This window comes from Symphalangus syndactylus, chromosome 9 (genome assembly GCF_028878055.3).
Source record: "Symphalangus syndactylus isolate Jambi chromosome 9, NHGRI_mSymSyn1-v2.1_pri, whole genome shotgun sequence".
NCBI classification, from domain to species: Eukaryota; Metazoa; Chordata; class Mammalia; order Primates; family Hylobatidae; genus Symphalangus; species Symphalangus syndactylus.
In genome coordinates this window covers 54912871-55170000 of record NC_072431.2, presented here as the reverse complement: position 1 = coordinate 55170000, position 257130 = coordinate 54912871, and the positions used below count along the sequence as shown (strand labels likewise).

Genomic DNA, 257130 nt, shown 5'->3' with positions numbered 1-257130 from the left:
CGCCACCACGCCCAGCTAATTTTTGTATTTTTAGTAGAGACGGGGTTTCACCATGTTGGCCAGAATGGTCTTGAACTCCTGACCTCAAGTGACCCACCCACCTTGGCCTCCCAAAGTGTGGGATTCCAGGCGTGAGCCACCATGCCCGGCCAAATCTTATATAGTGCTGAAGGCTTTTAAGTATCATTTTCCCTCTTCCCCTGTGACTGACATCTGGGGAAGTTGATAAGAAGCCTCAGTGCTCCCTTCTTTGCCACCAATGGGAGGTTTAAACCACACAAGCCCCTGAGTGCACAAACCCTCACCCAGCCACACCCACCAACCACCATAAAAACCCCAAGCCAGCCTCCTTTCCCTGTTTTCGCAAGACATTTTATTTTTTTGAGATGGAGCCTTGCTCTGTCACCAGGCTGGAGTGCAGTGGTGTGATCTTGGCTCACCGCAATCTCTACCTCCCGGATTCAAGCGACTCTCTTGCCTCGGCTTCCAGAGTAGCTGGGATTACAGGTGCCCACCACCGCGCTCAGGTAATTTTTGTATTTTTAGTAGAGATGGGGTATCGCCATGTTGGCCAAGCTGGTCTCGACCTCAAATGATCTGCCCACACTGGCCTCCCAAAGTGCTGGGATTACAAGCATAAGCCACCGCGCTAGGCCAGTTTTATTTATCTATTTATTTATTATTATTATTTTTCTTTAGACTTCTAGTTCAGCAGAAAGTTTTAAAAAATAGAGATAGGGTCTTGCTATATTGGCCGGGCTGGCCTTGAACTCCTGGCCTCAGGCAATCCATCAGCCTTGACCTTCCAAAGTACAGGGATTAGAGGTGTAAACCACCATGCCCGGCCCCAGATGGCATTTGTTTTTGTTTTTTGAAACAAGAGTCTTGCACTGTTGCCCAGACTAGAGTACAGTGGCTCGATCTTGGCTCATTGCAACCTCTGCCTCCCAGGTTCAAGCGATTCTCCTGCCTCAGACTCCCAAGTAGCTGGGATTACAGGTGCGTACCACCACACCCGGCTAATTTTTTGTATTTTTAGTAGAGACAGGGGTTTCACCATATTGGCCAGGCTGGTCTCGAACTCCTGACTTCAGGTGATCCACCCACCTGGGCCTCCCAAAGTGCTGGGATTAGAGGCATGAGCCACCATGCAGGATGGCATTTTTTGGTGTTCCCTTGATTGAGAGAAAGCTCTGCAGCAGGTGCTGGTGTGCTCCAGATGGCCGTGCTGCCCAAAGCCACATTATGTGGTATATCCCATGGTGCCACATGTATCAACGGAAGATGCCATGGTGCTAGAGATAACAATGGTAGGTGGAGTCTCTGGTGAGCACTAATAGAAAAGCTTCAGCTCTGGGCGCGGTGGCTCACGCCTGTAATCCAGCACTTTGGGAGGCTGAGATGAGAGGACAGCTTGAGCCCAGTAGTTCAAGTCCTGCCTGGGCAACATAGGGAAATCCTTTCTCTACAAAAAATACAAAAAATTAGCTGGGTGTGGTGGCATGTGCCTGCAGTCCCAGCTACTCGGGAGGCTGAGGTGGGAGGATCACCTAAACCCAGGAAGTGGAGGCTGCAGTGAGCCGTGATTTTACCACTGCACTCCAGCCTGGGGGTTGGAGTGAGGCCCTGTCTCAAAAGACAGACAGACAGAAGCGGGGAAGGGGGAGGGATAGCATCAGGAGATATACCTAATGCTAAATGACGAGTTAATGGGTGCAGCACACCAACATGGCACATGGATACATATGTAACAAACCTGCACATTGTGCACATGTACCCTAAAACTTAAAGTATAATAATAATAAAATTTTTAAAAAAAGAAAAAAAAAGCAAAGAGAAGGGAGGGAAGGAAGGAAGGGAGGAATTAGGGAAGGCAGGAAGACAGGGAGGGAAGGGGGCAAGGAAAGACAGAAGGAAGGGAGGAATGGAGGAAGGGAGGGAGGGAGGATGGAAGGAAGGGAGGAGGAGGGTAGAAGGCAGGAAAGGGAAGGGAAAGAAAGAAAAGAAAGGCTGTTGCCACAGTGGAGATGCCGGGGATTATATAACAAAGCCCCATTCTTTAGCACATTTATGATTCAAAATGCAGCTCTTTGGCCAGGCGCGGTGGCTCATGCCTGTAATCCCAGCACTTTGGCAGGCTGAGGTGGGCGGATCACGAGGTCAGGAGATCGAGACCGTCCTGGCTAACAAGGTGAAACTCCGTCTCTACTAAAAATACAAAAAATTAGCCGGGCATGGTGGCGGGCACCTGTAGTCCCAGCCACTTGGGAGGCTGTGGCAGGAAAATAGCGTGAACCCAGGAGGCAGAGCTTGCAGTGAGCCAAGATCGTGCCACTGCACTCCAGCCTGGGCGCCAGAGTGAGACTCCGTCTCAAAAAGAAAAAAAAAATGCAGCTCTTTACATGCCACAGGATCCTGATAGAGACTAAGCACTTGACCATGGGGCATCAAGAGACAACCAGACTGCGGTTGTGCATTACCAGAACCATCAAATTATAAAGTTGAAATGAGCAAAGCAGCAATCCGTTATGCAATGGAGATGGCATATTCTACATAAGGCCTCTGCCCAGAGGGCAAAATAAGTTACATAAATGGGGGAACCTGTACCTCCATGTCATTTACCTTCATTGAAACAATGCTTCTCCAGGCTGCGCATGGTGGCTGACGCCTGTAATCCTAGCACTTTGGGAGGCCGAGGTGGGTGGATCACTTGAGATCAGGAGTTCAAGACCAGCCTGGCCAACATGGTGAAACCCTATCTCTACTAAAAATACAAAAATTAGCTGGGCGTGGTGGCGTGCACCTGTAGTCCCAACTACTCAGGAGGCTGAGGCAGGAGAATTGCTTGAACCTGGGAGGTGGAGGTTGCAGTGAGCCGAGATTGCACCACTGCACTCCAGCCTGGCAACAGAGCAAGATTCCGTCTCAAAAAAAAAAAAATTAGCCAGGTGTGGTGACGGGTGTCTGTAGTTCCAACTACTCGGGAAACTGAGGCAGGAGAATCACGTGAACCCGGGAGGCAGAGGCTACAAAAAGCAAAGGAAAGGAAGGAAAGGGGAAGGGAAGGAGAAGGGAAGGGAAGGAGAAGGGAAGGGAAGGAGAAGGGAAGGGAAGGGAAGGAGAAGGGAAGGGAAGGGAAGGAGAAGGGAAGGGAAGGAGAAGGGAAGGGAAGGAGAAGGGAAGGAGAAGGGAAGGGAAGGAGAGGGAAGGGGAAGGGGAAGGGAAGGGAAGGGAAAAGAAAAGAAAAGAGCCTCTGCAACTTGAATTTATAATTTTTTTTTTTTTTTTTTTTTTTTGAGACAGGGTCTCACTCTGCCTTCCAGGTTGGAGTGCAGTAGAATGATCTCAGCTCACTGCAACCTCTGCCTCTCAGGTTTAAGCGATTGTCGTGCCTCAACCTCCCGATTAGCTGAGATTACAGGTGTGAGCCACCGCGCCCAGCCAGCAGTTTGATTTTTAAAGGTCAAACCTCCCCAGACTCCAAAGAACACTAGGGCCAAACAGCACCACAGAGGATCACCTGGAACGAACTAACCAGGCCCAACCCTGCTTAGAAAAACAACGTAGAAGCCAGAATACATGGAACTCCTTCCCGCTTTTTCAATAGCAAACTTCAGATTCCAAAGAATATTGGGGCCAAACACTATTACAAAACAATACCAGTTTCTCTGGCTGGGCATGGTGGCTCACACCTGTAATTCCAGCATTTTGGGAGGCCAAAACAGGCGGATCACTTGAGGTCGGTACTTCGAGACCAGCCTGGCCAACATGGTGAAACCCCATCTTTACTAAAAACACAAAATTAGCTGGGGGGTGGTGGCGGGTGCCTGTAATCCCAGCTATTCGAGAGGTTGAGGCAGGAGAGTCACTTGAACCCAGGAGGCATAGGTTGCAGAGATCCAAGATTGCACCACTGCACTCCAGCCTGGGTGACAGAGTGAGACTCCATCTCAAAAAAAAAAAAAAAAAGAAAGAAAAAGAATATCAGTTTCTCGAATTCTAATTTCCCATGACTAGACTGATATGCACACAAATGATCAACAAAACAGAATCCAACTACTTTGGCAAGAAATAAGCCTCCAAATGCAAACAGGTGCTTTCCTCTCCCCATTAGTTGGGCGTTTTTTTTTTTTTTTGGAGACAAAGTCTCGTTCTGTCGCCCAGGCTGGAGTGCAGTGGCACAATCTTGGCTCACTGCAATCTCTGCCTCCTGGGTTCAAGCAGTTCTCCTGCCTCAGCCTCCCGAGTAGCTGGGACTACAGGCGCCCGCCACCACGCCTGGCTATTTTTTTGTATTTTTAGTAGAGACGGGGTTTCACCTTTTTAGCCAGGATGGTCTCAAGCTCCTGACCTCATGATCCGCCCACGTCGGCCTCCCAAAGTGCTGGGATTACAGGCATGAGTCACCGCGCCCCGCCAATTTTTGTATTTTTAGTACTGACGGAATTTCGCCATGCTGGCCAGGCTGGTCTCGAACTCCTGTCCTCGTGATCCGCCCTCCTCAGCCTCCCAAATTGGTGGGATTACAGGCGTGAGCCAACTTGCCAGACCCCTTGGCTGTTGTTTTAGGCTACTATTATCTTCATGCTTATCAAGATAGTTAGTGCTCAGGGCTTCCTAGATGCCTGGAATTTTCCTTGAAAGAACTCAGGATTTTTCTTTATTTCCATGCTTGGGGGGGACTCAACAATTCCTTAAGACAAGGCCTGCTTGGTCTCTGCTTCTCATTGGCCAAACCCAACCAGAATCCACAGGGCCCTGAAGCCAGATGATAAGGTAATGTTCACCTGCTGGCCTCCAGTGTAGACAACAAGGTAGAAAAAGGTTGAGTGTGGATCTGGAGGGACAAATGGTAGCTATGGAGGACATTCAACCCAAAAAGATGCAAATGTATACTCATAAGGTGCATTAGATGAAATGCACACAGGCGGTCAGGTGTAGTGGTTCACACCTGTAATCCCAGCACTTTGAGAGGCCAAGGCGGGTGGATTGCCTGAGCTTGGGAGTTTGAGACCAGCTTGGGCAATATAGTAAGACCCTCGTCTCTACAGAAAAGTTTTTTTTTTTTTTTTTTTTTTTTGAGACGGAGTCTCGCTCTGTCGCCCAGGCTGGAGTGCAGTGGCGCAATCTCGGCTCACTGCAAGCTCCGCCTCCCGGTTCACGCCATTCTCCTGCCTCAGCCTCTCCGAGTAGCTGGGACTACAGGCGCCCGCCACCATGCCCGGCTAATTTTTTTTTTTTTTGTATTTTTAGTAGAGACGGGGTTTCACCGTGGTCTCGATCTCCTGACATTATGATCCGCCCGCCTTGGCCTCCCAAAGTGCTGGGATTACAAGCGTGAGCCACCGCGCCCGGCCTTACTTGGTGAAAAGTTTTTAATAGCTGAGGCCGGGCAGGGTGGCTCACCCCTGTAATCCCAGCACTTTGGGAGGCCGAGGCAGGCAGATCACCTGAAGTCAGGAGTTCGAGACCAGCCTGGTCAACATGGTGAAACTCTGTATCAAAAATATAAAAAATTAGCTGAGAGTGGTCACACACGCCTGTAATCCCAGTTACTCGGCAGGCCGAGGCAGGAGAATCACTTGAACCCGGGAGGCGGAGGTTGCAGTGAGCCAAGATCGAGAAACTGCACTCCAGCCCGGGTGACAGAGTGAGACTTCATCTCAAAAAAAAAAAAAAGAAAGAAAATAATAAAATCAAAAACAGCTGGGAGTGGTGGCACAAGCATGTAGTCCCAGCTACTTGGAGGCTGAGGTGAGAGGATTACTTGTGCCCAGGAAAGCAAGGCTGCAGTGAGCCAAGATCACCCCACTGCACTGCAGCCTTGGCGACAAAGTGAGACCCTGCCTCAACAAAACAAAACAAAACCCTAGCCCGGGAAGTAGCTCAGCATCCCTTCTGCTGCATTCCACTGGTAAAGCAAGTCAGTGGGGCAAGTCCAGATTCAATGGCAGGGAAGATATAGACCCCACCCCCTTTGGGACGCATGCCAAAGTCATATTGTAAATTGCATAGATACAGGGAAGGCATGATAGGGGAGGGGGGGCGTCCTTATTGTAACAACCTACTGCTGTTGTCTCCGTTTGCACAGCTGAGTCCACTCTAGGAACCTGGCAGAAGACTCTTTTACCATTCTCATGGTCCAGGCCACTGTGCTGCTCCAACTAGTGTTGATAAACGTGTCAGCTGGACCCAGAATATTTTTTTCTTTACAGACAGGGTCTCGCTCTGGCTGGAGTGCACTGGTGCCATCTCGGCTCATTGCAACCTCCGCCTCCTGGGTTCAAGTGATTCTCCTGCCTCAGCCTCCAGAGTAGCTGGGACTACAGTCACGTGCCACCATGCCCAGCTAATTTTTGTATTTCTTTTTACTAGAGACAGGGTTTTGCCATGTTTACTAGGCTGGTCTCGAACTCCCGGCCTCAAGGGATCCACCCGCTTTGGCCTCTCAAGTGTTGGGATTACAGATGTGAGCCACTGCACCCAGCTTAGCTAATTTTTTTTCTATGTATTTTGTTTTAAATGGAGTCTCACTCTGTCACCCAGGTTGGAGAGCAGGGGCGCAGTCTCGGCTCATTGCAACCTCTACCTTCCGGATTCAAGTGATTCTCCTGCCCCAGCCTCCCAAATAGCTGTGATTACAGGCGCCTGCCACCATGCGCCGTTATATTTATTTATTTATTTATTTATTTTTTTGAGAGGGAGTCTCACTGTCTCCCAGGCTGGAGTGCAGTGGCACAATCTTGGCTCACTGCAACTTCTGCCTCCTAGGATTCAAGCAATTCTCCTGCCTCAGTTTCCTAAGTGGATGGATACAGGCATGCAGCGCCACACCCAACTGATTTGTATTTCTAGTAGAGATGAGATTTTCCCATGTTGGCCCGGATAGTATCAATCTCCTGACCTCGTGATCCACCCACGTTGGCCTCCCAAAGTGCTGGTATTACAGACGTGAGCCACCGCGCCCGGCCTATTTTATTTCAAATAGAGACGAAGTTTCAGCATGTTGACCAGGTTGGTCTCCAACTCCAGACTTCACGTGATCTACCCACTTCACCCTCCAAAGTGCTAGGATTACAGTAGTGAGCCACTGTGCCTAGCCTATTTCATGTTTTATTTTGAATTTTATTTATTTATATTAATAGAGGTGGGGGGGTTCTTACTGTGTCCGGAATTCCTGAGTTCTTGGTCTGACTTTGAGAATGAAGCCATGGACCCTCGTGGTGAGTGTTACAGTTCTTAAAGGCGGCGTGGCCGGAGTTTCCTCCTTCTGATATTCAGATGTGTTCAGAGTTCCTTCCTTCTGGTGGGTTCGTGATCTCGCTGGCTCAGGAGTGAAGCTACAGTCCCTGGCGGGGAGTGTTACAGCTGTTAAGGCGGCGCGTCTGGAGGCGTTCGTTCTTCGGAACGAACGTGGTCTTCTTCCCGTGGGTTCGTGGTCTCGGTGGCTTCAGGAGTGAAGCTGCAGACCTTCGCTGTGAAGGCAGTGTAGACCCAAAGAGCAACAAACAACAACAACCACACGCGCGCGCGCGCGCGCGCACACACACACACACACACACACACACACACACACACACACACACACACACACACACAAACAGCTCCCACAGAGGAAAAGAAAACCGGAGCACATTGCTGCTGCTGGCTCTGGCAGCCTGCTTTTATTCTCTTATCTGGCCCCACCCACATCTTGCTGATTGGTCCATTTTACGGAGAGCCTGTTGGTCTGTTTTACAGAGAGCTGATTGGTCTGTTTTGACTGGGTGCTGATTGGTGCGTTTACAATCCCTGAGCTAGACAAAAGTTCTCCTGGTCCCCACCAGATTAGCTAGATACAGAGTGCGATTGGTGCATCCACAAACCCTGAGCTAGACACAGGGTGCTGATTGGTGTGTTTACAAACCTTGAGCTAGATACAGAGTGCTGATTGGTGTATTTACAATCCCTTAGCTAGACATACAGTTTCTCCAAGTCCTCACTAGACTCAGGAACCCAGCTGGCTTCACCCAGTGGATCCCGCATTGGGGCCGCAGGTGGAGCTGCCTGCCAGGCCTGCCCTGTGTGCCTGCACTCCTCAGCCCTTGGGCGGTCGATGGGATCCGGCGCCGTGGAGCAGGGGTCGGCACTCGTCGGGCAGGCTCAGGCCGCGCAGGAGCCCACAGTGCCGGTGGGCCGGCAATGCTGGGGTACCCCGCACACCCTCCACAGCTGCTGGCCCGGGTGCTAAGCCCCTCACTGTCCGGGCCGGCAGGGTCGGCAGACCACTCAGAGTGCAGGGCCCACCAAGCCTATGCCCACCTGGAACTCTAGCTAGCTTGCAAGCGCTGTGCGAAGCCCGGGTTCCTGCCCGTGCCACTCCCTCCACACCTCCCCGCAGGCTGAGGGAGCCAGCTCCGGCCTCGGCCATCCCAGGAAGGGGCTCCTACAGTGCAGCGGAGGGCTGAAGGGCTCCTCAAGCACAGCCAGAGTGGGCGCCAAGGGCGAGGAGGCACCAAGAGCGAGCAAGGGCTGCCAGGTCTGCCAGCACGCTGTCATCTCTCATCACTATGTTGGCCAGGTTGTACTTGAACTCCGGGCTTCAAGCAATCCTCCCGCTTTGGCCTCCCAAAGTGCTGAGATTACATGCCTTCTTTTATTTATTTATTTTTTGCAGTTGAAAGATTTAATAGAGTGAAAACAGAGCTCCTGCCTTCTTTTATTTTTTGTAGAGAGAGGGTCTCGCTCTGTCACCCAGCCTGGAGTGCAGTGGCACCATCATAGCTCACAGCAATATCTGGGTACACCACCACCCCCTACCCCAGCACCTTGGCATGTTCACCAACTCAGAAGCTCTCTGAATCCCGTGCCCCTCGATTTTTTTTTTTTTCTTATGGTGGCTTCATTTCCTGGGCATGATTGGTTAAACCATTGGGGCATTTGTGATTAGCCCAACCTCCAGCCCTCTAATGACATGGTTGGGTCCCCTGGCAATCAGCATAACCTCAAATGTGGTTGAAAGGGGCTTGCTATAGGCCGGGTGCGGTGGCTCACGCTTGTAATCCCAGCACTTTGGGAGGCCGAGGCGGGCGGATCACAAGGTCAGGAGATCGAGACCACGGTGAAACCCCGTCTCTACTAAAAATACAAAAAAAAAAAAAAAAAAAATTAGCCGGGCGCAGTAGCGGGCGCCTGTAGTCCCTGCTACTCGGGAGGCTGAGGCAGGAGAATGGCGTGAACCCGGGAGGCGGAGCTTGCAGTGAGCCGAGATTGTGCCACTGCACTCCAGCCTGGGAGACAGAGTGAGACTCTGTCTCACTCCGTCTCAAAAAAAAAAAAAAAAAAAAAAGAAAGGGGCTTGCTATGAATAACAAAAGACACTTAATTTCACCTTCATCTCCCTGGAGCTATTTCTTTCCTTTTTCTCTTTTTTTTTTTTTTTTTTTTTTTTTTTGTGAGACAGAGTATTGCTCTATGGCCCAATCTGGAACACAGTCTGGGCTCACTGCAGCCTCTGCCTCTTGGGTTAAAACGATTCTCCTGCCTCAGCCTCCTGAGTAGCTGGGATTACAGGTGCACGCCACCATGCCCGGCTAATTTTTGTATTTTTAGTAAAGACAGGATTTCACCATGTTGGCCAGGATAGTCTTGAACTCCTGACCTCAAGTGATTTGCTAGCTTCAGCCTTCCAAAGTGCTGAGATTACAGGCATGAGCCACCGCACCCGGCCCTCCCTGGAGCTGTTGCAAGAGCCTGGGACAAAAACCAAATTTATGATGAAAGATGATCCTATCGCTCTTATCACTTAGGAAATTACCCCTGTTTTAGGAGCTCTGGCCTGGAGTAAAGACCAAAATGCATATTTCTTATTATATCACAAGATCACAGCAGCTTTTTCAAATGTTGACGCATTTCATAAAATATCAGAAAATCATTTTCATTACTATCACCACCCATCACACCAGAAAAGTTTTCCAGTAATGGGAAACTGTGAAGCTCCCAGTGGTAGATATAAATCTTCTAAAATCCTAATCTTCTCTTGAAAGCTCAAATGTTATGATCGGCAGCAAATACAGTTATTTTCCTTGAAGTGATAGTTTCAGTTTGTTCAGTTTCGAGAAAGTGTCTGCGAAGTCCCCAAATCTGAATTATCCCAGTTTGTCAGTTAGTCATTCTCTCAAGATGATGTCCTAGAAAGGAAGTGGCCAGTCCAGCCCCAAACATGCATAATCGCACCCGGCTCATCTCATCATTCAGACTATTTAAGTCAGGTACTCAGAGATCTAGATTGAATAAAATTAAGAAATTGTACTGCTGATTGGGGTACATTCATTGTTTTTTTGTTTTTTGTTGTTGTTGTTTTTTGAGACGGAGTCTTGCTCTGTTGCCCAGGCTAGAGTGCAGTGGTGCAATCTCGACTCACTGCAAGCTCCGCCTCCCAGGTTCAGGCCATTCTGCTGCCTCAGCCTCCCGAGTACTGGCACTACATGCACCCGCCACCACGCCCACCTAATTTTTTGTATTTTTAGTAGAGATGGGGTTTCACTGTCTTAGCCAGGATGGTCTTGATCTCCTGACCTTATGATCCACTTGCCTCGGCTTCCCAAAGTGCTGGGATGACAGGCGTGAGCCACCGTGCCCGGCTTTTTTTTTTTTTTTTTTTAAGATGGAGTCTCGCTCTGTCACCCAGGCTGGAATGCAATGGCACAATCTCGGCTCACTGGAACCTCCACCTCCCGGGTTCATGTGATTCTCCTGCCTCAGCCTCCCGAGTAACTGGAGTTACAGGCGTGCATCACTATGCCCTGATAATTTTTGTATTTTTAGTAGAGACGGGGTTTCACCATGTTGGCCAGGCTAGTCTTGAACTCCCGACCTCAGATGATCCACCCGCCTCAACCTCTCAAAGTGCTGGCATTATAGGCATAAGCCACCGTGCCCGGCCCATTTCAGTAATTATCTATTTTCACAGGAATGCAAATAATACAAGTATCAGATAAAGTGCATTATTTTAAAAACACTGTTACTCAGGAGAAGCTACGACCACTTTGGAAAACAGTTTGTTCCTCACTATATGATCCAGCAATTCTACTTACTTAACCACTATTGTTTAAGTAACAGTGTAAGACCTTCCTCTTCCTATATTGGTGGAGTAATAAGAACCAGAACTTGGCTGGGTGCAGTGGCTCACGCCTGTAATCCCAGCACTTTGGGAGGCCAAGGAGGGCGGATCACTTGAGGTCAGGAGTTCTAGACCAGCCTGGCCAACATGGCGAAACCCCATCTCTACTAAAAATACAAAAATTAGCCAGGCATGGTGGCACACGCCTGTAATCCCAGCTACTCAGGAGGCTGAGACAGGAGAATCGCTTGAACGTGGGAAGTAGAGGTTACAGGGAGCCGAGATCGTGCCATTGCACTCCAGCCTGGGCGACAGAGCAAGACTGTCTAAACAAAAATAAAAAAATAAAAATGGGCAAAAGATTTGAATACACATTTCTTAAAAGAAGACATACAAATGACCGACAGGTTTAAGGAAAGGTATGCAGCATCATCCATCATCAGAGAAATGCAAATCAAAACTACAATGAGAGATCATCTAACCACAGTTAAAATGGCTTCTATCCAAAGACAGGTAATAACAAACGCTGGTGAGGATGTGGAGAAAAGGGAATCTTCAGACACTGTTAGTAGAAATGTAACTTAGTACAACCAGCATGGAGAACAGTTTGAAGGTTCCTCAAAAAACTAAACGTAGAGCTACCATAAGATCCAGTAATCCCAATGCTGGGTATATACCCAAAAGAAAGGAAATCAGTATATTAAAGAGATGTCTTCATTTCCATATTTATTGCAGTGCTATTTACAATAGTTAAGATTTGGAAGCAACCTAAGTGTTCATCAATGATCATGGACAAAGAAAATGTGCTGCATATACACCACGGAGTACTATTCAGCCATGAAAAATATTGAGATCCTGTCATTTGCAACAACATGGATGGAACTGGAGATTATTATGTTAAGTGAAATAAGCCAGGCACATCCCAGCTACTCGGGAGGCTGAGGCAGAATGGCGTCAACCCGGGAGGCGGAGCTTGCAGTGAGCCAAGATCACCCCACTGCACTCCAGCCTGGGCAACAGAGCGAGACTAACATTGAATGTTCGCACTTATTTGTGGGACCTAAAAATCAAAACAATTGACCTTATGAGCATAGAGAGTAGAAAGAAGGTTATCACAGGCTGGGAACGGTAGTGCGAGGATGGGTGGGGAAGGTGGGGATGGTTAAAGGGTACAAAAAAAATAGAAAGAATGAATAAGACCTAGTATTTGAAAGCACAACTGGGTGACTATAGTCAATAATAAGTTGTTTTTTTTTTTTTGTTTTTTTTTTTTCCCGAGACAGCGTCTCGCTCTCTCACCCAGGCTGCAGTGCAGTGGCACGATCTCGGCTCACTGCAGGCTCCGCCTCCGGGGTTCACGCCATTCTCCTGCCTCAGCCTCCCGAGTAGCTGGGACTACAGGCGCCCACCACCACGCCTGGCTAATTTTTTGTATTTTTAGTAGAGACGGGGTTTCACCGTGGTCTCCATCTCCTGACCTCGTGATCCACCCGCCTCAGCCTCCCAAAGTGCTGGGATTACAGGCTTGAGCCACTGCGCCCGGGCAATAATAACTTTTTTTTTTGAGGCGTAGTCTTGCTCTGTCACCCAGGCTGGAGTGCAGTGGTGCAATCTCAGCTCCCTGCAACCTCCGCCTCCCTGGTTGAAGTAATTCTCCCGCTTCAGTCTCCCAAGTAGCTGGGATTACAGACACACGCCACCACGTGGCTAATTTTTGTATTTTTAGTAGAGACAGGATTTCACCATGTTCGTCAGGTTGGTCTCGAACTCCTGACCTCAGGTAATCTACCCATCTCAGCCTCCCAAAATGCTGGGATTACAGACATGAGCCACCACGCCCAGCCTCTTTTATTATTTATTTGGAGACGGAGTCTTACCCTGTGGCCTAGGCTGGAGTGCAATGGTGTGATCTCGGCTCACTGCAACCTCTGCCTCCCAGGTTCAAACGATTCTCCTGCCCCAGCCTCCCGAGTAGCTGGGATTACAGGCGCCCTCCACCCGCCATCACGCCTTGCTAAACTTTTGTATCTTTAGTAGAGACGAGATTTCACCATGTTGGCCAGGCTGGTCTCGAACTCCTGACCTTGTTATCTGCCCGCCTCGGCTTCCTAAAGTGCTGGGATTACAGGCATGAGCCACCACGCCCAGCCTCTTTTAGTTATTTTTAAATGTACAATTCGGCCGGGCGCGGTGGCTCATGCCTGTAATCCCAGTACTCAGTAGGTTGCTCTCATCAAGATCAAGTGGGTGTGGTGGGGGGGTGCCTATAATCCCAGCTACTCAGGAGGCTGAGGCAGAAGAATTGCTTGAACCCGGGAGGTGGAGGTTGCGGTGAGCCAAGATCGCACCAGTGCATTCCAGCCTGGGTGACAGAGCAAGACTCCATCTCAAAATAAATAAATAAATAAATAAATAAATAAATAAATAAATAAATAAATAAATGATAAAAAGCAGGTGCCCAAAAGCAGGTGGTTGCCTAGCGCCAGGGATGAGGTTTATGGATGGACTGGAAGGAACAGGACGGAATAGTTTGGGGTAATGGAAATGATCTCTACCTTGATTGTGGGGGGTTACGAGGGTGTATAAATTTGTCAAAACTGATAGAAAGGTACACTTAAACGGGGTGCCTTGTACCACGTATAAATTACACCTCAATACCATTGATTTTTTTTTCACAAGTAATGGGCCAAAGTGGCAGGAAATTACTGCTTCTGAAAGCAGACTGAGTTCGGAAATAATGTCCTCTATGACAACACCAGCATACCTTCATGTAGATACGGCTGATGACAGTTCTTGGGAACAAAATGATGATGAGCAAATTGTGAATAATGGCGGTCCTCCACTACTGTCAATGATGTCACAGGTCAGATGCACATTAAACTAACTGTAACCAGAAAATGCAATGAAGCCGTGCCCTGATGACTCACGGGGCGGGGGAGTTACAGCCTCGGCTCTCTGGCAGGCTCACGGGGTGAGTGCATGTTGCACGCCTTTGGCCGTAACTGCATGGAATTACAGCCAGCACGGATGATACGGATTTTCATAGATGGAACTTCCATGCTTCTTCCCAGGAAAACAGCAAAACATCACTTGTTGACAATAGTTTAGTCTGCAGGTAGCTATCTTGCCCTTTCTGATTCTTGGTGCTAGTTAACGTTAAGACAAAGAAAACACGCCGGGCGCAGTGGCTCATGCCTGTAATCCCAGCGCTTTGGGAGGCCAAGGCGGGCGGATCACCTGAGGTCAGGAGTTCGAGATGAGCCTGACTAACATTGAGAAACCGTCTCCACTAAAAATACAAAATTAGCCGGGAGTGGTGGCGCATGCCTGTAATCCCAGCTACTCGGGAGGCTGAGGCAGGAGAATCGCTTGAACCTGGGAGGCAGAGGTTGCAGTGAGCCAAGATCACACCATTGCACTCCAGCATGGGAAACAAGAGCGAAACTCCATCTCAAACAAACAAACAAACAAACAAAAACAGGCCAGGTGAGGTGGCTTAAGGCTATAATCTCAGCACTTTGGGAGGCTGAGGCAGGAGGATCACTTGAGGCCAGGAGTTTGAGACCAGCCTGAGAAACACAGCAAGACCCCATCTATACAAAAAATTAAAAAATTAGCCGGGCATGGTGGCACACACCTTTAGTCCCAGCTACTCAGGAGGCTGGGGTGGGAGGGTCACTTGAGCCTGGGAGGTCAAGGCTGCAGTGAACTATGATTGACTGAGTCACTGCACTCTAGCCTCGGTGACAGAGTGAGACCCCAACCCCACCCCACCCCCCACCAAAAAAAAAACAGGGCCAGGCCAGGCACAGTGGCTCACGCCTGTAATGCCAACACTTTGGGAGGCCGAAGCAGGCAGATCACCTGAGGTCAGGAGTTCAGGACTAGCTTGGCCAACATGGTGAAACCGTGCCTCTACTGAAAATACAAAAATTAGGCGGATGTGGTGGCGGGCACCTGTAATCTCAGCTACTTTGGAGGCTGAGACTCGAGAATCACTTGAATCCGGGAGGCAGAGGTTGCAGTGAGCCAAGATCATGCCATTGCACTCCAGCATGGGTGACAAGAGTGAAACTCCATCTCAAAAAAAAAAAAAAGGCCAGAGGCTTCAAAAATAACCAGAATGATTCCAGACAACCTAGAAGGAGGGAGTAGCTTCCTCTCGCCCTCACTGGGAGAAATGCAGAGATAGGATAATTGTCTTTATGACTCTGAAAATGCTTAAGACAAGAACAACATATAAACAAATAACTCCTATGAGAGCTTCTCAATTCACACATGATCCCATTTCATCCTTGCAAGAACACGGGGCAATAGATAATATCTTAAAATTCCCATTTTACAAATAAAAAATTCCCAGCCAGACATGGCAGTTCACATCTGCCATCCCACCCTCAAGACGGAAGGATCATTTGGAGCCAGGAGTCCAAGACCAGCCTGGGCAACAAAGCGAGACTCTGTTTCTATAAATTCTTTTTTTTTTTTTTTTTTTTTTTGAGGCAAAGTCTTGCTGTGTTACCCAGGCTGGGGTGCAGTGGCGCAATCTCGGCTCACTGCAACCTCTGCCTCCTGGGTTAAAGTGATTCTCCTGCCTCAGCCTCCTATGTAGCTGGGACTAGAGGCGTATGTCACCACACCTGGCTATCTATTAATGCTTTTTTAAATTAAACTTCAAAATAAAGGCCTGGCATGGTGGCTTACACCTGTAATCCCAGCACTTTGGGCTGAGGCAGGCAGATCACCTGAGGTGAGGAGTTTGAGACCAGCATGGCCAACATGGTGAAACCCCGTCTCTACAAAAAATATTTTAAAAATTAGCCAGGTGTGGTGGTGGGTGCCTGTAGTCCCATCTACTCAGGAGACTGAGCCAGGAGAATCGCTTGAACCTGGGAGGCAGAGGTTGCAGTGAGTCAAGATCATGCCACTGCACTCCAGCCTGGGCAATGGAAGGAGACCCTGTCTCAAAAATAAATAAAGATAAAAATTCTCATTGCCGTCATGTCTGAGTCAGAGTCTCCAAAGAGCCTGAACAAATAAAAAATTCCAGACTCAGGCCGGGCGCGGTGGCTCACGCCTGTAATTCCAGCACTTTGGGAGGCCAAGGCGGGCGGATCACGAGGTCAGGAAATCGAGACCATCCTGGCTAACACGGCGAAACCCCGTCTCTACTAAAAATACAAAAAAAAATTAGCCCTTGGTGGCGGGCGCCTGTAGTTCCAGCTACTCGGGAGGCTGAGGCAGAAGAATGGCGTGAACCCGGGAGGTGGAGCTTGCAGTGAACGAAGATCGCGCCACCGCACTCCAGACTGGGTGGCAGAGCAAGACTTCGTCTCAAAAAAAAAAAAAAAAAAAAGCCAGACTCAGAGAGGTTACTCGATCGTACCTGCCTTGGATGTGACACCAACCACAGAGGGGCTCAGCGGTCCGGAAAGAACCTGCACTCCTGCTAAGAACACCAAGCTCTCCTTCCAATACTGCTTTCTTCCAACATCTCAAAGGGCTTATGAGGACCGTCCTAAGAAGGAGGCTGTAACTGACAGCAATTATCCACCTCCCCCAAGAGGACCAGCACGGAGGATAAGCTCATCAAGGCCAATGCTCTTGTTTTACTTTCCAGGTGATTCCAGGATCTCATCCCCAGATAAGTTTCTATCTTAAGCTCTCTCTCCTGTTCACCCTCTAACGTCTCCCATGCACTGCACACTCTAACTCAGGGCCTGACATCTGTAAGATCCCTAGATCCTCGTCCTGTTCTGTAAGCAGCCCTTCAATTTCTACTTCACTGAAACATGACTATTCCCTCAGGACATTGCCTCCCCAAAGCACTGTGAGTAGTGGTCTTTTTCTGTCCCATGAAAGCCCCCATAAGCCACACTCTACTGTCTTAGAGAAGGAACAGTCATTGCCGCATCAAGACTATTGTTCCTCTCATTTCCCTGTTGTTTTTGTTTGCTTCTTTTGAGACAGGCTGTTGTTCTGTTATCCAGGCTGCAGTGCAGCAGTGCGATCATAGCTCACAGCAGCCTCGGACTCCTGGGATCAAGCAATCCTCTGGCCAGGTGCGGTGGCTCACTCCTGTAATCCCAGCACTTTGGGAGGCCGAGATGGGCGGATTACCTGAGGTCAGGAGTTCGAGACCAGCCTGGCCAACGTGGTGAAACCCTGTCTCTACTGAAAATACAAAAATTAGCCAGGCATGGTGGCACATGCTTGTAATCCCAGCTACTCAGGAGGCTGAGGCAGGAGAATCGCTTGAGCCCAGGAGGTAGAGGTTGCAGTGAGCCAAGATCGTGCCACTGCACTCCAGCCTGGCTGACAGAGCGAGACTCTGTCCAAAAAAACAAAACAAAACAAAAAAAACAAAGAAAAAATCCTACCGCCTCAGCCTCCTGAGTAGCTGGGACTATAGGTGCCCACCACCATGCCCAGCTAATTTTTATTTTTGTAAAGATGGGGTCTCACTCTATTGCCCAGGATGGTCTCAAACTCCTGGCTTCAAGCCATCCTCCCACCTCCATTTCCCAAAGTGTTGGGATTCCAGGTATAAGCCACTGTGCCCAGCCCAGACTCATTTATCTAATTACTGACTTGACATCTCTACTTGAAGGTGTACTTGGCAATTTTTTTTTCTTTTTTTTGAGACACAGTCTCACTCTGTCACCCAGGCTGGAGTGCAGTGACATGATCTTGGCTCACTGCAACCTCCCCTTCCTGGGTTCAAGCAATTCTTGTGCCTCAGCCTCCCAAGATGCTGGGATTACAGGCATGCACCACCATGCCCAGCTAATTTTTGTATTTTTAGTAGAGACGGGGGTTTCACCATAGTGGCCAGGCTGGTCTCGAACTCCTGACCTCAAGTGATCTGCCTCCCTCAGCCTCCCAAAGTGCTGGGATTACAGGCGTGAGCCACCGCGCCAGGCCAGCAATTATTTTAAGAGTTGGGGTCTTGCTATGTTGCCAAAGCTGGTCTTGAACTCCTGGCCTCAAGCGATCCTCCTGCCTTGGCCTCCCAAAGCGTGGGGATTGTGGACATGAGCCACTGTGCCCAGCAGGAGCAGTATTTTAGTCAGTTATTCACTTGCTCACTAAAACCTAAACTTCCTGAGGCCAGGAACACATTTTACTTTTTTTTTTTTTTTGAGATGGAGTGTTGCTCTGTTGCCCAGGCTGGAATGCAGTGGCGCCATCTTGGCTCACTATAACCTCCGCCTCCCAGGTTCAAGCGATTTTCCTGCCTCAACTTCCCGAGTAGCTGAGATTACAGGCATCTGCCACCATGCCTGGCTAATTTTTTTATTTTTGGTAGAGACGGGCTTTCACCATGTTGGCCAGACCAGTCTCCAACGTCTGATCTCAAGTGATCCACCCGCCTTGGCCTCCCAAAGTGCCGGGATTACAGGCGCCCGCCACCACGCCCGGCTAATTTTTTGTATTTTTAGTAGAGATGGGGTTTCACTGTGTTAGCCAGGATGGTCTCGATCTCCTGACCTCGTGATCCGCCCACCTCTGCCTCCCAAAGTGCTGGGATTACAGGCGTGAGCCACTGCGCCTGGCCCACTTTACTCTTAATTTCCCCAATTCCTAGAACAGTGCGTGGCCCACAGGAAATCCACAGAATATATTTGCAGAATGAATGAATGACTTGCCAAAGGAATTAGGGCAAATAAGTAGATATCCAGTAAACATCCACAACCATCTGCCCCATACCCTTTTCAGCTCTGGGGAGATGGTGGCTCCTTGTGGGGTGGGATATGGGGGTCTCCGTTCCTTTCATCCTCCCGCCCCGTGGGGGAGTCAAGTCTCCGCAGCCGGAGAGCCCAGATGCAGGCGCGGCTAGGCGGCCCTCTCTATGGTGAGCCCCCTGGTCCCTCCTCCGCAGCACCCGGAGTGCCTCTATGGTTCTTCCTGTCCGTAGTCGGGAGGGGGCGCTGTGCGCAGGCGCGAGGTGACGCCGCGGCCGGGCCGGAAGGAGTGCAGCGGCTGCCACGGAGCTCGCAGCTGCGGCTTCTGAGGAGTAAGCGGCGAGGTAGCGAAGGCCGCCGAACCTGCCTGGCTAGCCGGCGAGTTGAGTGGCGAGTGAGTGTCGGCTGCAGGGTGCGCTCGAGCTCCTGGGCGGGTCTGTGAGACGAGGCGGCCTCTCTGAGGGGCGCCTCTGTGGAGCTCCGAGGGGGGCGGGGGCGCGGGCCGTGAGGGCCGCCGAGCTGAGGGGCGCGGGCCGAGGCCCGGGCGGGATCGGGCCAAGGGGTTGGGCTGGGCGTCTCGAGCCCGGTGTGGTGGCGAGGCGGGAGCGACAAAGGCGCTGAGCGGCCGGGCGGCCCCCTCCCGCCACTTCGCGAAGTTTCGCGGGCCGGCCCCTCGGGTCTGCTGCGCGAGGGCGACAGCCCGGGAGACCGCGCTTCCCTCCCCCGGGCCCGAGGCAGCCGCGGAGGCGGTGTCCGTGCACCCGAGCGCGGCCTGGAGGAGCGGCGGGAGGCGGCCAGTGCCTGTGAACTCCAGCCCAGGCGGACGGCGTTTTCACTCCTCTCTCCTCACATCTGGAGCGCGTGTTGTTCCGCGAAAGTTGGCGACTGTCACCCGGCATTCCTGAGGGCGCCGCAAGTGCGTCAAACCCTTCTGCGGGGCGCTGGGGGCTGGCCCGGCTCGGGTGTCCGGGCGCTGGGCAGGGAGCGAGGCCGCTGTCCTCGCGTCGAGGTGGCCCTGCTCCCGGTGGAACGGGACGGGGATCCAAGACTCTAGGCCACTTGCAACCAACCCTGGAGCGTGCGCGGCGTGCGGGTTACAGAAATTTCTGACAAATCCGCCAGGGCTCTGTGAATCCCTAAGGGCCTGGGTAGCAGTTGTCCTAGGTACTTTGATCGTGCAAAGAGAACATTCTTTTTTCTTTTTCTTTTTCCTTTTTTTTGAAACGGAGTCTCGCTCTGTTGCCCAGGCTGGAGTGCAGTGGCGCGATCTCTGCTCATTGCAAGCTCTGCCTCCCGGGTTCAAGCGGTTCTGCTGCCTCAGCCTCACAGGGATTGCCTCAGCCTCACAGGGATTGCCTCAGCTGGGATTACAGGCGTTTGCCACCACGTCCGGCTAATTTTTGTATTTTTAGTAGAGACGGGGTTTCTCCATGTTGGCCAGACTGGTCTCGAACTCCTGACCTCAGGTGATCCCTCCGCCTCGGCCTTCCAAAGTGCTACACAGTCTTTTCAAAAGACGCTTCAGATATGTTCTCCGGGGCCCTTGGGCCCTTCAGTAAGAAGCGCCCTGGCTGAAAACCCACACGTTCACCTACAGAAGAAGCACTGTGACGTAGAGAGTGAGCAGAGCAGAGGGCCTCACAGTGGCCCTCACACACACCTGGCTCCAGCTTGGCCAGGTCATTTTGCCCTGGTGGGCCTGTGCCTCACCTCAAAAATGGGGTTTCTTCCCTTATGAGGAAGACCCATGAATTAATAACGGAATTGCCAGGAATGCTAAAAACTATCTAAATGCCATGTATTGTTTTCAAGCTGTTACTCCTGGGAGGGGCTGGGTTGGCATTGTTTTAGAGGTTAGGAGCTAAACATCAACTCCTCTATTCTCCAGCTGTTGTTTGTCCTCCAGCTTCCTGCAATAGTCAGGCACAGGGTCTTATAAAAATGGGTTTGTGCCGCTGTATGTTTTGGTGGGTAATAGTTAGGCACACTAATATATACCACCTTTGTTTACTGAATGGGATGTAGGTGGGGGACCAGAGCATATCCGCGTCCCTCAGAAACAGTGGCGTTTTAAATGTAGTATGTCCCGTCAGCTCCTCTCTGCCCCGCCCACCCCAGCCCATTGATAGAGCCTTTTTTTTTTTTTTTTTTTTTTGAGACGGAGTCTGGCTCTATGGCCCAGGCTAATGTGCAGTGGTGCCATCTCTGCCCACTGCAACCTCCACCTGCCAGGTTCAAGTGATTCTCCTGCCCCAGCCTCCCGAGTAGCTGGAATTACAGGCGCGTGCCACCACGCTCGGCTAACTTTTTTTTTTTTTTTTTTAAGAGACGGAGTCTAGCTGTGCTGCCCACCTCCTGGGTTTAAGTGACCTTCAGTCTCCCAAAGCGCAAGAATTACAGGCTTTAGCCACCGCGCTCTGCCAGAACATTCTTTACGCGCTGAGAAGGGAGAGAGAAGCGGGAAGATTCTGTGAAACATCTCAATTTAGTCCGCTTGCTTTAAGGAAGAAGGCTAATAAATGGCCTGGCTTTGCCTTGGTTTTGTATTTCATAATTTATTGCGCCTGGGGTGTGGGGAGTAATGGTGGATTTGAGGAAATGCTTGGAGAGTCTGGGCCAGATTTTGGACTCCCTGGCAAACCTCATTCAAAGCTTTAGATTTTTACCCTGATTAGAGCAGCAGCAGCTAATAAAAGAGAACTCCTGAAGCCCCTGTGGAGAAATCTGATAAAGAAGGGTTAGGTATGAGTGAGGCAGATTGAAAGTTAATGAATAGGATAGTTGAGAGAGCTGGTATTTGCTGACTCTACTACGAGCTACTGTTTAATGTGTTTACAAAATTCTAGGCATTGCTGTATTCTAGCTCTTTAGAGACATAATTCATTCTGATACCTGATGTCATCATTGTATCTGCATTATTGTTAAAGATAATAGAACATAGCCGGGCATGGTGTGGCTCACGCCTGTAATCCTAGCACTTTGGGAGGCCGAGGTGGGCAGATCACCTGAGGTCAGGAGTTCGAGACCAGCCTGGCCAACATGGTGAAACCCTGTCTCTACTAAAAATACAAAAATTAGCCAGGCGTGGTGGCGTGCACCTGTAATCCCAGCTACTAGGGAGGCTGAGGCAGGAGAATCGCATGAACCCAGGAGGCGGAGGTTGCAGTGATCCGAGACTGTGCCACTGCACTCCAGCCTGGGTGACAGAGCGAGACTCTGTCTCAAAAATAATAATAATTTTAAAAAAAGAAACTGAGGTGCTAAAAAATATCTAGTCCCAAAACTTGTAAGGGTCAGCGTGGAACTTGAACTCATTTTGGACGCAGAGTTCATGCCACTAATTATCCTGCTATAATTAGTGAGTGCTATTTATTCTGAAAGTACATCTACTATTGAAGATCATCTACTATGTGCCATCCAGTATGCTATGTCTTGGGGCTTTGGGATCAAGTAACACTTTGGTTCTGCCTTCTTGGAACTTAAGTTTTAGCAGAGGAGACCAAAATTACAGTTTCCTAAATAAGTATATTAAATTATTGTTGTAAGTGCTTTGAAGAAATTAGGTATGTTGTGTGATTGAACCAGGGAGGAACATCTAGGGGATAATCAGGAACAATTTTTCTCTGAGGAGAAAGCAAAGAACCGAACAATGAATAGAGTTAATTTGGTCCAAGAGGCAGTGAAGAAGAGTAGTTCACCTGGGGAAGAGCCTGCAATGGAAGGAAGGAGCAAGTCATGAAACTGAACTATTGTTACTACTGAATGGTGAATGCGGGGGTAAAAGGTATGAGGTAAGGCCCACTATGTCAGCAAGGTCGGGTGATGGTAGCATTTTGTAGGCCATGGTAAGGATTTCAGTTCCACCATGGTGAGATTTGTGGTTTAAAAGAAATAACTCAATGCTGTATGAAAATATGTCAGGGGATGGAGCTTGCAAGGCAGTACTTGGGCTAGAAGCAGAAGCATGTCCTTTGGTCACAGAAGATTCAGTTCTAAAAAGATCATTGAAAACATTGATTTTACCCTCCACACATGAGGATGTACTTACTTACTTATCTGTCCTAGTTTCTAAACCAATTTTCATTGGACAGTTGAAGAAAATCTTGATGTTTTATGTTAAACTATTTAGCCTGCCAACTGAAGATTTTGAGTTTAATTTTTGATTTAAAACCTTTCCTATTGTAAAAATACACCGATAACAGGATTCTTAGGGCTTTTAAACTCTAGACTAATTGTTTGCATATTTATATCCATAATGATGGATGTTATTTTACCATAGTTATTTTGTCCACTTATTAAAGTTAACACAATTTTCGTTTTCTTTCTCTGAACTCATCATCTGCTTTGTTCTTCCTTAATAGCATCACCATCCTGTGGTCACCTGATCTCAGCGTCTAGGTCAACTTTGATTCCTTTCTTCTTGCCCTGATGGCCAGTGACATACGCAGATCCCATCGACTCTAACTCTGCAGTCAGTGTCTTGTATTCTTCTCCTCCCCCTAGGTACTGTTGGCTCTTGTTTCCTGGGTTTCCTGGCACCGGTTGTCTCCTACAGGCCATCTTACACATTGCAGTCAGGTTGATTTTTCTAAAGCACAGCTGTCATTGCTTTGCTTCCCATTGGCTAGAAAATAAAATCTGAGCTCTGTTTCAGTTATCTGTTGATGTATAACAAACCACCCCAGTACTTACTGGCTTCATAGAGTAATTTTGTTTGTTGACAGTTTTATGAGTCAGGAGAATTGAGAAGTGCTCACCTGGGCCATTTTTCTCTGGTCCACATGCTGTCAGCAGAGGTGGCCAGTGCTGGAGCATCCGCTTCCACAATGGCTTCTTCATTCACATGCCTTGTCAAAGACTGCTGGCTCTTTCCCTCCACGTGTAGTGTCAGGTCTTCCTGTGTGATCTCTCAGCAGGGTATTCAGACTTTTTACCTGATGACTCTGGGCCCAGGAGCCTTAAGTGAAAGCTGCTATGCTCGCTCTTTCTTTCTTTCTTTCTTTCTCTCTCTCTCTCTCTCTGTGTCTCTTTTTTTGACAGTCTCCTTCTGTCGCACAGGCTGGAGTGCAGTGACACAATATCAGCTCACTGCAACCTCCGCCTCCCGGGTTCAAGCCATTCTTGTGCCTCAGCCTCCAGAGTAACTGGGATTACAGGCATGTGCCACCACACCCAGCTAATTTTTGTATTTTTTTAGTAGTGTCGGGGGCTACTGTGCTTTTAAAGGATAAACCCAGATATGACACGGCTCTCACTTTAGCTTGATACGGCTATTCCTGCTAAGCCTTCCTTGACTACCTGCCCTTCCCCTGTAGTCTCTTTTTTTTTTTTTTTTTGATACAGAGTCTTGCCCTGTCGCCCAGGCTGGAGTGCAGTGGCGCGATCTCAGCTCACTGCAAGCTCCGCCTCCTGGGTTCACGCCATTCTCCTGCCTCAGCCTCCTGAGTAGCTAGGACCACAGGTGCCCGCCACCACACCCGGCTAATTCTTTTGTATTTTTTTTTTTTAGTAGAGACGGGGTTTCTCCGTGTCAGCCAGGATGGTCTCCATCTCCTGACCTCGTGATCCGCCTGCCTTGGCCTCCCAAAGTGCTGGGATTACAGGCTTGAGCCACCGTGCCCGGCTATAGTCTTTTTATTGCACGAGTGACTTTATTCTCTGGTTGATGGGACTCTGAGTTCTTTGAGACAAAATCCATGTGAGAGTTTCTTTTGATGTATTCCCGATGATGCATAACCAATTCTTGTTATATAAAATGCTGTAGTACAGTCAGCTCTCCGTATCTACAGCTTTCACATATGGATATGGAGAGCTGACGGTAAACTTTTTCTATATTGATTTAATATTAATTATATTAGTGCAGATTTACAAAAGGATGGATATCCAAAGAATGGTTAGGATGAGCAACTGGTATTTGAATGAAAAACAATCGTTTATAGGCATTTTTAAAAACATGCTAGAAAGAGGTATTGTGGAGGCCTGGTGTGACATGGGCATGTCATCTTCTTCTAGCCTGTGCCTAGCTCTGCTTTGCCCACTTTTTCTTTCTCTTTTTTTTTTTTTTTTTTTTTTTTGAGATGGAGTCTCGCTCTGTCACCCAGGCTGGAGTGCAGTGGCGCATTCTAGGCTCACCGCAAGCTCTTCATCCCGAGTTCAAGCAAATTCTCCTGCCTCAGCTTCCTGAGTAGCTGGGACTACAGGCACCCACAACCACGCCTGGCTAGTTTTTGTATTTTTAGTAGAGATGGGTTTTACCACGTTGGCCAGGCTGGTCTTGAACTCCTGACCTCAAATAATCCACCCACTTCAGCCTCTCAAAGTTTTGGGATTACAGGTGTGAGCCGCCACACCTGGCCTGCTTTGCCCACTTTTTGCTGGGAAGTCAAAGGGATTAACTCATTAAATTTGAAAGTCTTTAATGACCCCCAAATCTGTTACAGAAGTGGCAGGCATGTTTACAGAAAGTATTCTGGAGAGCCAGGGGCACTACAGAGCTCCAGGATCATGCAGTAGTAGTTTAGGAGTATATCCATAAGGAAAAATGGAGAAGCAGCATGAATAGAACAAGGAGAAAAAAATGATTGGTAGAAGACAGACTCAAGCATTCTGGTTACGAGGAAGTGAAGGTGAGATTTTGAAAACCAGAAAATTGGGTGAGAGAACCGTGAGTGATTCTCTTTTCTTCCTGACTTCCTTTGTTTCTCATATTTTCTGTAATGGGCAATACTTGATAACTGAAGAAAATCCTAATTGTTGTTGCCTAAGCCATGTTTCCTGAATCTGGTTCTATGGCCATGATGAATAACAGCTCCAGTCTTTGACAGAGGAAGAAGTGTTTGGAGCCACTCATTCAACAACTGTGCTAGGCATTGGAAATACAACTATAAATAAGAAAAGAGGCCAGGCACGGTGACTTACGCCTGTAATCTCACCACTTTGGTGAGTGTCGGGGGTGGATCACCTGAGGTCGGGAGTTCAAGACCAGCCTAAGATGATGAAACCCCTACTCTATTAAAAATATAAAATTAGCTGGGCATGGTGGCAACATGCCTGTAACTTGGGAGGCTGAGACAGGAGAATCACTTGAACCCTGGAGAGGGAAGTTGCAGTGAATTGAGATTGCACCATTGCACTCCAGTCTGGGCAACAAGAGCAAAACTTCGTCTCAAAAAAAAAAAAAGTAACTTGGAATGGGAAAATAAAAGATTCCCCCCGCCTTGAACTGTATTTTATTAATAAGCACTGCATTTCCTGTGTACTTGTGATTACAATGCTCCTATTTTGATGGTATTTACCATATACAAAGTGGCTTCTCTTATTTTTCAACATGGCCTTATAATGTAAGAATAGCTATTTTCATTTTTCTGTTTCACAGGTAACAATAAAAATAGCATAATGTCACACTTAGTATATGTCAGGCACTGTGCTAAAACTTTATGTAATTCAACTGATTTAGTTTTTAAAAAGTTTTTATTTTTTAAAATTAATGAATTTTTTTGGAGGTAGGTTCTCCCTCTGCCACCTATGCTGGAGTGCAGTGGTGCTGTCATAGCTTACTTGCAGCATTGAACTCCTGGGCTCAAAGGATCCCCTTGCCTCAGCATCCACAGTAAAGCTGGGATTTGGGCACATGCCACTCTACCTACCCGCAAATAATTTTAAAATAACTGTATTCTCATTTTACAAATGAGGAAACTGGCCCAGGAGATTGAACAATTTATCTGGAGCCACTGATTGACTAAATGGTGAAACCAAGTTTTAAACATAGGCAGTATTATCCAAAGCCCAGATTAAGAGACTGAGTGTCAGAGAGTTAAATGACCTGATACAGAGACTTACATTTAGTTAAGAGTAGAAATTCCACCATCACAATTCTTTTCTTCTCACAGGTTGGGGCTGCTGGTGTGCCACTCATGAGGAATTTTTTAAACCGTTACTAGCAATCTGCTTAACTACAAGCCTGACATTTCAACTAAATTAGCTGTAAAATGACTCACATCTCCCTTTGATTTTCAGTGTAAAATTGAAACAAGCCAGTTGTGGTCAAAGAAAAAAAATAAGAAATTTGGCTTGGGGCAAGGCACGGTGACTCACGCCTGTTATCCCAGGACTTTGGGAGGCCGAAGCAGGCAGATCACCTGAAGTCAGGAGTTCAAGATCAGCCTGGCCAACATGACAAAACCACTCTCTACTAAAAATACAAAAATTAACCAGCATGGTGGCACGCGTGTGTCGTCCCAGCTACTCAGGGAGGCTGAGGCAGGAGAATCGCTTGAACCTGGGAGACGGAGGTTGCAGTGAGCTGAGATCGTGCCACTGCACTCCAGCCTGGGTGACAAAGCAAGACTCTGTCTCAAAAAAAAAAAAAAAAAATTGGCTCGAAAATAGTGTTCAAAATACTTTTTAAAAATCTGGCTGGGTAAGGTGGCTCACTCCTGTAATCTCAGCACTTTGGGAGGCCAAGGCAGGCAAATCACGAGGTCAGGAGTTTGAAACCAGCCTGGCCAACATGGTGAAACATCGTCTCTACTAGAAATACAAAAAACTAGCTTGTGTGGTGGTGGGCACCTTTAATCCCAGCTACTCAGGGAGGCTGAGGCAGGAGAATCGCTTGAACCCAGGAGGCGAAGGTTGCAGTGAGCTGAGATTGCACCACTGCACTCCAGCCCAGGTGACAGTGGGAGACTCCGTCTCAAAAAAAAAAAAAAAATCTTATTTGGGGAAAAAAAGGACTTGATTAGATACAGTTCAAATTTGATACCAGAGCTGTTCTTTTAAATACCATGCTATTTATAAATAACATCAATATCATTATTTCAAATGAGAGACCTAAACTTACACTGGTATATGTCAGTTTTAAAAGTGGGAATACCTGGGGCCAGGCACGGTGGCTCATGCCTGTAATCCCACCACTTTGGGAGGCTGAGGCATGTTTATCACCAGAGGTCAGGAGTTCGAGACTAGCCTGGCCAACATGGTGAAACCGTGTGTCTACTAAAAAATACAAAAATTAGCCAGACATGGTGGCACATGCCTGTAATCTCAGCTACTCGGGAGGGTGAGGCAGGAGAATTCCTTGAATCCGGGATGCAGAGGGTTGCAGTGAGCCGAGATCGTGCCATTGTACTCTAGCTTGGGTGACGAGCGAAACTGTCTCAAACAAAAAAAAAAGGAATACTTTTGTTCAGTTATCAATGCCAGAGATTTCTGTTGTAAAACTTTGCTAACCTGGTTTTGATATCTGTCTATTTTGATAGTATCTATAACTTCACATTCTATAAGTTGAGAAAATGCTGATATTATTTGACTATTAACTCTTTATAGACATTTAATGAGAAGCCCCGATCTGGGGCTTACTACCTCTGAGGCACAGTGGTTTCTCCCAGGAAGGCAAAGAAAATTGAGATTTTCTCAGAGAGGAAGAAAAGGATTGAATCGCTTAAACCTGGGAGATGGAAGTTGCAGTGAGCCGAGATCGCACCACTGCACTCCAGCCTGGGTGACAGAGCAAGAGGCACATTTAAATCTTGTGTTTATAGTAATTTGGTGTTTGTGGAGATTCTTTCTTGTCTAATTTTTTTTGTAACTGTTGTCCATGGAATGTTTTCTGTTACTATGTGAGAATTTGAGAAGATTCAAAGACTATTCTGCTGTAACTACTACTGTCTTCCCAGAATTTCCTTGTGGTTGTATTTTACTTTATTTTATTGGGACAGAGTTTCACTCTTGTTGCCCAGGCTGGAGTGCAATGGCTCGATCTCGAGCCGCAACCTCCGCCTCCCCGGTTCAAGCGATTCTCCTGCCTCAGCTTCCCAAGTAGCTGGGATTACAGGCATGGGCCACCATGCCCAGCTAATTTTGTATTTTTAGTAGAGACAGGGTTTCTCCATGTTGGCCAGGCTGGTCTCGAACTCCTGAGCTCAGGTGATCCATCCTCCTCGGCCTCCCAAAGTGCTGGGATTACAGGCGTGGGCCACCGCGCCCGGCCCCTTGTGGTTTTAGTTTACATTTCTCTGATGTCTCATAATGTTGGACACTTTTTCATTTATTTATTGGCCTTTTGCGTTTCCTCAGGGTACTCAGCCATTTTTAATTCAAATTGTTTGCCCCATTTTTCCTTTGGGCAGATTTTTTTTGGTGGGGGGACGGGGTTTCACTCCCATTGCCCAGGCTGGAATGCAGTGGCGGGATCACAGCTTACTGCAACCTCCGCCTCTCGAGCTCAAGAGATCTTCCCACCTCAGCCTCCTGAGTAGCTGGGACTAGGTGCCCGCTACTGCGCCTGGCTAATTTTTTTTGCTTTTTTTTGTAGAAATGGGGTTTTGCCATGTTGTCCAGGCTGGTCTCAAACTCCTGAGCTCAAGTGATCTGCCTGCCTCGGCCTTCCAAAGTGCAGGGATTACAGGCATGAGCCACTGCACCCCGCCTGGATTCTTTTTCTTTTCAATTAACATGCAAGAGTTTTTATATTTTCTCCTGGTGGCTTGCCTTTTCACTCTTAATTTCTTTGGTGAGTAGACATGCTTAATTTTAATGTATAGTGTTTCAGTTTTTTCTTTTATGGATAGTGCTGTTTATGTCCTGTTTAGGGTATCTTTTGCACCTCTAAGACTGTGGAGATTTTGTGTTATCTTCTAGAAACTTATTTTACCTTTCCGTTTAAATGTGTAGTTATCTAAAATTGTTTTTGTGTAAGGCATGAGGAAGGGGTTGTTACCCCCTACTCCCACCCCATATATGGCTTTTGAGTACAGCGTCATATAGTAGAAAGGTCATGTTTTCCACTGCTCTGCAGTGCTACTTTTGTCATAAACATTCATATAAGATTGAATCTGGGGCCAGGCGCGGTGGCTCATGCCTGTAATCCCAGCACTTTGGGAGGCGAAGGCGGGCGAATCACAAGCAAGAGTTCGAGACCAGCCTGGCCAACATGGTGAAACCCCATCTCTACTAACAATACAAAAATTAGCTGGGCGTGGTGGTGCATGCCTGTAATCCCAGCAACTCTGGAGGCTGAGGCAGGAGAACTGCTTGAACCCAGGAGGCGGAGATTGCAGTGAGCCGAGATCACACCACTACACTCCAGCCTGGGCGACAGAGCAAGACACTGTCTCGGGGGGAAAAAAAAGAATCTGTTCTGCACTCTGTTGCATTGATCTGTTTTTCTTTTCTTTTGTCAATTCAATATTGTCTTAATTAGTGTAACTTAATAGTAATACAATATCTCTTACTGTAAATCCTTTTGTTTTTCTCCATGAATGCTTTGGTTATTCTTGGCTGTTTTCCTGTAAATTCTAAAGTCATCTAGTATCTAGTATATATCTATTCTTAAAACCTGATAAAGGTTGTATTAAATCTACACATCAATTTAGAGTGAATGGACATCTCTGCAAAATTGAACTTTCCCACCCGTGAATATGGTATGTCTCTACATTTATTTGATATTTAATTTCTCCCAGTAATCTTTTTTTTTTTTTTTTTTTTTTTTTTGAGATGGAGTTTTGCTCTTGTTGCCCAGGCTGGAGTGCATTGGCATGATCTCGGCTCACCGCAACCTCCGCTTCCCAGGTTCAAGTGATTCTCCTGCCTCAGCCTCCTGAGTAGCTGGGATTACAGGCATGTGCCACCACGCCTGGTGAATTTTGTATTTTTAGTAAAGATGGGGTTTCTCCATGTTGGTCAGGCCGGTCTCAAACTCCCGACCTCAGGCGATCCGCCCACCTTGGCCTCCGAAAGTGCTGGGGTTACAGACGTGAGCCACGGCGCCCAGCCCCAGTAATCTTTTTTGATGGGGTTTCGCTGGCCTTAAACTTCTGTGCTCAAGCAATCTGCTTGTCTCAGCCTCCAAAGTGCTGGGACTACAGGCGTGAGCCACCATACCCAGCCGATTTTCAGTCTTTTTTTTTTTGAGATGGGTCTCACTCTGTCACCCAGGTTGGAGTACAGTGGCACAATCTCGGCTTACTGCAACCTTGGCCTCCTGGGTTCAAGTGATTCCTCTGCCTCAGCCTCCTGACTACAAGCACTTGCCACCAAGCCTGGCTAATTTTTGTATTTTTAATAGAGACAGATTTTCACCATGTTGGCCAGGCTGGTCTCAAACTCCTGACCTCAAGTGATCCGTCCGTCTTGGCCTCCCAAAGTGCTGGGATTATAGGCGTGAGTCACCATGCCTGGCTGATTTTCAGTCTTTTTTCTTTTTTTCTTTTTTTTGAGACGGCTCTCACTGTCTCCCAGGTTGGAGTACAGTGGTGTGATCTTAGCTTACTGCAACTTCTGCCTCTTAGGCTCAAGCAGTCCTCCCTCCCTGGCCTCCCATGTAGCTGTTACCACAGGTGCATGCCACCATGCCCATCTAATTTGTTTGTTTGTTGGTAGAGACAGCGTTTCACCATGTTGCCCAGGCTGGTCTTGAACTCCTGAGCTCAAGCAGTCCGCCCACCTCAGATTCCCAAAGTGCTGGGATTACAGGCATGAGCCACCACGCCCAGCCTCTTGCTTTAAAATAAGGCATTTGTGGCCGGGTGCAGTGGCTCACACCTGTAATCCCAACACTTCGGGAGGCCAAGGCCGGCGGATCACAGGGTCAAGAGATTGAGACCATCCTGGCCAACATGGTGAAACCCCATCTCTACTAAAAATACAAAAATTAGCTGGGCGTGGTGGCGCACGCCTGTAGTCCCAGCTACTCGGGAGGCTGAGGCAGGAGAATCACTTGAACCCAGGAGGCAGAGGCTGCAGTGAGCTGAGATTGTGCCGCTGCACTCCAGTCTGGCAACAGAGGGGAACTCCATCAAAAAAAAAAAAAAAAAGCATTTGGAACTGTAAATTGCTGTCTAATAAACTATTTTACCTCCTTCCCATAAATTTTGATATATTTTATTTTCATTATCTTTCAGTTTATTTAGTCAAAGTAGTTAACTAATTTTCATTGTAATTTCTTCTTTAATGTGTGGATTTTAAAAGTTGCTTCAGCCGAGCACAGTGGCTCATGCCTGTAATCCCAGCACTTTGGGAGGCCAAGGCAGGTGGATCACGAGGTCAGGAGATCGAGACCATCCTCGCTAACATGGTGAAACCCCATCTCTACTAAAAATACAAAAAATTAGCCGGACGTGGTAGTGGGCACCTGTAGTCCCAGTTACTTGGGAGGGTGAGGCAGGAGAATGGCGTAAACCGGGGAGGCGAAGCTTGCAGTGAGCCGAGATCACACCACTGCACTCCAGCGTGGGCGACAGAGCAAGACTCCGTCTCAAAAAAAAAAAAAAAAAAAAAAGTTGCTTCATTTCTCACATTTCAGAATTTCCTAATTATCTTTTATTGACTGTTGTCAGAGAACATGCTCTATGATTTCAAACCTTCAAAATTTGTTTAGGCTAGCTTTATGGCACGGCATACAGTCTGTTTTGTGAATGTTCTTATACACTTGAAAAGAATGTGTATTCTGCAGTTTACTGGATAAAGTGTCAGTAGGTCAAGCTGTTTGATAGTACTGTTCAAGTCTATCCAGCTATAAGTGGATTCATCTTGTTTCCTTAAGGTCTGTCAATTTAAGCTGTGTGTGTGTGTGTGTGTGTGTGTGTGTATTTGCCTGCCTCGGCCTCCCAAAGTGCTGAGATTACAGGCATGAGCTACTCTGTGTGTGTGTGTGTGTGTGTGTATTTGCCTGCCTCGGCCTCCCAAAGTGCTGAGATTACAGGCATGAGCTACTGGGCCCAGCCTTTTTTTTCTTTTTTTCCCCTAATAGAGACAAGATCTCACTGTGTTTCCCACGCTGGTCTTAAACTCCTGCGCTGAAGTGATCCTCCGGCTTCAGCCTCCCAAAGTGCTAGGATTACAGGCATGAGCTACTACACCTGGTAATTTTTTTTTTTTTTTGAGAAGGAGTCTCGCTCTTTCACCCAGGCTGGAGTGCAGTGGCGCAATCTCGGCTCACTGCAGGCTCTGCCCCCCCCAGGGTTCACGCCATTCTCCTGCCTCAGCCTCCCGCATAGCTGGGAATACAGGCGCCCGCCACCTCGCCCGGCTATTTTTTTGTATTTTTAGTAGAGACGGGGTTTCACCGTGTTAGCCAGGATGGTCTTGATCTCCTGACCTCATGATCCGCCCACCTCGGCCTCCCAAAGTGCTGGGATTACAGGCATGAGCCACCGCGCCCGGCCGGTAATTTTTTTTTTAATCAAAGTCTGGACATTATGAATGAAAAAACTGGAGGTTCCAAATGATACTCCTCCATTGTGGTTTAAGTTTTTTAGGTGTGCAAATTAGAGTACCAGCAAATCATCTTGATCATGTCATGGTTTGGTCTTTATTAAGTCTGTTTTCATTTTGCTCTTAACCCTTAAGATTTGGTTCTCCTAGGATCTCAGATGAAAGCTCAGTGTTTACCAGCATTCCTCTACTTTGGGTGGGCTTGACCTTTAATCTCTCTCAACAGGCTGGGAGTGGTGGCTCATGCCTGTAATCCCAGTACTTTGGGAGGCCAAAGCAAGTGCATCACCTGAGGTCAGGAATTCGAGACCACCCTGGCCAACATAACAAAATCCCCTCTCTACTAAAAATACAAAAATCAGCTGGGCATGGTGGCGCATGCCTATAGTCCCCACTACTCGGGAGGCTGAGGCAGGAAAATGGCTTGAACCCAGGAGGCAGAGGTTGCAGTGAGCCAAGATTGCACCATTACTTCAGCCTGGGTGGCAGAGCAAAACTCCATCTCAAAAAAAAAAAAAAATCCCTCTCAACAATATGTGTTTGCTGAGATCTCTGCTCAACTCTTTAGCTTCTCTGCTATTGGATTTTGGGGAGTCTAGTCCTGCATGTATGTAGCATAGGTCAACAACTTGGTGGGGGGTGAGGAGGTGGTTATTCTGGTTTTTGGAGCGTTCTTTCTCAGTGGATTCTTCCTTGCTGGAATTTTGTCCCTTAAGTCTCAGCTACTTTGGCAGACCCAAACTCTGACCTTCAACTCCTCAGCCCATTGAAATTGCTGCTTCTGCCTCAGGTCCATTTTTTCACACTTAAGATTTGGAAAATGCCTTCAGGAGACAAAAAATATAGGATGAATGTGTCCTCTCCTGATGTGCTTCTCATTTTTCACGGATCAGAGCCCCTGAAATCCTGCCAGCTGGTTTTTCACCATTGCCTTCAAAGATATGTTTTATATATTCGGTCTTTTTGTAGTGGATTTATAAAAAGAGGCAAAGGGTTGGTCTACTATAGGCTATTAATACTTTGTCATGGCCAGAACCAAAGTCTCTGTAAAATAAGGTTAATAATCATGCCAGGATTATAGGGTTGTTGTTAGGATTAGATGTGTTATGCATGTAGAGTGATAAGAAAAATGGTTCATACATAGTAGCATCCTCATTTTGGCTTGTAATTTTATTCTCTCTGTTAGCCTGTGGAACAGGACCCAAGGACATTGTCATTGTACAACTATCTGGTGAATATCCGTCTCTGAACATACACACCCACCCTTTATAGTTGTATAGAATTTTAGTTTCACCTTTTAAACATTTTTAAAAAGTTGTGCCACAGACATTTGTTACCTGAACTTAAGACCCTGTTTCATTATTTTCTGTGCTATATGTGTTGTTTCTGTAATTCCACCTGTATTAGTCAGCTCAAGCTGACTGATACCATAGACTAACAAAATAGCATCAGCTGGGTGACATTTAAAACAAATTTATTTTCTCACAGTTCTGGAATTTGGAAGTCTGAGAATAGAGTTTCAGCATTGTTGGATTCTGGTTATTTCTCTCTTCCTGGATCTCAGACAACTGCCTTCTCCCTGTGTTCTCACATGATGGAGAGAAAAAGCAAGTTCTCTAGATCTCTTCTTAGAGTGCCCAGCCATCATGAGGGCCCAACCTCCATGACTTCATCTAATTCTAATCACCTCCCACAGACTCCATCTCCAAATACCATTATATTGGAGGTCAGAGCTTCAATATAGGAATTTGGAGGCCAGGCGTGACACAGTTTAGAGCACCACTCATCTCTCTAGACTCAAGAATTTTTTTGTTTGTTTTTGTTTTAGTTTTTTGAGGCAGTGTCTCACTCTGTCACCCAGGCTGGAATGCAGTGGCACACTCATGGCTCACTGCAACGTCAAACTCCTGGGTTCAGGAGATCCTCCTGCTTCAGACTCCTGAGTAGCTAGAACTATAGGTACATGCCACCCCGCGCAGCTAATTTTTTAATTTTTATTTTTTGTAGAGACAGGGTCTAGCTATATTGCCCAGGCTGGTCTTGAACCCCTAGCGTCAAGCAATTCTCCCACCTTGGTCTCCCAAGGATTGGTTTCCTGGATTACCAGTGTGAGCCATTGTGCCCAGCCTGGATTCATGTTTCTCTTTCTTTCTTTCTTTTTTTTTTTTGAGATGGAGTCTCACTCTGTCGCTCAGGCTGGACTGCAGTGGTGCGATCTCTGCTCACTGCAACCTCTGCCTCCCGGGTTCAAGCAATTCTCCTGCCTCAGCCTCATGAATAGCTGGGATCACAGGCACGTACTGCCACGCCTGGCTAATTTTTTGTTGTTGTTGTTGTTGTATTTTAGTAGAGACAGGGTTTCACTGTGTTGCCCAGGCTGGTCGCAAACTCCTGAGCTCAGGCAGTCTGCCCACCTCAGCCTCCCGAAGTGCTGGGATTACAGGTGCGAGCCACCATGCCAGCCCCATGTTTCTTTTTCATGCTTTTTGTTTGTTTCAGAGGCAGGGTCTCGCTCTCACCCTGGCTGGAGTGCAGTGGCATGATGGTGGCACACTGCAGTGTCAAACTCCTGGGCTCAAGCAGTCCTCCTGCTTCAGCTTCCTGAGTAGCTGGGACTATGGGCATGCACCAACATGCCTTATTTTTTATTTTTTTATTTTTTGAGATGGAGTCTCACCCTGTTGCCTAGGCCAGAGTGCAGTGGCACGATCTAGCTCACTGCAACCTCCACCTTCCAAGCTCAAGCAATTCTCTTACCTCAGCCTCCCAAGTAGCTGGGATTACAGGTTCCCACCTGCTACCACACCCAGCTAATTTTTGTATTTTTAGATAGATAGTCCTCACTGTGTTGCCCAGGCTGGTCTCAACTCCTGACCTTAAGCAATCCACTGGCCTCGACCTCCCGAAGTCCTGGGATTACAGGCGTAAGCCACCATGCCTGGTCTTGAAGTTCATTTTTTTAATAGCTCTTTGAGTATCTGTGGGAGGTAAACTCTCTTAGTCTTTGAATGTGTAAAAATTGTTTTATCCTATCCTTTTTTTTTTTTTTTTTTAAGAGAGTCTTGCTCTGATTCCTAGGCTGGAGTGCAGTGGGTTGGTCATAGCTCACTGTAACCTTGGAACTCATGGGCTCAAGCAATCCTCTAGCCTCAGCCTCCAGAGTAGCTGGGATCACAGATGTGTGCCACCATGCCCAACTAATTTTTTTCAGTTTTTTGTAGAGATGGGGTCTCACCAAGTTTGCTTAGGCTGGTCTCGAATTTCTGACCTCCAGTGATTGTCCCGCTTTGGCTTCCCAAAGTGGTGGGATTGTAGGCATGAGCCACTGCACCCAGCCCCTACCCTTACTCTTGAAAAATAATTTAAGGGATAATAGAATTTGAAGTTTACAATTATTTTTTCTCTACTACTTAAAGATCATATTTTATTACTTTAGTGTTAATTGCCTCTTACGAGGAGTCTTTTTTTTTTTTTTTTTTGAGACGGTGTCTTGCTCTGTTGCCCAGGCTGGAATGCAGTGGCACAATCTTGGCCTACTGCAACCTCTGCCTCCCGGGTTCAAGCAATTCTCTTGCCTCAACCTCCTGAATAACTGGGATTACAGGTGCATACCACCACACCAAGCTGATTTTTGTATTTTTAGTGGAGACGGCGTTTTGCCATGTTGACCAGGCTAGTCTCGAACTCCTGACTTCAAGTGATCCGCCCTCCTCAGCCTCCCAAAGTTCTGGGATTACAGGTGTGAGCTACCGCGCCCAGCCTGAAGAGTCTATTTTTATCTTTGTTTTACCTCTGGTAGTTTTTGCAATTTTAATGTTTTACCTTATGACATATTTATGTGTGGTTTTATTTTTACTACTGTCCAATAGCCAGTATAGTTTCACCACACCATTGCTGGCTTGAACGGATACTTATCTTTTTTTTTTTTTTTTTAATTAATTTATTCTTTTGGGACAGAGTTTTGCTGTTGTCTCCCAACCTGGAGTGCAATGGCGCGATGTCAGCTTACTCTACAACCTCTGTCTCCCGGGTTGAAGCAATTCTCCTGCCTCAGCCTCCCAAGTAGCTGGGATTACAGGCACCTGCCACCACACCTGGCTAGTTTCTCATATTTTTAGTAGAAGCAGGGTTTCGCCATGTTGGCCAGGCTGGTCGCAAACTCCTGACCTCGAGTGATCCACCTGCCTCGGCCTCCCAAAGTGCTGAGATTACAGGCATGAGCCGTCGTGCCCTGCTGTCTGTTTTATTTTTTTGAATCTTTATTGATACAGGCTGGGCTTGGTGGTTCACACCTGTAATCCCAGCACTTTGGGAAGCCAAGGCAGAAGGAATGCTTGAGACTGGGATATCCAAACCAGCCTGGGCAACACAGTGAGACCCTGTCTCTACAAAAAATTTTTAAAAATTTTGCTAGGCATGGTGGTGCATGCCTGTAGTCCCAGCTACTCTGAGGCTGAGGCAGGAGGATTGCTTGAGCCCAGGGGTTCAAGGCTGCAGTGAGCCGTGATCGTGCAGCTGCTCTCCAGCCGGGATGACACAGAGAGACTCTGGCTCAAAAAGAAAAAAGACTACAACCTCCGCCTACTGGCTTCAAGCTATTCTCCTGCCTCAGCCTTCCAAGTAGCTGGGATTACAGGTGCCTGCCACCACACCTGGCTAATTTTTATATTTTTAGTAGAAATGGGGTTTCACCACGTTGGTCGGGCTGGTATCGAACTCCTGACCTCAAGTGATCTGCCCGCCTCAGCCTCTCAAAGTGCTGGGATTACAGGTATGAGCCATCACTCCCAGCCCTCAAAGAGATCTTTATTGATATATAATTAAAATAAAATCTATCCATTTTAGTATATAGTTCAGTGAGTTTTGACAAATGCATATACCCAGGTGACTACCACCACAATCAATATGTGGAGCATGACTTAACCCGGAAAGGTTCCCTCATGTCACTTAACAGTTAATCTACCCCCTCCCTCATTGGTACCCACCTTTTCTCCTTCCATAATAGACATGGGTTGTTGTTGTTTTTGTCCCCATTACTCTCATATGAGTCCATTTCCCAAATATTTCTCTGTTTCCTGTCCCCAGAGTTCAGTAATTCTGCAGCTTTGGCCCCATCACTAACTTCTGTGTTTCTGTTCCATTGCTGGTCCATGGAGATGTAATGTCTTGGCTTTAACACCATGATACTTCTTTTTAAAGGAAGAGAGGGATGGATTTCAAAAATGTAAGTCTGCTACCCAAGTCTGCTACCCAGATTTAACATATGTTCATGTTTTGCCTTGTTTGCTTTAAATATCTTTAAAAGAAAGAAAAAAGATGTTATATGTAACTCAAGTTCAAGTTCCTTTTCATTCTCCCTTACCCAGAAATAGTGACTGTCCTGAAGTTGCCGAGGTCATTCTTACGCATACTGTATTTTTAATTTTTTTTTTTTTTTTTTGAGACAGAGTCTTGCTCTGTCATGCAAGCTGGAGTGCAGTGGTGTGATCTCGGCTCACTGCAACCTCTGCCTCCCGGGGTCATGCGATTCTCCTGCCTTAGCTTCCTTACTAGCTGGGATATCAGGCGCCCGTCACCACACCCTGCTAATTTTTGTATTTTTATTATTTATTAATTGTTATTTTTTAAATTTTTAGTAGAGATGGGGTTTCACCGTGTTGGCCAGGATTACCTCAATCTCCTGACCTCATGATCCGCCCACCTCGGCCTCCCAAAGTGCTGGGATTACAGGCGTGAGCCACTGCGCCTGGCTGTGTGTGCATGTGGTTTTTTTTTTTTTTTTTTTTTGAGACGGAGTCTCGCTCTGTCGCCCGGTTTGGAGTGCAGTGGCACAATCTCGGCTCACTGCAAGCTCTGCCTCCTGGGTTCACGCCATTCTCCTGCCTCAGCCTCCCAAGTAGCTGGGACTACAGACACCTGCCACCATGCCCAGCTAATTTTTTATATTTTTTAGTATAGACGGGGTTTCACCATGTTAGCCAGAATGGTCTCAATCTCCTGACCTCGTGATCCACCCGCCTCTGCCTCTCAAAGTGCTGGGATTACTGGCGTGAGCCACCGCACCCAGCCTGTGTGTATGTTTTTAATAGAGATGAGGTTTCACCATGTTGGCCAGGCTGGTCTCGAACTCCTCACCTTAGGTGATCCATCCACCTCGGCCTCCCTAAGAGCTGGGATTACAGGTGTGAGCCACCACGCCTGGCTGTATTTTTTAATTTAATATTTAAATATAATGTATTTTAAATTTGTGTATGAACTTACATAAATGGTATCACACTTATTTTCATTTAACATTAGTTAATTTAACCGTGTTGTATCATATGAATTTTATTCCTTTACTGATGTCCAATAAGGTCATTTCCAATTGCTTTTATTACATATTTGCTGTAATGACCATCCCTGTCCGTATATTCTATTATGTATATTTCTTGAAGAACACACAGAGGTTTCTTTAGCTAATATACCTGGAAGTGGAATTGCTAAGTCACAGGGAATGTACATTTGTAATTTAGGGCGTATTGCTAATTGCTATTCAGAATATCTTTTCCAAGCTACTCTCCAAACCAGCAATGTATAACATTTCCCATGTCTTACATACTTGCCTTTTTTGCCACCCCAGTGGTTTGAAACATAATTCTTTTTTTTTTTTTTTTTTGAGGCGGAGTCTCGCTCTGTTTCCCAGGCTGGAGTGCACTGCCACGATCTTGGCTCACTGCAACTTCAGCCTCCCAGGTTCAAGCGATTCTCCTGCGGCAGTGTCCGGAGTAGCTGGGATTACAGGCTCATGCCACCACTCCTGGCTAATTTTTGTATTTTTAGTAGAGTTGGGGTTTCACCATGTTGGTCAGGCTGGTCTCGAACTCCTAACCTCGTGACCTGTCCGCCTCGGCCTCCCAAAGTGCTAGGATTGTAGGCGTGAGCCACTGCGTCTGGCTGAAACATAATTCATTTTCTGATTTGCCTTTCCCTGATTATTAGTGAGGTTGAACATCTTCTGTGTTTTCTTTTTTGTGAATTGAATTGCCTATTAATACCCTTAGCCCATTTCTTTGTTAGCATATTTGTATCAAGATGTGAATTCTCAGCCAGGCGCGGTGGCTCACGCTTGTAATCCCAGCACTTTGGGAGGCCGAGGCGGGCGGATCATGAGGTCAGGAGATCGAGACCACGATGAAACCCCGTCTGTACTAAAAATGCAAAAAATTAGCCGGGCGTGGTGGCGGGCGCCTGTAGTCCCAGCTACTCGGAGAGGCTGAGGCAGGAGAATGGCGTGAACCCGGGAGGCGGAGCTTGCAGTGAGCCGAGATTGCGCCACTGCACTCCAGCCTGGGCGACAGAGCGAGACTCCATCTCAAAAAAAAAAAAAAAAAAAAAAAAATGATGTGAATTCTCTGTCAGTACTTCGTCTGTTTAATATGTGTATTTTTAAAAATATGTTTTAATGTCATACGTTTTGAGTTTGTGTGGTTTTTGTTTTTGACCCACCTCCTTGGATATGTTTTCTAAAGAATGCTTTCAGCATACGCTTCGGATGTTCCCTTGACCAGTTACATGGTAAGAGTTTTGATACTCCCTCATTCTTACTGTTCCTCTTTGCTTCCTTTTCAGACCTTTTGAAACAGATGGTCACCATGTTTAGATATTAGCAGTCCTGTATGTGCATGTGTGCATTTGAAAATGGAAGAGGGAAACAACAATGAAGAGGTAATTCACTTGAACAACTTTCACTGCCATCGGGGACAAGGTAAGTTGTTTGCTCTCACTTTATCTCTTTCCCTGTGGCTTTTTCTTTTAGTATCGCAGCTATATCTTTTGAAATGAATCTATTTTGTACCATTTAGAATCCAGGGACGTTTCATTTTTAGACATAAAAAGACTAGTTAGACTAGAATTATATCAGATAATGATATTGCTGGCATGAATGAAGTGTAAGACTTATTCATTACAACTGGATTAATAAGCTATTAATTTGCTGGCAAGACGCTGTTAATATGCAGTCATTGAGTCATAAGAGACAGTGTCATAATCAGTTTTTGAAGGCGTGGCGGTTATAAAGGAGTGCTCCACTAGGCCTTTGTGATCTGAAATACCGCAGGTGATGCTGAACCAGTCTCGTCCTCCCATGATGCTTAATTTCTTTTTTGCCAGAAGATTCTGGCTTAGCCTTGAGGGGAATTTTGGAACACGTATTTTTTTGTTCTACAGTTTTGTTTTTTGTTTTTTTTTCTTTTTTGGAGATGGAATTTCGCTCATTGCCCAGGCTGGAGTGCAATGGCGTAATCTCGGCTCACCACAAGCTCCGCCTCCTGGGTTCAAACGATTCTCCCATCTCAGCCTCCTGAGCAAGTAGCTGGGATTACAGGCATGTGCCACTACGCCCTGCTAATTTTGTATTTTTAGCAGGGAGATGCTAAAGGGAGATCTCCATTTAGAGATGGAGTTTCTCCACATTGGTCAGGCTGGTCTTGATCTCCCGACCTCAGGTGATCCGCCCGCCTCAGCCTCCCAAAGTGCTGGGATTACAGGCGTGAGTCAGTGCGCCCGGCCTGTTCTACAGTTTTTAAAGTTTTGGGGAATTTTATTGATTTGTAAAGGAAATAGTGCTTGCATTTCTGTAACATTCTTAAATGTTTATGAAATTTCCTGTTAAATTCGAATTCACATTTACACTTGGGCTAAAAGGAAAAAATTCATGCTGAGGTGTAGAATCCTTATGTTCATTTTTTCCAATTACAAATTCCATGGAAGAGGTTATACTGGTTTTGTTTTCTCCCATTGATAATATTTTGTGTTTACAAAGATGATTTTTCTAGTAGAGAGTAAATTACATTTGACCTTACAAAAATGACTCCCCCAGGCCAGGTATGGTGGTTCACTCCTGTAATCCCAGCATTTTGGGAGGCCGAGGTGGGTGGATCACGAGGTCAGGAGTTCGAGACCAGCCTGACCAACATGGTGAAACCCTGTCTCTACTAAAAAATATAAAAATTAGCTGGGCGTGGTGGTGCATGCCTGTAGTCCCAGCTACTTGGGAGGCTGAGGCAGGAGAATCACTTGAACCTGGGAGGCAGAGGTTGTAGTGAGCCGAGATTGCGCCACTGCACTCCAGCCTGGGTGACAGGGCAAGACTCTGTCTCAAAAAAAAGAAAAAGAAAAATGACTCCACCAAAACTTAAATGCAAATAGCCTACTGTTGACTGGAAGCCTTACTGATAACATAAACAGTCAACACATGTGTTATATATTGTATGTTTTGTATACTGTATTCTTACAATAAAGTGAGCTACAGAAAAGAAGTGTTATTAAGAAAATCATAAGGAAGAGAAAGAAAATATATTTACTGTTCCTTAAGTGGAAGTGGACCATTCTAAAGGTCTTCATCTTCATCATCCTCACATTGAGTAGGCTGAAGAGGAGGAGGAAGAAGAGGGGTTGGTCCTTATGTTAGTTCGTTCTCCACTGGCTGTAAAGAAATGCCCAAGACTGGGTAATTTGTAAAGAAAGAAAAGAGGTTTAATTAGTTCACAATTCTGCAGGCTGTATAGGAAACATAGCGGCCTCTGCTTCTGGGGAGGCCTTAGGAAACTTATAATCATGACAGAAGGAGAAGGGGAAGCAGGCTTGTCTCACATGGCTGGAGCAGGAACAAGAGGAGTTGGGGAAGAGGTGCCACACACTTTTAAACAACCAGATCTCACAAGAACTCACTGTTGCAACCAGAGGGGATTGTGCTAAATCATTTATGAAATACCACCCCCATGATCCAATTACCTCCCACCAGGCCCGATCTCCAACATTGGGGATTACAGTCGAATATGAAATTTGGGCAGGGACACAGATCCAAACCATGCTATTCGCCCCAGCCCCTCCCAAATCTCTTGTCCTTCTCACATTGCTAAAGACAATTATGCCTTCCCAACAGTCCCCAAAGTCTTAACTCATTGCAGCATTAACTCAAAAGTCCAGTCTTATCTGAGACAAGTCTAGTCCCTTCCACCTATGAGCCTGTAAAGTCAAAAACAAGTTAATTATTCCCAAGATACAATGGGGGTACACGCATTGGATATATATACACCTGTTCCAAAAGGGAGAAATTGGCCAAAAGAAAGGCGCGACAGGTCCCACACAAGTCCAAAACCCAGCAGGGCAGTCATTAAATCTTAAAGGTCCAAAATAATCTCCTTTGACTCCACATCACACATTCATGGCACACTGGTGCAAGGGATAGGCTCCTGAAAGCCTTGTGCAGTCCTGCTGTCTCAGGAGTGAAACAAGTGGAAGAAAATCTGCAAATAAGTGGACCCACGCTGTTCAAATCAGTGTTGCTCAAGAGTCAACTGTGTATTTGGCTTTCAGAGCATTAAAATTGAGCAAATTTTATTAGGTCAAATTAAGAGTAATAAAATTGCTCAAGCTATGCAAATTATGAGTGCAAAAGAAGGACTAATTTTTAAGATTTTATTAATAATGTATTCTAACTTGGTAGTGATTGTAGCCATAATTTATTGGATTCAGGCAATTTTAAATCTTAGTTATAACTTGTATTTACGATCATTTCAAAATTTTCTGTACATGTATATCCAATTAATGTTACAGTTGTTTTTTAATTGGATCTTAAATATACTTGAACAGTTTCTTTAAGAACAACTAATTCCTTTTGGAAAATTACTGACTTTGGAGATATATTTTGTTAGACAAATATTTATACTCTGCACCCATCATGAGAACTTTTTTCAGGTTTATAGAGTTTTGTTTTTATTAGCTGCATTAATTTTTTTTTTCTTTAATCAAGAAAGGGTCTCACAATGTTGCCTGGCAAGGCTGGTCTTGAACTGCTGGGCTCAAGTGATCCAATTGCCTCTGACTCACGAAGTGCTAGGATTACAGGCATGAGCCACTGCTCCTGGCCAACATTAATAATTTTTATTATGCATCAATCTCTGTAGTTTTTTTTTTTAAATGTATAGTCCAGTGAGTTTTGACAAATGAATATACCACCTGAATTATGATAGAGAACATTTTCTATCACTCCAAAAAGATTCCCTTGTGCCTTTTTGCAGTCAGTCCTTACCCCACTCCAGGCCTAAGGAAACCACTAATCTGCTTTTTTTGACTCTGTCATTTCATATAAATGGAATTATACATACTGTATATATTCTTTGTACCGGAATTCTTTTGTGAAAGGTAATGTTTTTGAGATTCATCCCTGTTGTTGCATATATCAGTAATTCATTCCTTTTTAATTGCTAAGTAGTGTTTTTACCTACTCATCTACAATTCTATACCTAGTGTAAATAGGCTTAAAAATGAAGGTAAAATAAAGATTTAAAAAATTTTGTCACGAAGGAAAAAAGGTACATCGTGCAAAATAGCAAGCCACACACACACACACACACAAACACACACACACACAAAGAGCTGATATATCTGTGTAATATCAGATAAAACTGATAGAAACTCCAGCCAGAAGCGTTGATAAAGAGTTCATAATGATAAAAGATTCAGTGCACTGAGAAGATAAAATAGTGCTAATCCCTGTATACTTAGTAACATGATAGAAAAATATACAAAGCAAAAATTGGCAGATCTGAAAACAGAATTGGACAAATCCACCATTATAGTGGGGATTTTTAAGACTTGTTTCAGTAACTGAAAGAGCAACACATACACACACTTGTATGAATATAGAAGATTGGAAGAACATGGTCAACAAATGTAATAAACATAGGTGGGATTCTGCACCCAGTGTAAGAAGAAATCACAATGAAAATTAGAAGATATTTTGAATTACATGATAATGAAAATATAGCCTATTATATTTATGAGATACATGTAATGCCGTGTTTTGAAGAAAACTTATGGTCTAAAATATATTAGACAAGAAGTAAAAAGCTCAGCCAGGCACAGTGGCTCATGCTTGTATTGCCAGCACTTTGGAAGGCCAAAGTGGGAGGATAACTTGAGCCTAGGATTTCGAGACCAGCCTGGGCAACATGGTGAGATTCTCATCTCTGCAAAAAATTAAATATAAAAAAATTAGCTAGGTGTGGTGGTCATGGGTTTACCAGGTCCCAGGTACTTGGAATACCAAGATGGGAGGATTGATGAACCCAGTAGGTCAAGGCTGCAGAGAACTGTGTTTATGGTATTGTACTCCAGCCTGGGCAACAGAGAGCAACCCTGTTGCAAAAACAAAAACAAACCCAGCCTAGTCAGCATGGGGAAACCCCATCTCTACCAAAAATACAAAAATTAGCCAGGCATGGGGTTGCAAGCCTGTAATCCCAGCTACTCAGGAAGCTGAGGCCTGAGAATCGCTTGAACCCAGGAGGCGGTGGTTGCAGTGAGCCAAGATAATTAGGGCTCAGCAAATTTAAAGAGCTAAGTAGTTAATATTTTAGCATTGTGGGCCATGTGGTTTCTGTTGCAACTATTAAGCTATACCATTGTAGCATGAAAGCAACTGTATTAGTCTGCTTTCACACTGCTAGGAAGAAATGCCTGAGACTGGGTAATTTATAAAGGAAAGAGGTTTAATTGACTCAGTTCCACATTGCTGGGAAGGCCTCAGGAAAATTACTGTCATGGCGAAAGGCAAAGGAGAAGTAGCCACCTTCTCAGGAGGCAGGATGGAGTGAGTGCAAGCAGGGGAAATGCCACTGCTTATAAAACCATCGGAAACCTCAAGATTCATTCACTGCCACGAGAGCAGAATGGGGGAAACTGCACCCATGATCCGATTACCTCCACCTATCCCGCTCTTGACACGTGGGGATTATGGGATTACAATTCAAGATGAGATTTTTGGTGGGGACACAGCCAAACCATATCAGAATCTATAGACAGTATATAAATGAATGAGCATGATTGTGTTCCCATAAGGACGTGAAGCAACATACTATCCTACACTGCAGATGGGAGTGTAAATTGGTACAGTTTGGAAAATTTGTTTAGTGTTTTCTGCCAAAATGGAGCATATGCTTACCCCATGACTCAGCATTTCCACTCCTAGAATGTATCCAACTAAAATGAGTACACCAAAGACTTGCACAAGAATGTTCACGATAGCATTATCCACAGTAACCTAAACTGCCATATACTCAAATGTCTATCAACAGAAGAAGGAATAATTTATGTTATATTCATATAGTGGATTATATACAACAAAGAATTGTAACAGCATGCAGTATGGCTGTATCTCAAACATTATTTGCAAGAAAGCCAGACAGAGAAGAATATATACTCAAAAACATGCAAAACTTATCTGCGCAATTAGAAATCCTCCCTTTGCGGATGAAGGAGAGCAGAAATTGGGAGAAAGCACAGGGAGGCTACTAATGTGCTAGAAATATTTCCTGACCTTGTGGTGGTGATTATACACAGATGGCCCTTTTGTATTAATTCATAGAGCTTGTGCACTTGATTTATAGACCATGCTGTATTATTCTTTTAATTTTTTTTAAGTATACTGTGAAAAGCTAATTGGAACCTTATAAGTGGTGCGTTGTATGGTATCTTGTCAAACACTGGACTTTATTTTAAGGTGATAGTTTCCTTCCTTCCTTCCCTCCCTCCCTCCCTCCCTCCCTTCCTTCTTCCTTTCCTCCCTCCCTCCCTCCCTTCCTTCCTTTCTCCTTCCTTCTTTCCTTCCTCCCTCCCTCCCTTCCTTCCTTTCTCCTTCCTTCTTTCCTCCCTCCCTCTTTCCCTTCCTTTCCGTCCTTTCCTTCCTTTCCTCCTCCTTTCCTCTCCTTTCCTTCCTTTCCTTCAGTTCCCTCCTTTCTTTCCCTTTTTTTTTTTTAGCAGCCTGAGATAGGGTCTTGCTCTAGCACCCAGACTGGAGTGCAGTGGCATGATCTCGGCTTACTGCAGCCTCCACCTCCCAGGTTCAAGCAATTCTCCTGCCTCAGTCTCCCAGGTAGCTGGGATTACAGTTGGATGCCACCACACCCGGCTAATTTTTGTATTTGTAGTAGAGATGGGGTTTCACCATGTTGGCCAGGCTGGTCTCGAACTCCTGGCCTCAAGTGATCTGCCTGTCTAGGCCTCCCAAAGTTCTGGGATTACAGGTGTGAGCCACCGTGCCCAGCCTAAACCAACTTTTTCATTGGGTACACCAAGATTGTGTGTCTTTTTCTTGGGTCAGTTCTTCAAGAGAGGAATCTACAATTTCCTGCGGATGCAGGGGTCTTATTCACTATGGCCATTTTCAGTAGTGTACCTTTTCTCTCTTGACTCCTGTGCCTCATCTACCAATGGCTAGAGCTTTTCTTTGCTCAGTATCTCTTCAGAATGATCCCCCATAGCATGTGTCTTCAGAAATGGCTGAGTGAGGAGCTTGGCAACTCCTCATCCTTAAGAATCCACAGTTAAGTCAGGCATGGTGGCTCATGCCTGTCATCCCAGTGACTTCTTGGGAGGCCAAGGTGGGAGGATCACCTGAGGCCAGGAGTTCAAGGCCAGCATAGGAACATAGTGAGACTCCATCTCTACAAAAAAAAAATTTTCTTAAATTAACTGTTCAGTGTAATGTGCACCTGTTGTCCTAGCTACTTGGGAAGCTGAGGTGGGAGGATTGCTTGAGCCTAGGAGGTTGAAGCTGCAGTGAGCTATGGTTGCACCATTGTACTCCAGCCTGGGCAATAGAGCAAGACCCTGTCCCAGACAAACACACACACACACACACACACACACACACACGACACACACAAAAGAAAAACATTACAGCTTTAATGGAAGAATTTCAAAAATTGCAGTGATGAGATGCCTCATTTCTTTTCTTCGTCTTTCTTCTTCCATTCTTTTAGGTCACTTAATGCATTTTTTTTTTTTTTTTTAATTTGAGGTGGGGTCTCACTCTGTCACCCAGGCTAGAGTGCAGTGTTGCGATCTCAGGTCACTGCAACATCTGCCTCCTGAGTTCAAACGATTCTCCTGCCTCAGCCTCTTGAGTAGCTGGGATTACAGGCATGCGCCACCACGCCTGGCTAATTTTTGTATTTTTAGTAGACAGCGTTTCACCGTGTTGGTCAGGCTGGTCTCAAACTCCTAACCTCATGATCCACCCACCGTGGCCTCTAAAGTGCTGGTATTACCGGCATGCGCCACCACGCCTGGCTAATTTTTGTACTTTTAGTAGAGACAGTGTTTCACCGTGTTGGTCAGGCTGGTCTCAAACTCCTGATCTCGTGATCCACCCACCTTGGCCTCCCAAAGTGCTGGGATTACAGGCGTGAGCCACTGCTCCCAGCCAATGCTTTTTTTTAAATTGTCCATCTTAACCTTTGATATTCCCATGGAATTAGACAGGAAAAAATACCAGTTTGTGTTACCCAGTAATTCATATCAAACATGGCCTGTTTTCAAATTGATAAAAGAAAGTAAAAACCTTGGATAGAATTACTACATCTAGATGGTTAGGTTATATATTTTAAAGGAAACTTGGAAAGTTAAATTGCTGACTGTCATAGATGCTAAATGGGTGCCTGACTAAAGCATTGAAATAGGTTTGCTTAAACGATTCTTAAAGTTTGTGTTTAAGATGAGCAAATTTCAGTATTTTAAATAATTAAAATTTTACTGTTTTTTGAGTGATAATTTTTTCAGACCAAACAATTTAAATAAAATAGCCATTTATTCCCAGGAGGAATAGAGATAGATTGGGAGACCATTATTTCACTTTAAAGAAATTGGCAGTCAAGAAAATTTTATGAACAGATTTCTCCAGCCTAGTATGAGAAAAAGTTGATAATCTTGAGCATAGTAATTGTCAGATGTTCTCTAGCAGTTCCCAAAATGTGTTATTGACAAAAGTCAGCATAGAAACATGGCTCTTAATGCTTAAGTGCATGGGCTGCTTGAGGAGGTACGTTACACTAGTAGCCATGAAGTTGACTTTAGGCTGTACCCCTGTCAGGACAAACTTAAAGGGTTCGATGTGATAGTGCCAGTCTCCCAGTAACAGTGTTCTCTGCTTTCCTGTAGAGTGGATCAATCTCAGAGATGGGCCCATCACCATATCTGACTCCTCAGATGAGGAAAGGATTCCAATGCTGGTCACCCCAGCTCCTCAGCAGCATGAAGAAGAGGACCTGGATGATGATGTCATCCTGACAGAAGTGAGTTTTCTTTAAACTTACAGTGAGACATTATTGCAAGTTGGTGATCTGATTTTTCAGCCACTCTTGTGGGCCTTGTTGTAGAACAGCACCTCTTGTACTCGTTCTGAGAACAGCCCCTTTTCCTTTATACCTCTTGTACCCTTAGATTTAGAAGCTGTGTGTTTCAGTCTGTTTCTGGATTGAATATCTGCACCATTGTTCCATCTGACTATTAATGCACCAAATTGCACTGTTGTCATTGCTACATTATAGTGTATCTTACTGTTGGATTGGCTTTATTCTGTCTATATTATCCCACATTTTTCAGAATCATCCTGGATATTCTTGCACTTAAATTTTTATATGGATTTTACAATCAACTTTTTTTGTTCCAAAATATAAATAGAGATATATATATATGTAATCAGTTTGCCTAATCCAAAACAAATCTTCCTGTTATATTTATAGAGCAATTTTTATGATACTGCTGTTTCTAACCAGTAACAAATTTTGTCTTTTCATGTAGTCAAGACTTCTTTTATATTCCTCAGCCAGAAAGCATTTTGAATTTTTCTTAATATAGATCTTAAGCATTTTTTGTTTTTCTTGGTTATTTTATATTTTCTGTTGCTTTTGTGACTGGCATCTTTTTTTTCACTGTACTTTTATTTTTTTTATTTTTTTGAGATGGAGTTTCCCTCTTTTGCCCAGACTGGAGTGCAGTGGTGCGATCTCGGGTCACTGCAACCGCCGCCTTCTGGTTTCAAGCGATTCTCCTGCCTCAGCCTCCCGAGTAGCTGGGATTACAGGTGCCCACCACCACGCCTGGCTAATTTTTGTATTTTTAGTAGAGACGGGTTTAACCGTCTTGGCCAGGCTGGTCTTGAATTCCTGACCTCGTGATCCACCCCCCTTGGCCTCCCAAAGTGCTGGGATTATAAGCGTGAGCCACTGTGCCCGGCCCTTTCATTGTACTTTTAAACTACAAATCTGTTGCTTTGTTTTTGTTTTTTTTTTTTTTTTTTAGTCTAAAGATCCCAGTTGGCTTTATTGTGGTTCTAGAACCAAGCAACACTTCCTTCCATAAAATTCAGTAGGTGTTCAACTGAGCTGAGCAAAAGTGGTTGGCTTTATAGACAAAGAAGGGCTGATGAGAGCAGAAGCAAAGTCCTTTTAAAGTAACTTTTCTTGTCAGGCTGGGACAGGGAGAGAGAAAAGAGAAAAATAACTGATGAGTTAACATCAGGCTGCTTCAGGCCACCTTTCCTGTATAAGGATTAAAGCAGAGGGAAATACATTATGGTTCCCAATGAAGATTTAAACTGCCCTGTTTAAGAAACTGGTTGTTCACGCGTTCTCTCAATTTCTAGGAAGGTCAAATGAACTTCCCAGGTTTAGGTTTGGTAGTATGAAACTTAATGGATGATTCCGTTTTGAGTTTTAGTCTGGTCTTTTGGGGTCTAGTGCAGACACTTAGTCCAAAACAGTGGCCTCCTATAATTTTTATTTAACAATTCCTCCCTTTTTGTTAGGCTTTCACCCAGGGCCTGACCAAACCTTCGGGCATCAGTGCCACTCTAAGTTACCATCATTTTGGGTTTCTGGTTCCAGCATATACTTTATAGGTTCTGGTGTCCTCATTATCACACATTTTTTGTTATGTTTTGTTTTTGTTCCAGCTGGAGAAAGACCATTTGGCATTTGGCAGGTAGCTGTATGGAAACATTTAAAACTTTTTGAGGGCATACCGCACACCAGGGAGACTACTGTTATGACTCTAAGGAGGATAATACCAAGATTTTGGGTGGAGTGTGCTCCTCGGCTAGGGCCCCAGCTAAAACCAAATAGCTAGACAAGGAGTCTACCTTGTTTTAACCAAGTAGTCTGCTCTGCAATACCTGCTGTGTTTATCTGTGTGCAACAAGAAGCACCATCAACTGCACAAATTCTTCTCTGTTGAGTTAGTAGGTAATCTCGCATCCCATGACTGGGTTAAATTAAAACAGGGAGTGCAGGTTACCTGCAGAGGCTGCTGATGGTGAAATTTTCACTGCAACGTTGTCCTGCCACATGAGAGTTAGGCATAAGTAAGGAAAGATTAAGGAGGGCAAGAGTCTTATTATGAGAGGGAGTCTTGCTCTGATGTGGTTTGCTGTTGTGAATGTCTCTGGTTGTGGCATCGGCCATCCTAGTGAACTCTGAGTGGCCCATGCATTAGGAATGAGACTTATTCCTTGCAATTTACATAGATTTGTCCAGCTTCAGCTCATAGGGCTTCAGGAACTGAGCAATTCTCCTTCATTGGGTAGTCGTAGCCAGATATTAGAGAAAACTAAAAATTCAGAATTCAGTGCCATGTATAGGTAGATAATAATCTAAATAACAGGCATACTGGAGTTTTCTTTTGAAATGTAGTTTTCCTCTCTAAGTTGCTCCCATTTGTACCAAAGACAGTCACAGTAAGACCAGTTTGCCTGACTAACCACATATTTGAAAGCACATATTTAAATTTGCTTTGCTGGAAATTTTAATGAGGAATCTCAAATTGGTCTTTAAAAAATGTCTCTGCTAGGAAACCAAACCAGGGCAGACATTAGTCTCTTTGCCTGCTGTATCCAGCATCTGGAGGTTCCTGAGCCTGCCAGGAAGAGACAGATTTACCCACTGTAAGGCAGGGAATGCTTAAAGCCAGGCACTGTTTGCACATTTTGAAATATGGCGTTCCAGTCAAAGCCTTGGTAACGTAACCAGTTTCCAGTTGTGTCCTTTTATTAAAAGGACAGATTCTTATTGAACTTATACAAAGAATGATATTGCCATAAAAATAAGAATACTCATGAACAGTTTGCAAATTCTGGAGGGATCCTGTTGGGAGGAAAAGTAAATATTTTTATTTTTATTATAAAAGTATACCAAATTGCTATAAGCTATAATAACCTTAAAAGAAAAAAGTTTCCTTAAATCTGGAAAACAAAGCATTAAAAGAACCAGCAGTGTTTCAAATAAAGAAGCCATAAAAACCCATGATTCTTCTTTTATCAATTCAGTCTCGTAATTAATTCTTGCTGTTTGATCTTGGTTAGCAGTTACACAAATCCATTAGTTTCTTCATTAGAATTTTGTATATTTAGTCCTATAGTACAAACTCAAACTTGTATTTGTCAGAGTTCATTTTTCGCATATCCATCTTTGAACACACAGCACTTTAGGATATAATTGCTTGCAAAGAGCTTTCAGAAAGTGTCAGAACAAAATAACTGTGGACAGCAAGACTTAAAATGGCTGTGGTTAAAAACCTGATGAGAGTTCATTATGACACAGTTGACAAGGAAATTTAGTTATTTCTGAACCAAAATTATGACTGATAGCATTTATACCAAGACATAACAGATTTCTAGGAACTTTATATAATCTTGGAATATAAAAAACATCCATATAGGCCCGGCACGGTGGCTCACGCCTGTATGTAATCCCAGCACTTTGGGAGGCTGAGGCGAGTGGATCACCTGAGGTCAGGAGTTCGAGACCAGCCTGGCCAACATGGTGAAATCTCGTCTCTACTAAAAATACAAAAATTAGCCAGGCATGGTGGCACGTGCCTGTAATTCCAGCTACTTAGGAGGCTGAGGCAGTAGAATCGCTTAAACCCAGGAGATGGAGGTTGCAGTGAGCCAAGATCACGCCACTGCGCTCTAGCCTGTATGACAGAGGGAGACCCTGTCTCAAAAAAAAAAAAAAAAAAAAGATAAATACATGGGCATTTTTGCTGATCAGAAGACACACAGCTGTTTTCCAAATGGTCTTACTTACCAAAAATACCTAAGTCATGTGAACTAAAAGGCATTGGAGTTAGGTCCTGTTTTTCTGATAAAAGATTGAAGTGCTTGCTTTTTCCTTAAACCAATTATGAGAGTTCTCTCATGTATTTTGGTAGAGAAATACCACACACACAACGCATATATAGACATGGAGACACAGAGAAGCAGATCTTACAGCCTTCATTAAAATTCTTTATTTGCCAGTTTTCAGATACAGTTTACACTTGAACAACATGATGCTTAAGGGTGCCAACCCCCGTGCAGCTTAAAATCTGCATATAACTTTTGACTCCCTAAAAACTTAAGTACTAATAGCATAGTGTTGACCAAAGCCTTAACTACTTAATACTACTTAATAACTACTTAACTACTAATAGCATACTGTTGACCAAGAACATAGTTAACATGCTTTAGTCAGTATATTATGTGTGTGTGTGTGCGCGCGTATATATATATATATATATATATATATATATATATATATATATAATATACTGCATTTTTATAGTAAAGTAAGCTGAGGAAAGGTTAAGAAAATCATAAAGAAACTGGACACGGTGGCTCACGCCTATAATCCCAGCACTTTGGGAGGCCAAGGCCAAGAGTTCAAGACCAGCCTGGCCAAGATGGTGAAACCCCGTCTCCACTAAAAATACAAAAATTAGCTGGGCATGGTGGTGAGCACCTATAATCTCAGCTACTCAGAATTTAGCTTGTTTCTTAATGAGTTACTGACTTCAGGGCTGCCAAAGACTAACCAGAGCTTCCCTGGGGTAGAGTTTCAGCATTAAAATGAGGTGGAATTTGGCTTTTTCCTTCAAAAGGTGAACTGTAGGGCACAAAGACAGTTTGTGTGCAGCCTCTGTAAGCTGGCAGAAACTGGTTTAAGATCTATATGTAGTAGTTTATCAGAAAACGATGTTTGTAAGGCCAGTCCTCTGTCCGTATAAGAGTTGTAGTGGGTTTCTGGGTTGTAAATCAGAGTTAGGGAGGGGTCTGATATTTGCCTGATACCCCCTATTGGTAGGGAGCTTAGCAACAGTATGGTTTTTCTTGGAGCTTAGGAATTTAGGGAGTTGCTATACCAGTCACCCTGAACTCTGACCTCATAGGTGATTTTTGTTTCCTTAACCTTAAGGGTCAGGCCAGACACAGTGGCTCAAAACCTGTAATCTCAGTGCTTTGAGAGGCCTAGCAGGAGGATCACTTGAGCCCAGGAATTCAAGGCTGTAGTGAGCTATGATTGTGCCACTATACTTCAGCCTGGGACCCTGTATCTAATTATTATTTATTTATTTATTTATTTATTTATTTATTTATTGAGATGGAGTCTCCTGTTGCCCAGGCCGGGGTGCAGTGGTGCAATCTTGACTCACTGCAGCATCCACGTCCCGGGTTCAGTGATTCTTGTGCCTCAGCCTCTGGAGTAGCTAGGATTACAGGTGTGTGCCACCATGCATGACCTTTGTCTCTAATTTTTAAAAAACAGACAAAACTTTAGGATCTGTCTTAGTTTATAAAGGGGCATCTATTATGCTTTCAGATAACACCATAGAGCTGAAACATTTTGGAAATGGCTTTCTAAAGGTCACGTCTGATATTTCAGGCTTTGCCTGGCCCATGAGTAGACTGGATGGTACTTGTCAGGTCCTGAATATCATCCTCAGGAAAATAACATTCTGCTTCTGCTGCTTTTATCCGTTTTTACTCACTCTCCTTCCCCTGGTCCCACCATGTGTTAGCTGGTAATAAATCAGGTATCCTAGGATCATAAGTTATAATTAAGACTCTGAATTCTTTAAAAAATGTTTGAAAGTCTTCCTCAGGTTTAGGACATTTTTAAACTATGGCCTGTTTTTATCCATAGCATGTAAGTCAGGAATTACATGCTGTATTTTCAGGTTGTTCTGTTTTATAAGGAAACAGCTGAACTGTTTTTTTCAGAGAAGAAAAGCAACTCAGAGTTAGTAGACTGAATATTCAGGAGTAGATGCAATATTCAGGTAAAATGGGAGCAGTAGGAGTTACATTAGTTTATCTGTCTTTGGTGTGGGAGGTGATCTTGCATTTCTAGTTTTTCATTAGCTTTTTGCAGTGAATCTTTCAAAAAAGCTATTTTAGAATCCTGTTGTCTCTTTGAGGCTTCTGAATGCCAGTAAGAATCTCGTTCTCTCCGTGTAATTTGGAGGCTTAGGATTCAAGTGAATTTCTTGGATGAACACTCTTTTTCATCTGGAACATTCCACATCATGGTCATCATAATTCTGAATTATTTTTGGTAAAGTTTTGCCGCTTTTGTAACTATTTGTAGCTTCTGGAGCCAGCAGTTTTATACATGAAAAGGCAGGACTACCAGAAGGCAGAGTACTCCAATTTTTAGAAATTAGGGATGCTGTTTTTATGTTGGACCTTGTATATCTCAGGACTAGGATGACTTTGGCTCCAAGATGTACAACGTAGCCAATAACTTTCCAGTTTCCATCTGACTCAATCAAGACACCTGAGGCCTCCCTCACCTAAACCTGCAAGAAAAGGAATCCACATACCCACAGATTCCAAAAGCCTGAGTTTATGCCCTCCCTGCATTCGACACAGCTGGTATCAGCTTTAAAACTGCACCCCTGTACGCTAGCAGCAAATGGAGTTGCACCCACATTTCTGTCTGGCCATAATCTTGGGGGCTTGACTCAAGCCATAAAGACCTCTGCAAAGAGGGAGCAAAAAATACAGTTCTTGCCAGTAATTTGTGAGCCCCCACATTCCCAAAAGTCATGTGCCCTGCCATAGCCCAGATTAACCCTAGGTGCTGCAAAGTCAAATGCTCTCTCACAGTGCAGCCTAACCTTGGTACCCTCAAAGTCAAAGAGATCAGGTGCTAAAAAGACAGCAGAGCTCAGACTTGAGAAGGACTTCCAACACTTGCAGCTCCATGAGTAAAACATTACTCCCCAAAAAAGGGACTTAGCCGTTTTTCTTGTGTTCCTTGAGTTACCTCAAGATATCAACAGTCCCTGTCCCTTTGGGTTGCCAAACCTGTCAAAGGACAAAATTACAACAAATTTAGTGTAAGGATCTCAGTTGTCTTTATTGTGGCTCTAGCATCAGGTGATGCTTCATTCCAAAATGGAGAGTAAGTGTTCTTGTTGCTTTTTTTTTTTTTTTTAGACAGTCTCGGTCTGTCACCCAGGCTGGAGTGCAGTGGCCCGATCTCAGCTCACTGCAACCTCCCGAGTTTAAGCTATTATCCTGCCTCAGCCTCCTGAGTAGCTGGAATTACAGGTGTGTGCCACCACACCCGGCTGATTTTTGTGTTTTTAGTAGAGATGGCGTTTCACCATGTTGGTCAGGCTGGTCTCTAACTCCTGACCTCAAGTTATCCACCCACTTCAGCCTCCCAAAGTGCTGAGATTACAGGCGTGAGCCACCGTGCCCGGCCCTTGTTGCTTTTTATATTAATTTTATACTCAATCACCTTACCATTATTACCTGTAGTGATTTTTCATTTGACTCTTAACTTCTTGAAAACTTGCATCTGATCTGTCTTTCCAATTTTTATACTTCTTTGACTTGTCTAATTATATTATGGTACTTCCTCAAAAACTTTAATAGTGTTGATAGAGAAGAACAAGAATGGCCACATACATAAGTGGGAATACTTTTAATGTTTCTTCATTAAGTGTGATGGTGCCTTTTTGCTTTAGATACCATTTCTTTAGTTATGTTAAGGAACTAGTCATTTACTTTGACTTAAAAATTTTTTTTTTTAGAAGTGAGTGTAGGATTCTGTTACATTCAATTTCAGCATCTTACACAGATTGTCATGTGGTTTTTCTTCCTTGACCTCTTAGTTGGTAAGTTATTGTCTTTGAAAAGACTCCCCTTGGTTGTGGCATTGTAATGTAGTAGTAATGTGCTGCTGGGGATTCCATTTGCTAATATTAGTGTTTTCTCCGTAGATCTCGTAAGTGGAGATTGGCCCGTAGGTTTGCGTGTACGTATGATATCCTTGACATTTTTTTTTTTTATAAGCATGAGTCTGACTTCATAAAAAGTTTAGAAGTTTTCTTTTTTTTTTTTTTTTTTCTGTTTGGAGATGGGAGTTTTGCTCTTTCGCCCAGGCTAGAGTGCAATGGCGTTATCTTGGCTCACTGCAACCTCTGCCTCCCAGGTTCAAGTGATTCTGCTGCCTCAGCCTCCCAAGTAACTGGGATTACAGGCATGCGCTACCACTCCCAGCTAATTTTGTATTTTTAGTAGAGATGGGGTTTCACCATGTTGGTCAGGCTGGTCTCAAACTTCTGACCTCAGGTGATCCACCTGCCTCAGCCTCCCCAAGTGCTGGGATTATAGGCATGAGCCAACCGTGCCTCGCCAGAAGTTTTCTTTATTTCTTTGAGGGTTGTTTTTTGTTTGTTTGTTTTTTAGAGTCTTCAGAACCAGTGTATTCTTTGAGGTTTGAATATATTCTATAGAATTAAACAAAACAGACTGTTGTTCTACTTCCTCTTAATCTGTGACTCCTTATGTTTTTTCCCTTTTTTAGTTCGAATGGTTATTTGAACTAACCGTTATGTGTCCCCCCCCTTCCCTTCCCTCCCTGGTTTTCCTTCCTCCTCCTCTACCAAAGAAACAGCTTCTTCTCTTCTACAACTCCAGTTACATGTTTTGAAGACCTTTTTGTTCTTGACGTGTTCTCTTATCTAATTTTCCATTTTGTCTATGCCTTACTATGGCTATTCTGACCTGGCTTTCAATTCACTAATTTCTCTCTTCAAATATATTTACTTAAAATGCTATATATCCATATGTAGCATTAGTTATTGTATTTTTAGTTATTGTATTAGTTATTGTATTTTTCCATTCTGGAATTTGCATTTGATTCTTCTCCTTGGCTGCAGTTCTCAATCTAGTCTTTGATTTCCCTAAACATGCTAACTGTTACTTTAGAATTCATGTTGATAATTTCACTGTGTGAAACCCCTGTATATTTGTTTCTGTTGTCTGTTACTTCTCTTGTTTTGATTTTCTGTTGCTGCATTAAGTTCTTGTATACCTAGTTAGTTTTGATTGAGTGTAAGTCATTGTATATGAAAATTTGGGGATTCTGTATGATGTTATGTTTCTCTATAGAGGATCTTAATTGGTTTCTTGAAGAAGAGTAAGAGCACCAGCACCTCACATTCAGGGAGTTAAACTCTCCACACTGGGATTCAGTTCCTGAGAGGTCCAGGGTATTTCCAGCTTACTGCTTACTTCAGTGGCATAGTCCTCAGAGACCCACCCTAAAGCCTGAGATTCACCATCTCCTTTCTTCTAGGGACTTCCCAGAGGAACTGTTGTTACCAGTTTAGCATGTATCCTTCCAGGTCTTTTCTTTGAATTTGTATGTATCCATGTGTATATACATGTGTGTACATATACATACTTTTAGAAATGATTTTGTTTGTGTCTTATTGACGTATTTTAAGTAAATGGAATCATTCTGCGTATGATTTTGCAGCTTGCTTTTCTTCACTTAATGGCATTTCTTAGTGAAGCTTTCCATTTCAGTACAGATTGAGCTACCTCTTTTTTGGTAGGGGTCAGTTGTAGAGTATTTTGTAGAACAAATAAGTAATAGTTTATTTAACCATTCACTCAGGGACAAACTTCACAATGTCTCTAGGCTTTTTTCTGTTTACGCTGAATATTCTTGTATATGCCCTTTTTAGATAGAGTTTATAGAACAGTATGAAAAAATGATGACAGATATACATTTTTAATTTTTATTTATGTATTTGTGTATTTATTTATTTATTTGAGACGGAGTCTTGCTCTGTCTCCAGGCTGGAGTGCTGTGGTACCATCTCGGCTCACTGCAACCTCTTGACTCCCTGGTTCAAGCAATTCTGCTATGTCAGCCTCCCAAGTAGCTGGGATTACAGGCACACACCACCACGCCCAGTTGATGTTTGTATTTTTAGTAGAGACGGGGTTTCACCATGTTGGCCAGGATGGTCTCGATCTCCTGACCTCATGATCCGCCTGCCTTGGCCTCCCTGAATGCTGGGATTACAGGCATGAGCCACCACGCCTGGCCTACGTTTTTTATAATAGTGCCAAATTTCTCTCCCAAATTCACCAGCAGTAAATGATAGTATAAGAATTTTCACACATCGGCCAAGCGTGGTGCCCCACACCTGTAATCCCAGCGCTTTGGGAGGCTGAGGTGGGCCAGTCATCTGAGGTCAGGCGTTCAAGACCAGCCTGGCCAACATGGCGAAACCCTGTCTCTAACAAAAATACAAAAATTAGCTGGATGTGGAGGTGTGCACCTATAATCCCAGCTACTGGGGAGGCTGAGGCAGGATAATTGCTTGAACCTGGGAGGCGGAAGTTGGAGTGAGCTGAGATCATGCCATTGCACTCCAGCCTGGGTGACAGAGCGAGACTCTGTCTCAAAAAAAAAAAGATTTTTCACCATCCTCACCAATGCTTGGTATTATCTAATTTAAAAGTTTGCCAGTCTTACAGGGAAAAAAATACTGTCTTGTTTTAATTTTTCATTTTGCTAGTTACTAATGAGATTTAGATTGTTTTTATATGTTTTTTGAACATTTCTTATTCTTGTGATGTGTTAGCATTCTTTCATTGTTTTATCTGCTGTGGAGTTATTTTTGTTTTAGTGGTCTCAGGTTAAATTATAATTCAGGGCCGGGTTCAGTGGCTTATGCCTGTAATCCCAGAACTTTGGGAGGCTGAGGGAGGCAGATCAGTTGAGGCCAGGAGTTTGAGACCAGCATGGCCAACCTGGCGAAACCCCGTCTCTATTAGAAACACAAAAATTAGCTGGACATGTTGGCACATGCTTGTAATCCCAGATGCTTGGGAGGTTGAGGCACAAGAGTTGTTTGAGCCCGGGAGGCAGAGGTTGCAGTGAGCTGAGATCGCACCATTGCACTCCAGCCTGGGTAACAGAGGAAAACTGTCTCAAAAATAAAAATAAATTTTAATTCAAACTATATTTCAAGCTTTAATCTATGAATGACTACTTTGATTCTTACAGATAGTATATATAGTGTAATCAAATTTCAGTGTTAAGATAAATGTAAAGAATAGGTATTGTTAAGGGAGAGGGTGTTTTTGTTTCTTTCCTGTCCTATCTCGGAAGCTCAATATAAGTACGTGAGGGATAGGCATAGGAAAGAAATTGAATTATTAAAATTTCATTTTTTCTTAGACAAATAAACCTCAGAGATCACGACCCAATCTCATCAAACCAGCTGCCCAGTGGCAAGATCTGAAAAGGTTGGGAGAAGAAAGTCCTAAAAAGTCTAGAGCAGCATTTGAATCAGATAAGAGCAGCTATTTTTCAGTGTGTAACAACCCATTGTTTGATTCTGGGGCACAGGATGATTCTGAGGATGACTACGGTGAATTTCTGGATCTTGGGCCTCCTGTAATCTCTGAATTCACTAAGCCAAGTGGCCAAACAGAAAGAGAACCCAAGCCTGGACCGAGTCGTAACCAAGCAGCAAATGACATTGTCAACCCCAGATCAGAGCAGAAAGTCATCATCTTGGAAGAAGGTAGCCTTCTTTATGCCGAAAGAGATCCTTTGGAAACTCAGAACCAGTCATCTGAAGACTCAGAGTCAGAGCTGTTATCAAATCTAGGAGAGTCAGCTGCTCTAGCAGATGATCAGGCCATCGAAGAAGACTGCTGGTTAGATCATCCTTACTTCCAGTCTCTGAACCAACAGCCCCGTGAAATAACAAACCAGGTTGTTCCTCAGGAACGGCAGCCTGAAGCAGAACTGGGCCGCTTGTTGTTTCAGCATGAATTCCCAGGGCCAGCTTTTCCAAGGCCAGAACCCCAGCAAGGTGGGATTTCAGGCCCCTCTTCTCCTCAGCCTGCCCATCCTCTAGGAGAGTTTGAAGACCAACAGTTAGCAATTGATGATGAAGAGCCAGGTCCAGCCTTTCCAATGCAAGAATCACAAGAGCCCAATTTGGAAAACATTTGGGGGCAAGAAGCTGCAGAGGTAGATCAAGAACTCGTTGAACTATTAGTGAAAGAAACGGTAAGTTTTATTTTATCAAGTAAATGTAGACACTACATATACTGAGTTTCTTTTTTTTTTTCATTGCAAAAAAAAAAAAAAAGTTGTTTGTATGCATGGACTTCATTTTCCTAAGACGTATATATCTAGATGTACAGAATAGAAGAGACACTCTGAAGACATGAAAATGGAATTGGGGTTCCTTTACTATACTTAACCTTTCAGGAAGCTCTCTGGGATTCTAACTGCATATCATGGTGGCCTGGTGCTGTCATACCTGCAATCCCTCATTTTTTTCAGATTCCTTGAGTTCACTCCAAATGGAAACCCTTAAAGCAGGTTTATTGAATTACCTAGACCTATGCTGTCCAATATGGCACTTACTAGCTCCTCGTGGCTGTTTACATTTAAATGTCTTATAGTTAAATAAAATTTTCCCGTGGCATCAGTCACATCTTAGCCTTAGTAGCCACATGAGGCTAACAGCTTACCTCATATCAAGCATAGAGGACAATGTTTCTGTCATCCTACAAAGCTCTGTTAGTGGTGATATTAAGAGTTACACAAGGGTCGGGCGTGGTGGCTCACACCTATAATTTCAGCACTTTGGGAGGCCAAGGTGGGTGGATCACAAGGTCAGGAGATCAAGACCATCCTGGCTAACACAGTGAAACCCTGTCTCTACTAAAAAAATAAAAAATTAGCCAGGCGTGGTGGCGGGCACCTGTAGTCCCAGCTACTTGGGAGGCTGAGGCAGGAGGATGGCGTGAACCCTGGAGGCGGAGCTTGCAGTGAGTCGAGATCGAGCCACTGCACTCCAGCCTGGGCAACAGAGTGAGACTGTCTCAACAACAACAAAAAAAAGGTGTTACATCCAGTAGCCACTGTTTGCCTTCAAACAAGTCTGTTAACCCTACTTTACCCAGGCGGGGTTTTTTTGTTTTGTTTTTGGTTTTTGGGTTTTTTTTTTTTGAGACCGAGTCTCACTCCGTCACCCAGGCTGGGGTACAGTGGTGCGATCTCAGCTCACTGCAACCTCCGCCTCCTGGGTTCAAGCGATTCTCCTGTCTCAGCCTCCCCAGTAGCTGGGATCACAGGCGCATACCACCACGTCTGGCTCATTTTTGTATTTTTTTAGTAGAGATGGGGTTTCATCATGTTGGCCAGGCTGGTTTTGAACTCCTGACAGGTGATCTGCCTGCCTCTACCTTCCAAAGTGCTTCGATCATAGGCATGAGCCAGTGCTCCCAGCCACCCACGTGTTTTTATCTAGCCACTAGGTTGTGTGCTGCTTGAGGGCTGGCATGAGATTGTAACTTATTTGTGTTTGGATTCCCTTTGTCTAGACAGAGATGCTCAATATTTGTTGAAGCAATGAAGAATGGATCTGTAAAATGGGGACAGAGAACCAGATCTCTCAAGACCTTTCTAGACCTCATCTTCTAGGTAGACAGATGAATCTGGGAACTAGTGTTGAATTTGAAGACACACATAGACTTGCTTCACAGACCTTTTCTAGTCTTTAGTCATTTTATTATACTTTTTGCCATCTGTTTTGTATTGCCATTTGAAACCATTCTAGTGAGTGAAATATAAATTATGTTCTTATTTGTTTCTAGGAAGCAAGATTTCCAGATGTAGCAAATGGGTTTATTGAGGAAATAATTCATTTTAAGAATTATTACGATCTGAATGTGTAAGTATACTGCCATGCTTTTTTTGTGGTGGTGGTGGTGGTGGTAAAATATATGTAATAAAAAATTTACCATTTTAATCATTTTTAAATATACAATTTGGTGTTGTTAAGTAAATTCACATTATTATGCAACTATCACCACCATCCATCTTCAGAACTCTTTCATCTTCTCAAACTGAAACTCTGTCCCCATTAAACACTCACTCCCCATCCCCTTCCCAAGCCAGTGGCACCCACCATCCTACTTTCTTTCTACATGGATTTGGCTACTATCAGGGGCCTCGTGTTTGTTCTTTTCTGACTGGCTTATTTCACTTGGCATTATGTCTTTTTTAATGACCTTGTTCGTTCTGACATTAGTGATATACAGACTGTTTTCTGGATTTTATGGAATACTGCGTGGTTATAGAATTATGATACTGAGTTGTTTCTAAGCATTGATACTGTCTGTGTTTTAGTCAAGATGTTAAGACATTTTCTTCCCTATAATTGTAACAAAATGTTCTGCAGCCACTCTGTCTGTTTGGAGAAATACGTGGAAGCATTTTTTTTTTTTTTCTTGAGATGGAGTCTCGCTCTGTCGCCCAGGCTGGAGTCCAGTGGTGCGATCTCAGCTCACTGCAAGCTCCGCCTCCCAAGTTCACGCCATTCTCCTGCCTCAGCCTCCCGAGTAGCTGGGACTACAGGTGCCTGCCACCACACCCGGCTAATTTTGTGTATTTTTAGTAGAGACGGGGTTTCACCATGTTAGCCAGGATGGTCTCGATCTCCTGACCTCGTGATCTGCCCGCCTCGACCTCCCAAAGTTCTGGGATTACAGGTGTGAGCCACCGCTCCTGGCCACATTTCTTAATTTTCATTATAAAAGGGATAAATATGGGCCAGACACATGGTTCACACCTTTAATTCTGGCACTTTGGGAGGCTGAGGCAAGAGGATTGCCTGAGTGCAGGAATTCAAGGCTGCAGTGAGCTATATTATGCTACTGCACTCCAGCCTGGGAGACAGAGTGGGACCTTGTCTCTATTTTAAAAAAAAATTTTATAAGTGGTGAATATGCTTGTTAAAAAAATAAGTTTTCCTGAAGAATGTAAAATGAAAAATATACTCTTTCCCCTCCTTCTGATCTGCAGAGGTGAAATAATTGTAAATTTTTTTTTTTTTTGGAGACAGAGTCTTATTCTGTTGCCCAGGTTAGAGTGCAGTGGTGCAATCTTGGCTCACAGCAATCTCCGCCTCCCGGGTCCAAGCGATTCTCCTGCCTCAGTCTCCTGCGTAGCTGGCGTTACAGGCGTACTCCACCATGCCTGGCTAATTTTTGTATTTTAGTAGAGACGGTTTCATCATGTTGGTCAGGCTGGTCTTAAAACCCTGACCTCGTGATCTGCTCGCCTCAGCCTCCCAAAGTGCTGGGATTACAGCCATGAGCCACCGTGCCCAGCCTGGTGGTAAATTTAAACAAAATAGACAGTTCACTAAACACCTGTCCTCAAAGTTCGTATCTTATGCTGTAGTTCTCAGTCAAGGTTGCAGGTGAGCTTCTTCCCTGCCAAGTCTGAGAAGGAAGGGCCCCTTTCCAAGTGCTTAGCCCAATGTAGGTACTTTTTTCTAATTTGTACAATGACACTGTTGGAGCCATTAGTGGCCTTGTCTGATCCCATCTCTGTACAGAGGCAACCACTGTCATCAGATTTATATATATATAAATATATATATATATATAAATATATTAAAAAAATATTTATTTATTTATATATTTATTTATTTTGAGACGGAGTCTCACTCTGTCACCTAGGCTAGAGTGCAGTGGTGTGATCTCAGCTCACTGCAGCCTCCGCCTCCCAGGTTCAAGTGATTCTCCTGCCTCAGCCTCCCAAGTAGCTGAGATGACAGGCATGGGCCATCACGTCTGGCTAATTTTTGTGTTTTTAGTAGAGACAGTTTCCCTATGTTGGCCAGGCTAGTCTTGAACTCCTGACCTCAGGTGATCCACCTACCTCGGCCTCCCAAAGTGCTGGGATTGCAGGTGTGAGCCACTGCACCTGGCCTTCCCTTAATCTTTATCAATTTTACTTAACATGCTTCTCAGTAAGGCAAAGCCATTAAGAGTATACACTACCAGGCCATAGATTGGTGATGTTGGTCAGTTCTGGAAATTTTGTAGCTGTTTCCTGTCTTCTGTAACTCTTCTCCCACAATCTCCTTGTCTCTAAGTCCACCTCTTTGTCTCTGAGATGCATTATGGATGATTTCTTCAGAGGTGTCTTCTAGCCCACAAATTTCTCTTCAGTACAGTGTAATCTCCTTTTAACTCATCCACTGTGTTACTGGTAATCAGTTACAAAATTTTAGCTTTTAATTCTCTTGGTTATTTTCCTAGAGTTTTGCTCTTTGCCTGTATTTTTAATCTTGTTTAAATTTCTTTAACCAATAAACATAGCTTCTTTGTGAGTTTGATTGTTCTGATGTGTTAAGTTCTCGGGAATCATATTCTCTTCTTCCTGCTAGCTCCCATGGTGCCTCGTTTTCTTGTGTATTTTCTAAATTTTACTCTAAGCTCATGTCTTGAGTTCTTGATAGAGTTGGTTTCTTTAGAGATTATCGCTGTTGCCTCTTTCAAGTCCCCAAGGGCAGTATCAGTTTGAAACGACTTTAGATTCCTGTCGAAGTTTTTGGATTACACAAACTCTTTTTTTTTTTTTTTTTTTGAGACGAAGTCTCACTCTCTTGCCCAGGCTGGAGTGCAGTGGCGCGATCCTGGCTCACTGCAACCTCCGTCTCCTGGGTTCAAGCGATTCTTCTGCCTCAGCCTCCTGAGTAGCTTGGATTACAGGTGCCCACCGCCCAGCTAATTTTTGTATTTTTAGTAGAGATGGGGTTTCACCATGTTGGCCAGGCTTGTCTTGAACTCCTGACCTCAAGTTATCCCCCTGCCTCAGCCTCCCAAAGTGCTGGGAGACGTGAGCCACCGTGCCCAGCAAACCTTTTATTTATTTATTTGAGAGAGAGTTTTGCCCTTGTCGTCCAAGCTGGAGTGCAATGGCATGATCTCAGCTCACTGCAACCTTCGCCTCCCAGGTTCAGGTGATTTTCCTGCCTCAGCGTCCCGAATAGCTGGGATTACAGGCATGTGTTACCTCACCCGGCTTGGATTACCCAAACTCTTAAAGCATTTTTTATTTTTCAATGAGAGACTCTACCTGGGTATTTAACCTTCCGTACAGTGAGGAAAGAAAGCTATTTTGTTATTTACATGCCAGTTACTCACTCTTCTGAAGCCTTTCCACATATTCTTTATTGTGTATAGTTTTTAAACTTGGTTATTGTAGAATATAATATAGATAAAGAAAAATGAACGAAATAAAGATGCACAGCTCAATAATTTATCACAAACCAAACATTTATGTAACCACAACCCAGAAATCTTCAAGAAATAGAACGTTGCTATCCTTTTTGAACAGTACATAAAGATTTTGTATAGTCTGTGGTCTTTTGAGTCTGATTTCTTTTCACTCAGCATTATGTTAGGTTTATTTGTGCGGGGTAGAACCACAGTTTATATATTTTCCATTGCTAAGTGTTATTCCATTTATATCACTTAGTAATGAAATTTTCCATCTACTTCTGATAGGCATTTGAGTTCTGACTGTCACAAATAATGTAGCTGTGAACATTCTCCTGCTTGTCTCCTGAACTCTACTTGCCCCACGCCCTGGCATCCACCTTCCTATTGGCTGTGTTTGTGTCTTCCAGCAGAATTGTTTGTTGGAGATTTTTTTCCCCTCCTAAGCTTTTAAAATACTTTCTTTTTGGGTTTCTAAGTGGCATGATAATAACTACATTTTTTTTTTAATTACTAAGCTTTATTTTTTAGAGCAGTTTTAGGTTTATGGGAAAATTGAGCAGCAATGAGTACATTTTTACAATGAAAACTTTCTTGTAGGCTTCTACTCACCTAAAAAGCAACTTATATGTGTGAATTGCTTTAACAGCTCTTCGACAATACTGAGTTATGATGTTATTTTTTGTAGTTAACTAGGGTAGGCATAAAGTAGCATAAGTGACATTTCTTTGCTAATTGGCTGTGTTTTTCGTATATTTGTTTACTAATTGTATTTCCCTTGCGTGTGAATTGTTTACTTTTCTCTTTGAATTCCTTTTTTTTTTTTTTTTTTTTGGTTAATGTTTTCCTGGTTATGAAATGTAATACAGGTTTGTGGTTTGTTCATTACAGAAAATGTAAATGATAGAGAAAAGTGTAAACTTAGCTCATTTATAGAACAATGATTTGAATACCAGATACCATGTTGTAGTATTTTTTAACAATTTAACCTCATAGAAATTGAGTATACTTCAATGTTTTTCTCTCCTTCTGCAAATGAACATCATGTTTAAATATATCTTCAAGATTGTCTATAAAAATCACTAAAATGTAATCAAATTGACACCTTCTCTTACAGTTCTGTTCTCCTACTTCCTGAGTCTCACAGGTGTACTTATTTTTAGGGACTTGCAGACCCTCTGTGCTTTTTGTGTCACTCAGAAACAAACATTGATCCTTAAGCACATTAAAATTCTCATGAAATCCAAAAAGCAAGGGAATGTGCAGTCATTGTATTGCATCTTTTCAAGCCAATCTTGTTTTCCTGACACTGCTTTCCTTTCCATTAGTCTCTGGACTCCTAGGACAATGTTAATTCCACAACTAACCTAAAATGTTAATGGAAACTGGAAATAAGGCCCAAAGCTGAGTTGAACAGGCTGGGATTTTGTTGTAGCTCAGTCTCAGTTACTTTATGTATGTCTTTAAATGGCTTTTGGATGGAACCATCTGGCCATTTTAAGCAGGAAGGGCCTATTCATTAGAGAACCACATGGCAGGTAATCTACTCTGGCTGATTAACTTAGACCTTTCACTCACATGTGGTCAACTTCAGTTGGATGAAGGCAGCAACAACTATCTAAGGGTTGAAAGGTTGGAGTACTAGCCTGGCTTACTTTGTAGGAGTGCCTTCTCTGGAACCGTTAGCATGTCAGATCAGCTGAAGCATGAGGTCATATGAAGAGGTGGGCAGATTGAAGTCCGACAGGCTTCCCCACTGCTTTTGCCCCAGGGTGCAGATATTAGAACAGAGGCTACCACTTGTTTCTGTAGAAGAAAAACTTTGTCCTTCATTTTCTGTGCTTTCAAATGTCACTTAACTTGCAGAAGAGTTCTTTTGGTAAGCATAATGAAGGGGTTAAACTAGAAATGAATTTTGACAGTTTATAGTGAGAGCTTCTGATTTCTGCCGTGTGGAACTTCATATCTGTAGCATTTCAGTATTTGAAGTTCTTAATATGGTTGAAAATATAAAATGAATTGGGGAGAGATGAACCTCTCAAACATGTTTGTTTTTTCAAGAAATCATATCTATCGTTCCACCTGTATTTCATGTAGAGGTGTACTTATGTATCATGTACTTGAGAAAACACGTAAAAACAGACCATATTAAAGCCAGTCCGTGTTTGGTTTGTCACCACGTCAAATATGCACATGTAATGAGTTGTCTGGAACTCAGGCCTTTCCCTACAGATGGGATTTTTGCTGGTGGCTAATTCTCAGGTCAGCCTTCAAAGGTTTGCATAACTCCAGTACACACCAGTGAATTCTAGGATGGAGAATTACCACTGATGACAATGGTTTTAAAGGAAAATGTACTCTGAATTCTTGTCGCCCTCTGTAATAGGAGGAGTTTCCTGCTTTTTTTCCTCTCTTTGGGCCTCTGGCGTTGTGTTCCGTGGAATGGGCAGGCTGTGGTGGTAGGGAAGGGGGGAGCTTAGAGATGAAAAGTATATGGGACTCCTGGAAGGAACGGAAGGGAAATGCATTGAGATGTCAGGATGAGGGAGAAGGCTTTGACATGGGTCCCCGGCGGGGGCTGCAGAATAATCGAACCTCTCCAAACCAGTCCCCAAACATTGGCACCTGGGTGAGAAAAGGAGCCAGAGCTGGGCACTTTTTCTCTGCCGTCTTTCTGCCAGACCTCCTGTTCTACTATTGACATCTGGCAAAAGAGAACCAGTAGAAAGGGAAGTGTGTGAGAATTGCAGGTATAGCACCTAGGAGATCATCTTAGGAATCTACTGGAGCAAGAGAAAGAGAAAAGGGGAAGTCCCCATTACCCTCCAAGCAAAGAAGCTTCCTTGCTACTGAATGTGGCTAGAGCTGTACCCCACCCACCCTGTCTTCACTACTGTGCAGTTGTTCCAAGGTGGTTGTCTGATTTGACTGTGAAGAGCCTGGATAGTTAACATTTGTTAGGTCTGGTGGTGATACATCAATGTGTGTTACCTCACTCTGTATATCCTTACTTTGGAAGTATTTCATGCTGATAATAGACAAAGCTAATGGGTTTGGTGTGAAGAGAGTCTGTTCATAGGAAAACATGATCTATTCATCAGTCTAGCTTAACAGCTAGCTAAATAAACCGAGTGTAACTCTGTGGCTCATAGAGCTTTATATTACCATAGAGATTTATGTTACCACAGGGGTATAAAAAGTATTAATGAATTAACAAAAGGTCTTTTATATTTCATTTATTTATTACATCGCTTAGCAGACTGTTTTTTATTGTAAACGTGAATACACAGTTTTCCACTTCTTACTTGTTCATAGTTTTCTTGACAGAGTAGCTACTTTTCTTATAAATTTTCTAATTTCGTAGTTTAACCAATAATAGTTTCAGTGACTTTATTACATTAACACCCAATTGATACATAAACTTTGGAGGAGTTTGCCTTAATCAGTATGTTCATTGCTTTTTAAATTTTTATCTTTCACAAAGATAGGAATTCAGTGCAGTTGTTTGTTTGTTTGTTTAGTTTTTCTGGGCTACAAACATCTTAATTTCTTGATAGGCCAGTTGTAATGTGTGACTAAGGACTATATTCTTCAAACATTGCATTTGAAGCAGTGGGATTTGGAAGCAGTATGAAAGTAACATCATTTGTTTTTGCAGGCTTTGTAATTTTCTTCTGGAAAACCCAGATTATCCAAAGAGAGAAGATAGAATCATTATAAATCCCAGTAGCAGTCTGCTGGCCAGCCAAGATGAGACAAAGGCAAGTGTCATGTTCTTGTTTTGCAGTCGCTGCCTGGAAATGCTCTGCTTTGTTGTTGTTGTTGTTGTTGTTGTTATCTCTGTGGGAAGAAAGTGCTTTGTTGGGACAAGTTTTTAAAGACTAGCAGAGGGACATGGGATTTCAGAATACATCTATACTTCAGTGCGATCTCCCAGTCTGAGCCACTTTGAATTCTGTCTTTAACTTCTGTCTGTCCTTGTAATTCTTATCTTCCTTTTCCCACAAAGAATTGAACGAATCCTCCATATCTTTAATCCTACAAAGCAAATTCCTAAAGCAAAACAATAATTGGCCAAAACTCTTTAACATTTTATTATGAAAATTTTCAAACCTACAGAAAAATTGAAATATTTTACGTTGATCACCTATATGCCTACCACTGGTGCTACTAAAAAGTTAACAGTTTACTGTATCCTCTTTGTCATACATATGTCCTCTGTCTATTCATCAGCACATCTTTGTTATGTTTCATTTCATGATAATGCATTTCAAAGTAGATTGCAAAAACATCAGTACACTTCCCTGTAAATACTTCAGCATGCAGATCATTACCCAGAGTTGAATATCTTTTTTCTTTTGACGTGAGATTTGTATAGTGTATACTATACATCTGTTTAACCAGATCTCATATCAATATGTAAACAGCTTAGTTTTTAAAAACTTTAATCATTGTCATTATTTGTGATCTAAACTGGCATTTAGTTTGTTATATGGTAAAGTATGGTTGAGGACTAACTTTATTAAGATCTGTTGCTTGATCTTCCAACTCCCCATAGATTCTTTGACTATCTCTCTTACATATTCTATAATAGAAAAAAAATAGTTGTTTGTAAATATGTTATGGAAAGAAGATGGCTGTAAGATTGGTTTAAATCCCCAACTATACTTCTTTACTAGTAAAACTAGTCTGTTGGCTCCAGACAGGTTTGTTTAACCTCTCTGAGCCACCATTTTCTCATCTCTCTTACAGGGCTGGTAACTTCCTTATAGAGTAATTAGAACAAATGTTATTCTTTTCTACACATGTAATTCTTAAAATGATTTCCCCTACATGGGAAATGTACTGCCTGGCCTCTGATTTTATGCTTCTCTCTCATTTCAGTTGCCTAAAATAGACTTTTTTGACTATTCTAAATTGACTCCTCTTGACCAGCGCTGCTTCATCCAAGCTGCTGACCTCCTCATGGCCGACTTCAAAGTGCTCAGTAGTCAGGACATCAAGTGGGCCCTGCACGAGCTCAAAGGACACTATGCGATCACCCGCAAGGTACTCTACTTGGTCTTCCTGTTGGGGTCACACCTCTTAACTACATTTTCCCATGATAACAGAATGAACAGTTCAGCTTGTGGAAATTGGGATGGTTTATGATTGATAAGAAATTTATTAGGGTGAAGATAAATAGATAGGTATTTGCTGATCGTGACGGACTAAATGAAAAGAAATAATAGATAGATGAGAAGCAGAGAAGTTCTGGTTTGACCATAAAAACATGGAGGGTAATACATTCTACTGTGGAATGCAGGAGTATGAAAGATGCGTTCTAATCCTGCTCCTTCCTGATTGGCTTTCCGGCTTGGGACAAGTCACATGACCATCCATCCCCCAGGTGGCCCAGTTATCAGTGACAGGACGTAAGGTCTGTAAAGAGTCCGAGAACACAGCAGTGCCCCCTCACAAGAGAATGGGCAGCTACTGACAGCTCCCAGCGTTCTCCCCCCAAGGATCCTAAAATAGATAGCACTTAAAGGCCTTGGTTAAGGGTGAGAAGGGTGCTGGTTTGTGGTGGGTAACACAGACGTCTTCCGTGAAGGACAGCACATGGTGCCTGCTTTGTAGCTGTGGCCAGAACAGGAGTGCATGCACCAGCAGAGACCTTGGCTTACTCCTCTCGGTCGCTCTTACTGCCATTAAATTCTATTCTACTGAAATTCTTGTGATTCTCAGCAAACACTGTGATGTTTCTTTTGTCCAAAGGACAAACGTGGAGTTATCGTAATGGTTAAAATACTCATTGGGTCTTACCTGTAGGAAGGGAAGAACCAAGCCAAGGACTGTGGCTCATGCTGTCATGCTGAGGTCTAGGCCAAGCCCCTTCCGCCTTTTTTTTTTTTTTTTTTTGCCCAGGCTGGAGTGCAGTGGCGTGATCTCGGCTCACTGCAGCCTCTGCCTCCCCAGTTCAAGCGATTCTTCTGTCTCAGCCTCCTAAGTAGCTGGGACTATAGATGCTCACCACCACGCCTGGCTGGTATTTTTAGTAAAGATGGGGTTTCACCATTTTGGCCAAGCTGGTCAGCAACTCCTGACCTCAGATGATCCACCCACCTCAGCCTCCCAAAGTGCTGGGATTACCGACATGAGCCACCGCGCCCGGCCAGAAAAAAGACTGAAAGAAAAATAGAGAGGCTTTGAAAGGGTAATTCAGGAGGCAACCTAAGGTAGACCAAAGGTCTCCAGAAGGGCCTCCCTGAGCAAGGGACATTTAATCACAGACCCAAGTAGGAGTTTGGTGAAAGGGGTTGTGGAAGATGTTAGTGTCATTTATTGGGGTGAGAACTAGTATAAACATCTGCTTTGGAGGGAAATAATCATGAATTCAGTCTGGGAAACGTTGGTTGCCAATGTGCTGAGAAGGGCCTGTGAGACATCTGAGTAAAAATAATTCATTGGGAGGTTGAATGGACTAGAAAGTTTGGAAAATACAGACTGTAGATAGGATTTTTTTTTTTTTTTTTTTTTTTTTTTGTATCTCCTTGGGTTTTATGGTGATAGGACTTTGAGAGTCATCAGCATATGGAAAATCTCACCAGCCAGGATGGGGTACCCAGCGATACCAGGTGAGAAGAGAGGACTCCTGACATGTAAAGACCAAGCGGAGGAGGCAGGCAGACAGGAAGGAGGAAGTTGAGAGACTGGAGCAGTCTGTATTATTATCATCATCATCATGGTTATTCTTGTTTAGAAACAGGGTCTCTCTCTGTCACCCAGGCTGGAGTACAGTGGCCCAATCATGGCTTATTGCAACCTTGACCTTCTGGGCTCAAGCCATCTTCCTGCCTCAGCTTCCCATGTAGCTAGGAGTACAGGTGCACACCACCACACCTGGTGATCTTTCTATTTTATTTTTTGTAGAAATGGGGTCTTGATAGATTGTGCAGGCTGGTCTTGAACTCCTGGCCTCAGGCTGTCCTCCCACCTCAACCTTCTAAAGCACTAGGATGTCACCATGTCCAGCCTGTTATTAAATACTGCTAAGAGTTTGTGCAAAATGAAGACTAAAATGTAGATGGTAGAATTGTAGACTTGGCCACTCAATAATAAGCATAGATTAGTAAGTGCAAAGACAGGGTAGATGCCAAATTAGAGACAGCTGGAAAGCTTGTGGTCATAAGGGTGAGGTGGTAAAACAGCAGATAAACAACTCCTCTGATAAGTTTCTCTACAAAGAGGAGGAGAAGAAAGAGGGGCTGGCGTTGAAAGAGAGATGAGATCACCTTCTCAACACTGCCACACTGGGGATTAAGTTTCAGCAGGAGTTTCAGACAAACACTGCCTCATAGCCACCCCCCTTCTCATTGCTGCCAGACTGTGACCCTAGCCTGCCCTGCACCCTAACAGCGTAGCCACAGGACATGAGCCCCAAGGCCTCCTATCCCCTGCCACAGTCAGGAGTCCCACCCAGTTTTCCTGAAAGGCTCCCACTCTTCTTTCTTCTCTTCCAGGCAGAATGGCCCTACCTCACACACCCCTCCTTCCTGTTCAAATCAGGTACCCCTTCTCCCTTCTATTTTAGGATGGCAGACTTGAGCACTTTTTTTTTTTTTTTTAGACAGAGTCACACTCTGTCGCCTAGGCTGGAGTACAATGGCGTGATCTCAGCTCACTGCAACCTCCGCTTTCCAGGTTGACCAATTCTCCTGCCTCAGCCTCCCAAGTAGCTGGGATTATAGGCGCATGCCACCACGTCCAGCTAATTTTTTGTATGTTTAGTAGAGACGGGGTTTTGCCGTGTTGTCCAGGCTGGTCTCGAACACCTGACCTCAGGTGATCCAACTGCCTTGGCCTCCCAAAGTGCTGGGATTACAGGCGTGAGCCACCGCGCCTGCCCTGACTTGAACACATTTAAATCCTGATAAGGAAAATCTAACAGGGAAAAGCTGAAGGTAGGAAAGAAAAGGGATCCTCACCAGTAGAAGGATTTTGAACTCCTGCATCCTGTCGAAGGGTGGGGTGGATATAGGTGCACGCAGAGAAGAGCGTGGGGGAAGCAGGTTAGGGGAGAGTAAAGAGGAGCATTGACCAGAGAAACAACATGGAAGATTTGCCTGCAGAATGGGACTCACCAGCCCATTGTCATGTGATTTAACCTGTACTTATTCAAGGACAGCTTGGACAGTTTTGTTTTGTTTGAGACAGGGTCTCCTGTGTTACCCAGGATCGAGTGCGGTGGCGCAATCATGGCTCATTGCAACCCTGCCTCTCAGGCTCAAGTGATTGTCCTATCTTAGCCTCTGAGTACCTGGGACCACAGCTGTGGACCACCACACCCAGCTATGTTTTTGTATTTTTAGTAGAGATGTTGTGTCCCCATGTTGCCCAGGCTAGCCTTGAACACCTAAGCTCAAGCAATCCACCCCCATCAGCCTCCCACAGTGCTAGGATTACAGGTGTGAGCTGCTGCACCCAGCCAACAGCTTTTCTTTTCCCTAGTCTTTAATCTGTCAGTAAGTGTGTTGCGTCCACCACTGTACCAGTTATGAAAGTCAGAGAAAATGAAAATAAAGTAATGCTGCCTATTTATTTTACCACTGCCTGTTTTTTTTTTTTTTTTTTTTTTGAGACAGTCTCACTCTGTCGCCCAGGCTGGAGTGCAGTGGTGCAGTCTTGGCTCACTGCGACCTCTGCCTCCCGGGTTCAAGCAATTCTCCTGCCGCAGCCTCCTGACTAGCTGTGATTACAGGCGTGCGCCACCATGCCCAGCTAATTTTTGTATTTTTAGTACAGACAGGGTTTCACCATGTTGGCCAGACTGGTCTCGAACTCCTGACCTCAAGAGATCTGCCCGCCTTGGCCTCCCAAAGTGTTGGGATTACAGGCGTGAGCCACCGCACCCAGCCGCCACTACCTATTGTTAGCCATGCTGGGAAGAAAGCTGAAACTGTGTTAAAATGGCATTCGGGGATTGCCTGTCTCATGTATTCTTATTTTCCATTTACAGAAGTAACCTTTCCTTTTCTCAATTGTTAGGCCTTGTCTGATGCCATTAAAAAATGGCAGGAGCTATCACCAGAAACCAGTGGAAAAAGGAAGAAGAGAAAACAAATGAACCAGTATTCTTACATTGATTTCAAGTTTGAACAAGGTAATGCAAACTGTGTTGCTGGCAGTGTGTAGCTGCAACACTGTACCTTTTCTTGTTCACAGTCAGTGAAGGAAGCCGTGCTACAGGTGTCTGCCGAGCATCTGGCCAGGCCAAGGAGTGACCGACAGGAAGTATTTTCTCAGCACATCAAAAATTTTAGAAAGTGGCTGCACTTGTTGGCTTCCTTCTTCCTACTTAAGATAAACCATGACAGGAAAATTTTGTGTGGTGTTAGAAAATTCCTTTGAATATGCTGTTAAGCTTGGGGGAAAAAACTGGTCTTGAAGGTTTGATGAGAATTGGCTGTGTTATTAGGTGAAAACTACCCAGACCTATGAATGAGGGCTTACTGCAGAGGGTCACTTATGCAACTGAGAGAATGGCTAATAGCCATATGTTTCTCCAAAATTCTGTCATTCTTATTGATGAAATAACTGCTGAAAACCCTTTTGAATAGGTTACTTCAGGTCTGATCCCCAAAAATGTAAATTTGAGTTTTATAACAACTCAGATTTTATCTGAGTTGCTTCCACCCAGTAAGGGAGTTTACTACAGCTTTTCTAGAGATCATCCCTTTCTGTTACATGTGTACTTAATTACCACACTTGATTTCAGGTATGACTAAGTGGAAACTCAGGTAACTATAAAGCTGGAAAGTATTTGTATTTACTATGAACTTTTCAAGATCTAAAAGAAAATCCCTTAGGCTACGACTCCGGAGGTTCCTAAGCCAGTCTGTGGAGCAGTGCTCTGCTGATATGACATTCTCCCTGGCCTGTGGCAGAATGTAGAACTAGGGACAGTGTGCAGGTGGTTTTTCATTCAGCCAAATTTACCCAGAGTTCAGAACAGGCATCCTTGTACGTAGCCATACAGCGTTTGTTTCTGACTTCAGTGGTGGAGAAAGTGCTACTTTGCAAGATAGTCGACTCCCTTGTTGGTCAGCTCTTTTAGACAGTTCTTCCTTTATGTTTGTCAGCATGTGCTTCCTGAAATGTCCTGCCATGGTTGTAGTTCTTGCCTGTGGAGAGAGATTCTGGCTGTTGCCCCTTCGTCAGCCTGACTGCCCTTCTCCCCTTCCTTGTGTGCCCTTGTCTAGCTTGTCAGGATCTCTTTGAATGTTAGGGTGTAGAAGACGAGACATACTCCACATGAGGTCTGCTCACATTCAGCCTTGCTCTTTTCACCCACATTGCTGTCAGGTCATAAACCTGTCTCAGTTTTGCTGCATCTCACATTTTCCCCTGTTAACTTCATTTTATTTGATTCAGTCTCTTGTTTTAGGTATAGCACTTTAATTTAGATGCTGATTCTTTAATTTTACTTATCAGATAATCTTCAAGGACCCTGGAAGCATGAGATAGAAAATAACATTTGATTTATGTTGGTAGTTTAATGTTTATGACTCACACTTAGCCTGTTTCAACAGCTTTTTATAAGGACACAGGCTAAGAATCCCTCATCTGTTCCAGGCATCCCATTTTTCTCCTTTTCAGTTTGTTTTCCATCTAAGCACTGCTCTTTGGGCTATAATTGCTTGACTCAAAGAGTGAGACAGGGTTCTCTCTTCTCTGTCCTTTTTATGGTCGTGCAGGAAAATACATTAGAGGGAAGTTTGTAGACTTAATTGCATTTTTTTTTTATTTTTTATTTTTTTGAGATGGAGTCTCGCTCTGTTGCCCAGGCTGGAGTGCAGTGGCGCAGTCTCAGCTCACTGCAAGCTCCGCCTCCTGGGTTCACACCATTCTACCTCAGCCTCCCGAGTAGCTGGGAATACAAGCACCCACCACCAAGCCCAGCTAATTTTTTGTATTTTTAGTAGAGACGGGATTTCACCGTGTTAGCCAGGATAGTCTCGATCTCCTGACCTCGTGATCTGCCCGCCTCAGCATCCCAAAGTGCTGGGATTACAGGCGTGAGCCACCGCACCCGGCCAATTGCATTTATTTTTTAAAATGACTGAAAATAAATCTTATTACTTTAACATAATAAACTACAAAAAGAACTGAGTAAAGACGAAAGAAATAATAGGTGAAAAATTTTTTAATTTGTAGCATTGATAATTACAGTAATTAACATTTATTGAGCACTTAATATGTACCAGTCACTTTTCTAAGTGCTTTAATGGATTAATTCATTTATGTTTCAAATAGCCTTATGAGATGTATGTGCCATTATTATTATTTTATAGAAAAAAAGTGAAGCACAGAGAGGTTAAGTAACTTGGCAAATGTTACACAGCTAGCGAGTAGCTGAGCTGGGAATCTGGCTTCAAAGCTTACTCTCTAACCATGTGCTTTTCTATTCTCATAATATCAAAAACTGGTTTTTTGTTTTTTAATTTTGGGACGCAGTCTGCTTCCCAAGCTCAAGTGATTCTCCTGCCTCAGCCTCACAAGTAGCTGAGATTAATTACAGGTGTGCGCCTTCATGCCTGGGGGTTTCACCATGTTGGACAGGTTGGTCTCGAACTCCTAACCTTAGATGATGTGCCCTCCTCGGCCTCCCAAAGTGCTGGGATTACAGGCGTGAGCCACTGTGCCTGGCCCCAAAAACTGGTTTTCTGAAGAAAAGGTTTGAATTTAAAAAAACATGAGAGTCCGGACGCGGTGGCTCACGCCTGTAATCCTGGCACTTTGGGAGGCCGAGTCAGGCAGATCACGAGGTCAGGAGATCAAGACCATCCTGGCTAACACAGTGAAACCCCGTCTTTACTAAAAATACAAAAAATTAGCCAGGCTTGGTGGCGGGCGCCTGTAGTCCCAGCTACTCGGGAGGCTGAGGCAGGAGAATGGCATGAACCCAGGAGGTGGAGCTGACAGTGAGCTGAGATCACGCCACTGCACTCCAGCCTGGGCGACAGAGCGAGACTCTTGTCTCGAAAAAAAAAAAAAAAAAAAAAAAACATGAGAATGAGCAAGAGAAAAGGAGAATCAAAATAAAATGTATTAGGAACCAGATAGTAAATATTAAAATCAAGAGATTACCAAGAACAGACAAGAGTAAATTGAAAATCTGAATGAGGTAAAGTTTTCTAGAAAAACATAAATTGGCTGTGCATTGTGACTCACACCTGTCATCCCAGCACTTTGGGAGGCCAAGGCTGTTAGATCATTTTAGCCCAGGACTTTAAGACCAGCCTGGACAACATGGCAAAATCCCACCTCTAAAAAAAATACAAAAAAATTAGCTGGGCGTGGTGGCATCTGCCTGTATAGTTCCAGCTCCTCAGGAGGCTGAGGCAGGAGTATTGCCTGAGCCCAGAAGTTGAGGCTGCAGTGATCTGTGAATGTGCCACTGCACTCCAGCCTGAGCAACAGAGCAAGGCTCTGTCTCCAAAAAGAAAATCATGAATTGCCAAATCAGTGAAAGAAATACAAAACCTAAACAGATCATTTACATGTCTGATATTTGTCATTCTGCTCTCTTTTATTCTCATGTTATAACATATTGTGGTGAATCTAGGTACTATTCCTTCAGCCCCTTGTATGTTTGAATGCTTTGAAAATAAAAATGGTTGAAATCATACAGCACATTTGCACCCACCAGAATAGCTAAAATTAAAAACCGATAGGTGTTGGTAAGGACATGGAGAGACTGGAACTCATATGCATGGCTGATGGAGGAAGGGTGTAAACTGGTACAACCACTTTGGAAAACTGGCATTATTTTCTAAATCTGGAAGTAAGCCTATCGCATGATCTAGCAATTCCCAGCTAAATTGCGGACATACATTCACCAACAAATGGCTATAAGCAGCACTATTCAGATTAACCCAAAACAGCAAACCCAAATGTCCTCAGTAGTGAAATAGATAATAAATTGTGGCGTATTCACATAGTACACTAGTGACAGGATAGGAGATGCCTTCCAATTGGAGCATAAACAGAGGGAAAGAATCAGAAAGGTCAAAAAATGGATGGTAGGTTGGCAAATGGTAAGAAGCCCAGTCTTCCCAAATGGTAGAATGTGATAGAGAAGTCATGAAACGTACCGTCAGAGAGAAGGTGGAGGATGAGGCTGGGAAGAATGGACATGGCTGGCCCAGATTCCTAACACATAGTTGTCTGCATGCTTTTGCATTGTCGTATATCTTCTAGGTGACATAAAAATAGAAAAGAGGATGTTCTTTCTTGAAAATAAGCGACGACATTGTAGGTCCTATGACCGACGTGCTCTCCTTCCAGCTGTGCAACAAGAGCAGGAGTTCTATGAGCAGAAAATCAAAGAGATGGCAGAGGTAGGAAGATGTGCTCTGGTCTTGGGGTGTGTTTCTGGGATTCTGGTTTGCTCTTAGGGTTTAGTTAGTACAAAACTGTTTCTTTTAAGATTTCCCTTTTCTTCAGAGTGATAAATTTGGATATATGCAAAGCTTTTAAAAGAAAAAACCTGGGTTTTGTCATAATACTTATGTTTGTGATTTCATAAATCAGATTCATGTTAGAAAATTTTAATTGGAGCTTAGTGTATCTATTTCACCTCCTCCCTCAGCCTCAGTTCCATTTCGCTCTTTAATTTTTCTAAATATAGTATCAAATGTGCAAGTCAGCTGGAATGTATATATTGGTTGTTTAATAAGTATCTTCTAAACCAGTGGCTTTCAAAGCGTGACCCAGAGATCCCTGGGTTTCCCAAGACTCTCTTGGGGGGTCTGCGAGGTCAAACCTCTTATAACTATGCTAAGACATTACAGTGACCCTTGAACAACATGAAAGTTAGGAGTGCTTCCCCCTGTGCAGTTGAAAGTCAGCATATAATGTTTGACTGCCCCAAAACTTCACTGTGAACAGCCTACCGTTGACAGGAAGCCTTACCCATAACAGTCGATGAACACGTTTGGTATGTTTTGTGTATTACATGCTGTATTCTTAGAATAAGGTAAGCTAGAGAAAAGAAAACGTTATTAAGAAAATGATAAGGAAAATATATTTAGTATTCATTAAATGGAAGTGTGGATCAGCTTGACAAGGTCTTTATCTTCATGGTCTTCACGTTGAGTAGGCTGAGGAGGAGGGGTGTGTTGGTTTTGCTGTCTCAGGGTGGCAGAAGCAGAAGAAAATCAGCACATAAGTGGGTCCCCACAGTTCACACCTCTGTTGATCAAGGTCAGCTGTATTTGCTTTTTCACCATATTGAATTTGTACCAGCAGAACAAAAGCAGTGGTGCCTTTGCATGAATCAGGCCAGTGGCATAGAGCCATCCTCATAATCATTGTTTTCTTCACCACCATGCACTTACATTTTTAAGACACGCCAGTTTCACCTGAAAATGTCTTTGATAGAGCAGTAAAAATTATTTTATCAAATTTTGACCCTTGAAAACATCTTTTTCAATATTCTGTGTAATAAAATGAAGTCTTCATAAAGTGCTTCTGCCACATCCCAGGATATGAAGCTTGTCTTATATCCAGGTATGAGGAAAGCGCTTATGCAATTGAGCCACAATGCAGCTGCACTGGCCACTTTTTACTTGGAAAAAAGTGACAGAAAAACTGTGATTATTCAAAATTAGGTATTTGGCAGGGATTTTCTCAAAAATGAATGAAGTGATTATTTTTGACCAAAATTCTAGATTTTAAGCAGAAATTAGAATTTATTGTCTTGATCCATCTGTTATAGAATGACATTCATTGATATCACCAATCTTATCAGATAAGTATTTCAAGTATTGGCAAATTGATGAATGTAGTTCATTGTAGTCATTTATTCTTGGTGATATTCACATTGTCCCATCTCTGACTATTGGCTGCCCCTTCAAGTTGGTCTCTCTTGCCCGACCCCTGTAGTCTCTGACAACATCTTTGCTTTTGGGCACAGTCAGATGACCCCGTTTCAGCTTCTGCTTTCTCGGACCTGGACTCAACAATTTCTCCAAAGTGTCTTCTTTGTTTTTTTTCTTTTCTTTTTTGACAGAGGGGCTCCCTCTGTTACCTAGGCTGGAGTGCAGTGACACAATCATGGCTTACTGCTTCAACCTCCTGGGCTCAAGCAGTCCTTCCACCTCAGCCTCCTGAGTAACTGGGACTGCAGGTGTGCACCACCACACCTGGCTTTTTTTGTAGAGCCTGGGTTTCCCCATGTTGTCCAGGCTGGTCTTGAACTTCTGGCCTCAAGCCGTCCTCCCAACTCAGCCGCCCAAATTCTTGGGGTTACAGGCACACACCACCATGCCCTGCCAACTTTATTTTCTTTTCTCTGATGCTAAAAGTCTTGGTTCTTAATAACATTAATAACATTATTCTTGTCAGACTATATCTGAGAATATAAAATTAAAATATTTTAAAGTCACTTGAAATAAGCCTTGGTGCTTATGCCATTAACTTGATAAACAAGTTTGTTTCTGGCCAGGCACAGTGGCTTATGCATGTAATCCCAGCACTTTGGGAGGCCAAGGCAGGCGATCACTTGAGGCCAGGAGTTCAAGACCAGCCTGGCCAACATGGCAAAACTCCGTCTCTACTAAAAATAAATTAGCTGGGCATGGTGGCACACACCTGTAATCCCAGCTACTTGGGAGGCTGAGGCACAAGAATTGCTTGAACCTGGGAAGTCAAGGTTGGTTGCAGTGAGCCAAAATCATGCCACTGCACTCCAGCCTGGGCAACAAAGCAAGACTGTTTCAAAAGAAAAAGGGGGGGGGGTTATTTCTTTCTGTTTATTTTGAACTTTTAGAGAATTGGTTTTTTTTATCTAATATTGTAAAAATTTTAATTCTGAAATAAAAACTATAAAACAAGGAATATTCAGAAATATCTAGCTTTCGTCCTGTCCCTTTCTCACACTTTGTTTGTTTTTTGAGACAGAGTCTCGCTCTGTCACCCAGGCTGTAGTGCAGTGGCAGGATCTCGGCTCACTGCAACCTCTGACTTCCAGGTTTAAGGGCTTCTCCTGCCTCAGCCACCTGAGTAGCTGGGATTACAGGTGCGCGCCACCATGCTCGGCTAATTTTTGTATTTTTAGTAGAGACGGGGTTTCGCCATGTTGACCAGGCTGATCTCAAACTCCTGACCTCAAGCGATCCCCTCACCTTGGCCTCCCAAAGTGCTGGGATTGTAGGCGTGAGCCACTGCACCTGGCCCCCCACTTTGTTTATATGTAACCATTATTGTTAGTCTTTGGTTTATCTTTCCTTATTTTATGGAAAAGCAAATATATATATGTATTTTTATTTACCCATCTTTCTTATCCAGATAGTAGCAGACCAAGTAGCTGGGATTACAGGTCTGTGCCACCAGGTGTAGTAGCTCACACCTGTAGTCTCAGCTACTCGGGAAGCTGAGGTGGGAGGATCTCTTGAGCCTGGGAGGTCGAGGCTGCAGTGAGCTGAGATCGCACCACTGCACTCCGGCCTGGGCGACAGAGTGAGACTCTTGTCTCATAAATAATTTAATGTAATCCCAAATGGTGGCAGACTCTTCTGCGACTGCATTTTTCATTTAACCATGCATCCTGGCAGTCACTCTGCAGCAATTCATAGGGATTTTTCTCTTTCCTTTTTGAAACTGGCTGGTATACCGTTTTATGTAATACCACAGTTTATTCAGTCATTCCCCTATTGATGGACGTTTAGGGTTGTTTCCAGGTTTTCGCTATTATAAATAGTGCCATGATAAGTTTGTGCATACATCATTCCCTGTTTCTGCCCAGGTGCATCTTTGGGCTAGACTCTTGGAAGTGGCATTGATGACTGTGCCAGTGTCCCACCAGTATGGTTGTCTTGTTTTGCATTCTTACCAGTAATGTGTGAGGGTGCCCACTACCACACAGCCTTGCCAACGAAGTCTGTTGTTAAACTTAGTTTTTGTTTGTTTGTTTTTTGAGACGGAGTTTCACTCTTGTTGCCCAGGCTAGAGTGCAATGGTGTGATCTCGGCTCACTGCAACCTCTGCCTCCCAGGTTCAAGTGATCTTCCTGCCTCAGCCTCCCAAGTATCTGGGATTACAGGCGCATGCCACCACGCCCAGCTAATTTTGTATTTTTAGTAGAGATGGGGTTTCTCCATGTTGGTCAGGCTGGTCTCAAACTCCTGATCTCAGGTTATCTGCCCACCTCAGCCTTCCAAAGTGCTGGGATTACAGGCATGAGCCATCCCACCTGGCCAAACTTAGTTTTTATTTGTTCACTTTGTTTTTGTTGATGCTATTCTTTGCTATTCAAAGTGTTTTATGTGTCAGCCTTTTCCCTTATTTATTCTACATTTTGAGTCATACTTAAGAAATATTGTCCTGTATTTTCTAGCTCTCTGATCCACTTAAAATTTATTCACAGGTAACCTTTCTGAACTGCTAAACTGTGTAATTGAAGAGATCACAATACTGGAGTTATGTTTATGGAAATAAGTACTAAATGGTTAGTGTCATTTTTACTAAATTTGTGTCTGAATGCGTGCTTTTTTTGTTCTTCAGCATGAAGACTTTTTGCTTGCCCTACAGATGAATGAAGAACAGTATCAAAAGGTAGTTTGCAATCTCACCTTGTTTATTCTGGGCATTTTCATGGGCTGTTTTCTCTTACCATGTTTCGTCAGCATTTTTGATGGCAAATTTGTTTTTGGATAACCTCCTGTTAATTTGTTGAGTTTGCAGTTCAGCCAAGTTATAGTCAGATACGTGATCTAGTATAGTCACTCTTATACCACACTGAATCAGAACTGAAGGGAAGATAATAGATGTTCCTGTTAAAAATCATTACCTGACATTCATCAGATAGACTCATAAAGGAAAGTTTACAACTTAGATATCACTTTAGAGTTAAAAGAAAGAGGTATGTCTAACCTCAGGGCAAGATGGGTTTCTGTATGGTGTCTGCTGCTCATACAGTGAGGTTTTCTTTTTTTTTTTTTTTTTTTTTGAGACAGTGTCTTGCCCTGTCACCGAGGCTGAAGTGCAGTGACGCAGTCTTGGCTCACTGCAACCTCTGCCTCCTGGGTTCAAGCGATTCTCCTGTCTCAGCCTCCCGAGTACCTGGAACTACAGTTGTGTGCCACCATGCCCAGCTAATTTTTGTATTTTTAGTAGAGATGGGGTTTCACCATGTTGACCAGGCTGGTCTCAAACTCCTGACCTCAGGTGATGCACCCATCTCAACCTCCCAGAGTGCTAGGAACAGATGTGAGCCACTACGCCCCGCTACTGACCTTTTCTAATGTGATATTAAGAACGGGTTGGTGGCTGGGCACCGTGGCTCGTGCCTGTAATTCCAGCACTTTGAGAGGCCAAGATGGGAGGATTGCTTGAGCCCCAGAGTTTGAGACTAACCTGGTCAACATAGCAACACCCCATTTCTAATAAAAATTAAAAATAAAGAATGGGGCTGGATGCGGTGGCTCACACCTGTAATGCCAGCACTTTGGGAGGCCAAGGTGGGCACATCACGAGGTCAGGGGTTTGAGACCAGCCTGGCCAACATGGTGAAACCCCGTATCTACTAAAAATACAAAAAATTAGCTGGGCATAGTGGCGGGCGCCTGTAATCCCCGCTACTCGGGAGGCTGAAGCGGGAGAATCACTTGAACCTGGGAGGTGGAGGTTGCAGTGAGCCAAGATTGTGCCACTGCACTCCAGCCCGGGCAACAGAGTGAGACTCCATCTCAAAAAAAAAAAAAAAAAAAAAAAAAAAAAAAAAGAATGAGTTGGTGATTGGATCAGTTGCTATAGTTAATAAAAGGAGTCAGTAGCCTGGTACATTACTTGAGGTTGCTGCTTTAGTTATAGCTTCAATAGTCCCTTAACATAAAGCTCAGACTTGGATACGACCCGTTCACACTCCTTATGACAAGAACAAAATTCAACTTTTGAAAGTTTTTTGGGTAACATCTCTCGTACTCCTTATCCTTGCTTTTTATAATCACATTAGCGTCTGAGTACAGATGTTCTAGTTCCCTTTGCACCATGGGATTGAATATGATAACTTTATTATACAAAGAATTACTCTAAAGAATACCAGAAAAAAAAGCATGAAAACTTCGCTGTTTTAGGTATGGATTAATATTGTGCTAGTATCTTGAGCTAGATTTATATAGCACGAAACAGCATATCATTGTTTTATGGCCCCTAAAATGGGTTGCTTTACCTCAGAATTTGTGTGCGGGGTGGGAGAGAAATGAGGATGGGAGACAAGGCTCCCCCTCTGCTTAAGTGCAGGACATTTCATGTGTGTTTCTTGACTGCCTTCAGGACGGCCAGCTGATTGAGTGTCGCTGCTGCTATGGGGAATTTCCATTCGAGGAGCTGACACAGTGCGCAGATGCTCACTTGTTCTGCAAAGAGTGTCTCATCAGATACGCCCAAGAGGCAGTCTTTGGATCTGGAAAGGTAAGAACTGTGTAATATGTCCCATGTATATAGGACACATTCCTGGAGTCTAAGGAGACCATGTTGACAGATAAGTGTAAGTGCCTCTTTTAGGGTGAGGTGGAGTTCTTCTGGTATGCTTATGTGTGCAGTACCTGATGTATGTGATTATGTGGGTTCTGTGAGCACAGCAGATTTCTTTTCAGGGCACAGTAGAATTCTTCCACACTCCCATGCCTAGCTGCAGAGGAGCACCTGCTTCATTCATCTTCTTATTCATAATCAGAGGGAAGGTTACCTCAGAGAACCTTGCAGCCTATTGGATTAAATGTATATTCAAATAACATAATTACACAAGATCATATTTCTCTCTCCAAAGTCAGTTTCTCTGGACACCAGCATAACAAACACAGTATGGGAATTTTACATTGTTTTACACTACTAAGTTTGTGGTATTTTGTTCCAGCAGCAATAGAAAACTAACACAGTGATTAAGGTGACTTTTTGCCCGGGTGGCTCACGCCTGTAATCCTAGCACTTTGGGAGGCTGAGGCAGGCAGATCACCTGAGGTCAGGAGTTTGAGACCAGCCTGGCCAACATGGTGAAACCCTGTCTCTACAAAAAATACAAAAATTACCTGGCATGGTGGCGCACACCTATAGTCAAGCTCCTCAGGAGGCTGAGGTGGGAGCCACTGCATTCCAACCTGGGCAACAGAGTAAGACCCCCATCTCAAAAAGCGGGGGGCCTTTTTACATCCCCAACCATACATAGGACACATTGACATCTGTCTGGCAGTATGCTGAGAACTTGCCAAAAAGTCCCTAACTTAGGTCTAATCATGAGACAAATCAAATTGAGAGACATTCTACAAACTTACTGGCCAGTACTTTTCAAAAGTGTCAGGGTTGTAAAAGACCAAGAAATACTGAGAAACTCAGGTCGGAAGAGACTAGGGAGACATGACGACTAGCTGCCTTGTGGGATCCTGGGCCAGAAAAGAAGACATGAGTGGAAAGACTGGTCCCATTAATTGTAGCAGACCACTGTCAACTTCCTGGTTTTGACATAAGATGTTAACATTAGGGGCCGGGCACAGTGGCTCACGCCTGTAATCCCAGCACTTTGGGAGGCCGAGGTGGGCAGATCACCTGAGGTCAGGAGTTCAAGACCAGCCTGACCAACATGGAGAAACCCCATCTCTACTAAAAATACAAAATTAGCCAGGCCTGGTGGCGCGTGCCTGTAATCTCAGCTACTGCGGAGGCTGAGGCAGGAGAATTGATTGAATTCTGGGAGGCAGAGGTTGTGGTGAGCTGAGATCGCGCCATTGCACTCCAGCCTGGGCAACAAGAGCAAAACTCCGTCTCAAAAAAAGAAAAATAGGCCAGGCGCGGTGGCTCATGCCTGTAATCCCAGCACTTTGGGAGGCTGAGTTGGGTGGATCACGAGATCAGCAGTTCAAGACCAGCCTGGCCAACATGGTGAAACCCCCTCTCTGCTAAAAATAAAAAATTAGCCAGGTGTGGTGGTGGGTGCCTGTAATCCAGCTACTCGGGAGGCTGAGTGAGCTGAGATCGCACCACTGCGCTCCAGCCTTGGTGACAGGGCGAGACTCTGTCTCAGAAAAATAAATAAATAAATAAAGTTTATGTTTTTTCAAAGAGCATGACCTTTGGAGTCAAGCAGAATGCATTGGGCCATGCCCCCATCAGCCATACCAGCCCTGTGATCTTGAGCAAATTAAATTCCTTAAGTCTCAGTTTCTTCCTCTGTAAAATGGAAATAATCATAGCATTGTTTTGAAAGCTAAATGAGGTGATGAGTTTAATGAGCTTGTTGTTTGACACATGGTAAATGCCTCATAAATTTTAGCTAGTTATTTTTAAGATGTCTTTTTCCATTTGTTTTCTTTGGTGTCTGTCTTTCATGTGGCAAGCATTTCTCGTGTCTGACACTTTTTGTTCGTGTTAAAGAGCTGTTTGAAAGCTGTATGAGTGGGGCTTATAGACCAGTGAGTTTGACTCTAGGTGCCTAGGAGCCAGTTAGCTTTTATATTATGAACCTGAATGGCCCTTAAGTCTCTTCCCTGGGGTGATTCAGTCTGCCTCCTGCCTGGTGGGTGTGAGCCCATTTTTCACCATTCTGAAATTGAGGGGGAGGAAGGGTCTAGAGAATTCTCTGTTCATTATGCAGATTCCATTTCAGACTCTGACTTCAGGCCACCCCTCAGCTCTGCTCTCCCCTATGACTGGTTCCCAGGCCAGAGCCTTGTGGTCCAGCTGTTCAGAAGATCTTCCTCATTTCTCTCAGAGTCAGCCAGTTCCTTCTGAAGGGGGTAGGAACTAGAGGCTCCACCCATGTCCGTGTTTTCATTTTATTACTTTGAGTCCCCGCCCCTCCCCACCACTCAGCTCTGCTTTCCAGAGGGTCCCCAGCTTTCTAATATCTGTAGAGGGGAACAATGTCTCCCAAGCATCTCCTTTTCCGACCCTAAGCTATGGGCTTCTGTGTGTGGTCTGCTAAGCCATTTACCCTTCCTCCACTTTCAGTTTTTGTGGATTGTGATTTGGGCTGATAGAGGTCCTCTAGTGATATCAAAGATGTACTGGATTTTTGTTTCATGGTTTCCATGATTTAAATGTGATTTCTCAGAGACAAACAGGTAGAGAGATCTTTGCTCTGTTGTCTCAGGATCTATGTTTTTAACCACTGACGCTTTTTATTTTTCTATAAATGGTGTTGATTTTTTTTTCTTTGCCTGTTCGCCTTTTTCTAGTTGGAGCTCAGCTGCATGGAAGGCAGCTGCACGTGTTCGTTCCCAACCAGTGAGCTGGAGAAGGTGCTGCCCCAGACCATCCTGTATAAGTACTATGAGCGAAAAGCCGAGGAGGAGGTTGCGGCAGCCTACGCCGACGAGCTTGTCAGGTTCGTTCTCAGGCAGAGCGTGCCATTTGCCAACCCTTCCCCATTGTGAAAACTACCTGGGCACTTGCATCAGATGATGAAAATTGTGTTTATCTTCCAGGTTATTTGGCATTTCTTGCTGAGAAATAAGATTATCAATAATTTTATTTATTTATTTTTATTTTTTACACCTCAGAACGATTGAGTAACCAGTAATTCTATTAATGGAAAAATCTGCAGCTCAAACTTTTTTTTTTTTTGTGATGAATTCTCACTCTGTCGCCCAGGCTGGAGTACAGTGGCGCAATCTCGGCTTACTACAACTTCTGCCTCCCAAGTTCAAGCAATTCTCATGCATCAGCCTCCCGAGTAGCCTGGATTACAGTCATGCGCCACCACATTCCAGCTTATTTTTAGTAGAGACAAGGTTGTGCCATGTTGGTCAGGCTGGTCTCCAACTCCTGACCTCAAATGATTCGCCCACCTCGGCCTCCCAAAGTGCTGGGACTACAGGCATGAGCCACCGTGTCCAGCCTGCAGCTCAAACTTCTGTCTACATATCTTGGCACTCCCTAATCTTCTGGCCCATAGATACAATCATGGTGCCCTGGGCTGGAGGGAAATCGGTATATGCAAGGAGTTTTCATTAAGGTTGGGACATGTTTATTTATTGAGTGGTTTATATTGAGTCAGAACCTCAAGTGGTGCTTATGTTTCCTGATAAGAGCCGGCACAAAGAAGAGGCTCAATCTGTGTTTTAAGGAAAGCTAAGGAGTATAAAGGGGATGTGAATGTCCCGCTCAAAACTCCATCTTCATATGAACAGCCACATGGAGCTGGAACTAGGTCAGGCTTTAATGTTTGAAGTAATGTCACTTCTGCTCTTCTGACTCTAGGTGCCCGTCCTGTAGCTTTCCGGCTCTGTTGGACAGTGATGTGAAGAGGTTCAGCTGTCCTAATCCTCACTGCCGAAAGGTAGGGAGGCACATTTTTTTCTAGATGTATATCGAATTATGGTATTATGGGCTGCCCTTATGGCCCAAATATCTGCTGTTTACCTGACTGCTGATGTATAGGAAGGATTTGAGTGCTTTCCTTTTCATAAGCAAATGAGGATGAGTACTTTTGTGAGCAACAGTTGACATGGTTACTGAGATGGCAGCCACTCTTGCCACTCCAGTTACAAAGCTCTGGATTCCTGTTTTATGTCATCTTCTTTAGGACAGATACTATAATGTAAAGTGGGAAGTGTTTAGTTTTTCTTCCACTGTGTCAACATTTTTCTTGCTTGCTCTCTTCACCACCTGTGCTCAAATACCCCCCCACTACCCTCCCTCCCCACACACACACCTTTTGCCATTTTCAAAGTCCAAACGACGCTTCTTTGATTAAAGAACTGGGCATCGTAGTGGCATCTCCATCACATCTGGTAGGTTATTTATTTGACTGTTTCTCCTCATAAGAACTGACTATATTCCGTGGGAGCAGAGCTGTCTAGGCGCATTACTGTTGCAGATCTTTGTTCTCTTTAACTTGGCACCCTGTGAACTAAGAATGTCTTAAAATTTGTCAGCTATTTAGAAGCCACTTAGAGTTTTTAGTGAATATTAGCATCCACCTAGACAAATATCTTCTAAGCCATTTTTCTAAAATTGCATGATTAGAGTTGAACACTACAATATCTTTCCTTGGGGAGAGTAAAGAAATTAAGGTAGAGATGAGAAAAGGAAGAATAAACTAAACCGATGGATCAAAACTTTATTTCTTTTGTTTTCAGCATTGATATTTCTGGCCATTTTATATGTTCGCACCCCAGGCTGCTATAACAATTGTCCCAACTGTCGCTGGCATCTTGGCAACTCTGAAGAAAGCAGAGTGCTAGCCTGTCCCTTGTGTGCTTCCAGTGGGTCAGGTGCTGGACTGCCTGGGGAGGTGATGCCTGTGCTAAGACACAGCAGATAAGGAGGAAGTAGCCAAAGGATGGAAAGGGTGGGAGTGGAGTGGAGATGGAGAAATGTTCTAGGCCCCAGGAGTGGCAGCAATGTGGACCGTTACTGCTGCTAGGAGTGTGAAGGAGGCTCATAAGCTGAGTAGGGGCAGGCCCATGCAGCGCACTGTCCTGAGGTGGGAAGAGGTAAAATATCAAGAAAGTCTCCTTGCCTGTTGAGTAGTCCAGGTGAGAAATGTACAGCACTGCACAGCCTCTTGGGTCTTCATGAGTTGCTTAGAAGGAGCTGGGAACTACATTTCCTGGTAAGGTTTCAAAGAAGGTCTGCCAGTGAAAGTGCTTATGTACAATTAGGAAGGCCAAAGAAGAGGAGAGACCATTATTCTCTGAGGACGTTTTTTTGTTTTTTTTTTTTTAATTTTGAGACAGAGTCTCACTCTGTCGCCCAGGCTGGAGTGCAATGGCACGATCTCAGCTCACTGCAACCTCCGCCTCCTGGCTTCAAGCAATTCTCCTGCCTCAGCCTCCCAAGTAGCTGGGATCACAGGTATGTGCCACCATGCCTGACTGACTTTTATATTTTTAGTAGAGATGAGGTTTCACCATGTTGGCCAGGCTGGTCCTGAATTCCTGGCCTCCAGTGATCTGCCCACCTCAGCCTCCCAAAGTGCTGGTATTACCACCACCCCCAGCCTGAAGACATTTAAAAGCAGCTGCATTTGTTGCCCAGTGGCTCATGCCTGTAATCCCAGCACTTTGAGAGGCTGAGGCAGGAGGATCTCTTGAGACCAGGAGTTCGAGACCAGCCTGAGCAACATAGTGAGACCCTATCTCTACAAAAAAAAGTTTAAAACTCAACTGGGCATGGTGATGTGTGCCCATAGTCCTAGCTACTTAAGAGACTGAGGCAGGACAATCACTTGAGCCCAGGAGATTGAGGCTGCACTGAGCCATGATTGCACCACTGTGCTCTAGCCTGGACAACCGACTAAGACCCTGTCTTTAAAAGAAAAAAATTTTAAAAATAAAAGCCTGAGGGCACACTTGAGTCTGGAACAGCATCTAGTGGGCGTCAACTTGGGATGTTGGTGGGAGCTTCCCAGGGGCTCTTAAGATCCCAAATAGGAATACCACATATGTTTTAGTTTCTGTCTGTGGGAGAAATATACATGGCCTGCTGAACTTGGAGGTAGCCATGTAGCTTCTTGTGGTCAGTGAAACATGTGAGTAGTTAGATCACTTGCAGAAAAAGCCATAAAGGCATGTGGTGTGGGGTAATGTCAAGATGACAGAAGAGAAAGCCCCGGACCCTCTTTTACCCGTGGAGATAACAGTTCAACAACAATGGAAAGACCATTTCTCTCTGTGAGAAATCCAGAAACCAGTTGCATCAAAGGCTGGGGAATTTGTGACGCTGGCTCTCCAGAGCTCCTCCCCCTGGCACAGCACCATGTGATTGGGAGGAAACTCCCAACTTCTGGCATCTTTCTGGGGAGGAAAAAGAAGACTGGAACATATATCTAATATTCAGACCTTTCAGGAGGCTGCTCAAGGGACTAGTTTCTGTCTTGTCTCACAGGAAAGGGCACCAGGTTGGGGACCACTGAGGACAAATGGGATGGTGAAACTAGCACGTACTGGCTCCTCATTGCCCTCTCCCTGCTTCTCTCGGGAGGGAAGGAGTTGGAGCATGAGTCCAGCATTCTAGGTTTTCTGGAGCCCACCCAAGACTCTGGTTTCTGTCTCACTCAATGAAGCACCGATGGGACCTGGCATGGTCTAGGTCCCTGGGGACTGGCAATGAGAATAGGAGAAAGCTGGGTGGTTTATATTGCCCCAGAGGACCCACGGTACAGTAGGCGGAGTCCAGTGTACCTCGAAGGCTTCTTTTTGGGTCCAGGGAAAGAGTAGAGCATGTGTTCAGCGTTTGGGCTTCTCAAGGGGCTGCCTGAGGGACTGGTTTCTGTCTCACCCAACTCACTGCTGACAGAACCCAACCTACTCTAGATGCCTTGGAGCTGCTGAGGCCACAAAAGAGCTGGGCAGCTTACAGCAGCTCTAGAGGGCCTATGGTACCTCAGACAGGCACCAAAAGAAGCAAGAGCTTGCAAGCTCCTGAAAAAAGGAAAACAAAAGCCCGAGCACTTACATTAGCCTACGATTTAGCAAAATCTTCTCGCAGGAAGCGTATTTTAGAATAAAGTATGAGTATCTCATGTAATTTGTTGAATACTGTACTGAAAGTGAAAAAGAGAATGATTGTATGGGTACTTGAATTACAGTTTCTACTGAATGTGTATGACTTTCATACCACAGTAAAGTCAAAAAGTGTAAATTAAACCATTGTAAGTTGGAGACCAACTGTATATGCACCTGACATCAGAGCACCCAAATATGTGAAGCAAATATTGACAACCAAAGGGAAAAATAACACAAAAATAGTAGGAGATTGCAGTACCTCACTTTCAATCATTGTTAGCACCACCAGGCAGAAGATTAGTAGGGAAACAGCTGACTTGAACAACACTGTAGACCTAACAGACACATACAAAACATTCTAGCCAACAGGCACAGAAAACACTTTTTCTCTATTGCACATGGAACATTTTCCAGGATGGAGAATATTAGATCATAATACAGGTCTTAACAAATTTAAGATCAAAATCATATCAAGTATCTTTTCCAGCAACAAGGTGATAAACTTAGAAATCACAAACAGCAAGAAAATTCACAAAGTATGAGAACTAAAGAACACACTGTCCAGGCATGGTGGCTCCCACCTGTCATCCTGGCACTGTGGGAGGCCGAGGCAAGTGGATCACCTGAATTCTGGAGCTCAAGACCAGCCTGGCCAACATGGCGAAACTCTGTCTCTACTAAAAATACAGAAATTTAGCTGGGTGTGGTTGTGTGCGCCTATAATCCCAGCTACTTAGGAGGCTGAGGCAGGAGAGAATCGCTTGAACCAGGGAGGTGGAGGTTGCAGTGAGTGGAGATTGTGCTGCTGTACTCCAGCCTGGGCGGCAGAGTGAGACTCTGTCTCAAAACACACACACACACACACACACACACACACACACACACACGCTGAAAAGCTTTTTTTTTTTTTTTTTTTTTTTTACTAAGATCAGGAACAAGGCAAGGATATCACTCTCACCACTTCCACGCTACATAACACTGGAAGCCCTAGCTAGAGCTGTTTGGCAGGAAAAAGCAAAAGCATCTATATCCATGCAAGTTCACAGATAACATGATCTTATACATAGAAAAATCTGCAATTTCCACAAAAAACTTGTTAGAATTAATACATTCAGCAAAGGTGCAGGATACAAAATCAGCAAATAAAACTCAGTTGCATTTCTGTACACCAAAAAACACTCCAAAAAGAGAAATTAAGAAAATCTAATTTATAATACATCAGAAAAGTTGGAATACTTAGGAACAACTTAACCAAGGAGTGGGGAAAGACTTATACACTGAAAACTATAAAAAATTATTGAAATAATTATAGAAGACATAAATAAATGGAAAGACATCCCTAAAATGCATATGGAACCACAAAGGATCCCAAATATCCTAGACCATCTTAAGAAAAAGAACAAAGCTGGAAGCCTCACACTTCCTGACTTCAAAACGTATTACAAAGCTACAGTAATTGAAACAGGCGGACATGTAGACCAGTGGAACATAATACAGTGCTCAGAAATAAATCCACACATTTATGATCAGCTGAGCCTCAACAAGGGTGCAAAGAACACCCACCAGGGGAAAAGGTAGTCTCTGATTAATGGTGCTCTGTAAACTGAATATCCACACGCAAAAGAATGAAATTAGGCCAGGCGCAGTGGCTCAAGCCTGTAATCCCAGCACTTTGGGAGGCCGAGGTGGGCAGATCACAAGGTCAGGAGATCGAGACCATCCTGGCTAACACGGTGAAACCCCGTCTCTACTAAAAATACAAAAAATTAGCCGGGCGTGTTGGCGGGCGCCTGTAGTCCCAGCTACTAGGGAGGCTGAGGCAGGAGAATGGCGTGAACCCAGGAGGTGGAGGTTGCGGTGAGCTGAGATCGCACCACTGCACTCCAGCCTAGGGGACAGAGAAAGACTCCGTCTCAAAAAAAAAAAAAAAAAAGAAATTAGACCCTGATACCATATCTCATACCATAACACAAAAATCAACTCTTTAAATGGATTAAAGACTTAAGTGTAAGACCTAAAACTATAAAAACTAGAAGAAAACATAGGTGGAAAGCTTCATGACATCAGTCTTGGCAATCATTTCCTGGGTATAATACCAAAAACAAGGTGACAAAAGCAAAAAATAGGCAAGTGACTACTAAGATGCTTTCAGCAAAGGAAACCATCAACAGAGTGAAAAGGCAGCCAGTGGAAAGGAATTGAGATCCTTTGAGAAAGGATCTCAGCATGTTCCTGTGTTCATTGCAGCATTATGCACAGTAGCCACGAGATGGAAACAACTTACCGACATGTTCGTCAACAGATGAATGGTTAAAATGTGATATATTTTGCAGCCTTTGAAAAGAAGGAACTCCTGGCACATACTACAACACAGAGAAACCTTGAGAGACATTGTGCTCAGTGCAATTAGCCAGTCATAGAAGGACAGATACTTCACGATTCCACTTAAATGCAGGATCTAAAGTAGTCAGACTCATGAGAACACAAAGTAGAACCCTGGGTGCCAGAGGCTGGGAAAAGGCAAAGTGGGGAGTCACTGTGCAGGGGGAAGTTTCAGTCATGCAAGATGAAATTGTTTAGAGATCAGCTGTACAGCGTTTTGCTAATAGACCCTATACACTTAAAAATGTGTTAATTGGGTCTGCCGGGCGAGGTGGCTCACGCTTGTAATCCCAGCACTTCGGGAGGCCGAGGTGGGCGGATCACAAGGTCAGGAGATCGAGACCACAGTGAAACTCCGTCTCTACTAAAAATACAAAAAATTAGCCGGGCGTGGTGGCGGGCGCCTGTAGTCCCAGCTACTCAGAGAGGCTGAGGCAGGAGAATGGCGTGAACCCGGGAGGCGGAGCTTGCAGCAAGTCGAGATTGCGCCACTGCACTCCAGCCTGGGCGACAGAGCGAGACTCCGTCTCAAAAAAAAAAAAAAAAAGTGTTAATTGGGTAGTTTTTGTATTGTGTGTTTTTACCACAATTTTTTTTTTTTTTTTTTTGTGAGAGGGAGTATTGCTCTGTTGCTCAGGCTGGAGTGCAGTGGTGCAATCTTGGCTCACTGCAACCTCCACCTCCCCGGGTTCAAGCGATTCTCCTGCCTCAGCCTCCTGAATAGCTGGGACTACAGGCACATGCCACCATGCCCAGCTAATTTTTTGCATTTTTAGTAGAGACGGGGTTTCACCATGTTAGCCGGGATGATCTTGATCTCTTGACCTTGTGATCCTCCACCTGCTTCAGCCTCCCAAAGTGGTGTTTTGTTTTTGTTTTTGTTGAGATGGAGTTTCACTCTTCTTGCCCAGGCTGGAGTGCAATGGCATGATCTTGGCTCACCGTAACCTCTGCCTCCTGGGTTCAAGCAATTCTCCTGCCCCAGCCCCCTGAGTATCTGGGATTACATGCATGTGCCACCACGCCCAGCTAATGTTGTATTTTTGTAGAGACGGGGTTTCTCCATGTTGGTCAGTCTAGTCTCGAACTCCCGACCTCAGGTGATCCACCCACCTTGGCCTCCCAAAGTGCTGGGATTACAGGGTGAGCCACCACGCCCAGCCTACCGCAGTTTTTTTTAAAGGGTATATGGTTCATTTTCTTTTCTCTCTGCCAAGAGGGATGTGCAACATGAGTGAGAACAAAGTCTGTTTTGAGCTACTGAGGTTTGAGTTTGTTCCAGCAGCATAACCTAGCACATCCTGATTGATAAGGATCATAAGGACCATAACTGCCCTTGGAGTTGGAGAACAGGAGCAGATTTGAGAGGTAGAGGATTAGAAGGTGATGCGTTGCATGTGAAGGTGGGGAGAAAGCCAGAGGCCTCACAGGCTTGTCTGGTGTGGACCACTATGTAGTTGGTGATGCTGTTTACAAAACTGGAAATGAATCCAGAAGATTCAGGAGAGATTACTTTTGTTTTGGACATGTTGAGTTTTTAGGTGAGACATCCAGTGTGTATGTGTTTTTACAATACCTGGCACATAGTAGGTGCTCCATAAATCAGTGACCCTAGATCAGTGACACGGGTCAGTAACACAGGGAGAGATCTAGGCTGGAAAAAGATTTTGGAGTCTGAAATGAGCAGCAAAAGGAGGAAAGAGGAGGAGAGGGGTAAGGTGCCCATCAGGGAGATTATTAGCTTAGAAATGCTGGGCCATGCTAAGTTTAAAGTATGTCTTTTCATTTATTCACATCTTTTGTGCCCCTCAGCAACGTTTTGCAGTGGAGAGAATGTGTGTTATGATTACATGATGGATTACAGTATGCTTCAGAACTTGACTTTCACCTACGGATAATAGCATTCACATTTTAGTTTCTAATGTTAGGGTAAGGGTTGTAGGTGTTTGGCCCATCATGGAAAATAAAGTGAAAAATGTTATTTGGGGATCTGAGGCAGTGACGGCCTGGTAGAGCTGGCTCAGTGACCACCAGTGGAATGAGAGAAGTCCCCACCTTGTCCTTGGGGTGAGAAAGGAGAGTTTATGCCTAAATCTTCTGTCCTTATTTGTGGGCTGTGGAATGAGTTGCCACTAGGTGGCACAGATGCTCCATGAGGAAAGGGTTTTCTTCCTCTTGGGTGTTTGAAAAGTATGTGTCAGCAAAACACTGTTTTGTAAGCAGAATTGACACAGTTCTTTTAGGCTCAGTACTAAAGCAAACCACTACATGCATTTAGACTTTATCTAAGATGTCCATGTTATTAGCGCATACGCTTTTACCTTTCTTAATTGTGCAAATTCTCCTTAGGCCATTCTTTCTAGCAAGATGGCTAAAGCAGTCGCTAATCCTTGAGGATTCCCAATATTTAAGACATGAGCCACAAGCTAATTTTGACCCGTGTGAGACTAAGGGCACCTGCTTTCTCATTGCAGTGTCTTTGCCGGTAATATAAATTCCAGTTGGCTTTTCAGGAACTTGTCGCTCTGAAATGAGGCGTTTATATTAATGCGCTCTCTGGAGGAGGACTTGAATGGCTGGAATCATTCCTCTGGAATCCCTGAGGAATAAGACACTGTATCTTTGATGAAATGGAGAGAGTCTTTGTTTCATTGATACGATGGAATGCTTTTGTCAAGGCTCTCAGCTCCCTTGTGTGTTCTCAGATAAAGAATTCATTAGTTTGTTTTCAGCGTGCTGCTTTTAGGAATGAATTGGGTGTGTTTGGTGTGAGACTGAAGAATGTCACATAAAAGGAGATTTGAAGGTGATGCTTCTGGAATATGTACTCTTAGGGTCAGAAGTTTCACTGTTGAGTCTTTTCTGCCTTGCCACAGCCATAACTTTGCTTTATAAACTCAGAGGTATGTAAGTCAAGTTTTCCGGAAACTTAGGGCCACGAGGTGGAGGTTTAGGCATACTCATGAAGGAAGCGCTAACGACGAGAGACCATCAGGTGGTGAGAGTTCAATCAGAATAACTGAAGAACATCTGGTGTAGTCTTTTCGTGGAAACTGCAAATGTGTGTGTGGTTGTGTAACCACCCATCTTTTCCCAATGTCACTTGTATTTATTTATCCTTTCTCACCTGCCAACTTTCTTCCCTGCTTGTTTTTCTGCCCTTTCTAGGTTCCCATCCTGTTCTTTCTAGCATTTGCTGTTTTTAAGTTTACAGCCGTGAAATACAACCAAAATTCACATCTGCAGTGAACCAGTTTGTTGGTTTAAAAACAGGCATCTGCAGCCTCCTACAGTAGCTGCATGGCTGCATGAAGAGAATGTAAATGAGTGTAGACCAGCTATCAGTGCCAGGGCAGCTCCAGCTGTGATGGCGGGTGGTTGGCACTTATTAACAGCACTCTAATTTGGGGCCCAGCCAGTCAGCTGACTCCTGTGCTGAGCACAGGCCTTCACATTTATCTAGAGATGAATGAAGCTTGGGCCGCTTGTTCTACTATCAGGGAAGACCTTTATTCAGGAAGTAGCGTTGACAAGAACCAAATATCTGGGTAACAAAAAGATTTTTAAGCCCACAAATGAGGACTTATTTACTGGAGTGGAAGTCCATGCTGCATAATGTGAGTCAAATATGAAGAAGGGTGGTGTGAGAATTTCTCATCATGGAATGTGACCTGCCCTTGCTCCTCCAAGGTGAGTCACTTCCTTCAGAGCCCAGCATGGGTCCCTCTGAAGAGCTTCAGGTTCAGGCCGCAGAAGGATGCTCCCTTACAGGCATATCGTGTAGGGTGCCTGGCAGAGCTCTCAGCTCATATTGGTCCCCAAATCAGGCCTACAAAATAGACACTGGCTTAAAGTCAGGTGACGGTAAATGGCAGAGCTGAGAACTCACAGAGAAGCCTCCTTGCCTTAGAACAGCCTCAGAGTGGGTCGCAGACACCATCCCTGTGAGCCTCCCTTCCATCAAGTACTGAGCAGAGCTAGCGTCCTAGCAAGGAGGCTTCAGGATTTTTAACTCTACCTGTGTCTGAGTACTTTTGTCAGTTTTCACTTTTTAAAATTTAAAAGCATAGTGAATCTATTCATCACAGACTTCTTGATCCTGGGAAGATTTTGGTTAATTACACATGCAAGCACATCCTCTTCCCTTACCTGCTATTGAAGCACAGTACATACAGTATAGAGTAGATGTGTTTGTTAGATTCTTTTAAAGAAGAAGAAAAATAATAAAAGGCAAATGTTGCTTGCCTCTCTTCCCGCCCTGCCTTCCCATTAAGAGTCAAATACCACGCTTGCTGTTTCAGTGATTATTCAGAAGGGAGAGAGCTGACAACCCGAAATAGAGAAAGGTAAAAATACATACACATTAAACCAAAACGCCAATATGAATAAAAATTTTATTTTTGTTTCTGCTTGGCCCTACAGAAATAGTTTTTTACCCCTGTATTTCAGCTGCTTTATCCCTCATGTCAGACGCTAATGGTAGAAGCACCTGCCTCTCCCCTTGGCCCGCCTTGGAGGAGGCTGGGAGCTGTGAGTGAACATGGACTATGCTGCCACTCCCACTCCCTCTGCAGGGCTGCTGTAGCCCCTCAGGTTTCTCCCCTCGAAACTCGCAGAGACAACTGCTGACCCCCTGGCAGGTGGCAGAGCCCACACCCACCTGCATTTCAGAGCCAAGGAAGTCTAGAGTCAGCGTGGGCTCCGAGGACCCGGCAGCAACCTGGGGCCTCAGATGTTGCCAACCTCCCTGATCTCTAGGAAATGGGCCTGGCTCTTCCTTGTCCCAGACAACATCCTGGTGCTCTCTTCTGGTCCTGAGCTGCCTTCATCGGTTAGTGTTTCCACCTTCTCAGGAGACCAGACACGAACCTCCTGCTCCATTCACATGAAGAGGCATTGTTTGGGACACGTCTTTTGCTGGGCTTTCATAGTAAGTTGTCTGTTTCAAGAGTTCTTTTGAAGCCCTTATGTGAGAAGTGTTGATTGATGTGCAGCTCTGCACAGCACTGGGTGCTGTGAGGCCATGAATGGCAGTGAAATGCGTGGCTGTTGCTGCATCACAGTGAGGGAAACGGTATAGCTCAGTGGTTAAGACAAGGGATTTTGATATTAAACCCACTTATGCTTTAATTCTAGCTCCTCCACTCACTAGCTTTGTGACGTAGGGTGAATACTTGATCTCCGTAAGCCACATTTCCTTTCCCTGTACAATAAGAATGGTTGCACCTACCTCGTAGAGCTTTTGTGCAAAACCAATGGAAACAGCGTGGGTAAAGCGTCAAGTGCAGTGCCTGGCACTTTGTGTCATGAAGTAGTAGCTGCCCAGTGAGGACAGTGTGTGCAGATGTGCGGCCTCAGGAGATGAACGGAGATCCTAGAAAGGGGGAACTGCCTCCAGTTTTGCGAACCTGCTGCCACAAGAGCATGGAGTTCCCCTAAAGTGGGCAGGTGGAAAATCCCATCGGGAGCAGAAGATGACTCATCACTCACCACTCAACTCATTTCTGCCAGCTCCCCAGTGTTCTGCCATGTAAAGGGGTAGATTTTTCAAGCTGATTTTTTTGCTAACCGATACATTCTATAAGAAACATCAGCTCTCCTTTAGTCCACGTTATTCAAGTTCAGAGAAAGGCCCTGTGCAACCTGGAGAGAGCCACATGCTGGGGGAGGCTGTCGTGTGTGTGCTCCCACTCTCAGGGTCTGCACTCTGTCCATAGCAGTGCTCTGCGCCTTCTCTCAGGTTTCATGTTAATTTCTTATTCCTACCCAGAAGGTTTAGAATCTCAGGGATGACATTCAAAAGAAATAAGTATAAGAAGGGCCTAGAAACAAAGATGGCGATACACTATGCTAGAGAACTCAGAATTAGTCGCAGTGGAGAGATGGAAATCCAGGGTTTGTCTTCTTGGTGCATTGGGCATGAGTTTTTGTCCTACTGGGAGGGCACTGGTCATCCTGCCCACCCACAGCAGCAGGCAGGCTTGGATGCCAGGGCCGCTCACCTTGGACTGCCCTTGTAGTGGAAGGACACACCTACTTGTCTCTTTGTTGTTGTTATTTTTGGTCTCTACTAAAACACACTGTAGTACTCACAGAAAAAGATTCTCTGTGGATTTTTAACGAGTTTCTATGGGTACTTAATTAAAATATAGTGGCTCTTTTTTGTGGTTTTGTGTACTAGTTAGCCATTGCTTCTCAGGCTTGTCACAGCCTGTGGGGATCGGAAGCTTGGAGTGGCCCTCTTTCTAGAAACCACACACCACCTATTAAGTTCCTTTGTATATTTTACTAAAATAATTTAATGACATTTTTCTGTGCCTGTGGCCTCATCAAAGGAGAGATGCATGTTAGAAATTTCCCATTAAAGGCCGGGCGCGGTGGCTCACGCTTGTAATCCCAGCACTTTGGGAGGCCGAGGCGGGCGGATCACGAGGTCAGGAGATCGAGACCACGGTGAAACCCCGTCTCTACCAAAAATACAAAAAATTAGCCGGGCGTGGTGGCGGGCGCGGTGGCGGGCGCCTGTAGTCCCAGCTACTCGGAGAGGCTGAGGCAGGAGAATGGCGTGAACCCGGGAGGCGGAGCTTGCAGTGAGCCGAGATCGCGCCACTGCACTCCAGCCTGGGTGACAGAGCAAGACTCCGTCTCAAAAAAAAAAAAAAAAAAAAAAAAAAAAAGAAATTTCCCATTAAAAATCCCTCAAGAATTGATACCTACAAAATATCTTTTTATAAGAAGTGTTTTACCTCCTTTTTGTCATTGCACTGATTTTGTGTTGCTAGGTGTCAGCATCCTGATTTGTTGTCGTGATCTCATTGTGATGTCCTTGAGAAGTGGCTGTGTGTGAGTGCACGTGTGCGACTTGTGGTGTGTGCTGAGGTGCAAAGTGATAGTGTTCCCTCTTTGCATTCTCAGCACAGAGCACTGCAGGGTTTCCAGCCTTCCAGGTAGAAGAGAAATTGTTGCTATGGTAATACCACAAGCATGAAAACACCCCCTGTCCCTGTGGGTGTCTGTGTCAGGGTGGGGAATGTGGAGAAGAGGAACAGTAGCAAAGAGGAGTGTTTAGTAGATCGAGCAAGATGAGAGCAAAGCCTAAGCTGAGGCTGCTGTTGGGTGGAATTTCTTGTGTTTATTTTTGAATTCAAGGTCAGATTCCAATTGTAGTGTGGTAGCTGAGAACGTAAAAGGCCTTCTATTCCTCAGTGTCTTGCCTGACTTTGAGACAAAGAATACAGAGGGTCTCTGTCACATCTCCAGTCCCCAGAGGCCACATTGCCTTCCCACAGACCACAGTTAGAAAATGTGTGTCTGTATCTGTGGCCAGTACATCACTGCAAGTGGAATCAACCACCCAGCCCCAGAAAGCCTGCTGCCCTTCATGTCCAGTGTAACAGACTAAGGCAGCAGTCCCTGCCATCTCTTCTAAAACTAAATAACAGTTCGTGCTCTGTTTCTGTACAATTCCTCTGAGAAGATGGACTCCGAATATCCTTGGTAATGCAGAGCAGTGATGAGAAACAAAATCCAATCTGCTGAGGTTGTGGGTGAGGAACACAACAAAAAGCTAGTATGCAATTCTGTCAGGTCATCAGGGTCAGTATGGGAAGAATAGCTTGAGCAGGGTGTTTGGCATCATAGTTAAAACAGGCTGAGGTCTAGGTATTTGCTAATAAAACTCTTCCTGGGTTTTAGGGGCTTTTTACTCCTTATCTGCTCAAAGTCACAGAGCTAGTAAGTGACAGCATCAGGAGTCAAATCTAGGGTTTCTCGTTGTTATTTGTGTTTTTAGGTGTGATTTTGATGTGCTGCGTTAGTTTCAAGAGTCTTTATCTTTTGCAGATACAAACAAATATTTATAAATGAAAAGATTTGTAATCTGGGATTTGCTTCAAAATTATGCTGAAGGAGGGGAAATGACTGAACAGGTAGGGTATAGATAAGCTAAGATTGGTTATGAGTCGATCATTATTAAACACGATAATGGGTGCATAGGGTTCATTACATCCTCTGCTTTTGTATATGTTTAAAATTTTCTAGAATAGAAAGTTAGTTTAAAAAAAAAGTCAAAAACTCTAGCTGTCTTCAGTGTTAGCTTTATCTGTGCTCTCATTGTTTTGCTTTGCTTTGCTGCTTTCCAGTTCACTCTTGGGGACTGGAAAGACCCTTATTCGAATGTTCTGTTTTGTGGCTTGTTCACTTTTTTAAGAGATGAGAAAATGTGTAACATAACAGGAAAGTGTTAACAGCTTTTTGTGGGAAGGTTAAAGGGCTCTTCATCCTAGAGGAGGGAAGGCTTCCTGTGTAGTTTCTCCGCACAAGATTCTTCTGTATAAGTGGTAGAGACCTGGTGTTTTCCAGCTTCTCTGGGAAAACAGACTTAAACTACCTATGAGGAATCCAAGAGGCCGGAGCGGTGGCTCATGCCTACAATTCCAGCACTTTGGGAGAATGAGGCAGGAGGATTGCTTGAGGTTATGAGTTCAAGACCAGCCTGGGCAACAAAGCACAACCTCGTCTCTACACAAAATAGAAAAAAAATTAGTAAGGCATGGTGCTGTGCATCTGTAGTCCCAGCTACTTGGGAGACTGAGGTGGTAAGATCACCTGAGCCCTGAAGATCGAGGCCACTGTGAACCATGATCGTGCCACTGTACTCCAGCACGCATGCATGCATGTATGCGTGTGTGTGTGTGTGTATTTGTAAAAGAATCTAAGACAGCTCACTGGACTTCATTGTAACTGATGAATTGGGTTCCCAGGAAACCTGGGGTTCTGTGTTGAGAGCATTGTACAGCCTGTAACAGACCCTCCTTGCTCCAGGACAACTGCTTACATGCAGTCCAGCTGCAGCCAGAAGAGAGCCCAAATGACCTTTTGAGTGTCCCTCTAGCCCAAACACTGTGATTTCTAGAAAACTGAAGGTTTTAAAACTAGGATTGGCATTTGCTTTTCAAAAATAAACAGGCTAAGAGAGTTTCTCAGATGAAATCCCCATAGCCTCATAAAAGTACTTTTTTTTTTTTTCAGTTTTATTTCCCATCAGAAGCTTGTATGAAAAGCATTTTAAGTTTCAAAAGCTGCCTATGTCTGAGAAGCTGATCCAGATTCTAGCCCAAAGAGAGTGAAATAGATCACAATTTCTTCCTCTCTTATCTTTGACTACAGCTTGTTCTTTTGCCCTTCTCTCCCCTGCTCTGTTAGACTTTGCTGCTAAAAACATCTCGTGTTCCCACAGCCCTCTTAGCTTCAAGGCCTTCTTGCCTCCCATAAAAACCTACTTTTCACCCTCAAGGCCAGCACCTACTACTCTGACCTAACCTGTTGTGCTCCTAGCTTCTGTCTTCTCCAGGTGAACACCCTTGCATCCTAAGCACCTCAAACTGCTGTGAAGATTCTTTCTTCCCTTCCCCACCTTCTGTCTCTGGACTCCATCAAAAACTTTCCCCAGGCTGGGAGCGGCACTGTGCACTTGTAGTCCCAGCTGCACAGGAGGCTGAGGCCAGCCTGGACAACATAGCAAGACCTCATCTCTTTAAACAAACAAAAGAATAAAAAAGCCTTAGCCCAGTCATAGTACAGAAGAGGCCAGTGAGGGTTTTGTCCCTCACCTTGCCTGACACTTCATCTTCTCCTCTAAACACGATCATTACCAGCTGCCTGTCATCTGCCTATGTGGAGACATGTGGGCTGATTTCTGCTTTGGTTGAAGTCTGGTCATTCGTTCAGCAGATATGTATTGAGCATTTCTGTGCCAAAGGGAGTAAGAAAGAGAAAGGGCAACCACGGCCCTAACTGACCATCAGTGGGATGAGAGAGTGTTGGTAACTGCTGTGAGGAACACGCGGCTCTGCATGAGCGACATGGGTCTGGGCCTGACCAGGCCGTGGTGGGGTCTTTTTGGCGGAGATTGGGAGAACTTTACTCCAGGGCCAGAGAATAACACGAGCAAAGCTGGGTGAAGGGTCAGCAAGTAGACAGGTGTGTCCAGAGCAGAAGGAAGCAGGACTTTGAAGATAAATAGACCCTGTTGAGGGCTTTGCAATGCAGAACAAAACAAGGAGGGTGGATTTTATTCTGGAGACTTCCCCTACCGCCCTCCCTGGAGCTGTTGCTGGCGTAATGGAGGGACACAGTGGGATCACATGCTGCTTGTGGGAGGGTGAATTTTGTAGATCCTTGAAAGGGAGTGGGAGTGGGGGAGAGATCAGATGCAGAATATCAAGGGAATTGGAACACCTTGCCAATGTAGTTACTATGGCAAGTCATTTCTAGTAACCTGGGGACACGCAGCCCTCCCAGAGCCCGTTCATACAATGTTGCAGGTATTTGCTGTGATTACTTTTCCCATTTTCCAGAAGACCTAGGTGGGATTCGGCCTGAAGGAACCTGGTTCTAAGGGCAGGTTGGGGGCAAGAGGGGAGACGTGGGGCAGTAGTCAAAAGCGAGGATGGCAGCAGCCAAGGAAGAGGCTTTGGTGAAGAGCGGCCGATGCGAGACCATCGGACACGATCTTGGGCACGCGTGTCTAGGAGGTTGCCCCTGGCCTGCTCCTCCTTCCTGTGGTGTGTGTGGCTGCCCTGGAGTAGATCATTGGGCAGTTGCTGCTTTGCTGCATTCCCACTGGCCAGTGAATTTGTTTTAGTCCTCAGGTGCTTTACATAAGGAGGAAACCATGTAACCTTCACAAGTTTTTTCCTAGTCATTTAAAAAGGCTTGGCCTGGCGCGGTGGCTCACGCTCGTAATCCCAGCACTTTGGGAGGCCGAGGCGGGCGGATCACGAGGTCAGGGGATCGAGACCACGGTGAAACCCCGTCTCTACTAAAAATACAAAAAATTAGCCGGGCGTGGTGGCGGGCGCCTGTAGTCCCAGCTACTCGGAGAGGCTGAGGCAGGAGAATGGCGTGAACCCGGGAGGCGGAGCTTGCAGTGAGCCGAGATTGCGCCACTGCACTCCAGCCTGGGTGACAGAGCGAGACTCTGTCTCAAAAAAAAAAAAAAAAAAAAAAAAGGCTTGTTTTCCAGCCGAAGGCATGTTGAATAAGCTTAATTTCTCTCACTCAGATCAGCTTAATTTCTCTGTGATGTGCATACAGAGAATTGCTTAATTCTCCTTTTGCAACATGTTTTCCCAGCTGCTGAGAGCCCTACTTTTTTTCCGTGGGCCTCCTGACAGAAATACAAACAATTTAAAGCTGTGCGGTACCAACTGCTGTTCGTCACCACAGGGACTGTGGATGTCAGTGTGTTTCCCCTTGGGCTGGATTTGTCTGGAGCTGGTGGATGCTTTCTTGTCCTTCCGTGCCTCCCGGGAGTCAGGGATCAAGGCCGTGCTGGGTTATGCTGAGAGCCAAAGCAGCTCCTTCAAGTGGGGTCCCCTCCCTGCCCAGCCTAGTCCTACATCCTTGTTGTGTGAGGAAATGAAGTCTGTTACTTGGATGCGTTCTGACGGGAAACATGTTTTCTGTGGCACCTCTGCTTAGTCTTTCAATGCAACACAAACAGCCTTTTGATACCTTGTTTTGTAAAAAGTACATTTCCACAATGGGGCTTGACACTGTTCATAAATAAACACATCCGTTTACAGGCAAAGCAAGGGAAGAACACATCTGGGAACAGTTTGACCAGGGGTTTTGCTTTTCCCTCTGTGAATGCCTGGTGTGCACCATCCATCCGAGGGTGACTAGGGGAGAACACTATTCTGTGGCTGCCAAAACCACAACAAATGACAACTTTCCATTCTGTCATCTCTCTCGGCACCACTGCTAGCAACCAATTCATTTTTCTACCATAAAAGGGCAATAGAACTTGTCTATAGCCGTGGTGTCTTCTGCTCTGCAGAGAGCGATCAGGAGACCGGCAGGGAGAGGCACTCTCGGCAGTAGGCGCAACCGTGCTCACCCCGTGCCTACAGCCTTGCTTAGTCCAGGCTCCGAGACAGCAGCAGCCATAAGAAAAAACAGGAGAGAAAGGCGATGTGGCGCTTCTGCCGGGCCCTCAGACTGGGGAGTGTGAGGTCAGGACAGGCTGGCGTGTCGTTTTCGTCTCTGTGGCTGCTGGACGTGTGAATGTGTGGTTCAAACCTTGGTACAAGTTGCTGCACTGGGTCTGCGCAGGTGGTTTTGTATATTGGTATTTGGTACTCTTGACTTGCAGTTGTAGATGTTAGATTTATAAGTGGGACCCAGGAGGTCATATAACCCGGACATGCTTGTTGTACAGATGAAGAAGAACCGTGGATAGGTTAAGTGCTAACTTCATACAGCTTGAAGTCATTGAACTTCTTGGTTATATATGAACTTCGGGTTCAGGGTTAGCTCCCTAACCCATCTGTGTCCCCAATGGCCCATTAGTGTACGTTTTGGCTCAGTTAAAGTTGAGTGACAGAAGCCTTAACTAATAGAAATACAGTTCTTAGTTGGTGGATTTGTATGTCAGTTAACCAGGGTCTTTGGAAAGTATATTGTCTTTTCTGTAAAATGCATGGGTCCTTTAGATGATTATAAATAAATGTTCAAAATCAAAACAGGAGTAGTTAGTAGGCAAATGCTTAGCTATTTTGACAACACCTAGAACACTTCGAGACAGTGGCCGTAAAATTTCTGCCCCATGCACCCTGGCAGACCAGGAGACCAGCCCAACACAAGCTACGCAGCTGCAGAGAATGTACTTTCCATAGGCTGAAGGGCATGGCCACCACACAAATCTCTGCTTCAGGACAAGCAGGTCCTCAAATTGAGCCACAAGCGGGCCTCATCCTTTTGCTTGGCTCCCTTGAAGGTTTTCCTATAAACAAGAACTGAGATTTGTTTTGTCATTTAAACTTACCTTAATTCTGACTGTCTGATCTCATAGCAGATGCTGGAACTGAACTAAGCATATTGCCAAGGGAATAAAAATTGTGTCCAAGAATCTTGCTGATCTGGAAGTTTTGGAGGAAAGCAGGGATTTTCAAGGTCAAACGTTATTACCCAGATAGTGCTGGTGGTCAGAATAGATTCTGAGCTCATTGGCTCTGAATCAAAAGTTAACTCAGAAGTCATTCCTTAAAGAGAATATCATTGAGTAGCAGTGGCTGAAGCAAGCTCAGTGTGAATGATTCAAGTACTACATACCTAGACCTTGTTTTGGAGCTGAAAGACTTGTTTGAAAACTGTTCTAGCAAATAAAGAAATTGAGTAGGCAGTCCTAAAATGGAAAGTTTACAAAATGCCCTTTTTAGTAAGACCTTTCTGGATTCTTCTTTTCTCAATAGTGTAAAACTGACTATCTTAATCTATCAAAGAGCTAAGTGGTATAATTTCCTTGGCACTTTCCAAGACCTTTACTGCCTTTGGAATAAACCGATGAGGCCTGGGAGCATTCGTCTCACTATGCTTCTCTCATGTTCTTTGCTTGTGGAAACGTTGGAAGCCTTTGTTTTCTTGGTCAACAACAGCAAGTGAATTCCATCTTACAGAACAGTTATTAATTTTCGTTGTGTCATTTTTAAGGCTGATTTCTTAAGCAAATAGCATCTGCTTGTTGGCCTGAGAGTCTCCTCTACCCGCATCCATCTCTGTCTTTGCATGCCTGGGCGGCCTGGCCATGGGTGACCAGCTTTAGAGACATCAGCCTTCTTGCTTCCTAATTTGGTCACAGCATGCTTCAGGCAGTCTTGCCTAACTTTAGAACAACACAAGCACAGGGAGCAGCTTTGATACAGCAAAGGGGAATTTCCTCTTATCAAAAGACCTACAGTTCCCTTCTTACTTCCTCTAAAAAGAGGAATTGACACTTGGGGAGGTTGTAGCTTGCTCTGAAGTTCCCTCTTTAAGCTTGCCTTCTTCATGCCGGCTTCTTCCTAGCTAGTTCCTGCTCTTCCTCACATGTCTTAGAGCTTCTCAGCATTAAAGGAGTTTAATTTTATTCTTAAGGAAATCAAATGTAATACCCATCAGCAGGGAATAGTTTCAGGACATTTTGGTACCTCAATACAGTGGAGGTCCATACCGGGGAGTCAGCATTCATACTGAGGTTCAGCAGACTTTTTCTGTAAACATCCATACCAGGGGTCAGCAGACTTTTTCTGTAAAAGACAAGGTAGTAAATATTTCAGGCTTTGCGGACCATATGGTATCTATCCCAGCTGCCTCACTCTGCCTTTATAGCGTGAAAGTAACCACAGACAATATGTAAACAAATGAATGTGGCTGTGTCCCAGTATAATTATATTTACAAAAATTGGCAGAGGGCCAGATTGGCCAATGAGCTGTGGTTTGCCAACTCGTAGCGTATAACATAGCGTTTAAAAGAATGATGTGGAATCCCGTTGTCTAAATACGGAGCTGTCTCCAAGATATTAAGTGAAAAAAGCAAGATGTAGAACAATGGGTGCAATATGCCCACAATTGTATCTTAAATGGGAGGAGGAAGAGATGCTTGCTAACACAGACATAAAATCTATTTGGAAGGATAGATAAGAAATGGGTAGCAGTGAATCACTTTTGAGGATGCTCACCAAGGGTCAAGGGAGGAGGAGTGTGCATGTGTCACATTTTACACCCATTGTCATTAACTTAGTCATGTCTGAACATGAGCAAAAGAATTTTTATTTTGTTTGTATTAAGAGAACTTGAAAAACAGAAATGTAATTATTAAAATATGCTTGTGTATTTTTAAACTCCAAGCTATTTCTTCTGATGTGTTGGAAGGCTTATTTTACCACCTAAAAAGGAGTGCCTTGCCTTGGGCTGGAGGCGAGGGATGGGGTTTTGTGGTGTGTGGAAGGAGCTGGAACTGAGCAGCTGTGCCTTTCTCCTCGCTCGCCTTCTGCACAGGCTCTGCTTGCAGCAAAAGCTCAGGCACTGCGGGACAGGATGCAGCCAGTGAGAAACCTTGGACCAGAAGTCAGGGCCCCACGGGAATTAGTACAGCTTTTAGTAGTTAGAATTCAAGACCGCTTCCAACTGCTGCCTTTTCCCACAGAGTATGCCTGACTAACAAGGATGGATTCTGATTCACCCAGCGTTGCTGTGACCGCTTTTTGAAAATGTCTGGTTTGGGTTGCGAAATCAGCAAATAAAGTTGTTACTTTCCTAGTATGTAAAACAGTTCGCTTTTGGTATGTGAGGAACAAGTAAAAGGCTTAGTGGCAAATCCTTGTCTGCTTAGAAGGCAGTGTAGATATAAACAACTAAAAAATTCACATTTGGCTGCCAGCCTTAATTCATAGTTCCCTCTTCCGTCTCCCAAGCAAATATTTTTCAAATAGCCATACTAAGCCTTTTCCAGGCATAATTTGTGGGCTTATTTGCTGTCATTCTATTTTTCAGCAAAACTCTGGATAGGAGTGTTGGAAATTATACCTTTTGAAGTCCCTCCTTGAAAACATGGAGATTTGTAGGGATGCAGAGGCAATTGTAACAATATAAAGTATTCTATCTCTTCTACTAGAGTAGGAGGGCCTGGCTGTCGGCCCCCGGGGTCTGTCCTTCATTACTTGTCTTGACTTCCGCTGTAAAAGCATTAAGTGGGAAGGTAGCAGTTCTGCTGAACAAGCAGGCATTGCCTTCTGTAAGAGAAGTTATTTAAAACATCAAAAATATGTTTGAAAGATATTGGTGTAGTTTCCTCTGACCTCAATTTCATACACTTAGTAACTCTCCGGTGTCTGCAGTTAGTACTGATGGACTCCCTGCTGGGTGGCCAGAACCATGTGTCCATGCCAGATAGAGAGGAGATTGTACTTCACTTGATTGAGGACACTAAGAAGTTGTGCTTTGCCATACATGTTGCCCCTAAAGAGAAGCTGGGCATTTTAAAGAATAGACTTAAAACTAACACACATGGCCAGGCGCGGTGGCTCACGCTTGTAATCCCAGCAGTTTGGGAGGCCGAGGCTGGCGGATCACGAGGTCAGGAGATCGAGACCACGGTGAAACCCCGTCTCTACGAAAAAATACAAAAAATTAGCCGGGAGTGGTGGCGGGCGCCTGTAGTCCCAGCTACTTGGAGAGGCTGAGGCAGGAGAATGGCGTGAACCCGGGAGGCGGAGCTTGCAGTGAGCCGAGATCGCGCCACTGCACTCCAGCCTGGGCGACAGAGCAAGACTCCGTCTCAAAAAAAAAAAAAAAAAAAAAAACTAACACACATACTCTGTTTCTCTCACACACACATTCCCCCTCTCCCCTTCTCTTCTACACACACCAGCACTGCCTTCCCCACCCCCACCATAGCTCTCTCCATTACTGCCTTTAACCTTGAAACCTCTCTTGTACACTTACCCATTCATCTGTTCCTGCTCTTGTATTATTAATGGGCCTGGAGCAATCCAGCCAGAACAGGAACACTGACATTACTAATTACTGCTTATAACTGAGAAGTAAGGAGCAGTGAGTAAAGTGGGTCACAAGACAGTGTCCTAGTAGTCAAATGCTGCTGTCGGCCTGAGTGGTGAGGTGTCAGGTGGCTTGTCTCCCCATCACCACGGGTGGACCTGGCAGAGCACCCTGTTGGCATGAGCAGAAGTGCTCTCACGTTGATCACCCAGGCTCACCATCTACACACACGGTTAGAGAAATGAGTGTGCTTCTGTGGGAACTTAAAACATGGCAGATCAACCCCGTGAGAACAGACTTCTTTGCATGGCTGTGTGAGCTGGGAAGAGACAACAGGCAGAAAAGGTGCTGCAGGGGGTGTGTGGAGGTGGCGCTTCAGCCTCTCCTGGCTGTGTGCTGGATAAGCCCTAAACCACAGGGTCCGAGTTGACTCATCTGTAGGTTCTCTTCAGCCCCCAAATCGCAATTCCATGACGAATGTGTACATTTCACACATGTGCATATGTGTTATTAAGTGTCAGGCTGGTGTGGCAGAGCTGTCCTGGCAGAACATGTGTGTGTACATCCCTGCAGGCTGTCAGGGGGCATGAGCGCTAGTGTGGGCTGTATTGTAGGAGCATCAACAGAGAAGGGCGAGATCTTCACTCCCTCTCACTAACCCTGAGCACTTCCCGCTGCCTTTGTGGACTTCTGTTTGCTCTTCTGTAGAATGGGATAACAGTGCCAGTCCTGCTTACTATTTAGGGTTATGTGATGCTTGCAGATGTACAGGGAAAGCAATGCTGATGGGAGCTGCTGAAGTTTCTAGGGGAGGTGAAGGTGGCGCCACCTCCCCTGGTCTAAGTGGTAGATGGTGCAGGGAGAGGAGAATTTCATTCTGGGGCAGCAGCTGATAGATTCCAGGTCTTTAATACTACCTGGGAAACCTTAACAAAGCAGTCAGTCACCAAAACTAACCTAGCTTCTGAGCATTGCTAACCATGCTTTTAGAGAAACAGGAAGTAAAAAGGGTCTTTAAAATCTTTTTTTTTTTTTTTTTTGAGATGGAGTTTCGCTCTTGTTGCCCAGGCTAGAGTGCAATGGCGCGATCTTGGCTCACTGCAACCTTCGTTTCCCACGTGCAAGAGATTCTTCTGCCTCAGCGTCCCAAGTAGCTGGGATTACAGGTGCGCACCACCATGCCTGGCTAATTTTTTGTATTGTTATTAGAGACAGGGTTTCACCATGGCCAGGCTGGTCTTGAACTCCTGACCTCAGGTGATCCACCCGCCTTGGCCTCCCAGAGTGCTGGGATTACAGGCGTGAGCCACCCACCGCACCTGGCCATAAAACCTTTAAAGATGTAAGTAAAATATAATACAGGTGAACTCGGCAAACAAGGGGGGTTACCTGCCCTCCTCTTCTCTTCTCTTTTCTGTTCTTTTTTTTTTTTTTTTTTTTTTTTTTTTTGAGACAGAGTCACCCAGGCTGGAATGCAGTGGCACAATCTCGGCTCACTGCAACCCCGCGCCTCCTGGATTCAAGTGATTCTCCTGCCTCAGCCTCCCGAGTAGCTGGGATAACACCCAGCTAATTTTTTTGCATTTTTACTAGAGATGGAATTTTGCCACGCAGGCAAGGCTTGTCTTGAACTCCTAACCTCAGGTGATCCACCTGCCTCGGCCTCCCCAAAGTGCTAGGATTACAGGCATGAGCCACCACACCTGGCCCTTGTACTATTTATTAAATTCTGCATATCTAAATTATTTTACTCAAGTCTGTCATGTAATTACAGCCCTAAAACTACATTTCTTATGCTTTAAAAACTTGTAGGAAGTCCAAGAGAAAAGGAAAACTACTTGACTACCAGCCTAGGGTTTTTTGTTTTTTGTTTTTTTAAGAAAATGGCCTCCAGATAGTGGGAAATTATTGATCACTTGACAACAGAAGGGATGTGGGTTTCTAGGTGCCCTGCCTCCTCGGCTTAGGATGTTTTGCCTTTCCCTTTTCTTTTTCTTCCTTTCTTTCTTTTTTTTTTTTTTTTTTTTTTTAAATACTACAAATATGGTCATTGTTGAGAAAGTCTTAGAGTGAGTCATGGTTACAAAAACTGAGCGTAACTTCTGTCACTTTTCCTATACCTCACAAACTAGCCAAAATGCTGCCATATCAGCTTCTGGAGCCAGGCCTGCCCTTTGCCCCCCTCAAGCATCCACCTCCCCAGACCCTTAGCACTGCACTCCAGGGCCCCCTTCCATCTCCCTCCTGTGCTTTTGGTTCTCCACATTGGCTCACAAGGCACTGATGGTGGTGCCATATAATAGGATATCATTTTGTGTCACAGAATCGGCAGCCTGTTCTTTTATGAGAGAGGAAGCCACAGCAGAACCAAGTAACATGCCAGGCTTCTCAGATCCCCTTGAAGAAAAGGGAGTATTTCCTTTACTTAGTTTTGTGAACGTTTTTCCCTCTTCTCTCATTCAATCAACATTTGAGTTCAGACTTAAATTTTATATTCAAGAACACAGTGCTCTGCACAGTAATGTTAGTTGCTGTTACCATCATTTGGGAATTCGTATCATACTTATTAAGAGCAACTCTTTCACTAATAAGAAAGCTAAATAAACTGAGAATTGCCCAATCCTAAGTCACCCACAGTTTTACAGATATCCCAGTCCAAAAAAAATAGAACAAGCCTGATAATAAGCATGGATAAGAAAGTCTCCAGAAGATACACTCACTGTCAGATGAATAAAGCAAGGTAAGGTGTGCAGAGTGAGCCTTCTGCTCACTTTGTATAAATGTAAAGGATAAAGCTGGTAAATACATGCACCTTTAACTTTTTTCTTCAGAACTTAAGCATGAAACACAAACTGCTACAGGAAGGCTCGACAAGAGGGGAGTTTTTGCTTTTTGTTTATAATAACTTCTGTATTTCTTAGCACATGCAGTATGTGTTCTTTTCACTAGTGTCAACAGAGATAGGAACGTTTAAATTTTTTAAAAAAGCTTTAGGATAGAAAAGAGGTGTAGCTGGGCACATTCCCCTGACATGTGGTTTGTCCGAAATAGAGCAGCCCCTTGTTTATGATTTCCAGATACATGAGTCTGTTTTGTTATGTATACTTTTTACCTTGGCTCAATTTACTGTCTAGTTACATTTTAACAGCTTTCTACTCTACTTTTTCTCTCAATATAAAAGTAATTGAAAGAAGACTAATCATTTTTGAAATGCTTTCAGTTTTACACAGTTCTGTGCTTTTAACAGCAAAGTGAAAGTCTGGTGTCCCCACCAGCCAACTGTGGGAATCCAGGACATAGAGCAGGAATAGCTGCTGTTTATTTACTGCTCTAATTACCTCTTCGGCTCCATTTGCAGTCGCTAGTTCCTTCCATCAGGCAAAGTGAAAATTGTCAGAATGGCTGTTTTTCCCTCCTGGAAAACAGAAAAAAGAATATGGCAAGATGTTAACTGTGGCATGACAGTCCGGGATTCTGGACACAACCTACATAATCTTGCTTCAATCTCTCTGTGACTTGGTTTCCTCATCTGTAAAATGGTGAGATCATGATCTCTACCTCACCCACTGGGTTGTCTGAAGATTAAAGGAGGGGATGTTTTCAAAACTCTTAGCACCTTTAAACTTTAGGTCCTTGGAAATGCTAGTGGATTCATTTATCTTCTCCTTCCTTAGATGCTTGGAAAGTAAGACACTGGCATTTTTGTCATTCTTGATTTCCTGGTCATTTGGGGGCACTTGATTTCTCTGTGTTGGTTTCTTCCTCTATAATGAGATCTGTTAATCTCAGGATTTCACAAGGGGCAGAGGGGCTTGTCACAGCCTTTTAGACCTAGAAGAAACTTAAGATGTCATTTAGGTCCACAAGTGCCAATATGAGAGTCTTTCTACAGTATCTTTGTCCAAAAGTAGATGTGAGTGGACTCTTTGGTTTCTAAAAATCCCACATCATGTCCCCTTAATTTCTTTTCTTTCTTTTCTTTAATTTTTTTTGAGATGGAGTTTCACTCTTGTTGCCCAGGATGGAGCACAGTGACGCAGTCTCAGCTCACTGCAACCTCCGCCTCCCAGGTTCAAGTGATTCTCCCGCCTCAGCCTCCCAAGTAGCTGAGATTACAGGCGCCCACCACCATGCCCAATTTATTTTTGTATTTTTAGTAGAGATGGGGTTTCACCATGTTGGCCAGGCTGGCCTCAAACTCCTGACCTCAGGTGATCTGCCCACCTCAGCCTCCCAGAATGCTGGGATTACAGGCATGAGCCACCGTACCCGGTGTTGCCTTAATTTCTAGATTTTCATTTTGAACCTGGTGTTTCTATAACATTCACTTGACTGTGGTGATGAATCCAATTAGAATAATCAGGGCTCTGCTTTTATCTTTTAAGATAGGGGTCCCCAATCCCCATCCCCAGGCCACACAGGAGGTGAGCAGTGGGCCAGTGAGTGAGCATCACCACCTGAGCTCTGCCTCCTGTCAGATCAGCAGCAGCATTAGATTCTCAGGAGCATGAACCCTGTTGTGAACTGCTCATGCAAGGGATCTGAGTTGCACACTCCTTATGAGAGTCTGATGGCTGAAGCCATCTCTCCACGCCCTGTCCGTGGAAAAGTGGTCTTCCACGAAACTGGTTCCTAGTACCAAAAATGTTGGGGACCGCTGTTTTAAGATCTTCTGTAAGTAATATTTCATTGCCGCAAATAGCACTACCTTTGAAAGCTTGTTTGACAAAGCTTCCAAACCCAGCTCACGTATATTTAAAGAAATAGTTGACAAGTGCAGTTCTAAGTGAGCCTCACAATTTAGAACATCAATTTAGGAACACTGGCGTGCATTGTACAGATTTGGCTTTCCTGCCTCAGCTTTCCTAAAGGCACTGATGGTTAAGCAGCACTTAACCAGAGAACAGATAACATTCAGACTCTTAAGCCACCACTGTGTGACTGTCCGCACATCATTTACTCTGACTTTCCTCATCAGAGAAATGGGGATCCTGTTTTCTGTCCCAGCCCCCTTCAGGGTGGTTGTGAGAAGCAAATGAGGCTGCAACAGGTAAGGGCTCTTTGACAGAGGTGTCAGAACCCCCACAGAAACCACGTGGCAGCAGCAGTGTTCTTGAGAGTTTGGAGAAGCATGCTCCATTTTATTTTATTTTATTTTATTTTTTATTTTATTTATTTTATAACAGAGTCACACTCTGTCAACCCAGGCTGGAGTGCAGCAGCATGATCTCGGCTCACTGCAATCTCTGCCTTCTGGATTCAAGCAATTCTCCTGCCTCAGCCTCCCGAGTAGCTGGGATTACAGACGTGCATCACCACACCTGGCTAATTTTTGCATTTTTAGTAGAGACAGGGTTTCACCATGTTGGCCATGCTAGTCTCGAACTCCTCACCTCAGATGATCCGTCCGCCTCAGCCTGCCAAAGTGCTGAGATTACAGGCATGAGCCACCGCGCCCGGCCCACACTCCATTTTAGAAAAGAAGGTTGGGGAACTTCCATGTGGGACACACAGCATATAGAGATGACCAGTCTCCTTAATGGTTGATTAACAAAGAGAGGCTATTCCTGGAAGATTGACATGAAGCTGCGCTCAGTAACAAGGAAAGAAATAGAAGGGAGGACGCAGTGCAGCAGAAGCCAAGGATGAGGGCTACTGTTCCTCAACCCAGAGGAGCAAAAATCAGAAAGAGTTAAAAACAGAGGAGATTAGGCCGGGCGTGGTGGCTCACGCCTTCAATCCCAGCACTTTGGGAGGCTGAGGTGGGTGGATCCTGAGGTCAAGTGATCGAGACCATCCTGGCCAACATGGTGAAAACCCCGCCTTTACTAAAAATACAAAAAATTAGCTGGGTTTGGTGGCAGGCGCCTGTAGTCCTAGCTACTCGGGAGGCTGAGGCAGGAGAATCACTTGAACCCAGGAGGCAGAGGCTGCAGTGAGCCAAGACTGAGCCACCACACTCCAGCCTGGTGACAGAGCAAGACTCCATCTCAAAAAAAAAAAAAAACAGAGATTATCATTGGTTAAATTATGTGGAGCCTTAAAAGTGAAGATGTTTATCCAGACACATTTTTCAAAGCTCAGTATGGACTGAGAGTGTATCTACATTCTTCCTGCCATGTTTTTACAGTGTGCGCTTCATGGAAGTTTTTTTTTTTTTTTTTTTTTTTTTTTTTTTTTTCCGAGACAGAGTCTTGCTCTGTCACCCAGGCTGGAGTGCAGTGGCGCGATCTTGGCTCACTGCAGACTCCGCCTCTCGGGTTCACACCATTCTCCTGCCTCAACCTCCCGAGTAGCTGGGACTACAGGCGCCCACCACAACACCCAGCTAATTTTTTTTTTTTTTTTTTTTTTTTTTTGAGACGGAGTCTCGCTCTGTCACCCAGGCTGGAGTGCAGTGGCGCAATCTCGGCTCACTGCAAGCTCCGCCTCCCGGGTTCACGCCATTCTCCTGCCTCAGCCTCTCCGAGTAGCTGGGACTACAGGCGCCCGCCACCACGCCCGGCTAATTTTTTGTATTTTTAGTAGAGACGGGGTTTCACCGTGGTCTGGATCTCCTGACCTCGTGATCCGCCCGCCTCGGCCTCCCAAAGTGCTGGGATTACAAGCGTGAGCCACCGCGCCCGGCCTCCAGCTAATTTTTTTTGTATTTTTAGTGGAGACGGGGTTTCACCGTGTTAGCCAGAATGGTCTTGATCTTCTGACCTCGTGAGCCACCGCACCCGGTTGGAATTTTTTACGTAGTTTTCTACAAGGTCAGTGCATAGAAATGCATTATAGTGCTCCAAATATAAAGAATTCACATACTGAAAATGTTTTGCTTTTGTCCAGCCGCCTTAACATACATATTTAATTACAAGGCATGAGGATTAATGGGGCTTTGAATATTTAAAGCTCTTTTCCCAAGATGAATTTGATTTAACTACTGAGATGGGCGTCTGCAGTGCTGGTGACTTGCCATGTGGCTGGGAGTTTGAGAGCAGAGGAGGTGAGACCAGGACTGCTGTCAGGTTGGCTTCTGGTGTTTTACTTCCTTTTCCACTATGCCCCCTCCCCTCTCACTTTTAGCTCACCGCTTTGTCTTTTCAGTTTGCTGAGGAAAGAGGAAAAAGTAGTAGAATTTGCCTTGATGTAGTTCACCGTATAGCTTCCTGTTTTCAAAGTTGTAATGTTTAGTGTGCATCCCTTAGTGTCTAGGAAAGTAATGTAACAGAACAATTTCTATAGCTCTGCCCTCAACAGTCCTCCCTTACACCCTGGCTTCCATCCCAGGGCTTCTCTGGGGAGGAGGAAAGAACACAGGCCAACAAAGCATGTACCCAGAAAGGGCCTCCTGACATCATTAATCACGTTTTATTCATGGAATTCTGAAGATGGAGGAGATCAAGAGGCTCTGGAGCAAAGAGGGGGAGATGGTTTTGTTCACGCTCACTGTTTTTTTCTATCTCCAGCTACCACAGCCAGGGGAGCTACCTCCATGCCTACCCATCCGTGGTGGACATTGTCCATGGGCAGCTCAGTCACTGGAGGCTATGAGCCTCCAGTGAGGTAGAGAGGCAGAATAAAAAGTGAGCTGCCAGGACCCAAGATGGTGGCTTGAGAGCAGGCAGAAGCTGCCTTCATCCAGAGCATGGCTCACCATCAGCAAGAATCCTAGGCACTCTCTTCACCCCTCCACCTATGCTGTGTAAAAACTGCTTAAATCTGACACCCCCCCACACACATCATGAAGCCTGTGGGGTGACAAAGCTGCAGACCAACACCCCACCCCACCCCCAGCCCCCCATGCAGGACTCCCAAGCACCCTTTCCTTCTTGGGGAAAATTTTACTGACCTCTCTTTTTGTCACCTTAAAAATGTGAGGCATGTCATTTGGTTTACTAGAAGAAAGAACTCTGTAAAGTTTTTTTTTTTCCTAACTATATGTGAGGTGCCTTGAAGAAGACATTGCCTGAACACCGGCTGGAATTGCTGCTAGGGTGTTGTTCAGGTATCAGTCAAGTTCCTTTTTCTCACTAGCAAGGGACAGTCACCACAGCCTGAGTGGAACTGGGAAAGCTACGTGGCTACATGGGATGGGCTTTGCTGCCCCTGATGTCAGCCAAACTTGATTTCCAGCAACCCCAGGGAACATCGAACTGCATGGGGCCAGGCCCAGCAGAAGCCAGCAGCTGGTGCTTCCTGGAATAGGCCAGGGCTGACAAACTCCAAGAGGAGCTTAAAGATCAGCATTTGTTTTAATACAGAGGCTCAGCTTAGAAGGCCCAGCTTGTGGGCCGGGCGTGGTGGCTCACACCTGTAATCCCAGCACTTTGGGAGGCCAAGGCGGATGGATCACGAGGTCAGGAGATCAAGACCATCCTGGCTAACACGGTGAAACCCCGTCTCTACTAAAAATACAAAAACAAAAATTAGCTGGTGGCCTGTAGTCCTAACTACTCCGGAGGCTGAGGTGGGAGAATGGCGTGAACCTGAAAAGTGGAGCTTGCAGTGAGCCGAGATCACGCCACTGCACTCCAGCCTGGGCGAGAGAGCGAGACTCCGTCTCACAAAAAAAAAAAAAAAAAAAGGCCCAGCTTGTGGAAACACAGGTCCCACCATCACAGACCAGCACCTGATACTGCCAGACCAAATCAACTTGGTGCTGCCTTGGTCTTCACACATCCTGCCACAAGACCCCTACTGGATCTTGCCCATAACTCAGCAGTAGCCAGCCTTCTCACCAGACACAAGTGATGCCCGTCCCTATTCTCTGTGCAGGCTGGAGAATTCATGTCTTGTTTATCTCTTCTGTAATGATGGCCATAGCAACTAGGCTGTAAATTCTGCTCGGCTTATCTTGCACTTTTAACAGGTTTTATCCATAGACACTGATGATAATTGTATGGCTCATTGATTATCAGCTGCTCTGCTGAGCACTTTAAAAACAATTCCAATTCCTAATCCTCATAGTAACCCTGAGAGGGAAGTGTTGACACTGTCCCCATTCTCCTCGTTGGGGACACTGAGGCTCCAGGTTAAGTGTGCACTTGAAGGGATAGAGCCAAGATTGCAACTGGCGCCTCTCTCCCATCACGAGACTTAGAGAACATCTTATCTGTTCAGAGAGCTCTGATGAGATGGTTAAGTCATGATGCTATGTGCCTGTGGCCTTGGTCTCTCCACATGGAGGATGGGGGTGATACAGGACCCACCTCAGGATGTGGTGAGCAGTCTGGCAGCACCACTTAGATATAGACACCTCTGGGCACTGTTGCAGGAAAATAGAGTTGGAAGCTGCAGTGAGCCTCCATCTTGTGGATTGTACCACTGCACTCCAGCCTGGGTGACAAGAGACCCTGTCTCTTTAAAAATAAAACAAAATCCAGCAAGGTCTTTTGTTTCCCCCCCTTTTTTTAATGAATAAACAAAGAGGCCAGGAGCTGCTAAGGGCTACACAGATTCCACTGGCCCTGTCTTCATTCCTTCTACCATGTGATGCTGCATTTCTAGCTTGTGGTCTGGTGTCTGTTTTTTGTTTGTTTGTTTTTACCACTTAATTATAATCATTCCATACATACAGTGTTGTGCCCTGCGTTTTTGTTTTTTGTTTTTTAACTTAGCATAACATAGCACTTTCTGCATTCTTAAGGAGTTTGTGACCCTGTCATGGGTGGCTGTCATTCCACCACACAGATGTATGTTGGTTTACCTATACTTGCTCCTGAGTTGGAAATGTAGAGTTTTTTTCTGGTTTTGATGCTACATTAATGCAATGCAAAGCTTTATATGTAAAGCCTTTTCTTTTTTAGAATTATTCCTTAGAATAGATCCCTAGAGTAGGACTCTTGATTCCAAGAGAATCCATTTGCTTAAGACTCTTGGAGCACAGTTTCAAATTTCTTTCCAAAAGTGTTGCACATGATTATTCTAACTCTAGTACATGCTACTTACTTAAAAGTAAAAATGTCAGCCGAGCGCAGTGGCTCACGCCGATATCCCAGCACTTTGGGAGGCTGAGGTGGGTGGATCATTTGAGGTCAGGAGTTCAAGATCAGCCTGGCCAAAATGTTGAAACCCTGTCTCCACTAAAAATACAAAAATAGCCCGGCGTGGTGGTGGGCACCTGTAGTCCCAGCTACTCGGTGGCTGAGGCAGGAGAATCGCTTGAACCCAGGAGGCAAGGGTTGCAGTAAAGTAAGCCAAGATCGCGCCACTGCACTCCAGCCTGGGCAACAGAGTGAGACTGTCTCAAAGAAAAAAAGAAAAAAAAAAAAGAAAGTAAAACTGTCATCTCTCCTTTAGGCCAGAGATTGGCTGCTCCAAGCTAAGTAGTGACATGTGCTCCATGGCACCCTTTTAGAGGGACGGGTGTGAGGGTAACCTGGTCAAGTAGCCTCTGAGGTGATTGATTCCAAAGGATTTCAGAACAAGATAGGGATTTTTGGAGTCTAGATTTGAGCAAAAGTCAGTGTGGACCGGCATATAGGTACAGAATCTGCCAACTTTGCAATTTAGAAAAGGGGAAAGAAAGCCAACGGTTTTTCCTAGCAGCGTGGGCCCGCATGGTCTCAGGCGCCTGTGTCTGCTGAGTGGACAGGTCTTCAAGCATTTCTCCATCATCCCCACCCTGAGAAGAGGCAGAAGCCGGCCACAGAAGCGGCACACACAGAGCCAGAGTGCCAGTGAGCTGTGACCCATTGTCTAAGGTTGCTGTGGCGCAGGGAGATTGGTCATCTTTGTAGCATTCTTTAGAAGACCCCTGGGGGTTACCACCCTTAGGGGCTACACAGATCCCGTCTTTGTGTTGAGCTTGCTTTCGAAGTTGACCTTTTCACCTCCTATCCTCCTTTTCTGGGTGTTTCCTGTTTATGTAGTCAGGATTGAGGGATGGCTGTTGATTAGATGCCGTGGCCAGTCAGTAAACCGGAGTGTTGAAGCTGAGCAGTGTGGTTTGGCAGTATGGTCTGGTAAGTTGCAACCAGTGAGACTTGGGCCAGCATACCAGACAGAAAACTATCCCCAGTTGAGGAATGGGACTCGTCATTGACACTTCCTAAGCAAGAACACCATTGAAAGGTTGTCAGTGTGGTCAGTGGGTAGGGTTAATCAAGGAGGGAGGAAGACACTGTCCTTGGTGCTACAGGTCCTGCCTAGCCCTTGAGGCTTGAGAACACACCTTGGAATAAACTAGAGAGGGAGGCACACTGGGTCAGGGCTACAGATTTCCTCCCAGAAGCTTAGAAGCTGCTGGGGACATGGTAATCCACAGTTGTTTCTGTGTAGCTATAAAATGTGACGTGTCTGGGGCCAAGGACGACTTTTCTCTTTCAGAATAAAGTTTGTATTTTTTCCTAACACAGGTAAATGATGGGAGATGAAACCAGATGATAATTCAGATTCTGGCCCTAGATAATTGCTTGGATTTCCTGAGGTAGGGAGGTTCCTACATTAGGCATAGTATGAGAAACATTGAGGGTGCTGCTAAAGGCCCAGGTGGCTCTTCAGTGTCTCTGAAGAACCACAAACGATTCAGGACTTGTCCAAATTATAAGCAAGAGGCTAGGTGTTCAAAGAGCCGGGGACAAGCTGTTCAGGTGAAAACACAGGAACCGAGACCCCAGTGTGGGAAGGGTCTGGGGTATCTGTGGGGTAAGGCTGGAGGCAGCAGCATGAGAGGGAGTGAGGGGTGGGATGGCCTGAAGTCCAGGCTGTCTGCCATGGCCCAGCCAGAGGGGATCTAGGCTGGGTTCTGGACTCAGATAGGAGTGGGTTAGGTGTGAGGTGCATTTTGGAGGCGGAACAGAAAGGACAAGCTGGAATGAGTGGGGGTAAAGAGAAAGGAGGAATTGGGTTTTGTTGCATGAGCAGCCAGTGGATGGCTGTGTCCTTCAGGGATACAGGGGAGCCCAGGGGCCAGAAGTGGTGCTTCAGACATCTTTTGTCTGGGGTGCCTTTTAGACATCCAAGTAGAAGTGTTGAGTGCTGGGCGTGGTGGCTCACGCCTGTAATCCCAGCACTTTGGGAGGCTGAGTCGGGCGGATCACAAGGTCAGGAGATCGAGACCATCCTGGCCAACACGGTGAAACCCCGTCCCTAGTAAAATACAAAAAAAATTGGCTGGGCATGGTGGTGCGTGCCTGTAGTCCCAGCTACTCAGGAGGCTGAAGCAGGGGAATCGCTTGAACCCAGGAGGCAGAGATTGCAGTGAGCCGAGATCGCGCCACTGCTCTCCAGGCTGGCGACAGGGCAAGACTCCGTCTCAACAACAACAAAAAAAGAAGTGTTGAGTAACCAGTGAGCTGACAAGCCCACCATGTGGAGGGCTCAGGTAGGAGACGTGGGCTTGGGGGAGTGGACCGCATTCTGTGATGACAGAGCTAGCTGGGGGCAGGGCGGGGGACAAAGGAACCACTTCCCTGTTGGACCTTGAAGGCTGCATTAGAGCATGAAGAGCCTTCTGGAAGAGGACACAGAGTGTTAAAGTAGAGGGGAGTGTGTGTTTCCAGGGCAAGTGAGGAGACTGGAAGCTTCAGGGCCAGCTCATAGAGGGGACGTCCCTTATGTGAAGAATGTGGACTTCTTTCTGATTGCAGCAGGAAGTCTGTCCATGGTCATTAAACAGGGTAGTGAAATGATCAGATTTAGCGTCTCACATGATTATTCTGGCAGCAGAGGACTGAGGATGTGTAACGATCCCAGCAAGAGACTCCCAGGACCCTCAGGGACTCGCTGTGCATACAGGGTCCCTATTGTGCTTCTTAAAGCCAACTGTGGAGCCGCCTGGCTCACCTGCCCAGGGACTCTGGCCGCTTAGCAGAAAGGCGGGTGAGGGACCCAGTGGAGCATGATGGTCTCTCCTGCTGAGGGTCTAAAGATGCTTATTCCCATAGGGCCAGTTGTTAGAAATGCAAGCACTCACACCGATACACTCTTCTCTCAGTGGTGCCTGCCTTCCTTTTTTTGTTTAATTGCCCCTTGCAGCAGCACATTCCATGGGAGATTCCATGACAGGGCTATTCTCACTCTCGATTTCAGTGGTTTTGATTTTATGTCTGTTGTCATAGCGCCTGGAGCTAAGCCTTATCAAATAGTTGCACATCTGGTGATCACTTAGGCTTCCAGAAACGTGAGGCAGGGAGGACCCTCAAGGGACTCTGGTCAGCACTCCTGCTGCTGAGAGGCTTCACCGCATTCCCCTGGACTCACCAACAGCCTTGTTACACTTGATACTGTGTGTGTGTGCACCAGTGCGCTCAGCGCCTGCATCCTCACAACCCAGCCCCTTGTGAGGCTGGCCGGGCCACAGCTTGCCCTGTTCTGCACCATTCTAGGGCTGAAGGATTTGCCCAAAATATGTCACTAGACGGTGACGAACAGGCCCTTAGTCCAGTGCCTTTGGCAGGGGCTGGCTGGAGCAGCATGGCCATGTTCAGATGCCTGTCCCACCGCTTGTTAGCTGTGTGCACCCCCCGCACCACACTACCACCACCCCCACCCGAGGGTGACAGGATCCTCCTGAAAAGTCTGTTAGGAGGATTAAATGACTTGATAACTAAGATGTTTCATCCATAAGTACTCAATAAATGGTAGCTGCTGCTGTTATTCATCCCACTATTTCTAATCTCTCTACTCTTAAATTTTACAACTTTACTCAATAACTTTTAAAATACTCTACACTTGTGGCTCCCATAAATTTCCTCGTTGCTCTATTGAGGCCATTTCTAGTCCCTGTGTGATCAGGGTTATTGGAGGGCAACTGATAAACCAGCCGTGCTCCCCACTTCTTCTCTAGGAGTTCGGCCTCCTCAGCTTGTCTGCAGATCTTTGCCTCTTAAGTTATCCAGTCCCGTTCTCACGTCTTCCCTGATGAACTGGTGTCCAGAAATCTGCTCTGTCACCTTCTGTGTGAGGAGCAGCCTCTCCAGCTTGTCTCACTGCTGTAGCTCCCACGGTGCAGGGTTTCCTTGAAGCATGCTTGGAGGGTAACAGGCCCAGGAGGCACAGTTGTGACTGGAGCCATGGCGGAGCAGCAACTGATATTTGTCACTACAAGTGCCGGCCTCCTTACAAGCACTCGTTTTATAGATAGGGAAGCTGAAGCTGGGAGAGGTGAGGTCACTCACCTGAGGTCACTTTAGTAAGTAGCCATGGTGGACTACTCAGGCGGGCCCAGAGCCAGTCTCCTGACCACCAGGTCATGTGGGGACACCAGGTGGCATGAATCTCTGAATCTTATTTTTCTCTGCACTTGGGGAGGTGGTAACATAGGTCAGTCCTTGGCGATGGTTAGTTCCCTGCCCAGGGCCTGTCAGCCTTAATGTTCTTCTGATCCTGTTTATGAAATGCAGGTAATATATTGACATGGCTGAAGCTCAGAGAACATAATTGAAAGTCTTGTAGATGGCAGTAAAATGGGAAGATTTTTCAGGCTGGTTTTCTTATTGGTCTGGTGAGGAGCTAAAAGTTACAGCAGGAGGTCAGCAGAGGGCCCCAGAGCCTCAGAAGTAAACCTAGATTTGGGCGCATGCCTGAGTATTGGCAAATTTATGTAGCCGGGGCCCTTTGGCTCCACAGTGGGGCGTCAGGCATTGGAGTGCACATCTCTGAGCTGGGAGGAAACCCCAGTACCACCAAGACGAAGACAGGTGTGTAGAAGGTAGAATACCAAGAACAGTCGCAAAATCTGGTTACCCCCTGGAAAGATCACTGTGGTCTTACTGCTCCAGTTAAGAGTGTGGGTGTGTGATAACAGGGCCGGAGCTGTGTATGTAAACCAGGAACCCGGAAGAGAGCAAAGAGCTGTTTTTCTAGCTCCCTTACATTCCAGTATCCCCCTTCCCCTGATTTCTACTGGATTCTGATTTAGTTACTCTAATGGCCTCTGCATAGACAACCCTTCCCCCTTGGGCAGACTCTGATTCCTGGGATTTCCTGAGCAACACTCCCAGGACTCTGCACAGGAATTGGAGAATGAGGTCAGGCCAGGACTGGAAGGGGATTCACCTACTCTCATAGTGATTGAATGGTAATTCCAGACCTGTTCTTAGTCACTTCTTTCCAATCTGAGGATGCTAACACAAATGTAAAAGACAGACAAATGGTTAAGTACAAAGTGCTTAGGATGGTCCCTTTGTAAGGGTTTGCTATTATTATAATTTACCAGAAGCCATATATGCAGCCTTTCGATATAGCCTGGATCTTTTATTTCATTCTTTTTTTCTTCTAGATTTCCTTTTTTTTTTTCCTTTTATAGAGGAAAGCCTGAGAAAATGGCAAGAAAACCAAAAGAATATGGTTCTGTGATTAGCAGTCCAGTCTTACAATGGAGATAATTTACCTAGTGCCCACCTTTAGTGAATGCAGGTGGCATTGCCCAGACCACCCATACAGTAGAGCATGTAACGTCCAGAAGCAAAAGACAACAGCAGATAGCGACTCCTTGGCTGATGTCGCAGAAGCACGTGCTGAGCAGTCTCTAAGTCACATGTGTTTGCTCTAAAATTAACACCTGGACAATTTAGAATTAATGCCATTAGAAAATGAAATCACTTCTGTTTTCCACACTATGTAAACCATACGTCAGAGTGCCCTAAAAACAAGGGAGATGTGGCCGGGCGCGGTGGCTCACGCTTGTAATCCCAGCACTTTGGGAGGCCGCGGCGGGCGGATCACGAGGTCAGGAGATCGAGACCACGGTGAAACCCCGTCTCTACTAAAAAAATACAAAAAATTAGCCGGGCGCGGTGGCGGGCGCCTGTAGTCCCAGCTACTCGGAGGCTGAGGCAGGAGAATGGCGTGAACCCGGGAGGCGGAGCTTGCAGTGAGCCGAGATTGCGCCACTGCACTCCAGCCTGGGCAACAGAGCGAGACTCTGTCTCAAAAAAAAAAAAAAAAAAAAAAACAAGGGAGATGTATGTGGTCTGTAGTGGTATTTCTCTTAGGTCAGGCCACTAGTTACTTCTCTTACGAGGTTCGTTTCATGTGGTTGGTGGGTTTTGGTTTGGTTTGGCTTTTAAGGAACAATAACCCTTCCCTATGGGAAATAATGGGCCTTGGATGAGGTTATGTCCAGTGTTCATTGGTCCCATTTTGAAGTGCCCCAGCTGGATGCACACCTGGTCATAGACCCAGGGCCAGCCTTGAATCTAGCCCGGGACAATGACCAGAGAGGAAGTGTTTGGACCCTGAGGCCAGTGGCTTTTCTGTGTCGTGGCTCAGGTTGCACTGTATGTTTATGAGTTTTCTTTCTCTCCCATTTGTTAGTCCGGAAATGCCATTATTCCTTAAGAATAGGGGCATGGGGGCCCAGCCTTTTCAGCTGGAAGCTGCTTCTCCCAATTGTGTGTGTATTCCCCTCTGGTGCCCCTCTAATGTCCAGGTATCTTTTGTGTGCCAGGAGCCCCATGAGAGCTGTGGTGGTCACACAGCCAGGCAGACAGGACGGACGGGAGACTGTGCGGAAGCAGAGGCCACTGGCTTGGCCTGAGCACTCAATGCAGGTGCAGCTCAGGGGGGTTCCCCAGCGACAGTTCTCACAGATGGGGATTGACTTGGTTCAGAATCATACTTTTTGCAACTGCCGTCAGCACTTTTAAGGCCAGCTTTGTTTTGTGTTAAAAGTTTGCATAAAATTATAAGGTATATAGCTGGGGAGAAAGAAATTTCTTTGGCATGGAAAGAACTTGAGGCTGGGCGCGGTGGTTCATGCTTGTAATCTCAACACTTTGGGAGGCCAGGGCGGGCCGATCACTTGCGACCGGGAGTTCAAGATCAGCCTGACCAACATGGCGAAACCCTATCTCTCCTAAAAATACAAAAAAATTAGCCAGGCCTGGTGGCATATGCCTGTAGTCCCAGCTACTTGGAAGGCTGAGGCACAAGAATCACTTGAACCCGGGAGACGAAGGTTACAGCGAGCCGAGATCGCATTGCACTCTAGCCTGGGCAACAGAGCAAGACTCTGTCTCAAAAAAAAAAAAAAAAGAAAAAAGAAGAAGAGGGCCATGGAAGGCTGAGGTGGGCGGATCACCTGAGGTTAGGAGTTCAAGACCAGCCTGACCAACGTGGAGAAACCCCGTCTCTATTAAAAATACAAAATTAGCCAGGCATGGTGGTGCATGCCTGTAATCCCAGCTACTCAGGAGGCTGAGGCAGGAGAATCTCTTGAACCCAGGAGGTGGAGGTTTCAGTGAGCTGAGATCGCACCATTGCGTTCCAGCCTGGGCAACAAGAGCGAAATTCCATCTCAAAAAAAAAAAAAAAAATTTTTTTTGAATAGAGTTAGCTCTACAGGCTTCATGACCTTGCTCCTTTGTTCGTTTGTTTGTTTGTTTGTTTTGAGAGGGTCTTGCTCTGTCATCCAGGCTGGAGCGCAGTGATGCGATCATAGCTCACTGCAGCCCCACCTCCTGGGCTCAAGCAATCCCGCTGCCTCAGCCTTCTGAGTAGCTGGGACTATAAGTGGGCACCACTACACCCAGCTGATTTTTTTTAATTTATTTTTTGTAGAGAGTATCTTGCTTTGTTGTCCAGCCTTGTCTCAAACTCCTGGCCTCAAGTGATCTTCCTGCCTCAGCCTTCCAAAGTGCTGGGATTACAGGCATGAGCCACTACACCATGCCAAACTCACACCTCCCCTGTCCCCTCGGATATGGCCCAGGAAAGCCTGTCCCCTCTGGGGTCTCTAATTCTTGTCTGTGCAGAACCTAGTGTGTGTGCAGAGGGATAAGAATTGAATGAGGTGATGTCTATGAAGTGCCCAGCATAGTAACTAGCACACAACAGACTGTTAGTAGTTGGTACCTTATTTGAGTGTTCCAGAATCACTACATTTTTCCCTGCCATTATTTAAAATAAAAAAATTCACCTTTTAAATTGTGGGAGCTCCGCTGTAGTTACATATGAAGCTGGTTTTTCAGCAGTTGCCATTCTGTACCCACATTTGCTTTATATATATGTTTTGTTTTGTTTTTTTTTGAGACAGTGTCTCTCTCTGTCGCCCAGGCTGGAGTGCAGTGGCGCGATCTCAGCTCACTGCAACCTCCACCTCCCTGGTTCAAGCAATTCTCCTGCCTCAGCCTCCCAAGTAGCTGGGATTACAGGTGCGTGCCACTATGCCCAGCTAATTTTTGTATTTTTTAGTAGAGATGGGGTTTTGCCATGTTGGCCAGGCTGGTCTCGAACTCCTGACCTCAGGTGATCTGCCCACCTCGGCCTCCCAGAGCTACATTTGCTTTAAAGACCCCCCGGGGGCTTTGCACAACTATAAACGAGTGAGTGTCACCTCTTTTTGGACTAGTCTCCCCAAGAATTCCCAGCTGACTTTTTTCATTTGTTTTGTTTTGTTTTGTTTTGAAACAGAGTCTCTGTTGCCCAGGCTGGAGTGCAGTGGTGCGATCATAGGTCACTGCAGCCTCGACCTCCTGGGCTTAAGTGATGCTCCCACTTTGGCCTCCAGAGTAGCTGGGACTACAGGGGTGTGCCACCACACCTGGCCTTTTTTTTTTTTTTTTTTTTTTTTTTTAAGAGATGGAGGGCTGGGCGCAGTGGCTCACTCCTGTAATCCTAGCACTTTGGGAGGCTGAGGCAGGCGGATCACGAGGTCAGGAGTTTGAGACTAGCATGGCCAACATGGTGAAATCCCATCTGTACTAAAAATTTGCAAATTAGTCGGGCACAGTGGCTTATGCTTGTAATCTCAACACTTTGGGAGGCAGAGGTGGGCGGATCATGAGGTCGGGAGTTTGAGACCAGCCTGACCAACATGGTGAAACCCTGTCTCTCTAAAAATACAAAAATTAGCTGGGCGTGGTGGCGGGCGCCTATAATCCCAGCTACTCGGGAGGCTGAGGCAGGAGAATCGTTTGAACCAGGGAGGCAGAGGTTGCAGTGAGCCGAGATCACGCCATTGCACTCCAGCCTGGGCGACAAGGCAAGACTCCATCGTAAAAATAAATAAATAAATAAATAATTGAAAATTAGCTGGGCATGATGGCACACACCTGTGATCCCAGCCACTCGGAGGCTGAGGCAGGAGAATTACTTGAGCCCAAGAGGCAGATGTTGCGGTGAGCAGAGATCATGCCAGTGCACACCAGCCTGGGCGATAGAGCAAGACTCCGTCTCAAAAAAAAAAATGAGAGAAAGAGAGAGATGGAAGTCTCTCTGTCTTTCCTAGGCTGGTCTCAAACTCCTGGGTTCAGGTGATCCTCCTGCTTCAGCCTCCCAAAGTGCTGGAATTACAGGTGGGCACCACTGCACCCAGCTGATTTTTTTATTTTTTGTAGAGACAAGGTCGTGCTGTGTTGCTCAGGCTTAATATTTTTATTTGCTGTGATGACGTGGGATGTTTTATTCTCCAGATCTAGCCAAATGGAGAAATTCCTTGCAGGCCCTCATTCTGGGCTGTGGTCTTGGCCTCCTGCACTTGATCCTGCAACTTTCTCTCTTTCCTGCATACTGCCCCACGTGACAGGTCAGCTTTGCTGTTCACATCACCTCCAGTTGGAACCTGCAGTGGCTTCTAGAGCCTTTGTCACTCTTGTTAGTCTAGCCCCTTCTTCTCTTCTCGCAAACCAGGCCAGTCCCCCACCTGCCTGCCTGTTCTTGCAGATGCTTTCGCCCACAAAGCCATCTCCAGCCCACTCCATTCTGTCGAGCCTGTTCCTAAACAGCAGCTCCACTGACAGGGCCACGCTAATTACCGTAAGCAGGCAGGGTAGATAGGTGGGCGGGCAGAGGCCATGCTGTACACCTTGTGGCTTCATAGAAGAATCTCAGTAACCACTGACTTCCCCTGCTTGGGGTGGTGCTGGTGACCAGTGCAGTACTGCCCGCAGGCAGGGCATTTGGTGTTGTAGAGGACACATTGGTCTCTGGAGGTCCAGAGAGTGGTGAGAATGCCCACACCGTGCACATATACCCCCGTCCCACCCTGAGTCGATGGAGAGATGGATACACCCTGCCCCTGCCCTGTGTCTCTTGTTAAGACACAATACATCTATAAACCACAGATCCTGAGCTGTAGCCAGGACATCTCAGTGCTTGTTTTGTACATTTTCCAATTTCAAGACATCCCCCTTGGTCAAATGATAAATCCAGTAGGGCTCCTCAGCACTGTCCTGGGAGTGTGCTGCCTGTGTCCCTGTGTCCTAGAGAGCCCCAGCTCCTCGCCTCCCAGTGCTCTACAGCATCCTATCTCAAGTCCTCCCTCACATCCATCCTCTACCCTGCGCTGCTCACCAGGAAGACCACAGCAGCCTCCTCACTGGCCTTCTCTCTTCCAGACTCATGCTCCATACCAGCACCAGTGTGCTTATGTGATCACATAAGTATTTATGTGATGAGTATTTATTGTCGGGTACCAGCAAGAGAATGTATCTAAGTGGATAAAAATGTTTTATGAATTCTGGAAACCTCTTTTTATTCCCAGAACATCAATTCAAAGTCCAACTCCTATTGAAATTCATCAGTGGGTTAAACTCTTGAGTTGTCTTGATGCTACAAGCACTACATCGTGTGTGTGTAGTTTCATTCTAGAGTCTGGTTGCTTCACTTCTTGTTATTAAATTTAACAAACATAACTCTCCAACTTGGCATTTTTGTAGAGTGGGATCCTTTTATATAAACATTAGTAAAGACCAAAGTAACTGATATAACTACAAGATTATCATTCCCCCAAAGTAAACATGTATTTAGGGGCAGCTCCTTCCAGGAAGCCATGTGCTCTTCTGGATGGAAAATAAATCGGTGGCATTCTTGGTTTTCTGGGACTTAGTCCCAGTCTCTACAGCCTGCTTTCCATCTGTCCCCCAGAATCAGGACTTAACGTCTCCAACATGTATGAAGAAGATCAGAGGGCACAGTGTGTGCACAAAGGGGCGGGAACTTCTCTGATCCACTGCCATCTACTCCTTAATAGTCATCAAAGGCCACTGTCTTGGTCAGCTCGGCTGCCATAGCAAAATACCAGACCAGGGGCTTATATATGCCATCAGTTTTCTTACAGTTTTGGAGCTAGAAGTCTGAAATGAAGTTGTCATCAGGTTTTGTTTCTTGTGAGGCCCCTCTCCTTGGCTTGCAGAGGGCTATCTTCGTGCTGTCTCCTCACATGGTCTTTTCTGTGCACTCCTCTGGTGTCTCTGTCTTTGTTTGTTTGTTTGAGACAGAGTTTTGCTCTCGTTTGCCCAGGCTAGAGTGCAGTGGCACAGTCTTGGCTCACTGCAACCTCCGCCTTCCAGTTTGAAGAGATTCTCCTGCCTCAGCCTTCCAAGTAGCTGGGATTACAGGTGCTGCCACCCCGCCCAGCTAATTTTTTTGTATTTTTAGTAGAGACGGGGTTTCACCAGGTCAGGCTGGTCTCGAACTGCTGACCTCGTGATCCACCCGTCTCAGCCTCCCAAACTACTGGGATTACAGGCGTGAGCCACCGTGCCCAGCTCTCTCTGTCCTTCTTATAAGGCTATCAGTTACATTGGAATAGCGCCCACCCTATCAGCCTCATTTAATATAATCACCTCTTTAAAGGCCCTGTCTCCAAATACAGTCATTGTCCAAGGTGTCAGAGTTAAGGGCTTCACATAAGCATTTGAGGGAGACATAGTTCAGTTCATAACAGCCACAGATAAATGATGTATCTTTTTAGCACGTGTGATTCAGTTGGGAAAACAATAGAAAGCAGGAACAGTTACCACTGGGCTTAGAGATGAGCCAAAGGCAAGTGTATTCAAGCATGAGCAGCTGGGTCCCCTCTGTGTTCATCAGGATTTCCAGCCTTCACATGGGCACATGGAGCAGTTGCTGAGCCTAACTAGAGCGCAGCTTAGGGAGCCTGGCAAAAGGCATATTGCCTCTGGTGAGGTTTTATCCTGTTGTCCATCTGTGTTATTTAGAGCAGTTTCTGTAAAGAAAAAAATAAAAACGCTATTAGCAACACCAGAGCAGGCTGCCACTCCGGCAGCTCTCCCGGAACCAAGTAGTTCACAGAAAACACTCTAGGCCTCCTAGGGAAGGGAGAGGCATGGTGGTTCGTCTTGGGCAGACCTTGAGTCCTGCTTTCCCGGGGTGGACCCTCACCCCTGAAAAAGGCTACAGACGGCCTCCTTATATGGCCACCACTACAAGTTCCTCCTGCGTAGGCCATATAACTGGAACTGAGAATTTGGGCTATGGATTAAGGCTGAAAACACAACTCAAAAAAGATGAGAGGGAAGTCACATTTCAACATACTACTGTGTTACGAGACCCAGTTACACCACTTTAGCTGTACTTTTGCTTCCAAAGGTCACCTTAGGTTGTCGGACATGAAGAAACTAATGAACCAGTAGGGGTGGAGATTAAGCATGCTTTGGGGTCAGAATGGTGAGGGGCATACCATTAGTTTCTTGCTCATAAACATTTCTGTGAAATGATGGAATCTCCTAAGATTTGTTTCATACATGATTAACTATACCAAAAATTTAAATCCAAGAATAAACAAAAAGAGGAAATAAAAGGCTGTTTTTTTACCCAACCACTAGTTCAGCACTCTCCTCTGGTTCTGGGTGTCTCCTTTTGGCAGCCCCTCCATGCACATCGGAGGAGCCCACTTCCACATGGCTGGGTCCTCTGCAGTCGGGCAGCAGCACTGTGGTCAGGCGTGTGTCATCTCAGGGGAGCAGTGCATGTACAGGAAATGGATCCTGAAAGTCTTATATCCAGGTTGTTTATGAAAATGATTTCCAGGCCAGGCACGGTAGCTCACGCCTGTAATCCCAGCACTTTGGGAGGCCGAGGCGGGTGCCTCACTTGAGGTCAGGAGTTCGAGACCAGCCTGGCCAACATGGTGAAACCCTGTCTCTACTAAAAATAAATAAATAAATAAATAAATAAATAAATAAATAAATAAATAGCTGGGCATGGTGGTGCGTGCCTGTAATCCCAGCTATTCGGGAGGCTGAGACAGGAGAATCACTCGAACTTGGGAGGCGGAGGTTGCAGTGAGCCAAGATCACACCACTGCACTCCAGCGTGGGTGGCAGAGCGAGACTTCATCTCAAAAAAAAAAAAGGATTTCCAAACGCACCATCCACAATCTCACTTTTTTTTTGAGATAGAGTCTTGCCCAGGCTAGAGTGCAGTGGTGCGATCTCAGCTCACTGTAATCTCCGCCTCCCAGATTCTAGCAATTCTCCTGCCTCAGCCTCCTGAGTAGCTGGGATCACAAGTGCACACCACCATGTCGGGCTAATTTTTGTATTTTTAGTAGATAGGGTTTTGCCATGTTGGCCAGGCTGGTCTCAAAACTCCTGACCTCAAGTGATCCGCCCACCTTGGCCTCTCAAAGTGCTGGGATTACAGGCGTGAACCACTGCACCTGGCCAACACAGTCTCAGTTTCAACAGTGATATCTGGCAGATTTGATACGAAGTTTAGGTCTTGATTTAGAAGCATGAACAGACCCCGCACCTCACTCTCTAGCATCTTTTGGTCTCTTACTGCTAAATCTGTCAATAATCTTTCACTTGAGGCAAGATGGAGTGATGATTTTATAAGCATTGAGTAAACTCTGCCAGTCTTTTCAGCCACACTGAAAAGAATGGATAATGAGTGTGTCAGCCTCCCTGTGATTGCCAGTGGCAAAGATTGGTCTTCTAAAGATCTCATTTCTTTTCTAAATAGAGGTATCAGAGGATCAGCAAAACCAAGACCTGGATCAAAAGAGGCCAGCTTCTCAACTTTACTATATGTCGGAATCAGTTAGAGATCTTGTCAGATGCAACTCTGCTTAGTAGGTATAGCTGGAGCCCGACCGCCCATACTCCTCTCAGGCTGGCAGGTGCAGACAGTCCCGCCCATCCTGCACAGCACGGGACTGGGTGGGATAGTTTCCCCCAAGGCGGCCATCTGTAGCCACCTGCCTGCATTGAAATACTCTCTAATGCTCTTTATAATATTAGGTCCACAGAACTAAAAATCACTTATGCTCCTGCTCTTATTCCTGGGGGAGATAACTAGATTTCGGATGGATAAGAGCCCTGTGGGGATGAGTGAAGGTGTGAGAGTAATCGCATCTAGAGTCATCAGGTGGATAGTATGCTAACTAGATAGTGTTTTACTATTTCCCATAGTAAAGATATGGGGAAGATACACCGTGACTAGAACACCCAAAGCTTGTGAACCAGGAGAATGAAGGGCATGAAGCCCTGGAAGGGCAACAGCGGGCCCCGGCTACTTCCTAACAGCATTCTTCCTCAGGACTAGGATCTCTGGCCCGCTTCTGAGCCCTCCACTCTGGGTGTCTCCCACCTATATTTTTATCATTCTTCTGTGTCGAGTTGACCCTTTTTTCCTCCCTCCTTTGACCCTCATCCTCAGTTCATATCTCCTGTCCTCAAGAGAGGCTTCCCTTTTTGTCACATTTCACTAGCAAGGAGGGAAAGATTAAAAGTCAGCTTTGTGGCCCGGCACGGTGGCTCACACCTGTAATCCCAGCACTTTGGGAGGCCGAGGTGGGCGGATCACAAGGTCAGGAAATCGAGACCATCCTGGCTAACGTGGTGAAACCCTGTCTCTACTAAAAATACAAAAAATTAGCTGGGCGTGGTGGTGGGTGCCTATAGTCCCAGCTACTTGGGAGGCTGAGGCAGGAGAATGGCGTGAACCTGAGAGGCGGAGCTTGCAGTGAGCCGAGATCGCGCCACTGCCCTCCAGCGTGGGCGACAGAGCAAGAAAAAAAAGTCCACTTTGCTATTTACTCTGAGAAGGGATTTGATTTTTATGAGAATGTGAAAAACTACCAGGGGCAGCCGCTTTTCTGTGCCTGCTATATAAACAGTACTTTGGAAGATGTCCTGTCTGATATCCGCAAAGGGGTATTGTCAACGCCAAGTTCAGACAGCTTTGTATTCTTCTGTCCCTGGATACATGAATTACTGCCATCTTTCCACGGTGCCCTAAAATACCAACTCGAAGTTACCTGCTCAACTTGAAGCTGCACTGTGCCCTGGAACCAGCACTTCTGCTGAATGACTCAGGATGAAGCCTCGACTTCCTTCTTCCCACCCTGTGCCCAGACCCCAGTGGCTCCGTTCCCCCACCTGGTCCAGTAACTTTAAGTCCAGCTGTTGTCAGCCTGGGCATGAGGAGGAGTGTCAAGATGGCCTTTGTCCTACCTGGAAGGAGGCTTCCTGGAATTTGCAGCCTCTCTTCCAGGGCATGCGGACAGTGCAGCTCCAGCAGGCAAGAGCTGGTTTTGCTGGCTGTTCCTGCCAGGCCAAGATTCCCAGCAAAACCCTGGGAAGCCCAAGGGTAGCCCAAGCAGTGAGCAAAGACAAGGTCAGCCTGGCTTGTTTCTACCCAAGTGATAATGGTGTTTCTGTTTGACAGTTTTAAATGATCTGTTATTAGATCTGCTTCCTACGCGTGGCCCTGCTCCTACAGGATGGAGAAGGCTGGGGTTCCCCTGGTTCCTGGGCATTGTTTCTTATCAGCAGAGTCACCTCCAGGGTAACTAGAGATGGGGCTGGTTTTCAGTTCCTGGCAGTGATCCCTGGGACTTCCTATTGTGAGAATGAGCCTTTTGATGCCTTTTTAAAGAAACTTTAATTCTGAATGAATTCTAAATTAACGGCTTTTAAACTTTTTTGCTTGTGACCTATAGTAGGAAATATAAATTACCATAAGCCTCATCCAAACATAAATAAATATAGGTGTAACAGAAACAGTTTTATAAAACAAATACTTGACACATGGAATGTGCCCTAGTATTTTTGTTTTAACTTTCTTTAAATCCACTAGTCATAATCTACTGAAATGACCTTACAGCCCACCAAAGGGCCACAGTATATAGTTTAAAAGTCATGGCTGGCCAGGCACAGTGCCTCACAACTGTAATCCCAGCATATGGGAGGCCGAGGCGGGTGCATCCTTTGAGCCCAGGAGTTGAGACCAGGCTGGGCAACATAGCAAGACCTGGTCTGTACAAAAAATTAGCCAGGTATGGTGGTATGTGCCTGTGGTCACAGCTACTCTGGGCACTGAGGTGGCAGGATCACTTGAGCCCATGCTTGAGCCCAGTGAGCTATGATGGCACCACTGACTGCACCCCAGCCTGGGTGACAGAATGAGACCCTATCTCAAAAAAAAAAGGAAGTCATTGCTGTAGTAACTTCGGTTCCACAACCTATATTGTATGGAGCATCTACGGGGAGCAAACCCTTTGGAAGAGGCTTAGTTACAGCCTCCCCTTCTGCCCTTTCCAGGCTGTGAGAAGCTCGGCAGGAAGGCGGGAGAGGCCCCACCTTCAGAGGCACAGCTCAGAGGGCTTGAGAGCTCCCCGTGAAAGGGATCCCTGCAGGTGGGGTTCTTTGGGAATCAACGTCATGCACAGCCATTGCAGAGGCTCTTCTTCAGCATCTGTTTACTCTGGGCTCAGGCCTCAGGCAGCCTGCAAACCCAACCCTCCTCTCCACCTTACAACTCTGCCCACCCTGCTCCTCCCTGTTCCTGGTGCCTGGAATTCTTTCCCCCAGATAGCACCAGACGCGCTCCCTCGCCTTTCTTAAGTCTTCACTTACATGCACCTTCGCAGAGAGGCCTTCGCTGACCACCAGTTTATAATTGTGAACTATTTCGCCCTCTCCACCCCAGTGCATTCCTCTCATTTTTTTCTCCTCAGCACTTACAATCATGTCTTATTATATATTACACTTAACGTGTGTCCCCACTGCAGAGCAGGACCCATAGTCCTTAGTAGGAGCTCACATATTGGTCTTGGAATTTTTTTTTTTTTTTTTTTGAGACGGAGTCTCACTCTGTCGCCCAGGCTGGAGTGCAGTGGCGTGATCTCCACTCACTGCAAGCTCTGCTTCCCGAGTTCATGCCATTCTCCTGCCTCAGCCTCCCGAGTAGCTGGGACTACAGGCACCTGCCACCACGCCCGGCTAATTTTTTTGTATTTTTAGTAGAAACAGGGTTTCACTGTATTTGCCAGGATTGTCTCGATCTCCTGACCTCAGGATCTACCTGTCTCGGCCTCCCAAAGTGCTGGGATTACAGACGTGAGCTATCGCGCCCGGCCTTGGTCTTGGAATTTTTATATAAATGTCCACATGCTGCCATTGCCTAGGCGTTGCTGATACAGTCTCTGTGATTCTATTAAACAGCCATTCGAGAGAAACAGTTGTCTGTATTTGAATAACCAGTATAAGGGAATTGGTAGTTTTGTTTGTAGTTACTATGATAAAGATAAAATTGAACTTCGATTTATTCTAGAAAGACTTTGCCCTCCCACTCTGTCCTCGAAGCCCTGGTCCCCATAGTATAATAAAAAGCCGGCAGCTATGTGTGGTCTCTCCCAGAGCAGTCAAGCTGATGTCTCAGTACCTTGTAACTTTCTATCCCTAGGGGGCAGCATTAGCACAGAAACCACATATAAAGCTTCTCGTATTCCAATTTGTCACCTAATCCTGGTGGCTCAGGGAAAGAAGTTTTCTAATCCACAGAACTAACACTTCAAGATTTCTTTTTTCAAAGCCTGGTTCTGTACATAGAAATGGTAGGTGAGGTGTGTATGAAAACAAAAAATATTTAAGAACAACATGAAATCTTCCCCAAAGAAGCCCTTTCCTCAGGACTAGGGGGTGAGGTGGGGGAGGCTTTGTAATGGGTCCCAGAGCTCTGACTTGGCCACTCGCAGATTTGAATTTCTGCATTTGGAAATGTAAAGGTTCTCCTTCCTTTGAGAGATGATTTAGTGTACTTTGAGGATAGAGAGGAATCCCCTGCATGGTGAGCTTGGCTTCTTAGATGTGACATAATCAGATCATTACAAGACACTGTTAGAAGAATTCATGTTAGAATTTTGTGTGTCCTGGCTGGGTGTGGTGGCTCGTGCCTGTAATCCCAGCACTTTGGGAGGCCAAGGCGGGCAGATCACCTGAGGTTGGGAGTTCAAGACCAGCCTGGCCAACGTGGTGAAACCCCGTCTCTGCTAAAAACTACAAAAATTAGCCAGGCGTGGTGGCAGGCGCCTGTAATCCCAGCTACTTGGGAGGCTGTGTCAGGAAGAATTGCTTGAACCTGGGAGGCGGAGGTTGTGGTGAGCCAAGATTGTGCCATTGCACTCCAGCCTGGGCAACAACAGCAAAACTTCGTCTCAAAAAAAAAAAATAGAATTTTGTGTGTCCTTTAAGAACTGGACCCAGGCAGTTTGGATTATCTTGTTGCTGGGAGTGCAGAGGAGAATGCTGGCCAGTGGGGGAAGCGAGCAGCCTACCCTTGGGCAGCAACTGGCCTTCCACAGCCCCGGGGGTGTTGGGGAGAGCCAGGCTGGGACACAGGCAGAATGCGCATTTCCAGTCCTGACCCCTCTAAACCAGAAGTTCTCTTAGGCACACATTTTCATGGTGTACTGTTTGTGAGCTCCTTTTATCCTGATTGAAGAGAGATCAACTTCTATGTCTTGAAACTATAGGAGAAAATCAACAAAGAACATCCTAATTGAAATAAATACATGCAGTACTTTCTCACACCATCTGCAAGCATTTGGTCATTAGCCGCTTGGTAATAACTGCTGTTTGTAGTTTAACTCATTAAATTGGGGAAAGACATTAGGGAGCAAAGAAAGGAACAACAATAACTCATCCTTAAGGCTCAAGCTGTAATGAATTAACCTGAAAGGGTCGTATATATTAATAATTTCATTTTCTCATAAAGTACTTGGCATAATTATAAGTAAGACCCAATAGGGAGGAAATAATGTTCTTTCAGGGAGGAGATAGATACGTTTTTTTTGCCCATGGAAAGTACAAAAAACATTTATAACTCTCTGCATAGAGAAGATGTGCTTTGTCTTGCCAGCCTCCACCTCAGACACTGAGCACCTTGTGCCGCTCAAATCTAGTGCTAGGCTCTAGAAATCCAAAGACACCTGAGACGTACGGTGGTTGATTACAAGCCCCTCCAGGTTAGGAATTCTCCAGGCTTCATCTCCATCATATCCCCATGTGGCACAGAATAGGCACTCAAGTGAACTTTTTTTTGTTTGTTTTGGGGTTTTTTTGTTTTGTTTTGTTTTGTTTTTTTGAGACGGACTCCCTCTCTGTCGCCCAGGCTGGAGTACAGTGGCAGGATCTCGGCTCATTGCACCCTCTGCTTCTGGGTTCAAGTGATTCTTCTGTCTCAGCCTCCTGGGTAGCTGGGACTACAGGCGTGCGCCACCACACCCGGCTAATTTTTGTATTTTTAGTAGAGACGGGGTTCACTATGTTGGCCAGGCTGGTCTTGAACTCCTGACCTTGTGACCCCTCTGCCTCAGCCTCCCAAAGTGCTGGGATTACAGGCATGAACCACTGTGCCCGGCATCGAGTGAACTTTTTTTTTTTTTTTTCTGAGATGGAGTCTCGCTCTGTCGCCCAGGCTGGAGTACAGTGGTGCCATCTCAGCTCACTGCAAGCTCCACCTCCCAGGTTCACACCATTCTCCTGCCTCAGCCTCCCAAGTAGCTGGGACTGCAGGTGACCGCCACCACACCTGGCTAATTTGTTTTTGTATTTTTAGTAGAGACGGGGTTTCACCGTGTTAGCCAGGATGGTCTCGATCTCCTGACCTCATGGTCCGCCTGCCTCGGCCTCCCAAAGTGCTGGGATTACAGGCGTAAGCCACCGTGCCCGGCCAAGTGAACTTTTTTTTTAATGGATGAATTGAGCCCTCCATGCCAAGCCTGTCCAGCAGGACATCATCTTTGCCACAAGGAGCGCCTGGCGTTTGGAAGAGATGTGACATAATCAGATAATTACAAGACGCCACTAAAAGTGCAGTAACAATGCATAAGCCAAGTGCTCTGGGAGCCCAGTGAGCAAGTGCCAGCTCTTCCCGGGTCATTTGGGTTTCCCAAGCCACCAGTATTTGAAAGGAGAACTGGTGAGTAGGTGTTGCCAGAGGAGAAGAGACATTCTTAGGCAAAGTGTTGTGCCATTGAGGGCATAGGGGGTGTGGGTGCTGGATTCTCTGAGCACTCTGTCCTGTCCCAGCTCCGTCTACTGTCCTGCTTGCATTCCCTCTACCTGGAATGCTTCTCTACCAGATAGCCTTCAGGCTCAAGCAGAAGTGCCAGCTCTACACAAGCCTTCCCTGACAAACCAGTGTCAGATGGCACCCTCCCTGTTCACACTGCCTGCCCCCTACCTGGCTTTAGTTTCCTCTGAGGTACTCACCATCTTCCTCAGAGTATACAGTTATCTGTTTGTTAGTAGACTCTAAGAGGACAGGGGCTTCGTTTTATACCGATCCTTCTCTCTGGCACTGATGGAAGGCTCTCAGTGGCACTGATGGAAGGGCCAAGAGTGGGAACATGAGAGTGTCTTCATTCCTTTCAGTGCAGAAACTGTCTCTGTTACCTGCATTGCTCTGAACAAAACTGACCCAGAGCAGTTTCAGTGATGGTGATAATCTCAAGCAATGCCATTACCAAATCTTAATGCCATGATCCTGGCCACCTTTGAGGAGGTAAGTGGCATGTATTTACAAGTAAGGGTCAGGGGCTGGTTGAGGGAGTGACTATGGAAAACTTTCGTGGAGCATATCTCTGTTTAGGCAGTAATGGAAATCTAAAAATGGACTTCCTTTTGCTATGCCGCCAGACATGCAACTGGCCAAAGGTGGCAGGAACAGCTACTTCCTCACACGTGTCCAGTCTGAGATCACCCTGTGATTAGCAGGTTCCTATCATTACCAGTAAGAAAGGGTATCCTCAGGTCTGATCCCATCCCATCCTGCCTCTTACTGAGCCTTTCCCAGCCCTCCAGGAAGCAGGCATCCTGCACAGCTGCAGCTGCACGGCCATGCCTTTGATGCCCTGATGCTCACACCCAGATTTGCTGATTGTTCCTCTGTGGTCTCCTCACACAAGATGCCATTGTAACCTCGGCTTGTCTCATAGCCACGTGCCCTTGGGTTCTCCAGTAAACAGTGACCTGCTCTTGCTAGCAAACACCATGTGGGCACACAGTGGGACTAGAGTAGAAAGAGCAAGTGGATTTGGGATCAGACAGACTCATGTCTAAAGCTCTGTGACCTCGACCAAATTAATTGGACCCTCCGAGCCTTCTTTTTCCCTTACCTTTTTTGTTTTTGTTTGAGCAGAGTCTCGCTGTGTCACCCAGGCTGGAGTGCAGTGGCACAGTCTCAGCTCACTGCAACCTCTGCCTCCCAGGTTCGAACGATTCTCGTGCCTTAGCCTCCCAAGTAGCTGGGATTATAGACATGCACCACCGCGCCTGGCTAATTTTTGTATTTTCTGTAGAGATGGGATGTCACCATGTTGGCCAGGCTGGTCTCAAACTCCTGACCTTAAGTGATCCACCCAGTCAGCTTCCCAAAGTGCTTGGATTACAAGAGGGAACCACCACACCTGGCCGTATTTACTTTATTAAAAATGGGAATAATTCTCCAGTACTTCCCTGTAGAGTTGCTGTAAAGATTGAGATGTGTATGCAAAGCACCTTTTGTGAAGATGTGTAAGTTTTCAGTCCTAGCGGGTCTCATTTCTTTCTTTAACAAAAAACCGAAGCCTACAAGCTGGGCATGGTGGCGCACACCTGTAAGTTCAGGCTACTGAGGAGACTGCCATGAGCTATGCTGGCGCCACTGACTGGGCAATAGAGTGAGATCCCATCCCTTCGAAAAACAGCCTGCAGGGGCCAGGCACAGTGGTTCATGCCTGTAATCCCAGCACTTCGGGAGGCCGAGGTGGGCAGATCACTTGAGGCCAGGAATTCAAGACCAGCCTAGCCAATGTGGCGAAACCCTGTCTTTACTAAGAATACAAAAATTAGCTGGGCATAGTGGTGCATACCTGTAATTCCAACTACTTGGGAGACTGAGGCATGAGAATCTTGAACCCTGGAGGCGGAGGTTGCAGTGAGTCGGAATTACGCCACTGTACTCCAGCCTGGGTGACAAAGCGAGACGCTGTCTCAAAAAACAAAACAAAAAACCTAAGCCTTCAGGAACATTGAGCTAGTACTGTGAAAAGCAGGAGTTTTAGACCTCTGTTAAAGATGTTCCCCAGGCCAGGCATGGTGGCTCACATCTGTAATCCCAGCACTTTGGGAGGCTGAGGCTTGCAGATTGCTTGACTCCAGGAGTTTGAGACCAGCCTGAGCAACATGGCAAGATCCCATCTCTACAAAAAATTAGCCAGGCATGGTGGTGCACACCTGTGGTCCCAGCTACTTGGGAGGCTGAGGTGGGAGGATCGCTTGAGCCAGGGAGGTCACGACTGCAGTGAGCCAAGATTGTGCCACTGCACTCCAGCCTGGGTGACACAGTGAGACCCTGTCTCAATCAATCATTAAAACAGGGCTCCAGCTGGGCTCGGTGGCTCACGCCTGTAATCCCAACACTTTGGGAGGCCGAGGTGGGTGGATCATGAGGTCAAGAGATTGAGACCATCCTGGCCAACATGGTGAAACCCCGTCTCTACTAAAAATAGAAAAATTAGCTGGGTGTGGTGGCGGGCGCCTGTATTCCCAGCTACTCGAGAGGCTGAGGTGGGAGAATCACTTGAACCCAGGAGGCAGAGCTTGCAGTGAGCCGAGATTGCGCCACTGCACTCTAGCCTGGCGACAAAGTGAGACTCCCATCTCAAAAAAAAAAAAAAAGTTTAAAACAGGGCCGGGCTGTGTGGCTCACATTTATAATCCCAACAGTTTGGGAAGCCATGGTGGGCAGATCGCTTGAGCCCAGAAATTTGAGACCACCCTGGGAAACATCACCCTGGGAAACATAGCAATACCTGTCTGTACAAATAAACTAACAAAATTTAGCTGTGGTGGCACGTGTTCATAGTCCCAGCTACTCGGAAGGTAGAGGCAGGAGAATTGCTTGCACCCAGGAGGTCAAGGTTATAGTGAGCTATAATGGCACCACTGCACTCCAGCCTGGGCAACAGAGCAAGACCTTGTCTCTAAAACAAAAAAATTAATTAATGTAATTAAAATATTAAGAATAATAGTAATAAAGTCCCTTTCTGAAGCCGTATCAGAAAATGTGGTTCTCTTATTCTTAACAAAAAAAAATACAGGTGTGCTGCTATTGCCCCATTGCAGGTCAGCCTTACCTGCCCCTGCCAGGCTTGGTGTTGGCACACCTTGTTTCAGGAAGTAAGCTGTACCCTTATTTATGGAGGACTGTTGAGGAAATCTAAGCAAGAATCAAATCCAGACTCTGAGCCTGTTCCCCTAGAAGTTATTTACTTGGGCTTAGTTTAGAAAGGGGGTGCTGCAAGGTCCTACAACCCCAGGAAACCATCCCTTTAACAATAGCAGCCACAAGAATCTTTTGAAATGTCAACCAGATGATTGCATTTCCCACCTGGTCAGCCTGGCTTTACAAACTCCTCCCTATAGCCTCAGTCCTGCTGGGTGACCATGGTCCATTCTCCACTCTCCCCCACTGGGCTCCAGCCATACTAACTTTCTCAGCATGAGACAGACCCTCTCCTGCCCTGAGGCCTTCACCCTTGCTCTTCCCTCTGTACCCATACCTGGCTGACTCCTCCTTTAGGACTCAGCTTAAATGTCGCATCGTCTGACGGGCTCTTCTGGCCCCTAGTCTCGGTTAGTATCTGTGTTTTTCAGTAAAACATAAGCGTCATGAAGATAGAAACTGAGCCTAATTTGTTTATTGCTGTATCTCCAGTGTCTCATACAAATGACAGAAATTCAGCAAATATTGGAAGAGCACATAAGTGAGTGAATAAGTAAGCTGGTCTGGAACTAAACTCACCTCTGCCTCCCACCCTCACTCAGATCTTACTCTGCACCACTTGATCTAAGTTCATGTTTCCGCCAATCTCGCTAGTGTCCCACATCAGAAACCTAGAAGTCTTTCTAGGCTTCTCTCTCACCCTCATCTCTTTCATAGACTCTTCCAGTTGCTTCTCAACCATCTTTCAGTCTTTGGTCTCAAGCTCACTAATTAATGGAAGTATTCTGAAACATAACTCCGACACACTGCTGCACTCTCCAGGCCTCCTCCATGGCCCTTCAGTATTGAGAGCGGCAGATGTACAATTTTATTGCTCACCGTATCAGAAAAATTGTGCAGAGGACACCCCCAGCTCGTGTTTATTTGTACGTTACATGTGTGCTACTGTTGTAACATAACATTGCAAAACATACACAGATACAGAAAATTTAAAAGGGCGTAATGAAATAAATCATACTTTAAAATATACTGCTTTATTCAAGTCAGTTAAAAAAAATTTTTGTGGCCAGGCACCATGGCTCAAGCCTGTAATCCTAGCACTTTGGGAGGCCGAGGTGGGCGGATCACGAGGTCAGGAGTTCGAGACCATCCTGGCCAACATAGTGAAACCCTGTCTCTACTAAAAATACAAAAAAATTAGCAGGGCGTGGTGGCGGGCGCCTGTAGTCCCAGCTACTCGGGAGGCTGAGGCAGGAGAAAGGCATGAACCTGGGAGGCGGAGCTTGCAGTGAGCTGAGATGGTGCCAGTGCACTCCAGCCTGGGGGACAGAGCCAGACTCTGTCTCTCTCTGTCACCCAGACTGGAGTGCAGTAGCTTGATCATAGCTCACTGCAACCTCCACCTCCCAGGCTCAAGAAATCCTCCCACCTCAGCCTCCCAAGTAGCTGAGACTACAGGCACATACCACCACAGCCAGCTATATTTTTGTATTTTTTGTAGAGATGGGGTCTCACTATGTTGCCCAGGCTGGTCTCAAACTCCTGGGCTTAAGTGATCTGCCCACATCGGTTTCCCGGTTTCCCAGAGTGCTGAGACTACAGTCATGAGCCACTGTGTCCGGCCCAAAATAATTTTATTTAATGAGATGAAAACTTTTTGTGCTTATTAAGATAGGAATCTTTTGAACTATGTTTCATTGTTGAAATGTTTGGTTTGAGCATCTGGTTCTGAGGTTCAGATACTTGGCTTTAATGGCTGTCATTGCTGGAAAAGCGTTTCACTAAGATGTAGATCCCAGTAGAAGCACTTGATTGGTTGCATGGAGGTTCTGATTACTCATGGCACTTACTATAGTCAGTCCCATGAAAATGTCAGCTCCTCAAAGAATCCTTGTCTGACTCCCCTCTTTCTCCTCTGCACGCACATGCATGCTCCCCTGCCGTGTGTGCGCGCACGTTACACTGAACTCCCATTATGCTGTGCTTGATTTGCCCCAATATGTAACTCTCGGTAGAATGTACTCCTTGAGGGCAAGGACCAAGCCTTATTTGGCTGATATGTGCATTCTTGACCTAGGAAAAATAGAGGTTCTTGGATTTCCTTAGTGAAAGGGAAGAAAGTCCACTGAATCTTCCTGAGCTTTGACTTCGCTGAATTTTATTGATTCTCAGGAGTTCCAGCATAAACCCCTGAGATTTAAAGGGTTCCGTCTTAAAATCAGTGTCTTTCTGGACCTTCTGTATGTCATTTGGGCCTATGGGTGGGGAGGACCAGCATCTTTGACAACTAGAAGGCACAGATGGCCTGGAAGCCCACGGTCCTGTGGTCCCTGGCTGAGCATTGGCTGGAGTGCAATGGCGCGATTTCAGCTCACCACAACCACTACCTCCTGGGTTCAAGCTGTTCTCCTGCCTCAGCCTCCTGAGTAGCTGGGATTACAGGCATGCACCACCATGCCCAGCTAATTTTGTGTTTTTAGTAGAGATGGGGTTTCTCCCTGTTGGTCAGGCTGGTCTCGAACTCCCGACCTCAGGTGATCCGCCTGCCTCGGCCTCCCAAAGTGCTGGGATTACAGGTGTGAGCCACTGCACCTGGCCCATTCTCAGCATTTTTTGAGGTGACAGAACAGAGAGCTGAAATTTCTGAAGCTACTTCTGGATTGGTCACAGCCTAATGCCCTGTGGGATGTCAGTGACTTCTCTCCCCTAGAGAGTGAGTTGACAGATTTCACTGGAGGAACCATTTAAAAGTAAGGGAGCAGTTTGTACTTTGTTCTGCTTCTGAGACAAGGCTGGATGGAAGTCAGCAACTGAAATCTAGCACGCATGGGGACGGATGCCTTCCAGGTGGCTTTGCAAGGAAGGCAAGGAAACAAACACAGAACCCGGTGACTTTGGCCTGTGGGCTCAGATTTTCTTTTGGATTCTTTGCCAACAGACCCAAAGGTCTCAAGATTATTATCACTTGCTGGGCTTGGAGGAGGTGATGGCTGGATACATTTGTCTACTGGTTCTTGAGAAAGCTATGTTTATGTGAAGAAATTTCAGCTCCCATCATGATAGGGTCATCTGGAATTGAATTTAATCTTCTGTTTTATTCATTAATCATTATTCAGGCAGCAGAAAATGAATAAAGGAAGATGGAAGTTGCTTTCTTTGTATTGCAAAGTGAAGACCTCATGAACAGTCAAAACACTTTAATGTATTTTGAGGACAAAAGGGCATCATAAACTTAACCAGCAACCTCCCTGATGACATGAAGAACGTGGCCTGGCGGCTACTTGTTAACAAACTACCCAACATGCGTGCTCCTTCCCCACTGAGAGGGCGGGAGCTGCCTGCCTGCTTATTGTATTTGGGATGATGGTGAACTCCACAGTTTCCCCTGATCGGAAAGGCACAAGGTGATAGAAAGTGTGGTCCTGTGCGATGGCCACGATACCTGTTCTTCATGTTTTGAGGTTACTTGTCAAAGTGTACTTTGCCTTCCAAAATGGTCCTTTTGGGCTTTCTTGTAAACCACAGATTGAAGAATGTGGTTATCATGTTAAACATGCAAGAGTCTGGGCGCAGTGGCTCATGCCTGTAATTCCAGCACTTTGTTTGTTTGTGACTGAATCTTGCTCTGCCACCCAGGCTGGAGTGCAGTGGCACAATCTCAGCTCACTGCAACCTCCACCTCCTGGGTTCAAGCAATTCTCCTGTCTCAGCTTACAGAGTAGCTGGGATTACAGAAGTCCGCCGCCATGCCCGGCTAATTTTTGTATTTTTAGTAGAGATGGGGTTTCACCATGTTGCCCAGGCTGGTCTCGAACTCCTGACCTTAGATAATCCGCTCCCCTCGGCCTTCCAAAGTAATTCCAAAGGATTACAGGCATGATCACTGGTAGTCTCAGCTACCCAGGAGGCTGAGGTGGGAGATCTCTCGAGCCCAGGAGATGGAGGTTGCAGTAAGATCACACTACAGCACTCCAGCCTGGGTGACAGAGTGAGACCCTGGCTCAAAAAAGAAAAAAGAAACATTCAAGAGCATTTCTTCGTAATATGCATAAGCATTTGTTGAGTTTAGGAGCAAAGCCTAGCTGTGCCTGAGAGGAGAGAATTACAATTTAGTAAAATTTACACTATTTAGAAGAGAGAGTACATTTTAAAGACACTATACAGAGAGAGCTCCAAATGTTAAACTCCCCAGCCTGGTGTTTGCTTGCCTTATTTTAATTGTGGGTTTTGTATCTAGCTATGTAGTCTTGTCTTTTTTCCCCCCCTTTTTTTGAGATGGAGTCTTGCTCTGTTGCCCAGGCTGGAGTGCAGTGGCGCAATCTCTGCTCACTGCAACCTCCGCCTCCCAGATTCAAGCAATTCTGCTACCTCAGCCTCACAGGGATTGCCTCAGCTGGGATTACAGGCATGTGCCGCCACGCCTGGCTCATTTTTGTATTTTTAGTGGAGATGGGGTTTCTCCATGTTGGCCAGACTGGTCTCGAACTCCTGACCTCAGGTGATCCCTCCGCCTCGGCCTTCCAAAGTGCTACACAGTCTTTTCAAAAGACACTTCAGATATGTTCTCCGGGGCCCTTGGGCCCTTCAGTAAGAAGCGCCCTGGCTGAAAACCCACACGTTCACCTACAGAAGAAGCACTGTGACGTAGAGGGTGAGCAGAGCAGAGGGCCTCACAGTGGCCCTCACACACACCTGGCTCCAGCTTGGCCAGGTCATTTTGCCCTGGTGGGCCTGTGCCTCACCTCAAAAATGGGGTTTCTTCCCTTATGAGGAAGACCCATGAATTAATAACGGAATTGCCAGGAATGCTAAAAACTATCTAAATGCCATGTATTGTTTTTAAGCTGTTACTCCTGGGAGGGGCTGGGTTGGCATTGTTTTAGAGGTTAGGAGCTAAACATCAACTCCTCTATTCTCCAGCTGTTGTTTGTCCTCCAGCTTCCTGCAATAGTCAGGCACAGGGTCTTATAAAAATGGGTTTGTGCCGCTGTATGTTTTGGTGGGTAATAGTTAGGCACACTAATATTTATTACCTTTGTTTACTGAATGGGATGTAGGTGGGGGACCAGAGCATATCCGTGTCCCTCGGAAGCAGGCGTTTAAATGTAGTATGTCCCGTCAGCTCCTCTCTGCCCCACCCACCCCAGCCAATTGATTGAGCTTTTTTTTTTTTTTTTTTTTTTTTTTTAGATGGCGTCTGGCTCTATGGCCCAGGCTAAAGTGCAGTGGTGCCATCTCTGCCCACTGCAACCTCCACCTGCCAGGTTCAAGTGATTCTCCTGCCTTAGCCTCCCAAGTAGCTGGGATTACAGTCACCAGCTACCACACCCAACTAATTTTTGTATTTTTATTAGAGATGGGATTTCGCCATGTTAGCCAGGCTAGTCTTGAACTTCTGACCTCAAATGATTTGCCTGCCTTGGCCTCCCAAAGTGCTGGGATTACAGGTGTGAGCCACCATGCCCACCCTGATTGAGCCTTTTTACGACATCCCACCAGAAGGGTCAGGTTCTCAGCTCCCTCAGCAATCTGTTCCATTTTTCTCCCTTTTTAAATTCTTTTTATTAGGTAGTACACATATAGTATAAAATTCAGAATGTATAAAAGGGCCAGGCACGGCGACTCATCTCTACACCCACCAGTCTTACTTCCTCCCTTGCTCTCAAGTCAGTCCCCTTTTCTTCCTGTCTTTGCCCACCACCCTTGTCTGGGCCTTCATGGCCTCTCTCCTGAGTGGCTTTACTAGCTCCTGTCTTTTGCACGTTCACTCTTTCCTCCCTCCAGTGTTTTCCACCCAGAATGATTTTTTTTTAAAAGACACCTGATCGTGTTACTTCCGTGCTTGGCACCTTTTGGTGGCTTCCTAGTGCTCATAGGATAAAGAACAAACTGCTCATCATGCCCTTCAAGGCCTTGCCTGGTCTGGTGCTTGCAGGCCTCTAGGGCCATGTTCACTGTCTGCAGTCCAGCCATAGGAACTGAACATGCCCGGCTTTGCCTGCCAGAGTCTTCTCTTGCTGTCCACTGTCTGGAGTGTTGATCTGTTTTCGCCACCCTGTCTAATTATCATTGACTCGTCCTTTGGATCTCAGGCCTCACTTCCTCAAGCCTTCACTGTCTCCCCAGACTAGATCAGGGCCCCACTTAAAACTGAAAACACTATGTTTTCCTTCACTATAACCTATTAGGGTTATAATTTCCACTTAATGCCTGTGATCATTGGATTAACATTTTTTTAAATTCTTTTTTTTTTTTTTTGAGATGGATTCTTGCTCTGTCGCCCAGGCTGGAGTGCAGTGGTGTGATCTCGGCTCACTGCAAGCTCCGCCTCCCAGGTTCACGCCATTCTCCTGCCTCAGCCTCCCGAGTAGCTGGGTAGTCCCGCCACTGCGCCCAGCTAATTTTTTTTTGTATTTTTAGTAGAGATGGGGTTTCACCATGTTAGCCAGGATGGTCTCAATCTCTCAATCTCTTGATCTCATGACCTCGTGATCCACCCACCTCTGCCTCCCAAATTGCTGGAATTACAGGTGTGAGCCACCACGCCTGGCTCTTTAAATTATACTGATGTGGGATAGTTTCTGGCACATATGAAAGCATTTTATAAACTATGAAGGATCCTAGAATAAAGGTGGTGATTATTTAAGATGCATGTTTACATATGAAGTGAAACTTTTAAGGGTGACATCCATGCTGATGAGTGATGAGCAGCAGAGGAAAGTCTCCCTTAGGAGCCCCTGGTGAACTGAAGTAGGCCATTCTTCAATCCAGTAGAAGCGCATTTTGGACGCCAGCTTGTGGGCACAGGGATTTTGCAGAGATTAACAAGATCCAAACAGGCCCTGCCAAGCAGCTCATGCTACTGTGTTTTAAAAACCCAAGATTTGCCGGGCACGGTGGCTCACGCTTGTAATCCCAGCACTTTGGGAGGCCGAGGCGGGCGGATCACGAGGTCAGGAGATCGAGACCACGGTGAAACCCCGTCTCTACTAAAACTACAAAAAATTAGCCGGGCGTGGTGGCGGGCGCCTGTAGTCCCAGCTACTCGGAGAGGCTGAGACGGGAGAATGGCATGAACCCGGGAGGCGGAGCTTGCAGTGAGCCGAGACTGCGCCACTGCACTCCAGCCTGGGCGACAGAGCGAGACTCCGTCTCAAAAAAAAAAAAAAAAAAAAACCCAAGATTACCCAAGATCCGTCTCCTTTGGTTTTTTTCAGATGGCCCAGAGCATTTTAGAAAGCCTTAGCAAATTAGGTGATGGGAGCAACACTTCCTTTTGATCTAGGGAGAGAAATTTTTCCTTGTGCGTCCTTCTAATGATTCTTACCACTCCCCTCTCCTCCCCTAACTCGTTCTCTTTTTTTTAAGGGACAGCATCTCACTGTGTTGCCCAGGCTGGTCTCAAACTCCTGGCCTGCCGCAGCCTCCCAAAGTGCTGGTACTATAGGCGTCAGCCACCTAGCCCTACCACCTCTTAACCTCCTCTATTAAAAGATGTCTTTAGAAATATCCCCCCGAAAAGGAGAGGCATCCTCTGAGAGAATTCAAGCCAAGTAAAGCTCATTTCATATCCCTTTTGTTAAACAGGAACTTCTGTGGTGTCCACTCACCAGGAGTTGTCTTTGTGTCTGTCCTTTATCCCCAGGAAACCTGTAGGAAGTGTCAGGGACTCTGGAAAGAACATAATGGCCTCACCTGTGAAGAGCTGGCTGAAAAAGACGACATCAAGTACCGTACCTCTATGTGAGTAACAGAATTCAGAGGGGCTATGGGCTGATTCTCAACTTCCCCATTAACCTGCTTTTTGGCAGAGAGGGCATACTGTTGTGGGAAGAAAACGCTTGAGCCACCCCAGTCTGGAGTGATCTTGGGGAAGTAACCTAACCCTTGAGCATCTGTTTCCTCATCTCTGCAGCCTCATGGAGTTATTTCAGAAGACAAATTAACATGTAAATGCCTGGCACATGTGAATTCCATAAATGATGGTCCCCCTTTTCCTTATTTTCTAAATAAGCAAGTAACGTGTTTTAATTAACTTAGACTGCGCTAGTGTTGCTTATGTCTGTGTTACAGGAAACTGTTGCCCTGAGACCTAAGTAGAATTGCCCACCTCCAGAATACAAAATGATACGCCTGTGATAGTAATAACTATTACTTGTATAGTACTATGTGGCTGAGCACGTTACAAATACTCACTTATTAAAATGCAGGCCAGGCGCAGTGGCTCACACCTGTAATCCCAGCACTTCAGGAGGTCGAGGCTGGCGGATCATGAGGTCAGGAGATTGAGACCATCCTGGCCAACATGGTGAAACCCCATCTCTACTAAAAGTACAAAAATTAGCTGGGTGTGGTGGCGCTTGCCTGTAATCCCAGCTACTCGGGAGGCTGAGGCAGGATAATTAGTTGAACCCGGGAGGCGGAGGTTGCAGTGAGCCAAGATTGCGCCAGTGCACTCCAGCCTGGCAACAGAGCGAGACTCCGTCTCGAAAAAAAATGCAATGACTGAAGTAATACTGAAATCTCTTTCTCTTCTCTCGTAACAATCTAGCCTTACCACTCAGCTGAGGGTGCATATCTATCTCCTGATGTTATTCAGAGATTGTCTCACAGCCAGGCATGGTAGCTCAGGCCTGTCTGTAATCCTGGCATTTTTGGGAGGCCAAGGCAGGCGGATCGCTTAAGCTCACGAATTTGAGACCAGCCTGGGCTATATGATAAAACCTCATCTCTACAAAAAATAAAATTATCCAGGAGTGATGGGCATGCACCTGTCGTCCCAGCTACTCGGGATGCTGAGGCAAGAGAATTGCTTGAACCAGGGAGGCAGAGGTTGCAGTGAGCCGAAATCGCACCACTGCACTACAGCCTGAATGACAGAGCGAGACTCCAACTCAAAAAAAAGAGAAGATTGTCTAACTGCTTCACCCTTCCCTGAAGGTGGTATTCTCTTCTGCATGATTGTAACTAGATTGTGGCCACATTTACATTCAAACCCAAAGAAAGTGGGAAATAGACAAGTTGCCAAGCAGGCAGCTTTTCTTTATAAGTGATACAGGAATTATATACATATATCTTGCTTCTGCTCGTACCGCATTGGTCTAGATTGTCACGTGGGCAAGGCAAGCACCGTATGTAGCCTGTAGTTGGGTGACTTTATGTCCAGTTTAAATATGAAGGATATGGAAGGAGTTTGGTACTCAGAAAATGAAGTGGGCAATGGCAATTTGGACAGTTTCCCAAGTATGCAGCACAGGTGGGTACCATTATTCTCCTCTTACAGATGAGGTGACTGAGGCCCATGTGATTTGCCCTTGGTTGTATGGTTAAGGACCTTGAGATGGGGAGGTTATCTGGATTATCTGAGTAGACCCAGTTTAATTATAAATCCTTAAAACCAGAGAGCCCTTAGTATGGGAGGAAGAGTCAGACAAGCATGAGAAGGACTTGACCCCCCCTGTTGCTGGCTTTGAAGATGGATGAAGGTGGCCATGAGCCAAGGATTGAGGCAGTCTGTAGAAGTTGGGAAAACCCTCAGCTGACAGCCACCAAGAAAATAGAGACCCTGGTCCTACAACCTCAACTGAACTCTGCAGACAACCCAAATGAGCAACAAAGATACTCTCCTCAGGCCTCCAGGAGGGAATGCAGCCCTGTGATCAGGCATCTGGACTACTACAGGACTCAGTAGCAGGCTGCGAGATGTTTCTTGGAAGGAGAATTACTTACAAAGCACAGCCTTCATTCTGATTGTCCTGTCAGTTCCTGGCACTGGTTCCGCTCAGCATCTTGGTCTGCCACACATAGCCCACCACTGGGTCCTATTTAAACCTGGCGGCCTTTTAGATCAGCAGTAAGTGGATAAGAGCAGAACATCCAAATGTGATATATGTTGATTCCAAAAATCAAAAACATTCTCCCAAATGTTGGGCTTCTTCATTAGTGATAGAGGATGCTTCTGTCATGAGCCTAGCTTTGGAAGGAATATCATGATATACATGCCTGACCTCCAGACCACCAGAACGTCATAGAGATTACACATTCCTACATTCAAGGGATTTCTCTCTGACCTTCTGGCATTCATGTAGCATATTAATACATCCTACCATATCTGCTACTTCGTGTTCACCAGGTTCTATCTGCATGTCGTTCAAGTAGTAGAACGGTGTGTTATCCTATTGAATGACAGATAATCAAGGTCCTCACTGGCTGCTGGTGTTCTCTGATTATCGAACAGACAGGAAAAGCATTTTCCAAATCAGTTGCAGCATACCAGTTGCCAGGGCTGTTTGTTCTGGTGAGAGATGACATCTAGAACAGCAGCCACATTTAGTCAGCATCTGTTGAGGCTTAGAGTAATACACTGTATTCCAAGAGCCATTCTTCTGTACAAGCCAAATGAGAAGTAAAAAGAGATGTGAGAGAATCATTGCTTCTGCATCTTAGAAGTCTTTGATGGTGGTGCTAGTCTTGAAGATGCCCAAAGGAATCTGGTGGTGGTTTTTTTTTTAGAGACAGGGTGCTCCAGGGGCTTCAACTTGCCTTTCCTTATCATATAGCCCCTCTGGGACCAAAAAGCCACAGAATCCTGCCAAATGTCAAAACTTTTTTTCTCGCCTTGAGACAGGGTCTTATTCTGTCATCCAGGCTGGAATACAATGGCACAATCACAGCTAACCTTAGCCTTGACCTCCCGAGCTTGAGTGATCCTCCCTCCCTTTCTTTCTGTCTTTTTTTTTTTTTTCCTTTAGAGACAGAGTCTCCCTCTGTCACTTAGGTTGGAGTGCCTCGGCTCACTGCAACCTCCGCCTCCCAGGTTCAAGCGATTCTCCTGCCTCAGCCTCCGGAGTAGCTGGGATTCCAGGCACCTGCCACCACGCCCAGCTAATTTTTGGATTTTTAGTAGAGACGGGGTTTTACTTTGTTGGCCATGGTTGGCCAAGCTGGTCTCAAACTCCTGACCTCAAGTGATCCCCCCGCCTCAGCCTCCCAAAGTACTGGCATTACAGGCGTGAGCCACCGCACCCGCCCGGCCATCGCTTTCTTGTTTTTAAACTGCTATAGTGTTTCAAGCAAATCCAAATCCCTGACAGCATGTCATTTCACCCATAAAACCTTTTTTTCTTATGTAGCACTTACCTTTATGACCACTAACAAAACTAAAATTGAAATTTTAAGTCTTTGATACCTCATACCAAGTTCACAGTTCCGCTAATTATCTCAAATTAGCTTTACATGTGTACTGCAGTTAGTTTGTTCAGGTTAGGATCCAAATGAGATTCATTGCATTTGATAATTGGCCTGTAGATGTCTTCTAGAGTTGGCTGGTTTCTCGTGGTATCATTTAACTTGTTCTTCTGTCCCCTGCGTTTTCTTTTTTTTTTTTTTTTTTTTTGAGATGGAGTCTCACTCTGTCACCCAGGCTGGAATGCAGTGGCCCTGTATCGGCTCACTGCAAGCTCCACCTCCCAGGTTCACGCCGTTCTCCTGCCTCAGCCTCCCGAGTAGCTGGGACTACAAGTGCCCGCCACCATGCCTGGCTAATTTTTTTTTGTATTTTTAGTAGAGACGGGGTTTCACCATGTTGACCAGGATGGTCTGGATCTCCTGACCTCGTGATCCGCCTGCTTGGCCTCCCAAAGTGCTGGGATTACAGGCGTGAGCCACCGCACCCGGTCTGTCTCCTGCGTTTTCTATAAATTAAAATTTAGATCTAACCAGGCACAGTGGCTCACGCCTGTAACCCCAGCACTTTGGGAGGCTGAGGCAGGCAGATCACCTGAGGTCGGGAGTTCGAGACCAGCCTGACCAACATGGAGAAACCCCTGTCTCTACTAAAAATACAAAATTAGCCAGGCGTGGTGGTGCATGCCTGTAATCCCAGCTACTCAGGAGGCTGAGGCAAGAGAATCACTTGAACCTGTTGGGCAGAGGTTGTGGTGAGCCGAGATCACGCCATTGCACTCCAGCCTGAGCAAGAAGAGCAAAACTCCATCTCAAGAAAAAAAAAAGTAGCTCTAAAGGCTTGATTAGGTTCTCACTCAAATGTTTTTGGTGAGAACATTTCACAGGTGGCTCTGTGCATCTCACATTACAAAACACCCAGAGCTGTGCAATGTCTGGGTGGCCCACCATGAAATACTTCTAAGCAAATGAATGTCATGGCCTAAATTACATGATTTTGGTGGCTACAGGGCAAGTAGCTTTAAAGAAAGCAAGACTTGAATAAAGGAGAAAATTTAGAAGGCCATTACAGTAGTCTAAGCCACTCTATCATAGGGCTCCAAAATAGGTTTGTAGTCTTGTAAATGGAGAAGAGGGGATAAATTTAAGAAATATTTAAGATGTAAAATCAACAGGTCTTGGTAGCTGATAGATATGGGAAGTAAGAGGCGGAAGGAGTCTAGAATGATTCTCAGGCTTCTAGCGTGGGTAATAAAACTATGTGAGCTAACCCAAAGAACCAGGAGTGGGGAGAGATTAAGTATAGGAAAATGAATGGCTGCCACACCTGTAATCCCAGCACTTTGGGAGCCCAAGGCGGAAGGATTGCTTGAGCCCAGGAGTTCAAGACCAGCCTGGGCAACAAAGTGAGACCCTCTCTGTACAGAAAATCTAAAAATTAGCCCGGCATGGTGGCACGTGCCTGTAGTCCCAGCTACTTGGGAGGCTGAGGCAGGAGGATCCTTTGAACCCAAGAGTTCGAGGCTGCAGTGAGCCATGAATGTACAAGTGTACTCCAGCCTGGACAACAGAGCAAGACCCTATCTCAAAAAAAAAAAAGAAAGAAAATGAAGGTTTCAGATGTGGACATGGCAAGTCAGCTGCATTATTCACCAAACTTTAGTTCTTCTCAAAAAATACACTCAAGGGAGTGACATTACAAAAAAAATGACAGTGTAGGGAACTCCAAAAACTCCTGTCTCCCAGCAAAGCAAGAATTAACCTGGCAAAAACAGCCAGAGGCAACTTTTTACCTTTTTTTTTTCACCTTTCACAACTTTCTCAGGGCTGAAACAGCCTCCCAGTGGATTTTGTTGAAAGCATTTAGAGGCATATACCAGCTGCAGCTGCCTGAGGCAATGAGTAACACATGGGCAAGCCAAGACAGATCTAGAAGACTACGTACATGTCTAGGGCTCAACACATGCTCAGAAAAACCCAAGACCCCCTAGGCTTTCACCTCAGACTGAGCTTTAGGTTATGTATTAACAGGAACTCAAAAACTAAGAACGTTATAGATGACCTGGCTGAGTCAACTCAGAGTACCCCAACTGCAAAGATCAGGATGGGAGGATTGGTTCTCTCATTTTTTTTTTTCTAGCATTGACCACTAAGCTAATACAACAGAGACTTCAGTGACCACACACAACAAGGAATAGTCTTTACAAAAATAACTTTCTTTTTTTTTTTTTTTTTTTTTTTGAGACGAAGTCTCGCTCTGTCACCCAGGCTGGAGTGCAATGGCGCGATCTCAGCTCACTGCAAGCTCCGCCTCCCAGGTTCATGCCATTCTCCTGCCTCAGCCTCTCTGAGTAGCTGGGACTACAGGTGCCCGCCACCATGCCCAGCTAATTTTTTTTTTTTTTTTTTTTTTTTTTTTTGTATTTTTAGTAGAGACGGGATTTCACTGTGGTCTCGATCTCCTGACCTTGTGATCTGCCCGCCTCGGCCTCCAAAAGTGCTGGGATTACAAGCGTGAGCCACCGCACCCGGCCAACTTTCGTTTTTTTTTAGATGGAGTCTCGCTCTGTCGCCAGGCTGGAGTGCAGTGGTGCGGTCTTGGCTTACTGCAACCTCCGCCTCCCAGGTTCAAGCGATTCTCCTGCCTCAGCCTCCTGAGTGGCTGGGATTACAGATGTGTGCCACCACACCCAGCTAATTTTTTGTATTTTTAGTAGAGATGGGGTTTCACTGTGTTAGCCAGGATAGTCTCAATCTCCGGACCTCACGATCTGCCCGCCTCTGCCTCCCAAAGTGCTGGGATTACAGGCGTGAGCACCTGGACCCCTTTTTTTTTCCTTTTTGTTTTGTTTTGTTTTGAGATGGAGTCTCACCCTGTCACCCAGGCTGGAGTGCAGTGGCAATGGTGCGATCTCAGCTCACTGCAACCTCCGCCTCTGGGCTTAAGCGATTCTCATGCCTCAGCCTCCCGAGTAGCTGGGATTACAAGCATGCACCACCATGCCCGGCTAATTTACAAAAATAACTTAAAAGTCACTAAACAATCTCAAACCATTCAAAAAGCAACCTGATTTCTAGACTCTTCTCAGTATAATATTCAAAATACCCAGTTTTCAACAATAATTTATAAAGCAAACAGGAAAGCATGGCCTATTCACAGGGAAAAAAGTAGTTGATAGAAACCATCTCTGAGGACACATTGGGCATACTAGACAAATGCTTTGAATCAGCTGTCTTAAATATGCTCAGAAAGCCAGGTGAAGCCATGGGCAAAGAACTAAAGGAAACCAGGAGCACAGTGTATGAACAAGTAGAGAGTATAGATAGAAATTAAGAAACCAACCAGGCGCAGTGGCTCACGCCTGTAATCCCAGCACTTTGGGAGGCCGAGGTGGGCAGATCACTTGAGGTCAGGAGTTCAAGACCAGCCTGGCCAACATGGTGAAACCCTGTCTCTACTAAAAACATAAAAATTAGCTGGGTGTGGTGGCGGGTGCCTGTAGTCCCAGCTACTTGGGAGGCTGAGGCAGGAGAATCATTTGAACCCGGGAGGTGGAGGTTGCAGTGAGCTGAGATTGCACCACTGCACACCAGCCTGGCGACAGAGCAAGACTCTGTTGCAAAAAAAAAAAAAAAGAATTAAGAAAGCAACAGAAATGCTGTACCCCAAAATTACAATAGCTGAGATGAAAAATACACTAGAAGAATTCAGTAGCAGATTTGAGCAGGCAGAAGAATCAGAGATCTTGAAGATACGGCTGTTGAAATTATGCAATTGGAGGAGGAGCAGAAAGAAAAATGAATGAAGAAAAGTGAATAGAGCCTAAGGGACCTGTAGAACATCATCAGATGTACCAATATTCACATTAAGGGGAAGCCCAAAGAAGAGCAGAGCGCAAAATGAACAGAAAGAATATTGAAGAAATAATGGCTGAAAACTTCCCAAATCTGATGAAGAACAAGAATCTATACATCCAAGAGGCTGAATGAATTCCAAGTAGGATGAATTCAAAGAAGTCCACACCATGACATATCAGAGTCAAACTGTTCAAGGCCAAAGACATAGAAAATGTTGAAAGCAGTAAGATTTTCTAATCAGAAAATAGGCAAACAGGCCGGGCACGGTGGCTCACACCTGTAATCCCAGTACTTTGGGAGGCTGAGGCGGGTGGATCACGAGATCAGGAGTTCGAGATCAGCCTGGCCAATATGGTGAAACCCCGTCTCTACTAAAAATGCAAAAATTAGCCAGGCGTGGTGGCACGTGCCTGTAGTCACAGCTGCTCAGGAGGCTAAGGCTGGAGAATTGCTTGAATCCAGGAGGCGGAAGTTTTAGTGAGCTGAGATCGCACCACTGCACTCCATCCTGGGCAACAGAGCAAGACTCCGTCTCAAAAAAAAGAAAATAGGCAAACAGCCAGGCACAGTGGCTCATGCATGTAATCCCAACACTTTGAGAGGCCAAGGTCGGGCAGATAGCTTAAGCCCAGAAGTTTAAGACCAGCCTGGACAACATGGTGAAACCCAGTCTCTCCAAAAAATTTAAAAATTAACTGGGCATGGTGGCGTAAGCCTGTATTCCCAGCTACTCAGGAGGCTGAGGTGGGAAATCACTTGAGCCCAGGAGGCGGAAGTTGTAGTGAGCTGATATTACACTACTGCACTCCAGCCTGGATGACAGAGTGAGACTGTGTCTCAAAAAAAAACATGGGCAAACAATATCAATTGATATTTCTCCAGGAACATGTACGAATGACCGACAAACACATGAAAGCATGCTGAACGTCATTAGTCATTACGGAAATACAAATCAGAACTATGATAAGATACCACTTCACACCTATTAGGATGACTATAATGAAAGCAGTGGAAAATAACAAGTCTTGACAGGGATATAGAAAAAATGACACCAGTATACATTGAGGTGGGAATAGAAAATAGTGCAGCCGCCATAGTTAACGTTGGCTTTCCCCAATAAGTTAAACATAGAATTACCATATGACCCAGCAGTTCCACTCTCAGGTACTCCACCCAGCACAAGTGAAAAGTGTCCATGGCCGGGCGCGGTGGCTCACGCTTGTAATCCCAGCACTTTGGGAGGCCGAGGCGGGCGGATCATGAGGTCAGGAGATCGAGACCACGGTGAAACCTCGTCTCTTCTAAAAATACAAAAAATTAGCCGGGCGTGGTGGCGGGCGCCTGTAGTCCCAGCTACTCAGAGAGGCTGAGGCAGGAGAATGGCATGAACCCGGGAGGCGGAGTTTGCAGTGAACCGAGATTGCACCACTGAACTCCAGCCTGGGCCACAGAGCGAGACTCCATCTCAAAAAAAAAAAAAAAAAGTGTCCATATAAAACTTGTGCAAGAATGTTCATTTAACCACAATTCACACCAGCCAAAAAGCAAAAATAACTCATTCCATCAACTCATGAATAAACTAATATGATATATTCATACAATGGAATATTATCCAACCATAAAAAGGAATGAAGTACCGATACATGCTACAACATAGGTGAACCTAGAAAAACAACACACTAAGTGAAAGAAGACAGGCACAAAAGCACATGTGTGATTTCCATTCCTATGAAGTATCAGAGGCATATGGGCATTTGCCTAGCTTCAGAATGGCAATCTGTAGAGCCCAAAAGCAGCTTGTGGGTTGCAGGGCAGGGAGGAATGGGGAATGCCTACTTAATGGGTACAGGGTTTCCTTTGGGGGTTATAAAAGTCTCTTGGAAATAGATAGTGATGTTGATTGTATAACATTGTGAATACTCAAAATATCCCTGAATTGTATACGTTAGAATGGTTTAAAAAGTCAATTTTATGTGCATTTTACCACAGCAAAAGAATGCATACACACATGCATCCTCACACTCACGAAGGGGACGGGCTGAGATCTGAAGGGCATGGCACATGCCGCCATCAGAATACGGCTCCCAGAGAGGAGTTACCCACACACTGGCTGGTGGTGAGCACAGATAACTACAAGAGTGTGGGCTGTCGATGGCTGCATAGAAGAGGCCCTGAGCCTTCCTGTGTGAGCGCAAGGTCAGCAACCACAGTCACAGCTCCGGCTTCTCTTCCTGTCCTGCCCCAGGAGCACATCCCGCGGGACTGTGTTTCCTGCCTGGTTGAGAATGTAGTTGCCAAACCACCTTTCCTCTGAAGGAATCAACCATGATTTTTCCCCAGTTCCATTTTTCACTTTTATGTTACTGGCTAGGTAGTCACCACATCCCATAATAAAACTCCATTCTGGCCCTATCCAGTACTAACTACTCTTACTAATGCAGAAGCAAAGGACTTGAGTGGATATTTGTGCAATAATTGAATAGCTGTTTAACATTTCAGCAATGTTGAGTTGCAGGCATGCTTTATGTATTCCTCTGTCCATTTTAGGAGAGCCTTTTCTTATCCCTCCTTACCCATTATTATTTCATGTCAGTGCCAGACAGATCGGATGAGCAAGCAAATAGACCCTCTTTCCAAGCCTTTGTGAAAAGACTGTAACCTTAATTCTTTACAGCCTCTTTCCCTGAGCAGCTTCCCAGGGAAAGTCAGCCAGCCCCAGGCAAGTGGAGTGCCACACCTCAGCCTCAGGGTGCTCTTACAGAGAAGGTTTGTGCTGTAGAAAACTGCAGTTGTGTTTGGGCACATAGCTTTTCAAATTGAAAAGTTTTTCATTAGATCCTTGAGTCTAGCCGGGCGCAGTGGCTCATGCTTGTAATCTCAGTGCTTTGGGAAGCCGAGGCAGGCGGATCACTTGAGGTTAGGAGTTTGAGACTAGCCTGGCCAACATGGTGAAACCTCATCTCTACTAAAAATACAAAAATTAGCCAGGTGTGGTGGTGTGGTGGTGCGCACCTGTGATCCCAGCTACTTGGGAAGCTGAGACATGAGAATCGTTTGAACCCAGGAGATGGAGGTTGCAATGAGTCTCAAAAAAAAAAAAAAAAATAGGCCAGACACAGTGGCTCACACTTGTAATCCCAGCACTTTTGGGAGGCCGAGGCAGGTGGATCACCTGAGGTCGGGAGTTCCAGACCAGCCTGGCCAACATGGTGAAACCCCATTTCTACTAAAAATACAAAAATTAGCCGGACATGGTGGTGGGCGCCTGTAATCCCAGCTACTCAGGAGACTGAAGTGGGAGAATCTCTTGAACCCAGGGAGGCAGAGGTTGCAGTGAGCTGAGATGGAGCCACTGTACCCCAGGCTAGGTGACAGAGTGAGACTCTGTCTCAAAAAAAAAAAAAAAAACAAAAAACAAAAAACAGAACCTTGAGTTGTAGAACGTTGAGTAGTGTCTTCACAGTTGCTGAGTAACTAAAATCATAAATGGATGTACTACAAAGGTGACTCGTTAAGGTAATAGTACTAAATGCACTTTATCTAAACTTCGTCTCTTTGACAATTTTTTTTTTTTTTTTTTTAAGATGGAGTCTCGCTCTGTTACATAGGCTGGGGTGCAGTGACACGGTCTCAGCTCACTGCAACCTTCACCTCCCGGGTTTAAGCGATTCTCCTGCCTCAACCTCCCAAGTAGCTGGGATTACAGGTGTGCACCACCACGCCTGGCAAATGTTTATATTTTTAGTAGAGACAGTGTTTCACCATGTTGGTCAGGCTGGTCTCAAACTCCTGAGCTCAAATGATCTTCTTGCTTTGGCCTCTCAAAGTTCCAGGATTACAGGCGTGCACCACCATGCTCAGTCTGTTCTCTCCATTTTAAGCCTACAGGGATTCCTATAACAAATAGAGCAGTCCTTTTCTAAATGCTAAGTACTAGGCACTATGCCAGGGTGCTTTATATTTTGTCTGTAACCCTCAAAACACCACGAGAAAGTTGTGTTTTCACAGTTTAAAAATGAGGAAGCTGAGTCTCCAGGCAAGTGAGTAATTTACCAAAGATCATACAATTAAAACTTTGAAGCAGTTCTCAGACTCCAAAACCTAGGCTCTTTTCACTGCTTAATATCACAAAAAAGCCATAAGTGATGATTTTATGTGAAAATAAATGCTTAATGGCCATATTTTTTTCCTCCTCATCTTCCCTCCCAGCTCCAAATTATGTTTTCTTATTTCAGCGAAGAAAAAATGACTGCTGCCCGCATTAGAAAATGCCACAAGTGTGGGACTGGCCTCATCAAATCTGAAGGCTGCAACCGCATGTCTTGCCGCTGTGGTGCCCAGATGTGCTACCTCTGTCGAGTTTCTATCAATGGATATGACCATTTCTGCCAACATCCCCGCTCACCAGGAGCCCCTTGCCAGGAGTGTTCAAGATGCTCTCTCTGGACCGATCCCACTGTAAGTAGACACATGGCTGCCTATTGCTTTATAGGGAGAAAATAGAAATATATTTTTATGACAAATATTTTGAATATACATAACAAAATTTGACTTAGGAGAAGAATATAGGAAATTACATAGACTGATAACCAAAGAAAAAATTTGAGAAAGTAATTATCAGCTGCTCCTCATGCTGCTCAAAGCAGCATGCCCTAACAGTTTTGTAGGCAAATTCTTTTAATTCTTCAGGAAATAAAACTCTCTGTGCCCTCTGAAGTATTCCAGAGCAAAGTAAGGAAACTTATACATGTATCTGTTCAAAGCCAGCATAACGCTGATTCCAAAGCCTGACGGAGATAGCCCTAACAAAGAAAACTACAGATTTTCTTATAAGATTCACTTATAATCTAGATTTTTAATTATCTAAATAAAATATTAGCAAATAGAAAGCATGACCAAGTGAGTTTGTTCCAGAAATGCAATGATGGTTTAATATTAACAACTCTTATTAACATAAATCATTATATGGTATCTGTAGATGGTGAAAAGACATTTAAGAAATCAAATCAGGGCTTCTAGGGCGGCGAGCGGCCGGGCTGGGTATCCAGCGCGCGGGGCGGGAACGCGGAGTTGCGCTGCTGCTCGGGCGCCGGGCGCCGGGCTCCGTCGCGGCCGCAGCCCCGCGGCTCGCCCTCCCGTTCCTCGCCCGCGGACACCCTGGCCGTGGGCACCCGCGGGGCGCGCGGCGCGGGGCCGCTGGCGGGCGGCGGCGGCGGCATGAAGGTCACGTCGCTCGACGGGCGCCAGCTGCGCAAGATGCTCCGCAAGGAGGCGGCGGCGCGCTGCGTGGTACTCGACTGCCGGCCCTACCTGGCCTTCGCTGCCTCGAACGTACGCGGCTCGCTCAACGTCAACCTCAACTCGGTGGTGCTGCGGCGGGCCCGGGGCGGCGCGGTGTCGGCGCGCTACGTGCTGCCCGACGAGGCGGCACGAGCGCGTCTCCTGCAGGAGGGCGGCGGCGGCGGCGCGGCCGTGGTGGTACTGGACCAGGGCAGCCGCCACTGGCAGAAGCTGCTTGAGGAGAGCGCCGCGCGTGTCATGCTCACCTCGCTGCTCGCCTGCCTGCCCGCCGGCCCGCGGGTCTACTTCCTCAAAGGGGGATATGAGACTTTCTACTCGGAATATCCCGAGTGTTGCGTGGATGTAAAACCCATTTCACAAGAGAAGATTGAGAGTGAGAGAGCCCTCATCACCCAGTGTGGAAAACCAGTGGTAAACGTCAGCTACAGGCCAGCTTATGACCAGGGTGGCCCAGTTGAAATCCTTCCCTTCCTCTACCTTGGAAGTGCCTACCATGCATCCAAGTGCGAGTTCCTCGCCAACCTGCACATCACAGCCCTGCTGAATGTCTCCCGACGGGCCTCCGAGGCCTGCACGACCCACCTACATTACAAATGGATCCCTGTGGAAGACAGCCACACAGCTGACATTAGCTCCCACTTTCAAGAAGCAATAGATTTCATTGACTGTGTCAGGGAAAAGGGAGGCAAGGTCCTGGTCCACTGTGAGGCTGGGATCTCCCGTTCACCCACTATCTGCATGGCTTACCTCATGAAGACCAAGCAGTTCCGCCTGAAGGAGGCCTTCGATTACATCAAGCAGAGGAGGAGCATGGTCTGGCCCAACTTTGGCTTCATGGGCCAGCTCCTGCAGTACGAATCTGAGATCCTGCCCTCCACGCCCAACCCCCAGCCTCCCTCCTGCCAAGGGGAGGCAGCAGGCTCTTCACTGATAGGCTATTTGCAGACCCTGAGCCCTGACATGCAGGGTGCCTACTGCACATTCCCTGCCTCGGTGCTGGCACCGGTGCCTACCCACTCAACAGTCTCAGAGCTCAGCAGAAGCCCTGTGGCAACGGCCACATCCTGCTAAAACTGGGATGGAGGAATCGGCCCGGCCCCAAGAGCAACTGTGATTTTTGGTTTTAAGACTCATGGACATTTCATACCTGTGCAATACTGAAGACCTCATTCTGTCATGCTGCCCCAGTGAGATAGTGAGTGGTCACCAGGCTTGCAAATGAACTTCAGACGGACCTCAGGGTAGGTTCTCCGGACTGAAGGAAGGCCAAGCCATTACGGGAGCACAGCATGTGCTGACTACTGTACTTCTAGACCCCTGCCATCTTGGGACTGCCCAGTCCTTGCACCTCAGAGTTCGCCTTTTCATTTCAAGCATAAGGCAATAAATACCTACAGCAACGTGGGAGAAAAGCTGCTGGACCAGGAGAAAAGGCAGTTATGAAGCCAATTCATTTTGAAGGAAGCACAATTTCCACCTTATTTTTTGAACTTTGGCAGTTTCCATGCCTGTCTCTCTTGCTTCAGGGCATAAGCTGATCACCGTCTAGTTGGGAAAGTAACCCTACAGGGTTTGTAGGGACATGATCAGCATCCTGATTTGAACCCTGAAATGTTGTGTAGATACCCTCTTGGGTCCAATGAGGCAGTTGGTTGAAGTAGCAAGATGTTGGCTTTTCTGGATTTTTTTTTTGCTGTGGGTTCTTCACTGACCTTGGACTTTGGCATGATTCTTAGTCATACTTGAACTTGTCTCATTCCACCTCTTCTCAGAGCAACTCTTCCTTTGTGAAAAGAGTTTTTCAGATCATAGACCAAAAAAAGTCATACCTTCGAGGTGGTGGCAGTAGATTCCAGGAGGAAAAGGGTACTTGCTAGGTATCCTAGGTCAGTGGTGTTGAAAACTGATTTCCTCAGCTTCCTGTCCTTCTGTGTGCTTATGTCTCTTGCGACAATTGTTTCCTCCCTGCCCCTGGAGGTTGTCTTCAAGCTGTGGACTTCTGGGATTTGCAGATTTTGCAATGTGGTACTACTTTTTTTTTCTTTTTGTCTGTTGGTTATTTCTCCAGGGGAAAAGGCAATAATTTTCTAAGACCCGTGTGAATGTGAAGAAAAGCAGTATGTTACTGGTTGTTGTTGTTGTTTTTTATAGTGTAAAATAAAAATAGTAAAAGGAAAAAAAAAAGAAATCAAATTAAATATTTCTTCTTGATTTAAGCTTTAAAAATACAGTATTTTAGAGGAGGAGCAAGGCTGGCAAGGAAATCAAATACATAGGGTCTGTTTGGGGATCGGAAAGAAAGCGGGTGAGGTTTGCAGGTGGAGAGCCACAGGGAGGTGACAGTGATTGGCCCAGGGGCCAGCCTCACATCTGGAGTGTGATGAGAGCCATTTCAGGGCATTGTAGGGGGCTATGTTTCCAAGGTCACACTAGCTACTATGTTGGGGAGAGAGAGGGCAGCATGAAGGGAATGACTTTTATAATCTTGGAGAAGATAAGGTTTTTCTTAGCATTACGTCAAGGCCAGACTAAAAAATCATAAATTCTCACTGGCAAACGACATCATAAACAAAGATTAGGGATACATGAAAAACTGGGGGAGAGGGTCAGGCACATTGGCTTACGCCTGTGATGCCAGCACTTTAGGAGGCCAAGGTGGGCGGATCGCTGGAGCCCAGGAGTTCAAGACAAGCCTGGTTAACATAGCGAGACCCCCATCTCATTTAAAAAAAAAAAAAGGCTAGGCGCCTTGTCTCATGCCTATAATCCCAGCACTTTGGGAAGCCAAGGCGGGTGGATCACCTGAGGTCAAGAGTTCAAGACCAGCCTGACCAGTATGGTGAAAACCTGTCTCTAATAAAAATATAAAAATTAGCCAGGCATGGTGCTGCATGCCTGTAATACCAGCTACTCAGGAGACTGAGACAGAATTGCTTGAACCCAGGAGGCGGAGGTTGCACTGAGCTGAGATCATGCCACTATACTCCAGCCTGGGTGACAGTGTGAGACTCTGTCTTAAAAAACAAAAAAGTGGAGCCGTGTGTGGTGGCTCATGCCTGTAATCCCAGCACTTTGGGATCTCAAAAAAAAAAAACAAGTGTGTTTCTCCTCTGTGTCTAAGTACAGAGATGAACAGCTCAGGGGTGGGCTAGCAGCTCATATCTGGGATCCAGTTGCTTCCAGCATTCTACTCTGCCACCCCTAGAGCATAGCCAAGGATCACATGAGGTCATTGTCCAAAAAGGAGCTCTGGCTGATAAATCCACATTCCAAGCAGCAAAGGGGCTGCAGTGAGACTAAAGAGCCTGCTTACCTATCTCTCTTTTTTTTTTTTTTTTTTTTTTTTTTGAGATGGAGTCTCGCTCTGTCACCCAGGCTGGATGGAGTGCAGTGGCGTGATCTCGGCTCACTGCAAGCCCTGCCTCCCGGGTTCACGCCATTCTCCTGCCTCAGCCTCCCGAGTAGCTGGGACTACAGGCGCCCGCCACCACGCCCGGCTAATTTTTTTGTATTTTTAGTAGAGATGGGGTTTCACCGTGTTAACCAGGATGGTCTCAATCTCCTGACCTCATGATCCGCCTGCCTCGGCCTCCCAGAGTGCTGGGATTACAGGCGTGAGCCACCGCACCCGGCCCTGCTTACCTATCTCTTAAGGAATGTTAGGCTTCCAGAAGATGCAGCAAGTCACTTCTGCTTCAGTCTCATCAGCCAGAACTTAATGACATGCTTCCTGAACTGCAAGTGAGACGGGAAGGAGTAGCCATCACAGACCCAGCCAGAATGTCTGTGGAGGAAGATGTTATACTGAGGAGTCTCTCTATGGTCTATTCACCTCAACTCAAAAATGGACAAAGAATTATAAGTAGGGAAAAAAGCTGCTTGCTGGCCAGGTGCAGTGGCTCATGTCTGTAAGCTTTGGGAGGCCAAGGTAGGAGCATCACTTGCATCCTGGAGTTTAAGAACAGCCTGGGCAACATAGTGAGACCCCCATCTTTACAAAATATCAAAAATTAGCCAGATGTGGTGGTGCTCACCTGTAGTTATAGCTACTTGGGAGGCTGAGGCAGGAGGATCATTTGAGCTTGGGAGTTCAAGGCTGCAGTGAGCCATGTTCTTGCCACTGCACTGTAGCCTGGGTGACAGAGCAAGACCCTGTCTCCCCCCCAAAAAAAAAAAAAAAAAAAACTGCTTGCTTTTCTACCTGGCCACAATCTGGTGGAGTTGGCTAACAGCCACCCCTAATAATCAAATAAATCGAAATGAAAATAGCATCTGGCTGCTGGTAGGTAGTTTTCAGATTTGTTGGCATCTGCTACACTGTAATTGGGCATAGTGGGCAGTTACTGTGTACAAATCAGAAGATGTAGTGCGTGTACTTGATCTGGGAGTTCCACTTAATTAGAAGAGGTTATCCTCAGGAGACAGTTGGACAAGTTCACAAAGTTCTGTCTGCAACACTGTTCACTGAGTTATTTAAAGTTGTATAAATTTAGAAACACCATTTAAATATCCCAAAAAATAGGAGATATGTCAAATTTTATATATGCTTACATTAGAATAATACAAAAAGTAATTCTATATATATCTACACTTTAAAACATGGAGGAAAAGAAACAGGAAGATTTTCACATCGAAAACAAACAGCATGGATTGCTGGGGTCACAGACCCAAGTTACCACAGGGGCAGGTGGTAGCAGAAATGATGTCTGGCCACGGTGAAACCCCGTCTCTACTAAAAATACAAAAAAATTAGCCGGGCGTGGTGGCGGGCGCCTGTAGTCCCAGCTACTCGGAGAGGCTGAGGCAGGAGAATGGCGTGAACCCGGGAGGCGGAGCTTGCAGTGAGCCGAGATTGCGCCACTGCACTCCAGCCTGGGCGACAGAGCAAGACTCTGTCTCAAGAAAAAAAAAAAAAAAAAAGAAATGATGTCTGGATGGAGCATCCAGACATCTGGGTCTAGGAGGCAGGAAGGCATAGTGGGGACTGTGGCAAAGGAGAGGGTGTGGGGCCCATCCAAGGGGCTGCTGCTCAGCCACTACAGGTTGCTGCGGGGAGGGCCTCCCAGCTGCTCGGGAGGCTGAGGCACAAGAATCACTTGAACCCGGGAGGCAGAGATTGCAGTGAGCCGAGATTGCGCCACTGCACTCCAGCCGGGACAACAGAACAAGACTTGATCTGAAAGAAAGAAAAATGCGTAATTTGGCCGGGTGCAGTGGCTCATGCCTGTAATCCCAGCACTTTGGGAGCCCAAGGCAGGCAGATCTCTTGAGTCTCAGGAGTTCAAGACCAGCCTTGGAAACATGGCAAAACTCCATCTCTACAAAAAATACAAAAGTTATCCAGGGGTGGTGGTACATGCACACCTATGTTCCCAGCTCCTTCCAGGGCTGAAGTAAGAAGATTGCTTGAGCCGGGACGTTAGGGATGCAGTGAGCCCTGACTGCGCCACTACACTTCTGCCTGGGTGACAGTGAGACCATGTCTCAAAAAAAGGGAAAGAAATGTATAATCCTGAGAGGTACTCATGGTTTTGAAAAGGTGTGAGCCCTCTGTGGTAACCAGGTGTTCTCTATTTCAGGAATGTTCTGTCACGGAACAAGCTCCTCATTGGGTGGGAAGCCGGGATAAGGGACCCCTAAAAATCACTCAGATTACAAAGCTTGTGACCCAGTGAAACCCTTAGCTAGCCTGCCCTCCTGTCACTGAGGAGATGTGTGGAAGAAAGGGAGGCTTTTTGTACATAGAAAGCCAAGCCCGAGTCATTCTTCTTTTGCTGGGTGATCGGGAGGTGCAGCCCACAGTGGGAAGTGCTCACCAGGCAGGCCGTGCCTCTTCGTGACAGATATTCCCAGGCACAGCCCTTCTGCTGACTCACCTCCTCAGCCCCCTGGCAGCTAGCACAGTGGGAGGCAACCATCTCTAGGAACTTCATGAATCTTGAAAAAATAGATTCTTTTTTTTTCAGCTGGAGCTATGAAGAGCTCCACAGGCGGCATTTCATCTCTAGAGACAAAGGGCAGAGTGGGAATTAGCGTGAGGGTGGGTGTTAACAGTCTGGCCTATTCTCAGCGCTTTTTTCTTTCTTCTCCTCCTTGTTCTGTGTCTTCTGCTGCCTCCTCCCTTTGCTCCCCATGCCTAGGATTGATGGTGTGGGTTTCTTGTGTGCTTTTTCCTTGTTTGGGTGCCATAGCATGCACTGCCTTGTTGTTTTCTTGTTGGATCGTCATCTTCTAACCTGAGAAAGGTTCTAGATTTGCTCAAAATAAAGTTCGAAAGGAAGGTCAGGCAAATACAAATCCCTCCAATTTCCTCTGATAGCCACAGCCGGAGATTCTGTTCCGTTTGTCCCGTTCCCATCAAAACAGCGATCAGCCCCGTTTCCTTGATTCTCACCAGGAGACTGATCGAATTCCAACCCAGCATCTGTTGGGGCTTCTGAGAACACAAAGCCATTCAGAAGTTCAGTGAAACAAAGCATGCACTGTCACACAAGCCTGTTCTCTGGCTTAATTAACCAGCGGGGCCAGGAAGAATCTCTTATTTGTCAGCGAGGGAGTTGTCCCGTCATAGTTTTGGAGAGAAGTTGAGTTTTCATCCTTAATGACTAGGGATTGCTTGGGAACCTGAACTACCACTCCACAGTAAGAGCTCAAGTGGTGAACAGCAACTTTGTTTCTCTGTTAGTTACCAAAATGAAGCCAAAAGCATTCAACTAAGAGTCTTATAAAGAAGATGTCTTCTTTAGGAAGCAAAAAACCAGAAGCGAACAGTCACAGCAAACCAGTTTTCTGGATTAGGGAGCAGAGTGGAAAGCCAGCTCTTGACACATAAGTCAACAGACGTTATTTTGCAGTAGGGGAAGAGTGATCCTGGAACTTTACTGAACGTGAATATACTGACTGGGCCTTGCGTGGCCACAGGAGTGGTAGCTGAGGTGGGGAGCAAATTGTGAGAGGAACAGGCACCTGGCAGTCTGGATTCGAGAGTATGGCAAAACTCAAGACAGCATGTTCTCCTTCAATACAAAACAAAGTCCGTGTTTGTCTTGGGTTTTGGCTACGAGAAGCTACAGGGAATTGTTTTCTACAATGTCTTTGTCTTTTGAATGTAAGAGTTTGAAACCTGTCCAGTTCAAATAAAACCCTAGAGCTTTTACAGCCAGTTTAATTTGGTACAATTATCGCCTAGCCATTTGGTTAAGAGACACTCATTTTTCCAAACCAGCAGTGGACTGAGCATTTATGGATGTTAATACATTCAGTTCTGTAGCAGTGCTCGAAGGCAGATGTATCATCCTAGTTTTACTTGCTTAAGACTGTGGCCAGTAAATGGTAGCCTGGGTTTCCACCCAGGTCATTTGTCCTCGGCGTGTTCCCAGGCCTCCCTTCTCCCCTCAGGCCAGCGCAGCATCTCCCTAGTGGGTGAGGCATGCAGAAAGTCCTGGGGACCTTTGGGACCCTGACTTAAGTGGCGGAGGAAAGGACATGATGTTGTCGGAATTAGGGAGGAAGGCTGTGAAAGGGAGGATTGATGAGGAAACGCAGAAACCTGGTAAGGAAAGGTATTTTAGACTTTTAGGTTGGAAACTGATTTTTGGCTTCAGAATTTTTTCCTTAACCTTCAAAATTTATTCTACAAAAGAATAAAGTGAGCCCCCAGGTTGTCCCATCACCCAGCTTCCACAGCTGGCCTTGGCTTGTTATTTCTCATCACTGTCATAAATATCATTGTGTGTTAAAAAAAAAAAAAAAAATGAAGTTAGTGGGTGGGTGTGATCATTGATCTGCCATCAAAACTGACCTCGGTTTCTTCATCCTCCTCTTAATAGCCACACAGCCAACACCATGTGAGCATGCTATGCAGTGTGATTTTTACTGCATGGGGCCGGGAGGCACGGCTTTCCTATTTTGCAGATGAGGGAGATGATGTGTAGGTCACTAGCCCAGGATCCCTAGCTTGGTGAAACCAGGATGTGAGCCCAGGTCTTCTGACCAATGTCTGGCTCATGCCACAAATACATGGTCGTTAGGTGCCCATAGGGTCCCTGAGCCCCATGAACCAGGTAGGCCTTGCAGAGGAGTGGGGACCTGGCCAGACTCTTTCCCCACTGATGAATGAAGCTGCAAATAGTAGAAAGGGGCCCTGGCAGTTTCGCCACTCCAACGGTGTCCCAGACAGGGTTTCAATGTCACTGAGGGCTTTCCCAAGCAGGGCAGCCCAGTCCAGTACACACGGCCTGTTGGTGCTTATTGCAGCAGTCGACTTGCAATTCCCAATCACCTTTCTTCAGCAGATCCCAGCAGGCCCCTGGGTGAGCACTTGACCCTGATGGGACTCAAAACATGGCCACATTCTGCCCCCATCTCCAGGTCTTTGTGGGGGAAGTGCTCCAGATAGTGGTATTTGGGTGCTGAGCCTCTCTGACCTGAGGAGGTGGCTGCAGAAGCCAGGGCCAGCCCTGAGCCAGTGAAGTCTCTGCTCCTCCCCAGCACACTGTCCTGCCTCCCTGCCCTTCCCGGCCACAGCTGCGAAGCATGTGCCGCTCCAAGCTCTGCTGCTCCCTCCCCCAACTTCCTGTTGCTGGGGACAGCAAGGGGTGGGGGCTAAGGGTCCGCCGTTGCTCAGGGGATCTGTGGCTGATCTGGGAATAATTTGAAACTAAATCTTAAGCTCTTTGGAAGCCTTTCATGAAATCATTGCAAGTTTATTAACAACAGCTGTGGCCACACATGACCTGGATCCCAGCCCCAACCCACCCCCAGAATCTCAGAGGGGAAGCAGCAGTCGACTTGCAATTCCCAATCACCTTTCTTTTTTTTTTTTTTTTTTGAGACGGAGTCTCGCTCTGTCGCCCAGGCTGGAGTGCAGTGGCGCGATCTCGGCTCACTGCAAGCTCTGCCTCCCGGGTTCACGCCATTCTCCTGCCTCAGCCTCTCCGAGTAGCTGGGACTACAGGCGCCCGCCACCGCACCCGGCTAATTTTTTTTATATTTTTAGTAGAGACTGGGTTTCACCGTGGTCTCGATCTCCTGACCTCATGATCCGCCCGCCTCGGCCTCCCAAAGTGCTGGGATTACAAGCGTGAGCCACCGCGCCCGGCCCCCAATCACCTTTCTAAGGGGAGGAAAAGTGCAACGAAGAAGAAAAGCCACCCATTCTTCCCCCATGGTCACAGGAGGCTGGCCAGCAGGCACGTGGACAGCCAGCCCTGGTGACCAGAAGTGTTGAGAAAACAGGCTCAAAAGGACCATAAAGGCTTTGGCAAGAATAGTTTTGTGCCAAGCGCTCAGTTATTTTGGGAACAGTCAGCCTGTGGCTGGTGATTACTGTTCATATCTGATTTGTGAAAACAAATTGAGTCTTTTCCCCTTTTTAATCACTCATAGTTTCTCCTTCTTCATTTTCTCCTGTCTATACCCTGCTGTGTGGACAGAACTGTGGGACTTAGTTGCTGAGGGACAAGCTAAGGGAGGATTTTTGTGTATGTTTTGTTTCTCTCTTCTTAATTAAAACCTCTCTGGTAAATTCTACCTCACTTCCCGTCTTCGACTGCAGCACGTTTCTGGAGAGGCTGGGTCCTTGCCATCCCCCCAAACTCTTGCTGCGGCTTCCTCCCCTCCCCACCCACCCTACCTGCATGCAGCAGGCAGCAAGCCAGAGTCTTCTGTGTTGGGCTTAGTTCTTTCTGTGCCCTGCTGAGCTCAAAGGAATTCAAAGAAAGGAAACAAATCTCCCTCCCTCCCTGTTAAAATGCAGTCCGCTTATTTCTTTTCTTTTTTTTTTTCTTTTTTTGAGAGGGAGTCTCCCTCTGTCGCCCAGGCTGGAGTGCAGTGATCTGATCTCGGCTCACTGCAGCCTGAACCTACTGGGTTCAAGTGATTCTCCTGCCTCAGCCTCCTGAGTAGCTGGGATTACAGCTGCACACTACCAGGCCCAGCTAATTTTCATATTTTAGTAGAGACGGGGTTTCACCGTGTTGATCAGACTGGTCTCGAACTCCTGACCTCAAATGATCCACCTGCCTAGGCCTCCCAAATTGCTGGGATTACAGGCATGAGCCACCACACCCGGCCTTACTTCTTTTTTTAAAGTGCTCTTCCAGCTGGGCGCAGTGGCTCACACCTGTAATCCCAGCACTTTGGGAGGCCAAGGCGGGCAGATCACAAGGTCAGGAGTTCGAGACCAGCCTGGCCAATATGGTGAAACCCCGTCCCTACTAAAACTACAAAAATTAGCTGGGTGTGGGGCGGACGCCTGTACTCCCAGCTACTTGGGAGGCTGAGGCAGGAGAATCGCTTGAACCTGGGAGGCGGAGGTTGCAGTGAGCAGAGATCACGCACCACTGCACTCCAGCCTGGGCGATAGAGCACGACTGTGTCTCAAAAAAAAAAAAAGAAAGTGCTCTTCCAGTTCTGCTGGGTGGGTGAGACTCCCGTTTCACTCCCTGCTTTGACCCTTTGTCCTTGACACTGCATTTGGGGTGCACTGCCCACTGTGGTGCCATTCACGTGCTTCGTCATGGTACTCATTGGATCCCACTGTGGTCCATAGGTATACCTTCTGGAGTAGCGATGGGGCACTGGAGGGCTTCGTTTTGTTTTTTGGAGATGGAGTTTTGCTCTTGTCACCCAGGCTGGAATGCAGTGGCATGATCTTGGCTCACTGCAACCTGTGTCTCCCGGGTTCAAGCGATTCTGCTGCCTCAGCCTCCCAAGTAGCTGGAATTATACAGGCACCCACCACTACGCCTGGCTAATTTTTGTATTTTTAGTAGAGATGGGGTTTCGCCATGTTGGCCAGGCTGGTCTCGAACTCCTGACATCAGGTGATTGGAGGGCTCACTTCTACCCTGACCTGACGCATCATTACGCTTGTTCTTTTGAGCCCTTGCTGATCCAGGGACACCTTGGTCACTGATCAGCATCCACTCCCTCTCACCTCAGCCTGGCCTTGCTCATCAGAAAGGAGCTGTGCTGAAGATTCCTTTGAAAGTTTTCACTGGGATTAGGAGGGGCCAGAAGGAGAGCAGACAGAGAACTCATTCAGGCCAGCTGGGTCCTTCTTAAGTTCTGTGCCAGAAACCAAGGATGAGGCACAGAGACTGCAGCCCTCGAGGGGCTGCACCATGGTCTGTCATGGGATCTGTGGCAGCAACTACAGACGCAGCCAGCAGCCCTTCCTGCCCCCACTGGCCAGGGCAAACGGCATGAACAGGAACTCAGATCTCAAATAGGTTCAGGTGAACCTCTATAGACCCCTGTCCAGGGGGAGCCCAGCAACCCAGCCTGAGCCATGCAGAGTTGAGAACTGCTGGCCATCCTTGGAACCTACAAGTTCAGACCTCCTGCCCTGGCCTCAGCACACTGCCCACCTTGGTGGTCCAGCCACTCTCTGCATCTTCTGAGCCTCAGGGTCCTCTTATGAAATCCTTGCCAGCCTCCCATGGCGTGGAGAAGGGGGTGTGAACTAAGCAATCCGTTCAAGGCAGCAGGACCTCGTGGGGGCAGAGTGTGACCTTCTACAATGGAATCTGAGTGGGCTTGACAGTGAAGTGTGGATATAAAAGCAGCCAATGGAAAAGATATCAGAATGTTCCCAGGATTGATCTCTGGTGAGGAATTATGGCTGATTTTAGCTGTATTGTTTTGTTCAACGTTTCCCATGATTGTTTTAATCAGTATGTATAAGGAAAAGAAATAGTGGCATTTTTTTTTTATGTTGATGAGAACCAAATCCCTGAGTTTTTTGTGACAAGAAGAGGACAGAAAGAGAAAATTTCAGGGGACCCCCATGGGATTCAAGTAACTTGGCAGCGTCAGGAGAAAACATGTCAGGCAAGGAAGTCTTGAAGCATTCGCTTCCGCCTTTGAGATGGACCAAAACCAGTGAGCTGAGAACAGCACCTGGTCAGAGGCCACTGGAGACCAGTGACCCAGGGAGGCACTACAGCCTCTCACCTCAGTGCTGGGCCCCCATGTGCAGCTTAGATTCTGGATCAAGAGATGAGGGTTATGAGCTTTCCCAAGCTCCCCACTCCCACTCTGGGCAAGAGGAATCTACTGGCTTTCATTCCAAAGGCCAAGTGCCGGGGACCAGAGGCCGACAAGTGGGCTGTTTCAGGGGATGGCACATGCACTTCTGGGTAAGCTGAGCCTGAGAAAAGGAGGATTGTTCCCTAAAAATTTCCAAAACACACATAGCCCCTTGCTCTGCTTTTTGGCTGTTTGTTTCCTTGAGTAGAAGTGTTTTATTTTGTTTTGCCCTATTATGTCTTGTAAGGGGAGAAAGGAGGTTTCAGAATTCTGCCCTTCTCAGAAGGAACCCTCTTGTGTTTCTGTACTCTTTCTAGAATAAAGCACAACTTAGAACAGTTGCCTCTGACACACGCTCCCCAGCCCGACAGCGGTGTTCTCAGGCCCCCAGTCAGGTTTGCCAGAAGTTCCGATTCAGAAACCCGGGGGTTTATGTGGTTAACAGCTCAGGCTTTGAGACTAGACTGCCTGGGTCGCAACCTCGCTGTGCCAGGGTTTCCTCATCTGCAACGTGGTAATCAGTTCATAATGCCTGACTCAGGGAGCTGTGGTGAAATTGAGGTCCATGTGAGGTGTGTAGACAGGGGCTGGTGCATAGTAATCTCTCAGTGCATGTTAAATACTGTTGTTGTCACTGTGCTTGGCACTTTATAAGAGTGATCAGACCAGGTGCGGTGGTTCACACCTGTAATCCCTACACTTTGGGAGGCGGAGGTGGGTGAATTGCCTGAGCTCAGGAGTTCAAGACCTGCCTGGGCAACACAGTGAGAACTCCCCCTCCGCCACCGTCTCTATAAGAAAAATTAAAAATTAGCTGGGTATGGTGATACACACCTGTAGTCCCACCTACTCGGGGGGCCTGAGGTGAGAAGATCACTTGAGCCCAGGAGTTCAAGGCTGCAGTGAGCTATAATCACGCCGTTGCACTCCACCCTGGGCTGAGCAAGACCCTGTCTCGAGAAAAAAAAAAAAAAAAAAAAATGTAAGAGATGATTGGCTTCTCACCCTAACCTGTTTTGGAAAGGAGTGGGTTCCAGGTTAGGTAGTGGGGGTAGAGCTACATATGCACTCAAGCCAGGTCTGGAGCCCCAGAGTTGTAGTTCTTCCCGTGACGCCAGCGGCCTCTCTTGAAGAAGCCAGCACTGCTTTAAAATGAGTTCACCCTGCCATCCAGGCAGCTCTACCTCCAGGGTTTCCTGTTTGTGACTCAGCCCCAGAGAGGGCAGGACAGTTGTGCTGCAATCCAGCTCAGCCCCTGGCTCCTCCTCATCCTCTTTCCTTCTATTTTTCCCCTCTCCCAGCAGCCTAGGTGTGTCCTAGATTTGCAGCGTGGCCTTTTTCCAAGTGTCCTCTTCACAGGGTGGTAATGCTCGTATGCCTGGAATGTTTCCTGAGGGACTTTACTCCAGAAGGGACTCAGTACCCCATCTGTCACTTAGCCCAAGTCCAGGAAGTATCTGATGAGGGACTAGGCCTCATGTTTAACCTCAAAATCAATCCTAAACCCTCCCTTCCCCTTTTTTTTTTTTTTTTTTTGAGACAGAGTCTTGCTCTGTCACCCAGGCTGGAGTGCAGTGGCACCATCTCGGCTAACTGCAGCCTCCGCCTCCCAGGTTCAAGTGATTCTCCTGCCTCAGCCTCCCGAGTAGTTGAGATTACAGATGCCTGCCACTGCGCCCAGCTAATTTTTGTATTTTTATTTTTTACTTATTTATTTATTTATTTATTTTTATTTTTATTTTTTTTTTTTTTTTTGAGACAGAGTCTGGCTCTGTCCCCCAGGCTGGAGTGCAGTGGCACCATCTTGGCTCACTGCAAGCTCCGCCTCCCGGGTTCACGCCATTCCCCTGCCTCAGCCTCCGGAGTAGCTGGGACTACAGGCGCCCACTACCACGCCCTGCTGATTTTTTTTTTTATTTATTTTTAGTAGAGACAGAGTTTCACTATGTTGGCCAGGATGGTCTCGAACTCCTGACCTCGTGATCCGCCCACCTCAGCCTCCCAAAGTGCTAGGATTACAGGCTTGAGCCACCGCGCCCGGGCAATTTTTGTATTTTTAGTAGAGACAAGGTTTCACCATATTGGCCAGGCCAGTCTCAAACTCCTGACCTCGTGATCCGCCTGCCTCGGCCTCCCAAAGTGCTGGGATTACAGGCGTGACCCACCGCTTCTGGCCCCTCCGTCTTTTTAATGTGGTGAAGCATAAGATAAAATTTGCCATTTTAAGGCCGGGCGCGGTGACTCACGCCTATAATCCCAGCACTTTGGGAGGCCGAGGCGGGCAGATCACCTGAGGTCGGGAGTTCGAGACCAGCCTGACCAACATGGAGAAACACCGTCTCTACTAAAAATATAAAATTAGCCAGGCGTGGTGGCATATGCCTATAATCCCAGCTACTAGGGAGGCTGAGGCAGGAGAATCACTTGAACCCAGGAGGTGGAGGTTGCGGTGAGCCGAGATCGTGCCATTGCACTCCAGCCTGGGCAACAAGAGTAAAACTCCATCTCAAAAAAAAAAAAAAAAAAAAGATAAAATTTGCCATTTTTAAGTTTACAATTCAGTTATCTTCCCCCTTTTTTTTTTTCTGAGACAGGATCTTCCACTGTTGCCCGGGCTGGAGTACAATGGCACAATCATAGCTCACTGCGGCCTCAACCTCCTGGGCTCAAGTGATCCTCCCACCTCAGCCCCCCAAATAGCCCCCCAATAGCCACACCTGGCTAATTTTTAAAATTTTGTAGAGCTGGGTTCTCACTGTGCTGCCCTTGCTGGTATGAAAATCCTAGCCTCAAGCGATCCTGCTGCCTCAGCCTCCCAAAGCACTGGAATTGTCTTCACTTTTTTTTTTTTTTTTTTTTTTTTTTTTTTGAGACAGAGTCTGGCTCTGTTCCCCAGGCTGGAGTGCAGTGGCGCCATCTCTGCTCACTGCAACCTCCACCTGCAGCTTCAGGCAATTCTGCCTCAGCTTCCAGAGTAGCTGGGATTACAAGCACACACCACCACACCTGGCTAATTTTTTGTATTTTTAGTAGAGATGGGGTTTTGCCGTGTTAGCCACATTGGTCTCTAGTCATCCTGGCCTCAAGTCATCCACCCACCTTGAACTCCCAAGGTGCTGGGATTACAGGCATGAGCCAACTGCACCTGGCCTGTCTTCACTCTTGACTTGAGGAATTTCAAATGCTTCAGAGAAACTGATTGTGGAAGGAACTTCCACCCCAAATTAAGAAAGAAATCTTCCAACTGGGTGTGATGGCTCATGCCTGTAATCCCAACATTTTGGGGAGACCAAGGTTGGGTGCATCGCTTGAGCCCAGGAGTTCAAGACTAGCCTGAGCAACATGGCGAAACCCCATTTCTACAAAAAAAAAAAAAAAAAGTTGGATGTGTTAGTGGGCGCCTGCAGTCTGAGCTACCAAGAGGCTAAGGCAGGAGGATCTCTTGAGCCCAGGAGGTGAAGGCTGCAGTGAGCCAAGATGTTGCCACTGCACCCCAGCCTGGACAGCAGAGCAAGACACTGTCTCAAAGAAAAGGAAAGAAATCTTCCCCTTAGAGTCTAACATATTAGCTAAAAGTGTAATTTTTTTATTTTAAAAAAGAAAAAAACTTTAAGTTTTATTAAAGTTACTGTACTAAGCACAGTGTCCTGTGACTCTAGCCAGTTGGAGACAGTTGAAATCTGAAACACCTAACCCATATCTAGATATAACTGACAGTTCGCTCATGATTTATGATAAAATTGTAGGTCATTGTAGCTGAGTGCCATCATTTTGGGTGAAATACAAACCAGACTGTCTTTAGACTCTTAAGGGTTTGACTCCCAAGACAGGACTCAAGGGCAAATGGTCTTGTTCCACTTGCCAACCAGGAGAGTGATCAGAGCAGAGGGAGGGATCGGAAGAAAGGCTCCGGGGTGGCTGTCTTCAGAGGGTGAGGATGCGACACTTTTATTTCCTTGGGACTCTGAGGCTCCCTCTTCCTCTCCAGGAAGAACTCTGAATGGCAGGCTGAGAAGGTTCTATCTGCACTGTCCTCCAGACCCAGCCGATCTGTATCAGAAACCTGGGCTTGCGCTCCTGTGCAGGTGCCTCAGACCCTCCTGAGGGAGTTCTGAAATAGGATTTATTCAGGAGCACTGGGATTTATCACAGAAGCTTAGTGTTAAAAATCAGGCAGTGGCCTGCATGCTCTCAGCCTCAGCAGTGCCACAGGGGGCCAGAGCTCTTCTCCCCAAAAGAGAGCCTCTCGTCCCTCGTGTTTTATCAGGGGAGAGTCTGAGGAAAAAAAGGGGGTTAGTGGTTAGTCTTTTTTTTTTTTTTTAAGACAGAGTCTCCCTCCGTTGCCAGGCTGTAGTGCAGTGGCGCGATCTCGGCTCACTGCAACCTCCACTTCCCAGGTTCAAGTGATTCTCCTGCCTCAGCCTCCCGAGTAGCTGGTACTACAGGCTCAAACCACCATGCCTGGCTAATTTTTGTATTTTTTGTAGAAATGGGATCTCACTTTGTTGCCCAGGCTGGTCTCAAACTCCTGGGCCCAGGTGATCCTCCCACCAGTTTTCTGGATCACTTCCCTTAATTTGTTGGGGTTTTTTGGTTTGTTTCTTTTTTTCTTTTTTTTTTTTCATCTTTTTTCTTAGGCCTGCCACTGGCTCCAAAATGAAGAGGCTTGCCAGCTCCCAGTCTAGAGAGTTGATAGAATCTATCTTGATATTCACATGGAGGCCTTCAAACTGCCCACCCAACCCTCTTGAGTTACTGGAGCCCTTCATGTTGACTCACTTAGTGATTATGTTGAGGGTAGTAAGTTCCCCCTTGTGGAGTGTTCACAAAGAGGCTAGATGACCTCATCTCAGGGTTTTGATAGAGAATTCTTATGTGTTAACCCCGGAGAGAGACAGCTCCCTCAGGATTCCTTCCAGACATAGGATTCTGTGGTGTGCTTGGGCACTTTGCAACTCTTGAAATGCATGATGGGAACTTTGTCACCTCTCCTCTCTCCATGCCTTACTCAGAACACCTGGCCAGGCAGCAGCAAGGAGGCTGCTTCTGCTGAAAACAGACTTGAGTATCTTAAGAATGCCCAAGTGTCAGAGTTGGAAAGAAGCTTATGAGACCTTTTAGTCCAAACCCATCACTTGGCATCTGAGGCCTAGAGAATGTAGGAGAATTTAATAGTGTCATCCACTGCTGCAGACAGAACCAGTCTCCGGGGACTCTATTCTAAGAATCTTTCATCTGCCAAACCAAGGGAATGTGTTATCTAACTACTTACTCAGTCCATCTGCCTTTCTGTTTCATTGTTGATCTGAAGTTTAACCAGTAAACTTAAAACAGTGTCTAGCACAGAGTAGGCATTCAGTGCACGTTTAGTGAAGGAAATTCCTAACTCCAGAATCCTTGGGGTTCACAAACAATTGTATGGAGAAATCACTCATTTCTGTCTTGGCTGTGACATTAATAACCGAGTAAGTAAACCTGCAAACTGTCCGTTGCTTAGCCCTCGATGGGGCTGCCCGTCTTCTGCTGGGCCAAGGATTGTATTCCTTCCAGTTGCTGCTCTGGGTGTCATCAGATCGGCATGAAAATATCCAAAGTGATCATTATTAATATTCCAACCCACAGCAAAGAAATTGGCCAGATGGTTAGGCTCTGACGCCGTGTCTAGGAAAATAAATGTGCTTTCATTAGACTGCTTGCATTGTTGGGACTTGCTAATCCTCTCACGATATCGGGGACCACCATCCCTCCCCATCCTTCTCCCCAGCTCGGCTGCTGTCAACTCCTGGAGGACCTCAGGGAACTGAGCCCTCCTATAGACAACTCTCTCTTTCCTGCGTGCTGAGCCGGCAGTTGGTGTGTTTGGGGTTTGCCACGGTATTCCCACTCTGCTGCTTGTGAGCCTCAGCCCTCTCAGGCCCACACCTCAGCCCCTTGGCCCTGCAGCCAGCTTAGTCTTCTTTCAGTCCCACAAACTGAAAAGCTGCTTTGTGGGTCACTGAGGAGGGGGGTTCAGGTCAGTGCCACTCATGAAGCAGGCATCACGGGTGGTCTGTCCTGAGGCAGCAGCCCAGTCCTCCCACCATGGTGTCTGCTGGCAGGTGGGGGTGTGGGAGCTGCATGTGGCAAAAACCCAACCTCTGGGGCTTGCCCAGCGTGGCCCCTGAGTTTCCCAGCACATCCCACATCTGCCTGCACTCACAGTGCCTCTTCGGTTCCTGTCTGAGGCTTGGATAACCCAAGTGTGAATTGTGTTTGTTATTTCGGGCCTACCAAGCATGGGGTTTGGGAGAAGAGACGGCAAGGTCCAAGGGGGACCATCCTCACTGTCGCACCTTCCTCCTCTCCCCGAGGCCTGGCCCAGGAGCCAAGGCCAGCCTTGGGGGCTAGGCAGGGCCTGACTGGACATTTGTCCATCTCAGTTGAGGACATCTGCAAGACTTCTTCAGGCTCTGCAGACAGGCTGCCATGCCCAGTGCTTGTGGACTTGGGAGCTGAAACTTTTTGGGCTCTGCCCACTCAGACCCAGCCCTCTCCAAACCCTTCTCATATCCACCACTTGTATGCAGCTCAGTGCATGGAGGCCCTCCATCCCCCCACCTCACCAGACAGCTGTCTGCCATGCACAGACCCCTCTGCCCAGCCTTGTGGATGGCCTCCTTGTGGAACACCATCAGGCTGATGAAGGAGGCCTTCAGGGAAATAGGAAGGAACGGTGTGCAGCCCAGGCCCCACTGGCCAGCAGCAGGCTTCGGGCTTGTTCCACGGCCACCAGCAACAGGCGGCCTCCCCACTGTCCCACAGGGCCTCAGCACTGCATGAAGCTACAGGTTCATCCTTCTCATTGCTTGCGTTTTAGGAAGATGATGAGAAGCTTATTGAGGAAATCCAGAAGGAGGCTGAAGAGGAACAGAAAAGAAAGAATGGAGGCAAGTGCCCTTCCCCAGGCCCCCATGACAGAGCAGCAGCCCCGCCCTGCAGCACAGCACTGCCAAGGGAGCAGAGGACCACAGGCCATGCAGGCTCCTGCTGGCCTCACTGGGTGTCCTGGCACTCAACCCAGCACAGGAGAGGAGGGGGTGCTGCCCCTCAGGTGGCTATAGACCTGACTCCACCCACGCGGCCACATCTCAGGCCTGTGGAAAGGCCTTCAAAGCCTTGAATATAGTGTTGGCATCTCCTTGATGGTGAGGAAGTCCCAAGGGGTGGGTTTGAGCTCAGGAATCAAACAAGCCGCACCTGGCTAAAGAAAAGTAGGCCCAGCCGACCCTTCCGAGGCTGAAAAGCAGTGAAGCCAGGCGTGTTGGCACACATCTGCGATCCCAGCTCCTCAGGAGGCAGAGGTGAGAGTATCACTTGAGCCCAGGAGGTTGGGGCTAGCCTGGGCAAAATAGCAAGACCCCATCTGTTTTTCTTAAAAAAAAAAAAAGGCTAAGTGCACTAAGTGCAGTGGCTCACATCTGCAATCCCAGCACTCTGGGAGGGCGAGGCAGGGGGATCACTTGAGCCCAGGAGTTTGAGACCAGCCCAGGCAACATGGCAAAACCCCGTCTATTTAAAAAAAAAAAAAAAAAGTAACTGAGTCACTGAGGTGGCCCGTCAAGGCCCTGGCTCTGAAGGATGCCTGGCTGGGTGGGTGGACATGCCACCTTCCAAGGTGCCACTGGAGCAAGACACTGATGGAAGTACAGATTTGTCCTTGGTTTCTTGTAGTGGCATTTGGGGGGTGTCCACGTTTAGTGCTTTGATCAGCATGTGGAGCCACTCCTGTGTCCAGAGGTCACTGCCCTGGTCCCAGGCTAGATTCCATCGAGGTTGGTTTAATGTTTTTCTCCACTAATCCCCACATCCCTTTCAGAGAACACCTTCAAACGCATTGGACCCCCGCTGGAGAAGCCTGTGGAGAAGGTGCAGAGGGTGGAGGCCCTCCCGAGGCCCGTTCCGCAGAACCTGCCACAGCCACAGATGCCACCCTACGCCTTCGCGCACCCACCCTTCCCCCTGCCTCCTGTGCGGCCTATGTTCAATAACTTCCCACTCAACATGGGGCCTATCCCAGCCCCGTACGTGCCCCCTCTGCCCAATGTGCGGGTCAACTATGACTTCGGTCCCGTCCACATGCCCCTGGAGCACAACCTGCCCATGCACTTCGGCCCCCAGCCACGACATCGCTTCTGATGGCCCCGAATCCCCATTGAGCAGCACAAAGCCCGTTTGGGGTAGGAGTGTGGATGGAGAACCCTCCCCTACCCGTCCCCCAAGGCTGGTGGCTGTACCATTGCATCCTAAGTCAGGTTGAAGAGTAGGCTGGTTTTCTTCCCACCCTTTTCCTAGAAGGGCCACTGCTCCTGGAAGAGTGGATGGATCCGTAATAAAGATGAAGTCCCAAATGGTAGAGTTCAGAGAGAGCTGTGATGTGAACTGCCCCTCCCCTCGCATCCCCCAGGCCACCAATGGCAGCCGTTCTGCCTTGTCCATGGCATAGGCCAGGGCCCTGCTGCTCACACCTGGGCCTCTCCTCGGAGCCAACCCCTGGGGAGCAAGGCAGCTGAGAGCATCTCCCTGGAGGGTCCCACGGTTGGGCCAAGGGCAGAGGGGGCTGCACTTGCAGGCTTGGGAAGCATTGCTCAGGGTGGGGGCGCTGGGACCATGGCCCGCAGAGGCACTGCCACAGCTGTGAGTCCCAAGATGCTGTCCCCCCATCCAGAACCCATGTGCCACTGCAGTGAGTGTTGAGGGCACCTCTCCTCCCCTCTTACACCTACTCAGATGAGGCAGCAGCAGACCCATCTCGTGGCAGGGGTTTTGTTCTGTTGCTGCCTAACTTTCTCACCCTCAGTCTCTGGAAAGTCAGGCTGAGAAATCCTTTCCCAGGCCAGGCCCCTGCGGTGCACTGGATGGTTCTGAAGCTGGCCCATTGAAAGAGCCTCTTAAGGTAGCTGGGACAGAGGCCTGGTGGCCCTGCCAGGCAGCCCAGCTGCTGGGGGAGATGTTTCTGCCACCCTGGGTGATGAGCAGCTTTTCCCCCCTGGCTTTCTGGGGGAGGAGTGGGCCTCCTTAGGGAGACAGGTGACCCTGAGTGCCTCCCCTGCCCCGTGTGTGCCCCGGGTGTTCTCCGTGGTTGGTGAAGGCAGGTAGAGGGTGCTGTCCAGTACCCCCCATGTGAGGGCCACATCCCTTCTCATGGAGTCAGCTGAGCATTAGCTCAGCCCTGCCATGTCCCCGCTCACCCTCCTTGCCTCCTGTCCAGCCCTGGGTTTCTAGCCATGCCTGAGGCATCACTCCGGCCCATTGACAGATGAGAGGCCTGAAGCCTTCCTGGCCACAGGCATCACTTTCTCCTCCTCCTCGTGCCCTGCCTTGTCCTTGTCGTGTTGCCATGGGGTTCCGAGAGGTTGGGAGTTCACAGACCTCAGATACAGAGGTTGGGAGTTCACAGACCTCAGACACAGCTGAGCCCGACAGCCATTGGGGTGGGGCTGCATCAGCCTCCAGAGTGGCCCGCCACCTCCTGCAGCAGGGCCTGGCCCACCCAAGGTGCCCAGGGCAGGCGGGCACTATCATTCGCTGCCATTGGCTTCTCAGATGTATTTCAAGGACTAAAATGGGCACTAAGATCTAAGATGGCCGGGCGCGGTGGCTCCCGCCTGTAATCCCAGCACTTTGGGAGGCCAAGGCGGGCGGATGACTTGAGGTCGGGAGTTTGAGTCCCCGTCTCTACTAAAAATACAAAATTAGCCGGATGAGGTGGCGCATGCCTGTAATCCCAGCTACTCAGGAGGCTGAGGCAGGAGAATCACTTGAACCCGGGAGGCAGAAGTTGCAGTGAGCCAAGATTGCACCACTGCACTCCAGCCTGAGCAACAAGAGCAAAACTCTATCTAAAAAAAAAAAAAAAAAAAAAATCTAAGATACCCATTCTTTCTGCCTTTGCCCAGGATGGAGGCTTTGAAGACAGGTGGTCACCTGGGCATGGGGTAAGGGTACGCAGGGAGGCCGGGCTTGGGGGCAGCCTGCTGCCGTGTACTTGCTGGCGCCCATACCTGTTGGACTGCCTGAGCTTTGCTACTAGCCTGAACGACAGTGCCTTGGAAAGGCGGGCTTCATGCGGCAGCAACAGGATTGTCTTCAGTACCTTAAATATGCTCCCTGTGCTTCCCCAGGGAGGATCTTTGGGAGCAGAGGGTGGCTGTAGGCATCACAGCTGAAGAGGTGACCTCAGGCCCTGGGAGCCTCAGCTCCCTCTGCCCTGCAGCCTAGGCACGTGGCTCCAGCAAGAGGCCCAGGCAGGACAAAGGGAGCAGGCAGCAGCTGCAGAAACAGCCCTAGACAGGTGCTGGCCTCAACCCTGGCAGGGGAGGGGGAGCCCAGAGTGATGTTTCTCCTAAGGCCAAACCCCAAGGGTGGGTCGTTTGAGAGGAGTTCCAGCTGTTCTGGCCACGTTGGGCTAGTGGGGAAGGAGCTGCTGCCTTTTTCCTTGAAGGGTCCCTGATTCCTGACTATCCTCCCCGAGCCAGGCACGGGGGACCACAGGGCTGCCATGAGCACCCACCCTGGTTTTCCAGGCCCCTCTGTCCAGCTCGGGCTTCTGCCTGGACCAGTGACAGGGTTGGGGACAGAAGCACTGGGGGTCTTCTGACCAGCCAGCAAGGGGCCGTGCCAGTGCCCAGAGAGCAGGTCAGACCACAGGCAACCCTGAGGCAGCTGGCACCCTCTCTCTGCCCTGCAGGGCTTGCCCCAGGGTGTGAGGCTCCCCAGCCACAAACCCCTCTTACTTGCCTTAAAACTGGAGAGAGGAATCTAGTATTTGCACTTAGCAAAATATTTAAAAACTGAAAAAAACGTGCATGATCTGTCACTTTGTATAAAAACAGAGAAAACGATTAGTTCATTAAACTTTTTACCTTCTGGTGGTAAAAATAGATAAAATAATTCCGTTTCAACTACTGTGTGTAAAAAGCCTGTATCATATGTAACTGGGACTTTTGTAAATAAATGTTTGTGCGCTCTGCTCCCTCCAGCTTCGTCTCTCCACCCTGCCATCCGGCAAGTTACAGGGGCAGCTGACAGATTCGTCCAAGTGATTCGATCTAAACCAGCATCCGCACCTCCCCGACTGGGTCCTGGCAGGAGCAGGCCCGGAAGGCCCAGTAGTAAGATCCCCCACCACTCCCCTGCCAGGGAGGAAGATCAGGTGATCTGCTAGGCAAATCCCGCTAGGGCGGCTACCAAGGCCCAGATTGGGCACAAAGGGTCTATCTGTTTGTTTTTGGCACAGAATCCCCTGCAAGAAAGGTGCAGTCAGTTTCTTTTGCAGGCCCCTTCCCCAGTCTGCCCACCTAAAGGTCAAGTAAACCAGGAGAAGCCTCACCCAGCTGGGGAGGGGACAAGGTTCCAAGGACAGGAAGTGCCTGGGCTGAGAGGCCATGGCATTTGAGTCCCTTCCCCGACTGGTGAGACGCTGCAGTGCCAGGGCCCTGCTACCCTCGCTGTTGGCACAGCCTCTTCTCCTCCGGAGTCCTTCCTGCCATGTACCAGGCCAGGCAGGAATCTGGACCCTAGATCTGAAGGGGGCCCTGGGCACAGGGGAAGCCGTGACCTCCAAATGCAGATGGACTACAGCTCGCTTTAATAAAACATGGGGTCTCCTGCCGTATGCAACTTTCTATGGAACAATTACCTGTTTTTCGCATGTCTGAGAAAAAGTATACTAAAAGCTTCAAGAGAAAAGTTACATCCCCCAAAAAGTTGCCCACATTCCCAGCTTCTAAACAATGCGGTTTTGTTTTTTTCTGAAAGGGAGTCTCGCTCCATCACCCATGCTGGAGTGGAGTGGCACAATCTCGGCTCACTGCAACCTCTGCCTCCCAGGTGATTCTCCTGCCTCAGTCTCCTGAGTAGCTGGGATTACAGGCATCCGCCACCACACCCGGCTAATTTTTTTTGTAGTTTTAGTAGAGATGGGGTTTCACCATGTTGGCAAGGCTGGTCTTGAACTCCTGACCTCAGGTAATCTGACCACTTTGGCCTCCCAAAGTGCTGGGATTACAGACGTGAGCCACCGCACCCGGCCCAATCTGTGTTTATTTTTAATTTGTTCATGGCATGCAGTCCTTGTTCCTGTTCCTCCTCTATATTTGCAACAACATCATAAAATTTTCTGCAATTTCAGTAAATAAGTAAAAGCTATGTATCCGTCCTGCTGCTATCCTTTTTCCATCCAAAGTGACCAGGGTGGTGGTATTCATCCCACCTTCCCCAGGCGCTGGCCAACACATTGCAACACGCCTGATCAGAATTTGGGAGCCTTTGGTTTTAAAGAAGTTAGTACCTTGCTTTTCTCCCTTAACAGCCATGGACTGGCCTCCAGGTCTATAGCTCTGTCTGCATCCAGTTTGTTCTTTTTATGTCTTCCATGATACTTTTTTTTTTTTTTTTTTTTGAGACAGAGTCTTGCTCTGTTGCCCAGGCTGGAGTGCAGTGGCGCAATCTGGGCTCACTGCAACCTCTGCCTCCCAGGTTCAAGCGATCCTCCTGCCTGAGCCTCCCGAGTAGCTGGGATTACAGGCATGTACCACCATGCCTGGCTAATTTTTTGTATCTTTAGTAGAGACGGGGTTTCACCATGTTGGCCAGGCTGGTCTCAAACTCCTGACCTTGTGATCTGCCCATCTCGGCCTCCCAAAGTGCTGGGATTACAGGCGTGAGCCACCACGCCCAGCCAGTTGTATTTTTAGTAGAGATGAGATTTCACCCTGTTGGCCAGGCTGGTCTTGAACTCCTGACTTGAAGTGATCCACTCCCGCCTCGACCTCTCAAAGTGCTGGGATTATAGGCGTAAGCCACCGCACCTGGCCTACTTTTTTCCATCTTTCTGAGATGAGATCTCGCTGTGTCTTAGAAAAAGAGCTAAGACTGCACTCCCAGGCTATAGTGCAGAGTGCAGTCACGGCTCACTGCAACCTCAACCTCCCAGCTCAAGTGATCACACCTCAGCCTCCCAAGTAGCTGGGACTACAGGCGTGGGCCACCATGCCCAGCTAATTTTTGTATTTTTTGTAAAGAAGGGGTCTCAACAGCCGGGCGAGGTGGCTCACTCCTGTAATCCTAGCACTTTGGGAGGTCGAGGCAGGCGGATCACCTGAGGTCAGGATTTCAAGACCAGCCTGGCCAACATGGTGAAACCCTGTCTCTACTAAAAGACAAAAATTAGCTGGGCATGATGGCGGGTGCCTCTAATCCCAGCTACTCGGGAGGCTGAGACAGGAGAATCACTTGAACCCAGGAGACAGTGGTTGCAGTGAGCTGAGATCGAACCACTGCACTCCAGCCTGGGTGGCTAAGTGAGACTCCATCTCAAAAAATAAAAAACAAAAAAAGGGGGTTCTCACCATGTTACCCAGACTGATCTTGAACTCGGGCTCAAGCAGTCAGCCCACGCCAACCTCCCGAAGTGCTTGGATTACAGGTGTGAGCCACCTCCTTTATTTTTCCATCCTTAAAAAGTGTCTTTTTTGGTTGGGTGTGGTGGCTCACGTCTATAATCCCAGTACTTTCGAGGTCGAGGCAGGTGGATCACAAAGTCAGGAGTTCGAGACCAGCCTGGCCAAGATGGTGAAACCCCGTCTCTACTAAAAATACAAAATGGAGCTGGGCATGGTGGAGGGCGCCTGTAATCCCAGCTACTCAGGAGGCTGAGGCAGAGAATTGTTTGAACCCAGGAGGCGGAGGTTGCAGTGAGCCGAGATTGCACCACTCCACTCCAGCCTGGGCAACAGAGTGAGACTTCATCTCCAAAAAAATAATAATAAAAAGTGTCTTTTTTATGGAGGTTGCAGTGAACCAAGATCACGCCATTGCACTCCAACCTGTGTGACAGAGTGAGACTCTGTCTCAAAAAAAAAATTAAAAGTATCTTAAAAAATCTGTTTGCCAGCCGGTCGCCGGTGGCTCATGCCTATAATCCCAGCACTTTGGGAGGCCGAATTGGGCAGATCTCCTGAAGTCAGGAGTTAGAGACCAGGCTGGCCAACATGGTGAAACCTTGTCTCTACAAAAATATAAAAATTACCTGGGTGTTATAGCGGGTGCCTATAGTCCCAGCTACTCGGGAGGCTGAGGCAGGAGAATCACTTGAACCCGGGAGGTAGAGGTTGCAGTGAGCTGAGATCATGCCATTGTACTCCAGCCTGGGCAACAGAGCGAGACTCCCTCTAAAAACAAAATACATTTGCCAGGCCAGGCGCGGTGGCTCACGCCTGTAATCCCAGCACTTTCGGAGGCCGAGGCGGGCGGATCACGAGGTCAGGAGATCGAGACCATCCTGGCTAACACGGTGAAACCCCGTCTCTACTAAAAATACAAAAAATTAGCCGGGTGAGGTGGCGGGCGCCTGTAGTCCCAGCTACTCGGGAGGCTGAGGCAGGAGAATGGCATGAACCCCAGGGGGCGGAGCCTGCAGTGAGCCGAGATCGCGCCACTGCACTCCAGCCTGGGCGACAGCGAGACTCCGTCTCAAAAAAAAAAAAAAAAAAAAATACATTTGCCAATCAGAAGTGTACAAAAAATAGAAAATGTATATGCAAAGTAGGAAAATCTTGAAAACAAAAATATAAAGCAAAAATAGACATGCTTTGTAACCTAAAGATAACTGCTGATCACATCTCAATGTACTTCTGCCCTGTGTGATCTTTTACTGTGATATATATAGTACTCATGAAACTAGTGAACCAGACATGAAGGTTTTCTTTTTTTTTTTTTGAGACAGAGTCTCACTGTCGCCCAGGCTGGAATGCAGTGGCACAATCTCGGCTTACTGCAAACTCCATCTCCTGGGTTCATGCCATTCTCCTGCCTCAGCCTTCCGAGTAGCTGGGACTACAGGTGCCCACCACCACGCCCAGCTAATTTTTTATATTTTTAGTAGAGACGGGGTTTCACCGTGTTAGCCAGAATGGTCTCGATCTCCTAACCTCATGATCCTCCCACCTCGGCCTCCCAAAGTGCTGGGATTACAGGCGTGAGCCACCGCACCCAGCTGACATGAAGGTTTTCATTCTGCTTTTCTTTTCCTTTCTGGAGCATGTACAAGACAGGAGCAAGTGCTTCTGAAACAGGCTTTTTAATTAGCTCTTTGCCTTTGAGAACCTCTCACAGCAGGTTCCATCTGCCTTCTCTTTGAATTTCTTGCAGTCATCTAGGCTGGTGTGAAGCTAATGCAGTCCAGGCCACCACCTCTGTTCTCAGGACCCCTGTGGGGGGACGTGGTCACTTCTACAGTTCCTGGCTGTGTGTGCCTCTTGGTCAGGATGAAGTCCGATCATCAGTTCCACTCATCATCGCTTCGTGTCCCTTCATCCGCACACATGTCTGGCGGAGATGACCCAGGACTGACCTCTGGCTTTGCTTCTCCCCAGGAGAAGGTGCCAGTTAAACCTGCAGGAGAGGGACTCTGGTGAGCACCGGCTTCTGGGTCAGGTCCCATGCTCCCCATCTTGCTGGGTGTCACCCGAGGTGGGGTGGTGAGAGCCCTGGCAGTGGCATGGCATGCCTGGGCCTGGCATTAGCCATAAAGTGGGAATCACCGGAGCATCTTCTTCCTCGGGCTGTGAGAACTGGGGAGGGGAGACAGGAAAAGTGCTTGGCCGAGGACGGCAGGGAGGGCAGAGCAGCCGTGATGGTGGTGGTTGCATCGTCCTACAGAGCTGTGCTGTCCCTTCCCACGTTTCCAGTGACTCCTTGTGGATAAAAGCCTAATCCTTTGACCAGACCAACCTCTCAGGGTCATCTGAGACTGTCAACCCCACCTGGGACCCCCGGGAGCACCTAGTCCACACCCACACCTGGCAGGTGCCTGCGTGACCAGCTGCTCACCTGTGCACGTGCCCTGAGCGTACCTGGGTGCAGACCTGGACGGCGCTGCTCAGCTGGGCAGTCTGGGGCACTCGGCCCCAGTAGGTGCCACAGAGAAACTGGCACCAGGTGGCAGGGAACAGGCTGAGTCCGTGGAGGGGTCCGTGGGGTGGCCCAGGAGGCTTTGAAGGCTTCCAGGGGAAGCCCCGCCTGCCTCTCATCCTCATTGCCTGACCCTTGTCCAAGTGCAGACCCCAGGGCCGGGGATGCTGACTGGCCAGTTCCAGGTGTCCCTGAGAACCAGATCTTAAATCAGCTCCTCGGAATGCAGTCACACTTTGGCCTTGGCGGAGACTTCCCCAAGGGCAGGAGTCTTGGAGGACACTGCCAAGTGGCCTCTGGGTGAAAGGGTACAGTTGGGGGTACATCTGAGAGAGGCTCAGAAGACAGTCCAAGGAGACTGGGCACCAGTGGGGGTCCACGAACAGGGAGAGTCCACAGGGATGGCCAGGCCCTGTCCTGGGAGCTGAAGGAACCGGTCCCAGGGGCACTTCCGGGCAGGGGTGGGGAGGCCATGGCACCATGGGGCAGGGCTGAGCACGGCCACCCCAGGCAGTGAGGCCCGAAGGCCTGGGAATAGCAGCAGGGAGCAGTAGGGAGCGGGTGGGACACAGGGCCGAGCAGGCCAGGCCCCAAGGAGCACGTGCTTTTCTGGACAGACAGAGGGACAGCGCCCTGTGTTCCAGGACACGCAGATGCATGAGGAGGAGGAGGCCAGCCAGCAGCAAGGAGGAGAGCCAGGGCACCGAGCACCGGGAGGCAGCCCTCCCTCCCGCAAGCTCTCAGACTGCAGATGCCCTCAGACCTAGGAGCAGCACCCGCACCCTGCCAGGCCCCATCTCCTCCCCTCCCTCAAAGCCTCACTTTTCCAGGGTCCAGCCCTGATATCTCTTTCCCAGGCCTTCCAGGAGCTGTCTGCCCTCCTATCTCCCTGTCAGATCCCCCTGCCCTGTATATTCCCCTAGGTCCCGCTTCTCACCCATCTCAGTCATCTATGGCCACATAAAAACACACCCCAAGGCCAGCACGGTGGCTCACGCCTGTAATGCCAGCACTTAGGGAGGCCAAAGCAGGAGGATCACTTGAGCCCAGCAGTTACAGACCAGCCTGGGCAACCTAGCAAGACCCCCATCTGTATCAAAACAAAAAACAAGCGAGGCATGGTGGTATGCACCTATATTCCTAGCTACTCAGGAGGCTGAGACGCAAGGATCACTTGAGCCTGGGGCGTCAAGGCTGCAGTGAGCTATGATTACACCACTGGACTCTAGCCTGGGTGACAGAGCAAGACCCTGTCTCTAAAAACTAAACCACAGCTCAGCCCACTACTCACAACATCCCTGAGTTGCTATTTTTCACAAGGCTTCCCTTTGCCGAGGCTCAGCCAGGCAGCTGTGCCATGTCTGAGGACCCCGGGGTGGCTGCCATCAGCTGCCAGCTGGGGTTTGGCCGAGACCACAACCCCTGCCCATGGGCTCTCAGCCCTCATCGGTCTGGCCCCGGCTTCTCTCCATCACGGCGGTGGCCTTCCAAGAGGCCAGGCATGGACACAGCCCGGGCTGCCAAGGGCCATCTCCAAGCACTTCTCCCTCCACATGGCAGCAGCCAAAGCAAACCACAGGCCAGCACAGCGCCAGGCGAGAGATGAGGACAAGCCACCAACCCGGCCTGCTCCAAACGCCAAGCCCTGCTGTGACCCATGTGTGCAGTGTGCAGTCACAACCCCGCGGGGGTGAGGGGACACTTGAGCCCAGGACGTCTCAGCAGGGAGACAGCTGAGTTGAGACATTCTCAATTCTGAGCTTTCTCTTCTTGCTGAGAACTCTCCTGTCTCTATCTGAATGTGGTGCTCTCTCTCTCTCTCTCTTTCCATCTTCGCTTTATTTCTGGAAAGCTGTGGTAAGAAAATGAGCAGGACCAGGCACGGTGGCTCACGCCTGTAATCCCAGCACTTTGGGAGGCCAAGGCGGGCAGAGCACAAGGTCAGGAGTTTGAGACCAGCCTGGCCAACATGGGGAAACCCCGTCTCTACTAAAACTACAAAAATTAGCCAGGCGTGGTGGCAGGCGCCTATAATGCCAGCTACTCGGGAGGCTGAGGCAAGAGAATTGCTTAAACCCAGGAGGAGGAGGTCGCAGTGAGCCAAGATCATGCCACTGCACTCCAGCCTAGGCGACAGAGCAAGATTGTCTCAAAAACAAAAAAAAACAAAAAAAAAAAAAAAAAAAGAAAAAAAGTGAGCAGTGCCTAGGATGAGGCCTCTGAGGTGTGCTGCCAGCGGGGTGCCCTGGCCACCATAGGCACAGTCCTTAGTGTGACTTTCGCCTTCCCAGAGCCCCAGTGAGGATGCACAAGGGTGTAAGGTCAGAAAGGGCCAGTGCTGTGGAAACCTGCCCACAGCCCAAAGGACGGGCACTAGGGGGCCTGAGCTGAAGCCCCCTAGCCCAAGTACCCTAGGACTGGCCCCCAAGGGACATCTCAGTCTACCCTCAGTCACTGCCCTGGGATGGCCTTAGGCCCAAGCAGGGCTTTGAAGCCGCACCCTCAGAGGATTGGGCAGAGCCTGGAACTAAGTCCAAGCCATGTCTGGGGCTCCCCAGCCTGCCCAGCCTCAGAACCAGGGACACTGGCACATCCCACAGACAATTCACTCTTCCCTTCTGATGGGGAGGACAAGGATTGAGGACTGCTGGAACTGGTGGGGGGCAGCAGGAGGCACCAAGCGCTCAGTGCCCCCTCAACCCACCGGTTCTGCCGCATCTGGCTCTGAGGCGTGCGCAGTCCCTTGGCTCCTTTTTCTCATTGGAGAGACTGTCTCAGGTTAATTCCCTGCTTGTGGCATGTTTCCCAGAGTGCCTGACTCCGGGAAAGACCTCCGTGCTGCAGTCCCCAGCCACAGTTCAGAGTCTGGGATGCTCTGGAAATGTTTGTTTGAGAAGAAATGTGAGAAATAAACATTAAGGTATCCCTCAGGGTCAGGCATGGTGGCTCACGCGTGTAATCCCAGCATTTTGGGACGCTGAAGCAGGAGGATCGCTGAGCCCAAAGGTGGTGGAAACCAGCCTGGGCAACGTATCAAGACCCTGTCTACACACAAAAAAAATTAAAAATTAGCCGGGTGTTGTGACATGCACCTGTAGTCCCAGTTACTCCAGGGGCTGAGGCAGGAAGATCACCTGAGCCCAGGAGTTTGAGGTTGCAGTGAGCCTAGACGACCCCATTGTACTCCAGCCTGGGTGACAGAGCAAGACCCCATCTCCAAAAACAAACAAACAAAAAAATTTTTTTGAGACACAGTTTCAGTTTGTCACCCACACTGGAGTGCAGTGGCTCGATCTTGGCTCACTGAAAACTCTGCCTCCCCAGTTAAAGGGATTCTCCTGCCTCAGCCTCCCAAGTAGCTGGGATTACAGGAACATGCCACTGTGCCCGGCTAATTTTTTGTATTTTTAGTAGAGACAGGGTTTCACCATGTTAGCCAGGCTGGTCTCGAACTCCTGGCCTCAAGTGATCCACCCGCCTCAGCCTCCCAAAGTGTTAGGATTACAGGCGTGAGCCACCGCCCCTGGCTGGATAATTTCTTAAAAATAAATTTTCTTAGTGTTGCTTCCCTTAGAAGTCTATATAAAAAAAAGAAAAAAAAAAATGGCCACTGCACTCCAGCCAGGGCAACAGAGGGAGACTCCATCTAAAAAAAAAAAAAAAAATTCCAGAAGGACTGGGCACAGTGGCTCACATCTGTAATCCCACCACTTTGGGAGGCAGAGGCAGGAGGAGGAACACTTGAGTCCAGAAGTTCAAGACCAGCCTGGGCAACATAACAAGATCCTGTCTCTCTGTCTCTCTGTCTGTCTCTCTCTCTCTCTCTCTCTCTCTCTCTCTCTCTCTCTATATATATATATATATATATATATATATATTTTTTTTTTTTTTTTTTTTTTTTTTTTGAGACAGTTGCCTTCTTGTTGTCCAGGCTGGAGTGCAATGGTGCCATCTCGGCTCACTGCAGCCTCCACTTCCTGGATGCAAGCGATTCTCCTACCTCAGCCTCCGGAGTAGCTGGGATTACAGGTATGCACCACCACACCTGCCTAATTTTATATTTTTAGTAGAGACGGGGTTTCACTGTGTTTGCCAGGCTGGTCTCAAACTCTTGATCTCGGCCGGGCGCGGTGGCTCACGCCTGTAATCCCAGCACTTTGAGAGGCCGAGGCGGGCGGATCATGAGGTCAGGAGATCGGGACCATGCTGGCTAACACAGTGAAACCCCATCTCTACTAAACATACAAAAAATTAGCCGGGCGAGGTGGCGGGCGCCTGTAGTCCCAGCTACTCGGGAGGCTGAGGCAGGAGAATGGCGTGAACCCTGGGGGGCGGAGCTTGCAGTGAGCCGAGATCGCGCCACTGCACTCCAGCCTGGGTGACAGCGAGACTCTGTCTCAAAAAAAAAAAAAAAAAGAAATCAAACTCTTGATCTCAGGTGATCCGCCCACCTCGGCCTTCCGAAGTGTTGGGGTTACAGGAGTGAGCCACCGTGCCCAGCCTGACGCCCTCTCTATTTAAATAAACTTTTGGCCAGGAGCGGTGGCTCACGCCAGTAATCCCAGCACTCTGGGAGACCGAGGCGGGCGGATCACGAGGTCAGGAGATCGAGACCATCCTGGATAACACGGTGAAACCCCGTCTCTACTAAAAATACAAAAAAATAGCCGGGCAGGCCGGGCGCGGTGGCTCACGCCTGTAATCCCAGCACTTTGGGAGGCCGAGGCGGGCGGATCACGAGGTCAGGAGATCGAGACCATCCTGACTAACACGGTGAAACCCCGTCTCTACTAAAAATACAAAAAAAAATTAGCCGGGCGAGGTGGCAGGCGCCTGTAGTCCCAGCTACGCGGGAGGCTGAGGCAGGAGAATGGCGTGAACCCCGGGGGGCGGAGCCTGCAGTGAGCCGAGATCGCGCCACTGCACTCCAGCCTGGGTGAAAGAGCGAGACTCCGTTTCAAAAAAAAAAAAAAATAGCCGGGCGTGGTGGCAGGTGCCTGTAGTCCCAGCTACTCGGAGAGGCTGAGGCAGGAGAATGGTGTGAACCCAGGAGGCGGAGTTTGCAGTGAGCCTAGATCCCGCCACTGCACTCCAGCCTGGGCGACAGAGCGAGACTCCGTCTCAAAAAAAAAAAAGAGATCGAGACCATCCTGGCGAACACGGTGAAACCCCATCTCTACTAAAAAAGAAATACAAAAAATTAGGCGGGCGTGGTGGCTGGCGCCTGTAGTCCCACCTACTCAGGAGCTGAGGCAGGAGAATGGCATGAACCCGGGAGGCGGAGCTTGCAAGTGAGCCGAGATCGCACCACTGCACTCCAGCCTGGGCGACAGAGCAAGACTCCAGCTCAAGAAACAAACAAACAAAATTAGCCGGGCATGGTGGTGCGCCCCCTGTAGTCCCAGCTACTCAGGCGGTTGAGGCAGGAGAATCGTTTTAAACCGGGAGGTGAAAGTTGCAGTGAGCCGAGGTCACGCTACTGCACTGCCTGGGCGACAGAGCCAGACTCCGTCCCAAAAAAAAAGAAAAAAATTTCCAGAAAGGTGTAAAAAACCATTAACGCAGTTACCTCCAAAGGAAAGAGGGCTGGGGCCGGGGCAGCTGTGGATTTTTGTTTATATCTGTGGGTACCCTTTGATTTTATACCCTATTTATTTATTAGCTTAGTTTCTTCAAATAACAATAATATTAGTAAAGCCTTTTAGAGCACTTGCCTGGTGCCTGGCACTAGCTGGGGGTCCCTGGAAGGTCGGTTTCCCCCTTGCCCACCTCCTCCCCTCCTGAGGGTCAGACCTGGGTCCTGGGATGAGGAGGGGAGCACAGTGAAGGCTTTTGTGTTAATTATTTGCACATCACAGAGGCCCCTCCTGCTGGTTTAAGCTAGGGCCCCGTTAAAGGGCTTGGGTTTCTCGCCAAATGCTCGGCCCCGCCCCATCCCTCCAGGCCTCTCTGTCTGGGAGACCCCATCTGTTCCCTTCTCCCTCTGCTGCCCACAAGGGTCTCAGAGCCCCTCCCCCATCCAGACAACCTTGTTGCCCACAGCCTGCTCAGGGAGGCCAGGCACCCAGCCACCCATTGCTCAGGGGTCTTCAGGGCCGGGGTCCCCAGGGAGCCAAAATGGCCACTGCCGGGCCCCCTTTCCATCTTCACGCAGCTTATGAGCCCCAAAAGCCGTCGTTTGAAAGAAAAGTGTTGGCTGGGCGCGGTGGCTCACGCTTGTAATCCCAGCACTTTGGGAGGCCGAAGCGGGTGGATCACGAGGTCAGGAGATCGAGACCACGGTGAGACCCCGTCTCTACTAAAAATACAAAAAATTAGGCGGGCGTGGTGGCGGGCGCCTGTAGTCCCAGCTACTCGGAGAGGCTGAGGCAGGAGAATGGCGTGAACCCGGGAGGCGGAGCTTGCAGTGAGCCGAGATCGCGCCACTGCACTCCAGCCTGGGTGACAGAGCGAGACTCCGTCTCAAAGAAAAAAAATAGAAAGAAAAGTGTTAGACTTTTTATTTTATTTATTTATTTATTTTTGAGAGAGAGTCTCGCTCTGCAGCCCAGGCTGGAGTGCAGTGGTGGACTCACAGCTCACTGCAGCCTCAACCTTCCAGGCTCAAACCATCCTCCCACCTCAGCCTCCTGAGCAGCTGGGACTACAGACACGCACCACCATGCCTGACTAATTTTTGTAGTTTTTACAGAGACAGGAGTCTCACCACGTTGCCCAGGCTGGTGGTCTCAAACTCGTGAGCTCAAGCAATTCTCCTGCCTCAGCCTCCCAAAGTGCTGGGATTCCAAGCAGCAACTATTTGACTTTTTTTTTTTTTTTTGAGACGGAGTCTCGCTCTGTCGCCCAGGCTGGAGTGCAGTGGCGCGATCTCGGCTCACTGCAAGCTCCGCCTCCCGGGTTCACGCCCTTCTCCTGCCTCAGCCTCCCAAGTAGCTGGGACTACAGGCACCCGCCACCACGCCCGGCTAATTTTTCTGTATTTTTAGTAGAGACGCGGTTTCACCGTGTTAGCCAGGGTGGTCTCGATCTCCTGACCACGTGATCCGCCCGCCTCGGCCTCCCAAAGTGCTGGGATTACAGGCGTGAGCCACCGTGCCCGGCCTATTTGACTTTTTAAAAAGAGTGAGGTCAAGGCCGGGAACAGTGGCTCATGCCTGTAATCCCAGCACTTTTGGAGGCCAATATGGTGAAGCCCCATCTCTACTAAAAAATACAAAAATTAGTTGGGCGTGTTGGCACGCACCTGTAGTCCCAGCTACTCAGGAGGCTGAAGCAGGAGAATCACTTGAAACTGGGAGGTGGAGATTGCAGTGAGCAGAGATCACGCCACTGCGCTCCAGCCTGGGTGACAGAGTGAGACTCCATCTCAAAAAAAAAAAAAGAGTGAGATCAGCCTCCATCCTCGTGACTCTGGGAGAGGCCCCTGTGGCCCTGGAGGAAATGGGGCCCAGCTGGGTCTGGGGCTTCCTGTCCCCTCCCCCACCCCCTGATAATGAATTGGAAAAAGCTGAGCTGGGGCAGAAGCTCTGGAGGGGGGTTCCCATGGAGACACACTGGGAAGCTCAGAGGCCTCACCCACCAGAGGGACCTGCCCGAATCCTCCTGGGGCTGGCGACAGCTCCACAGCCCCCCGCAGGACTCAGGGTCCCTCCCAGTGAGGCCTCCTAAGTGAGGAGGTCACAGCAGACAGCAGTGGGGGCACCCAGGGCTGGGACCCTGAGACACGGAGTATGCCTCATTGTCCCCCAGACTTCCCACATGCCTGGACTGGGCAATATAGCTCAGTCTCTCCTTTCTTTCTTTTTTCTTTTTTTTTATGATTATTATTATTTTTTGGAGACAGAGTCTCACTCTGTTGCCCAGGCTGGAGTGCAGTGGTGTCATCTCGGCTCACACAACCTCCACCTCCTGGGTTCAAGCGATTCTCCTGCCCCAGCCTCCCAAGTAGCTGAGATTACAGGCACCGGCCACCATGTCTGGCAATTTTTTTTATTTTTAGTAGATTACAGGTGTGAGCCACTGTGCCTGGCCTCTTTTTCTTTTCTTTTCTTTTTTTTTTTTTGAGACAGGGTCTTGCTTTGTCACCCAGGCTGGAGTGTAGTGGGTGATGCCATCATAGCTCACTGCAGCCTCAGCCTCCTGGGCTCAAGCAATCCCCCCGCCTGGGCCTCCTGAGTAGCTGGAACTGTAGGTGTTAGCCACTGCGCCCAGCCCAGTCTCTCCTTTCTTTGCTCTAACAAGTTTAATTGAATGTTTTCCCTTAAGTCGTGATCTTTGGGGATCACAGTGAATCCCAACAAGGATCTTGGAGCCCTGGCTGCACTTGCCTTGACTCACTGGGGACTGACTCTCAAGCCTCAGTGTCCCCTTCTGAGCAATGGGAGGTGGGACTCTTTCACTCCCAACCCCACGGCAGGCTTAATGGAGGAGCCACCCTAGGGGTATGGAGTCCCTGGTGGCCCCCAACCCAGCTGGGAGAACTGCTGGGAATGCGGGTGCACGGGACAGAGGCTGGTACCCTGAGTGCTGAATCCCTGTCGGCTGGAAACAGATTCCTGGGAGCTGGTCTGCCTGCATCTGTGCGTGTCTGTGTGCACGCCTACATGCACGTGTATCTGCCTGTGCATGGGACTCTTTGCACAGGTCCATATGTGTGTGGGCGTGCAAGTTCACAAGTGTGTGCGTGTGATGGGCCGCGCCCTTGTGAATGAAGAATCGCTGAGAAAGCGAAGGTGACTCAGGCAGGAGCGGAAACTGCACCCTTTGCCCTGGCTCCCTGCCCCGGGGAGCCCCAGAACCTGTCCTGACAAGAGGGACCTGAAGGTAGGAAAACGTCAGGAGATGGGGAGCCCAGGTGCCCCAGAGTCTGCCGGTCCGCGCTGTGCCCGCTCCTCCGGAAGACGCTCGTGGCCTCCACGCGAGTCTGGAGAACCACGGCCTGGCTCCCTCGACCGGCATCTCACCGGACCCCAGAGATGCCCCCGGCCCCTGGCCTGGCTTCCCCCCAGAGGGCAGGGCCTGGGCAGGTCCCTCGCCCCGGGTTGTTCCCCCGTCCCTTTCAGCTGGGCAGCTCCTACCGATTCCTCCCTAGAGATCTCGTGAAGGGCCCTTCCAGCCTTCCCCATCGGACTGTGCTGCTCATTGGCTGCAGCCTCGGGAATCTCGGCCACGTGGTAGGCGCCAAATTTTGCGGAATGAATGGAATTCGGAATCAGCCGGTGGCTCCGGGGACCTTAGGGTCATTCTAGGTCAGCTCCGTGGGTGGAAATGAGCCGGGCTCCCCCCTCTCCCCCTTCCCAGTGCCTCCCACCACCCTCCCCAGGTCTCAAAGAGTTTGGTTCCGGAGGATTAATCTGTCCCTTCCAGTCACTGGGATTTTTCTGGCTTCCAGCCTGGCTTTCATGGGGGAGGGTAGAGGGGTGGCCGCCGGAACCTCGCTGAGGGGACCCCGACTTCCCTCTGCAGCAGCCACCTGCCCCTGCCAATCTCAAGACTTCCGCCTCCCCCCGCCCCCCCGCCCAGGGACCACCTATCACAGCTCAGCCCTCCCAGCTGCGTCATCAGCAGCCAATCAGCGCTTCCTCTGCTGCCGGTGGCGGGGAGGATGCGGGGGAGCAGGGGGCTCCCGCCTGCAGTGCCCTGGCTGCCCCCGGGACGCCCCGCGTGTCCCAAATTCCTTCGCCATCATCGCCTTCCCAGCGCACAATGACTGGGCGCCTGGTCCCTCCGCTCCAGGCTGCGCCTTGCTGCTCCTCCCCTCAGTCTTTACGCAGCTGCTATCCCTAGGGGCACCTGGGAGTGAATGAGGCTGCACGAGGTCTGCGAGCCTCTGCCCAGCCCCTGTCCCTGAAGCCTAGGATGCAAAGGGAGGCTCAGAACCCAGGTCGCCCTGACTGGCCTTGGGAAAGTCTGGAAACAGTCCTCAGTCTCTGATCTGCCAGATATCCCCAGGGCTGCTGGTTCCGACGTAGGCACCTGCCCAGGGTCTGCAAGCTTGGCCCGGTCCATCCTACCACGGTCGCCCCCCAAGGGGCCCAGGGCAGCATCTCCCAGCCCCAGGGGCACCCCCGCCTGCTGTGTCTGGGGACGTGGAAGGCCCGGATCCTCGCAGTGTGGGGGCCACAGTCCACCCCCTCCCAGTGCCCCATCCCCCGCTTAAGGAGGTGTGCTGGGCCCACGAGCTCCGGAGCACCCACTGGAGCCATGGCCTCCCTCCCACAGCACACTCCCACCCACCTCAGCCCCAAGACACACACAGGCCGGCCTGGGGCTGCAGATTGAGTTATTTTATTTCGCTATTTCCAGTTTGAAGCTACTATCATGGGCGTTTAGAGTTATACAAATGACACTTACAAAAAATAAAAGACCAAGACACCCAGAGTGAGATGCATGTTGGGGACGGGGGAGGCTGGCAGCAGGGGGGCCCCGGCGGCTCACCCCAGGGCTCCTGGAGGGGGCGACGCCTGGCTTCATCCACCCAGGAGGCCCAGGGAGCACCAATCACAGCGGGGGCTCTGGCCCAGGCGTCGGCAGCCCAGGCCCAGGGCTGGGGCTGGACGGGAAGGACAGAAAGAGGCGACTGAGATGCACCCCCTGAGGGAGGGTGCTGAGACACCCCCCCTCGCTAGATCACTCGCTACTACAGCCAGGCTTGCCTGGGACGCCTCCAGCAATAATATTTCATTAAAAAAAATACTGATTTGGTCATTTTCTGCTTCCAGTCAGGCTAGGGTGAAAGGAAAGAGACAGGAGGAAGACGGCCCCTACACCCCTACCCCCTCACCACCACCTTGGCAGAACGTGCAGCAGGCAGACCTTGTGGCCATGTGGCCGTCACGCCCTGCCGCTCCGGGGAAGGGAGCCGGGCTGAGCCTCTGCCACGTGGGAGAGGGGCTTTTTCCAGCCACCACCCAAAAAAACACCGAGAATCAGTCCTAGCCCACCCGACAGCTTCCCTTCCGAAGCAGGGGCTTCCAGGACAGTGCACCAGGAAGGGCCACTGACAGGCTTGGGACACATGCCCAGCTCCTAGGGGGCTGGGAGGAGGTGGCCGAGAGGGGCAAAAGATTCCAGTTACACTACACGCCCAGGGCTCCCAGCCCCCAACCGTCCCTTAGCTGCTTCCAGAGAAATAAGGCTCAGAGCCGTCTGAGGTCAGAAGAAAGAGGTGCCAGACTCACCCCGTGGCAGACAAGAGGGCAGGGGCATCTGAAATCCCTCCCAGGGCCAGGCCGCAGCCGCTGACCCGAGGGGAATAGGGAACCCGGGCGGAGGGGAGCGTGGGGAGTCCATAGGGGTGACAGGTGGGGGCACCGTTTTCTCTGGGGTTTCCAGTTTGAAAGGCAAGGGGGCTTGCCTCCCGCCCCGGAGCCCACCTGGAGGAGAAGGGGTTAGCAGGGAGGGTTGGAGGGAGCCGCCACATGGGCAGGGGCGGGGAAGGGCGCGCGGGCCCTAGTACTCCCAGAGCGAGGCGGGGTCCACGGTCTCCGCCGAGGCCTTCAGTACCCCTGCGTGGTCGCCCTTCAGGTAGCGCCCGCCCACCTTGATGGCCACCTTGTTGTAGTCGCAGAACTCGAAGAAGAAGTCCACAGGAGTGTCGCCGCTGCTGGTGACCGCGGAGTCACTGCCCACCGTCCAGTATTTGCCTGTGGAGTCTGGGGAGGGGACTTTATCAAGTGGGGCCCAAAGCCTGGCTCCCACCCCCACCCTGGGCAGCAGAGGGTGGGCACGGTTGTTCCCAAGGGTGACGCCCCACCCTCCAGTCCTGGCTTCGGAATGAGCCAGGGTCCCTATGGCCCGAACGTCCTCCTGCCCGTGATGGACACATGAACAAGGGTCCTAGAACGTGTTCTGCTCGGCCGCAGTGGCTCACGACTGTAATCCCAGCACTTTGAGAGGCTGAGGTGGGTGGATCACTTGAGGTCAGGAGTTCGAGCCAGCCTGGCCAACATAGTGAAATTCCGTCTCTACTAAAAATACAAAAAATTAGCCGGGTGTGGTGGCTCACACCTATAATCCCAGCACTGTGGGAGGCTGAGGTGGGCGGATCACTTGAGGCCATGAATTCGAGACCAGCCTGGCCAACATGGTGAAACCCATCTCTCCGAAAAATACAAAAATTAGCCAGGCATGGTGGCTCCCACACATAGTCCCAGCTACTCGGGAGGCTGAGGCAGGAGAATCGCTTGAACCCAGGAGGCGCAGGTTGCAGAGAGCCAACATCACACCACTGCACTCCAGCCTGGGTGACAGAGCAAGACCCTGTCTCAAAATAAATAAATAATAAATTATAAAAATATAAAAATTTGGCCGGGCGCGGTGGCTCACGCTTGTAATCCCAGCACTTTGGGAGGCCGAGGCAGGCGGATCACGAGGTCAGGAGATCGAGACCATCCTGGCTAACACGGTGAAACTCCGTCTCTACTAAAAATACAAAAAATTAGCCGGGCTTGGCGGCGGGCGCCTGTGGTCCCAGCTGCTTGGGAGGCTGAGGCAGGAGTATGGTGTGAACCCGGGAGGCGGAGCTTGCAGTGAGCCGAGATCCAGCCTGGGCGACAGAGCGAGACTCCGTCTCAAAAAAAAATAAATAAATAAATAAATAAAAAATAAAAATTAGCCAGGTGTGGTGCCGCACACCTGTAATCCCAGCTACTTGGGAGGCTGAGGCAGGAGAATCACTTGAACCCAGGAGGCAGAGGTTGCAGTGAGCCGAGATAACGCCACTGCACTCCAGCCTGAGTGAGGGAGTGAGTCTCAAAAAAACAAACAAAAAAACCATGTTCTGAATCCTAACAGGCACCTCTGGGTTGTCAGGAGTCCTCCTGGGAAGGGGCTCCAGTCCCATAACCGAGGCGCATCCTCCCCTGCACACCCTTTCCAGAACCTCCCCGCTCCCTGCTGTCCCCACCCCACCCCTGCTCTCCCCCCCACACACCTCTCTGTCAGGTGGGCAAGGTAAGTCCCCCCAACCACACAGACAAGAGGGAAAGGGGCTGCTTGCATCCCAGAGCCGCTGGTGGCCATTGGACACCCGTCTCTTTAGGGCCCGGAATGGCCCTGAGCCAAGCCAGGGTCCAGTGTGGGTACAGAGGGCGCTCCCCGCAGCACTGACCGCAGCCCCGACCAAGGGGTTCCCTGCCCAGCAGCTGCCCGCAGGAGAACCTGCCTTTGATGTTGTAGGCGCCGTCGTTGAACTCCAGCTGGAAGACGTCATAGCTGGAGCGGTTGGCGTCCAGGGTGCCCGTGACCTTGCGGCAGCCGATGAAGCCGTGCTCCCCGCGGAACACGATGATGGGGCGGTTGATGAGCTTCATGAGGAAGAGCTCTGAGTCCCCTGTCCCAGAAAGAGGGGAGTCAGTGAGCCTCCTGGCAGGGAGTGGGGTGGAGGCTGGGGTGACCAGAGGGGGGGGCCAGGAGCTGGGGTCACACAGCCATCAGCCCCAGGGTAGGACAGTGCAGGGCCAGTCCAGGGGGATGCCCAGCACAGAGCAGGCCTTGGCTGGGGCTACCAAGTGACCACGGCATGGCCAGACCCTCCAGGACAGCTCCGGGGAACTGGGGCTTCGGCGTTACCTGCTGTCTCCACCGAGGCGGCCAGCTGCCCATTCTTCTTGGAGGTCACAAACTTGCCATTGGAAGCCCGCAGTGTGATGCGCCGGTCACGCCACTCGATGTCGAAGTAGCAGCTGGCATTCCTGGGGGATGGCGGGACAGGGTCAGGTTGGGTAGCCCAGGCAAGGTGGTGGGGGGGGTGACAGGTGAGAGGGAGGCACTCACTTGGTGGAGGCGGTGGACTGCACGCCCCCGGTGGCCGTCAGCGTCCAGTACTTGCCCGTGTGGGTACGGAAGGCACACTTTTTGGTGTCACGGTCGATCTCCAGCTGGAAAGTCTCCTGGTCGGTCTCCTCGTCCTGATTGGCAGACAGGTCCATACCTGCAGAGAGGAGGCCTTGGGCTGGTACAGGGGCCCCACACCCCCTAGTTCTGGCAGACCACAGCCCTGAACTCACAGAACTACACAGACAAGGGAATACCACGGGGTGGGGTGGGACGGGCGGCTGAGATCCCACAGTGGCACACATGAGAGGCAGCAGAGAGCACCCAGGAACGCAGGCAGGGCCAGCCAGAGGCCAAGGCCAGCTACATCTGTTCCCACATGACTTTCCCCAGTTAGAGAAATAATAGGGGCCAGGGACAGGGGCTCATGCCTGTGATCCCAACACTTTGGGAGGCCAAGGCAGGAGGATTGCTTGAGTCTAGGAGTTTGAGACCAGCCTGGGCAACATAGCAAGACCCCCATCCCCCCATCTCTACAAATTATTTATTTTTTTTTTTTTTTGAGACGGAGTCTCGCTCTTTCACCCAGGCTGGAGTGCAGTGGCGCGATCTCGGCTCACTGCAGGCTCCCCCGCCTCCGGGGTTCACGCCATTCTCCTGCCTCAGCCTCCCTTGTAGCTGGGACTACAGGCGACTGCCACCTCGCCCGGCTAATTTTTTTTTGTATTTTTAGTAGAGACGGGGTTTCACCGTGTTAGCCAGGATGGTCTCGATCTCCTGACCTCGTGATCCGCTGGCCTCGGCCTCCCAAAGTGCTGGGATTACAGGCGTGAGCCACCACACCCGGCCTACAAATTATTTTTTTAATTAGCTGGGAGTGGTGGTGCACACCTGTGGTCCCAGCTACTTGGGAGGCTGAGGCAGGAGGATCACTGAGGCAGGAGGTTAAGGCTGCAGTGAGCCGTGATTGCACCACTGCACTCCAGCCTGGGTGACAGAGTGAGACCCTGTCTCAAAAAAACAAAAAGAATCAAGAAACCAACTGCACAAAAGACATTCTTGAGCCAATCAGGAGGGTCTTAACGTGGCCCAGAATTAGATGTTAAGGATTGATTACTGTTGATCACGTTGTAGTTACATAAGAAAATGGCCTCGTTTTTTTAGAAACACAGATGGAAGTATTTTGGGATGAAATGCCCTGATGTCAGGGATTTGCTTCAAACACAACCAAAAATGGTATAGAAAAGGACAAATGGGGCTGCAGCACAGCAGAACAGCGCATCTTGGGGGGCCGTGTCTGGGGGTTCATGCTATTGTTCCTGCTTCTATGTAAAAGTTAAAATAAAACATAATGGTACATGTTCCTTTCCTTTAGAAAACTTGTAAAAGGGCCGGGTGCGGTGGGGCTCATATCTCCTGCAATTCCAGCACTTTGGGAGGCCAAGTCGGAAGGATCATTTGAGACCAGGAGTTCAAGACCAGCCTGGGCAACTTAGCAAGACCCTACGTCTTTAAAAAAAAAAAAGAAAAAAGCGGCTGGGCGCGGTGGCTCACGCTTGTAATCCCAGCACTTTGGGAGGCCGAGGCGGGCGGATCACGAGGTCAGGAGATCGAGACCACGGTGAAACACCGTCTCTACTAAAAATACAAAAAATTAGCCGGGCGTGGTGGCGGGCGCCTGTAGTCCCAGCTACTCGGAGGCTGAGGCAGGAGAATGGCGTGAACCCGGGAGGCGGAGCTTGCAGTGAGCCGAGATTGCGCCACTGCACTCCAGCTCGGGCGACAGAGCGAGACTCTGTCTCAAAAAAAAAAAAAAAAAAAAAAAAGATAAAAGGGCTGGGCACAGTGGCTCACACCTGTAATCCCAGCACTTTGGGAGGCCAAGGCAGGTGGATCACCTGAGGTCGGGAGTTCGAGACCAGCCTGACCAACATGGAGTCACCCCGTCTCTACTAAAAATACAAAATTGCCTGAGGCTGAGGCAGGAGGATCGCTTGAACCTGGGAGGCAGAGATGGCAATGAGCCGAGATCACACCATTGCACTCCAGCCTGGGCAACAAGAGCGAAATTCCGCCTCAAAAACAACAAAAAACATTTTTTTAAACCCTGTCTCTAAAACAAAAAAAAGGAAACCATGAAGTCCTACATGTCCCCTTTCCACCCCACTGCAGAACACTCCTGTGTTGGCAAATACATCTTTCTTTTTCTTTTTTTTTTTTTGAGACGGAGTCTCGCTCTGTCGCCCAGTCTGGAGTGCAGTGGCGCCAACTCAGCTCACTGCAAGCTCCGCCTCCTGGGTTCACACCATTCTCCTGCCTCAGCCTCTCCGAGTAGCTGGGACTACAGGCGCCCGCCACCACACCCGGCTAATCTTTTGTATTTTTAGTAGAGACGGGGTTTCACCGTGGTCTCGATCTCCTGACCTCGTGATCCACCCGCCTCGGCCTCCCAAAGTGCTGGGATTACAAGCATGAGCCACCAAGCCCGGCCACATCTTTCTTTCTTTTTGATTCTGGGTCTTGCTCTGTTGCCCAGGTTGGAGTGCAGTGGCACAATCATAGCTCACTGCAGCTTTGACTTCCTGGGCTCAAGTGATCCTCCCACCTCAGCCTCCCAAATAGCTCAGACTACAGGCACACACCACCATATCAAGCTAATTTTTTTTTTCTATTTGGTAGAGACAGGATCTGGCTATGTTGCCTAGGATGGTCTTGAACTCCTGGCCTCACACGATCCTCCTAACTCAGCCTCCCAAAGTGCTGAGATTACAGACAGGAGCCACCATGTGCCCAGCCAGTGAACACACAACTTTCTAGCTGTTTTTTTCTTACACATAAGAAACGTGCGGGTTGCCGCAGCGGCTCACGCCTGTAATCCCAGCATTTTGGGAAGCTGAGGCAGGTGGATCACCTGAGGTCATGAGTTCAAGACCAGCCTTGCCAACATGGTGAAACCCCCACCTCTACTAAAAATACAAACATTAGCTGGGCGTGGTGGGGCACGCCCGTAATCCCAGCTACTTGGAAGGCTGAGGCAGGAGAATCGCTTGAACCTGGGAGGCAGAGGTTGCAGTGAGCTGAGATTGCACCACTGCACTCGAGCCTAGGTGACAGAGTGAGACTCCATCTCAAAAAAAAGAAAGAAAGAAACATGCACAGATGTCCTCTGTCTCTGGATTTGCATACTGTTTTCTGTATGGCATCTTTACATGTTTCCATGTCCCTAAAAAGTCGAATGGGACTGGCCGGGCGCAGTGGCCCACGCCTGTAATCCCAGCACTTTGGGAGGCCAAGGCAGGCGGATCATGAGGTCAGGAGTTTGAGACCAGCCTGGCCAACATGGTGAAACTTCATCTCTACTAAAAATACAAAAAAAAGGACCAGGCACGGTGGCTCATGCCTGTAATCCCAGCACTTTGGGAGGCCAAGGCGGGCGGATCACGAGGTCAGGAGATCGAGATCATCCTGGCTAACACGGTGAAACTACTAAAAATACAAAAAAAAAAAAAAAAAAATTAGCCGGGCGCGGTAGTGGGCGCCTGTAGTCCCAGCTACTCCGGAGGCTGAGGCAGGAGAATGGCGTGAACCCGGAAGGCGGAGCTTGCAGTGAGCTGAGATCACACCACTGCACTCCAGCCTGGGTGACAAAGCGAGACTCTGTCTCAAAAAAAAAAAAAAAAAAAAAAAAAAATTAGCTGGGTGTGGTGGCGGGTGCCTGTAATCCCAGCTACTCAGGAGGCTGACGCAGGAGAATTGCTTGAACCCAGGAGGCGGAGGCTGCAGTGAGCTGAGATCCGCCACTGCACTCCAGCCTGGGTGACAGAGCAAGACTCTGTCTCAGAATAGGACCCCAGGGATCTCTATCATCGGGAAACTTAAGGTGGCTTTCGGGTTTTGCTCCCCTAAGCTATAGTGCAGCTGCTATTCTTTTTTTGAGAAAGAGTCTCACTCTGTCTCCCGGGCTGGAGGGCAATGGCGTGATCTCGCATCACTGAAACCTCTGCCTCCTGGGTTCAAGTGATTCTCCTGCCTCAGCCTCCTGAGTAGCTGCGATTACAGGCACCCACCACTATGCCCGGTTAATTTTTTTGTATTTTTAGTAGAGAAGGAGTTTCACTATGTTGGCCAGGCTGGTCTCAAACTCCTGACCTCAGGTGATCCGCCCACCTCAGCCTCCCAAAGTGCTGGGATTACAGGTAGGAGCCACTGCGCCCGGCCCACAATTGCTATTCATTATAACTACATCGCTTTGCATATCCACGTGGATTCCTCCAGCTAAAACCTGGAGGTGGATGTTTGGCTCCAGCAGCACAAATTCACATTCCCCACGCGCTCTGGATTCTAAGAACTGCAGCAGCAGAGGCGTCTGCCGGGCTCTGTATGGGTGCCTGGCTCAGAGCTGGAGAGTGTCTTCGTTTGGGCACCTTTATGCCGCAGGGACCTCAGCGGTGGATGGCAGGCAGCACCCACAGGAGAGGGAGGCTAGTGGGTGGTGGAGCCCACACCCAGAGGACACATCCTCAGTTCCTTTTTTTTTTTAGAGATAGGGTCTTGCTCTGTTGCCCAGGCTGGAGTGCAAGTGGCCCCACCATGGCTTTCTACAGCCTCCAACTCCTGGGCTCAAAGGATCCTCTTGCCTCAGCCTCCCCAGTAGGTGGGACCACAGGCACTCGCCACTACGCCTGGCTAACTTTAAAAGTATTTTGTACAGATGGGGGGTGGTCTCGCTATGTTGCCCAAACTCCTGGACTCAAGCAATCCTCCCACCTTTGCCTCCCAAAGTGCTGGGATTACAGGGGTAAGCCACCGCGCCCGGCCTCCCCATCCTGTTCCATCCTGACCCAACCATGCATCCCCACATCCGCTCCACACGCGGGGATCTTCATCCCACTTCACAAAGAGGGAGACTGAGGCTGGTGGTGGCGTGTCCTTGCCTAAGGTCACACAGCAAAAGAAAGTAAGGGTCTGGCTGGCTCTCTAGACAGGAGGTGGGTGGCCCTCTTGCCACGCCCTTTCCCTGCCCCACCCTCCTATGGGTCCCTGGCCCCGCCCCTTCTTGGAACCCCTGGGCTCCACCCTTCAGGTACCCTGGGCCCCCTCAAGCCCGTAGCCCCTCTCCTCCACAGCATCCACTGCCTGGAACTCCATTGGGTGGGCTGGCTGGGCCACCACACCCCAGCCAAGCACAAGAGGAGGATGAGGTGAGCAGGCTGGGTCCCCAGGGTGCCGGAACCATCCTAAGGCCACACCTCAGGGAACACAGCGAGGGCTGGGGCCTCTGCTCCTTCGGCCCACCACCAGCCAAGAGGCTCTGCAAAGGTCTGGCCCGCCCCACCCCCACTGCACAGAAGCCGCAGGGCTGCAGGGAGCCACACCCGCACAGCTGCCCTTACCGCCCCCTCATTCTGCTCAGAAGGGCCTGCGTGTCTACAGGCGGGGTCCGCACCCTGCTCTGTTCAAAGCCACCGCAGAGGCCCTGGCCTATGCCGGCCACAGAGCACCACCTGTCCAACGTGTTGGGGGTCCGCTGATCGGAGGGAAGTTAGGGACCAGGTAAGAGGACAGCCTCCTGCAGGCCCACCCCAGCAGCAGAAAGGACGGAGGGAGAGGTTCTAGGTCCACCCCAGCAGCAGAAAAAAACAGAGGGCATCAGGGGCTCCAGGTTCCCCAGAAAGAGGGGCAAAAGGAGAAGGGGGGGACAGGGGAACAGAAACCACATTAGCACAGCCTCGTCCTAGGGTTTACAGGGCTCGTCCTCACACAGCCTTGCAAATAAGCAGGGCGCTTACCAGCCCGCCTGGAACAAATGCAGGAAGCCGGGAGGCTCCTTCTCAATGAGACTTCCGGTGGCTGCGCTGGGCTTAACTGGGGGCACCCACGGGGCCACGTGTGAATGCACATCAGCCTTAATCCTCCTGGTAACTCCATGAAATTTACACTAACCTCATCCCCCAAGCCAGAGAAGAAAGGGAGCTTCCCAGCCATTCCTAGCCCAGGGCCACACAACTGCTGCCATCTGTACCAGGACTCAGCCCCCATCAGCCCGTTACATTCAATCCTGGAACTGGTTTGATGCAAAGGCTTAGGCCAGCCAGTGAGGCACCCACCGCGGGGGGTAAGGCACCCCTGGGCGAGTGAGGGATAGGGGAAAGGGGAGTCATCCCCCCAGTCCAGCAGGGCCCCTCCTGGCTCCAAGGCCCTCGGTTGGCCTTGGAGTCTCTAATTAGAGCTGTGTTACTATGGGAACAGGGTTTTCTTCAGGATTTTTCTTTTCCTCAACAGAGGCACAGAAATCCTGAGTCACAGGCCCACAGAAGCCCCTGGGAGCCAGGAGATTAAGAGTCTCCTGTGCCAGGCCCATGGGTACCTCTCCCTCCTCCTTCTAGAGAGGTCTACCCTGCCTGGTGAGCTCCCCTCACAGTGGCATTCCCTGTTTCCAGCCTTTGAGCCATTCTCTCTGTTTTTTTTTTTTTTAACTTTTTGTCTTTTAATTATTTTATTTTAATTACAGTTTTTGTTTTTTTTGTTGTTGTTGTTTTTTTGTTTTTTTTTTTTTGAGATGGAGTTTCGCTCTTGTTGCCCAGGCTGGAGTGCAGTGGTGCAATCTTGGCTCACTGCAAGCTCCGCCTCCCGGGTTCACGCCATTCTCCTGCCTCAGCCTCTCCGAGTAGCTGGGACTACAGGCGCCCGCCACCACGCCCGGCTAATTTTTTGTATTTTTAGTAGAGACGGGGTTTCACCGTGGTCTCGATCTCCTGACCTCGTGATCGGCCCGCCTCGGCCTCCCAAAGTGCTGGGATTACAAGCGTGAGCCACCGCGCCCGGCATGCCTGGCTAATTTTTTGTATTTTTTTTGTAGACAGAGGTTTTGCCATGTTGCCCAGGCTGGCCTTGAACTCCTAGGCTGAAGCCGTCTTCCCTCCTTGGCCTCCCAAAGTGCTTGGATTACAGGAGAGAGGCAGTGTGCCTGGCCTTCTGAACCATTCTGTCTATGGTGGCTCAGAGGGGCACCCCCTGGTTGCCTCACACCCTCCAGTTCCCATCACCGCCCCCAGGCCTTAACAGTCCCCAGACGCCCCTGGCTTGTTCAAAACAGGCAGTCCCTCCATCTCAATTAGGGGAGGGGGCCTGGAATGTTCTGTGGCTTCACCTCACCACCCCGCTTTCCAGTCTCCTGCAACTACCTGGCCATTTCAAATGCCTCAAGCCGTTCCCTGGGCTCAGAATGCCCTGCACCTCGTGGGGAGAACTCTTACACATCCTGCAAAGCCCAGCTTGACGGGCCCTTCCTCAGTCAGCCATCCGGAGTGACTGGGAGAGGGAATGTCCCAAGCCAGCAGGGAGGACAGGTCCTATCCCTGGCATGGAGCCCCAGATGCAAGGAGGTTGGCGGGAGAGGACACGAACAGATGTGAGAGAAGACAGGAAGTGTGGAGAGGCATGGCCCTGGGTCAGGGCCAGGGTAGGTGTGGATCCTGGGGAGCAGGGAGGAGCCCGGGGCGTGGCGGGAGGACAAAGGAGCACTCACCCAGCTGACCCAGCCTCTGGTGTGATGGGCTGAAAGCCCCTGCCCAGGGCAGCTCTGGGCCAGCCCAAGGAGGCCTGGAATGCACACTTTACAGATGGGGAAACTGAGGCTGAAGAGCAGGGCACAGCGTTTTTCAAAGGGGAGCACCCTGCCCCCACCGGGCCCGCCCGTGCAGGCCTACAGAGATGATTCACATCCCCCCTGCCAGCTAAGTCCGGATCCTCCCCTTCCTGGCTGGCGTTCCCCAGCATGTGTGTTGGAAGCAGACACCTCCCCCTTGCCACGCAGGCCCGTCCAAAATGGCCTCTGCAGACACGCCCCCCACGCCCACCCCTGCAGACTCCAGTTCCCCCAAAATCCCCCCAGGAGTTGGCTGACATAGAAACGAGATAAGGACCCCAAGATCTGAGGCCAGAGGAGCCCCAACCTCGGCCCCCAAGTACCCCCACCCCCCTGCCGTTCCACATCCCTTTCAACTCCAAGCTGAGCCATCACCACCACCTCTCCTGGCTGCAATTTCTGGTTCCTCCCACCCTATCAGCCTGAATCACACCCCAGACGCCCCCAGCAAGCTTCTCAGGAGAGGGGAGTATCTGCCCAGGCTCGGCAAAAACACCCTCAGGCTCTCTGCTCCTTTCTGGCCCCCAGGGCCAAGGCCACCACCTACTTCTGCGACTTCTTCCCCGACTTCTTCCCCACGGGAGGCTGTGGCTGCAACCTCAAGGCAAGGACTATAGCCCTGCACTAAGCTCTCATCGAGGGTCCTGCGGCCCCGACCTCACAAGCTTCCTCCCAGCCACACTGGGCTTTCTCTGTACCTTCCTGCCATAAGACCTTTGCACAGGCGACACCCACTGCCTACAACACTGGTCCACACACCGCCCCCCCATACCTGCCACCTTCTTCATCCTTCAGGCCAGCTCAAATGTCCTGCTCAGAAAGGACTCACCCATCTAATAACCTGTACCCGCTGCCTTTTCCTTGACACCTCGTAATGTCCCCAAGAGAACGTGAAACCCACTGGTTCACTCATGGCTCGGCAGGTCCCCTTAGTAGGGCTCAATGCCTGCTGATCAGGTGAGGAGCTCTGCCCGCCATGTGCTGTGGAAAACAGGAAAAGGGGTTTCTAGAGCCAAATGCACCCACTTCTGCATGCTGCTTCCTTGTGGTCACTTGCTGTGTGACCCAGGACAAGCAGCTTCACCTCTCTGGGATTTAAGGTAGCGAACTTCAGGCACAAAATGGCCATTACCCCACCCAGGCCTCCACCCTCACCCCCACTGCCATGGGGGGTCTTTCCCCCTTCTGCAGAGCCCACAGCCAAGGGGGGGCCGTCAGGAGGGCTCCTTCCAAGAGGAGGGATGAGGACACAAACTGGGCTCCCGTCCAGACATCTCCAAGGCCTGGGGTCCGACTTCCTATCCAAGGAAGAAGATCCCCCCACGCCCCTCCCTCCAGCGGGGCCTCTGTCTGCAAGCAAGGAACAGCTTCTCCGCCAGGAGTAGAAGAGGACGCCAAAAAGGAAGAGCAACCCCCTGGGGGAGAATCTGAGAAAGACGGGAAACAGTGGGGGCCCATTTCTGGCGCACAGGCCGGTCGCAAATAGCCGTGCCTGCAGGAGGCCCCGGAGGGGACGGATCGAGTTGCAGTCAATTGTTCCCGGGGAGCGCCTTAGGGGATGGGTTCACTAGAGGGTAGGGGCTTCCCGAGGGAGCTGGCCTGGGGTCTCCGGGCTCGCGCTGACGCCGCCCTCGGTCGCCCACGGAGCGGAGCTCAGCGCACCGGCCCGGAGACGCGCGCGGCGGGCGAAGGGCGGGGTTCCTGGAGGGCCGCCATCCGCGCCACGCCGTTCCCGGGCCGCGGCGCGAGGAGGGAGACCGCCTCCTGGGGAACCTCGGGACCCGAGCCCTGGGCCCGGGGGCGGCGCGGGGGGCTTCTCTGCAGGGGTGACCCGCAAAAGCCGATCCCCTCCCCCGCCCCGCCGCATCTGGTTTTCCCATCTGCAGAGATGGAGCAGGACAAAGGGGACGAGGGAGGACCCAGTCGAGGCGACCCGCCCCCCTGCTCACAAAGGCCGCGGCCTCGAGCGCGGGGCAGACGCGGGAGGAGGGGCTGGGGGGAAGGGCTGACACCCCGAGCGCACCCCCCAGCGGAGGCCGACCCCGCCCGGCAGCCGGAGGAGGTGGAGGAAAGCCGGGCAGACGGGGAGGTGGAGGAGCGCCCCGCCGGGATCAAAGGCCTGGCTAACCTCCCCCATCTCGCCCGCGAAAGTCTGCTGGCAGGGGTGGAGGCGCGCCCTTGCGAGTAGCGACCCTTGCCTCCGACCCCCTAGCTCCAGGCCCGCCGGCGGGGGGAGGAGCACGAGGAAATGGGCGAGGGGCGCCGGCTCCCCAAGAGCTGGGACCGTCGATCCGAGGGATCGGGGCGCGTGGGGAGAGCCGAGATTGGGCGGGGGGGTTAGGAGGGTGCACGTATGGTTGCGACTCCGCGGGGCCTAGGGAAGCCCACGACCCCAGCCCGGGGTGGGAGGTGGGCAGCGGCGCCCGAGGATGGGCAAAGCCCCACCCCTCGCCCCCTCCAGGCGGGGTAGCCCGCGTGCCTAGCGGGGGCGCACTGGGCAGTGCTCTGGACCGCAGCGGCGCCGTGAGCGAGAAAGGGCGGGAGGCTGGAGGGGCGCGGGTGGGGTGTGCTTTGTGCACGGACCGGGAGAGGCGGGGGCAGCGTCCCCACTCACCCTGGCGCGTGGACACGTTCCTCTCGTTGGCCGCCTGCAGCACGACCTGGGCGCAGCTCTGCTCCAGGGCAAAGAGCTCGTCCTTGCCCACCTTGGTGGCCTTGCCCGCCTTGAGCGTGCCGCTGGGCCCCGACGGCGCCAGGTAACGGCCCTCGCAGTCGCGGAAGGCCACCTTGCCGGAGCGGAACTCCAGCGTGTAGCCAGTGGCCGGCTCGGGGCGCGCCACCAGGCGCCCGTCGTGGCGCAAAAAGCGGTGGTCGGAGGTCTGCACGCTGTAGCGCTGGTCCTGGAAGGCGAGGGTGATGAGAGAGTCGACGCCCCAGGGCACGTCGCGGTCCACGGCGATCTCGTCGGCCGGCCGCGCGCTCAGGTGCGCGTAGCGCTTACGGGTGACGCTGTAGATGTTGACCTGAGGGTGCATGGCGATGTGCACGCTCCACTTCTCGGCGGGGGACACCGTCTGCGCGAAGCACGACAGGCGGTCCTCGGTGCCGCCGAAATAGCGCCGGTGCGCCTCGGACTGCAGCGACCAGCGGCCGTCGTCGTGCGCCACGATGAGGAAGCGGCAGTCGGGACCGGGCACCTCGCGCTCGCAGGTCACGTTGCCGTCCTTGTCCGCCGCCAGGTAGCGGCCCAGGTGGCTGCGCAGGCACACGGCCGCGCTGCCCGCCTCGTCAGGGGGCTGCTCCAGCGTCCAGATCTGCTTCTTCTTCAGGCTGCTGGCCGACGCGTTAACCTTGAACCCGAACGCCTCGGCCGTCAGGTACTTGTTGCCGCAGTTGATGAGGCCGAACTGGATCTGCACCGCCTCGGCTGTGCCGTTGGCGGTCATGGTGGCGGTGGACGGGAGGCCGCGGCGCGGCCCCGGGAGGTGGGTGGCGGGTCCCCGCGGCGGCGCCCCTGGCTCCTTTGTTCGGCTGCCGCGGCCCGCACGCACCCTCCGCAGCGCTCCACAAAGCCGGGCTCGCGGCGCCCCGGCAGCTTTATAGGCAAGGTGACGTCAGCGCCACCAGGCCCTGCCCCTGCCCCGCCCCTGGCTCCGCGCGGGAGGGGCCCCGGGCCGAGGGACCCGGCGCTGCGGCCCCCGCTGCTGCCCTGCCGGTGCTCTCACCCCACCCCGCAGCGCCGCCGCCTGAGGACATCAGCCCTCACAACCCCGGCTCCCCGCGCCAGCCACCTAATCCCCCCGGATGTCCCCCACCTCGGACACCCCGACCCCAAGCCTCGCTAGGAGCAAGGACGAGCCAGATTTGAGGTCACGATGGAGACTGCAGAGACCACGGTGCAGATCGGTACTGGGTGGAGGTGGGGGTCCGAGGGCTGCCTGGAGGAGGTGGCCTTGGAGCACATATAGCCTTGCAGAAGCCCAGAGGCAGACGAGGGAAGGAGGCTGGGAGCTGACAGCGTGGTGGGGACCCGGTGAGGCCAGGACCTGGGACCCGCAGACCCCAACACACCCAACTAGGTTGTTTCCGAGGCCCTGCAGCCTGGCCCTTCTGTGCAGAGATGTGGTTCCTTGAGGCTTCAGCCCCACAGCCACTGCCCTGAAGGCCACCAGGACCCCTCCGTGTGGCCCAACACTCGCCCCAGGTGGCCCAAATAGGTCTCCGGGAGAGTGGCTGAGTCAGTGGCCGAGTCAGTGGCCGACATTCCCAATGCTGGCGATGCCAGGGTTCAGGTCCCACCTGGCGGTGAGTGGGCAGGACAGGAATTGGTGTTCTCGTTTTTTGACACGTATCACAGAGGTCCAGCGACTGTGAGCCAGGCCAGCCCAGGTTTCTAGTTCCCAGGCCAGTGTCCCTTCCCCTCCCAAGTCCCAATTTCATGGGACTCTGAGCTGGTCACACAGGAGGGACATGGTGCTGGCTACAGCCCCCCCATCCTCAGAATCCCAACTCTCCATCCTCCTCCCCCAAAGGGGACATTCCCTACAGACACCACCTCCCACGCCCTCACCCACCCCCTCTAGGGACACTTCCCTTTTCTGAGCCTCACCGAAGGCTGAGGCTTTTCCTGGACATTCTCCACATGCCAAAAGGCCCCTGGAATGCCAGCATGACCACAGGCTGCCCACAAGGTCTCAGTGTAACTCTGGGCCCTCAGCCGGCTCGCTGATAAACTGGGATTGCTGGGGCTGGTCCGAGCCTGTGTCTGCCCCAGGCAATCCCAGCCAGGGGCTTTCAGTGAGCGGGGAAGATGGTGTCACCTTCTTGCCATCCTGCTTCAAATGGGTTTACCGGCAGAGCCTTGAGCCCCAGAACCCGCATGCCCTTGGCAACCCCTCCCACAGACACTGATGTTGTGGCTGTTAATTTTGGGCTTTGGCCAGAACCCCCTCCCATCAGCCCTCAACCGCAAGTCAACATGTTTTTGTGCTTCTTTGCTCTGCCCTGAGCCATACACCATGGAAAAAATCAAGGTTTAGCTGGGTGTGGTGGTGCGTGCCTGTGGTCCCAGCTACTCAGGAGGCTGAGGAAGGAGGATCCCTTGAGCCCAGGAGGTGGAGACTGCAGTGAACTATGACAGTGCCACTGCACTCCAGCCAGGTAGAGTGGCTCACACCTGAAATCCCAACACTTTGGGAGGCTGAAGCAGGAGGATGGCTTGAGGCCAGGAGTTCAGCCTGGGCAACATAGCAAGATCTTAGATAGATAGATAGATAGATAGATAGATAGACGATAGAAAACGCCTTGGCTTGAATGCCTCTGGTGATGGGGCTGCCACTGTCCTCTGTCCATTGCCAATGCAGGCAATAGGTGTTTGTCCTGCTCTAGATTGGGTAGAGATGTGAGTGAGTGAGCCCTGGTCCACAGCTGCTGCCAGGAAGTGTGTCCTTGTGGACAGGACGAGCTCCAGATGCCTCTCATGGCCATAGAGCCCGGGACGGGGGAAGAGAGCATCTTGGGGTTTTGTTTGTTTGTTTTTGAGACGGAGTCTTGCTCTGTCGCCCAGGCTGGAGTGCAGTGGCGCAATCTCGGCTCATTGCAACCTTCACCTCCAGGGTTCAAGCGATTCTCCAGCCTCACCCTCCTGAGTAGCTGGGATTACAGGCATCCACCACCACGCTCGGGTAGTTTTTTGTATTTTCAGTAGAGAAGGGGTTTCACCGTGTTGGCCAGGCTGGTCTCGAACTCCTGGCCTCAGGTGATCCACCCGCCTCAGCCCCCCAGAATGCTGGGATTACAGGCGTGAGCCACCGCACCCGGCCGAGTATCTTGGTTTTTATTATTTTTGTTTTTTTGGTTATTTTTGTTGTTGTTGTTTTTGAGACTGGGTTTTGTTTTTTTTTTGTTTGTTTGTTTTTTGTTTTTTGTTTTTTGTTTTTTTTTTTGAGACGGAGTCTCGCTCTGTCGTCCAGGCTGGAGTGCAGTGGCGCAATCTCGGCTCACTGCAAGCTCTGCCTCCCGGGTTCACGCCATTCTCCTGCCTCAGCCTCTCCGAGTAGCTGGGACTACAGGCGCCCGCCACCACGCCCAGCTAATTTTTTGTATTTTTTTTTTTTTTTTTTTTGAGACGGAGTCTCGCTCTGTCGCCCAGGCTGGAGTGCAGTGGCGCGATCTCGGCTCACTGCAAGCTCCGCCTCCTGGGTTCACGCCATTCTCCTGCCTCAGCCTCTCCGAGTAGCTGGGACTACAGGCGCCCGCCACCACGCCCGGCTAATTTTTTGTATTTTTTTTAGTAGAGACGGGGTTTCACCGTGGTCTCGATCTCCTGACCTCGTGATCCGCCCGCCTCGGCCTCCCAAAGTGCTGGGATTACAAGCGTGAGCCACCGCGCCCGGCCTGAGACTGGGGTCTTGTTCTATTGCCCAGGGTGGAGTACAGTGGTCTGATCATGGCTCACTGCAGCTTCAAACTCCTGAGCTCAAGCTATCCTCCCACCTCAGCCTCCTGAGTAGCTGGGACAACAGGTGCACGACACTCAGCTAATTTGTTTTATTTATTTATTTTTAGTTTTAGTTTTAGTTTCGGAGTCTTGCTCTTTTGCCCAGACTGGAGCGCAGTGGCATGATCTCGGCTCACTGCAATCTCCATCTCCCAGGTTCAAGCGATTCTCCTGCCTCAGTCTCCTGAGTACCTGAGATTATAGGTGCCTGCCACCACGCCTGGCTAATTTTTGCATTTTTAGTAGAGATGGGGTTTTGCCATTTTGGCCAGGCTGGTCTCAAAATCCTGAACTCAGGTGATCCATCTGCCTCAGCCTCCCAAAGTACTGGGATTACAGGCATGAGCAGCTAATTTTTTTTTTTTTGAGATGGAGTCTTGCTCTGTCACCCAGGCTGGAGTGCAGTGGCACGATCTCGGCTCACTGCAACCTCCACCTCCCAGGTTCAAGCAATTCTCTGGCCTCAGCCTCCCAGTAGCTAGGACTACAGGTGCACACCACCACACCTGGCTAATTTTTATATTTTTAGTAGAGACGGGGTTTCACCATATTAGCCAGGCTGGTCTTGAACTCCTGACTTCATGATCTGCCCGCCTGGGCCTCCCAAAGTGCTGGGATTAGGGGAGTGAGCCACCGTGCCCGGCCACAGAATAGCATTTTCGAAAATCATTCCTGCTCGGCACCATGCCCTGTCCTCACCTTGCCTGCATTTCGTTTACGATGGGCACCTCTGTGTCCGGGCAGGACAAGCTGCCCTTGAGCAAGTCACATGATCCTTCCTGCAGGCCCCACCCCAGGTCCCTCCAGGGAAGGATGGAGACATGGACACTGTGTCCCTGGGCCCTTTGGGAACCCAGGTGCCATCTGAGCCACCTTGGTACGAGGGCGTGGCACGAAGTGAGGCCAGTCCTGAGCTGCTCCCAGGCTGGCCACTGGACACCATGCAGCAGGCTCTGCAGGGGAAAGTGAGGCCACCCGGAAGGGCTGCTCGGCTCACCCTGGACTCAGTTCCCTGAGTGAGGACTCGGACCCTGTCCTACCCAGCCAGACCGCCACTTACAAAGCAGGAGTCAACAACCAAAGGCCGCAGGCTGCTCCTTCTGGCTGCACAACCTCCCCCTCCCAGGCACTTCCCTGGGGCTTCCTGCTGCGCCCTCCTGGGGGACCCCCTTCTCACCGCAACTTTGCAGCCTCACACCTTCCTCAACAGCTTTTTTTTAGGCCTGAGCCCTGTGCTAGGTCTTGACTGTAGTCCAAAGACCAGGATTTGGGGCCTGGGAGCAAAATATACCCCTTCTAGAAGCTTCGGTTCTTCATTTGTGCAAGGACAGGGGTGGGATAGCCCTGAGTTTTTTTGTTTTTTTTTGCAGGGGATAGGGAGAGACAGGGTCTCACTCTGTCACCCAGGCTGGAGTGCAGTGGTGCGATCACAGCTCACTCCAGCCTCAAACTCCTGGGCTCAAGCAATCCTCCCACCTAGGCCTCCCAAATTGCTGGGGCTACAGACATGCACCACCATGCCCAGCTAAATTTTTTTGTTTTGTTTTGAGACAGAGTCTCGCTCTGTCACCCAGGCTGGAGTGCAGTGGCACGATCTCAGCTCACTGCAAGCTCTGCCTCCTGGGTTCACGCCATTCTCCTGCCTCAGCCTCCTGAGTAGCTGGGACTACAGGTGCCTGCCACCACGCCCAGCTGAAATTTTTTTTTTTTTTTTTTTTATATGGAGTCTCACTCTGTCGCCCAGGCTGGAGTACAGTAGCGCGATGTCGGCTCACTGCAACCTCCACCTTGCTGGTTCAAGCGATTCTTCTGCCTCAGCGTCCTGAATAGCTGGGATTACAGGCGTGCATCACCACGCCTGGCTAATTTTTGTATTTTTAGTAGAGACAGGATTTCATCATGTTGGTCAGGCTGTTCTCGAACTCCTGACCTCGTGATCCACCTGCCTCGGCCTCCCAAAGCGCTGGGATTACAGGCATGAGCCACTGCGCCTGGCCTATTTTTTGTATTTTTAGTAGAGACGGGGTTTCACCGTGTTAGCCAGGATGGTCTCAATCTCCTGACCTCGTGATCCACCCACCTCAGCCTCCCAAAGTGCTGGGATTACAGATGTGAGCCACCGCGCCCGGCCAATTTTTTTTTTTTTTTTTTTTTTTTGGTTCTCACTATATTCCCCAGGCTGGCCTTGAGCTCCTGGGCTCTAGTGATCCTTGCACCTCTGCCTCCCAAAGGGCTGGGATGACAAGTGTGAGCCACCATGCCCAGCCTGCCTTGAGTTTCTGTTGCCATCCTGGGAGCTTCCTGCCCAGGGTCATCATTAAAGTTGTGTGACCCCGAGCCAATCCCTCATTCCCTCCCAAGCCTTGTTTCCCTTCTCTCAAAGGGAGTTAAGTGTGGCTGGCCCAGGCGTGTATATGGGACCAGAAATGCTGTCCATGTTATAAACGCACAGATGTCACCAGCTCAGCCCTCTGTAAATGACCGGCCTCATGGCCGAGAGCCTGTGAATGGCGTCTTTGTTGGTGTGCAGCCGCTGGCTCTGTGGCACCCGCGAGACGGCCTGGTACGGCCAGCGCCCTGCATGGGACCCTGGGGAGTGGGAGGAGCTGATTCTAGGGCAGAAGTCCTGCCAGGCCTGGCTTCCCGGCTGACCACAGGGCCACAGGCCAGCTGTGCCCTCCAGGGCCCTGAGCCACACTCCAGCATGGTCAGGCAGAGCCCAGGAGAGCAGGACCAGGCTGTCACTCCCACTGTCCTGCCTCCACCAACATCTCTACCAACTATTATTATTATTGTTTTTTTTATTTGAGACGGAGTTTCACTCTTTTTGCCCAGGCTGGAGTGCAATGGCGCAATCTCGGCTCACCACAACCTCTGCCTCCCAGGTCCAAGTGATTCTCCTGCCTCAGCCTCCCAAGTAGCTGGGATTACAGGTGTGTGCCACCATGCTCTGCTAATTTTGTATTTTTAGTAGACATGGGGTTTCTCCATGTTCGTCAGGCTGGTCTCGAACTCCCGACCTCAGGTGATCCGCTCCCTCAGCCTCCCAAAGTGCTGGGATTACAGGCATGAGCCACCGCACCCAACCTAATTAATTTTTTTCAAACAGGGTCTCGGGCCGGGCACGGTGGCTTACGCCTGTAATCCCAGCACTTTGGGAGGCTGAGGTGGGCAGATCTTGAGGTCAGCAGATCGAAACCATCCTGGCTAACATGGTGAAACCCCGTCTCTACTAAAAATACAAAAAATTAGCTGGGCGTGGCGGCAGGCACCTGTGGTCCCAGCTACTGGGGAGGCTGAGGCAGGAGAATGGCGTGAACCTGGGAAGCGGAGGTTGCAGTGAGCCGAGATTGCACCACTGCAATCCAGCCTGGGGGACAGAGCCAGACTCTGGCTCAAAAAAAAAAAAAAAAAAAAAAACAAGGTCTCAGCCAGGCACAGTGGCTCACGCCTATAATCCCAGCACTTTAGGAGGCCAAGGGGGCACAGATCACCTGAGGTCAGGAGTTCAAGACCAGCCTGGCAAACATGGTGAAACCCTGTCTCTACTAAAAATACAAAAAATTAGCCAGGCGTGGTGGCACACCCCTGTAATCCCAGCTACTTGGGAGGCTGAGGCAGGAGAATCTCTTGAAGCCAGGAAGCAGAGGTTGCAGTGAACTAAGATGGCGCCACTGCACTCCAGCCTGGGTGACAGAGCAAGACTGCATCTCAAAATAAATAAAAATAAAATAAGGCCAGGTGTGGTGGCTCACGCTTGTAATCCCAGCACTTTGGGAGGCCGAGGCGGACGGATCACGAGGTCAGGAGATCGAGACCACGGTGAAACCCCGTCTCTACTAAAAATACAAAAAAATTAGCCGGGCGTGGTGGCAGGCGCCTGTAGTCCCAGCTACTCGGAGAGGCTGAGGCAGGAGAATGGCGTGAACCCGGGAGGCGGAGCTTGCAGTGAGCCGAGATTACACCACTGCACTCCAGCCTGGGCGACAGAGCGAGACTCCGTCTCAAAAAATAAAATAAAATAAAATAAAATAAAATAAAATAAAATAAAATAAAATAAAACAGGGTCTCATTCTTTCACCCAGGCTGGAGTGCAGTGGTATAATCAGAGCTCACCCCAGCCTCAAACTCCTGGGCTCAAGTGATCCTCCCACCTCAGCCTCCTTTGAATAGCTGGGACTACAAGTGTATGCCTCCAGGCCTGGCTAATTGTTTTTGATTTTTTTGTAGAGGCAGGGATCTCACTGTGTTTCCCAGGCTGGGGTCCCAAACTCCTGGTCACAACTGAACCTCCTGCCTTAGCCTCTGAAAGTGCTGGGATTACAGGCATGAGCCACCATGCCCAGCTCCCTGCCAATTTCTGGCTGCATGGACTTCTGGTTACAAGCTGGGAAACTGAGGCCTGGATACAGCAAACATGATCTGGCCTAGCTTTAAGTGGGGAACATGCAGTTTGGGGGACCTAGGCTCATAGTTCCCATGGGATTTGCAAAGAGGGGTGTGGGTGGGGGTGTGACCCCCCCCACCACTGCCCCAGGACCTAAACTGTAACCCTTCAAAGACAAGAACTCACCTGTGATTCATACACGAGCTGCCCTGTGCAGGGGAGGCTCCAGAGTTAACTGTGCAGTCCAGGAGGGCCTTCAGGAGGAGCTGATGCCTATACTGGGTGAATAAGAGTTCAAGGGGGCAGAGCTAGGCAAGGTAGGAGCAAAGGAAAATAGGTGGGGGACCCGGAATCTGGCCCTGAAAACGTGTTCTTTGATATTATTTCTGTTTCTGTCACTCTTCTGCTGATGATGACCGGAAGTGGGGGCCTGGATTGGTTTTAGTGGGGACTCAGAGGCCACACCTTCTGGCCACGGTGCTCACCTGGCCATCCCCCCTACTCACCCAGTGGCTGATGCTGGTCCTTCTCCAAACCCAAGTGTGTTCTGCAAAGTGAGGCCGCAGCGGCAAGTGCTTGGCAAGTGCCTGGCTAATTAAGAGGACATTAGTGTCCTGGGCAGAGCCCGGCTCCTGCCAAGATGTCCCTGCCAGGAGAGGGGCTGCCGGCTGGTGCCAGGCCTTGGCCTCCCCGCTTGGCCGCCACCCCATCCTGCTTTCGCCGAGGGCTGGGGCCCGGCATGCCAGGGCTCTCCCCGGCCCCGGCACCAGTGCCCAAGACACCTCAGTCTTGAACTGTCCTCCTGCCTCAGGCCCCACCTGCCACTCACTCCTCCCTGAACCACCTCTGCTATAAACACCCACCAGGCCGGGCATGGTGGCTCATGGTGGCTCATGGTGACGGTCAGCCGAGAGGACCCAGGCACCTGCTCTTCTCCAATTCAGCAAGGTCTGAGCACTGTTTTTGGTTTGTTTTTGTTCTGAGACAGAGTCTCACTCTGTTGCCCAGGCTGGAGGGGCGGTGGTGCAATCTTGGCTCACTGCACTCCGCCTCCCAGGGAGGCCTCAGCCTCTGGAGTAGCTGGATTACAGGCATGTGGTACTACACCCAGCTAATTTTTGTGTTTTCAGTAGAGACAGGGTTTTGCCATGTTGGCCAGGGTGGTCTCAAACTCCTGACCTCAGGTGATCTGCCCGCCTCGGCTTCCCAAAGTGCTGGGATTACAGGCGTGAGCCACCATGCCCAGCCTGAGCACTGTTCTGACCAATTTCTGAGGCTCACAGGGGCAAAAATCAGAACAAGAATAGCTCTCAGTGACAGTGCTACGACCTCCACCCTCATCACCTCCATCCCACCCACCCGGGTAACCAAGGTGGGTTCCTGAAGGTGATCAAATCCAGGGCGCCCCTCTCCACCCCACACTTCTCCCGTGGCTCCCCAGTGCCCCAAGAGGGCCCAAAGTCCTGAAGGCTCCGGGCTCCTGGGGGCCTGGCCTCTGCCCATCTCTCCTGCCACCCTCCCTTCTCTTCTCCCCGTCGGTCCACCTCTCCAACCTCGATGCCATTGCACCTGCTGTGCCTGTTGCCCGCCCAACAAAGCTGCCTGCCAAAGCCCTGCTCATCCCAAAGACTCTGGCTCAGACATTACCCACCTCCTCCGGGGTGGCGCCTGCCTCCACGCTTGTAATCCCAGCTCCTGGCCCCTCCTGTGAGCACCCCCAGATGGGAGCTTGGCACTTTCACCAGGTTTGGGTGTCCCAGGGCTTGGGGCAGGCATCCGGCCCAGTGCCGTCCAATAGAACATTCTGCAATAATGGAAATGTTCTTTTTTCTTTATTTTTTTTGAGACAGTCTCCCTCTGTTGCCCAGGCTGAAATGCAGTGGTGCGATCACAGCTCACTGCAACCTCCACCTCCCAGGCTCAAGCAATTCTCCCACCTCAGCCTCCCGAGTAGCTGGGACCACAAGTGTGCACCACCGAGCCCAGCTAATTTTTCAAAAAAATGTTTTTGTAGAAACTGGGTTCTTGCCGTGTGGCCCATGCTGGTCTCAAACTCCTGGCCTCAAGTGATCCTCCCACCTCGATTTCTGAAAGTGCTGGGACTTACAGGTGTGAGCCACTGTGCCTGGCCTAGAAAAGTTCTTTTTTTTTTTTTTTTTTGAGATGGAGTTTCGCTCTTGTCCCCCAGACGTGAACAACCGCGCCGGCCCTAGAAAGGTTCTATAAGCTTCTCTGCCTGTTAACAAGAGCTGTCCTTGATACACGTGGCTTTTGAGCAATAGTGAGAAACAAACAAAAAAACCCTTTGATGTGAGAAATGCCAGCCCCCTTAAATTATCAGGCCCAGAAAGGCATTTAAAATGTAGCAGCAGTCAATGAAACAAGTCATACCAAAAAGCCACATTGCTCTCTCCTAAGCCCCAACCCCACTCCACTCCTGTGGCCACTGGTCCAAACAGAAAATAACTGGAGAAGACAAGGAGGTCAAAGGATCAGGGAACTAAGCATTATGTGAGTTCACCAGCAAGATGTACAGAACACTGGTGTTTACATTGCTTTTATGGAACTAGCAGAATAAAACTGATCTATTTTTTAAATGAAAAAAAAATGTAACAGCAGTCAAAAGGCCGGGCATGGTGGCTCATGCCTGTAATCCCAGTACTTTGAGAGGTGGAGGCGGGTGGATGACGAGGTCAGGAGTTCAAGACCATCCTGGCTAACATGGTGAAACCCTGTCTCTACTAAAAATGCAACAATTAGCCGGGCTTGGTGGCGCACGCCTGTAATCCCAGCTACTTGGGAGGCTGAGGGAGGAGAATCACTTGAACCCGGGAGGCGGAGGTTGCAGTGAGCCGAGATGGCGCCATTGCACTCCAGCTTGGGCAACAAGAGTGAAACTCCATCTCAAAAAAAAAAAAAAAAAAAGTAACAGCAGTCACGTCTCACTTTCTACTGAGCTAAATACCTCCTGAAGCTACTGGCTACGTGGACTCTGGGCTCTGGACCAGCTAACGCCCAAGTGGCCACAGATGCCATCCACCCTGTGGGTCTGTCTACAACGTATAACCAATCAATAGCCAAAGTTATTTCTGTAAACCAATGACAATTCCGAATGAACAGAGCTTGTAATTGTCTCCTCTCCTGATTCGTCCTTTTCTTCTTTAAAAAGTTGAGCCTCCATGCCTGTAATCCCAGCACTTTGGGAGGCCAAGGCGGGCAGATCACCTGAGGACGGGAGTTTGAGACCAGCCTGGCCAACATGGTGAAACCCCGTCTCTACTAAAAATACAGAAATCAGCCGGGCGTGAGCCACTGCGCCTGGCCTCTTTTCTTTTTTTGGTGGGGTCTTGCTCTGTCACCCAGGCTGGAGTGCAGTGGCGCAAACTAGTCTGCCTCCTAGACTCGGTAGCAGGACGAGCCGCAGACAAAACTCCTCAGATACTGAGTTAAAGAAGGAAGGGGTTTATTTGGCCGGGGGCATTGGCAAGACTCCTGTCACAAGAGCCGAGCTCCCTGAGTGAGCAATTCCTGTCCCTTTTAAGGGCTCACAACTCTAAGGGGCTGTGCATGAGAGGGTCGTGATCAATTGAGCAAGCAGGGGGTACGTGACTGGGGGCTGCATGCACCGGTAATTAGATCAGAACAAAACAAGATAGGGATTTTCACAGCGCTTTTCTATACAATGTCTGTAATCTGTAGATAACATAACCGATTAGATCGGGGTCGATCTTTTTTTTTTTTTTTTTTTTTGAGACGGAGTCTCGCTCTGTCACCCAGGCTGGAGTGCAGTGGCGCAATCTCGGCTCACTGCAAGCTCAGCCTCCCGGGTTCACGCCATTCTCCTGCCTCAGCCTCTCCGAGTAGCTGGGACTACAGGCGCCCGCCACCACGCCCGGCTAATTTTTTGTATTTTTTTAGTAGAGACGGTGTTTCACCGTGGTCTCGATCTCCTGACCTCGTGATCCGCCCGCCTCGGCCTCCCAAAGTGCTGGGATTACAAGCGTGAGCCACCGCGCCCGGCCAGATCGGGGTTGATCTTTAACTACCAGGCCCAGGGTGTGGCGCCAGGCTGTCTGCTTGTGGATTTCATTTCTGCCTTTAGTTTTTACTTTTTCTTTCTTTGGAGGCAGAAATTGGGCATAAGACAATATGAGGGGTGGTCTCCTCCCTTAACTCAAGTGATCCTTCCACCTGAGCCTCCTAAGTAGCTGGGACTAAAGGAATGCAACACCACGCCCAGCTAATTTTTTGTATTTTTTTGTAAAGACAAGGTCTCACCATGTTGTCCAACCTGGTCTCAAACTCCTGGCTGCAAACAATCCTCCCACCTCGGCCTCCCAAAGTGCTGGGATTACAGGTATAAGCCACCACACCTGGCCTACTTTTTTTATTTTTCTTTCTTTCTTTTTTTTTTTTTGAGACAAAGTCTCACTCTGTCCCCCAGGCTGGAGTGCAGTGGCATGACCTCGGCTCACTGCAACCTCCACCTCCTAGGTTCAAGCGATTCTCCTGCCTCAGCCTCCTGAGTAGCTGGGACTACAGACGTGTGCCACCACGCCCAGCTAATTTTTGTATTTTTAGTAGAGATGGGTTTCACCATGTTGGCCAGGCTGGTTTCGAACTCCTGACCTCGTGATCCGCCCGCCTCGGCCTCCCAAAGTGCTGGGATTACAGGTGTGAGCCACCACACCTGGCCCACTTTTTCTAATTCGTACACGGGCACTGTCAGGGCAGTGGAGTCTCACCGCACCCCTATTTCCCTGGGCCATTCCCAGACCCCTTCGGGGACTCCCTCTTGCAGTCATGATAGCTTCAAATGCAAAAAAGAGAAAACTGACTCAACTGGCTAACCAGCAAGATGTTTCATTATAGCAAGAAACAAGAAGCCCCAAAGAGGGGAGTTTCCAGGGTCGGTTCACTGTAACAGAGCTGGAAAGGACCCTGGAACTTCCCCCACTTCTCACTCTGCCATCCCTGTCAGGTGAACTCGGCCTTCAGGCTCAGCTCCTCAGAGTCTCAAGGTGGCTGCCAGGGCTCCAGACATCACATCTCCCCAGCACTATCTAAAACAGGCTTTTGAGAAATTATGAACCTCCTCACAGTATCAAGTTTGTTTTTTTTGTTTTGTTTTGTTTTTTTTTGAGACGGAGTCTCGCTCTGTCGCCCAGGCTGGAGTGCAGTGGCGCAATCTCGGCTCACTGCAAGCTCCGCCTCCGGGGTTCACGCCATTCTCCTGCCTCAGCCTCTCCGAGTAGCTGGGACTACAGGCGCCCGCCACCACGCCCGGCTAATTTTTTGTATTTTTTAGTAGAGACGGGGTTTCACCATGGTCTCGATCTCCTGACCTCGTGATCCGCCCGCCTCGGCCTCCCAAAGTGCTGGGATTACAAGCGTGAGCCACCGCGCCCGGCCTTTGTTTTTTTTTTTTGAGACGGAGTCTTGCTCTGTCGCCCAGGCTGGAGTGCAGTGGCGCAATCTCGGCTCACTGCAAGCCCCGCCTCCCGGGTTCACACCATTCTCCTGCCCCAGCCTCCCAAGTAGCTGGGACTACAGGCGCCCGCTACCATGCCCGGCTAATTTTTTGTATTTTTAGTAGAGACGGGGTTTCACCGTGTTAGCCAGGATGGTCTCGATCTCCTGACCTCATGATCCACCCGCCTCGGCCTCCCAAAGTGCTGGGATTACAGGCGTGAGCCACCGCGCCCGGCAGTATCAAGTTTTTAAATGCACAAGATAAAATGCATATGATTATAAAGAAAGCCAGTTATTACCGGGTGCGGTCGTGGTCAATCCCAGCACTTTGGGAGGCCAAAATGGACAGATTGAGTGAGTCTAGGAGTTCAAGGCAAGGCTGGGCAATATAGCAAGACCCTGTGTCTGCAAAAAGTAGTTACCTCGGCCAGGCATGGTGGCTCACGCCTGTAATCCCAGCACTTTGGGAGGCCGAGGCCGGCGGATTACCTGAGGTCAGGAGTTCGAGACCCGTCTGGGCAACATGGTGAAACCCCGTCTCTACTAAAAAAAATACAAAAATTAGCCAGGCGTGGTGGTGGGCGCCTGTAATCCCAGCTACTTGGGCAGCTGAGGCAGAAGAATCACTTGAACCCAGGAGGTAGAGTTTTCCGTGAGCCACGATTTTGCAACTGCACTCCAGCCTGGGTGACAGAGCAAGACTCTATCTCAAAAAAAAAAAAAGGGTATTAGTATTACTATTATTATTATTTTTTTTTTGAGACAGAGTTTCACTCTTGTCGCCCCAGGCTGGAGTGCAATGGTGCGATCTCGGCTCACTACAATCTCCACTTCCCAGGCTCAAGTGATTCTCCTACCTCAGCCTCCCAAGTAGCTGGGATTACAGGCACATGCCACCATGCTCGGCTAATTTTTGTTTTATTAGTAGAGACCGGGTTTCACCATGTTGCCCAGACGGGTCTCGAACTCCTGACCTCAGGCGATCTGCCCACCTCGGCCTCTCCGAAAGTGCTGGGATTATAGGCGTGAGCCACCATGCCTGGCCTAGAGTATTAATTTTTTAAAAAATCGCCTCAACTTCTCAGGTTCAAGTGATTCTCCCACCTCATCCTCCCGAGTAGGTGGGACTACAGGCATGCAACACCACGCGGGGCTAAATTTTGTATTTTTGGTAGAGACGGGGGTCTCACCATATTGCCCAGGCTGGTCTCGAACTCCTGACCTCACCTGATCCTCCCACCTCAGCCTCCCAAAGTGCTGGGATTACAGGAGAGAGCTACCATGCCGGGTCATGCTATGCATATTTTACAACAATTAATTTTTTATTTTAAAGCCATGCCTTGTCCTAAAACCATGCCCCTCCCTGCAAGAAGCGGGGAACCTGGTGCCTGCATTAGACCAGTTAATATCTACACTGGCGGCCCTGGCGAGACGTCTCCACTAAAACCCCAAACCAGGTTTCTGTTGGAAGGAGGAGGAGGAAGTTAGGGGTGTCTGCTGCTTTTCCCTCACTTCCTCTCCAGGCCACTCCTTGCATCCCTGGCGCCTCCAGGAAATCTCTCACTTCCTCTCCAGGGCGCTTCCTCTCCGCTTCCCTGGCTGCTCTCCAAAGACCTGGGTAGCCCATTAAATTGAAAATCCAGACCACTGGGTCCCTTCCTCCCTGCAAGGAGGGCTTAATTTCCAAACTTTCCTGGCAGGTAAAGAGAAACATCTGCCTCCGTCCCGGCCCCGCTGGAGTAGCCAGGAAAACAAAAGAATTTTGTTTCCATAGTGAAACAGCTGGGCCGGGCGCGGTGGCTCACGCTTGTAATCCCAGCACTTTGGGAGGCCTAGGCGGGCGGATCACGAGGTCAGGAGATCGAGACCACGGTGAAACCCCGTCTCTACTAAAAATACAAAAAAAGGCCGGGCGCGGTGGCTCACGCTTGTAATCTCAGCACTTTGGGAGGCCGAGGCGGGTGGATCACGAGGTCAGGAGATCGAGACCACGGTGAAACCCCGTCTCTACTAAAAATACAAAAAAATTAGCCGGGCGTGGTGGCGGGCGCCTGTAGTCCCAGCTACTCGGAGAGGCTGAGGCAGGAGAATGGCGTGAACCCGGGAGGCGGAGCTTGCAGTGAGCCGAGATTGCGCCACTGCACTCCAGCCTGGGCGACAGAGCGAGACTCCGTCTCAAAAAAAAAAAAAAAAAAAATACAAAAAAAATTAGCCGGGCGTGGTGGCGGGCGCTTGTAGTCCCAGCTACTCGGAGAGGCTGAGGCAGGAGAATGGCGTGAACCCGGGAGGCGGAGCTTGCAGTGAGCCGAGATCGCGCCACTGCACTCCAGCCTGGGCGACAGAGCAAGACTCCGTCTCAAAAAAAAAAAAAAAAAAAAAAAGAAACAGCTGGGCCACCCCTATCCTGCCCTGCTGGGATTTTCCAAGGCTTCATCTCCATTTCCAGCTTCCAAACTGAAAACCACCTGGGCTCAGGTGCGGGAGGCCTAGGTGCTGACCTTGCTGGTGCCCTCGACTTGCTGTGTGCCCTTGGGGAAGTCTCTTGCCCTCTCTGAGCTGTGAGTCAGTGAAGGGGTTGAATGGGATGACCTCTGAGGTGCCTCCCAGCACCAGTGCCTCACTGATGTGGTCACAACAGGCTATAAATCCAGCAGCCCCCTAACGATTGACTCCTTTTTTTTTGGAGATGGAGTCTCACTCTGTCACCCAGGCTGCAGTACAGTGGCCCGATCTCTGCTCACTGCAACCTCTGCCTCCCGGGTTCAAGCAATTCTCTTGCCTCAGCCTCCCCAGTAGCTCGACTACAGGTGCACACAATCACACCCAGCTTATTTTTTGTATTTTAGTAGAGACAGGGTTTCACCATGTTGCCCAGGCTGGTCTCGAACTCCTGAGCTCAGGCAATTCACCCGCCTCGGCCTCCCGAAGTGCTGGGATTACAGGCGTGAGCCACTGCGCCCGGCCGACTTCTTTTTTTTTTTTTTTTGAGACAGACTCTTGTTCTGTCATCCAGGCTGGAGTGCAGAGGTACAATCTCAGCTCACTGCAACCTCCACCTCCTGGATTTAAGAGATTCTCCTGCCTCAGCCTCCCCAGCAGGTGGGATTACAGACATGCACCACCACGCCCAGCTAATATTTGTGGGGGGTTTTTTTGTTTATTTTTTTTTGAGACAGAGTCTTGCTTCTGTCGCCCAGGCTGGAGTGCAGCAGCGCAATCTCAGCTCACTGCAAGCTCCGCCTCCTGGGTTCACGCCATTCTCCTGCCTCAGCCTCCTGAGTAGCTGGGACTACAGGCGCCCGCCACCATGCCCGGCTAATTTTTGTATTTTTAGTAGAGACAGGGTTTCACCATGTTAGCCAGGATGGTCTCGATCTCCTGACCTTGTGATCCGCCTGCCTCCCAAAGTGCTGGGATTACAGGTGTGAGCCACCACGCCCAGCCATATTTGTGTTTTTAGTAGAGATGGGGTTTCAACATGTTGCCCAGGTTGTTCTTGAACTCCTGACCTCAGGTGATCTGCCGTCTTTGGCCTCCCAAAGTGCTGGGACTACAGGCGTGAGCCACTGCACCAGCCTGAAGCTTGACTGATTTTAATCCAGGATCAATCCCTCATGGCCTGGACCAGCCATCAAGGAACCTCCTGTCCCCAGGCCAGGGCAGAAAGTGTATCGTGGGTGACAGGAGGGAGGCTTTGAATGCAGTTAAAACCATCTTCATCCCCCAGAGGCAGGGCTTCAGGCGCCATTCCACACAAGAGGTTCAGGTAGAGGACAAGGACATAGGACAGGGAAGGGACAAGTCCCACAGGGTGCATTATCAAGCCAGTTACCATGAGGAGTCCCACTGAATGTTCATCGTGCCAGGGACAGGTGCCATGCCTCTGAGTCAGCCCATGCTAGGGCCAAAGGGTCTGGAGGATTCCTGCCTAAACCCAAGAGCCATTTGTTGACAGCTGCTCCTGGCCACATGTGTGGGCGCAGGGATGCAGACGGGGACACTGGAGGTCAGCTGGATCTCACCAAGAGCTGGAGTATGTGACCTGGGTACAGACAGCAGTGGCTGCATGTGTAGACGCTCCCGGTGGGAACTTGGGCACAGAAAGTTTCATTTTTGGCTGGGCATAGTGGCTCATGCCTATAATCCCGGCACTGTGGGAGGCCAAGGCAGATCACTTGAGGCCTGGAGTTCAAGACCAGCCTGGCCAACATGGCGAAGCCCCATCTCTACTAAGAATACAAAAAAATTAGCCGGGTGTGGTGTGGGCACCCGAAGTCCCAACTACTTGTGAGGCTGAGGCAGGAGAATCGCTTGAACCCAGGAGGTGGAGGTTGTGGCGAGCTGTGATCGCGCCACCGCACTCCAGCCTGGCGACAGAGTGAGACTCCATCTAAAAAAAAAAAAAAAGAAAGAAACAAAGGCGTTCCTCACTTCCACTGGAGATCAAATGAAACATGGATCCTGTGTACAGAATTTACTGGAGGCCATCCAGTGACCAGGCCTTGACTTTTATCAAAATTCCCAGACGTTCAAGGTTAGAGGCTATGGAAGCTAGGGGGAACAACCTTGCTGATAATACTGCTACGAAGGCTGCCGATAATCAACTCCATGTAATCAAATCTCTCTTGTGGCCCCACTCAAAGAAACTTCAAAAGATGAACCACAAATAATTACCAAAGATGGGGCACCAGAGGCCAAAAAACAAAACTGGAAAGATCTGGAAAGATCACGGCTGCTCATGTGATGATAAAAGAGAACTGTGGTTTGGATCTGATAACAAACCAGTTCTTTCAAATTCAGTGAAATATTCAGTTAACTGCGGAACACAGTTTGACTCATCGGGTAACCAACAAATTGATTTCTTTTATAAAACAATATTGGTTGGCAACATTTAAAAGCTGCAAAAAAAATAAAATGAAAAAAGAAAAAAGCTGCAAAAAATGCTTATTTGACCAGTGGCCCCTGCCCTAAGTTTATTTCAGGAAAACCTGTAAGTACTGATTCTGACTTGTGTGGGTAGGTGTGTGTGTTTGTGTGTGACTGGGTCTCACTCTGTCACCCAGGCTGGAGTGCAGTGGCACGATCTTGGCTACTGCAACCGATTTTGGCCAGTTTCACATCATTTCCATTTTAGTTACCATTCTGAATCTTCTGACCTAATAGAGCAAACAGATGGAACTGTAAAAACCCACTTGGCTTTTGGAGGCCGAGGTGGGCAAATCACAAGATCAGGAGTTCGAGACCAGCCTGGTCAAAATGGTGAAAGCCCATCTTTACTAAAAATACAAAAATTAACCTGCCAGGCGCAGTGACTCACACCTGTAATCCCAGCACTTTGGGAGGCTGAGGCGGGTGGATCACGAGGTCAGGAGATCGAGACCATCCTGGCTAACACGGTGAAACCCCGTCTCTACTAAAAATACAAAAAATTAGCCGGGCGTGGCGGCGGGCGCCTGTAGTCCCAGCTACTCAGGAGGCCGAGGCAGGAGAATGGCGTGAACCCAGGAGGCGGAGCTTGCAGTGAGCCGAGATCGCGCCACTGCACTCTAGCCTGGGCAACAGAGCAAGACTCTGTCTCAAAAAAATAAATAAATAAAATAAATAAAAATACAAACATTAGCCAGGCATGATGGCACGCGCCTGTAGTCCCAGCTACCCGGGAGGCTGAGGCAGGAGAATCACTTGAATCTGAGAGGCAAAGTTTGCAGTGAGCCAAAATCAAGCCACTGCACTTCAGCCTGGCGACAAAGAGACTCCATCTCAAAAAACAAAACAAAACAAAACAAAAAAAAACAACCCACTTGGGGCCGGGCACGGTGGCTTATGTGGGGCCTCTCACTTGGGAAGCCAAGGTGAGTGGATCACTTGAGGTCAGGAGTTTGAGACCAGCCTGGCCAACATGGCAAAACGACATGTCTACTAAAAATACAAAAATTAGCTGGGCATGGTGGCACATGCCTGTAATCCCAGCTACTGGAGAGGCTGAGGCACAAGAATTGCTTGAACTCAGGAGGTGGAGGCTTCAGTGAGCCGAGATTGCGCTCTAGCCTGAGGGACAGAGCAAAACTTCATCTTAAAAAAAAGAACAAGAGCTGGGCATGGTGGCTCACACCTGTAGTCCCAACACTATGGGAGGCCGAGCAGGGAGGATCATCTGAGAGGAGTTCAAGACCAGCCTGCCCAACATGGTGAAACCCCATCTGGTTAATTTTTTTTGTTTTTGTTTTTGTTTTTTTTTTTTTGAGATGGAGTCTCGCTCTGTCACCCAGGCTGGAGTGTGGTGGTGCTATCTCTGCTCACTGCAAGCTCCACCTCCTGGGTTCACGCCATTCTCCTGCCTCAGCCTCTCGAGTAGCTGGGACTACAGGTGCCCACCACCACGCCCGGCTAATTTTTTTTGTATTTTTAGGAGAGACGGGGTTTCACCATGTTGGCCAGGATGGTCTCGATCTCCTGATCTTGTGATCCGCCCACCTTGGCCTCCCAAAGTGCTGGGATTACAGGCGTGAGCCACCGCGCCCAGCCTAATTTTTGTATTTTTAATAGAGACAGGGTTTCACCATGTTGGCCAGGCTGGTCTCAAACTCCTGGCCTCAAGTGATCCACCTGCCTCAGCCTCCCAAAGTGCTGGGATTACAGGCATGAGCCACCAAGCCCAGCCTAAAAGTTAAAAAAAAAATTTTTTTTTTTTTTTTGAGACAGAGTCTCGCTCTGTCGCCCAGGCTGGAGTGCAGTGGCACAATCTCGGCTCACTACAAGCTCCACCTCCCGGGTTGAAGCCATTCTCCTGCCTCAGCCTCCCGAGTAGCTGGGACTACAAGCACCCACCACCACGCCTGGCTAATTTTTTTGTATTTTTAGTAGAGACGGGGTTTCACTGTGTTAGCCAGGATGGTCTCGATCTCCTGACCTCATGATCCAGCCGCCTTGGCCTCCCAAAGTGCTGGGATTACAGGCGTGAGCCACCTCACCCGGCCCAAAAAATTTTTTAAGTAAAGATAAACAAGTGACATCAAATTTCTTTTTTTTTTTTTTTTTGAGACCGAGTCTCGCTCTGTCGCCCAGGCTGGAGTGCAGTGGCGCGATCTCAACTCACTGCAAGCACTGCCTCCCGGGTTTACTCCGTTCTCCTGCCTCAGCCTCCTGAGTAGCTGGGACTAGGGCACCCGCCACCACACCCAGCTAATTTTTTTGTGTATTTTTAGTAGAGATGGGGTTTCACCGTGTTAGCCAGGATGGTCTCAATCTCCTGACCTCGTGATCCGCCCGCCTCGGCCTCCCAAAGTGCTGGGATTACAGGTGTGAGCTACCACGTCCAGCCCAAATTTCTTTTTCTTTTTTTTTTAGTTGTCAAATGATCCTTTTTTTTTTTTTTTTTTTTTTTTTTTTTTTTTTTTGAGACGGAGTCTTTCTCTGTCCCCCAGGCTGGAGTGCGGTGGCGCGATCTCGGCTCACCGCAACCTCCACCTCCTGGGTTCACGCCATTCTCCTGCCTCAGCCTCCCGAGTAGCTGGGACCACAGGCGCCCGCCAACACGCCCGGCTAATTTTTTTGTATTTTTTTTTAGTAGAGGCGGGGTTTCACCGTGTTAGCCAGGATGGTCTCGATCTCCTGACCTCATGATCCACCCGCCTCGGCCTCCCAAAGTGCTGGGATTACAGGCTTGAGCCACCGTGCCCGGCCAAATGATCCTTTAAATATTTTCCTTTGTGCTTAATTGGCTGGGCATTCCACAGCACCACTGTTGATGTCATCTATGATGTCATGAGGGTGGCGGCCATCAACATTACAGCTCACAGACTGGGCAGTCCCCAGGATCTCTTTAATGGTTCCAGAGAGTTCTCTGGCTAAGGATCAGTGCCGCGTCTGTCAAGCAATGTTGACGATCTCATCAAAAGTGATATTCCCACTGTGTTTAATGTTTTTCTGTTTCTTTCTGTCTCTTGGTGGTTCCTTGAGGGCTTTGATGATCAGGGCAGAGGCAGAAAGCACCACCTCAGTCTGGGCCTGTCTGTTCTGAATGGTCAGTTTTACTGTAATCCTCAGGCCCTTCCAGTCACCCATTGCCTTGGCAATGTCATCACCGACATTTTTTGGAGACAGACCCAGGGGGCCGATCTTGGGGGCCAGGGCAGAAGTGGCACCGACTTCACCTCCGGTGCACCTCAGGTATACGACTTTGATCTCGTTGGGGTCGAACTTCAGCGGCATGATGGAGGCGGCTGGTGTCGGATGAACCCGGATTCGGGACGACTGAAGAAAGTTGCACCTTGGCCTCCTCTGAGCCGAAAGCCAAGAGCCCAAATTTCTTAATGTATGTTATTTAACTCCTATGTCCCAAATACTATCATTTCAATATGTAATGAATATGAAACTTATTCATGAGAAATTTTAGGTCCTTTTCTTCCCCCAATACTACGACATCAGATTCATCCCCACTTGGCAGGGCCACACTCTCTAACCACTGGGGCTGGAGCTGTCTCCCTGGGCTTCCACAGGCTGAGATTCGGACCTAGACACACATAACCATGCCAGGAGATGTACTTCAGGTTTATGTACTTTGAGTATGGTAAGTTTTTTTTTTTTTTTTTTTTTTTGAGACAGGGTCTTGCTCTGTCACCCAGGCGCTGAAGTGCAGTGGCGCAATCTCGGCTCACTATAACCTCCGCCTCCCAGGTACAAGCGATTCTCCTGCCTCAGCCTCTCAAGTAGCTGGGACTACAAGCGTGCCCCACTAATTTTTATTTTGTTGTTGTTGTTGTTGTTGTTTTGGGACGGAGTCTCGCTCTGTCACCCAGGCTGGAGTGCAATGGCACGATCTCAGCTTACTGCAACCTCTGCCTCCTGGGGTCAAGTGATTCTCCTATCTCAGCCTCCTGAGTAGCTGGGATTACAGACGAGTGCCACCACACCCGGCTAATTTTTTGTGTTTTTAGTAGAAACAGGGTTTCACCATGTTAGCCAGGATGGTCTTGATCTCCTGACCTCGTGATTCACCTGCCTTGGCCTCCCAAAGTGCTGGGATTACAGGCGTGAGCCATCGCGCCTGGCCAAATTTTTCTATTTTTAGTACAGATGGGATTTCGCCATGTTGGCCAGGCTGGAAAGTAACATAAGTTACTTAACATAAATTTAATCTTAGGCCGATCACAGGGTCTCACACCTGTAATCCCAGTGCTTTCAGAGGCCCAGGAGGGAAGATTACTTAAGTCCAGGAGTTCTAGACCAGCCTGGGCAACATAGTGAGACTCCATCTCTCAAAAGAAATTAAAAAATTAGCCGGGCATGGTGGTGCACATCCATAGTCCCAGCTACTCAGGCTGAGGCACAAGGATCACTTGAGCTCGGGAAGTCGAGGCTGCAGTGAGTCGTGATCACACCACTGCACTCTAGCCAGGGTGATGGAATGAGGCCCTATCTCAAAAGAAAAAAATAGTAAAAAAGAATAAAGAAACAAAAAGACAACAATTATCTTTGTGCGACTGTGGCCGGGCGCGGTGGCTCACGCTTGTAATCCCAGCACTTTGGGAGGCTGAGGCGGGCGGATCCCAAGGTCAGGAGATCGAGACCACGGTGAAACCCCGTCTCTACTAAAAATACAAAAAATTAGCCGGGCGTGGTGGCGGGCGCCTGTAATCCCAGCTACTAGGAGAGGCTGAGGCAGGAGAATGGCGTGAACCTGGGAGGTGGAGCTTGCAGATCGCGCCACTGCACTCCAGCCTGGGTGACAGAGCGAGACTCCATCTCAAAAAAAAAAAAAAAAAAAAAAAAAAAAAAAAAAAAAAAAAAAATTATCTCTGTGCGACTGTGTCCTGGAGCCAGGGGAGGTGTCTCGGCCTGGAAAAGGGCCTCCCCAGACGCCAAGCTCACAGCCAGCCTCCCAGTGACCCTGGGGCATGGCTCTGAGGACCTCCCTTTCAGGAAGGTACAATGAGAGGAGACCTCACTCGAGGCTGTGGGGCTTGGTGGGGGTAGTTTGACCAGGTCTGCGAGGAAGGGACCTTCCCCAGCAGGCAGTCGGCCAGAGGCTGTGATTCCAGCCCTGACAAGACTCCTTATCTCTGCGGCAGCCGGCAGCCCATTGTCCAGGGAAGGAAGACGACAGGAGGCCAGCCAGCCCCGTCCACCCTCCCCGACCCATCTTCCCCTCCCCCACCCATCCCTGTCCTTCCCAGCCTGCCAGGCCCCCTCTCTGACCAGACACAGCCCCTGGATAACCAGGCAGCAATTTTACCAGAAGTTGTATAGTGAAAACGCTATATCACCTTAAAACAAAAGGAAGTATGTTCTAGACCGAAGTGCACACGGGGCATGAATTTTTAAGCTAAAACAAGAACCGGAGAAAGCCTCCTTCCTTCTCTTCCCTTAGTTCCTTCTCCTTTCCGTTTCCTTCCAGAATAATCAGTCCCAGAGCCATTTGCTGGAGCAGAGCCAGGTGGGCGTCCCAGTGGGGTGGGGGAGGGTGGTGGCTCTGAGCAGGGTGAGTGGGGTGGAGAGGGCTTGGGGGTGGTGGGATAGGAGAGAGGTGGCTGCTTGGTGGACAGTCAGAATGGGGGAAGAGGAGATCTCAGTGAGGGTAGGGAGCTCAATTAGGCGGGGCCGGTGACCTGGGAGGGGTGACTAAGCCGTCCTGGGGCTAGGAGATATCCCTGCCAAAGGACAGACAGCAAGGCTGGAGGACAGGTCTACAAGGTGAAAGGAGACAGTGCCCAGGAGACACGCGCTACACCCGGGGGGGTTGATAAAAGAAGCAGATATGGCCAGGCATGGTGGCTCGCGCTTGTAATCCCAGCGCTTTGGGAGGCCAAGGCGGGCGGATCACCCGAGGTCAGGAGTTCTAGACCAGCCTAGCCAACATGGTGACTCCCCATCTCTACTAAAAATACAAAAAATTAGTTGCGTGTGGTGGCCCCATGCCTGTAATCCCAGCTACTCAGGAGGCTGGGGCACGAGAATCGCTTGAATCCTGAAGGCCGAGATTGCAGTGAACCAAGATTGCAGTGAGCCGAGATCACACTGCTGCACTCCAGCCTGGGCGACAGAGTGAGACTCCAACTCAAAAAAAAAAAAAAAGAAGCAGATATGGTCAGGCATGGTGGCTCCCGCCTGTAATCCCAGCACTTTCGGAGGCCGACGTGGGCGGATCACCCAAGGGCAGGAGTTCGAGACCAGCCTGGAAGACATGGCAAAACCCCATCGCTACTAAAAATACAAAAATTAAGCCGGGCATGGGGGCTCACGCCTGTAATCACAGCACTTTGGGAAGCTGAGACAGGTGGATCACAAGGTCAGGAGATTGAGACCATCCTGGCTAACACAGTGAAACCCCATCTCTACTAAAAATACAAAAAATTAGCCACGCATGATGGCAGGCACCTGTAGTCTCAGCTACTGGGGAGGCTGAGGCAGGAGAATGACATGAACCCGGGAGGCAGAGCTTGCAGTGAGCCGAGATCGCGCTGCTGCACTCCAGCCTGGGCAACAGAGGGAGACTCCGTCTCAAAAAGAAAAAAAAAATACAAAAATTAGCCAGGCATGGTGGTGGGCACCTGTAATCCCAGCTACTTGGAAGGCAGGAGAATCGCTTGAACCCAGGAGGTGGAGGTTGCAGCCGGCCAAGATCGCACCACTGCACTCCAGCCTGGGCGACAGAGTGAAATTCTGTCTCAAAAAAAAAAAAAAAAAAGAGGCAGATGTATCACGATAATGGTAGCCAGGTTCTCAAAGGCAGAGAAGGGAGTTATAAACTGGAGTGCACCCCAGGATCTATCAATGTAAACTCTTGGCTTTCAATATACATAAGAGGTATAGGAATTAATAGAGATGCACCTAAATACATTTTCCTAGCCGGGCATGGTGGCGGATGCCTGTAATCCCAGCTACTCGGGAGGCTGAGGCAGGAGAATCGCTTGAACCCGGGAGGTAGAAGTTGCGGTAAGCCGAGATCTTGCCATTGCACTCCAGCCTGGGCAACAAAAGTGAAACTCCGTCTCAAAAATAAATACATAAAATAAAATAAAATAGGCCAGGCGCAGTGACTCATGTCTGTAATTCCAGCACTTTGAGAGGCTGAGGCAGGCAGATCACCTGAGGTTGGGAGTTTGAGACCATCCTGGCCAACATAGTGAAACCCCAGCTCTACTAAAAATACAAAACAATGCCTGGGTGCAGTTGCTCACGCCTGTAATTCCAGCACTTTGGGAGGCTGTGGCGGGTGGATCATGAGGTCAGGAGTTCGAGATCAGCCTGACCAACATGGTGAAACCCCGTCTCTACTAAAAATGCAAAAATTAGTCGGTGTGGTGGTGGGCGCCTGTAATCCCAGCTACTCCAAAGGCTGTGGCAGGAGGATTGCTTGAACCCGGGCGGCAGAGGTTGCAGTGAGCGAGCCAAGATCGCACCACTGCATCATTCCTGCCTGGGCGACAGAGTGATTCTGTCTCAAAAAAAAAAAAAAAAAAAAAAAAAAAGTCAAGGTTATGAAAGCTAAACACAGACTGACAGACTGAAAAGTGTTCCATCCCGAAGGAAATTAAAGGTATGCAAGAACTAAATAACACATGGGCTGGATTTTTCTGCTACAAGGACATTTTGGGGACATCTTCAGGAACTCAAATGGGTCTGAGGTTTAGATGGCAGTAATCATATGTTGGCCGACACAGTGGCTCACACCTGTAATCCCAGCACTTTGGGAGGCTGAGGCCGACTGATCGCTTGAGGTCAGGAGTTCAAGACCAGCCTGGGCAACATGGTGAAACCCCATCTCCACCAAAAATATGAAAAATTAGCTGGGCTTGGTTGTGAGCACCTGTGGTCGCAGCTAATCAGGAGGCTGAGGTAAGTGGATCGATTGCACCCGGGAGGCAGAGTTTGCAGTGAACCGAGATTGCACCGCTGCACTCCAGGCTGGGTGACAGTGAGACTTCATCTCAAAAAACAAAGAAACAAACAAACAACAACAACAACAAAAAACAAACAAAAGTAATGTATTAACTTCCTGGCCATTTATATAGCAGAATAATCCTGTTTGAAGGAAATACAAGGGGTGATTGTGGCATCAGGCTAGCAACTTATTTTCAGTTTTTTTTCAAGGAAAAAAATTACTTTGTTTTTTATTTTGTTTTTATTTCAGAGATAGGGTGTGACTCTGTCACCCAGGTTGGAGTGCAGTAGAATGATCATAGCTCACCCACCTTGACCTCCTGGACTCAAGCAATCCTCCCACCTCAGCCTCTCCAGTAGCTGGGACTATAGGCACAGGCCACCACACCTGGCTGAAAAGAATTTCGCACTGTATTTGTAGCTTTAAGTGTGTGATTGTTTCAAAATTTTTCAAAATTTTGAAAGGAATTGGCTGGGCGCGGTGACTCACGCCTATAATCCTAGCCTTTTGGGAGGCCGAGGTGGGCAGATCGTCTGAGGTCAGGAGTTTGAGACCAGCCTGGCCAACATGGTGAAACCCCATCTCTACTAAAAATACAAAAATTAGCCAGGCGTGGTTGCATGCACCTGTAATCCCAGCTACTCCAAAGACTGAGGCAGGAGAATCACTTGAGCACAGGAGGTGGAGGTTGCAGTGAGCCGAGATGGCACCACTGCAGTCCAGCCTGGGCAACAGCGGGAGACTCCTAAAAAAAAAAAAAAAAAAAAAAAAAAAGGCCAGGCACGGTGGCTCAGCCTGTAATCCCAGCACTTTGGGAGGCCGAGGCGGGCGGATCACAAGGTCAGGAGTTCGAGACCAGCCTGGCCAATATGGTGAAACCCTGTCTCTATTAAATACAAAAATTAGCCAGGCGTGGTGGCGGGCGCTTGTAGTCCCAGTTACTTGGGAGGCTGAGGCAGGAGAATCGCTTGAACCCAGGAGGCGGAGATTGCAGTGAGCCGAGATCGCGCCACTGCACTCCAGCCTGTGCGACAGAGGGGACTCCGTCTCAAAAAAAAAAAAAAAAAAAAATCCCTCAGCCTGCAGGCTTGATGTGTGCTCAAGGAGCCCTCCCTGGCTTAGCTCATAACTGTGTATCAGGGGTGGGGAGGAGTGGGAGGCAGAGGATTACACCAGCCACAGCTTCTCCCTTTCCTTCCCATCCCTCAGTATTATTTCTGGGCTACCCGCGACTGCTGTGTGACTGGGGCAGTTTAACTACCCTCTCTGAGCCACAGTTTTCTTAACGGTAGCAGTTCCGTTACCAAATAAATCCACCATCCCCCTCCCCGGGGCAGGGAGAGAAAATAGGGAAGGTCTGGGAACTAGGGGGCGGGAGTCAGTCCCTGGGAGGGATTAGAGCCCCGGGGCTGGGGGCTGGGTAGACAGGCTCCAATTTTCCCCTCCCGGGTGGGATCCGAGGCTATGGCAGCGCGACAGGCCCTAAGCCAGCGCCTTCCTCGAGTGCTCACAGCCACCATGGCCGCAGTCACTACTACGACCCCCACGTGCAGGCCGCGGCTCAGCCGCGCCGCCAGGGGCTGGGAGCCCGCGGAGTTGGGGCGGGCTGGGCTGGTCCGGCTCTTTGTGCCGGTCAGGAGGCGTGGCCTCGCGGAGATGGAGCAATCATAGGAGGTCTTAGCTCTGGAAAGCCAATGGTGGGGTGGCGGGCGGGGAGTAGGCGGTGCTGGCAAGAGACGGGCAGCTGGGCTCCAGCGGGCGGTGGTGGCTGGGGGTCGTGCGTGGCCTCAGTGGTGTGGTGGGACACCCGAGAGAGGCGTCCCGGGGGAGCAAGGCCTGGGGTCCTGCAGTGGAGGTCAGCCCCCAATTGTGGGCGCAGCTGGAGAGGGGGCGCCCTGGGGTTCACGAGGCCTTGCAGAGCGCACACCCTTGGCCGCGCCCTGCCTGCCGACCCCTCCCGGTTGTTTCCCTCTCCTGTGACTCTGGATCACAGCCCTCACCGCACCTCCACTGGTTTCCTGCTTGCAGAGTTAGAGGGGCGCTCAGCAGGAGCTCTGGGGTGGGGGGTGGGGGATGGGGGAAGCAGAGGTTTCTGGCCTACATCCCGATGGCTTCCTGGAGAGTCTGCGAAATCCCTGGCTGCAGGCTCCCTTCCCTAAGGTCTCCTGTCACACCTACATCCCATGGTCCTGCCACCCTCCCTATGTCTCCCGCTGCGCCCGACACCCCCGCCCCTCCAACCCCCGCCCCGAGCCACATCCTCCACCAAGCGCTCTCTGACTGCCTAGAGATTTCCTTGTACATCTCTCCTTCCCCCCACCCGCTGCACTCCCACACATTTCAGGACAGCTGAGATCTTCATTCTGGTGCCTAGGGGGCCACCCTCTTCCCACGCAGTCATCGCCCTAGGGATGGGCATGTGAACCTGAATTGCCCCCATCAGCAGCGATCTCAGGGCTGTTGCTTGGAATTGCTGCCGCAGAACCCTGCTCTCTAGGAAACACCTGGAGTCAGCAGGACCCCAAGCAGGCATGTGGCCACCTATGAATACAGACAAAGCTGACCCATGAGAAAGACACTGCTAAGGAAGTCACAGGGATATGCAGCTGGAGCCTTGATCATAGCATACCTGAAGTCCTGTCAGTTCTACACAGTTACAGAAGCCCTTACGACTGTTCTAGCCAGGATGCACTGGTATTTTCCACTTCTTTTCTTTTCTTTTTTTTTTTTTTTTTTGAGACAGGGTCTTCCTCTGTCGCCCAGGCTGGAGTAGTGCAGTGGTGCAACTATGGCTCACTGCAGCCTCCACTGCCTGGGCTCAGCTGATCCTCCTCTCACCTCAGCCTCCTCTGCCACTGCTCTTAGCTAATTTTTTTTTTTTTTTTTTGGAGACAGAGTCTCACTCTGTTGCCCAAGCTGGAGTGCAGTGGCAAGATCTGGGCTCACTGCAACCTCCACCTCCCGGGTTCAAGCGATTCTCCTGACTCAGCCTCCCGAGTAGCTGGGACTACAGGGGTGGGCCACCACGCCCAGCTAATTGTTGTATTTTTAGTAGAGACGGGGTTTCACCATGTTGGCCACGATGATCTCAATCTCCTGACCTTGTGATCCGCCTGCCTGGGCCTCCCAAAGTGCTGGGATTACAGGCGTGAGCCACCGCGCCCGGCCGCTCTCAGCTAATTTTTAACTTTTTGTTTGGGGTTTTTTTTTAAGAGTCTCACTCTGTCACCCAGGCTGGAGTTCAGTAGCTCGAGCGTGGTTCACTGCAACTTCCGCCTCCTGGGTTCAGGCGATTCTTGTGCCTCAGCCTCCCAAGTAGCTGGGATTACGAGTACACACCACCACGCCCGGCTAACTTTTTATATTTTTAGTAGAGACAGGGTTTCACCATGTTGGCCGGGTGGGTCTCGAACTTCTGACCTCAGGTGATCTGCCTGCCTCAGCCTTGCAAAGTGCTGGGATTACAGGTGTGAGCCACTGCACCTGGCCTGCTAATTTTTAATTTTTAATTTTTGGTGGAGATGAGGTCTCAGTATGTTGCCCAGCCTGGTCTCGAACTCCTGGGCTCAAGTGATCCTCCTGCCTTGACCTATCAAATCCTTGGATTACAGGCATGAGCCACAGCACCCATTGTATTTTCTATTTCTTGCAACATGAAGATCCTAACTGACAATATGTTCATTGCATCTTCAAATCTACCCTAGGAAGATATTATGTCTTACTTTACAGTTTAGGAAACCAAGGCTCCAAGGAGCTAATTTATTCAGGATCCCTCAGCAAGGCAGTGGTAAATTGGGACCAGAGTCTGGGCTTTCCTGACTCTCTACTAGGTGCTGTATTTACTAGACCAAGGTGGGAACAACATACACAGCTGAATCTCAATTTTGCACCGTGGCAGACATTACCAATCAACTGCCGAATGATTTCCCTGGTAACCCACAAAAGGAGTCTGACTTCCTGTCCTCTTAGGAGATCAGATCTGTTTCCAAGCCATTAAGAGTTCATCCTGGCTCCCCATCCCACAACCTCATTCCATCTGGATTGAATGCAATCCAGTAGAATCAAGGGAAAAGAGGATTCTCAAACTCCCAAATCCAAGGGCCTCTGCCCAGCTGCAAGCTGTATGGGGGCAGCCACAATCTCCCCTCCTCCCCCAAGTCTCCAGCTGGAGACAAGACATAGAGACCCAGAGAGGGGCCAAGATTTCCTGGACTCACACAGAACCTGGGGGCAGAGCTCGGAAGTGTGGCTGCTCCAATTCCTTCTTTAAAAAAAATTAGAGGGGGCCAGGCATGGTGGCTCATGCCTGTAATCCCAGCACTTTGGGAGGCCGAGGTGGGCAGATTGCTTGAACTCAAGAGTTGAAGACCAGCCTGGGCAACACAGCAAAACCCCACCTCTACTAAAACTATAAAAACGAACTGGGCGTGTAGTCCCAACTACTGGGGAGGCTGAGGTAGGAGGATCACTTGAACCTAGGAGGTTGAGGCTGCAGCGAGCTGTGTACTGCACGCCAGCCTGGGTGACAGAATGAGACCCTGTCTCAAAAAATAAAAATATTAAAATAAGTTAGCTGTGGCCAGACATAGTGGCTCACATCCATAATCCCAGCAATTTGGGAGGCCAAGGTCGGGTGGGTATCACTTGAGGTCAGAAGTTTGAGACCAGCCTGGCCAACATGGTAAAACCTTGTCTCTAATAAAAATACAAAAATTAGGCCAGGTGCAGTGGCTCAGGCCTGTAATCCCAGCACTTTGGGAGGCCGAGGAGGGTGGATCATTTGAGGTCAGGAGTTCAACACCAGTCTGGTCAACATGGTGAAACGCCATCTCTACTAAAAATACAAAGATTAGGTCGGGGGCTGTGGCTCACACCTGTAATCCCAGCGCTTTGGGAGGCCGAGGTGGGCAGATCACGAGGTAAGGAGTTCAAGTCCAGCCTGACCAACATGGTGAAACCCCGTCTCTACTAAAAAAAATACAAAAATTGCCGGGCACAGTGGCTCACGCCTGTAATCCCAGCATTTTGGGAGGCTGAGGTGGGCAGATCACACGGTCAAGAGATCAAGACCATCCTGGCCAACATGGTGAAACCCCCTCTCTACTAAAAATACAAAAATTAGCTGGGCATGATAGCGCACACCTGTAATCCCAGCTGCTCAGGAAGCTGAGGCAGGAGAATCGGTTTAACCCACGAGGCCAAGAGCGCGCCACTGCACTCCAGCCTGGCAACAGAGCAAGACTCTGTCAAAAAAAAAAAAAAAAAAAAATCAGCTGGGCATAGTGGCGCACGCCTGTAATCCCAACTACTCAGGAGGCTGAGGCAGGAGAATCACTTGAACCCAGAAGGCAAAGGTTGCAGTGAGCCCAGATCACGCCACTGCACTCCAGCCTGGGTGACAGAGCAAGACTCCGTCTCAGTGGCCGGGCGCGGTGGCTCACACCTGTAATTCCAGCACTTTGGGAGGCCGAGGAGGGTGGATCACAGGTCAGAAGATCGAGACCATCCTGGCTAACACGGTGAAACCTCATCTCCACTAAAAAATACAAAAAAATGAGCTGGGCGTGGTGGCGGGCGCCTGTAGTCCCAGCTACTCGGGAGGCTGAGGCAGGAGAATGGCATGAACCTGGGAGGCAGAGCTTGCAGTGAGCCGAGATGGCGCCACTGCACTCTAGCCTGGGCAACAGAGTGAGACTCTGTCTCAAAAAAAGAAAAAAAAGACTCCGTCTCAAAAACAAAAACAAAAACAAAAATACAAAGATTAGCCAGGTGGTAGTGGCACACGCCTATAATCCCAGCTACTCAGGAGGCTGAGGCAGGAGACTTGCTTGAGCCTGACAGGCTAAGGCTGTGGTGAGGCCAGATCGTGCCACTGCACTCTAGCCTGGGCAACAAGAGTGAAACTCCGTCTCAAAAAAAAAAAAAAAAAAACAAAAAAAAAAAAAACACCAGGTACGGTGGCTCATGCCTGTAATCCCAGCACTTTAGGAGGCTGAGGCAGGTGGATCATGAGGTCAGGATTTTGAGACCAGTCTGACCAACATGGTGAAACCCCATCTCTACTAAAAAAAAATACAAAAATTAGCCAGGCGTGGTGGTGCGCGTCTGTAATCCCAGCTACTCGGGAGGCTGAGGCAGGAGAATTGCTTGAACCCGGGAGGTGGAGATTGCAGTGAGTGGAGATCTTGCCACTGCACTCCAGCCTGGGTGACAGAGTGAGACTCCATGTCAAAAAAGAAAAAAATTAGCCGGGCATGCTGGTGTGTGCCTATAGTCCCAGCTACGCAGGAGGCTGAAGTGGGAGGATCGATTGAGCCTGGGAGGTGGAGGTTGCAGTGAGCCAAGATCATGCCACTGCACTCTAGCCTGGGCAACAGAGCGAGACCTGTCATATAAAAATAAATAAAGTAAATACATAAACAAAAGAAAAAGCCATTCGAATATTGGACAGGAGACCAAGGGGGAGGGCTGCTTTGCATAAGGAGCCCGCCTAAGGATTATTTAATTCTTTCCAGGAAACTTTGGTTTGACTTTACTATCTACTTTTGATTAAGGGCTGAGGCTCAGGGAAGTTACAGTTAACTTGTGGATTTGTATCTGAGACAAAAGATAACACAAAAAGTTACTCTTGATTGCTGGAAAGGTTATTGGTCAGGTTGTTGGGTTTTGTGTTTCTGAATTGAATTTAGGAATCTTCCTTCCTTCATTCCCTTCCTTCCTCACTCCCTCCTTTCCTTTCTTTTTTTCTCTCTTCTTTTCTACCTTCCTTCCTTCCTTTCTCTCTTTCTTTCTTTCTAAGATGGGGGTCTCACTATATTGCCCAGGCTGGAGTGCAGTGATGCAATCACAGCTCACTGCAGCCTCGAATTCCTTAAGTGATCCCTCTGGCCTCAGCCTCCCTAGTAGCTGGGACTACAGTCATGTGCCGCCACGCTCAGCTAATTTTTTTTTTTTTTTTTTTTGAGACGGAGTTTCACTCTTGTTGTCAAGGCTGGAGTGCAATGATGTGATCTCGGCTCACTGCAAGCTCCAGCTCCCGGGTTCACGCCATTCTCCTGCCTCAGCCTCCCAAGTAGCTGGGACTACAGGCGCCCACCACCGCGCCCAGCTAATTTTTTGTATTTTTAGTAGAGACAGGGTTTCACCGTGTTAGCCAGGATGGTCTTGATCTCCTGACCTCGTGAGCTGCCTGTCTCGGCCTCCCAAAGTGCTGGGATTACAGGCGTGAGCCACTGCGCCCCGTCGACTGAACTTTTATTTTGCATTTTTGAACCCAGTACTTTTTCTCCACTTCAAAGGGCTTTTTTTTTTTTTTTTTTTTGAGACAGAGTCTCGCTCTGTCGCCCAGGCTGGAGTGCAGTGGCGTGATCTTGGCTCACTGCAAGCTCTGCCTCCCGGGTTCCAGTGATTCTCCTGCCTCAGCCTCCCGAGTAGCTGGGACTACAGGCGCTTGCCACCACGCCCGGCTAATTTTTTGTATTTTTAGTAGAGACGGGGTTTCACCGTGTTAGCCAGGATTGTCTCGATCTCTTGACCTCGTGATCCACCCGCCTCAGCCTCCCAAAGTGCTGGGATTACAGGCGTGAGCCACTGCGCGCGGCCTAATTTTTTTTTTTTTTTTTGTATGTTTGGTAGAGACAGGGTTTCATTGTGTTAGCTAGGATGGTCTCGATCTTCTGACATCGTGATCCGCCCCCCTCGGCCTCCCAAACTGCTGGGATTACAGGCGTGAGCCACCACGCCCCGCCCAAAGGGCTTTTAAATGTGTCTGGCTGCCGGGCGCGGTGGCTCACGCCTGTAATCTCAGTACTTTGGGAGGCCGAGCCAGGCGGATCACCTGAGGTCGGGAGTTCGAGACCAGCCTGACCAACATGGAGAAATACCGTCTCTACTAAAAACACAAAATTAGCTGGGTGTGCTGGCACATGCGTGTAATCCCAGCTAATCGAGAGGCTGAGTCAGGAGAATAGCTTGAACCTGGGAGGCGGAGGTTGCGGTGAGCCGAGATCCCGCCATTGCACTCCAGCCTGGGCAACAAGAGTGAAACTCTGAAAAAAAAAATGTGTCTAGCCGCCCAAAGGGCCCCATCACCGGACGAGTCCAGCCCCACCCAGCTTGGCGCGGCAGGCGCGTCTATTGCGCCACCTGGCGGTCGCCTGGAGCCCCACAACCCAACCAACCAGGTAGGGGAGATGGTGCGAGGGCGGGCGCGCGGGTTGCTGGGGTCTAGGATGGGGCTGTCCCTGCTGCAGCTCTTAGGAACAGACCCAGGGCCGCCCTGCCGCATCGTTTGTTCCGGCTTCCCTAAGGAAGGCAATCTGGGGATGGGCCCTGCAGGACGCTGTTACTTCGCCTTCGGTCCAGCACCCCACCTCTCCCAGGTGCAGGGGCCAGAGCGCGGTTCTTGCCCTGAATTAGGTGAATTAGGCGGACAGCGCGCAGTTTGCCAGTAACTCCAGCAAGCCTCATTCTTGGGACAGTTATGCCCATTGTATATGCATGGGAAAACTGGGGCTGAGCTTTTAGATTGGGGGTGAGGCTGCTGCTCGGGTCCAGCGCTTGGACCTTCACTCCAGCCTGCCCCAGCCTGGGGTGGAGGGCTGCCCTCTCCCTCTCTCCCAACATACGCATGCCCCATCAGCCGCCAGGGAAGGGATCATTCTGGAGGGCCTGTTTTATCTCCGCCGACCCATTCCCGTCTGCTGGGTGAAAGATTCCCTTTATTTAGAGGAAGAGAGTTAGTCCCGGAGAGGGCCAGGACTGGGCTGAGTCACTCCGGGGGCCCGGACAGGGCCAACCCTGCCTGCTCCAAGCCAAGAGCCTTGAGCCCCGTTTTGAGGGCAGACTCAGCCCCCACCCCACCCCACCCCACCCTAAAATCAGTTTCAGGGACGGGGGTTCCGAGAGGATGGGGCCGTCCCACCCTAAGTCTTCCAGCATCATCCCCGCCTCGTCGCCGCTGGTGCCTGTAGATGTCTGGGCGGAGGGGAAGACGCGAGTGTGGGCGAGCTCCGCGGTCCGCAGGGGCTGGGAGGAGGGGCTACAGCGCGGGCAACGCCCCCTCCCCCAGCCCATCTGGAGCAAGCCTTGCCCCCACCCCAACTCCCAGGAATTCTGCTGAGTCACTTCCGAGGCCACAGCTGCAACCTTGGGAACAATACGAGTCATTCAGTTCACTAGGCAGCGGCCCAGCGCTCCCCTGGGGGACCTGGCCACGGTCTCTTGTTAGAAGCCTCTTCATGGCCAACGTGGCCAACCCCACCTCACCCCTATCGTCTCCCCCGGCCACACCCTGGGCCAATCGGGCTCCCACCGCAGGGCCTTTGCAGTAAGCTGTGTTGCATGCCTGGTACCTCCTTCCCGCCGGGGCACCTGTAGCCTGGACGTCCTCCCACCCTCACTGCCAAGGCCCCTGCTCCAGCGGGGGCTGCGTCAGGGAAGAGCGAGCGAGCGTCTGAGAGCCTGATCCGCAGGCGGCTCGGATGGACACTTAGATTGGCAACGATGTCCAGGTACAAACTGCAGACCTGGAGCGCCCACATGCTGGTTGGTACTAGGGGACAGGTTGTGCGCCCAGGTCTGTGTGGCCGTGCGCGAGACTGCTCGTGGGCAGCGTAGGAATAAGGGCACCGAGTGTGCCTTTCACAATTTCCCTGCTGACCTGGATGTCGGCCACAGAACTATTGTATGCCAGCTCCGAGCCCACCCATCACAGCGGGGGCGTGACTCCGGCATGGGGGCTGCACACTACATTTCCCAGAATCCATGGCTGCCAGCTTCCTGCTGGTCTGGACCAATAGCAACTACCAGGGCTGTAAGCTTTCAGGGGCGTGGACGCGGTTAGCATTTGATGACGCTTGGGGACCCTTTCTCAGAATCAAGGTTAAAAAAAAATTGTAATAAAAGATACATAACATAAAGCTTACCATTGTAACCATTTTTTTTTTTTTTTTTTTGAGATGGAGTCTCCTTCTGTCGCCTAGGCTGGAGTGCAGTGGCGTGATCTCGGTTCACTGCAACCTCTGCCTCCCGGGTTCCTGTGATTCTCCTGCCTCGGCCTCCCAAGTAGCTGGGATTACAGGTGCCCACCACGCTCAGCTAAATTTTGTATTTTTAGTAGAGACAGGGTTTCACCATGTTGGCCAGGCTGGTCTCGAACTCCTAACCTCAGGCGATGCGCCCGCCTCGGCCTCCCAAAGTGCTGGGATTACAGGCATGAGCCACTAGGTCTGGCCTGTCTTTTAAAAAAAATTTTTTTTTCATGTTTTTAAAAAAGTGACATTGTTTTATTACTATCCGCAGGTGAGCCCTGCATGAGGTGGTTGGTGTGCTGGGCTCAGGGGATGTGTGGGCTGCGGAGATGATGACAGAAAGGTTGGAAGAAAAGGGGGTGGGTTTGAAGGCCAGGCCCAAGGGGTCCTCAGGTCCGCTTCTGAGAAGGGACAGCCTTGAGGAAGGAGTCATGGCAAGCCATAGCTAGGCCACCCATCAGATTAAGAAATTCTGAGAAATCTAGCTGCCCATCATTGTTGGTGTCCAGTTTCTTCATCACGCAGTCAAGGACACCGGGGTCCTTCTGGCTCTTTGTGAAGGCAGCCAGTTCTGCATTCACGAAGCTTAGGAACTCCGTCTTGGAGAGAGTGCAGTTATAACCACCCTTTCCCGCATACTTCTGGAAAAGAGAAATCAGGGACTCGATGCTCAGTCTCTGTAGGGCTGGAGATTTTTGCAGTGTTGGAGCTGAGCAAGTCACAGGAGCCTTAATCAAAGTTTCCTGGCTGGGTGCAGTGCCTCACACCTGTAACCTCAGTGCTTTGGGAGGCCGAGGTAAAAGGATTGCTTGAGCCCGGGAGTCTGAGACCAGCCTGGACAACACGACAAGACTCTGTCTCATGGCCGGGCATGGTGGCTCACACCTGTAATCCCAGCACTTTGGGAGGCCGAGGCGGGTGGATTGCCTGAGCTCGAGAGTTCGAGACCAGCCTGGCCAACATGGCGAAACCCCGTCTCTACTAAAAATACAAAAAATTAGCCGGGCGCGGTGGCGGGTGCCTGTAGTCCCAGCTACTTGTGAGGCTGAGGCAGGAGAATCGCTTAAACTCGGGAGGCGGTGGTTGCAGTGAGCCGATATCATGCCACTGCACTCCAGCCTGGGTGACAGAGTGAGACTCTGTCTCAAAAAAACAAAACAAAACAAAACAAAAAACCCATCCCTTATTTAATTTAATTTTATTAATTTATGTATTTTTGGGGGACACAGTCTCACTCTGTTTCCCAGGCTGGAGTGCAGTGGTACAATCATAGCTCACTGCAGCCTCAGCCTCCTGGCTTCAAGCAGTCCTGCATCAACCTCCCAAGCTACTGGTATTGCAAGCGTGAGCCACCACACCCAGCCCACAGACTCCTGTTGATGGAAACTGCTTCCTTTGCCATGCTTTAGCAGTACAGTATAAGCTATTTCCTTCCAGGCTAACCTCGGAAATCGGAAATCGGAAATCTGCATTTAGGTAATGGGTGGAGGTCACAGCAGAGGCGGAACCTGCAGGACAGGGCGTTACCGTGACCGAGTCTTCCAGCCAGGGAAAGGATACTGGGTTCCTCGGACGCAGGATGGGGTGCTGGCTCTCAGCTACGTCTGCCTACCCCAGAGCCCCCCACGATGTGGAGACTCGGGGTGCCCAGTTGCACAGGAATGACGATGCAGCAGGCTGAGGGGTGGTGGGGTGTGCGATTGTGTGCCTGCATGCTGTCTGTGTCCCCTGGGCTGCTTGGGGACAGGCTTGGATCCCATGGAAACTCCCCAGCTTGGCGACTTGTCGGCCACGACCCTGGGCAAGTGCTGCCGCCCCTTTAGACCTCAGTTTCCTCATCTGTGTTTTATTGTTGCTGTTGTTGTTGTTTGAGACAGAGTCTCGCTCTGTCATCCAGGCTGGAGTGCAATGGCGCCATCTTGGCTCACTGCAACCTCCATCATCTCCTGGGTTCAAGCAATTCTCCTGCCTCAGCTTCCTGAGTAGCTGGGGTTACAGGCTCCTGCCACTACGCCGGGCTAATTTTTGTAATTTTACTAGAGATGGAGTTTCACCGTGTTGGCCAGGCTGGTCTTAAACTCCTGACCTCAGGTGATCCACCTGCTTCAGCCTCTCAAAGTGCTGGGATTACAGGCATGACCCACCATGCCCAGCCAGTTTCCTCATCCGTGTACAGGGGAAAGCAATACCTCCCAGGGTCCCTGGACCGTTTAGTGGGTGGGTGATGGCAGAACCCTGGGGCAGCTGAGCATGCTTTCCATGGCCACTTGTCCATCAAAGCCTGGGGGGACGCGACCCAAGCCTGGGGGCGGTGAGGGATGATTGGGATGGGGATGCCCGTGGTGGGCGGGGCATCCGATGGGGACATCACAGGTCCATCTCTTCAGGGATGACAGTGAAGAAGGTCCCCACTAGGTGGCACCCAAGAGCAGTCTCTGTCTAGTCTGTCCTGGCGGCAGTCCCAACTCTCCAGCTGTCATTAGCTTCTCTGCACCCTGGCCCTTCCCTGGGCCTTCCCCAGAAATGAGGCCCTTCCCTGGGCCTTCCCCAGAAATAAGGCCCTTCCCTCCACCCCTCATTCCTGCTCCTTTGGGCACCTATTCCCGGCAGCTGCTTCCTACCCCCTCCCGAGGGCTTGCAAGTCCCCCCAGCCATGTGTCTGTCAATTCTCTTTTTCTCTCCCTGGGTCCCAGCTCCCCCTGACTGCCCTTCTCAGCTGGTCACCTTGGTCAAGTTGCTTGATCTTGCTGTATTTGGGAGTCTTCTTTTTTTGGAGACGGGGTCTCACTGTGTTGCCCAGGTTGGAAGTGCGGTGGCACAATCACCACTCACTGTAGCCTTGACCTCCTGGACTCAAGTGATCCTCCTGTTTTAGCCTCCCTAGTGGCTGGGACTACAGATGTGCACCACCATGCTTGGCTAATTTTTAAATTTTTTTGTAGAGATGGGGTCTTGCTACATTACCAAGGCTGGTCTCAAACTCCCAGCTTCAAGCAATCCTCCTGCCTTGACCTCCCAAAGTGCTGAGATTACAGGCATATGCCTAGCCTTGGGGTCTTAATTCCCCAATCACGGTCATGGGGGAATTTTCTCAGAGAGCCTGGGTGCAGGGCTCAATACCCACGGGTGTTCAAAAATAACATCGGGAAAAGTAGCTGTTCTCCTTTTACTTTCTCTTTTCTCTTCCTTCCCCTAACCCCACCCCCTCCTGCCCTCCTCCCAGGCCGGCTCTGGCTGCCCACAGCCCTCTGGGGCTCTCTGGGCTAAGATCCTGCAACAGTGCTCCCGCCAGGGCTCCAGGCCTGACCGGCTGGCACCTGCCACCCCAGTGTCCTCACTGCCCAGACAGGCTTCCTGAAGATCCAGCCGCCTGGAATCAGAGGTCTGGTGACCTGCCTGCCTGTGTCCCGTTGGGTACACTGGCCCTGAGTCTCACCCGGAGTGATCCTGGCTCCGGGGACAAGACAGGACAGGATGGAACAGCACAGGCAGGGCCTGGGATTGGCTGGCCCCATTTGTCAGAAACACAAGCCTTCCCAACCAGGCCAGGTCGGGCCAGGCAAGAGCTGGGTGCAGAGAGCTGTGGGCCGAGGACCTTCCCATCCAGGACGCTCACCTCAGCAAGTCCTCCCTTCCCCCAGGGGAGAAAGGGCAGCCCCTCACCAGACCCCTTTGTTGAGCACCTACTCTATACCTAAGCCTCATACTTGGCACTTTGCATGCATTATCGCATATCATTTTAATTACCCCCAAAGA

At 48.5% G+C, this 257130-nt stretch overlaps 3 protein-coding genes and 2 pseudogenes across 16 annotated transcripts; 2 read left to right on the top strand and 3 right to left on the bottom strand.

The window, feature by feature from the left end:
* Positions 1 to 19038: 19038 nt before the first annotated feature.
* On the top strand, positions 19039 to 185119 carry LOC129489529 (E3 ubiquitin-protein ligase RNF216). 13 transcript variants are annotated; one of them, XM_063646060.1, is made up of 18 exons: positions 19042 to 19177; positions 38080 to 38218; positions 40603 to 40738; positions 48976 to 49109; positions 60300 to 60971; positions 62570 to 62646; positions 69648 to 69750; positions 70874 to 71038; positions 75017 to 75131; positions 79232 to 79371; positions 83537 to 83587; positions 85307 to 85444; positions 88204 to 88352; positions 89228 to 89306; positions 151997 to 152094; positions 163629 to 163851; positions 183584 to 183653; positions 184583 to 185119. In XM_063646060.1, exons 3-18 carry the CDS (start codon positions 40672 to 40674, stop codon positions 184900 to 184902), a joined length of 2601 nt encoding a protein of 866 aa, XP_063502130.1. In that variant the 5' UTR covers positions 19042 to 19177; positions 38080 to 38218; positions 40603 to 40671; the 3' UTR covers positions 184903 to 185119. The 13 variants fall into 13 exon arrangements, with proteins under 13 accessions (XP_055148220.1, XP_055148218.1, XP_063502134.1 ...); XM_063646055.1 differs by having other exon boundaries at positions 19044 to 19177; positions 60129 to 60971; XM_063646063.1 differs by having other exon boundaries at positions 19049 to 19177; positions 38194 to 38218.
* On the top strand, positions 164596 to 167705 carry LOC129489539 (dual specificity protein phosphatase 5-like). Its single transcript, XM_055292260.2, has one exon. It carries the CDS (start codon positions 164611 to 164613, stop codon positions 165763 to 165765), a length of 1155 nt encoding a protein of 384 aa, XP_055148235.1. The 5' UTR covers positions 164596 to 164610; the 3' UTR covers positions 165766 to 167705.
* Positions 185120 to 202949: 17830 nt separating the features above from the next.
* On the bottom strand, positions 202950 to 217688 carry FSCN1 (fascin actin-bundling protein 1). 2 transcript variants are annotated; one of them, XM_055292256.2, is made up of 5 exons: positions 216717 to 217688; positions 206455 to 206611; positions 206251 to 206372; positions 205844 to 206011; positions 202950 to 204332 (listed from the first exon to the last, which is right to left on the bottom strand). In XM_055292256.2, exons 1-5 carry the CDS (start codon positions 217546 to 217548, stop codon positions 204130 to 204132), a joined length of 1482 nt encoding a protein of 493 aa, XP_055148231.1. In that variant the 5' UTR covers positions 217549 to 217688; the 3' UTR covers positions 202950 to 204129. The 2 variants fall into 2 exon arrangements, with proteins under 2 accessions (XP_055148231.1, XP_063502166.1); XM_063646096.1 differs by having other exon boundaries at positions 202950 to 206011; positions 216717 to 217684.
* A 20463-nt stretch (positions 217689 to 238151) lies between these two features.
* LOC129489541 (large ribosomal subunit protein uL11-like) lies at positions 238152 to 238748 on the bottom strand (annotated as a pseudogene).
* Positions 238749 to 253674: 14926 nt separating this feature from the next.
* LOC129490658 (protein S100-A11-like) lies at positions 253675 to 255088 on the bottom strand (annotated as a pseudogene).
* Positions 255089 to 257130: the final 2042 nt, after the last annotated feature.

What these genes read in the sequence shown, in the direction of transcription:
- LOC129489529 (XM_055292243.1), top strand. Translation starts at nt 40,672, where the DNA reads ATGGAAGAGGGAAACAACAATGAAGAGGTAATTCACTTGAACAACTTT. An exon ending in CCAGCCAAGATGAGACAAAG is followed by an intron (nt 69,751 to 70,873) that starts GCAAGTGTCATG and finishes CTCTCATTTCAG; the next exon opens with TTGCCTAAAATAGACTTTTT. An exon ending in AAATCAAAGAGATGGCAGAG is followed by an intron (nt 79,372 to 83,536) that starts GTAGGAAGATGT and finishes TTTGTTCTTCAG; the next exon opens with CATGAAGACTTTTTGCTTGC.
- LOC129489539 (XM_055292260.2), top strand. Translation starts at nt 164,611, where the DNA reads ATGAAGGTCACGTCGCTCGACGGGCGCCAGCTGCGCAAGATGCTCCGC.
- FSCN1 (XM_063646096.1), bottom strand. Translation starts at nt 217,548, where the DNA reads ATGACCGCCAACGGCACAGCCGAGGCGGTGCAGATCCAGTTCGGCCTC. An exon ending in GAACGTGTCCACGCGCCAGG is followed by an intron (nt 206,612 to 216,716) that starts GTGAGTGGGGAC and finishes TCCTCTCTGCAG; the next exon opens with GTATGGACCTGTCTGCCAAT. An exon ending in CAGTCCACCGCCTCCACCAA is followed by an intron (nt 206,373 to 206,454) that starts GTGAGTGCCTCC and finishes GCCATCCCCCAG; the next exon opens with GAATGCCAGCTGCTACTTCG.